At 43.7% G+C, this 266,757-nt stretch overlaps 10 protein-coding genes, 2 non-coding genes and 3 pseudogenes across 32 annotated transcripts; 5 read left to right on the forward strand and 10 right to left on the reverse strand.

Moving 5' to 3' along the window:
- Window positions 1-1,315: 1,315 nt before the first annotated feature.
- On the reverse strand, window positions 1,316-15,963 carry LOC106576228 (ankyrin repeat and SOCS box protein 13). 2 transcript variants are annotated; one of them, XM_014153274.2, is made up of 6 exons: window positions 15,737-15,963; window positions 15,246-15,433; window positions 14,869-15,025; window positions 14,654-14,788; window positions 14,296-14,487; window positions 1,316-1,531 (listed from the first exon to the last, which is right to left on the reverse strand). In XM_014153274.2, exons 1-6 carry the CDS (start codon window positions 15,777-15,779, stop codon window positions 1,515-1,517), a joined length of 732 nt encoding a protein of 243 aa, XP_014008749.1. In that variant the 5' UTR covers window positions 15,780-15,963; the 3' UTR covers window positions 1,316-1,514. The 2 variants fall into 2 exon arrangements, with proteins under 2 accessions (XP_014008749.1, XP_014008748.1); XM_014153273.2 differs by lacking the exon at window positions 1,316-1,531 and adding an exon at window positions 8,609-11,507 and having other exon boundaries at window positions 15,737-15,960.
- A 20-nt stretch (window positions 15,964-15,983) lies between these two features.
- On the reverse strand, window positions 15,984-18,043 carry LOC106576229 (ankyrin repeat and SOCS box protein 13-like; annotated as a pseudogene).
- Window positions 18,044-18,660: 617 nt separating this feature from the next.
- gdib (Rab GDP dissociation inhibitor beta) lies at window positions 18,661-30,914 on the reverse strand. The gene is given in 11 exon segments (NM_001141733.1): window positions 18,661-19,928; window positions 20,062-20,116; window positions 20,206-20,350; window positions 20,692-20,863; window positions 20,963-21,062; window positions 21,395-21,526; window positions 21,854-22,052; window positions 22,348-22,482; window positions 22,864-22,963; window positions 23,311-23,418; window positions 30,820-30,914. Coding segments are annotated over 11 exon segments (1,347 nt in total). The 5' UTR covers window positions 30,865-30,914; the 3' UTR covers window positions 18,661-19,772.
- Window positions 30,915-36,572: 5,658 nt separating this feature from the next.
- Window positions 36,573-41,993, reverse strand: LOC106576232 (ankyrin repeat domain-containing protein 16). The gene is made up of 7 exons (XM_014153282.2): window positions 41,525-41,993; window positions 40,157-40,377; window positions 39,984-40,026; window positions 39,693-39,801; window positions 39,316-39,477; window positions 39,136-39,214; window positions 36,573-36,799 (listed from the first exon to the last, which is right to left on the reverse strand). The coding sequence occupies exons 1-7, from the start codon at window positions 41,857-41,859 to the stop codon at window positions 36,645-36,647; spliced, it is 1,104 nt and encodes a 367-aa protein (XP_014008757.1). The 5' UTR covers window positions 41,860-41,993; the 3' UTR covers window positions 36,573-36,644.
- trnay-gua (transfer RNA tyrosine (anticodon GUA)) lies at window positions 40,643-40,730 on the reverse strand. Its single transcript is given in 2 exon segments — window positions 40,643-40,678; window positions 40,694-40,730. It is a non-coding gene; the product is annotated as a tRNA-Tyr (tRNA).
- trnay-gua (transfer RNA tyrosine (anticodon GUA)) lies at window positions 41,300-41,387 on the reverse strand. The gene is given in 2 exon segments: window positions 41,300-41,335; window positions 41,351-41,387. It is a non-coding gene; the product is annotated as a tRNA-Tyr (tRNA).
- Window positions 41,994-45,581: 3,588 nt separating the features above from the next.
- On the forward strand, window positions 45,582-50,044 carry LOC106576233 (glycosyltransferase 8 domain-containing protein 2-like; annotated as a pseudogene).
- Window positions 50,045-50,242: 198 nt separating this feature from the next.
- Window positions 50,243-56,669, reverse strand: LOC106576234 (endoplasmin-like). Its single transcript, XM_045699876.1, is given in 14 exon segments — window positions 50,243-50,573; window positions 50,696-50,774; window positions 50,925-51,061; window positions 51,208-51,453; window positions 51,661-51,930; window positions 52,054-52,119; window positions 53,119-53,196; window positions 53,315-53,452; window positions 53,715-53,831; window positions 53,959-54,190; window positions 54,692-55,023; window positions 55,422-55,538; window positions 55,962-56,103; window positions 56,573-56,669. Coding segments are annotated over 13 exon segments (2,025 nt in total). The 5' UTR covers window positions 56,004-56,103; window positions 56,573-56,669; the 3' UTR covers window positions 50,243-50,402.
- Window positions 56,670-58,582: 1,913 nt separating this feature from the next.
- On the forward strand, window positions 58,583-70,885 carry LOC106576230 (tetratricopeptide repeat protein 41). Of its 2 annotated transcripts, none has more exons than XM_014153278.2 (17): window positions 58,583-58,813; window positions 62,306-63,145; window positions 63,347-63,533; window positions 63,695-63,912; window positions 65,301-65,458; window positions 65,602-66,085; window positions 66,260-66,499; window positions 66,744-66,933; window positions 67,142-67,335; window positions 67,453-67,512; window positions 67,602-67,732; window positions 68,072-68,261; window positions 68,399-68,549; window positions 68,746-68,898; window positions 69,083-69,243; window positions 69,367-69,493; window positions 69,613-70,885. In XM_014153278.2, exons 2-17 carry the CDS (start codon window positions 62,341-62,343, stop codon window positions 70,232-70,234), a joined length of 4,071 nt encoding a protein of 1,356 aa, XP_014008753.2. In that variant the 5' UTR covers window positions 58,583-58,813; window positions 62,306-62,340; the 3' UTR covers window positions 70,235-70,885. The 2 variants fall into 2 exon arrangements, with proteins under 2 accessions (XP_014008753.2, XP_045555831.1); XM_045699875.1 differs by having other exon boundaries at window positions 69,107-69,243.
- Window positions 70,886-77,775: 6,890 nt separating this feature from the next.
- LOC106576252 (gelsolin-like) lies at window positions 77,776-87,831 on the forward strand (annotated as a pseudogene).
- Window positions 87,832-87,920: 89 nt separating this feature from the next.
- LOC106576231 (transcription termination factor 1) lies at window positions 87,921-93,690 on the reverse strand. Of its 3 annotated transcripts, none has more exons than XM_014153279.2 (11): window positions 93,567-93,690; window positions 92,107-93,263; window positions 91,414-91,541; window positions 91,046-91,231; window positions 90,802-90,880; window positions 90,439-90,563; window positions 89,848-90,043; window positions 89,629-89,721; window positions 89,353-89,418; window positions 89,032-89,117; window positions 87,921-88,352 (listed from the first exon to the last, which is right to left on the reverse strand). In XM_014153279.2, exons 1-11 carry the CDS (start codon window positions 93,642-93,644, stop codon window positions 88,180-88,182), a joined length of 2,367 nt encoding a protein of 788 aa, XP_014008754.1. In that variant the 5' UTR covers window positions 93,645-93,690; the 3' UTR covers window positions 87,921-88,179. The 3 variants fall into 3 exon arrangements, with proteins under 3 accessions (XP_014008754.1, XP_014008756.1, XP_014008755.1); XM_014153281.2 differs by having other exon boundaries at window positions 93,425-93,616; XM_014153280.2 differs by having other exon boundaries at window positions 93,365-93,616.
- Window positions 93,691-112,303: 18,613 nt separating this feature from the next.
- Window positions 112,304-129,560, reverse strand: LOC106576235 (protein ADM2). The gene is made up of 3 exons (XM_014153283.2): window positions 129,468-129,560; window positions 128,830-129,083; window positions 112,304-116,373 (listed from the first exon to the last, which is right to left on the reverse strand). The coding sequence occupies exons 2-3, from the start codon at window positions 128,925-128,927 to the stop codon at window positions 115,935-115,937; spliced, it is 537 nt and encodes a 178-aa protein (XP_014008758.1). The 5' UTR covers window positions 128,928-129,083; window positions 129,468-129,560; the 3' UTR covers window positions 112,304-115,934.
- A 14,527-nt stretch (window positions 129,561-144,087) lies between these two features.
- LOC106576236 (myotubularin-related protein 5) lies at window positions 144,088-217,693 on the forward strand. Of its 12 annotated transcripts, none has more exons than XM_014153285.2 (44): window positions 144,088-144,324; window positions 167,108-167,193; window positions 171,017-171,154; window positions 171,482-171,607; window positions 171,833-171,943; window positions 172,640-172,726; window positions 175,335-175,364; window positions 176,847-176,952; window positions 181,160-181,292; window positions 181,482-181,605; window positions 182,635-182,748; window positions 185,469-185,546; window positions 185,801-185,914; window positions 186,168-186,296; window positions 186,400-186,498; window positions 188,799-189,009; window positions 189,279-189,391; window positions 189,589-189,738; window positions 190,019-190,087; window positions 190,209-190,367; window positions 190,549-190,841; window positions 191,057-191,229; window positions 191,504-191,577; window positions 193,284-193,476; window positions 193,586-193,713; window positions 193,934-194,109; window positions 195,461-195,597; window positions 195,800-196,007; window positions 196,429-196,643; window positions 199,529-199,666; window positions 201,175-201,270; window positions 201,613-201,687; window positions 208,021-208,193; window positions 208,323-208,499; window positions 208,671-208,772; window positions 208,942-209,127; window positions 212,876-213,002; window positions 213,221-213,351; window positions 213,600-213,842; window positions 213,951-214,058; window positions 214,290-214,495; window positions 214,593-214,680; window positions 214,845-214,976; window positions 215,144-217,693. In XM_014153285.2, exons 1-44 carry the CDS (start codon window positions 144,270-144,272, stop codon window positions 215,240-215,242), a joined length of 5,910 nt encoding a protein of 1,969 aa, XP_014008760.1. In that variant the 5' UTR covers window positions 144,088-144,269; the 3' UTR covers window positions 215,243-217,693. The 12 variants fall into 12 exon arrangements, with proteins under 12 accessions (XP_014008760.1, XP_014008763.1, XP_014008761.1 ...); XM_014153288.2 differs by having other exon boundaries at window positions 196,429-196,625; XM_014153286.2 differs by having other exon boundaries at window positions 190,549-190,829.
- Window positions 217,694-221,075: 3,382 nt separating this feature from the next.
- On the reverse strand, window positions 221,076-237,881 carry ppp6r2a (protein phosphatase 6, regulatory subunit 2a). Of its 2 annotated transcripts, none has more exons than XM_014153298.2 (23): window positions 237,552-237,881; window positions 232,279-232,446; window positions 230,983-231,237; window positions 227,936-228,122; window positions 227,712-227,849; window positions 227,511-227,576; window positions 227,173-227,399; window positions 226,736-226,862; window positions 226,262-226,414; window positions 225,829-226,071; window positions 225,383-225,447; window positions 225,141-225,256; window positions 224,935-225,020; window positions 224,706-224,786; window positions 224,531-224,628; window positions 224,319-224,376; window positions 224,090-224,217; window positions 223,807-223,964; window positions 223,518-223,662; window positions 223,230-223,312; window positions 222,916-223,090; window positions 222,403-222,525; window positions 221,076-222,060 (listed from the first exon to the last, which is right to left on the reverse strand). In XM_014153298.2, exons 3-23 carry the CDS (start codon window positions 231,207-231,209, stop codon window positions 222,009-222,011), a joined length of 2,736 nt encoding a protein of 911 aa, XP_014008773.1. In that variant the 5' UTR covers window positions 231,210-231,237; window positions 232,279-232,446; window positions 237,552-237,881; the 3' UTR covers window positions 221,076-222,008. The 2 variants fall into 2 exon arrangements, with proteins under 2 accessions (XP_014008773.1, XP_014008772.1); XM_014153297.2 differs by having other exon boundaries at window positions 223,780-223,964.
- A 6,382-nt stretch (window positions 237,882-244,263) lies between these two features.
- Window positions 244,264-249,985, forward strand: LOC106576238 (E3 ubiquitin-protein ligase Hakai). Of its 5 annotated transcripts, none has more exons than XM_014153299.2 (6): window positions 244,268-244,836; window positions 246,689-246,856; window positions 246,996-247,102; window positions 247,200-247,283; window positions 247,396-247,469; window positions 248,664-249,985. In XM_014153299.2, exons 1-6 carry the CDS (start codon window positions 244,818-244,820, stop codon window positions 249,679-249,681), a joined length of 1,470 nt encoding a protein of 489 aa, XP_014008774.1. In that variant the 5' UTR covers window positions 244,268-244,817; the 3' UTR covers window positions 249,682-249,985. The 5 variants fall into 5 exon arrangements, with proteins under 5 accessions (XP_014008777.1, XP_014008774.1, XP_014008775.1 ...); XM_014153300.1 differs by lacking the exon at window positions 244,268-244,836 and adding an exon at window positions 245,968-246,073; XM_014153301.2 differs by lacking the exon at window positions 244,268-244,836 and adding an exon at window positions 246,080-246,094.
- The last annotated feature ends 16,772 nt before the right edge of the window (window positions 249,986-266,757 follow it).

A 266,757-nucleotide genomic window follows, 5' to 3' on the forward strand; every position in this document is an offset into this window, starting at 1 on the left:
AGTAACACAATAACGAGGCTATATACAGGGGGCACCGGTACCGAGTCAGTGTGCGGGGGTACAGGTTAGTTGAGGTAATCTGTACATGTAGGTAGGTGTGAAGTGACTATGCATAGATAGTAAACAGCGAGTAGCAGCAGTGTACAAAACAAATGGGGGGGGGGGGGTTAATGTAACAGTCCGGTGGCCATTTGATTAATTGTTCAGCAGTCTTATGGCTTGGGGGTAGAAGATGTTAAGGAGCCTTTTGGAGCCTTCCTAGACTTGGTGCTCCGGTACCACTTGCTGTGAGGTAGAAGAGAAAACCGTCTATGACTTGGGTGACTGGAGTCTCTGATCATTTTATGGGCTTTCCTCTGACACCACCTATTATATAGGTCCTGGATGGCAGGAAGCTTGGCCCCAGTGATGCACTGGGCCGTACGCACTACTCTCTGTAGCACTTTACGGTCAGATGCCGAGCAGTTACCATACCAGGCGGTGATGCAACCGGTCAGGATGCTCTCGATGGTGCAGCTGTAGAAAGTTTTGAGGATCTGGGGACCCATGCTAAATCTTTTCAGTCTCCTGGGGGGGAAAAGGTTTTGTCGTGACCTCTTCATGACTGTCTTGGTGTGTTTGGACCATGATAGATCGTTGGGGATGTGGACACCAAGTAACTTGAAACTCTCGACCCGCTCCACTAGAGCCCCGTTGATGTTAATGGGGTCCTGTTCGGCCCGCCTTTTCCTGTAGTCCACGATCAGCTCCTTTGTCTTCCTCACATTGAGGGAGAGGTTGTTGTCCTGGCACCACACTGCCAGTTCTCTGACCTCCTCCCTATAGGCCGTCTCATCGTTGTCGGTGATCAGGCCTACCACTGTTGTGTCGACAGCAAACTTAATGATGGTGTTGGAGTCGTGTTTGGCCACGCAGTCGTGGGTGAACAGGAAGTACAGGAGGGTGAGCCATGACCAGCTTTTCAAAACACTTCATGGCTAGCGATGTGAGCGCTACGGGGCGGTAATCATTTAGGCATGTTACCTTCGCTTCCTTGGGCACAGGGACTATGGTGGTCTGCTTGAAACATGTAGGTATTACAGACTCAGTCAGGGAGAGGTTGAAAATGTCAGTGAAGACACTTGCCAGTTGGTCCGCGCATGCTTTGAGTACACGTCCTGCTAATCCGCCTGGCCCCGCGACTTTGTGAATGTTGACCTGTTTCAAGGTCTTGCTCACATCGGCTACCGAGAGCGTTATCACACAGTCATCCAGAACAGCTGGTGCTCTCGTGCATTCTTCAGTGTTGCTTGCCTCAACGAGAGCATAAAAGGCATTTAGCTCGTCTGGTAGGCTCCTGTCACTGTGCAGCTCACGTCTGGGTTTCCCTTTGTAGTCCGTAATAGTTTGCCATCCCTTCCACATCCGGCGAGCGTCAGAGCCGGTGTAGTAGGATTCAATCTTAATCCTGTATTGACGCTTTGCTTGTTTGATACGTGTGTGTGGGGTTGTGGTATAAACGTGATGTTGGCTTCTCATGGTCCAAGGTTGCCTGTGGTGTGTAGGAATGAATAAGCACAATTAACTGAGGGCTGGGAATTTCTAGAGACAATTCTCACAATGTATTGCAATTTGTGTGCGTGTGTGTGTGTATATACACAGTAGTGTAAAAAGTACCCAATTTTAAAAGTAAAGATGCCTTAATAGAAAAGAACTAAAGTAAAAGTGAAAGTCACCCAGTAAAACACTACTTGAACAAAAGTTTAAAATATACTTATGTATCAAGAGTAAAAGTACAAATAATTTCAAACTCTTTATAGAAGCAAATCAGATGGCACCATTTGGTACATTTTTGGTACATTATTTTCTTCAGGAATGAGGTGAAGTAAAAGTTGTCAAAAATATAAATAGTTAAGTAAAGTACAGATACCCCAAAAAACAACTTAAGTAGTATTTTTACTTAAGTACTTTACACCACTATGTGTGTGTATATCGGAATGTGAGGCATGCGGCAGATGTCCCATAGGGTCGTCCTAGACCCAACTGATTAGAGCAGCTGGGTGACCCTCTCACTCAGGCCGCCACACACGACAGGCACCCCCTACTGACCCCTCACCTCTGGCTCCTAGGACACAGCTCTTCTGGAGGTCATAAAGGGGGGTCACTGTGGCAGAAATGGGGTTAGGGTCTGGGGGGGGTAGAGTCAGTTCCAGGAATCAGCCCCTCACCTATTCTCATCAGAACCACTTTTTCAGAGAGAGGTTATGAGGTAAACTTTTCAAATGGAAAATCGTAAAATGGGGCATCTTCAACTGATTTGTTCAAATATCTCTAGTACGGTAACAAGTGTGAGTCAGAGAGAAAGGGGCGGGGACACACAGATGGAGTAGAGATGAGGTAAAGGTTGTCCTGTCTTGGGGGTCATGGTTGAGCAGTGCCAGGGTAGAGGATCTGAGCTGGTCTCCAGGTCAAAGGTCAGGGCTTTGAGGACACAGCACGAGACCCACGCCATAAAACTCATAGTTAGAGGATGTATGGTGCAGTTAGCCCGTGGGAGGCATCGTGTTAAATCAGACAGACCCACGTTCACAAGAACACACACAAAGCCATTTTCCTCCTATCACTCTTGATATAAGCCACATGCCACTGAATCAGCTAGGGAAGGTGAGCTGAGAGGAGAGATACGTGCCTGAAGAACGTCAGGAATTCCAATGCCTGAATATCTGAGCACTAACCAACACAATCACCTCAAAATAAACAGGCCAGACCCTGAATGAAGTGGGGGAAGGACCAGTCACGGCACTAAGCCCAAAATAGAAGAACTATGTGATACCACTAAACTGAGACAGAAACTCAGTCACAGGTGTAAATATTTCCCCTCGGCAGCTTTCAGGCGCCACACTGTTACTTAGTGGCTAATCTTATCTCCATATAAACAAGCCTTAAAAAGCAACAGCCATGAATTAAGGCCACTGAAAAATGCTGTGTTGAATCAAACCTTGAATTCTTCTTTACTGTCGTCGCCACGCAATGGACCAAAACACACACACACTGGCATGAAAACAAACTAGACACAGAATCACTTACTCAACTCTTTCTTATGTTTTTCCTCTCAAACACCCACAAATTATAAAGCACTAAGGCATGATCATTCTGAGTGTTATAATCCACCTATTCGCCCAAAATAACAAACTGGTTGTAAATCCCAGAGTGGGAAAGTTCAGATTCAAACTTGATTATTACCCTCCTACCTCTGTTGTTATTCACTAGCTTGGCTCATTGATACATACTACTGTGGAAATGATAGGATCATGTCCTTGTACTGTCTTTGATCACTAAGGTCTTTAGTTATGTCAGTGAAGAAGGACAGGGTAATATAGTACCTGTCCTGTTTGAGAAAGAGATTTTCCCCGAAAACTATTTATCATCTGCATTAAATCAGCAGGTAATAAACAAGACCTTAGAAGAACATAACGGTCTACACAATGTCTGACTGCGCAGTTTCTTCTACAGCCAAAAAGACACATCTCCCTCCTTCTCGTCCTCCCGTTCCCCCACTAACATAGTTATTTCACCTGTACAGAGAACAACCGGTCTAGTTGACACTGCTTTCCTAGTCTAAATAAGGTCAAACCGCCAGATAGGAACATGCAGTAAAAGTGTTTCATAACGTAAGAAGCAGTAGTAAATCCAGGTTGGGCAGCCTGTCACACCGTGTCATTATTGTGGGCGATAAAATGTCAAATTGATGGTTGTCAGAATGAGAACAGGCCTATTAGCAACAGGGAAACAACCTGGAGTACATTCTGTTCTGGATCACATTGTTTCTCTGGCCAGCTCCACCAACCAACGCAGGAGACAGTAGCTTCAGGACCTTATTCTACAGCCATACAACCAGACCCATCATTTCCTTCTAAATGCTGATGTAAAAAGGGCTTTATAAATACATTTGATTGATTGATACAGGGATATTTGGGTTACATACAGTGGCTTGGGAAAGTAGTCACCCCCTTGGCATTGTTTCTATTTTGTTGCCTTACAACCTGGAATTAAAATTGATTTTTGGGGGAGGTTTGTATCATTTGATTTACACAACATGCCTACCACTTTGAAGATGCAAAATATTTTTTGTGAAACTAACAAGAAATAAGACAAAAAAAACAGAAAAATTGAGCATGCATAACTATTCACCCCCGCAAAGTCAATACTTTGTAGAGCCACCTTTGGCAGCAATTATAGCTGCAAGTCTCTTGGGATATGTCTCTATAAGCTTGGCACATCTAGCCACTGGGATTTTTTCCCATTCTTCAAGGCAAAACTGTTCCAGCTCCTTCAAGTTGGATGGGTTCCGCTGGTGTAGAGCAATCTTCAAATCATTCCACAGATTCTCAATTGAATTGAGGTCTGGGCTTTGACTAGGCCATTTCAAGACATTTAGATGTTTCCTCTTAAACCACTTGAGTGTTGCTTTAGCAGTATGCTTAGGGTTATTGCCCTGCTGGAAGGTGAACCTCCATCCCAGTCTCAAATCTCTGGAAGACTGAAACAGGTTTCCCTCAAGAATTTCCCTGTATTTAGCACCATCTATCATTCCTTCAATTCTGACCAGTTTCCCAGTCCCTGCCGATGAAAAACATGAGAGGTGTTGGGTTTGCGCCAGACATAGCGTTTTCCTTGATGGCCAAAAAGCTCAATTCTAGTCTCATCTGACCAGAGTACCTTATCCATACGTTTGGGGAGTCTTCCACATGCCTTTTGGCGAACACCAAACGTGTTTGCTTATTTTTTTCGTCAAGCAATGGATTTTTTCTGGACACATTTCCGTAAAGCCCACCTCTGTGGAGTGTACGGCTTAAAGTGGTCCTATGGACAGATACTCAGATCGCCGCTGTGGAGCTTTGCAGCTCCTTCAGGGTTATCTTTGGTCTCTTTGTTGCCTCTCTGATTAATGCCCTCCTTGCCTGGTCCATGAGTTTTGGTGGGCGGCCCTCTCTTGGCAGATTTATTGTGGTGCCATATTCTTTCCATTTTTTAATAATGAATTTAAATGGTGCTCCGTGGGATGTTCAAAGTTTCTGATATTTTTTTATAACCCAACCCTGATCTGTACTTCTCCACAATTTTGTCCCTGACCTGTTTGGAGAGCTCCTTGGTCTTCATGGTGCCCCTGGCTTAGTGGTGTTGCAGACTCTGGGGCCTTTCAGAACAGGTGTATATATACTGAGATCATGTGACACTTAGATTGCACACAGGTGGACTTTATTTAACTAATTGTGACTTCTGAAGGTAATTGGTTGCATCAGATCTTATTTAGGGGTTACATAGCAAAGGGGGTGAGTACATATGCATGCACCACTTTTACATTTTTTATAATTTTTTGAAACAAGTTATTTTTTTCATTTCATTTCACCAATTTGGACTATTTTGTGTATGTCCATTACATGAAATCCAAATAATAATCCATTTAAATTACAGGTTGTAATGCAACAAAATAGGAAAAACGCCAAGGGGGATGAATACTTTTGCAAGGCACTGTACAACGTGTTAGCATTTTTATCCTTCACCCAAATATGTGTTTGACTGCTCACAAAGAACATTGTTCTTTTTCTTGTGGTGCGCAAAGGAAATCAGACCAGTTTAAATACTCGACTTCTGAGAATGTGTGGATATTTAATGTGCTTTGTGAGAAGGGGGTAGTTGTGTGTCTATATGTGTGTTTGCATATATGTCGGGTGTGCATGTGAATTTTGCCCCTAAGGTGTCAAATACCCATAACCAATAGCTTTGACAAAAGGCACCATGTGAACGCAACTGCAGATGTAGATGAAGGCCTCTGAGGAGGGAAATAACCGCTTCCACATTTGCTGCTTTGTCTTCTTGAAAAAGCTCACAGCTCTTTCTTAAACGTCTGTTGTACTGTGGTTGCCAAAGGCCCCCGAGGTCTCAAACCAATCCAATCAGCATTTAGCTTTTCTTCTTTATCTTTCAATAGAGTGCAGGCTTGAAGCACGAGAAGCTGAGACTTGCTTACAAAGAAAAATTGGATATTGGAGAGATGGGGAGAGAGTGTGTGTAAGAATATGACAGACTCATACACAATCAGTCTGTTAAAGTGTTTGTGAGAAAAATAAAGTGTGTGCATGCATGTGTACTTTTTTGCCTGCATTTCTAGTCATAGTGCCAGTCTGGGCCCTCCTGTGCTCCCTGGGCTAGCCCAGGACAGTCTGTCTGTCTGGGCCCTCCTGTGCTCCTTGGGCTAGCTCAGGACAGTCTGTCCATCTGGGCCCTCCTGTGCTCCCTGGGCTAGCCCAGGACAGTCTGTCCGTCTGGGCCCTCCTGTGCTCCCTGGGCTAGCCCAGGACAGTCTGTCCATCTGGGCCCTCCTGTGCTCCCTGGGCTAGCCCAGGACAGTCTGTCCGTCTGGGCCCTCCTGTCCTCCCTGGGCTAGCCCAGGACAGTCTGTCCGTCTGGGCCCTCCTGTCCTCCCTGGGCTAGCCCAGGACAGTCTGTCCGTCTGGGTCCTCCTGTCTGTCTGAGGTGTGGGCCAGTTGACTACTGCTGACCAGGCGTACGTGTCATTGGAGAGAGACTTTGTCTGGGAAGAAGAAACTGCTGACTGAACTGGAGTAGTACTGTGTAAGACTAGGAAGCAGGGTGGGGTAGAACTGGCCTGGACACTCCCTTTAGGAAATATAACCAGATGGTGTGGTCATCTGGCCGCTCGCTGTGCTTCTGGGACGTGTGTGTGTGTGTGTGTGTGTGTGTGTGTGTGTGTGTGTGTGTGTGTGTGTGTGTGTGTGTTGTGTGTGTGTGTGTGTGTGTGTGTGGCTGACTAGACAGATGTACACATTTTCTCAGACTGGAGGAGACCAGGCTGTTTTACAGTAAGTCTGAATGACAACGCCCAGCCAGAGGCCTTCTGGATAAATCCTCTGGAATACTGACTTAGTGACTTTTAATTTATGACGTGTTAGGTGGACTAGCTTGCTAGATGTGGACTAGCTAGATGGTGCTAAAAATGTATTAAAAGGTATTAAAGCTACAGTTATGAAGAGTTGATCATTCTAACCATGTTTTGAGTACCAATCTGTTGTAGCTATACTGCAGTGAACCGCTGAAGAGGTCCCACGTGATTTCAGACCAAGGCCATAAACAGGTGTGCCTATGCGTTTGATGATGTTTTCAGTCAAACACACGTCCATTCAATCATACAGATTAGGATCACTTCAAAGAAGAGCTGCTTTCAAACCAGTATTCTCCTCCCAATCGCCGTGCTTTATTTACCAGTTCAGCGGAATAATTCAATCCCACCAGTCACCGTTAAAGCAGATTTAGGAGACACAAAACACCCAAAATTGTGCCTCACTGCCTCTTACTCTAACAAGCAGACAGAGGCTGTGTGTGCTGTGTGTTGTAGTGCCTGACCAGTTCTGAGTTATGGTGTGGTAGAGATTGTCCTTAATATGAACTTCTAACCCATTGCTATAATTACATGGGAGTGGAGAAGCTATAATTACACCAAGCTTTTAATAACTGGTCCGGGGCCAATTTTGTTGTTAGTCCCATTATGGTTAAGGTGAAGACTTGAGTGCAGGACAGGCTGGTCCTAAATCAGTTACTCATAGTTGAAAGTAACTATCAGAGTCCCAGCTTGGCACAAACACTGTCTCACATCTGCTCCTCGTTGAGTGGGGGAAGGATTCCTAACTGGAGTTGAAGAGCTCTCCAAGTAAAGCCTAGCAGTCCATCACAGCATTAAGTCTATCTCTCCTCTGAAACACACTGAGCCTCTCAGATTCCTGCCTGATCTATCTACATCCATCCTTAATCTCTCCCCTCCCCCGAGGAAGTTTACAAACTTGTCTACAAAGAGGTGAAGAGTTGTCTCTTATTGCTAACAAAGATGTGAGGATAATACACATTGAACTCGAACCTCTCAGTAGATATGCCAAAGGTTGAAAGCTAACTAGACTAACTCCATTCCACGTATAAACCTTGGGATATCTCTGAGATAGTACAGATAGATGTCATCTAGGAAAGCACATCAGCGTGACCTGTTGTTTTTGTGTTAGGAGAGCAACAGAGGAAGTACAGGGGAATACAGTAGTCCCATCCATCTCACTCTTACTAACCGATTAGCCTTTTATTCTGTAATCTAAGGGGGGGGGGTGAATGAGAGTATTCTCGCCTCCCTCAAGAATGAGCACATTTTAATCCTTTTATGTAGTTGTCTCAAATGCTAGCCTATTAATCAATGTCTTCAAATGGACAGTTCAAGGTTCACTATATCTCCATATCAGCTCAGACAACTCAGGAAAACAGATGTACTCAGAGCCTCTTGTCTACTAGTGTTGGAGCACATGTTTTCCTTGTCTCAGAGACGCAACATGGCCTGATGCTCTGGCAGTGCAGCTGCTTTGTAACATGACGAGTGAGCGAGGAGATTGATTGTTGTAAAACAAATTCCTAACCTATGGCACATCCTAGTGGACACTGGACAAAATTATGGCTGGAGATCCATCTTGTTCCTCATTTCCATTTCTGTTCATCATGATATTGGCCTACTCTAACAGTTGACCCAATTTAGATGAATGAATCGAGCTTATCGTAATAAAATCCAAACGGCAGCGAGCATGTCAACAATGTCGTTCATTAACACACAATGCCAGTCTTACAGTATACAGAGCAACAGTCATCTATACATACATTTCTGTGGAGGATATATTATTTACAATAGTATTTGACTCTGACAGATTTAAACAGTTACATAAACATGTATCATAATAAATAGGTATTTGTAGCATTCTTAGTACCCAATACTGATTCATGAATACACTGTATCAAGTGTGCAAGCAGCATGCTAGATCCAGTCTACTTTGATGTTACATTGCTTGATTGAAAAATAACCTCTGTTGTCGACACAGCACCAAATACCTGATGTTTAAAATCTCTGTGCAGATACCTTTGACTGGTTTTGCCTTATCTGAACAGCCAGAGAAAGAGCTTCTGAAACAGGTGTATCATTCCTTTTAAAGGCTGATCCAAAATCCCAAAATTGCACTTTTTTTTCTCTTTCTTTTTTATAACTGGACATTCTTCTCATGCCTGTTCTCGTCTCCTCCGTCTGTTTCATCTTAATGTTAAGACTGAGAAAAATGCTTTCAAACCGTCATCTACATGGTCAGCCTATTTTAAGACTTAGCAGTAGCAGATCCCTTCTGAACCGGGGTCAGTTATTTTAACAAGCTATTTTAAAGAGGGCATTTATCCTCGTTCCTTCATGTGAACAGGGATGGCTCCAGCTATTTCTGCTCCTGACTTTATTTATGTTTGTGTTCTGAACGGTTAAGACGGTAATGGATGAGGCCGCGTTGTTTCCACAGAAAACACTTCCAAATAGGTTCCTGTCCTGGTAAAAAGCTCTCGAACGCTGCAAGCGATGATCTGACAACCTTCACACTTGACATAGATATGTCATTTACTCAATAGTCCAGCAGACATGCTGTCTCAGCACAGATTTGGAAGAGGCTCAATGGGGGGGGGGGAAGCTGCTTGAGATTATTGATGATACTGACTTAAGTTACTTTTCGAGGGCATATTTTGCTTTCGAGTGCATTCAAAAACTTGACAGTTCCCAAAATGGGTTAAACAGATGGATTATCTGAAAGGATAGTCACTTGCGTTGTACTTGGTACTATAAACGTTGTTTCAACAATTTGTCAACATACTGTGACGTGGAATCTATATGGAAAATACATTTGTCTTCGGTTAGATGGAGTCGTGAATCCAACATAGCAATCATTCATTTGTAGACAAATTGGAATTAAAGCCAGACTAAGTCAGTGGCACAGATGGAACTATCCAAGCACAAGATACATCTCCTTTAAAATGTTGATATTTGGTTGTGTTGTCAACAAAACACAATATTACTTTGTAATACAGTAAATAGCCTTAGACTAAAGTTATCTTAAAAAACGAATGTAACATTCAAACTTAAAAAAGAGTAACACATCCATGACCACATTTTGAGGTTACTGTAGTCATATAAAAGAGTGCATGTGTAAGATAGCATGCATAGGTCACAGGTCTGTGGAGATCACAACAACTGCTGTAATAATCTGCACAGAATCTCAAAACGGCATTGATCTTTTGCACTCATGTACTTTTAATGTAATCTCAACTGCAATCCAGGTCATTTGGTTCTGCTATTAGATTAAGCACAGGGATTTATCAATATCTGACATTGTATTCCCATTTGAGCTTTGCTGTGCTTTAAAATGGTTGAAAGCGCAGTGATAAATATTTGGGTGACAACGAAACGAAAAATCAACATTGTTTTTCTATTGGAATTTAATTTGAGTGGGTTAATATTGGTTGTAATCTCATTGATTAACGTCTCAACCAAATATTACCCAATTATCCACACTGAAATGAGGTAGTGTGGCCAGTGAGGAGAGATTAAATAGGTCATTATCTTTTATAAACACATTTTTTGATTAATGCACATTGCCTTACATATTCCTCTGTTCCCATTATTAAGATGGGTTATGTCAAATAACAGTACCAATAGTGACCAGAGAGACATCGTGTAACTCTGAGGAATCCATAAACCCCAAAGGAATCTGAGGAATCCATCACATACCCCAAAAACAGACAACGTATTCAGGCCTGGGCCGTCTCAGCTATAGCGGATGCAACAGATCAGAGACGCTAACGGTAAAAAAGCCGGATTGTTTTCCATGGTGCTTCTCTGTTGCCTGGATTCCACAATGTCCGCCTCAAACACATCCAGTTGTCAGGTGTGGTTTCCGTTCCGATGTCAGGGAGGAATCTGGGATACACAGTGACATCTGGAGCGTGTCAACGGGAACGCCGCTCATCCTCCTGCTGCAACACCGTTTCTCATCCCTGAGGATGTACCGGAGATCTGGGATGTGTTGCTGCCGCATTGTCATGGCGACTAAAATGCTGGTGTAGTGTACACAGATGGTATTGCAGAGTGGGCAGGATCAGCTGCCAAAATCACTTCTTCTCCTCCATTTCTTTTCTACTCTCCCCCACTTCCTCATTTTCCCTCCATTTGTCTTTCATGTAGGTTTACAAGATATGGGAGTTAAGAATAAACTGTATGTAAAAAGTCCCCATTAAATCCTCCTATGCTTCTGTTCTTTAAATATGCATCTAATGTGTTGATATGGCACACATTCTGAAGACAAAGAAAAAAGTGCTCTGCTTAAAAATACTGTTTGGAAACCTGTGCTTTGCTGTCTGCATATTATTTTTATGCATCTAATCGAGTGGTATCTAAAGTTCAGACTGTAGCATTATGATAATTGTGATGTTTTATAGAAAGGTTTCAATGTCTGAGCTTCCTTCCTTCTCCTTAGTAAGATAATGGTGTCAGTGGTAACAGAGGAAGCTAATGATTTGCTTTGGTATGTCCAGTTGAACTACGACCTCCAGAGCTCTGATACCCAGCATCGTCCTCAGGGTCACTCTGCTCAGCTGCTGCAGACTCAATGGAGTACCTACAGGTAGACAACCGCAAAGGTTTAGGGGAGATGTAGTCTCTAGCCACAATATATAGAACACAGGAATAGAGTACTCAAGTGTCAATACACAGTCAGAGATATGGGTCCTATTTAGTATCTTTAAAGACTGGAGCTTTTGAGCAGGGATATTATGTTGTCGTTTGCTTGCATAACCCAACAATAGGACTGAGTTGAGCAAATGTTTAAAACTGTATGTCACAATGTCCTTGCACTTCATGAAATAAAGTTAATATTTTTCCTTACAAGAGGTGTCTGTGTCTGATGCCTAGGATACTGTTGCTGTGTGGCTTCTCACACAGACCTGGTCTCACATTCCACGAGTGGCTCTGTGGCAGAGGAATCTGTCTGGGTTTGGGTCTCATCGTCAATTACTGACAGGTAGCTAAGCTGAATGTTATAGACCGGTACTAATTTAATCAGCCTCCTGGAACCTGAATAGGATAGACATTAATTTGAGGGACAGGACAGATGGACTTAGCCTATGTTCAAAATACTGGAGAAATATCTTTCTGACGTAAGACTGCGTATCGTCAGGGGTTAAAGTAAGATAGTACAGTCCGGTATTGCATCCTAAAAAAAGAAATAGATGGGATAAACCATACCGGTAAATAATGAGCCTATCACAACAATTAAAACAAAATGACTAAAAAACTGTAAGCTTTTACAACATTATTTATCATGACCACGTCAGCCGCATGAAAAATGGACTTGAAATTGGGTGGCATATTATCGACACTCCAAAATGCGGTGTTGTTCGAGGAGAACACTGACATTTTTCCAAGGCAGAGATGACTGGACAAGACTGACGCGCACAGACATCAATTCAGGCTACAAGTAGACGCATCAATTCAGGCTACAATTGTAGGCAGAATGACAATCGCAGAATGTCATTACACTTTCTGGTGTTTTAACAGATGTTTCTTTCCATTCATCAAATGGTTGGGGCACAGAGCACTGTTTGGCTGTTGGAATTAATTTGTGAGTGGACAAATGTGCGCGTGTAGCCTACATGAGCCTTTTATGGTTTGACATCAGATGAAAACATCATGACTGGTTGTGTTCATGCCACATTGAAAGGTAATACATTTTAGTTAGTTAAATGACAAATCTTTACTACTAGAACCACAGAGATCCTATTCAATTAAGCTAAGGATACTGGGACTAAACACCTCCCTCTGCAACTGGATCGTGGACTTCCTGAAGGGCCGACCCCAGGTGATAAGGGTAGGCAACAACAAGTCTGCCACGCTGATCCTCAACACTAGGGTCCCTCAGGGGTGTATGCTTAGTCTCCTCCTGTATTCCCTGTTCACCCACGACTGCTGGCCAAACACGACTCCAACACCATCATTAAGTTTGCTGACAACACAACAGTGGTAGGCCTGATCACCGACAATGATGAGACGGCCTATAGGGAGGAAGTCCGAGAACTGGCAGTGTGGTGCCAGGACAACAACCTCTCCCTCAATGTGAGCAAGACAAAGGAGCTGATCGTGGACTACAGGAAAAGGCGGGCCGAACAGTCCCCCATTAACATCAACGGGGCTCTAGTGGAGCGGGTCGAGATTTTCAAGTTACTTTGTGTCCACATCAAGGAACTATGATGGTCCAAACACACCAAGACCGCCTGGTACGGCAAATGCTCAGCATCTGACCGTAAGGCACTACACAGGGTAGTGCGTACGGCCCAGGACCTATATAATAGGTGGTGTCAGAGGAAAGCCCATAAAATTATCAGAGACTCCAGTCACCCAAGTCATAGACGGTTTTCTCTTCTACCTCACAGCAAGTGGTACCGGAGCACCAAGTCTAGGACCAAAAGGCTCCTTAACATCTTCTACTCCCAAGCCATAAGACTGCTGAACAATTAATCAAATGGCCACCGGACAATTACATTGACAAACCCCTTCCTCCCGCTCCATTTATTTTGTACACTGCTGCTACTCGCTGTTTATTATCTATGTGTAGTCACTTCACATTATTGTGTTACTTTTTATTTGGTAAATATTTTCTTAACTCTTCTTGAACTGCACTGTTGGTTAAGGGCTTGTAAGTAAGCATTTCACAGTAAGGTCTACACTTGTTGTACTCGGCACATGTGACCAATAAAGTTTGATTTGAAATTAATATGGATGCTACTTCATATGTCATTCTATAATTAGGCCCATAAAGGATGGCACGCAAGATGGCGGTCAGTGCAGATAATTTGTTTTGGTTGCTGAAGGAATTATTGGATTTCCTTACCCAATTATGATCATTGGATTATTTCTACTGTCATAAAACCCTGTATGAATATGGTTTAGTTTATTTACCAAAGTAATTGATTACTTTCTGCAAGTTATTCACCTCTAAAACAAAGTTTGCGATAACACTAGATAGCCTGATAAGCTAGCTAGCTAAAAAACTAGCTTGTCGAATGTACATGGGAAAAAAAATAAGAAGAAGAATTAGGCCCATAAAAAAAAGGAGGCTCCGTACCAGGAAGAAATGAAATCTACCTTGACCCGAGTATTGTGTACCAATTAAGAAGTGTTCAAACAGCTGTTTTTGATGGGTTCAACATTATCAAGTTATTATTTTAAAAATATATACTTTTCCACTACCTGTAACTTTTTGATCCTGAAAAATTAGCAATGGGCACCACCTACTGGTGACACTGTGACATTGCTTAGAAATCCACAAAAAAAAAACATATGGGTACAGTACATGTCTATAGCTTATAACTGGTAACTGTAGTTTAAAAACCTCTCTCACACTGACTTACTTTCATAAAACTCTAAGCAGAGTGCAGCGGGAGAACCGGGTTCGATGTAGTCAATGGGCTTCTTATCGTTTTTGTCTTTGGCGTAGATGTTCGCCCCAAACTCCACCAGCATGTCGATCATGTCTACACTCTTCACTTTAGCAGCATGGTGCAGGGCCGTCTTGTGCAGCCGAGCATAATTCACTTTGGCACCTGAGGAAACAAATGACACACAAAAGAGGTTATTAATAAAGGTTCACCTCAGAGTTGGGAACTCAAACCCAGGGTTTTATTCTCTATTCAGGACTATCTTCATTGTGCTCTTCTTCTTCAAAATCAAATAATTTGTTGTTAGATAGTGCTATTCTCTAATGCTCACCTGCGTTGAGTAGTGCCTTGACACAGTCTGTGTGGTCGTTGGCACACGCCACATGAAGTGGGGTCCCATAGTACAGGTCATATGCCTCCAGGCTGGCACCTTTAGCGATCATGATCTTCACAACGTCAGCATTTCCTGAAACACAAGAACAGACCAAGTCACAAGTTCTCAAACAATCTTGATGCACGCTCATCCTACACCTGCCACACACTTACCCCCCAGGCAGGCTTCGTGTAGGGGTGAGGTGGTCCGGGAAGAGAGGGTGGGGTTCACCTTGGCCCCATACTCCAGCAGCATCCTCACACAGTCAAAGCTCCCGACCGAGCAGGCCTCACACAGAGGGGTGCTACCGTCCGTGTTACGGGCATCCACCTACAGGACAACACTGCCATTATATGTATGTATATATCCTAATTAACACATTACTTTCTCTTCTGTTGATCTTTAACCTGTGTTGAATCTGGGTCACACCTTTCTCCTGTGATATGACTAGAGTGTGTGTTGACAATCCTGTATTCTTCTATGGCTAACCTACCTCATTTATTGACGTTATTTCTCTCATCTCTCTCTCTCAACTTAGTGACAGTCTCACCTGTGCTCCCGCATCCAGTAGCAGTCTGACACACTGGGTCTGCCCCCTTTCACATGCCTCATGGAGGGGGGTGATGGAGTCCACAGCCACTATGTTGACGGAGGCTCCGCTCTGGATGAGTTTCTGCAGCTGGGCAGCATGTCCCTCAGAGGCCGCCTTGTGCACCTCGGTCCTCTCCGACCAGCAGCCTGGGGCAAGCCACACAGTCATCAGCCAGAGAGCAAACAGCAAGAGAATACCTATTGCTACATAATCAGCCGGCGCTAGGTAAGTGCATGCTAGATAATCTCTTGTGTTGACATCACATTTTGCCAACGTAAACCTTTACTTGACAATCGATATGGAGTAAAACACAACATGGCACATATGTAGCTGATTTACGTTGCTGTTATATCATGAACACATGCTTGTTAGCTATGACATGCAGTAACCAAATGAATGTTAGCTAGCTGGCATACAATTTCAAGGAGCCGAAATGCTTTTATAGGCACCTATGTCTCCAAAGAAGTATGGTCTGGCAGTTTCAACTTCCATAATTTGGTCAAATCCCGTTTTATGTGGAAAAACTGTAAATTACGTCCAGCGAGAAGTAAACAAACACATTTGAGCTGTGTGCATGCGGCACTGACACATCACGTGACTGATTTTGACATGGCCTTTGACGGATTTAAGGGCATGCTGGGAGTTGTAGTACAAATGTTTTGTCAAAATGTTCATATTACTGCAAAAGTAGAGAACTGAAGTTGTTTGGCTTTATTTTCCCTAACCATGTTAAAACAAGCTTTCATCTCTATACAATATTATAACATCATTGTTGCAGGCCTTCTTGAAATGTATTTTACAATGTATTGTTACTGCTTATAACGTAGTAATACATCACACCATATTGCATGTGTGTCCCACAGTAAACAAAACATATTCAGAAGAAGATGATGTGTCCCAACTTAGTATTCAAGCTTTCTCCTTTTCCTGATATTCCTTTTGGAATCCATCCATGAGTCAGTTCATAAGGCAGCATCAGCACCCCTCATGTCTCAGAGAATGTAGCTGATGGTAAGTTGAGATATGTCCAGTTGACCTACGACCTCCAGAGCTCTGGTACCCAGCAACGTCCTCAGAGCCACTCTGCTAAGTTGCTGCAGACTCAGAGGAGTACCTAGAGATAATCAGACAGCCACAATGACAAAAGTCACATAAGTGATGGAGAAACACAAATGGAAAATATTATTGCCTCTGGACTTACTTTCATAATACTGTAAACATTGTTCAGTGGGAGAGCCAGGCTTGGTGTAGTCTATGGGCTTTTTGTTGTCATTGTCTGTGACATACACGTTGCCTCCAAAGTCCACCAGTAACTCAATCATGTCCACCATCTCTACTCTGGCAGCATGGTGGAGAGCCGTCTCATGGAACTTAGCTGCATTCACCTTGGCACCTGAATAGAAAACACATTCTGTTTACAGTCGATACTTACATTTCCTCAGGAAAATGTGGCCTTTTGGCAGATTTGTGAATGAAATTCCAGTGTCCACCCAGCATAACAAATACTTGTATGTAAAACGTATTCATAAACACAGTATAGTCATACAGAGCCATTGATATGAATACAGCAGTCGCCTGAGACAATGTTTTCCTCTTTGTCCCCATCCTCACCTGCTTTGAGCAGCACCCTGGCACAGTCCACATGCTCCTTGGCACAGGCAGCATGTAGCGGGGTACCAAACTGGAGGTCAAAGGCCTCTAGCAAGGCTCCATGCTCTATCATTAGCCTCGCTATATCTGCATTACCTACAGTATATAGACGGATACCAAACGTTATAGATATGAAGTTCTCACACATATCTATACACATATGGTGCATCCTCCTCACACCCACCCCTTCTCTTGCACTCCTACTTCACTTTCCCTAGTGATACCCCTTATCGCCTTACCTCTTCCTCCAGTCCTCTTACCTCTCCTTCTCCTGTTTAAAACCTATTCCACCAGTCTCTTCCCTCCTATCCTGGTCAGTCTTCCCTCTCCTGCCTTGTTTTCTCTCTCCTCCAGTCCACCTGACCCTGCCTTATCACTATTTCCCCAGTCATATACCCCATCATCATGCCCCAGTCTTACCCTTTATGCAGGCCTGTGCAGGGGAGAGGCAGTGAGTGCTGTGAGGGAGGGGTTGACTTTGGCTCCATGTTCCAGCAGCATCTTTGCACACTCCAGGCTCCCCGCAGCACAGGTGTTACAGAGAGGAGTGCTACCATGGATGGTCCTCATGTCCATCTGGGGGAGAGGGGGTAAAGAGGAAGGGATGAAGAGATAGAGGGAGTGGGACCACTACTGCTACACATGCTGTAGGTGTATTGGTGTCTTGCTACAGCTCTATATATTTAGCCCTACTGTAGCTGCCTCACCTGAGCCCCTGCATCTAGTGGCAGTCGGGCACAGTTTGGATGTCCCTGGATGCAGGCGTCATGGAGCGGAGTGATGTTGTCTACTGTCACCATGTTTACAGATGCTCCACCCTCAATCAGCTGTTCCACCTGAAGGGCCCTGCCTAAGGTCGCGGCCTCATGAACACAGTTCTGTCTGCCCAAAACCCTAGCAGGAAGGGGAGAGGCTCTGGCACAAACGCAACCTCCTGCGTATTTACCCTTTGGTTGCGCAATTATGCGTTCATCCAATGAACAATGTTGGGCAATGAATAAAAGCGAACATATTTACATTCACCACCTTTCCGTCAATAATTGGAATTTATGTAGTTCAGATTGAAAAATTGATAGTCTGTTTGCCCAAATCGAAGACTCACCCATATTTCCAAAGTTAGAAAGCTGTGGCGCTGTCATTTCCATTATTGCAGGATTTTCCATTGAGAAATATTAGCGGGACAGAAACAAAATCAACACGAGTGGACTGGGTTTATTTATAGGAACAGGGTCCATGTGACGATTAATGTTACGATAGGGACAGGGAAGCCGAAGAGCCTTTTGGGAGTTGTAGTTCTAAACTTGAGAATAACTTGGGACTTTTAAGTACCAAACATGTAACAGCTTTTTGATTCTGTGGACATGCCATGTTAACAGTGCATTTTACCATTACATATTAAAACGGTTACAAATAGGCTGCCATATTAATACCAACCAGCCAACAGGAATTCACCAAATCCAGAGTACTCTTTGCACTTCATTAATGTCATAAGAATCACTGTTCTTGTCTGTTTTTAGTTCTGCATCAATAAATAACTCAAAGGTCCTCTTCAGTGCAAAGTTCATAGATGGTTCAGCAGACAGTTTAGGTTGATGATATAAAATAGTATTAAAGAGGAAGTGTCAAAGGCAAAGCTCCCGATACTCAAATGACCACACAAAAGCCCATCATACAGCAATACTAGCATCGACTCACTACTGAATAAGGACAACACATACTTTTGTTTTTTCACAAGTTAATTTTTACTTTGCAGTACAGAAATCATTTGAGCACCGTCTTTTTGTAATCTTTTTTTTTTTTACATTGATGACATTTAAACAGGGCCCTTGTCATATCAATACTGCCAAAGTAGACATTTGGTCCTTTTAAAGCAATTAGTCAACCTCATCACAAATCCCCAACCTGCTTCAGTCTGCTTGGGACTGTTCATTTTTAATAGTAAAGGAAATAACAGTATTCTATTACATTATGGTTACTCAAGCTGCTGCAAACAGGTCCAGGTAGTTTGACTACACTTGCTCGTTCAGTGGCTTGGCCTAGGTACAGTAAGATGCCTTGCCCAGGGCTGGCTACTAGAGGCTGGAGATGAGCCGCTAGGACAAGGGAGCTGATAAATGAAGAAAACAAAAAAAACAAGGCCCCCCCAATCACAATCGATGGGAGTATTTATATTAGCTGGTAACAGGAAACAATTAAAAGCTTCCTCTCTCACATGGTTTTGGTGGTCAAATGAAGCTTTGCTGGCCAAACCCTTTTTTGGTTACAGCTTGTTAGGAATAGTGCTTCATAACTGGAACAAGCCAAGCCACTCACTTACCTCCCTCACAACAACAAAAACACCTGACAAGAAAAATACTACTGATCTGATCACATTTCATGATTCACTTCCCCAAAACACTTATGCTTTTACATGGTTGCATTATTTATTATTAGTATTTGAACAAAATAGATTTGACCCTCCCACACCGTGGTACTGTTTTCTTTTGATTGATCAATTGATTTGACATATTTGGACTAAACGCCCACATCCAGGAGAGAAAATGATCAGTTACATTATGAAAAAGAACGTAGGGCGTATGTATACCAATGTTCAGTGCAACAACTGTCTGAATGTGATTATAAAATGCATAACTCCCACCTGGCCCCCTTTTCCAGCGATGCTATATTGTAACTTCATATATAGGGTGAACTTCCATAAAGGGCAAAACGTATACTTGGATCGTCAGCCAACCCATTTTATCTATATTTTTGGATGGTTTTCCTTATTTTTTTAAGATTTCAGTTGTCGGTGGCAAATATCTGATATTCACGAGTGTTGCAGACTCGCTCATTTCTCTACTGGTCAGCTGCGTCGCCGAAGATGTCGTTCTTCTTGCGCTCCATCTCGGCAAAGTCAAATTCGGTTCCCGTCATCCGCTTGTAGATGTCCTTGATGTCGTCGCAGGTGGTCTCGAAGTGGGTGGTAGCGTCGTAGGTACGGGACATGAAGATCTACGCCAACAATAAGAAAACAATAGATGGTTAAACACAGGCAAACAAGACAAGCAATAGTTGTATTTTTGTTAACACAAGGTCACTGGACTTGACTGGGGTAAGCAGAAACAAACAGAAGTAATGGACCCACCTGGCTTTCAGCACCCATGTCAGTTGGTGCGTACTGGTCACTGATGCTCACAAACCTGCAGAGAGAAATGACAAAGTCAACATGACCGTAGTAAAGACTAGTGGGAGACATCCAACATCAACAGTTTAGTGATGAGGCTCGTACTTCTGCTCGACAGGCTCCAGCAGGTCCATGGCTGGTTTGACCTCCATCTCAGGGTTGTCCGTCTCCACTGTGGTGCTGACGATGGCCACATACTTCCCCTGTGCTGCCACATTATGAGTATAGGAGATCATGCACACGTAGATATCTGGGGGATAAAAAAAATATTAGCAAATTCAATATTTCACTCCTTGCCCGAGTTGGGTGCGAGTTGGGTGCGAGTTGGGGCAGTGATATGGTTAGGTCCATGCCACCCTTTTCACCATCATCTCACCCTCATCGGGGTCCCTTAAACCCGGATGTGGGGACCCCCCTCAGGGGTTTCTTTTACACCTGCTACGTGATGTTTGTTATCATCTTAGTCTTAAGTACTCAATACTTTTGGGTAATTGAGCGTGAAGATGGTCTCTCATGTTCAATTTATAAATCTCATGTGTTGTTTCCATAGGGGCCTTGCGTGGTGACATCACTTCCTGCAGCGGGGCTCACCGTGCTTCCTGTTGACCTGGTTCTGGGGGATGATGATCTGGCAGGAGTTGGCGTCGCTGGTGTTCTTGATGGGGTGGCTCATGATGCAGATGACTCGGATCACCTGACCGACCTTGGTTGTGCGGTCCATTAGATAGCTGGGATCGCAGATCAGCTGCTTACAGCGGGCGATCTGGGGGGTGTTTAAGAATTAGCGCCAAGATTACACATGCCTTCCTCTAGTCCTCAGAGTATGGCCACTATATAAGCCGGGGAGAAATACGATTTTTACCTCTCCCTCAGACTTGACTCCCACTACTTTTCCATCCTCCATGACGATCTCCTCAATGGGCTTGTTCAGCATGTAGGTTCCTCCGTAGATAGCACTTAGTCTACAGGAAGGAGACAGGGAACGAGAGGGAGAGATTCTGTAAAGCATGTTCAATTCTCTGACAATGTCAATTTTAACTAGAAGCACACGGTTCAGAATTCTATTGTATACTTTCAAGAAATAGCACACTTTGAAAAAGACCCATCTAAATTCGAACAGTCCAACAGCAAAATAAGAAGTAATCATTGGGCATACTGCTAAACATTGTATTTGGATTCAAATGAGTCCAACTTTTATTTGCATAGTGAAAGTCAACAAGCCAAAACACGGATGAAACAAAAAGGCAGCTAGACGGGAAATGACATATGTTTACAGGTCAGAGTTGAGCCTTACCTGGCGAACCCTTGGGGCAGCTCCCCCAGGCCGTAGAGGGGGTAGAGGTACGGACTCTTGCCATATCTGGCCAGAGACTCACTGTAGAGCTTGATCCTGTTTAGCGAGTCCATGCAAGGCAGGTCCAGGTACCTGAGAGAGAGGGGAGAGACAAGAATGAATATAGTACTTTCTTTGAATATATAACCAAGTTTCTTGAAAGACTGGAAAATAGGATGACTATCCTTGACACCCTGTGCTTGTGAGGCTGCCATGTCATCTAAAAGGTGTCATAATGGTGACATTCCAGGTCACCTTTTTCACAGTCTCAGAATATAGCTATATCCTGAAATCTGATAATCAACGTAGTGCAACTGCAAACAAGACGACCTGGAACTCTTGATGCTTTTTAGTTAACCCCAAAATGGCCGAACACCTTCCATCTCTGGCTCAGCCAATAAGATGATGCAGGTGACTCACTCGTCTGTCCGGTAGAGGGCGAGGGAGTGTCCTGTGAAGTCGATGACATCCTGGCCCAGGTCAAACTTCTTGAACACATCCCTCATCGTCGTCTTGTTGGGGTCCACGCCTTCCATGGTCTTGGGGTCGTTTTCATCGAAGTTAGCCACAAAAACCAGGAACTTCCTGAAGCGCCGTTTCTCAAACAGCCCCATCAGACCTGTAGGGGAGAGAGTTGTGCTATTCAGGGGTAGCTAATTATCTACATGATTGAGAGCTGAAAAGCAAGACAATACAGAACCAGGAAGAGGTTATTTGTGAGGAGCTGTGATGACAGTAAGACATTTTGACGTATGATATGTCAACAATTCACTGTTTTAGACTGCTGTAAGCCGGATGGATATTAGACTTGATTAAAAGTTTACTGTATGCAGAGTCAACCTGAGCTTATCAGACATAAAAACTACAAAACCCAACCTCTCCTCTATTTCCCCTAGTCCCCCTGTACCACTCACTGGATGCCAGGGCCTCGGTCTCGGTGGAGGGCACTTTGTAGATGCTGCCCTTCTTGTAGACGAAGCTGCCTTCGATCACCTTGAAGTCCAGGTAGCGCGTCACCTGTGTGATCAGCAGCATGCGGACCAACTGACCTGCACAGGTGAGACAGACAAATCAGTGTTACCTTTCCCAGACAGGTTATGAGAATAAAGTTCAATCCAATTCAAAATCACTTTTACATATACAGCTTTATTAGTCTTCCAATTGAAAGTTCTCTCTGTTGCCTCATCCTGTCAACCACATCCAATCATTGCTAGGCAACAAGATCAGTCGCACTATCAAATATGGCCATGACCCAACTACCGAATATTCCAGAATCACATTTTTGGTATTCATCCCTTCTTTTCCCCTGAGACCAAGAATGAAGTGTTATATCTAAGGTCCAGAGTTTTTCCTTGTCTGGTGACATGGTCAGGAAAACTCCTGGCCCTAGTTAATATAATACATAATAAAAAGTGGTGATTAGTGTTTACCGTTGGCCATGAGGAACTTCGGGATGAGGTCCACATTCCAGTCCCGGCCTTTTCCCATGGACTCCGGTGGGGCGCCTGGGAGACTGAAGCGTTTATACAGCTAAAAGAGAGAATAATTTGCCATTTTGTTGAAGCAGCAATTTAGCCAAGAGGAATACAACAGAGTGCATATATAAGCAGCAACTGACTATATTGATCATGTGCTGTCACCCATTTTTAAGGATATTCAGATTAGTATGACTAGTTCCTTGTTCTCTTCCTCATGCCTCATCATTCAGATTCATACGGTTACAAACATTTCTGGGAAATGGGTGAGTAGGCATCCTGCCTGTTATCTTGTGTAAGAGAATGGTACAGTCTTAGTTTGTGTCTTGTGTGGCCTGTCGAGGTTGGTCTTAGGGGTCAGCGCCTCAGAGGTCAAGCAGTAGAGGTCAGAGGTTGACTTACATCCTCCAGGGGAGTGATGGAGGCACTCTCTGCCCCGTAGTAGGAGTTCCGGTCCATGTGCAAGACCTTCTTCCCCTTCACTGACATGATCCCTGACAGGATGCATTCCTATTGGACGAGAGACAGGAAGGAGAGGGGGTTGAGCATCACACAAATCACTTAAACCTGGATAGTTGCCAATATCGCACAGGTCAAACATTTGGAATGATAATTGAATCCTAGATATTGATTTTCATGTTTGAGATTGTATTGTTGTATGAATATTGCTGGTATCAGTTTTGTTCTTCTCCAGATAGGATTGTGTTTCATAATGGCAGACGCACAGACAGTCACGGTCTCGTTACGGCAGAAAATGCACTAAAAGCCTCACATTTCACACAGCCCAGATTCAACTAGACAAGGAAACATTTGAGACTTTGTCGCAGATGTAGTCAAAGTAATGAATGTGGTCCCTGTCTGGTTTAGCCCCGTCTTTTCATGCTCCAATCTGATAACTGACTGTGTGGCCGGCGACAGTGGACCAGTCCAGCTGGCAGGGTCTCTATAATGATAGCTTATGCTAGTGGTCTACTCATGCTTCCCCTCTGCTAGCCGTGTGTGTACTTAAGATGGATTAACACTGATTATATAGCGTAAGCAATCATTTAGCCTAATAAGCAGGAATTTCATAAAAATAGGATTGATATGACACAACAGACAAACATTAAATCTACTGATGAATCCTCTGGGAGAGTAGACTTATGTAGCCTAACTACCATGACCAGCTAAGGCTGTGACTGAAGATGGCCTCAGTTCTGGTGTGTGTGTGTGTGTGTCGCCACTTTTGATAAGAGGGCAGTGGAGGAGAGGGCGGGGGCGTGGGTGGGACCAGAGTCACAGAGTTAATTCAGTATGATCTCCATTTTGGTTAACAGTAGAGAAGGAGATTCCAGAATCTACAACACAGAACTCTATTCAACATTCTCTGGCATTCTAGAGTAGAGGCAGTCTGTAGTGACAGTGTCGCCACAAAATAAAGGGTTTTAGCAACAGCCACTGAAGAGGGGAGCTATGCAGAGAGGGGAGTAGGTTTGAGCGTCCAATTCAACTCACGCTCCATTTAAAAGACGGAATTTAGGCTAGATAGGACAAGCAAGCTGCCGATCAGCAGCTTTCTGTTTCTCCCTTTGCAGTGCTAGGCTGCGATTAGAGTTCCTCTGTAAAGGCAATAGTTTCTCCAAAGTTAGTCAAGAATCACGGGCTGCCTGGTACAGTACTGCCGGCCGGCCAGAGGAAAAGGTGCGCACGTGACTGACTCGAATTCCCACCGTCTTTCAAAAGACCTTAAGATCACGGCAGCTGGTTTGTAGAAGCAGCAATACACTCTGCGTCATGTGATTCCGTGGACAATATTCAGAAAAAAAGTTCAACTGAAATGCAGCCTGATTCAGAACACTGTGCTGACAGATGTTTACCTCATCCAGTAGCTTCTGCCTACATATTTGATCTTACTGTAACAAATCACCCTAGATAAGACCGTGGAATGACTCAGATTGAATATAATGGGGGCAGAAGAGGTGACAGGTTGTGTTTGTGGGAGAGACATTTTATAGGCTACACTGTGTTGACAATGACTAATAATACGACAAACAGGACACCACAGCATCATGATTCCACACTCCTGGTGTGCACTGCTGCCAGGTCTGACACAATGCATTGTGTCACAGGAAGTGACTCTGCTATTGTTTCAGTTTCCATCTCCCTAGAGTCAGCCCCATTCAGATCAGGGCAACTTAGGACAGGGCTCCGGTGTACAAAAACAGCACCCTGCCTCTGCTGTTCCCATCATCATGGGGATACAGGGTCCCTGACCCACTAGCCTGCCCCATGCTGGCCCTAGCCAACCCCTCTGTCTGGGGCTGGGCAAGTTTAAGAACAGTATCATTTCCTCACCACTGCATTTTCTGACCATGGGCCTTAACGTTAGACAAACAGGGACTTTTACTGAGCTAAAAAAAAGCACTGACCGGTCAGGTCTCTCAGGGAAACAAAATCAATGTCCACTCTCAGAGAGAAGCATCGATGTCACTCAACGTGAGATTAACGAGATGCAGGACTGCCTGTGCTGCACATCCGCAGTGGAAGCATGTGCTCATCTCACTGACTGGTAGTCTACCACAAGCACATGAGGAATGTCTGTTTCATAAAAGGCATCTTAGAAAAAGGTGCAGGTAATGCCTTTGATGTTCCATCCATAATGACCAATTTACCATTTTAGTACCAATTATTACAGATGTATTTCTTTCGTGGGAAAAGGGCACCATAAAAGGTGCAACTGAAAGTCCAAACGTGTCTTGAGGATTTCGGATTATGTGGGAAGGCAAGCTGTTCATATGTCCCTATTCATTTAGGAAGACAATCAGAGGAAAGCTGGAGACATGTTCAATTTGGTTGTGTGGCGTAAAATTGTCCTTGTTTCTCATCACGGTTTTGTAAATCTATTAAATATACATGGAGGGTGGCAGGTAGCCAAGTGGTTAGAGTGTTGGGCCAATAAGGAAAAAGGTTGCTGGTTTGAATACCCGAGCCGTCAAGGTGAGAAACCTGTCGACGTGTCAAGGTTGTCAAGGCAGTTAAGCCCAATTTGATCCGGGGGCGCCGTTCTACTATGGTTGACCTTGTTAAACAACATTTCACTATCTGGTGTGTGACAAAAGATATTTTCTTTTGGTGCTGTAACTTCCAGAAGAATATATGGCAGTAAATGGATGGGGGGGGGGGGATTTCACAGTTTAATCTTTAACATAGCAGCCCTATAACAAGTAGGTGGATTTTTATGACGAGTGACTGACTGAGGCCCACTCTGAAGACGGTAAAGTGTTGGGCGGCTCTCTGAAGTTCAAAAGGCCACAGTGTGAGTCACGCTGGGAACAAGAGTGACTGTGTGCCAGTGCCACCCTGGCTGACATTTCCCCACAACTCCTTCATGTGTGACTCCAAAAGGTTGGGATCCAATATCTGGACTGCATCTGTAATGTCATTGCGCACTCTCAGGATCCACACACAGTACTAGAACCATCACCTCATCTTCTTCCCTTGCTCTAATTGAATGACACCCAAAGTTATTACCTAAATCTAATGCCTCCATGTTTCATCCGCTACTGCAGCCCTCTATCCTTCTATCAGGAAAAAGTTTAGCTTGGCCAGGACTCTCAAATTACATCATATGAATGACATCCCAATAATGGCATCACATGACAACCAACAGTATCAAGTGATGGTGTAAAAGAGGGGCCATAATATTGATGACCACGCCCTCCTGGGCCTCATTTTGTTTTATTTAACCTTTAAATACCGTAAATTCCGGACTATAAGCCGCAACTTTTTCCCCACGCTTTGAACCTCGTGGCTTAAAACAATGACGCGGCTAATATATAGATTTTTTTATTTTTTTTATTTTTTTAAAAACACATTCTGTGACGTGCACAGTTTTTTGGCGGCATGAAGCTTTCATTAGACCAATGAAATTGCCGAACGGGTTAAGGTCAAACAACTTTTTTTGTTTACTGTTTAGATTAAATCGAGCGCTCTCAAACTTCCCATCATTCTGATTACGGTAGTCATTTTGTCACCCTCATCATGGCAAAGACACGGAGAAATGCATATGATGCAGCTTTCAAGTTGAAGGCGATTGATCTGACTGTTGGAAAAGGAAATAGAGCTGCTGCACGGGAGCTTGGTCTTAATGAGTCGATGAAAGACGTTGGAAACAGCAGCGTGAGGAATCGACTCAGTGCAAAAAGACAACTAAAGCTTACTGCTAATTTTTTTTTTTTTGTTACAAGCCGTGTTTCGTTAAAGCCTGTGTAAAGTTAATTTGTTTCAATGTACCGGTAGGCACCTGCGGCTTATAGACATGTGCGGCTTATTTATGTTCAAAATCATATCTATTTTTTAAATTCAGTGGGTGCGACTTATATTCAGGTGCGCTCAATAGTCCGGAAATTACAGTAAGCAAGTCAGTTAAGAACAAATTCATATTTACAATGATGGCCTTGGAACAGTGGGTTAACTGCCTTGTTCAGGGGATGTTCAGATTTTTACCTTGTCAGCTCGGGGATTCGATCTAGCAACCTTTTGGTTACTGGCCCAACGCTCTAACGGCTACCTGCCGCCCCCATCCTTTAAGTATGGGGACAGACGGACAAGGACACCACCATCCCCCCCAGACTAGAGGTAGATGTTTGCTAGGCCCCAGCTGCAGAGAGAGGAGGATACATACAATAAAAGCATATCCCAGAACAGCCAGTTCTCCTTTCCCCACCATGTCTTTCTCAACCACATGGACCACAATCAGGGTGGAGTGTGTGGCGGGCAGGGAGATGCTTGAATAAATGCCAAACAGAACTGGATCCTTGCTAGGGTTGACCTGCATCAGTTGGAACTAAGCCCATCTCTCGTATCATACCACTGTATCATAGTATATGGCGCCAGTTAAGTATACGTGATGCCTCAGAGTTCTGCCAACGGTCTGTCTTGCTTTTGCAGAACTTAAACTTGCACTGTACTCTCAGTTCCTCTGCGACCGAACCACACCCATCTGCAGTCTAAAACAACACAGGAGTCACCAACCCAAAAGCCAACACTCTCAACCAGGCTGCCTACCCCTACTGCTGACAAGCCAAAATGCCTTCCTGACTGCCACATCCTGTTGGAGTGGACTACACTAAACGTGGCTGCACAGGATTCTGAACAATTTCACACAATTCCTGGATGGAATATGGAATTCCTAAGTTATGTAATCATGGAATGTCACAGTCAGTGTGACTGACAGCAAAGGAACTAGCTGGACCTGTATCAGTGAAAGTATTGCTTTCAAACCTTGGCAATGGATTGTTTCCCAATGTAACAGTATGATTGTCTTTGTGTGTGATCTATTGCTGAACTGTTATTTTTAACAACACACTCCCCCACCTGAGTCAGACATGCGAGACAGACAGGAAACTGTAAATAGATCTGAGTGAGGCCTCACAGTACAGTAAATTCTATCAAGTTTTTCCTGTCATGCCTCAACCAAGTGTTTTACAGCTGAGTAAAGCAGTGGGAACAACATACTATCGGTCATTTTGGTTCTCTTCCATGCATGTTCTTGTGAGCTAGCTACAAAATGTACGAGAACTAATATCTGTGACAGAATATCCTTTGATAAAAATATAATTTGCTGGCTGGCTAGTGGATACAAAGTAATTAACTAGTACTGCAGAATCAACTTGAGAAACTAGCTAGCGAAATCAGGGTTTCCAAAACTCGGTCCTTGGGCTCCCCCTGGGTGAACGTTTTGGTTTTCGCTTTGATAACTTGAGTGAGCTGTGCAGTGCTTGGGCAGGACAGAGTTTGGGAAACCCTGAGCTATGTGACATTAGCTCGCTATGTTCGGGTTTGGTGGAGTAAGGTTCATAAATTGCAGGTGTCTGTTGTTCACTACCCAATCATTTTACAAACACTGAATTAGCTAGCTATTTATACTGAACAAAAATATATATGCAACATGATAGTGTTAGGCCCATGTTTCATGAGCTGAAATAAAAGATCCCAGAAATGTTGCATATAGATAAAAAGCTAATTTCTCAAATTTTGTGCACAAATTTGTTTACATCCTTTTTAGTGAGCATTTCTCCTTTGCCAAGATAACCCATCCACCTGACAGGTGTGGCATATCAAGAAGCTGATTAAACAGCATTATAATTACACAGGTGCACCTTGTTCTGAGGACAATAAAAGGCCACTAAAATGTGCAGTTGTCACATAACACAATGTCACAGATGTCTCAAGTCCTGAGAGAGGCATGCTGACTGGCATGCTGACTGCAGGAATGTCCACCAGGGCAGCTGCAGGATAATTTCTCTACCATAAGCCACCTCCAACACCATTTTAGAGAATTTGGCAGGACATCCAACCGGCCACCACGCCAGCCCAGGACTTCCACATCCGGCTTCTTCACCTGCGGGATTGTCTGAGACCAGCCACCCAGACAGCTGATGAAACTGGGGTTTTGCACAACCCAAAAAAATTCTGCACACTGTCAGAAACCATCTCAGGGAAGCTCATCTGAGTGCTCGTCATCTTGACCTGGTTGCAGTTCGGCGTCGTCACTGGCTTCAGCGGGCAACTGCTCACATTCGATGGCCACTGGCACGCTGGAGAAGTTTGCTCTTCATGGATGAATCCCGGTTTAAACTGTAGATGGCAGATGGCGTTGTGTGGGCGAGTGGTTTGCTGATGTCAACGTTGTGAACAGAGTGCCTCACGATGGTGGTGGGGTTATGGTAGGCAGGCATAAACTATGGACAATGAACACAATTTAATTTTATTGATGGCAATTTGAGTGCACAGCGATACTGTGACAAGATGCTGAGGCCCATTTTAGTTCCATTCATCCACCGCCATCACCTCATGTTTAAGCATAATGCAGACACATTTCGCAGGGATCTGTACACAATTCCTGGAAGCTGAAAATGTCCCAGTTCTACCATGGCCTGCATACTCACCAGACATCTCACCCATTGAGCATGTTTGGGATGCTCTGGATCGACGTGTAGGACGTGTTCCAGTTCCCGCCAATATCCAAACACTTTGTGCAGCTATTAAAGAAGAGTGGGACAACATTCCACTGGCCACAATCAACCACGTTGCATGATGCAAATGGTGGTCAAACCAGACCAACAGATGCATATCTGTACTCTGGGTCATATGAAATCCATAGATTAGGGCCTAATTAATTTATTTCAATTGACTGATTACCTATATGAACTGTAACTCAGTAAAATCTTTGAAAATGTTGCGTATATATTTGTGTTCAGTGTACTAACAGTGTACATCAGTTAGATTAGCTAACTAGTTACAAGTTAACTACAGTAGCTAAACTAATACTCGCGGGGAGAATCTCCTCCACAAAACAAACCAAAACCACCGCCTGTTGAAAAATCCAAGCACTCGTGAATAAAGCTTCATCGCATGGTGATAGTAACGTTACATAAATGAGTATCCAATTCGAAAATTACACTACCTTCGTATCACATTCAACATGAGAGCATATGCACACTTTTTCAAACTAAAAAAGGACATTACACTGTCAAACTGGGACACGTTAGCCTAAACAAAGCTGGCATTAGCTACAATGGCTATCCAGCTATCATGCTAACCAATTAGCTACCAATGCCAGTTAGATTTTCCAACTTGATTGATAAACAGCATGCATGAATATGAGACTGAGGCACCACCTTAAATGACGTTAAACGTATTAGTAGTTACCTAGTTAGCTACCGAAAGTTAAGTTCATTGAGACATTGACAGACGTGACCACTGACAGTAGTTAGCTAGCTAGCTTATTAGGCCCAGCCGATAGTTGAACTACGCTAGCTAGCGGGTTAGCAAAGCTCGCACACAAAGTGGCAATTGAAGGAATATATTGCCTCTGAGCATCGCTTAGATTATTCAAGGAACGAACTGGCATGGTAAAATGATTCTCACCGTCAGTCCGGTACCCAGCACGATAACGTCGTATTCTTCATTCATTTTCCCAAGTATTTTCTCCTCTTTTCCTGAATAGTGGCCCGAAGAAAATGGAGATCTGCAAAGCTGGAAACGAAAGGGGCTGCAGTTCAACGTCAAGCGATTCTGCTTCACTGTAGGGGAGGAGCCTGTCAATAACGGAGAACATTTCTCACATTTCTGGGTATTGATAATGAATCGATTATGTACTTATCAATGAACATTTCCCAAAATATATTTTTCATAAGAATCGTGCTTTTATTCGTCTTGTAATTTGTAAAAGTCTCCTGTAGCTACCGTAGTCCACCACCTGCCTATGCTCAGTATTTATTTTGTCAGAGGTGTCCTCTTTGTGACATTGCCAATAGCTCCATTATACGGTGTGTGTATGTTTTCTCCCGTGTGTGTGTGTGTATATATCTGTGTGCGTTTGCTATGCATAGATCACCTTGGTTCACTTAGCAAGTCTTTCCGGATGGACAGGATCCAGTCCACATTGCATCCTCTGTTTGCTTTGTTGAGTCAGTAGGTCAGGTGACAAACTCACACAATCATAACAACATAAAAACTCTCCTAATCCTTTCTTTAATCCTTCATATTCCAAACTGTCACATGCAGTGCCTTCAAAAAGTATTCACACCCCTTTACTTTTTCCACATTTTGTTGTGTTACAGCCTGAATATAAAATGGTTTAAATGTAGATTTTTTTTTATCACTGGCCTACACACTACCAAACATTTTACTAATTAAGAAAAAATGTAAAGTTGAAATGTCTTGAGTCAATAAGTATTCAACCCCTTTGTTATGGCAAGCCTAAATCATTTCAGGAGTTAAAATGTGCTTAACAAGTCATAATAAGTTGCAAGGACTCACTCTGTGTGCAATAATATTGTTTAACAAGATTTTTGAATGGCTACTTAATCTCTGTCCCTCAGTCAATCAGTGAATTTCAAATACAGATTCAACCACAAAGACCAGGGATGTTTTCCAATGACTCGCAAAGAAGGACACCTATTGGTAGGAGAAAAATAAAATAAAACAGACATTGAATTTCCCTTTGAGCATGATGAAGTTATTAAACTGTGGATGGTGTATCAATACACCCAGTCCCTACAAAGAGCCAGCAGCATACCACCCTGCATTCTGCTGCTGGCTTGCCTCTGAAGTTAACCAGGCTTAGTTCTGGTCAGTCCCTGGATGGGGGACCAGATGCTGAAAGAAGTGTTGTTGGAGGTGCGGGCAAGAGGCACTAAAGTGAATGTGCAAAAAAATTGGCAAAGTGTGATGGAACATTTTATGTTTGTGCTTTTCTAATAACCAATTTCTGTGTTCATGAAAGTGATTGAATGAATCCTCACTATCAGTATCTGCAATTTGGCAGTACGCCCAGACCCTTGTTTTGAACAAGGGATATCTCAGTTTCAAGGTCTCAGCATCCGAGAGAAGAAGCCTCGTGAGGTATTAGTCTGTCACATGCATGGCCCAGTATTGGTTGGTCACGTGAATGAAGCAAACGTTAATGATGAATGAATTATGAATAAGATCAATCAGGTTACCTAGCCAGCTACACGTTCAAAGTCAACAACGCAGCCACTGCTAGCTAGCCTACTCCACCAGCCAGCAGTACTGTATAATTTTAGTCAATAACATTTTTGCAACGTAAGCTTAACTTCCTGAACATTCGAGACGTGTAGTCCACTTGTCACTCCAATCTCATTTGCATTAGCGTAGCCTCTTCTGTAGCTTGTCTACTATGTGTCTGCCTATCCCTGTTCTCTCTCCTCTGCACAGGCCATACAAACGCTCCACACCGCGTGGCCGCTGCCGCTCTAACCTGGTGGTCCCAGCGCGCACGACCCACGTGGAGTTCCAGGTCTCCGGCAGCCTCTGGAACTGCCGGTCTGCGGCCAACAAGGCTGAGTTCATCTCAGCCTATGCTACCCTCCAGTCCCTAGACTTCCTGGCGCTGACGGAAACATGGATCACCACAGATAACACTGCTACTCCTACTGCTCTCTCCTCGTCTGACTACGTGTTCTCGCATACCCCTAGAGCATCGAGCCAGCGGGGTGGTGGCACTGGAATCCTCATCTCTCCCAAGTGGACATTCTCTCTTTCTCCCCTGACCCATCTGTCTATCTCCTCATTTGAATTCCATGCCGTCACAGTTACCAGCCCTTTCAAGCTTAACATCCTTATCATTTATCGCCCTCCAGGTTCCCTTGGAGAGTTCATCAATGAGCTTGACGCCTTGATAAGTTCCTTTCCTGAGGATGGCTCACCTCTCACAGTTCTGGGTGACTTTAACCTCCCCACGTCTACCTTCGACTCATTCCTCTCTGCCTCCTTCTTTCCACTCCTCTCCTCTTTCGACCTCACCCTCTCACCTTCCCCCCCTACTCACAAGGCAGGCAATACGCTTGACCTCATCTTTACTAGATGCTGTTCTTCCACTAATCTCATTGCAACTCCCCTCCAAGTCTCCGACCACTACCTTGTATCCTTTTCCCTCTCGCTCTCATCCAACACTTCTCACTCTCCCCCTACTCGGATGGTATTGCGCCGTCCCAACCTTCGCTCTCTCTCTCCCGCTACTCTCTCCTCTTCCATCCTATCATCTCTTCCCTCTGCTCAAACCTTCTCCAACCTATCTCCTGATTCTGCCTCCTCAACCCTCCTCTCCTCCCTCTCTGCATCCTTTGATTTCCTCTGTCCCCTATCCTCCAGGCCGGCTCGGTCCTCCCCTCCTGCTCCGTGGCTCGACGACTCACTGCGAGCTCACAGAACAGGGCTCCGGGCAGCCGAGCGGAAATGGAGGAAAACTCGCCTCCCCTGCGGACCTGGCATCCTTTCACTCCCTCCTCTCTACATTTTCCTCTTCTGTCTCTGCTGCTAAAGCCACTTTCTACCACTCTAAACTCCAAGCATCTGCCTCTAACCCTAGGAAGCTCTTTGCTACCTTCTCCTCCCTCCTGAATCCTCCTCCCCCTCCCCCCCTCCTCCCTCTCTGCGGATGACTTCGTCAACCATTTTGAAAAGAAGGTTGACGACATCCGATCCTCGTTTGCTAAGTCAAACGACACTGCTGGTCCTGCTCACACTGCCCTACCCTGTGCTTTGACCTCTTTCTCCCCTCTCTCTCCAGATGAAATCTCGCGTCTTGTGACGGCCGGCCGCCCAACAACATGCCCACTTGACCCTATCCCCTCCTCTCTTCTCCAGACCATTTCCGGAGACCTTCTCCCCTACCTCACCTCGCTCATCAACGCATCCTTGACCGCTGGCTACGTCCCTTCCGTCTTCAAGAGAGCGAGAGTTGCACCCCTTCTGAAAAAACCTACACTCGATCCCTCCGATGTCAACAACTACAGGCCAGTATCCCTTCTTTCCTTTCTCTCCAAAACTCTTGAACGCGCCGTGCTTGGCCAGCTCTCTTGCTATCTCTCTCAGAATGACCTTCTTGATCCTAATCAGTCAGGTTTCAAGACTGGGCATTCAACTGAGACTGCTCTTCTCTGTGTCACGGAGGCTCTCCGCACTGCTAAAGCTAACTCTCTCTCCTCTGCTCTCATCCTTCTAGACCTATCTGCTGCCTTTGATACCGTGAACCATCAGATCCTCCTCTCCACCCTCTCCGAGCTGGGCATCTCCGGCACCGCGCACGCTTGGATTGCGTCCTACCTGACAGGTCGCTCCTACCAGGTGGCGTGGCGAGAATCTGTCTCCGCACCACGTGCTCTCACCACTGGTGTCCCCCAGGGCTCTGTTCTTGGCCCACTCCTATTCTCGCTATACACCAAGTCACTTGGCTCTGTCATATCCTCACATGGTCTCTCATATCATTGCTATGCAGATGACACACAATTAATCTTCTCCTTTCCCCCTTCTGACAACCAGGTGGCGAATCGCATCTCTGCATGTCTGGCAGACATATCAGTGTGGATGACGGATCACCACCTCAAGCTGAACCTCGGCAAGACGGAGCTGCTCTTCCTCCCGGGGAAGGACTGCCCGTTCCATGATCTCGCCATCACGGTTGACAACTCCCTTGTGTCCTCCTCCCAGAGTGCTAAGAGCCTTGGCGTGACCCTGGACAACACCCTGTCGTTCTCCACCAACATCAAGGCGGTGACCCGATCCTGTAGGTTCATGCTCTACAACATTCGCAGAGTACGACCCTGCCTCACACAGGAAGCGGCGCAGGTCCTAATCCAGGCACTTGTCATCTCCCGTCTGGATTACTGCAACTCGCTGTTGGCTGGGCTCCCTGCCTGTGCCATTAAACCCCTACAACTCATCCAGAACACCGCAGCCCGTCTGGTGTTCAACCTTCCCAAGTTCTCTCACGTCACCCCGCTCCTCCGCTCTCTCCACTGGCTTCCAGTCGAAGCTCGCATCCGCTACAAGACCATGGTGCTTGCCTACGGAGCTGTGAGGGGAACGGCACCTCCGTACCTTCAGGCTCTGATCAGGCCCTACACCCAAACAAGGGCACTCCGTTCATCCACCTCTGGCCTGCTCGCCTCCCTACCTCTGAGGAAGCACAGTTCCCGCTCAGCCCAGTCAAAACTGTTCGCTGCTCTGGCACCCCAATGGTGGAACAAGCTCCCTTACGACGCCAGGACAGCGGAGTCAATCACCACCTTCCGGAGACACCTGAAACCCCACCTCTTCAAGGAATACCTGGGATAGGATAAAGTAATCCTTCTAACCCCCCCCTTAAAAGATTTAGATGCACTATTGTAAAGTGGTTGTTCCACTGGATATTATAGGTGAATGCACCAATTTGTAAGTCGCTCTGGATAAGAGCGTCTGCTAAATGACTAAAATGTAAATGTAAATGTAAATGCAAATATAACTTGTATGTATATAAGAGAACTAACGGGACTGCCCCGGGTAGAGCTCCTGATCGGCATGTGTACTTGGTGCATTGAGTTGGTTGGAACCTCTCCAGCATGCTGATAATAAATAATGATTAATTTAAGATTGAATTCAAGTGTCCCTGTAAAGAATTTCCACAACAAAAGCAATTCACTTTTTGTCCTGAATACAAGTGTTATGTTTGGGGCAAATCCAACACACCACATCACTTACTACCACTCTTCATATTTTCAAGCATGGTGGTGGTTGCATCATGTTATGGGTATGCTAGTTTTTTTAGGATAAAAAGAAACAGAATAGAGCTTAGCACAGGAAAAATCCTAGAGGAAAACCTGGTTCAGTCTGCTTTCCAACAGACACTGGGAGACAAATTCACCTTTCAGCAGGATAATAACCTAAAATACAAGGCCAAATATACACTTCAGTTGCTTACCAAGACAACATTTAATGTTCCTGAGTGGCCTAGTTACAGTTTTGACTTAAATCGGCTTGGAAATCTATGGCAAGACTTGAAAATGGCTGTCTAGCAATGGTCAACAACCAACTTGACAGAGCTTAAAGAATTTAAAAAAGAATAATGTGCAAATACTGTACAACCCAGGTGTGCAAAGCTCTTAGAAATGTACCCAGAAAGACTCACAGCTGTAATTGCTGACAAATGTGATTCTAACATGTATTGACTCAGGGAGTTGATTACTTATCTACTCAAGATATATCATTTTTTAAATTATTTTATTAATCCCACGTTTTAACACGACAAAATGTGGAAAAAGTAAAAGAGTGTGAATACTTTCTGAAGGCACTGTATTGTTTCATCCCCATCAACAAAATCCACACAGAAAGAAATGATATGAAGTTATTATTCTGCCATCCAGAATACCATTAATGTCCATAATTTATTGATTCTCCATTCAGACAGTAGTTTATGTCAAATCACAATCAAACACTCTGAGCACGTCTGTTTTTTTGGCAAGCTGTTGAGCAGTGGTGCCCGAGGCATCTACCATGTCTACTAGCCCCAGCTGTAGGAGTGTCCTGACCGCTTCTGCATGCTGCCCTGTACACGCCATATGAAGAGCTGGGGGAAGCACAGAGAGACACAGGCAGTAGATTAATTAATCAATGTTAGATACTTGCTGGCGCAGAGATCTGCACAGTGCACACACAGGGTAGAGGTCTTCACGGGTCCAACAGACCCAAAATTCAGAGATCCAACCCAGGACCCAAAGTTGTGTCTCAGATCTGGGTCGGGTCTGATATAATTGCCACGGGTCTCGGGTGGATCCGTCCTCTGCTAATCTAATGTGTGTGAGGCGATGAGAACTGAATGAGCTTGTAGCTTATGTCCAGTGGAAACTGGTTACCCCTGCTCACCTCACACGCGAAAGGAGTGAAAGGAGCCTTGAACTAGGCTACTGTTGATTGCTAAGATGGAGGCCTTTTTCATTAAAGTAAAACGAAAGTTAGAGGAGAAATAGTATAATGAAAAGAAGGTGACAAGGGGAATGTCCTCAGGGACAAGTTTTAATATTGTAGTGGACAAAGATGAGAAGAAAGTTGGCATGGCCAAATGGACTGAGTGCAACTCGCTATTCAGGTTTGATGCAATTTTTAAACTTTTTAACCAGTTCTTTAAATATGCAAAAAGTGTTTTGTTTCATTATGAGACATTTTTGTTGGCTAAATTAAGTTAACTGTCTTTTTTAACTTTGTACTCAGTGTTTAGTTTAACATAGGTTAAAAGTATTCCTGTTGTAAAATAAATAGCTTTAGCCTATTGCTGTCATTTGATAGGTAGTTGCTACAATATAGGCCTAGTCTGTTAAAAACGCTTGTAAAGGTTTAAACCAGTTCTTTAAATATGCAACAAGTGTTTTTTTGTTGGCCAAATTAAGTTCCATCTGACAAGTATAAAGAAATGCATGTCGGTGTTGGGAACATGGCGCCAGCATATCTATCTTTCTCTCTAGGGCTAGGCCTAAGCTTTTCTAGTGGACGTCTAGGCCTGTATGCATGCAATGCCCTGATGCATTTAGCGCTCAAATCTCCAACAGCTAAACAGTAAGTTGGACAGTTAATGTTTGAGGACAGTAAAAACCAATGAAACAATAGGCTATGAAGTTTTGAATATGCTACCCATCGAAACACAACAAATAGTTTTTTTGTAATTTGTAATAGGCAGTTTTTAAGGACACGTAGGGCCTAAATGTGGATCATTTCGCCAATATCACTCTTTTATTGATGGAGCTGGCAGCGCCCAGTCTGAGGTTTCTTTCTCTCTTTCTACTCTCTGATCTGAACAGGTTTTTTGAAAATTACTTTATGCATATCAGGTCGGGTGGGAAAGCCCCAGATCCATTTTGGAACGGGTCCAACTTTTTGGACCTGTGATGACCCCTAACACAGGGTGCCCAAGGGCAGGATTCAATGACCTGCATTCAAGATCAACTGTACTTGTGACTATATGAGGCTGGAGCGTTGGACTAATAACCAAAAGGTTGCAAGATCAAATCCCCAAGCTGATAAGGTAAAAATCTGTCTTTCTACCCCTGTACAAGGCAGTTAATCCACTGCTCCTAGGCCGTCATTGAAATAAGAATTTGTTCTTAACTGACTTGCCTAGTTAAGTAGAAAGTACCATATTTTTTTTTAAATAGAGTGGTTTGAGAATTGGTTCTAGTGCCAGAACTACTTGCATACGCAAGACAGAAGTTATGTAATTAGAACACATCCTGTTCCCTGTATTATGTAAACTTACATTTCCAGTTTTTCTTGTTGCACAAATTCAGATTTGGCCTCCAATCAGTTGTTTTGATTAATGTGTATTGCTACAAGCAAAGTGCAATTATCATAATGTACAGCATTATGCCTCTACACAGGGGTTCCCAAACTTTTTCACTCTTCCAGCATTGGGAAACATCCCGCGCCACCCCTGCACAAGCACTGTTCATGATACAAACTGTTCACACCACTCTTGTTGGTGGAGAGAATGTTGCAGGTTTAAAGCTTATTTTGTGCAATTCTACACATTTTGTCATGGGGTGCAAAGAAACTTTGCAGTCTTAAAGCAAATTTTCTTGCAATTCTATACATTTTCCCATGGTTAATATGTATTCATGTGATAAATACATTTAAAAAACATTAGCTGACATGGGCTAGTTGATTTGGACATTTTGACAAGTTTTAAATAGCTCTCTAAGGTATGCGAAGACTAACATGACAAGAGGATCTGATGATGCACTACCCAATTGTGAAATTACATCTTGTGCATTCTACTATTAAAACTTTCAGTTTAAAGCCGGATTGAGTTCATTTAAAAAAAAAAAAAGTTATAATATACTTTTGAGGGGGGGAACCCGTGCCCCCCCCGCCAACCCCTCGCCCCACAGTTTGGGAACCATTTCTCTACAGTACCTGTTCTTCCCTTTTTGTCCCTGACGTGAAGGTCTGCTCCTAATGTGAGGAGTGTTTTGATTGTGCTTGTGTGGCCCTCCTGAAAATATAAAATATCAGGCATGATATAATATTATGCACACAATTTGCCTTTATGTACAGGATAGGCCTGATTATAGACGTTTACAGAATAGAGCTAACCTTGGCAGCGTAGTGCAGGGAAGTGAGCTGCATGTCAGTGGCTGTCTGGTTCACGTCCACTCCGAGGTCCCTCACTAGGAACTCTAGCGCCTCCTCCTGGGCTGTGACAGCAACATGGTGCACCGGCTGGGCCCCCAGGATGTCTGCTGCAGTCGGAGAGGCCTGTGTGACACACGAGAATACAAGTATATACAGGTCAGTATCTTATTCAATGTCCAGGGGTACTGGAGTGGTTGAGGTGGATTCATTTTCCCAAGGGGACTATGGTGGAATTTAAGTGAGATACAGACAAGTTGATTTTTTGGTGCAAATTTCAGTTATCTCAGATATGTTTTGATAGATGGAAATGTTATTTTCCTTCAGAGTCTCCAGTGTACCTGGTGCTTCTCCAGCAGTAGTTTGGCCACAGATATGTGTCCGTTCCTCACTGCGTCCATAAAGGGAGTGACCCCACAGCTGTCCCTGCCATCCGGAACATAACCACACCTGCAAACAGAGAAGTGAGGGTCAGTTAGCGCTACACCCACACACAATTACACATGATCACTTTAACACACAGAGCCTCAACACTGACACTCTAACATGCCTTCTCACAAGTATGCAAATCCTCTGAGACATATCCTAATTCATACCGCCTCTCACACACACACAAACATAGACAAACACACCTCTGTACCAAGATGCTGACCACTTCTTCACAGCCGTGCATCGCTGTAGGAACAGAGAATAGACAGAGAAAGGGTAATGAACCAGAAAAATATATATTTTATGCATATTGTTCAAAATACCTGTGAATATGTCCAGACCTGTGACATGTCTGATTTGTTAGCACAGAGATTACCTGCAGTGTGCAGAGGAGTCCTCAGTGTCTTGCTCTCTGTCCTCCAGACTTCCGGGTTGGCCAGTAGGAGGTGCTGTATGACCGCTGGGTCTCCCTCCCTGCAGGCGATGTGGAAGGAGTTCCAGCCGTCCTTGTTCTTCAGCGTGGGATCGGCCTCGTGGGACAGCAGTTCCTGGATCACACCCAGGTTCCTCCGGGTGCAGGCCATCATCAGAGGGGTCCTGAAAGTAGAGGTGGGTCACGATGGTGGACCAGAATTGCACATATCTCAATTCACGTACGTGTTGCATTTTGTGAGGTAATTATTTTGGTAAACAATTGTTTTTATTGGGTCACAAAGGCAATACAATCAATATATTATTTTTTTTACTCACCCTCCCACCCCAATTTTGTGTAGTATTTAATGATTTGTTATATTCATAGTAGTGTGTTGATAATGGTATACAATGCAGGCACAGTGATATTACATGGACCTATTAAAACATTTCCTTCGAGCCGGATTTGAACCAGCGACCTAAGGATCTCAGCAGTTAGCCTCTACAGTCCTCCGCTCTACCAACTGAGCTATCGAAGGGAGATATATGTGTTCAGAAAAAGAAGGATCGTATTCGTTAGTGCACAGGGTAGAAAACCGTTTTGCAACTGAAAAAACACAAGCCTCTCTTATTTGACAAATTCTGGTTGTCCTTCCCCGTTTCAGCCGGTTGCTTCCATTTGCTCTCTAATGAATTTGACTCTGGTCATTCAATTAATCAGTACCTATATGATCAATTGAAACCAGAACTTTAATTGAATCTTAGAACAACTAATTTGTTATTTGGTATACATGACACACGCACACAGGGTCACCACTGCTGTTACTAGTTATTATTACTATATATTTTTAAGCTGCTATTCCAAGTTACTTTACTACTTGTATAACAGTCATCATAATTGGACATATATTATTTTATAAATCATACTATTTATTCTATTGTGTACATCTCACAACGAGTTTTATTACTTTGTATTATTATTTTTGGACTTGGCATTTGATTCTTGATTGATATTTTAATGCATTGTTGAGGAGAGTTAGCGAGTAAGCATTTATGCACATGGCGAAAAAACTTCGAACTGATATGACATGGGCCGAAGAAAATATTTTCCTTCGAGCCGGATTTGAACCAGCGACCTAAGGATTTCAGCATTTAGCCTCTACAGTCCTCCGCTCTACCAACTGAGCTATCGAAGGGGATAGAAAGCGGAGAAACAAATGTGTTTTTCAATACATTTTTTCCTAAAACACACTTCAAAATGTAATAAAATATATATATAGAATAACGTTGTCTTAATGTTTGCACATGGCTTGCGTGTTAATGTTTGTCTCACCAATCAGCCTTTTTTAAGCAGTCTACTTTGGCTCCTTCAGTGAGCAGATAGCTCAAACACTCCCGCTGTCCCATGGACGCAGCTTCATGCAGAGCTCTTTTGTAGTCGGTATTGTAAAGCTCTATGTCCATCCCAATCTCTTTTACTAAAAATTGCACAATGTCCAAGTGGCCATGACGGGCAGCATAATGCAACAATGTATCACCCGATTTCCCGAAATGTTTTTTGTTGACAAAATGTGCAACAATGTTGCCACCAAGTTCTTTTTTAAGTGTGCACAATTCGCCATCCTGGGTAAGCTTGATTAAATATTTCAATGCGTTCTCATCATCCATCGTACATATAATGTAATACAATTAACTATTTGACACCGTTTAAACTGCTAAAATAGCTTGATGGTGTATCTGATCAGAAGCTAGGGTGACAAGTAGCTTAAATGGTGACAAGTAGGTTAAATTGTTGGTCAACCAAAAGCCTACACATTTCAATTGAGTTCTACTCTACTTTTTACCGTAAAAACTCAAAAGACAGGAAATGTGAACTTAATACCTGACAATAATGCGTTAAAGCAATGCACAACACTGTTCTACCATAGGCTACGGGCTAAAAATAGCTTGCAGCATGTTCCTGCAAGAAATTCGGTAATACACTCTGATCGTCCAGTAGCCTGTAGCAGAACTGTGCACTGGGGCTTGTAGTTTTTGATATTCATTACTCTCAAAATAACTTCTATTGAATGATAATGCATAGGTTGATTTAGACTTTGTAAATAATAACTTCTGCTTGCAATGGTAGTTGCCACAAATTATGTAGGCCTATATAGTAAAGTTATTCAATTGTAGGCCTATAGATCTACTTTTCTTTTTACAATAGGCTAAAACATGTAAAGGTAAGCTATAAAAAAAACATGCATCCTATGAGAAATAATTTAGTAAGCACAGTTGCTATTGTAGAGTGTAACGCAATCTCAGTAATTATCTACAAGAAGGCATGTGGCACCCGCGGAGCTTTCCATGGGTGAACAAGATTAAAAACATCTGGAAAGAACTTCCTGAAGAAGAAAATAAAAGTAAAGTTGAGTGGGTGAAGGAGCTTCTCTTCGTAGCATTAATTCAAGATCATGCGCAGAGACCGGTGGATAGTTAAGCGTTGAGAATAATTGTGGCACCTTTTCCCTGTAAGTTAATTTATTTTATGACACATTGTTGAATTTAGAGTTTTGCTTTGATTGTGTGCGTTGTTGTCCATAGCTTGCATTGCTCTAAAGCTAGAAAAGGAGACACACCCCTTTTTAAGAAGGTAATATTCATACATGTTTTTTGTTGTTGTCATTATCATAATCTATGTGTGATGCATTGAGTAGATTGCTATAGGTTCATCTGATATTTTTTTCCATTTCATTTGTGCAATTGTTTCATAAACTAATGTAATTCTACTGTATTTCCTGGGTTGGATATCCCCTAAGTAGTTGCCCATAATGAAAAAAAATAAACATATGCTTTCCATGTAAAAGGTGTGCAACATGGCAGCAACTAGGCTACTTAGGAGCCTACTTTATGTTCCCTTATCATAGTTGAGGCAGCCTGTGTGGTTATGAAGCCAGACTATGGTTGTATGGTGTTCTTTATGTGGCGGTAGCAGAGGCTGAGTGTAAAATAACAGTTGGCACTGACTTCTTTGACACCTTGAATGACGGTTCACTTTTGTGAAGAAACTGTGCATTTCATCTACCAGAACAGAGTAAAATATTTGTTTAATGAGGATTTCCTAGTTCTTCTATATGTTTTAAATCTCACATACAGTAGGCTATTAAAAAAAACGTAATCTTGTAAACTCCTGATTAAGCCATATCTATGACTATCCATCTCTGTACATTTCATTATTATTGAGATTAGTTTGGACTAATTTAGAGAAAGTTGTCCCAAAGAGCATTAAAATGTGTGTAGAGAACACTGAAAAGAGTCTGAAACCCCTTAAAAAACATATGAACACAACCCTTTTTATGTTAATGTTGTATAAGAGAGGAAATTGGACAAGGGCGCAAAACGCTTCACCTAATGGATATTTTACAACCACTAAAAAACATTACCAAGTCGTTTATGCTGGCTCAGTCTTGGATAGTGATGCTTTCTACGGAGGAGAACTTGCCCAGAGAATCTGTCTGCAGCATGTGTGAAAAGTCTGAACTAATACAGATATTATTATTATTGCCATCTGACGTCAGTGGATTTGCAGTATTTTCTCTGAAAATGGGCAGAAGAGTACAGTATGATGATCTCACAGCTGAACTAGTTGTTAGTTTATCCAGCACCAAAAACAACACAACTTGTCATGTCACTTTTATTGATTGTTTATAGAGTAGTTTACATCTCTCTACTGTTTACTTACACATTACATCCAAAAGAGACAGTGGGTGAGAGAGAGCTAGAATTTAAGCATAAGAAATAGAGGGATAGAAAGAGCCTCTAGGGAGAGACAGACTAAAGCTTACTGAAAAATGCCACTAGGAAGGAAGCACCAAGAGTCTTTTCAAAAGCAGATCCACATGCGTGCTGATTCACCAGGCCCTTAGTGAGCCATGTATGTCACAGAGAGAAACAGTGCAATATGTACTGCATACTGCATTAGATATAACTGTATTAGCCAACACCTTGGGGTACAGTATACATTTACCATACTGATAAAGTAATATAGAGAGTGACCAGTTACAAAAGTCATGACAAAAGTCATGACATTCTCATGTGTGTTCAGTTCTGCAGATCAAATCAAATCAAATCAAATGTATTTATATAGCCCTTCGTACATCAGCTGATATCTCAAAGTGCTGTACAGAAACCCAGCCTAAAACCCCAAACAGCAAGCAATGCATGTGAAAGAAGCACAGTGGCTAGGAAAAACTCCCTAGGAAAAACTCCCTAGAAAGGCCAAAAACCTAGGAAGAAACCTAGAGAGGAACCAGGCTATGAGGGGTGGCCAGTCCTCTTCTGGCTGTGCCGGGTGGATATTATAACAGAACATGGTCAAGATGTTAAAATGTTCATAAATGACCAGCATGGTCAAATAATAATAATCATAGTAGTTGTCGAGGGTGCAACAAGCACGTCCGGTGAACAGGTCAGGGTTCCATAGCCGCAGGCAGAACAGTTGAAACTGGACAGCAAGGAGTCATCATGCCAGGTAGTCCTGAGGCATGGTCCTAGGGCTCAGGTCCTCCGAGAGAAAGAAAGAAAGAGAGAAAGAGAGAATTAGAGAGAGCATATTTAAATTCACACAGGACACCGGATAAGACAAGAGAAATACTCCAGATGTAACAGACTGACCCTAGCCCCCCGACACATAAACTACTGCAGCATAAATACAGATGCGGTGTGTGGACAATCATACCGTGTAGGGTACGTGATCCTCATAGCATAAACATCATAATGTTGCAGGATCTTTATTTCCATCAGCAAATGTTTCAGTGGAAACAGACTAGGGTGCAGGTAGTCTAGCGATTAGAGCATTGAGCCAGAGCTAGTAAACAAAAGGTTGCTAGTTCAAATCCCTGAGCTGACAAGGTGAGAAATTGGTCCATGTGCTTTTGAGTAGGCACTTAACCCTAATTGCTCCAGGGGCGCTGGACAATAGTGACCCTGGCCGTGACCCCACTCTTTAAGGGTGTCTCAGGGGGAGTTGGAATATGCAAAAAACACATCTCCAATTCACACATGTGTATAATAAACACTTTTACATGTGTGAAATAGGACAATATAAGCACCCACTAAATGATTTAATATTATAAACCAGTTGGTCTCAACATTTGTTTTTGTTAACTGTACCCCCAATCACATTTCACTCTGCCCGAAGTACTCCGTCTTTTGCCTCCTCATCTGCAGCCAATCATTAGGCCTATGTTCTTATGACTCTTCCTAAGTGCCTCCTGTGGATAGGCGAGGTACCCTGAGGGGTACTGGTAAACAACTCGGGCTCATGTGAAGCCCAATATTAAACTATTAGTGTTGATTTGGAGGTATGTTTGTCAGAGGGGTTTTCCTGTATTTAACAGCAGTGGGGAGGACTGTGACTATCTGAGAGGACTGTCAGATCTTGTTCGGGAGCACCTTTGGGAAGGATTTATGTCTGTGAAGACACCCTTCTGGATCCTCAGCTGTGCACCAATGCCAAGGAATATGGCACTCCCTCCCTCGCTTACTCTTTGTCTATTTGTCTTAGTGTCTGTCTGCCTTTGAATCTCACTGCTCTCTGGGTTCTCTCTGTCTTTTCAGATGTGGCTGGAAGAAACATGAACAATGGCTCTTTTGAGGAAAAGTGAGTGACCACAGGATTGCCCCTGTAATTACCCTCGCCTATACTAGTTTTGACATCATTACCTTTTCATATATATTAAATGAGTAATAAAACATTGTTGCATGTAAATACTCTTGTAAACGTGGTGGCTGTAGCGGAGATGGTAAAGCAAAACCCCCCCAGATTCCTCTGGAGTATACTTTGCCTCAGCTGAGATGGAACGCTTCCAACACCTCCATAAATTATGTTTGAGACTCTCTCTCTCTGTGTGTGTGTTGCCAATCCCAAATGTTCCTCAACACTGATGAGGTAACCAGGAAAGCGAGCCTGTAAAATAGTCCCATTTCATCATCTAAGTCATCTGTTCTTCACATTCAATACATGATGCAACTATTTAAAGGATTTTTTCATTAGTTTTCACAACAGTTGTGCCTTGTTCTACACCCTTATTTTCTACAGTCTATACTTTACTTAGAAAGTTAACAGATGCCTTTACTCAAACAACACAAACAGGTGATTTTTGGCACAGAGTACAGCTGGTAGCCTGGCTTTTAAAATTTTCCAGAAGTGAAGCAATATTTTAATGACTATTTTATTTGTTATTGTTGAGGCAGACAGTTTAGGTCATCCAGGGGTGAATGTGTCAGCACAAGATTGATGCCACTCAGGTTGACTACAGCTGACACATGGTTGAGGTGTGTGGATAGGAAGAGAAGGTATAACTATTTTATTAGGTAGAATTAGTCGTGCCACCTGGAGGATGAGTCGTTTGTTTGAGTATCTCAGCAATATGTGATCTGCCATGATTGGATAAGAGGTGACAGCATTATAGTGGAAACTGTGCTTAAGTTGAACTGATCCAGTTTGGAAGGACCTCTGCTTCAGTTCCCTTGCATCTGACTTTATTGAATGGTCCCTTTCTCTCCCTCTCTCTCTGCTGTGTCACAGTAAACCATATCCTGCTCATGATGCTGGTTCTCATAGTGTGTCTACTCCTGCACAGTAAGCTGTTCAGAGGCCCGTCTCGGCCCAAACTCAAACTCACAGGTAATTCCCTCCAGCTTCTTTAACAGGTCCCACTCTATAGACATGCTGACCTGAGAGCCAGGTGCAGGCCACAGCAAGAGAAAGGAACTAGGACTTGGCAGCACAAAAACCTGCTAAGAACAGCAGTTGGCATGAGGCTATGAATGCTTGTTGATTTAAAAATAAGCATTTCCTTTGCCTCTTATGGGATAGCTTTTAGGGGGCAAATTATTTAGCAATTGAAATAGTTGTAATAGCTTTTAAAAATAGATGTGACTACTTTTGGTATTTTATTAGGATCCCCATTAGCTGTTAAAAGCAGCAGCTACAGTACTCTTCCTGGGGTCCACACAAAACATGAAACATAATACAGAATGACATAATACAGAACATCAATAGACAAAAACAGCTCAAGGACAGAACTACATAATTTAAAAGAAAGGCACACGTAGCCTACGTATCAATGCATACACACAAACTATCTAGGTCAAACTTAACCAAGCCCAAACTGGTTGTACTTCCCTCACAGAAACCAGGAAGGACCCAGAGCGTGCGCCAAAAGGTCCTGTGGAGAAGGCTGCGGAGGGAGAGGATGACATCCCAGTGGTCATCTGTGCTGCGGAGGAACGAATGGGCAGTGCCATGGCAACCAACAGCATCTATAGCAACACAGATGCCAGCGTGTTCTTCTACATTGTCACTCTTCGTGATTCCATCAAGCTGACAAGGTGTTTCACACTAATCCCTCCCCCTTCCATTGTCACTGCTTGATGTGTAGCAATTTCAGTTCCTAGTACCAACCCAGGATGTTTTAATGAATTGATTATCTGAATTGTTTCAATAAAGGCCTCAAAGGACAACTGAGAAATTACTTTAAAATGGAGTGAGTTGAACTGTCATTATGTTCATGTGTGTTTTCATAGACAGTACATAGAGAAGACCGAGCTGAAGGGCATCAAGTATAAGATTCTGGAGTTCAACCCCATGGTTCTGAAAGGGAAGGTGAAACCAGACTCCTCCCGACCAGATCTGCTGCACCCAGTGAGTACACACACACACTCACATAGGAAGTAATTATAACCTAACCACAGTCACTGTCCCTAAAGTCCCTGCTTTGATTGTTTTGCAGCTGAACTTTGTGCGCTTTTACTTGCCGCTCCTTGATATCAGCCACAAGAGGGTGATCTACTTAGACGACGATATCATTGTGCAAGGTGCAGAAATGTGTCCTTATCTTTGTGCCATACAGTCCAGTTTTGTCTTGAGCTGTAGTTGACATAAATTGGTGTCTGCATTTTCAGTATTTACATTCAGTAACGACAGGTGACATCAAGGACTTGTACCATACCAAGCTGGAGAAAGGCCATGCTGCTTCCTTCGCCACAGGCTGACCTGCCTTCCACCCACGAGATGGTGCGCAGCATGGGCATGCAGGTCAGTGTCATTTCTTTTTTGCCACAAGAGGGCATTTTTTGCCAAAATAAGATCAGAGGTACCTCTATTACAATCAATCCTGGTAAAAGGACAATATATTGAACTTGAGTTTATCCTACACCTAGCCTAGAAGATACTCTCTAATTCTCTTCTGAAATAACAACCTGACAAGCTGTCTCATAAATCTCAACGCTGAGTAAACTATCAGTTTGTCTCCGATTCTGAATCCAAATCAAATTCCTTCCCTAATGACCCTGTCTCCCAGACATCGTACATGGGCTTCCTGGACTACAGGAAACAGGAAGTGAGAGACCTGGGGATCAACCCCAGCGACTGCTCCTTCAACGCTGGGGTGTTTGTGGCCGACATTGGAGAGTGGAAGAAACAGAAGATCACCAAACAGCTGGAGAAATGGTTGCAGGAGAACTTAAAGTGAGTAGAGAAGTATGTTTGACCTGTGATCATGTTTTTCCACATAACCACCAAACTGACCTAAGACCAGGTGAATCCAGAATAAATGAACCCTGCTGTCTATAACAATAATAAATAATAAGCAGATATTACTATGAAAGCTTAATATTTCTGTTTCATTTCAATATTATAAGGGAAATTAAATATAAATGTTCTACTTTGATGCCCTCCTTCCCTAGGGCAAACATATACAGCAGTGCCATGGCAGGTGGCGTGGCGACTCCTCCTATGCTGATCGTGTTCCATGACAAATACACAATCATCGATCCTCTGTGGCACGTCCGACACCTGGGTGAGATCGCCTCACCTTGATGACATCACCACACCTCATACATAGCACAGCAGAGCCACGTATAGAGATATGGCTCTGGTACACAGGCCTGGGTGTCATAATGTAGGATAGAGCTACTTCTAGAGGCTGATTTACTGTGTATTCTGTTCTCTTCTCCTATAGGCTGGAGCCCAGACGCCCGCTACTCTGAGACCTTCCTCCAGGGGGCCCATCTGCTGCACTGGAACGGCCGCTTCAAGCTCTGGGACTACCCTTGTGTCCACCTGGACCGGTGGGAGAAGTGGTTCATCCCAGACCCCACCGGGAAATTCTTGTTGGTACGGCCTGAGGGTAAAATCTGAGGGATGTTGAACAGAGGTTGTGTAGGGTCATTTCAGACTGTGAACAGTAAATATTGTGGAGGCCTCTTTCTGATAAATCCTATTGCTGTTTTAACATTTTTTGAGATGGTATTTCTTTGAGGGTTCCTATCAAAACGTCTTCAAGAACTCCAAGCTAGACATGTACAGAATCAAAATGTATATGGTCGTTGTGAGATGAGTGAGCATAATTGTATTGGTTGTTTTGACTTGAAACTCAACAATGTGATCTCTTAAAGCTTTTTCCTAAGTAAAAAGCTGGAAATTTGACTGTGGAAAGTCTGAATTGGCTGACTATTGGCTAATAAAGAACAGAAATGACAGGTAAAAAGAAGACACCACAGGTGAGAGATTACCTTTCCAGAAACATTTAATGGTTCTTGTGACAGGAAGTCAGCACTCCATAACCATAACCGGCTCAGTTAAATATTAACAAATTTACAGTCATGTAGAAATGTAGAAAATAATCAACAGAAGCTCCTAAAATCCAAACACCCACCCGATCCTTTTCATCAGAGAAAATTGACCTAGTTCCAGTCAAAGCTCTGCCCCCCAGTTCGCTCCCTCACCCTTCCCTCCCACCCCCTCGCTCAGTCTGTCTCACAGCTCATCCCTTCCTGTGGCTCCCTGGAAAGAGCAAAATGAAAAACACATCCGTACATGAAGCAAAAAGGACCATCACTATCTATTGCGTGTCTTACTAACATTACTAATACTCTTTTCCCCAGTTCTGTGCTAGACTCCCCTCCCATCTTACCAAATCTTCATCTTCCTCCTCATCTGCTTTAACCTCCTCCTCTGGCTCCTCCTCTGGCTGTGACAGGTAAGGAAGTTAAGATAAGCGAAGATATACCTATCATCTCTTCGTGCCCATTCCCCAAATCAATTCTCGTATACAGAATCCAGCCATAATGTACTGCATTATAACACACTTTGCATAGTCAGTGTTTATTATATTGGTGAAGTAGCAGTAAGTATTCAGATCCTGTTTACACATGGGTAATGTTAGTTATATTGAGCGTACCTCTTCATTGAGGTCCACGTTCATGCTGAGTCGGAGCATGCGTTCTATCCGGTCTCCATAGGCCTTGGTGTCAGCCAGCTGGTAGCCTGACCGTAGTGTGGCCGTCTCAAACAGCACCACAGCCAGGTCTGAGGCCGTCTGGTCCTCTGCATTCTCCTGAGGTAGGGAGGAGAATTTGATAGGTTCCTAACAGTATGTATGATTCATTGGCGTAAATTTGAAATAGAAGGGTGTATGCCCGGAAAAGCAATTTGTGTTGAATTCTAAATGGTACTCACATTTATTCTCTTCAACATTTCTTTAATCAGAGGGTGTTTGGGGTTGATTTCGAGTGTTTTCTTCTGGCTTGCATAATAACTGGACAACAGAAATAAAAGGTGTCAACATGGTAATAAGCAGAAACTATGTCAACACCCTCTAGGACTTGAGCCACTACGAGTTCTTGTAAGGTCTTATCCTACAGAACATATACTGAACATTAGGTCAAAATGGTTTCACATTGCTCACTTTGTGGATATGTCTTTTCCTGTCTGGTAGGCCTGTGCCTTCATGATCCTCTCCATGTTACCGGACCAGCCGTACTGGCTGGCTACCAGGGCACAGGGAGAGTTGGTCAGCCTCTGGGACAGCACAGCCTTCTCGATCTACAGACCGATCAAACAGAGAAGATTCAGCTTTAAGCTTTTTCAAGACTTGGGCAAACATTTTCAAACAGAGGAGATGCCATCTGACTAGTGTCTATCCAATAACAATGCACATTCCCATTGAGCCTATTGAGAAGACCCCTAACCTTGTCCTTCAGGGCCCTGTCCTTCATCCAGGTTGTGAGAGGTTCATACTCCTTCTCCAGGGCCTCCCTCTTCTCCTTGGTCTTGTCGCTCTCGTCAAACTTGACGCCCTCCTTGGCCACGTTCTGGAAGCGCTTGCCGTCGAACTCCGGTAGGGCCTGGATACAGTACTCATCCACAGGCTCTGTCAGGTAGACGACCTCGTAACCCCTTTTCAACAGCTTCTCCACGAAGGGAGACGACTCGGCCTGACGGAAAAGATGGAGGGGAAATTAAGCTCAGGGCACGATACAGCAAACTGTCGGACATTTGATATAGGAAGGAGGCTACTATGTTTTACAGATCCTGACTCTTCATTACAAGGTTTATAACTAACTCCGCTATTATGCTCTACATTTACAAACCTACATATTCTATTTTCTATCACAAAACAGTGTTCTCATCCAGACCCTCACCTCCTTTCTGCTGGTCCCAGCCATGAAGTAGATCTTATCCTGTTTCTCCTTCATCCTCTCTACGTACTGTTCCAGGCTGGCCAGCACCGTGTTGCTGTTGGAGGTCTGGAAACGCAGCAGCTTGGCCAGACGGGTCCGGTTGGAGTGGTCCTCGATCACACCCAGCTTGATGTTGGTGCCAAACTCCTTCCAGAACTTCTCATTGTACTGCTCCTCTGCGATCTTCTTGATCATGTCCAGGGTCTTGCGCACCAGCTTCTTGCGAATGACCTGGCCGAAGAGGCATGTTAAGTATGTTGTTAGCGGAGTTGTTGAGTGAAAAGTGGTTGAGTTTAGTGTTGAGGTCCAGGTGGGTTTCGTTGTTTGATAGAGGGAATTGAAAGCAAGCCTCACCTTGAGAAGTTTGTGTTGCTGGAGAGTTTCTCTTGAGACGTTCAGAGGAAGGTCATCGGAGTCAACCTGATGGAACAGAGAAGAAATTTAAAGATGCAATATGCAAAAATTGCTTTGCCATTTCCTGGTTGCTAAAATTCTAAGTTTGTATTGTGTAGAAAATTACTGTACCATGTAAACCGCTGAGAAATATATTTCCATAACCAAAAATATAGTTTTTTCAGCTGTTTGAAGCTGGAGTAAAAAAACGAAAGACGTAAAAACTAAACTTAAGAACAGGAAGCATAGAAATAGCACACAAACCAGATCTACTGCTTCTTACACTTGCTTTCAATGAGAATTATAGATCTATAACACACTTTTCTACGTGAAATTGCAGCTTTAACATTCAATCAATCCTCAATGGGTGCACTTATATAGCCTGGGTGTCACGTCCTGACCAGCAGAGGGAGTAGTTGTTTAGTGTTTTGGTCAGGACGTGGCAGAAGGATGTTTGTTTTGTATGGTGGGGGTTTTGTGTGTGTTGTAGAGGGGTGTTTGATTTATGTGTTCCTGGGTTTTGGGTGTATGTTCTAGGTTAGTATGTTCTAGGTTGTATTTCTGCATTCTGTCTAGTTTAGGTTTTCTATGTTTAAGTTTGGGTGCTGGACTCTCAATTGGAGGCAGGTGTTTCTCGTTGCCTCTGATTGAGAGTCCTATATATGGGTAATTGTTTGGTGTAGTGTTGTGGGAGATTGTTTCTTGTTTTGCCTGTGTGAGCATGACAAGACTGTTTTGTTGTTCGTGAGTTCTTAATTTTGGTGTTCACTTTGTTTTTAAAATAAATACAAGATGAGCATCCACATTCCTGCTGCGTTTTGGTCCTCTATTCCCGACGACAACCGTTACACTGGGTACCAGTCTGATTAGCTAACATTTTACTAATTGTACCCCTATCATATGCCAATGTTTAGCATGACAGGAGTGGCAAGGAGTGGAATGATGGCTAAACAGACTGGTATCCAGACTTAACCCTGTCGGTGCTCTTTGGATTAGTTTATGCATCTACTAAGGAATAATACTTACCACTCCTTTCACAAAGTTTAAGTATTTAGGCATCATGTCATGGAAGTCATCAGTGATGTAAACTCTACGCACAAAGAGCTGAGAGAGATGGAAGTTTGTTACTGACAGAGAACTATTACGACACATCAATACTGCACTGAGAACCGCTTGTATGCCAATCCATAGTTGCTTTGTAACCAAATAACTGCTGTGGCACCTTAATGAAGTCGTTCTTCTTAGAACCGTACTCGTCGAAGAGTCCCCGGGGAGCTGCGGCAGGCACAAAGAGGATGGACTTGAAGGTGACCTCCCCCTCTGCTGTGAAGTGGATGTGGGAGATGGGCTCGTCTGTGTCCTGCATGAGCAGAATAGAGTGAGAAGTTATTTACATAGACAACCTCTATCTGTCATTAAACCAGTTGCCTGGCAACTGAAGATTTGCCTGACAAGACCACTTCAGTTCATGTCCAGTCAGATGAGTCATATCTGACCTAAGATCACCCATTTTGACCAGTGTCTGCTAAATCTAAATGGGAATACAGACTTCTATGTAACCACTAAATGGATTAGTATCTGCTAGGAGAGCGAGTCTGAATAAACTCTAGACAAACACCCACCCTGGAGAAGGTCTTGTAGAAGGCCTTGTACTCGTCCTCCTCCACCTCCTTGGCAGGCCTCTGCCAGATGGGCTTGATGTCATTCATCAGCTCCCACTCCCACACTGTCTTCGCCACCTGAGGGGAAAAAAATAAAGGAGAAAGGACAGTCGTTAAAATTGAAAGATACACTTCCATTGAGATTCGCTTCGATGGGATCCATTTCTGCTACAGACAGTAGTTAGTCTTCAAAACAATGTTTTACCTTCTTCGTCGTTGGCTTGTCTTTGTCCTCCTCCTATTCCTCCACCGCAACCTCAACGTGGTCTTCATCCTTATCTGCTTCTGTCTCATCCTCATCAATAGGCTCCTCTACAGTCTCAGTCTTGCTACTCCATACGTAGATGGGGAAGTTGATGAACTGGGAGTATTTCCTCACAAGGTTCTTGATGGTCTCCAGCTCCAAGTAGTCTGTTGCCTCCTCCTTCATCACCAAACTAGGGGAGAAAAAGAATGCTTTGCAGTGAAGAGCTTCATGTTAGTCATTACAGTTGTGAACCTTTCCAAACATAAGTAGATTCCTCTGGCTGTACCGCCTGAGCGAGACTACAGACTTCTTGACCTTTAAATAAAAGCACAGTAATGAAACAAATGTCCATTACAGTGAAATCCAAATTTGGAGCATTTATTAGTTCAGCTTTGGTTTAACATTTGGGTCTCTGTCTAATTTAGACAGCCTTTTGATTGAATGTTCCACAGCCAGTAATGCCAAAAAGATCTGAACAAATGAGGCAATAACTACATCATAACATGTATTATTGTTATGAGGGTTTACATTGCTAAACAACAACTAACCATATTCTTCTTCATCATAGACTGTTAACAGAGCTGTCCATATCCAGCCTAAAATTGCCATAGTAAGTACAAATCATCCACATACACTAATGCTAGATTGACTGAATGGTTGCTACTTGCTGACAGTTGCCTTGCTGACTCACGTGATGGTGGTGCCCCTGCCGAGGGTGTCCCCGCGGGGGTCCTCGATGACGGAGAACTCGTTGGAGTCAGACTCCCATATGTGCTGCGTGCCATTGTTGTGCTTCGTGGTTACGATCACCTTATCGGCCACCAAGAACGCAGAGTAGAAGCCCACGCCGAACTGACCAATCAGCTCAGAGGTTGACTGGCCCTCCGTCTGCATCTCTGTCATCTTGTTGAGGAACTCGCTGGTGCCGGACTTGGCGATGGTGCCCAGGTTCCTGACCAGGTCTTCTTTGGTCATGCCGATGCCAGTATCGGTGATGTGGAGCATGTTCTTCTCCTTGTCAGACTGGAGGTGAGGAGAAACAAACAGTGAAATGTTATATTGGGTTTTGGATTACTTTGCATTGTACATGACAGACTTAGCTTGAAACTTTGTTTTATTACTATTAATCTATGCACATTTCGAATAAAAGAAAAGCAAACCAAGTGTGTACAGTAATTATTATTCATTTGTATGTACTCAAAGGGAAAGCACACAATGTCCTGCCGCAGGTGTTGAAAGTTTTGATGTCCCTTTTTGCAAAGCAAAAACTGAGATGTAAATTTAGAGATGTTATCCTAACTACTCTCTCGGTCTCAGGTTTCACTCCAGATAGCTCAGTGAAGGGTTGCTAATTAGCCCACAGTCGGAGGACTGAAAGGGGGCGTCACACAGAAAGCTAACGCTGAGGTACCTTAACAGACCTTGATTTTCACTGTCAGCTCCTCATTACCAGTGAGTGCCTCGTCATTGGTCAGGGACAGCAGCCGGATCTTATCCATGGCATCGGAAGCGTTGGAGATCAGTTCCCTCAGGAAGATCTGGACACAGACAAAAAGAAACATCACCAAATGATTCTTTTGAAAATTGTGTTTTTTTTTTTTTAAACTACAATACAAAGACAATACTAATGGCCGCTCCCATCAGTGGGTGTACTAGTCAGTTGGTGCGCTCGCCCCCACCTACCCAGAGATGCCGGCAGGGCGAAGCACCACCCCGAAACGACATTCCTAACTATCTCAACCCTTATTCAATGACTTTAAGTTACCTCGCTGAACCTCTCAGGTTTATGCAATGATAGATAGCCAGATGGACTCGTTGTGAACTCATTTCTAATTAAACAAATGACAAAATATTGCTTAATGAGAGTTAAAGAAATTAATATTTATTGTATTGCCCTATTATTACTATAAGCGTAAACGTTCAAAACACCATTGTCTATATAGATCGGAGCAGACACTAACCTCTTTGTTCTTGTACAGGGAGTTGATGATGAGCTTCATCATCCTGTTCACCTCGGCCTTGAAGACATGCTTTTCTGATTTCTCCCGGATTTCCTTTATCTGCGCTGCGTTCAGGCCATCTAGCTGGATAGCCTCCTCTTCCCTGGAAGAACAGAAGTGTAATCAGAGATCAGCACAAACAAGGTACATAGACTCAAGATTTCCCCAAAGAGAATATTTATAGAGGCCTCATCTGCGTGACTGGTAATAGGGAAACCCCGTATAAATGTTGTGTGTTGCTCTCTAACGAACTGAAGAATGATCAGGTGTACTTCTACAGGCTTAATAGGAACGGATGTAAAGCCAAAAATTAAATAGTACATCAACAAATCTCCACTCAGTCTTTGTGCAAATAAGAGGATGGTACATGGGTTTTATCTTTTACTGAAAATAGCAAGCCGAAAGGAGAGAAGGCAAGTAGTTCCCATGGTTCATGTAAGGTCAGTATAAAGGGTTGTGTTTTGGAAAAGAGGGAGGAAGTAGAGAAGTCTAATGGGGCGCTCTTGTCACCAGTTAGTCTCAAGACTTACTGCATGACAGAACACTCTGCTGAAATATTTAAACACATTTACCTCTGGACTACCTCGTCATCTGTCCGGGAGCCATCTCTACTTTTGCCCAAGTCCTCCTCCACTGTCCCATCAATGTCAACCTCATCCTCCGCTCTGACAGAACCTGTAGATGAAATAAAATTAAACATAGATCTGAGGGTTTAAACAATAAAAACTTATACCCAGTAAAAATACAACTATTTTGTATTAATAACTTAAATTGACCCATGTCATGTGACAGAACAACCACTGGGCCATAAATTCACTAAGTTCATCTGGTAGCCAGTCTTCCCCTCTATCTGGAAGCATAACAGCCACAATACTACATCTCATTGACTCCTTCCATAGAGGGCATGGCACTTTTCCATCTCAGAACGGACCGATACTGTACTAATAAACTGATAAGCTCCGGGAAAAAGTTCACTTTCACTGCTGATAAAGATTTGATACCTTTTCGGTTTCCATCTTTATACCCACATAGCAAACTGATTGCACTGTCCACAGCAAACAGATTATTATATGGGTAGTTAGCAGTGATGCAAAGTACTTAAGTAAAAATACTTGAAAGTACTACTTAAGTAGTTTTTGGAGGTAAATGTACTTTACTATTTATATTTTTGACAACTTTATACTTTTACTTAACTACATTCCGAAAGAAAATAATGTACTTTGTACTCCATACATTTTCCCTCTTCACCCAAAAGTACTCGTTACATTTTTAATGCTTAGCAGGAGAGGAAAATTGTCTAATTCACATACTTATCAAGAGAACATCCCTGGTAATCCATACTGCCTCTGATCTGGCGGATGTATTAAACTCCGTGTATAAATTATGGGTTGGAGCGTACCCCTGGCTCCCCGTAAATTAAAAAAAAAGAAAAGAAAATGGTGCCGTCTGGGAATTTGAAATGATTTATACTTTTATGTTTGATCCTTAGGTATATTTAAAACCAATTACTTTTACTCAAGTATGATTTTTACTTGTCATTTTCGATCTTTACTTTTACTCAAGTATGACAATTGGGTACTTTTTACACCATTGGTAGTTAGTTGTTGATAACTGGAACAAATAGAGCATAACTGTGTGGGATGAGGGTGTTTAGAATCGTGCTTCTGTTTAGTCGGTGTGGTTGTGGAAGCAGAGGTCTTAGGTATGACATTGCAGTGTCAATATGTACAAAATGTTAAGTAAAAATCTGAATAACGTGCCCATAAAGCAAACAACCATAACGTCCAGATATGATGAATGAAAAAAGAGAAGCATTAGGCATTTATTTCAATGTTAGTCTGGCTCCACAGGATTCAGATGAAGAGAAAGTACCAGAAACTCGCAAATCAGTCCTAGGTTTTCTACAATGTTACCCATTTGACACACTTATCGGTCAACAAAACATTGCACTGCAATCAAAAGATGGCATTTTAGCACATTCACTGCTGCTTATACTGCAACTATAAGAAAATATCATGACATGACAAGTAGCAGCAAAGAAGTTGAAATTCTATTCTATTATGCAATTTATAACTCATACGTACTGAAAGCTAGAAGAGCACAAAGGAGGCATACAATCCACATTCGCTTCATTTTAATAGAAAGAATATATCACTATAGTCCTAGTCCCGTATTTTACTATATTGTACTTTATTCCTACACCCCGGCATAGGCTTGAAACTGTGTGCGTCCAGGGTTGTAGACTACTTTATCTGATCCCCTTTAGAGGAGGTGGATTGATGAAGTGGACTATAGCTGCTCCACACGCACAACAATAACCAATGGCAGAAGCTTTGGCCGCTTCAATCTTACAATCGTAGTATTACATGTCCGATTGTACATGTTCAAAGCGTGGCTAGTGTCCACTGGCCGAATTACACGTTAAACAAGGATTTTGTTATCATAAAAAGCGATAAGATCACGTCTGATACATTGCAACACGTCATTAGAAATATATACATTCGTCAGCACATTTACAGTTATGAGAGGCTCATCCGGAAGCCCATACGTTCACCTTGACTACCACTGTTGCTATGGCTTGTCATACACAACTTCTCAGCGAAGTACTAGGCATGCATTGACATCGACGTTGTACTAAAAAGATCAAGCACCTCAGACTACCTACAAACATGCTTTTATTTTGCCAAATGCATATATTTTGCTAGGGAAAAAAAATCGGATTTTATTTGTAACGTTAATTTTAATCGGGATCACGCAGACAGCCTTGTGATCTGGCAACCATCTCTGGAACAAACTATTGGCCGCTAGTACAGGTATCAACACTTTTATGGAATTTTGTTTGTCAACTATTGTCCATTCACACGTTGTGGCATAGTTTGTGCCTCTGTGTGTGTGTGTCCACAGGTGCGTGCGTGTGCATCTCTGCTTTGATTTATGAAATGAGTCTATAAGGAATAGCTACTAATCTATTTCAAATGCCAGCATTCACTTGCTTGTGCAACTGTCACAGGTTGTAGACCTCAACACAACATATTTGGTATGGAATAGACCCTCCCCTTTCTTTTTCATGTGATCAGAGTCTTTCTCCTTCCTCACATTGATACCATGCCTGCGACTCAGTTGCAGACACTACCAACCCACCTCTCGACTGCTAACAACATTCAGCTGCTCGTCTACATTAAATTCAACTCCTTCTCCCTCATCTTCAGTCTCAGAACGATTGACAGTTTCAACTCCTCCAACTTCAACTGCACCTCTGGAATTCCAGATTTCCCCCGATTCCACTGACTGGCACCATGATCACTGGAGTGGTCCTGGCTCTCTGCTATCTTTTGGGCATAACATAGCAGTGAAAGCTGTGATCGGCTGTTGGCATCTGTACAGATACAAATTGAGTATGAAACTGTTCTTGAGCCTGGCGTGTCAGATATGCTGAGCCTGCTAATATGCGTGCCGCTATTGGTCTATGCAATACTCTTCAGCTGGGACTTGGGCAAGTCTCTGCAAGCTCTTTGTCTTCGTTGCCTACTGCTGTACATTCTCCAGCCTGCTGACCGTCCTGTTGATGAGTGTCCAGCACGACTACCAAGTTCTGCACCCCAGTGCTGGGCCAGGTGGCGTGATGGGAGTTTGGGGAGGTGGTTGTTTCCCATACTGTGGGGAGTTGTGGTTGTAATATCTTCACCGTTCCTGACAGTCAACATGTTGGAGGGGGAGGACAACCATCTCCATTGTGTTAACATCTCTTATAATACATTAAAGTATAGCCCTGGGGTGGGAGGTTTGGTGATGGCGATACTTGGATTAGTATTATCTGTCTCCCTCCTACTAACATCCTACATCCACCTCCATTAAGACAGTGAAACATTCAGCTTTCTCCCAAAAGTCCAGGATGACCAGACATGTGACCAGTATCATCGTGACTTTTGTCATCTGTTCAATGCCATTCCAAGTTGTTATCATGCTAAACATGTCAGGATATTTGGCCAAGTCTGACAACTTGAAAAACTTCTCTACCAAGTTGTATTTTGTTGTATTACTGACCTATGCCAACAGTTGCCTGAATCCATTTCTCTATGCCTTCGCTTCCCGTAACTTCTGCCAGAAAAATGGCCAGTCAGAAGACACCGTGATGCAGCTTCAAATGGGTCCTGTCAACAGTCCACCAAACATGTTACATATCTGACACACTCAAGTGTTCATTTATGTTACAGGTTAGGCCTACATCAAGCTAGATGTTTTCACATATTGGGTTTTATTAGGTGTGAGTTCATCTTAATTTAGATGTTTATCTTATTTTTCTTAAATGTTCCCCTCTAGTTATGTAGATATCCAGTCACTGAGCAGTTTTATGTGGGAAATATGCACTGTTACCTGCATGTCATGAATTTGCAGTGCATATTTACTAGAGGTCGACCGATTATGATTTTTCAACGCCAATACCGATTATTGGAGGACCAAAAAAAGCTGATACCGATTAATCACACAATTTTTATTAAATGTTTTATATATATATTTGTAATAATGACAATTACAAAAATACTGAATGAACAATTTTATTTTAACTTGATATAATACATTAATAAAATCTATTTAGTCTCAAATAAATAATGAAACATGCTGAATTTGGTTTAAATAATGCAAAAACAGTGTTGGAGAAGAAAGTAAAAGTGCAATATGTGCCATGTAAAAAAGAGAACGTTTAAGTTCCTTGCTCAGAACATATGAAAGCTGGTGGTTCAATATTCCCAGTTCTTCAATATTCCCAGTTAAGAAGTTTTAGGTTGTAGTTATTATAGGAATTATGATGCGTTGACTATTTCTCTCTATACCATTTGTATTTCATTTTCCTTTGACTATTGGATGTTCTAATAGGCACTTTAGTATTGCCAGGCTAATCTCAGGAGTTGATAGGCTTGACGTCATTGTCATGTCCTGACCATAGTAAGCTGTTATTTTCTATGGTAGAGTAGGTCAGGGCGTGACAGGGGGGTTTTCTAGTTTAGTTTTTCTATGTTATGTTCTAGTTTTGTATTTCTGTTGGGCTTTGTTTGGGATGATCTCCAATTAGAGGCAGCTGGTCATCGTTGTCTCTAATTGGAGGTCATATTTAAGTTGGTGTTTGTCCCACCTGGGTTTGTGGGAGATTAATTTTGAGTAGTGTATGTTTCACCTCTGCGTCACGGTTTGTTGTTTTTTGTCATTCAGTTTATTTATGTATTGCATAGTTTCGCATTATAAATAAAATGCGGAACGACACACACGCTGCACTTTGGTCCGCTTCTCCTTACGACAGCCGTGACAGTCATAAACAGTGCAGTGCATCAAACATTGCTAAGAACTGCTGGCAAACGCAGTAACGTTTGAACGAATGCTTACGAGCCAGCTGCTGCCTACCACCTCTGTCTGACTGCTCTATCAAATATCAAATCATAGACTTTATTATAATAAACACAGAAATACAAGCCTTTGGTCATTAATATGGTCAAATCTGGAAACTATCATTTCGAAAACAAGACGTTTATTCTTTCAGTGAAATACGGAACCGTTCCGTATTTTACCGAACGGGTGGCAACCCTAAGTCTAAATATTGCTGTTACATTGCACAACCTTCAATGTTATGTCATAATTATGTAAAATTCTGGCAAATTAGGTCGCAACGAGCCAGGCGGCCCAAACTGTTGCATCTGCGTGCAATGAACGCAAGAGAAGTAACACAATTTCCCTAGTTAATATTGCCTGCTAACATGCATTTCTTAACAAAATATGCAGGTTTAAAAAAATATACTTCTGTGTATTGATTTTAAGAAAGGCATTGATGTTTATGGTTAGGTACATTCGTGCAACGATTGTGCTTTTGTTAAATCATCACCCGTTTCGCGAAGTAGGCTGTGATTCGATGATAAATTAACAGGCACCGCATTGATTATATGCAACGCAGGACAAGCTAGTTAACCTAGTAATATCATCAACCATGTGTAGTTAACTAGTGATTATGTGAAGATTTATCTTATAAAAAACAATCAGTTTAATGCTAGCTAGCAACTTACCTTGGCTCCTTGCTGCACTCGCGTAACAGGTGGTCAGCCTGCCACGCAGTTTACTCGTGGAATGCAATGTAATCGGCCATAATCGGCATAAAAAAAAGCCGATTACTGATTGTTATGAAAACAAGAAATCGGCCCTAATTAATCAGTCAACCTCTAATATTTACACCAATAATACCATGTACTTGCCAAACACTGTAGCTAGATATCTAGTTGATGATTATTCTTGATATGCTTGTTTTTCATTATTTTGTTCAGACAGGCACAGCAGGTCACAGCTACATCGGCCTGAGATGGAACCACAGGAGGGAGGCCGGGGAGGGTCGTACTCCACCGCCCCTCCTGTTACTGCTCCTCTCCAGCCCGTGCTGTGTTCCGTACCTGGAGATCTGTCTCAGGAGTGGCACTACCTGAGAACACAGGTGTTCCCCCACCTGGATGCCCTCTGCCAGGCCAGAGGCACCTGCTTCAGACCATTGGACACCCACTGGGTTGACCGGGAGAGCCATCGTCCCTCTGACCTCCCTGACAATAGTACCTCCCTCTCCTCCCAGCAGTTGAAGATCAGCCTAGACCTTATCACCCGCTCCTCCTCCTTCCTCTGCCTCCTGGGCCACCGATATGGCCCCTTCAGGCTGGAGCAGGACCCCACACCTCTCCCAGCTGCTGGTCCAGAACGAGAAGCCCTCTCAGTGGTGGAGAGGAACCTGCATGTTGCAGCGGAGGGAGGCTACCCCTGGGTCCTCACAGGGAGGAACCAGAAGTGCTCCCTGACAGAGCTGCAGATCACCCAGGCAGCCCTGATGGGTGACACCAGACACTGCTTCTTCTACTTCAGAGACTACTCTTTCCAGGGGGAAGAGGAGGATGAAGACAGGTACACAGATGAAGGTCAGAGGTTGTTGCTGAGCGTGTTCTCCAAACTGACAGAGGAGGAGAGACACAGAGCCAGGGCGCTGAAGAACAGGGTAGTGGACAGCCTGCAACCTGTAAGGTTTTTCAGAACGCTGCAGGATCTGGGGGACCTAGTGAAGAGGGACTGGAAGGGCCTCATGGAACAGCTCTATGGGTCGCTGGACCTGCAGCCAACCTGTTCAGGTAAGTGAACCAGTGCAGCTCAGTTCTGTTAGTTGATCTAGTTCTGTTTACATCTACTTTGTTTAATTCCATTTAGTTCAACCAGCTTTGAAAAGACGGCGAAGATGACTAACTTAGCTCAGTCCGGTTCATATTTGTGTTTTTCCGTGGTCTGCCTGATCTTCCAAGCCCTAAAGCAGTGCTTTCTCCCCTGCTCTTTAGGCCTCCTGGACTCCCTTGATAGATGTTATCATGAAGGTGCTGTCCAGGCTCTGTGTCGCTGGTTTGCCCCCTCCACCCAGACCACTGCTGTCCTGGAGGCACTCAACACATTTACTGCCTCTCTCACTCATTCTGACACGTCTCAGAGTCTAGCAACCTCAAGGAATTCAACTATTAAGTTAACAGGGTAAGAATTTTGGTGTCCACATTAAGCTGGAATCAGTGACGGATTACTGTGAGATTTGCCATACTTAAAAGTAGATGGAGCTATGCATTCATAGTGTTCAGATATTTTTTATCAATGAAAAACATATTTTGACTGTCCTTCCTATTTCCTTTTGCCCTCAGCCACTATGACAAACGTGATTCCGAGGGGTCGATTTTCCTGCTCTGTGGTGAGAGGGGTTGTGGGAAGTCCTCACTGGCCGCCAGGTGGCTTCAGGAGTTCCGGACGAAGAATCCTAGAATCCCGGCCATCCCTCACTTCTGTGGAATCAGCAGCTCCAGTGTGGATATCAGATCTGTACTGAGACGCATCACCACTGAGCTACGCCTGGCCCATTATGGTAAACACTCCGGAGTGTTATTGCCTATGTCTGTGAGGGATAGAAACGACTACAATAACATCAACCTATTCACTTCTTTGTCATCTAACCCATCAATTCCAAATGTAACCCGTTATAGCACTGTTGTGTACTTACATTCCCAATTTGACATTTATTCAGAAATTTGTTTACACTCAATTACTTTTCCTGTGAATATAACCTTTACTGCTAGATAAGATGTACTTCAATACTGACTTTAAAAATATATATATGTATTTACTTTGTGAGAAACCAAACACAGACCTTGTTCTTCAGAAAGGAACAAGGTCAACATTGTCATACCGCTTGTCTGGTCTAGACCGGTGAGACAGACCGATGGTTCCCTCTCATCTCACTCTTCTAAGTAACTAGTGTGGCATTTCTATTTTTGATATATACATTTGATTTGTTCAGGGGAACCTAATTGAAACCAGGGTCTCATTCTCAATGGTGCCCTGAGAACAAACAATAAACAAATCAACATGATAATACAATAAAACAGCACAAAATAAACTACAAGATACACCAACCATGTCACACATGCAGATACATTGTGGTTCAGTGACACACATGGCCATGGCATAAACAGACGGCCATAGACAGAGGCTATTAGTGCTTTTACTATTTCTTTTTAGTGCAGCCCAGGAGGAAAACTGTTCAAATGAAAATTTTACAAAAAAACAATATTTTGGTGTTTGTTTCATTAGTGCACTCATCAAACTGTGACACATATTTTGAAAGTTCTATATCTTGAAAACTTGATTGATGACATGCAAAACATTTTGGGACTGTATCAACAGTGGGCTAATGAAACCAATACCAAAATATCGTTTTTGAGTGGTATTTCTCTTTAAGTCATTGCTAAGGCTACACATTTACTGTTATTATGTCTCTGTACTAGGGCCCCAGACTGAGTGGAGTGAGGTGTTGTTATTGTGTCTCTGTACTAGGGCCCCAGACTGAGTGAGTAGTTGTCTAGGGCCCCAACTGAGTGGAGTGAGGTGTTGTTATTGTGTCTCTGTACTAGGGCCCCAGGCTGAGTGGAGTGAGGTGTTGTTATTGTGTCTCTGTACTAGGGCCCCAGGCTGAGTGGAGTGAGGGGTTGTTATTGTGTCTCTGTACTAGGGCCCCAGGCTGAGTGGAGTGAGGGGTTGTTATTATGTCTCTGTACTAGGGCCCCAGGCTGAGTGGAGTGAGGGGTTGTTATTGTGTCTCTGTACTAGGGCCCCAGGCTGAGTGGAGTGAGGGGTTGTTATTATGTCTCTGTACTAGGGCCCCAGGCTGAGTGGAGTGAGGGGTTGTTATTGTGTCTCTGTACTAGGGCCCCAGGCTGAGTGGAGTGAGGGGTTGTTATTGTGTCTCTGTACTAGGGCCCCAGGCTGAGTGGAGTGAGGGGTTGCAGCACCATGTAAAGCCAGGTCATGTTGTGGTTCAGGCCTTCTCTGCTGCGGCTGCTCTGGGACCCTGTGTTCTAGTTCTGGACGGACTAGACAGACTTACCGGGACCCTCGAGCTCTCAATGCAGGAGGTAATGCCTTACTTTGCCCAGACCACTACTAGTGGTGGTTCTTGTACAGTGTATTTTACATTGAAATAAATCAAGATTAAAAACAAAGCATATTATTTTATATAGTGAACATGAATTCCTAACGTTTATTAATTCATTGTCAGGTGAAGGACCTATGCTGGCTCCCTGACCCTCTGCCTCCCCAGTGTAAGATCCTCATTACAGCGACCTCCACAGACGTAACCTACCAGAGGCTGACCCTCCGCCCAGACGTTCACACCCTCCCCTGGCCCGGCCTATCAGACCCCTGGGTCCGCCGCAGCGTCCTGCTCCAACACCTTACCCTTCCCTGCCAGGAGCCGCACAGGACCCTGCTGCAATTCATCTTGGGAACCACTACCAGGCTGGGAATGGGCCGCCTGCCGCTGTTCCTGGCGGTGGTGGCTAGCGAGCTGCAGACGTGCCACATCCTGAGGGGGAAGGAGGAGGAGGAGGAGTTGATAGAGGAGTATGTGGAAGTGGATTCTGTGGCGGAGCTGTGGGCCAGGGTGATTCAGCGCTGGATCAATGACTATGGCGGGGTCAGTGAGGGTACGGCCAGTCCAGCCAAAGGAACAGGAGGACCTACCTCTCAGGTGTCCAACATAGGTGGGATCATTTTACCCTCTCTAGTTATTCAGTTGGGAATTATTTTTTTTTAAGTGCCATACAGCAAGAATAACCACTGTAGTGTTTTCTCAATAAAGGTGAAGAATTAACATTGTTAGGTAGGCACTCTATGATGAATTGTTGCATCTAACCTTACTGCTTCCTTCTCTCCAGATCTCAGAGGCTGGGTATGGGACACTCTATGCCTGGTTCACCTCTCCCATGCTGGGCTGACTGAGGAGCAGGTCCTGGTCCTGCTGGAGGTTCTTGGTTATCCTGGGTCCTTACGGGTTCTACCTATGGAGTGGGCCCGGTTCCGCACTGCTGCTGGACCCTGGGTACAGGAGAGACCCAATGGAACACTGTGCCTCACCCATCAATCAATGGGCCAAGCTATGGACCTTCTCCTGCTGAGTGAGTGGCAGACGGGAGTGGAAGTTACAAGCCTAGAAATAGAAAGCATAGAATGGACATTCTACAATGGCCTTCATTTGTTGGTCCTTCCAACATGGTGGTGCTTTTTACTTGGTTCATCATCTTTGTCTAACAATGAAAGTGGAGTATCTGCATGTAAGTGGAACTCTTCTGCACTAAAGAGTCCAACTGACCAATCATTTCATTTCCAATTCTCCTTAGTCTTCTACTTTTTGATCTGTAGGGGTCCGTCCCGGTAAAGGTTCAGGGGGTTTGAGGAGGACCAGACAGGGCTACCATCTCAGCCTGGCCCAGTTCTTCCAGAGGCAGGGCAGGGAGCTCTGTAGCTGGCCTCAGATCCTGGAGGAGCTCCCCTGGCACCTGGAGCAGAGTGAGGCCTGGAGGGAGCTACACACCTTCTTCATAGATCCACAGTAAGAGCATGGACATACACTTCACACATAAGGACACTAGGGGAACACACAGTTACTGTTGGGTAAAATAGTTTAGCCGTAGATTAACTGTCATCATATATTTAACCTAACACATCAAAACTGGGTGAGCCTTTTTATCAGATTACAGATTCACATGTTTATCCATCATTTATTTACATAACGGTATCCACTTACTATCTGACCCTAGGACTGTAGAGCACCTGTCTACAACTTGGAGCCAGTCTCCTCAGCTGAGAATGGATGTTGTCAGGTACTGGACTCTCCTGATCCTCAGAGGTTATGACCCCAACACCTCGTACCAGAGCCTGCTGGGTAAGGGAAGCCACCCTCCTACTTTTATCCAATCAGGGCGATGGGCATTCCCTCCTGCTACACATACAGGTAAAATCATCACGGTTACATATTTCAACATGCATTCAGTGGCGATCAGTTATAACATCATAAAACTGTAGATATACCATCCGTAAATAATGCAGCTATTGTCTCCATTCAATCCAGAGCAGAGAGAGGTACACAGCAACATGGCCTTCATGACTGAGTCCCAAAGTGACGGCAAAGGTAATTATTCATCCCTGATAACAACTTGATTATTGATGATGTCTCAGTGATGATTATGACTGTTTTTGTTGTTTGTTCCCCACCTGTAGAAGAGGGTTGTCAGTGGGATCCAGGTGTGAAAGGGAGAGTGGAGTTGTTGGTCTCTGAGTTGCTGCTCTGTCTGAACAGGAAGGGGGAAGCAGAGCAGATCCTACTGCAGGCTGAGAACACCCTCACGCAGGTTAGTTAGACCCACCGCTCACTCTTAAAGGGAAACTTTATTTTCTTTCATTAGTCCACTGTTGATACCGGCAACATCATCATGATGATGCAAAATAAAACTTAACTGCTGACATGCAAAACATTTCGGGACTATATCAACAGTGGACTAATTTTAATAAATACCAGAAGATTATCCCTTTAAAACCTAGCCACTATGCTAAGACTTTGCTTTAACACTATAATTGCTCTAGTAATACCATTTTATGTTCTTAGTGTATAGACTTTCACACAATTATGAAAGGCTTTCATACAGCCTGCTGAAATGATCGCTCTGCTTCCCAATTTCCTGTCATTTCAGGCTGGTGAGCAGGACCGAGACAGGGAGAGTGTGATGTTACTGCTCACAGTGCGGCAGACTTTGGCTGAGCTCTATGTGGATACGGACCAGCACAGGGAGGCAGAGACATACTGTAGATCAGCTCTGAAGACTGCCCAGACTCTCACCATTACCTGCCTTGAGAGACATGAGAGAATCACTGTTAGAAAGGGTATCTGTCCAGAGTGTTGGGGCACTATGGGTCTCATGTTTTTAAATAATCAACCTGATGTATTGTTTCATTCACAACGTAAGTAAATGCTTTTAGTGTGCTGAAATGATATGTATTTCATGTTTCACCCCTATCAGGTCAGTTGCTTTGTGTACTCTGCCAGCTGCTGTTTGCAGACGACCAAACCATCGAGGCCTCTCAGATACTCAGTGACATCATCAATATGGGACACCACAAACTCCACCTGTGTGCTGAGGCCACTGTATCACTGCTCTGTGGGATACACAGGTGTGTATTAAATAGCATAAATAGGTATAGTCTCATGTGGGACGTTTCTATACTTCATAGGTTCAGCTACAGGGGTTTCTATGTCTTTTGCTGTTTGTTAGACCTAAACCCATGTGAATGACTTTTGGTACTGTATGTCTCAATTTAGGCAAGCTTAGATTAATGTCATGATTTTTTTTAAATGTATATGTGACAGACTCAGCCTGCAAGACCCACGTGGTGCTGAGAAGCACCTCCAGGTTGCCTTGAAGACCAGGAGGCGCTGGTATGGTAGAGAACACCCTCTAGTGGTGGAGGTGGAGGAATGCCTGGCAGACATCTTGGCCGACACCTGCGCTGACACAGCAGGGTGAGACTACATCTCTTCTAGTGTTCTTCTGGTTCTTCTTCTCCTCTTTTTCGTCATTAATTGTGTCCTCCATTGTCTCCTCAGTAGTTTCTTCTCTGTCATTGTTCTCCCTCTTCTCTCTCTTCCTCCTCCCATCCCCTCCTCAGTAGTTAACTCAGTCAGTGACAGTATATTAATGTTACAGTGTGGTGAAGAGTGACATGTTCAGGTTCAGGCAGAGGCTAGCAGTGGAGCTGTATCGACACACGGTGCACGTCAAAGACCAGGACATGAAGCGTTGTTCCCCCACATCGCCACGTCTTCAGGCGAAGGGATGCAGCCTCGCAGGCACCTTGATCAAACTTGGTAATTATTTCATTTTTCAAACAGAAGCACCACAACTCTCAATCATTCTTACACTTTTTTTTCTTCTAGACTGTTAGCAACTGCACAGAGTGTAATATGTTTAGCTTGTGTGTGTCATGGCAGGCAGGCAGATATTTCATGGCTCTGGTAAGACAGAGAGTAGAGAGGCTGTTGAACTGCTGCAGAGAGCTCTGGACCTGTACATCTGCTTCCTGGGATCTGATCACACACTGACCAGGGACTTACAACAGTAAGCCTTCTTTAGCTCCTACACAATTTAAAATGCTAATTTTCTTCTTGCATTTTCATAGGATCTAAGAGAAAGTTACAGGTCATTGGACCTAACAGAGTTGAACTTTGTCCTTTTAGGGTTTTAAACACAGAATCCAGGAGACCTCTTACACCTCGGGTCCCCAGGTCCAGACCCCTCTCCCACCTCTCCACTAGGAGACTAAGCAGTGGGACCAGACCCAACACAGCTGCACCCATCCACTCCCACCTGGCCTGGTACAGGGGAACCACACACACCACTCTGGACCCCTCCGTAAACAGTTCCCTGTCAGCCCCATCCAACAAGTCCCGCAATACACAGCCAGAATTGAAACCAGAATCTGTGAAGTACCAGAACCACAACAACAGACAGAACCTACTGTCTTCTTCTCCCAAGCCCTGGCCTGCCTTCCAGACCACAGTGTTCGGGCCACAGAGTGACATCAGAAACCTGATCTCAGAACTCAAACCCAGACCTGCTTCAGCACCAGGCTTTCGTTCCATAGACAGGACCCGAGTGCTGCATAGGGCAGGCTGGTGCCACCTACCAGGCAGGTACGTGCTGGAGGAACGGACAGTAACAGCTTTGAACAGAGAGATTGGATCCCCTTTGCACACACAGAGATGCACACCGCTGGTCAGACAGACAGGCCAGGGACAGGGACAGGGAGGAGAACAGAGCTGGAGAGACAGAGTGTCTTATTCCGCCAGGAAGCACTAGAGAGAAGAGAAGGATCTAGAGAAGACTGCTCTCATGGTGACCACTGAACTGTTTGAGTGTTTATTCTTTTACCACTTTTGATACCAATCAGCTGTTTTCTTTTCAATATTGAAATTTGTCAAAATACATTTTTTTCCCATATAAATTAAAATATCATTTTTGCATGTTTAAAATGGAGTGATATGGCCCCTATTTTGTACAGAAAATAATTATTTGACTTCACTTCATGTTGTCAAATGAATCGATCCTTTTTTGTTTTCTGTAGGGTTGCATCTAAATATTGATCAAATGTTTTGTAAGATGGTTTAGCTTCTCATCCTGTTGTGCAACAACATTGACCTTTTCTCTCAGAAGGCAATATTTACAGTATTTCTAGGACCCAAAAGTGGGTGATGTAATCAACCATTGTAAGCACTAGTAAACGATGTGAGTGAAAGCATTAATTGAGCAACACGTTACAGATGCTGTGAAGTAGGACTAAGCCGGTTTGGACCTTACCATGTAATGTAGAGTTTGGGTCATGAGTTCAAAGGTGTGTGCTTGTGTAGAATTGAGTGTGTGTGTGTCACCTTTAATAGGGGAGGACGGGCTCGTGGTACTGGCTGAAGCAGAATTGGTAGAATGGTATCAAATACATCAATACGATCCGAATGGTTCATGCTGCGGGCAGGCAGCGGGGTAACTGACCATTAGGAACCCGACAGGTGTTGTGCCGAAAATCTCCCCCCTGCCGGAATCCCCCCCCCTTCGCGTGAACGTGCACAAACTACATTTAACATTTACATTTAAGTCATTTAGCAGACGCTCTTATCCAGAGCGACTTACAAATTGGTGCATTCACCTTATAATATCCAGTGGAACAACCACTTTACAATAGTGCATCTAAATCTTTTAAGGGGGGGGGTTAGAAGGATTACTTTATCCTATCCCAGGTATTCCTTGAAGAGGTGGGGTTTCAGGTGTCTCCGGAAGGTGGTGATTGACTCCGCTGTCCTGGCGTCGTGAGGGAGCTTGTTCCACCATTGGGGTGCCAGAGCAGCGAACAGTTTTGACTGGGCTGAGCGGGAACTGTGCTTCCTCAGAGGTAGGGAGGCGAGCAGGCCAGAGGTGGATGAACGGAGTGCCCTTGTTTGGGTGTAGGGCCTGATCAGAGCCTGAAGGTACGGAGGTGCCGTTCCCCTCACAGCTCCGTAGGCAAGCACCATGGTCTTGTAGCGGATGCGAGCTTCGACTGGAAGCCAGTGGAGAGAGCGGAGGAGCGGGGTGACGTGAGAGAACTTGGTAAGGTTGAACACCAGACGGGCTGCGGCGTTCTGGATGAGTTGTAGGGGTTTAATGGCACAGGCAGGGAGCCCAGCCAACAGCGAGTTGCAGTAATCCAGACGGGAGATGACAAGTGCCTGGATTAGGACCTGCGCCGCTTCCTGTGTGAGGCAGGGTCGTACTCTGCGAATGTTGTAGAGCATGAACCTACAGGATCGGGTCACCGCCTTGATGTTAGTGGAGAACGACAGGGTGTTGTCCAGGGTCACGCCAAGGCTCTTAGCACTCTGGGAGGAGGACACAAGGGAGTTGTCAACCGTGATGGCGAGATCATGGAACGGGCAGTCCTTCCCCGGGAGGAAGAGCAACTCCGTCTTGCCGACTAAATTCTTCAATGCTGCGACTTGCTTGCGAGTTGAGAAAACACTAGTAATGTCGGCAGTTTTCGGTTTGCCAATTTGTTTCAAGTGTATTAGTCTAGAAATAAATCTCTTTGCCAAAATTTGTCATCTCTCCCATGTCTTACTCAACTAGTAGTTGTTCTGAAATGTTTATTGCTTGCCTACATTTTACTCCCTCCTCTATGTTTAATATAACACACATACATGAATTATTCATTTCGGTTGCCTATCCTGACGTGAAGTTTCTATAGAAAGTATAAAAAATAAATGTCATATTATGCATACATATATATATAGTGTTGTAACGATGTGCAAATGGTTGAAGTACAAAAGGGAAAATAAATATGGGTTGTATTTACAATGGTGTTTGTTCTTCACTGGTTGCCCTTTTCTTGTGGCAACAGGTCACAAATCTTGCTGCTGTGATGGTATTTCACCCAGTAGATGTGGGAGTTTATCAAAATCGAGTTTGTTTTCAAATTTTTTGTGGATCTGTGTAATCGGAGGGAAATTTGTGTCTAATACGGTCATAGATTTGGCAGAAGGCTGGGAGGTGCAGCTCAGTTTCCACCTCATTTTGTGGGCAGTGTGCACATGGCCTGTCTTCTCTTGAGAGCCAGGTCTGCCTACAGCGGCCTTTCTCAATAGCAAGGCTATGCTCACTGAGCCTGTACATAGTGAAAGCTTTCCTTAAGTTTGGGTCAGTCACAGAAGTCAGGTATTCTGCCACTGTGTACTCTCTGTTTAGGACCAAATAGCATTCTAGTTTGCTCAGTTTTTTTGTTAATTCTTTCCAATGTGTCATGTAATTATATTTTAGTTTTCTCATGATTTGGTTGGGTCTAATTGTGTTGCTGTCCTGGGGCTCTGTGGGGTCTGTTTGTGTTTGAACAGAGCCCCAGGACCAGCTTGCTTAGGAGACTCTTCTCCAGGTTCATCTCTCTGTAGGTGATGGCTTTGTTATGGAAGGTTTGGGAATCGCTTCCTTTTAGGTGGTTGTAGAATTTAACGGCTCTTTTCTGGATTTTGATAATTAGCGGGTATCAGCCTAATTCTGCTCTGCATGCATTATTTGGTCTCTCTCTCGCTTGCACACACACGTACACAAACACGTACACGCACACAGACATTGAACTCCTATAGGATTCCAATACAAGGATCCAATTAGAATCCAATAGGATTATGCGTATCCTATTGGATTGTATAGTCAATAATCTAATAGAAAAATCATAGCAGTGTGCTGGATTCTGGTCTAGCGGTCTAAACTCCTGGCTCCAGAACAGATATGCCCCCTCGGTGACAGGGGTTTGAGCCACAGCTCAGCCAATTGTCTGTGCCATTAATTAACCACTTTCTGTATCCGTCTCTATATCTATTTGTCTTGCTGGAAAAAAACTATAACATAACTCTGATTCCCTTTAAAAAAAAAAAAATACATTTTACCCTAGTAAAAAAAAAAATCACTTCGGACACTAGCGGTTGGAGGATTAAATCAACTCGAGCTCAACCTTTAAATGACCTGGAAAATAACGGTACGTTTTGCGACTAAATACACCCTTCTAGCTAGCAGACCACCGATTTTCATTGCAATTTATGTAAGTTAAGTTAGGTTTTGAGTTTTCAGTAATGTAATACATATTTTGTGGGACACCTTGTATATTGTAAAGTTCGACTGCGCGACAGACCACAACATTTAATATCAAACTTTTTACCTAAATTATTCATACTCATATGTTAGTATTAAACTGTTATCTACTTTCTCAAAACATAAGATTCATCTGTAAAACAAATAATGAGACATTGTTTGTTTACAACACTGTCATTTAGCAGACGCTCTTATCCAGAGCGACTTACAGTAGTGAATACATACATTTCATACATTTTTTATTTTTTATTTATTTGTATTTATTTATATTTTTTTATTATTTTTTGTATTTTTTTTATTTTTAGAAGATGTTGGTGCAGAACCATTTTAAGAGTCTACAGAATTGCGCACTGGGCTACACAATGAAAACTTGACGGGCAAGTCATTTATTTATTTACTGGAAGGCTAGCCAGATATCTAAACATTTCGGATACGAGGTTGGTATCTCTTTTTTGAACAAAATTAAACTGATATATCTTGTAATTGAACAAAATAGTAAGGTGGCCAATAACTGAGGACCGTATGCCGATAATACGGAACCTATTTGTTTGTTAAACCGCTTATCAAAAAGCTGATCGTAGGCCTAGCAGTATTTCCACTGAAATGTCAAACATGATAATTGCTAACCCGTTAGCAAAATGTTTTACGACACCAATAATTCAAAAACATTGATGGATTGTTCACAAGATAACACTGTTGAAGGTAATATATTTCTTAAAACTTCTTTGGGGTAGGGGGCAGTATTTTCACGTCCAGATGAAAAGCGTGCCCAGAGTAAACTGCCTGCTACTCAGGCCCAGAAGCTAGGATATGCATATTATTAGTGGATTTGGATAGAAAACACTCTGAAGTTTCTAAAACTGTTTGAATGATGTCTGTGAGTATAACAGACTCATATGGCAGGCGAAAACCTGAGAAAAATCCAACTAGGAAGTGGGAAATATGAGGTTTGTAGTTTTTCAAGTGATTGCCTATCCAATATACAGTGTCTGTGGGGTCATATTGCACTTCCTAAGGCGTCCACTAGATGTCAACAGTCTTTAGAACGTTGTTTCAAGCTTCTACTGTGAATGGGGAGAGAATAAGAGCTGTTTGTATCAGGTGTCTGGCAGTAGGCCATGAGCTCAGTCACACGCGGCCGTGGGAGCGAGCTGAGTTCCTTTTCATTTCTAAAGACAAAGGAATTGTCCGGTTGGAATATTATTGAAGATTTATGATAAAAACATCCTAAAGATTGATTCTATACATCGTTTGACATGTTTCTACAAACTGTAATGCAACTTTTTTGACTTTTCGTCTGGACTTAGTGCATGCGCCTTCTGCATTTGGAATAGTGAACTGAACGCGCAAACAAGAAGGAGGTATTTGGACATAAATATGGACTTTATCGAAACAAAACAAACATTTATTGTGGAACTGGGATTCCTGGGAGTGCATTCCGATGAAGATCATCAAAGGTAAGTGAATATTTATAATGCTATTTCTGACTTCTGTTGACTCCACAACATGGCGGGTATCTGTATGGCTTGTTTTGGTGTCTGAGCGCTGTACTCAGATTATTGCGAAGTGTGCTTTCGCCGTAAAGCTTTTTTGAAATCTGACACAGCGGTTGCATTAAGGAGAAGTTTATCTTTAATTCTATGCATAACAGTTGTATATTTTATCAATGTTTATGATGAGTATTTTTGTAAATTGATGTGCTCATTCACAGGAAGTTTTGGAGGCAAAACATTTACATTTTAGTCATTTAGCAGACACTCTTATCTAGAGCAACTTACAGTAGTGAATGCGTACATTTCATACATTTTTTCCCCCCTGTACTGGTCCCCCGTGGGAATTGAACCCACAACCCTGGCGTTGCAAACACCATGCTCTACCAACTGAGCCACACAGGACCATTTCTGAACATTACACGCCAATGTAAAATGGGTTTTTGGAAATAAATATGAACTTTATTGAGCAAAACATACATGTATTGTGTAACATTGAGTCCTGGGAGTGTCATCTGAAGAAGCTCGTCAAAGGTTAGTGATTCATTTTAGCTGTATTTCTGTTTTTTGTGACGCCTCTCCTTGCTTGGAAAATGGCTGTGTGGTTTTTCTTGTCTAGGTGCTGTCCTAACATAATCTAATGGTATGCTTTCGCCGTAAAACCTTTTTGAGATCGGACACTGTGGTTGGATTAACGAGAAGTTTATCTTCAAAATGGTGTATAATACTTGTATGTTTGAGAAATTTGAATTATGAGATTTTTGTTGTTTTGAATTTGGCGCCCTGCTATTTCACTGGCTGTTGGCGCGTGGGACGCTAGCGTCCCACATACCCCAGAGAGGTTTTAAATGCTGTTGAATATGCTGATAATACGGGGTACTACACTATAGGATTCCAATAATAAATCCTGAATCCAAAAGAAAATCTGATCAGATTTTGGAACCAGTCTTATTGGACTCCTAAAGGATACAATCTGATCTGATAGATCTTTCTTGTGGATTCTAATAGAATAGTTTTATTGGAATACTATATATATTTTTTACTATGGATAGCCGTCTCATTCACCAGATCTCAACCCAATTAAACACTTATAGGAGATTCTGGAGCAGCGCCTGACAAAGCCTTTTCCTCCACCATCGACAAAACACCAAATTGTGGAAGAATGGTGTAACATCCCTTCAATATAGCTCCAGACGCTTGTCGAATCTATGCCAATGTGCATTGAAGCTGTTGGGTCATCGGCTGCATTTACACATGCAGCCCAATTCTGATCTTTATTTCACAAATTTTGACCAATCAGATCAGGTTTGAAAAACACATTTTGTGATTGGTTTTAAAGACCAATTAGTTGAAAACATATCAGAACTGGGCTGTCTAAACGCAGCCGTGGTGGCCAAACGATCTATTAAGACGATTTATGTTGATGTTTCCTTTATTTTGGCAGTTACCTGTACCTGGTGCAGAAGGGAGTCGCCCATACAGCCATTTTATCCCACACAATCTACGGAAGCGCGGTGTCACTCTATTGCTGAGCAACCTCTTGATACCAGCCGCTAACGACAAGCATAATCGTTTATTTATTATTGCACACCAGGTACACACCAGGCTACTTTGTTTTGAATTAAGATTTGTTTTGACATTAAAAGTTTACAACTTTAGAATAGCTTATTATGTTATCCAATTCTCTTGATTACCTTCCTAATTGAAAGTCAGAAATAACAATGAAATATCGTTGTGGATTTTTGTTTTTGTTAAAACAAAGTTAAGATGTTCTAATAGGATGTTGAATAAATGTTACAATTTAAATTGTATACAGTTGTTTTCTACATTAGAAAATATTTCTTAATTGAATTACTTATCTTCTCAAATGTTAATTTGAGACGTTGGGTAGTCATGAGGCACTCCCTCAAGTATTACCTTATCTCATGATTAATGACTCCCTTGCACAATAATCATGAGAGGTTTCTTGGGCAGTTTATAAACTGCAAGATAAGCCTTAGGCATGATATAGGGCCAGTTTCCTGGACAAAGATTAAGCTTAGTCCTGGACTAAGAAGGGTCTTCAATGGAGATTCTCCATTTTAAAGTGTTTTTCAGTCCAGGACCAGGCTTAATCTGTGTCCATTCGTTTTCTGAAAAGTGTAAAGGGAAAGTAGGTTAACCCACGAAGGCTATAACTAGTATCTGTTAACTAAACCAGAGCAAAATATTTTTTTATCTGCTGACATGAGAACATCATCCATGCAGAAGGTGGTTTTATTGTAGGGGGGGATATTGCCTGATGACTCATACGGTATTTCATTTGACTGCTCTATTGGTCATCATGGAGAAGAAATGTTAGTGGGTGAGGCATTTGGCCGGAGTGATGCGGATTGGTAGCCAGGCAAGAAAAGAAATGTTGGCAGCTGAAACAATGGGCCAGTGTTTTGCACGACAGGGTGCCCCGGTTTGGTGGAGATTTCACTTAATACCATCAAGCAACGTTCTGGGCATCTACAGTATGACCTTCACTTCTGGCATGGTAAAACTTATCTGTTTGGAATGACTGTATTTCTTGAAATGTTGTACAGTGTTTATACATTTCAGTCCACTGATGTGTGTTTATGCACTTTTACAATTGAAATCCATTCCATTATTTGTGAAAATAATGTTTGAAATGTGAACGATCATTATTTCTCTGGTCGTGCAGGAGATGACTGTACACAAGATGAGAGTGGAGCAGCTGCCATCTTTACCATCCAAATGGATGACTACCTGGGTGGCAAACCTATTCAGTACCGTGAGGTGCAGGGTTATGAGTCAAGAACATTTTCAGGCTACTTCAAAACTGGACTGAAGTACATGGTAATGTTCAAAAGCGTGTAAAAAGAAACAAAGGAAGTCGCACAGTCTACGTATGCTACTAACAATTGAATGGGTAAACTAACGTTTTGGCACAGTCTTTTCTTCAGTGTTCACAGTACCTTCTACCCAAGAAGGAACTGTGTGCTGGGTAGAAGGTACTGTGGACCAAAACGTTGGTTTACCTGTTAAATTGTTGGAATCATACTGTATGTTTCGAGTACGCGATAATGTATTTATTTTTACAAAGTTTACTATTCCGTTAGTCAGCACCTCCACTATCATTTTGGGGTGTGCGTCAGCTCATGCTTTTACTGGAATGTTGAAAGACATTCAATAAGTGTCACGTCCTGACCATGGTAAGCTGTTATTTTCTATGGTAGAGTAGGTCAGGGTGTGACACGGGGGTTTATTCTATGTGTTCTATTTCTATGTAGTTGGGTTCTAGTTTTTGTATTTCTATGTTGGTTTGTTTGGGATGATCTCCAATTAGAGGCAGCTGGTCCTCGTTGTCTCTAATTGAAGAGCATACTTAAGTAGGGTTTTTTTCTACCTGGGTTTGTCACGTCCTGACCAATGATAAGTTGTTATTTTCTATGGTAGAGTGGTCAGGGTATGACAGGGGGGTGTTTTTGTGTCTGATCTATGTTTTCTAGTTCTATGTTTAAATTCTAGTTTTCTATTTCTATGTTGGGATTGTTTGGGGTTGATCTCTAATTGGAGGCAGCTGATCCTCATTGCCTCTGATTAGAGATCATATTTAAGTAGGGGGTATTCTCGTTGTTTGTGGGTTATTGTCTTTTGAGTAGTGTGTTGTCCTCTCTGCGTCACGGGTTGTTTTCCTATTTTCAAGTTGTTAGTGTATTGCATTCAGTTTCACTTTTAATAAATATGTGGAACTACGAAAACGCTGCATCTTGGTCCGCTCCTTATAACAACCGTGACAGGGTTTTGTGGGTGATTATTTTTGAGTAGTGTTTGTTTCACCTCTGCATCACGGTTTGTTGTTTTGTTTATTCAGTTTATTTATGTATTGCATAGTTTCACAGAGTAAATAAAATGTGGAACGACACACACGCTGCACCTTGGTCCTCTCATTCCTACGACAGCCGTGACAGAATCACCCACCACCAAAGGACCAAGTAGCGTGATCGGGAGTGGACCTGGGAGGACATTTTGAATGGAAAGGGATCCTGGACGTTGGAGGAGATCCAGGCTGGATGGGATACCTCCCATGGGAACAGGTGGCGGCAGCGAGAGCAGAACGGCAACGTTACGAGGAACTAGCACGGCAACGACGGAAGCATGAGAGGCGGGCACACGGGGAGTTTGGCAGAGTCAGGGTGGAGACCGAGTGAAGAAGCAAGCACCGTGTTATGCTGTGATGCACACTGTCGCCAGTGCGCATTCACAGCCCGGTGCGATCTGTGCCCGCGCCCCGCATTTGCCGTGCTAGGTTGAGCATTCAGCCAGGAAGGGTGGTGCCAGCTCAGCGCTCCTGGTCTCCAGTTCGCCTTCTCGGTCCAGGATATCCTGCGCCGGCGCTGCGCACTGTGTCACCAGTGCGTATTCACAGCCCGGTGCGATCTGTGCCCGCGCCCCACATTTGCCGTGCTAGGATGAGCATCCAGCCAGGACGGGTTGTGCCAGCTCTACGCTCGAGACCTCCAGTGTGCCTCCACGGTCCAGTATATCCTGTGCCTGCTCCACGTACCCGGCATCCAGTGAGTCTATCCATCCTGGTACGACCTGTTCCTGCTCCCCGCATTCACCCAGAGGTGCGTGTTACTAGTCTGGCGTCACCTGTGCCAGCCCCACACACCCAGAACTGTGGCCCCAGGCATGTCCTGGCCTAGCTTCAGCTCCAGAGAAGAGTCGGACGAGCTGTAGTCCTCCTCTGATGACTACATGTACATAGGACTACAATACCCAGCCTCAGGGCTGTGGAAGGCTGAAGAGAGAGGAGCTGTTCAATTCCCAGTCCAGAGCTTCCGGCGACAGTTCCCAGTCCAGAGCTTCCGGCGACAGTTCCCAGTCCAGAGCTTCCGGCGACAGTTCCCAGTCCAGAGCTTCCGGCGACAGTTCCCAGTCCAGAGCTTCCGGCGACAGTTCCCAGTCCAGAGCTTCCGGCGACAGTTCCCAGTCCAGAGCTTCCGGCGACAGTTCCCAGTCCTGAGGCGGCGGCCTGCAGCCCGGAACCTCTGGCGATGATCTACGGTCCGGTGACACAGAAGCAGAGGGATCAGCGGGCGGAGCGGGGGTTACGCCCCGAACCAGAGCCGCCTCCTCCTCTGGAGGATGCGCTGGATGATAAGGTTCTGGGTACTGCACCAGAGCCGCCATTGACACTGGTTACCCTCCCAACCCTCCCTTTTGTTTTTTAGTTGCATTCGGAGTCTCCACCTTTTGGGGGGGGGGGTACTGTCATGTCCTGACCATGGTAAGCTGTTATTTTCTATGGTAGAGTAGGTCAGGGCGTGACAGGGGGGTTTATTCTGTGTTCTATTTCTGTTGTTAGGTTCTAGTTTTTGTATTTCTATGTTGGTTGGTTTGGTATGATCTCTAATTAGAGGCAGCTGGTCCTTGTCTCTAATTGGAGATCATACTTAAGTAGGGTTTTTTTATACCTGGGTTTTGTGAGTGATTATTTTTGAGTAGTGTTTGTTTCACCTCTGCGTCATGGTTTGTTTTGTTTATTCAGTTTATGTATTGCATAGTTTCACAGAGTAAATAAAATGTGGAACGACACACACGCTGCACCTTGGTCCTCTCATTCCTACAACGACTGTGACACATTGCCCATGTTAGTAAGCTGTTATTGTAAGTAATCCACATGAATAATGTAAAAGATAATTTGTATACGTTGCAGTATGCTTTAACATAGTCAACAGGCAGAGGAGTTAGAGCTACAGTAGTACACTTGGTCCACTGTACTGATAATCTTCACTCGTCTGTATTACAGGAGGTTTATCAATGGTGTGGTTCCAAGGCCAATAACTTTGAGAAGCTGAAGGCCACTCAGGTGTCAAAGGATATCCGTGACAATGAACGATGTGGGTGGGCTGAGTTGTACATATGTGACGAGGGGGCAGAATGTGAGAAGATGCTGGAGGTGAGTCTTTCAATGAGGAGAAAGGGACGGAAAAAATTGTCAATTTCTATACACTTCATATCATGCAACTGTTTATGTTTCCAATAAACATCTATAGTTAGTTACCTTTTAACATAATGGTGATAATTTGCTGTGAGATGCCTGACTTGTGGTCTCGTTCCAGATTATTGGACCCAAACCCGATTTGCCTGAGGCAAATGCAGATGACACAAATACAGACGTGTCCAATAGGAAGCTGGTGAAATTGTACAAGGTCAGATCCATTTTTGAATTAAACAATTGAATCGTTAAATACTATGTAATAAGCAGTTTTTGAGCAGACCTTCAAATACCAATATTACATTGAAATGTTTTTCCAAAAGGTGTCAAATGCCAGTGGGGATATGGGCATGGATATGGTAGCATCAGAGAACCCGTTTTCACAGAATTCCCTGGAGTTAAGTGACTGCTTTATCTTGGACAATGGCCCCAATGGCATGATCTTTGTCTGGAAAGGTATTGGTTTCTTCTCAGCAGCTGGTCTCTATGAATTCTTTTGACTGTAAAACCCAGAAGCTTTTATCTTCCCTTTGATTAGACACTTCTTTTGAATACTGTTGTGCCTGGAAGTCACTTAGTTCTTCAGCATTTGCAGTTTAATCATGAGTTTATTTGGAATAAAAACAGGTAAGGATGCTAACAGAGGAGAGAAGTGCGGTGATGAGTGCTGCCGAACAGTTTATCACAAAGATGGGCTACCCGAAACACCCAGATCCTACCTGAGAATGGGGAGACCCCTCTGTTCAAGCAGTTCTTCAAAATCTGGCGTGACGCGGACCATACAGTGGGGTTGGGAACCGCCTACGTGTCCAACAAAATCGCCAAGATCAAGAAGGTGCCCTTCGATGCCTCTACTCGCCATCACTCGGACGCCATGGCGGCTCAGCATGGGATGGTGGACGAGGGGAATGGAGAAGAGCAGGTAAGGACATTTTTTGGGGGGGCCGGGGATACTGGGGTTTCCTAAGTAAACACCATATAGTACGATGGTAGTTAACCTTAAATATTGTGTTTCAAGGTTTATGGTAGTTATGTGTCCTCAGTAAAGGGATACTTACAGCCCCTAAGGGTTACGACTGTGGGCCTGCACACCCACCAAAAAGGTGTCACAATCTCACAAACAAGCCTTTGAGAAAAGAACTGCAAGGGGTGTTACCTTTTTTTCATTCATGGACAACTACTAGTAAGAACTGTGTTTACCTGTTAACCTACGTAGATCTGGCGTATTGAGGGAGCTGACAAGGTGCCTGTGGAGCCCTCCACTTATGGGCGATTCTATGGGGGAGACAGCTACATCATCCTCTACAACTACCAGCATGGAGGCCGTAATGGACTGGTCATCTACATATGGTAAAAACAATGGAGATTATCCTTCTGGAAGCTTTATGTGTTATTACATAGTCTTACAGCAAAAACTGCTATCGTCCTTCTATCGTTACTGTAGGCTTCATCATTTATGTGTACCAGGGCTTTTGTTACATACTGTATTAGACACATCTAAACCAACTATACTGTATGATATAACCTAAGCATAAATGTATGTGAATAGCACTTGAAAAGTACTCCTTTTTCACAGGCAAAGAGTGGATTCTAGCCAGGATGAAATTGGCGCCTCGGCCATCTTGGCTGCTCAGCTAGATGACGAGTTGGGAGGAGCGGCAGTACAGGTGACTGGATTGTTTTGATTTATCACTGTCTGGCCCCGATAATACGGTCCAGATCATTTTTAATCAAGACATGGGATAAACAAACATACAGTCAAAAACACAAAAGAAAAATCTATGTACAGTGTGTGCAAATGTAGGGAGGTAAGGCAATAAATAGGCCATAGTGGCGAAATAATTACAATTAAGCATTAACACTGGAGTGATAGACGTGCAGATGATGATGTGCAAGTAGAGAAACTGGGGTGCAAAATAACAAAAATAAATAAATAACAATATGGGGATGAGGTAGTTGGGTGTGCTATTTACAGATGGGCTGTGTACAGGTACAGTGATCGGTAAGCTGCTCTGACAGCTTATGCTTAAAGTTAGTGAGGGAGATATAAGTCTCCTGCATCAGAGATTTTAGCAATTTGTTCCAGTCATTGGCAGCAGAGAACTGGAAGGAAAGGTGGCCAAAGTAGGTGTTGGCTTTGGGGATGACCAGTGAAATATACCTGCTGGAGCGTGTGCTACCGGTGGGTGTTGCTATGGTGACCAGTGAGCTGAGATAAGGCGGGGCTTTACATAGCAAAGACTTATAGATGACCTGGAGCCAGTGGGTTTGGTGACGAATATGTAGCGTGGGCCAGCACACGAGAGCATACAGGTCGCAGTGGTGGGTAGTATGGATGGCACTGTGATAGACTACATCCAATTTGCTGAGTAGAGTGTTGGAGGCTATTTTGTAAATGACATAGTCGAAGTCAAGGATCGGTAGGATAGTCAGTTTTACGAGGGTATGTTTGGCAGCATGAGTGAAGGAGGCTTTGTTGTGAAATAGGAAGCTGATTCTAGATTTAATTTTGGATTGGAGATGCTTAATGTGAGTCTAGAAGGAGAGTTTACAGTCTAACCAGACACCTAGGTATTTGTAGTTGTCCACATATTCTAAGTCAGAACTGTCCAGAGTAGTGATGCTAGAAAAGAGTAGGCCTGAGAATTGAACCCTGTGGCACCCCCATAGACTGCCAGAGGTCTGGACAAAGGCCCTCTGATTTGACACACTGAACTCTATCTGAGAAGTAATTGGTGAACCAGGCGAGGCAGTCATTTGAGAAACCGAGGCTATTGAGTCAGCCGATAAGAATGCGGTGATTGACAGAATCGAAAGCCTTGGCCAGGTCGATGAAAACGGCTGCACAGTACTGTCTTTTTTATCTATGGCGGTTATAATATTGTTTAGGACCTTGAGCGTGGCTGAGGTGCACCCATGACCAGCTCGGAAACCAGATTGCCTAGTTGAGAAGGTACGGTGGGATTCGAAATGGTCGGTGATCTGTTTGTTGACTTGACTTTCGAAGACTTTAGAAAGACAGGGTAGGATGGATATAGGTCTGTAACAGTTTGGGTCTAGAGTGTCTCCCTCTTTGAAGAGGGGGATGACTGTGGCAGCTTTCCAATCTTTAGGGATCTCAGACGATACGAAAGAGGTTGAACAGGCTAGTAATAGGGGTTGCAACAATTTCGGCAGATCATTTTAGAAAGAGAGGGTCCAGATTGTCTAGCCCAGCTGATTTTTAGGGATCCAGATTTTGCAGCTCTTTCAGAACATCAGCTATCTGGATTTGGGTGAAGGAGAAGCGGGGGGGGGGGGGGCTTGGGCAAGTTGCTGCAGGGGGTGCAGAGCTGTTGGCCGGGGTAGGGGTAGCCAGGTGGAAAGCATGGCCAGCCGTAGAAATATGCTTATTGAAATTATCGTTGATTTATCGGTGGTAACAGTATTTCCTAGCCTCAGTGCAGTGGACAGCTGGGAGGAGGTGCTCTTATTCTCCATGGACTTTACGGTGTCCCAAAACTTTTTGGAATTAGTGCTACAGGATGCAAATTTCTGTTTGAAAAAGCTAGCCTTAGCTTTCCTAACTGACTGTGTATATTGGTTCCTGACTTCCCTGAAAAGTTGCATATTTCGGGGGCTATTCGATGCTAATGCAGTACACCACAGGATGTTTTTTGTGCTGGTCAAGGACAGTCAAGTCTGGAGTGAACCAAGGGCTATATCTGTTCTTAGTTCTACCTTTTTTTTAATGGGGCATGCTTATTTAAGATAGTAGGGAAAACACTTTTAAAGAACAACTAGGCATCCTCTACTGACAGGATGAGGTCAATATCCTTACGGGATACCCGGGCCAGGTCGTTTAGAAAGGCCTGCTCGCTGAAGTGTTTTAGGGAGCGTTTGACCGTGATGAGGGGTGGTCATTTGACTGCTGGCCCATTACGGACGCAGGCAATGAGGCAGTGATCGCTGAGACCTTGGTTGAAGACAGCAGAGGTGTATTTTGAGGGCAAGTTGGTCACGATGATATCTATGAGGGTGCCCATGTTTACGGATTTAGGGTTGTACCTGGTAGGTTCATTGATAATTTGTGTGATATTGAGGGCATCTAGCTTAGATTGCAGGACGGCCGGGGTGCTAAACATATCCCAGTTTAGGTCACTTAACAGTACAAACTCTGAAGATAGATGGGGGGGCAATCAATTCATATATGGTGTCCTTGGCACAGCAGGGGACTGAGGGGGGTCTAACAAGCGGCAACAGTGAGAGACTTATTTCTGGAAAGGTGGATTTTTAAAAGTAGAAGCTCGAACTGTTGGGGCACAGACCTGGATAATATGACAGAACTCTGCAGGCTATCTCTGCAGTAGATTGCAACTCCGCCCCCTTTTGGCGGTTCTATTTTGACGGAAAATGTTGTAGTTGGGGTTGGAAATTTCAACATTTTTGGTGGCCTGCCTAAGCCAGGATTCAGACACGGATATCAACAGGGTCAGAGCATTGGTATGTAAAATGAAATGAAATGAGGGAAGGTTAAAAGCCAGGTATCTGACTCACTCTATGATTTTCTGTCTGTTTCTACCGTGATGAAGGTGTGGGTGATCCAGGGTAAGGAGCCCGCCCACCCCACCAGGGTGGTACCTCCAGAGAGGGTGGCCAGGTCCAGGCTGCAGACAGAGCTGTTCCAGGTGCGGTCCAACCCTGCTGGCTGCACATGTGCCATAGAGCTGAGTAACAGGAGATGGAAGGTGAGGTGGGAAGAGCTCAATAAAGGATGTTTCGTAGGTACACCTATTTGGTTACTCTTGGGGTGTATTCACTAGGATCCAAATGGAGGCAAACAAGCCAAAACTACACTAATACACCCCAGTAGATAGTTGAGTTGCTATCCATTGTGATGTACCGGTTGGTTTCTTGGTGAAGCTGACTACAGTCCGTTTGCCATGGCAGAACTGTAGTTAGTACCTCCAGTGTACAGTATTTTCACTGCCTCCTCTCTTCCTCTCTCCACTCAAGGTTGATGCTGCTGCCTCAAATCTGAACTCCAATGATGGCTTTGTGCTGGTGACCCCGGCATCCTCCTTCATATGGGTGGGAAAGGGGACAGGTGACAGTGAGAAACATGGAGCTCAAAAGCTAAGTGACCTTCTAGGGGTCTCAGCCTCAGAGCTGGCCGAGGGTGAAGAAGCAGGTACGTTCCCTGTCAGCAGTCGAATTCACTAGGAAATGTTTAGCCAATAGCCACAGAATGTTACTGATGAGGATAAAAGACAAAGCTTATCCATCCGCTCCATCTTCTTCCAGATCCACAATTGTATGTGTTTGTGTGTCAAGATGACTTTTGGGATGCTCTGGGAGGTAAAGCGGACTACCGTACCTCAGCCAGACTGAAAAACAAAATGGACGTTCGTCCACCGCCTGTTTGCCTGCTCCAACAAAACTGGCCAGTTTGTTGTGAGTCTGCCCTGTTATAACTGTAGTATAGCATTTTCCAGCTTACTTTGCTGCATTCCTGTTTACATTTTTGACATGATTTGAATATACGTTTGGACAAATTCAGTTTCCTCTGTGAATGAAATAGCCTTTGATCCACATTTTATACGTAACAGTGTGGGAAACCATTTCCTTGTCCTCCTGAATGTGCACTGACCTGGCCCGTTGTCAAAATGCCACAATATTATTTCCACAGATTGAAGAGGTGCCTGGGGAGATGACACAAGACCTGGCCCCAGATGATGTCATGCTCTTGGACACCTGGGAACAGGTGACTAGTAGAGGGATTGTCAAGGTGCAACCAGGGCCACGTTCCATAGCCGAACATTGTAGAAATCCCATGAAAGAACCAATGCGATTCCTTATTCCACATGTCAGTGGGGCTTGTTTGTTCTACATAGCATATTTAGATCTGAATGTTCCGAGACGTTGCATCCTGCTGAACGTGCCTGTTTTGTTGTTGCTAATAATGCACCCCTGTTGATTCGCTAAACATTTTCCATGTACTCTTCAGATCTTTGTTTGGATTGGAGGTGAAGCTCATGAGGAGGGTATAGCCTCAGGTAAGCAATGGTGGGTTTAAAACAAGATCACATAATTACCTGATAAAAGTGCCGATGGGAACTTAAATGTGCCATTAAATTAAATGTTTTCTTTCCTCACTCCTCTTGCATATTTCCTGTTCTGTGGTCAGCGGTTTGTTACATAGAGACGGACCCTACCAAGCGGGATAGCAGTACACCCATAGTGAAGTTAAAGCAAGGTCATGAGCCTCCCACATTCACTGGCTGGTTCTTGGGCTGGGACCATGGGTACTGGAGCAGTGATCCCCTTGAACGGGCCATGGTTGGACTCCGTGTCTGAACCACTCCAGGGTGAGGTTTCCCCTAGGGGCAACTTCACCCAAAGCCTTTGACTAATTTGTGCAACTAACTAGGTATCCCCTTTCCTTTCAACTGTTAGACTGCCCATGGATACCAATTTGTGATAGATAATATCTTCACACTATTGCTGTTTCTGGAAGAGAGAATCTTCATGTAATTTCCTTTTCTTACACACTTAATACTGTTAGCCCATGTTTCTTTAGCAGTACATTACTACATTTGTAATTAATGGGACATGGATTTCTTTGCTTCTGTACAATGCCCTGTTGAGCAGAGTTCAGATATTCCTGTTTGAGAATCTTGTGCAGACTGGGTTTCCATAACGACCCCAAGGGTATGTCATGTCTATCAAACATGCCAACAGTGGACAGAAACAGAAAAGCTTCAACAAAGCACAACTGGAAGCAGTCAAATACATTCACATAACTAAATAAAATGTATGATGCCCGACACCAGCTCTGTTAATTTTAGTCAATAGCTAAGAGGCTTTGGTTTAGTGATTTTCATAAACACGCTCGCAATGGATGAAGACCGGCCAATCAAGACTGGGCAACTAGAAGCCATTTATTCTCAAAAATAAGAAAGGGGCACTAAAAATGGCATTGTCAGATTTTGCAAACGCACAAAACAATTACAAATTGTTATGGAGTGATGACATTAATGTCTTACAGAAAACCAAATTAACATTTAATTACAAATAAGTTGATCGTCAATAACCACAATGAACGAGCTGAATCCTTAATTTTGGGACAGAGGGGCAGACAGCTACCCCCACAGGGACCATGTGCTTTGTTTTCATCAACTGTTCTGAACCTCGCTGTAGTAGTCGCTGTCCTCATTATCAAAGATCTCAGAGAGGAGGAAGAGCTCTTGAGGATCGTTTCTGGACACCACCTTTCCTGATTTTAACCGAACTTGGAGGCGCTCTTCAAATTTGGGGAGAACTCTACTGTTGAGGAAGTCGATGATCTCTGAAAAGAAAATACATAGAGATTAAATGGTTCCAGCAAACCATGTGCATGCCAAACGGCACTCTAGTCCCTATATAGTGTGCTATTTTTGACCATGGTCAAAAGGAGTGCACTTTATAGGAATAGGTGTGATTTGGGACTATATCAAAGCTCTCTTCCCCAAAGTTTCATTATATTAAATAGTACGGTCAAGGGGGACATAGCAACATTTCCTCTCCCTTTATGTCTGGGGCGGCAGGTAGCCTAGTGGTTAGAGCGTTGGGCCAGTAACAGAAAGGTTGCAAGATCGAATCCCTGAGCTGACAAGGTAATAATCTGTCCTTCTGGCCCTGTTCCGCCATTGAAAATAAGAATTTGTTCTTAACTGACTTGCCTAGTTAAATTAAGGTAAAATAAAATGTAAACAATGATCATAGTGATTCACACTTAACTATTCTAACAAAATGCTAAAAACCTAGCGATAGAGCTTATTGGGTGGTCCAGTGGTCTAAGCCGCTGCCTCGAGCTCCCAGGTACTGTGTACTACCGCTGTGAGCCTGGGTTTGAATCTGACCCAGTCCTCTAGCGCTCCTCTACTTCGCACTCTGTCATGTCCAATAAACAACAAATACAAAAGGAGTGGGACTGCCCTACTCTGTAAAATAACAGAATAGTGTTTATGACAGTAGCTTACACCTACCACAGAAGGACATGCTCTCCCACAATGGAACGTTGGCTACCTTTAGCCTGTAGTAGTGTGTCTGTACGTAGCGCGGCGTGACATTCCTTAAATGAAATACATACAAATGTTAGCACATAGCACTGCATTACAAAACGTACATCACACTCCTAGAAGATGGAAAACATTTGTAAAGGCTTTGTCATGCATTGATCTCAGCGTTGTATTCAGAGACTTAGTGAATACTAACGCCATACAAACCTCCCTCAGTGAAAATGTCAAACACAAGGTCATCCATGACACATTGTCTAAAACAACAATCTGTGTTTAATAACCTCTTACCCAATTATGTAAGCAATTTCTTCCCAGTCGATATCTGCAGCATCTTCTATCTGCATTGCATTCAACCTGAAAGGTCAAAAATGACATGGTTAAAATTTCACCATGCAACAGTTTCACATGCAGATATCAGGACCAAAAGTCTACCGTTTGTCCTGTGTATCACAACAGTTCAGAAAGGTCCAAGTCAACGTCACTAGACGGCTAATAAATCTTAAAACAAAGTAGCAAAAAACAGATTCTCCATCGCATAGATTGAATGGAAATAAACACACTTACGCTTTGATCAAATCCACTTTGCCCTGTAAGGAATTTGTGCCGCCATTGAATACTGGTTGTCCATATGCCATTTTGTGCTTCAAAACAGCCAACCTGGAAAAATAGGATCAAAGACAAAGTCTAAAAAGTCAGACAAAAGTTCTGAATCTGAACGTTTGTGTAAATAATTCAATGAGAATTGTTTATTTTGTAAAATTACTCCTCAAACCCCCTGCCCACCATTTTATTCGACACTGCAACCAGTGGCGCGTTTCAACCGTCTGGCACACATCTCTCCAGGGGATGTTGCTGTACAGCTTCTCTTTCCTGATGGTGGCTGGTCCACTGCCAGGCTCTGCCTGTCCCACCAGGTGCTTCCGCACAGCTTCCATTAGTCTTTTCAGTTCTTCCTCGGTCCACGCACCTTTGTTTGCAGCTGAGAAATACACACCAAACGAAGCGGGAGCATTGCCCCAGGTCATACAAAGCTAACAACCATTTTCCCCAAAAAGATAAGTGGAGCAGGATGTCCGGCAAGGATGTCAGAGTCAATATATTAAAGCTGTAATCAGTACTTGGTGAAACTGCCACATTTGTTTGGGATATTACAACAACAACAAAGAAGTTACTTCAAACACACCAGTTATTTTCCTTCGGCCATCATTGCACGCGTGATAGAACTGCAGAATATGTAATAAAACATTTTACCACGATGCTGGATATTCCTCTCTTCTGTTTCATCAACAAGACAAAAACAATAACTAAGGCGCTGGGGGGGACACTGGCGATGAGTCAGTCACCTTATGCGGAGTCCAGTTCCCAACGACTTACACATTTGAGCGAAACGTTTCTCTAGGGACGATTCGCTCCGGCCAGTCAACTGCGAGATCGTCGCCCACTTGTTGCCGTGCAACGTCTGCAATTTCTTCAAAGAGTGAAGTTCTTCTTCGGTGAACCTTTGGTAAGGAAATCAAGGAAATAAGCATTCAAAGTGCCTCAATGTGTCTGCAAATGTTAGCAAACCATAAAGTGGTTCATATCAGAACAAGAGCACAGTTGTGAACACTAAAGAAAATGTAAATTCAATATTACTATACTTTCGTACACTGTATATAGAGGCAACATAATGTATAGCCATCATAGCCGTTTATGACCGATATGGTAATTTCCTTATAGTAACTAGCCCCGTCTCACCTGCCCTTGTAGTTGCTGCCATCAAATAATTTCCTCCCACGTATATAGACTTGATGCCAAGGCCTGGGTATTCCTTCAGCTGGAACAACAGGTTAGGAAGAGGTGAGATCAGTTTTCTGGGAAATTCCTAAGCATATTTTTTTGACCACTGTAGACAATGCTGAAGAACAGGGATGTAATGTGGATAAAACTTGTGTCAGATAAAGTTCTCTAATCGAATGAACCTGGCTACAAGATGACACACCTATTCTTTCATGGAATCTGTGCTGCCTCTTCAATTTCTTGATATTTCCTTCTTCCTCTTTGAAGCGCTGTGGATGGAAGAGCATAGAGCCACTCTGAATCCCAGTGAGAGCCAGGAAGTCGTAGACGTTACTCTTGAGTTGTTCGTTCTCCTGTGCATTGAATCTTCCACTTCGCAGGGAAAGGCCTAGGAACAACAGAACATTCCACATGGGTTTAACTGATTAGGTCTAAAATGATAAAACAAATTATACAATTCAGTCTCATCTCTAAACACAGTAAAATCTTACATATCATTGCTACAATATTACATAACAGCGTGATAAACACTCAAATATTGAACCATGAGTGACTCAAGAATAGGCTTACCTTGTCTTCGGAATTCCTTGAATCGATCAAGATCATACTTTATCATCTTATTGATCTCGTCAACCGACTTTGACTCAACATTTGGAATGAACTCTTTGAGATCATTCAGAGCCTGCCAGTCGTCCACACTGTAGCATTGTGAGGGGAGACAATTCTAAATTAAATTCTGGTACACCGCATTCACAAAACATCTGGTTTTCACCAGCAAATGCCTCTGGGCGACTCCACAGTAACAGAGTGACGCGGGGACTCAGATTTGACTTTAAAAATGTCAAACAAAAACCAATGATTGCAAAGTTAAAGTTCCACAAATTTTACAAAAACACATTTAGTTGAAAAACAGTGCAGGTTCAAAGTTTGGTAACAGAATGAGGGTTTGTGCACCTGGTGCCCTCCTTCTGTAACCAATCTTTGCATCTGCACTGTTCAACAAGTAGCTTAAATGAGTGTTCGTAAAATGTTCAGGGGAAATGGTTAAAAGTTATCATTGTGCCTAGAGTTGTATGGTTCGTTTAACTTCTCAAACATTATTTTTTGTTGGGCATACATTAAAATGAAAAATCTGAGTCTCAGCATCACACTTATTGTGGAATTGCCCTACTGTCAATGGTTGTGTTCACTTAGGAAATCACTCTTTCAAAATATGCTAGATTCACACTTCAATACAAGTGAACCAGGTTTCCTTCTACTCACCATAGAGTTTCTTCCTTTAGGCTGGGATTGTTGTGTTGGGTCCCTGTCTCAACCATGACTGAATGGGCACCCTCCTCTGTCTCACCGTTTGTTCCAGCATCATGAGTCCTGTTGTCATTTGGAACAGCTAAATCCAAAACATCTTCTGCAGAGTGGACACTGTCCAGTCCCTTGTCTGACTCTCTGCTGTGTTTTTTCTTTCTCCCGCTGCCCTCCACAGCTGTAGACCCTCCATCTGTTTTCGACCTCTTTGACTTCAATTTTCTTTCAGTTTGTTCTTTTATACCAGGAAGGTCTGCTTTATCTGGACAATCATTCAGATCACTCTCTTTGTGTTTTTTCTTTCGTTTCCTCTTCTCTTTTACATTCTCCTCTGCCTCAGTTACCATACTTTTACCTCTCTTGACTGTTTCAGTGTGCAGTTCTATGATTTCTGGATCATCTGCTGTTCTTGAAACTGTCCGACGGCTTTCCGCTCCCTCCTCAAGTTCTGTTTGTCTGTTCTTGTGCTTCTTCTTACTCTTTCTGGCCTCATCTGGTGCAGTTACAGCTGAAACGTCTACTGCAGCCTTTGAGAGGACACAGTCTATCCTCGGTTCTGGCTCAATGTCATTATGTCTTCTCTTTTTCTTCCGGCTATTCATATTCTTCTCATCAGCAGTCACTCCCTCCGCTCCCACCTGTTGTGTTGGAAGATTCTTTGACTTTTTCTTTGTTTTCCCACCAGTTTGTTCCTCAGGATCTGGTACCTCCATTTCATCTTGAACAACATTTAGCTGCTTCTCTTGCTTTCTTTTTTTGAGTTTCTTCCTCTCTTTCTCCACCACTTCCAGCTCGGTCACTGTTTGCTCTTTATGTTTAGGTTCTTCACCCCTTTTCTCTACTGTCAACTGGTGACCATCCTTTTGATTATGCTCAATTGCTGGTTCTTCTGGTCCCTGTTCAGATAGTGCTTTAGTCTTTTTCTTCTTCTTTTTGGCTTTTTTGCATCCCTCGACTGTATCAGGTGCCACTGATGAGATTAATTCAGGAGTGTCTTCAAATAGAAGAGGGGATATTCGAGACATCTCAAGCAATATGGAATTCTCACTTGCCCCTTGTTCGGTGGATGTTGAAGTCCTCAGCATGGTGGCTACAGCATAACCTGTTTTCTCTATCTGTAACAGAAAGACAATATTAATGTCTTTCCATTGTTTCCTAAAATGTGACAGCATGCATAGGCATGAACGTTAGCAGCTATGTAACGTTAACTAGTTACCATAATTCGATTAGCGAAATACGTGCATATGAAAACACAAGTTGACTTTTTCGTACATACGCGCACAAGTGTGATCAATTTTGGGATAACTAGCTAGCTACTATAGCTAGCTGGCTAGCGGCTACATAACATGTGATAGTTCACCCAAATACAGGCTACGTAAATCAAATATGATAAAACTCGTAAAGAAAAACAAGTGCACCTGGTTGAACACGTGTGGAAAGTGGAACCGTTGCGACCAAAACGACACAGCCGGAAAGGTACATCTCTTCTTCGGCATTAGCAAGTTAACAATTTATGTGTGTGTGACTGTGACCAAAGCTAGCTACTGCCACTCTGTGGTGGTGGATGTACTATTGAAATATAACATATTGAACGAATTTGGAACCTCTAACCCTAGCAATTTGACTGGTAAACTCCACTCGCAATGGCTGCCTGCTTGGTATTCTGATCAGGAGTCTCCCATCTGCATTCCCAACGATTAGGATTTGTAGGTCTAGATTAATATTCCCGCTATGCAGTGGTGGAAAAAGTACCCAATTGTCACACTTGAGTAAAAGTATAGATACCTTAATATTAAGTCACTCAAGTAAAAGTGAATGTAAAAGTCTAAACGTATTTGGTTTTAAATATACTTAAGTATCAAAAGTAAATGTAATTGCTAAAATATACTTAAGTATCAAAAGTAAAAGTAAAATTATAAATAATTTAACATTCCTTATGCAAAGCAGATGGCACAATTTGCCAGGGGCACACTCCAACACTCAGAAATTATTTACAAAAGATATATTTGTGTTTAGCGTGTCATTCAGACCAGAGGTAGTAGGGATGAGCACGTGTTCTCTTGTTAAACTTCAGCATTTGACAATTTTCCTGTCCCGCTAAGCATTAAAAATGTACCGAGTACTTTTGGTTGTCAGGGAAAGTGTATGGAGTAAAATATTTTCTTTAGGAATGTAGTGAAGTAAAAGTTGTCAAAAATATTAATATTAAAGTAAAGTACAGATACCAACAAAAAGAAACGACTTACGTAGTACAGCAATGAGTGTTGTGTGTTATAGAGGGATATAAATATATTTTGGTATGCTATTTCTATAGGCCTAACTCAGGTCTAACTCATTATAATAGCCTATATTTTTGTTCTAAAGTAAATGTAGATATGCTTTACAGTATTAGTCGACACAGCCTGAGATTGGTTTTGATTGATTTGCTCTGTGTGATGTCAGGTCTGAATACTAGCGATCATGTACCCTACCATCTGGAGAGTTAATTAAAGATTCGTAAGTGAAGAGAGAAGTTGTCCTGAGATTTCTTATACCTATCCACCTTGACTTGCACAGTCAATACATTGGCAGCCTTTCAACATTAGGATACAATATTTTCTCTAGCCTAGATAGGCTATCAATCTACCTCGCACACACACGACATGGGCAGTTTAAATTGGACAACAATTCTATTTATTTAAGATGATCGCAAAGAATGTGTCGGTAACTCTGCATTATAGTACAGCATATTTATTTTGGACTAAAGCCACAAAACCAGTGTATGAGTGAGTCACTCAGCTTTATGCTGACAAATATCACACTTGACTCAAGTCATTAATAGCTCAGGTCTTGAAAATATGAGCCAAGAGCAGCACCGACCTTTTGTCCCACAGTATCCAATGTATATAAATGACCATGTGACCACCGCCCGACTCCGATGGACGTCTAATTTTTGGGGTCATTTCGCTCACAGGGGAGATTCATATAGACGATTTCCCTGTCGGTTTTTCCTCCCTGTACTTTCTTTCATTCAGTTTATACTTCATAAAGGCAAAGAACGACTTCATGTTTCAGAAACTCATGTTACAAAGCCTACTATCACTCCTTTCTGCTGCATCCTCCTCCTATCCCACAACAATTGAGAAGGGTGCAATCGCAGCCCGCATTTCGGGTGATTCCTGCATGTGGGCATTCCTGCATCTGCAGGAAACCCTCTTTATACTTCTATTGGTCCATTTTTAAGTTAGGACTGGCGGGAGGTGGGGATGCTCCAGTACAGAAGGTGCTGTTAACTTAGGGCTAGGCCCCTTTTTTCTCAATTTCCGTCTGAATGACGTGCCAAAGTAAACTGACTGTTGCTCAGGCCCTGAAGCCAGGATATGCATGTAATTGGTGCTATTGAAAAGAAAACACTTTGAAGTTTGTAGAAATGTTAAAACTTTGAAGTTTGTAGAAATGTTAAAATAATGTAGGAGAATATAACACAATAGATATAGTAGGAGAAAATCCAAAGAAAAACCAACCAGAACTTTTTTTGAGAGAGACCATCCTCTTAGAATGGCAAGTTTTTGGTCATACTGAAAATTAGCTCCCTGGATGCAATTCCTATGGCTTCCACAGAGTGTCAGCAGTCTATGTTCAAGGTTGCAGGCTTGTAACTTCAAAAACAAATAAGAAATATCAGTTTTAGTACAGAGACACAGTCTTGGAAATTCGTGTTTGCGCGCGCCATGAAGACAGGACCCACTTGCTAAAATCGGTTTACTATTGAACATACTTCTTTCCGTAAGAAATATTATAGTTTAATTACATTTCAGGGTATCTGAGGAGTAAATAGAAACATATTTTGACTAGTTGAAACAAAGTTTAGGGGTAGACTTTCGGATTCCTTTCTCTGCATGTTGAACGAGTGGATTACTCAAATCGATGACGCCAACTAAACTGACTTTTTGGGATATAAAGAAGGATTTTATCTAACAAAACGATGTTATAGCTGGGACCATTTGGATGACAAATCAGAGGAAGATTTTCAAAAAGTAAGTGAATATTTAATCGCTATTTATGAATTTATGAATCCTGTGCAGGTGGAAAAATATTTTTATGTGGGGCGCCGTCCTGAAACAATCGCATGGCATGTTTCACTGTAATAGCTACTCTAAATTGTACAGTGCAGTTAGATTAACAAGAATTTAAGCTTTCAACCGATGTAAGACACATATGTACCTAAATGTTTAATAGCCATAATTTTTATGATTATTTATTTGAATTGCGCGCCCTCCAGTTTCACCAGAAGTTGTCCCGCTAGTGGAATGCCTAGCCCTAAAATGAATGCACAATAATGTTGGATGCCAACAGCCTATAAACCCCACAGAAGAATTGGCAGGGGCAACAATGATAGCTAGCTAGCTGTACACCGGTAGACAGTGTCCTTCGCGCTGTTTTCCCGCAGTTCTGTTAACAACGGTGAAAGCAGGTGTTCGGCAGGCGGGTAGCGAAGGACACTGTGTGGTAACTTTGCCCTTACAAAAAAGATTGCAGTCATAGTGCAGTATAACTGCAGCACCCACTGCAGTATAACTGCAGTATGCTGCAAATACTGTGTCCAAAATAATACCGTTTTTTTTACTGCAGTAATTATGCAGTAATTATACTGCATCCAAAATACCACAGTCGACTGCAGTTACTGCACTTTTACTGCTGTTTCAAAACTGCTATCTTTTATTGTAAGGGAGCCAGTTAGTCCTAAAGAGGACTCCGTTACACAGCAGACGGGAGGCGACACCGGGTGATAGCTAACTTTCAAGCTAGCACACGGTGTCGCTAACTATCAATCTAGCTAGTGCACGCTGACGCCCCAGCCTCCCACCTGCTGTGCTAGCGGGAGGCGGGGACAACCGGCAGATGGGCGAAAAAACATTTTATTTCCCTTTTGACCCACATTCAAAAGTGTTGCACAACCATTCATACAGCATTCAAACTCTTCAAATATAATTTTGAAACTGGTCCGTATTTCACATTTTCACACAGACCCAAGGTCCATGGCCACCGAGCAGGATCCGACCTGGGATCCAAGGGTCAACTAAGAATTTCAGACCAACCGATCGGGATTCGAGGGTCAACTAAGAAAACTTGTCTTGCAAAACATTTTGGTACTGTATCAACAGTGGACTAATGACAAAAATTCCAAAATATCGTATTTGAGTGTATTTTTCCTTTAAGTTAAAATATGACACCAGATTCCAATGACCCCATACTTACATATAATGACAACTTCAATGTGGACGAGCCTATGTGTTTTAAAATATTGGAAACTTCAATGTGGCCGACACTGTACGTCAAAATTGACACCACCCACACATTACAGTCAATCATCTTTCTGTCCTGCAGGAATCTGAGGCAACTATGATCTAGTCTAGTAAGTTACCTGACTAGTAAAGAGGAATGCTTTTTTTAAACGTTCTTCGAAACAGAAGTGAACATTTCGGCAGTTCTGGGAACTTAATTTTTAGTTTGCAGGGAGGTTCTTAGAACGGTTTACTGTGGTTCCATGATTGTTTTCCTGGTGAGGTTATATTCATGTTCAGAGAATGTAAATTCTAGGTTATTTGAAGATAATGAATTAACGTTCTGAGAACATGTTTCAATAAGATTTTGAATAACAATGCTAGCTTAGGTTAACGGGGTCAGCTCCAATCTGCAATGGGGCCGACCTATCAGCTCCTTGGGGGAATCCAGGAAACCATTTCCTGAAATACATACACATACATACAACCCACAACAACACAGAAACTGGGGAACGTAACACCCATACATTACAGTCAATCATCTTTCTGTCCTGCAGGAATCTGAGTCAACTATGATCTAGTCTAGTAAGTTACCTCCCTGCTACCCAGAGGATGTTACAGTAGTTAGTGAACATGGCCCAGAGAGTGTTACAGTACTTACCCAGCTAGCACTAGTTCTGTCAAACTGGTTATTGATCATTGCTAGACAACCATTTTCAGGTCTTGCCATAGAAATTCAAGTACATTTAAGTCAAAACTGTAACTCGACGACTTAGGAACATTCACTGTCCTCTTGGTAAGCAACTCCAGTGTAGATTTGGTCTTGTGTTTTAGGTTATTGTCCTGCTGAAAGGTTAATTAATCTCCCAGTATCTGGTGGAAAGCAGACTTAACCAGGTTTTCCTCTAGGACTTTGCTTGTGCTTAGCTCCATTACGTTTCTTTTTTATCCTGATTACAAGTATACCCATAACATGATGCAGCCATCACTATGCTTGAAAATATGAAGTGGTACTCAGTAATATGTTGTATTGGATTTGCCCCAAACATAACACTTTGTATACCGGACAAAAAGTGAATTGCTTTGCCACATTATTTTCAGTATTACTTTAGTGTCTTGTTGCAAACAGTATGCATGTTTTGGAATATTTTTTATTCTGTACAGGCTTCCTTCTTTTCACTCTGTCAGTTAGGTTAGTATTGTAGAGTAACTACAATGTTGAAACTGTTTTAAAGTAACCATTGGTCTCGTGGTGAAATCCCTGAGCAATTTCCTTCCTCTCCAGCAACTGAGTTAGGAAAGACGCATGTATCGTGTAGTTACTGGGTGTATTGACACACCATCCAAAGTGTAATTAATAACTTCACCATGCTCAATGGGATAACAAAGGTGTTGAATACTTATTGACTCAAGACATTCAATGTCTGCTCTTTTTCTTCCAATCTACCAATAGGTTCCCTTCTTTGCGAAGGCATTGGTAAACCCTCCTGGTCCTTGTGGTTGAATGTGTGTTAGAAATTCACTGCTCGACTGAGGGACGTACATATATTTGCATCTGTGGGGTACAGAGATGAGGTAGTCATTCAAAAATCATGTTAAACACTATTATTTCACACAGAGTGAGTCTATGCAACTTATTATTTTACTTGTTAAGCACATTTTTACTCATGAACTTATTTAGCTTTGCCATAACAAAGGGGTTGAATACTTATTGACTGAAGACATTTCAGCTTTTCATTTTTTATGAATTTGTCCAAAATTTGAAAAACAGAATTCCACTTTGACATTATGGGGTATTGTGTGTAGGAAGGTGGGAAGGTTATATGCAAAATAACCATAGGACAACCATACTCTCACCAAGCTGTAAAAAGCATATGGTTCTCAGAACATTATGTGCCAGCTGGGTAGTGAACATGGCCAGACATACGAGGTATGTGGCATCATGGAACTGTAGCTTTCATACATTCAGAGAGAGATGCAAGTGTGTTTCCCAATCACATGAGACCTAATGTCGAAGTTGCCACACCACCATTGATTCCGTAGTTCCCCAAAAAACAGTAAACCATTTTGCTACTACATAGAAAATGACTGCTGCTGATTTACCAGGGCTTTGAGCCTCTAGGTCTCCCACATTTCTTTCCTCACAACAGTCCAGGGATTTAAGTGTGATTACAGGAGTTAAATGATGTTTTACTAAAGGCTTAAAGCAGGCCATATCTATCCCCCACCCATGATTGCTTGTTATAGTAGTCATAGCCTGCTTCCCATCAGTAAGATGTGAAACCCATGTGAATGACATATGCTATTACTCAACCTAGACAATCTTAAATGAACATGGTGACTTCTGTGTTCGACATAGCCTGCATGACTCGCATGGTGCTGAAGCACCTCCAGGTTGCCTTGAAGACCAGGAGGCGCTGGTATGGTAGAGAACACCCTCTAGTGGTGGAGGTGGAGGAATGCCTGGCAGACGTCTGGGCCGACACCAGTGCTGACACAGCAGGGTGAGACGGATGTCCTGTCCTCCTACCTCTCCTCTCCTCTCCTCTGCTTCTGCTTCTGGTTCTTCTAACTCCTTCTTTACCATAACCCCACTAATAGCAATCCATTCAAATTGAGGACATAATTTTGTCCTGTTATTTAGTCTATGCATTCTCTTCCTCCCTCCATCTCGCCTCAATAGTTCCCAGTATATACAGCACAGGTGGCTAGTGGCACCTTACTTAGGGAGGACAGGTCATAGTAATGGCTGGAACAGAAAAAAATGGAATGGTATCGAACACAGCAAACACATGGTTTTCATGTGTTTGATACCATTCTATTCACTCCATTCCAGCCATTATTATGAGCCATCCTCCCCTCAGCAGCCTCCTGTGATATACAGGTATCTTCCAAAATAACGGGCTCCCCAGTGGCGCAGCGGTCTAAGGCTCTGCAGTGCTTGAGGCATCACAACAAATGTCCTTGTCCCTTCGTGCTCTAGCGACTCCTGTGGTGGGCTGGGCGCCAGGTGTACGGTGTTACTTACGACACATTGATGCGGCTGGCTTTTGGGTTAAGCGAGCAGTGTGTCAAGTAGCAGTGTGGCTTGGCAGGGTCGTGTTTCAGAGGACGCATGGCTCTCGACCTTCGCCTCTCCCGAGTCCGTACGGGAGTTGCAGCGATGGGACAAGACTGTAACTACCAATTGGGGAGAAAAAATTGTAAAAAGCCCACAAGAAACTAAACAGAAAAACTTGATCATTATCTCAGCTTCTAATTAGGAGTGCTACCACCCCCTTTCACACTTTAATTATAAATGTTATTTGTCCTTCAGCATTAATCCACAGGATAAAATCAGTACTAGGTTGTTTGTCCATCTGTGTCTGCCTTTGCTGTGTGTTTTTGGATCCATGTGATTGTGTGTTTTTTGTTCTGTGCTGTGGACTTGCGATTGTGTCTATTTAAATATCCCAATGGGGGCAGGCTTCTGTGTCAGGACCCCAGTAATACAAAGAGTAGAGAGGCTGTTGAACTGCTGCAGAGAGCTCTGGACCTGTACATGTGCTTCCTGGGGTCTGATCACACACTGACAGAGACTTACAACAGTAAGACCCAGTGCAGGATTGAAAGTTAAGCCACACCTCAAACAGCAACTGGGTTGGTAAGGGAATATCTGACCGATGCAATCGCTTGCCAAATGATAAACACTCTACTCATTGAACATAAACTACAGCAAACTGCAAAAAATGGGGTCTAGACTGGAGTTGCTTGTTGTGTCCCAGGACCTCAAGTAAAGAATCTTAAACTAACAGAGTTGAACTTTGTCCTTTTAGGGTTTTAAACACAGAATCCAGGTGACCTTTGATCCCTTGTGTCCCCAGGTCCAGACCCCTCTCCCACCTCTCCACTAGGAGACTAAGCAGTGGGACTAGACCCAACACAGCCGTACCCCTCCACTCCCACCTGGCCTGGTACAGGGGCACCACACACACCACTCTGGACCCCTCCGTAAACAGTTCCCTGTCAGCCCCATCCAACAAGACCCTCCACACACAGCCAGAACCAGATTCAGATCAGGAACCAGCCAAGAACCAAAACAAAAACCCCTGACAGAACCACCTGTCTTCTCCCAGGCCCTGGCCTGCCTTCCAGACCACAGTGTTCGGGCCACAGAGTGACAACAGAAACCTGATCTCAGACCTCAAACCCAGACCTGCTTCAGCACCGGGCTTTCATTCCATAGACAGGACCGGAGTGCTGCATTGGGCAGGCTGGTGCCACCTACCTGGCAGGTACGTGCTGGAGGAACGGACAGTCATAACATTGAAAATAGAGATTGGATTCCCTCTGCACACACAGAGAAGCACACCACTGGTGAGACAGACAGGCCAGGGACAGGGAGGAGAGACCGTCTTATTCTGCCAGGTGGCGCTAGAGACCATACTCGCACCGTGACCACTGTTTTTCATATAGTCTTTGAACTGTTATTGTTTAACCACTTTTGATACCAACCCTATTTTTGTTTGAGATCTATTAAAATATTTATGTTTTGCAATACGTTCTTCTGATAAATGTCCCTATACGGACAATTGATTAATTCAAGATATCAAATCAAACCTTTGTTTTCTGTATAGTTGGATCAAAATGTTGGTATAACGTACAGTACCAGTCAAAAGTTTGGACACACCTACTCATTCCAGGGATTTTCTTAATTTTTTACTATTTTCTACATTGTACAATAATAGTGAACACATAAAAACTATGAAATAACACATGGAATCATGTAGTAACCAAAAAATATTTGAGATTCTTCAAAGTAACCACCCTTTGCCTTGATGACAGCTTTGCACACTCTTGGCATTCTCTCAACCAGCTTCATCAGGTAGTCACCTGGAATGCATTTCAATTAAAAGGCGTGCCTTGTTAAAAGTACATTTGTGGAATTTATTTCCTTTTGTGTTGTGACAAGGTAGGGGTGGTATACAGAAGATAGCCCTATTTGGTAAAAGACCATGTCCATATTATGGCAAGAACAGCTCAAATAAGCAAATAAAAACAACAGTCCATCATTACTTTAAGACATGAAGGTCAGTCAATTCAGAACAGTCGCAAAAACCATCAAGCGCTGTGATGAAACCAGGAAGACCCAGAGTTGCCTCTGCTGCAGAGGATTTGTTCATTAGAGTTACCAGCCTCAGAAATTGCAGCCCAAATAAATGCTTGACAGAGTTCAAGTAACAGGCACATCTTAACATCAACTGTTCAGAGGACACTGCGTGAATCAGGCCTTCATGGTCGAATTCTGCAAAGAAACCACTACTAAAGGACACCAATAATAATAAGAGACTTGCTTGGGCCAAGAAACACGAGCAATGGACATTAGACCTGTGGACATTTTTCCTTTGGTCTGATGAGTCCAAATTTGAGATTTTTGGTTCCAAACGCTGTGTCTTTGTGAGAAGTAGAGTAAGTGAACGGATGATCTCCACTTGTGTGGTTCCCACCGTGAAGCATGGAGGAGGAGGTATGTGGGTGCTTTGCTGGTGACACTGTCAGTGATTTATTTAGAATTCAAGGCACACTTAACCAGCTTGGCTACCACAGCATTCTGCAGCAATACGCCATCCCATCTGGTTTGTGCTTAGTGGGACTATCATTTGTTTTTCAACAGGACAATGACCCAACACACCTCCAGGCTGTGTAAGAGTTATTTGACCAATAATGAGAGTGATGGAGTGTTGCATCAGATGACCTGGCCTCTACAATCACCTGACCTCAACCCAATTGAGATGGTTTGGGATGAGTTGGACCTCAGAGTAAAGGAAAAGCAGCCAACAAATGCTCAGCATATGTTGAAACTCCTTCAAAACTGTTGGAAAAGCATTCAGGGTGAAGCTAATTGAGAGACTGCCAAGAGTGTGCAAAGCTGTCATCAAGGCAAAGGGTGGCTACTTTGAAGAATCTCAAATACAAAATATATTTTGATTTGTTTAACACTTTTTTGGTTACTACATGATTCCATATGTGTTATTTCATAGTTTTGATGTCTTCACTATTATTCTACAATGTAGAAAATAGTCAAAATAAAGAAAAATCCTTGAATGAGTAGTTGTGTCCAAACTTTTGCTGGTACTGTATGTTGTGAAAGATGAAGATGGGATCCTGCCTTGAAGACAATACTTGTAGTACTTTTAGTAACCAAAAGAGGGTGATGTTATCAACCATTGTAATCACTAGTAAATGGATATCTGTCAATTCTCCACACACAACAATGTGAGGGAAGGCATTCATTGAGCAACATGTTACAGATGCTGTGAAGAAGGACCTTCCCCCTAAGTAAGCTGGTTTGGACTTTACCATGTGGTGTAATGTAGAGTTAGTGTAATGAGTTCTGAGGTCTGTATGTACTTCTCTTTACTACATATATTTTTGACAACTCTTACTTTTATCTACCAACCAAAAAAAGTGTATTCTATATTTGAGATTCTTCAAAGTAGCCAACATTCTCCTTGATGACAGCTTTACACACTCTTGGCATTCTCTCAATAGGTAGTCACCTGGAATGCATTTCAATTAAAAGGTGTGCGTTGTTAAAAATGCCAGGATAACGCTACCTGCCCCAAAGCATAGTGCCAACTGTAAAGTTTGGTGGAGGAGGAATAATGGTCTAGGGCTGTTTTTCATGGTTCAGGCTCGGCCCCTTAATTCCAGTAAAGGGAAATCTTAATGCTACAGCATACAATGACATTCTAGACGATTCTGTGCTTCCAACTTTGTGGCAACAGTTTGGGAAGGCACTTTCCTGTTTCAGCATGACAATGCCCCCGTGCACAAAGCAAGGTTTATATAGAAATGGTTTGTTGAGATTGGTATGGAAGAACTTGACTGGACTGCACAGAGTCATGACCTCAACCCCATCGAACATCTTTGGGATGAATTGGAACACCTAATCGGCCAACATCAGTGATGTAATGCTCTTGTGGCTGAATGGAGGCAAGTCCCTGCAGCAATGTTCCAACATCTAGTGGAAATCCTTCCTAGAAGAGTAGAGGCTGTTATAGCAGCAAAGGGGGGACCAACTCCATATTAATGCCCATGATTTTGGAATGAGATGTTCGACGAGCAGATACATCGGTGGGACCTGGTGGCAATAAATTAATAAAACCAAAAGCTTACCTTGACTTGGAAGAGTTCCAGTGTTGGATAGCCATAGTCAGCTAGCTAACATAGCATCTCTCTCTGTTTGAGCCGGGTGTTTGAGTAGGCTAAACTAGCAAGCTGCATTCTCTAGCTAACATTAAGTGAATGTTTAAAAAAATACAACCAAATATAACTATCTCTGGCACTCTCTCTCCCTCTCTCTCTTGCTTATCCTTCATTTTGGAAGAAATGCATTTGTTAAAAACTGTTCAACTATTGTCTTTCTTTCTCTTTGAGTCAACTACTCACCACATTTAATGCACTGCAATGCTAGCTAGCTGTAGCTTGTGCTTTCAGTACTAGATTAATTCTCTGATATTTTGACTGGGTGGACAACATGTCAGTTCATGCTGCAAGAGCTCTGATAGGTCCGGAAGTTGCCATAATTAAAGTGGAAGTCTGTGGAAGTGGGTGAGAACCATTATCCTCCTAAGTTTTGAATTGAAGTCAATGTACCAAGAGGAGGACAGAAGCTAGATGTCCTCCAGGTACACCATGGTGCTACCCTGCAGAGTGCTGCTGAGGCTACTGTAGACCTTCATTGCAAAACAGTGTGTTTTAATAAATTATTTGCTGACGTATAGTTTTATCTAAAAAGAATAACTTTTTTAAGGTTTCACTATTTTTATTTTTATGAAATTCACTGAGGAGGATGGTCCTCCCCTTCCTCCTCTGAGGAGCCTCCACTGCTTTGAACGTGTCAATCAATGGTGCTTGTCCTTGGGTAAGTCATTTGTAGTTGGATTGTTGAACTGTTACATCAATTTGGTATATTGCCAACGACAACATGACAACATGTTTCCTGACATCATTTGAACAATATGATGTTGAAGCACGTACATTCCAAGTATTTTAAGTGTTTAAACAGAAAAGGAAATAAATCATTTCTCATCAGTCATGCCAGAGGTTCATGTGACATGAAATAAAATCTGGATAGATATTTATCATATCCTCTATTTACAACGTCAAACCCAGCTAATCCAAAAACACATTGCATAATGATTATAATTGATCTGTGTTCAATTATAATCTTGTGTGGCAGGGTAGTAATAGCATTGCCTATAATTATTCGGGTCATCTTTTCCATTTTCAGTGGGTGAAGAGGTTGCTTGAGGAGAGATACTATGTGTGAGACGGCACGTATTCTTCTTCACCCAGGTTTGGAGATCGCGGGTTCAGGGGAGGGTTTAGGAACTGACTGGGTGTCTAGCCAGTGTGGTTTTAGAATAGAGAATGCTGTGTCACTTTGAGGTAAGGTCTGAAGCACAGACAGAGTGAGAGAGCGTGTGTGTCTGCACGTGCAAGTGTGTGTATGTGCATGCATATGAGTGTGTGTGTGTGTGTGTGTGTATGTGTGAGCAAGAGTGAAAGAGAACTGAGAATGTGAGGCATGGTGCGGAGTCACGCTCCTCTGTCGCTGCTGATGCCTGTGGAGTGAATGAACTCACAGACCAGCTGAGCCCTTCTCCATACTTCTCTATTTCATCTCTATGACTGAGGTTAAAATGACCCCACTTATTAATGCCTAACAGCTGCTTTTTAACACACACACACACACTACTGTTTATCCATTAATAATGAAATGGCAATTACTTTGAATGTCACTCCTAGTCTATCTTAAAAGTGTTAAGTGTATTGGTTACAGTACATGTCAAGAATATTATTCCCCAGGGCTGCTAGCATGAACCTTCTCACCCATTTTCTCCCAACCTGGCCTATGGTGTGTAATGTAATAGACCTAAGTTGGCAACACTTACGTTCAATTATGACACCAGACTCGAATGACCCCATACTTCCATGTAATGCAAACTTCAATATGGCCGACTCCATGGGTTTTAAATGTAATGAAGCGGACGAGACAGGACGTCTAAATTGACACCACCCACACATTACAGTCAATCATCTTACTGTCCTGCAGGAATCTGAGGCAACTATGATCTAGTGAGTTACCTCCATGGTAATCAAAAGAGAACCAGTGCACTCTCCCAGAAGCTTGGCTGGTGTGTAAGAGGGTGTGGTACTGTATGGTATCCAGAGGGTGTTACAGTAGTTAGTGAACATAGCCAGACACATGAGATATGTGACAGTATGGAACTGTAGCTTTCGGACATTCGGAGAGAAATGCAAGGGTGTTTCCCAATCACATGAGACCTAATGACTTCACAGCGCTATTGATTCTGGAGTTCCCCAATACATTAAACCATACTTTAGTTTTCCCACAAGTGAGAAAAGCGCAGCTGCTGATTTTCCAGGGCCTTTGAGCCTCTAGGTCTCTCACATTTGTTTCCACACTAGAGTCCAGAGATTTATGTGTGATTACAGCAGTTAAATTATGTTTTACTTAAGGCTTAAAGCAGGCCATATATCCATCACCCACCCATGAGTGTTTATTATGATAGTCATAGCCTGCTTCCTGTCAGTAAGATTCAGGCAAATGAGATCTGACACCATGAGTCTTGATGTGTGTGTGTGTGTGTGTGTGTGTGTGTGTGTGTGTGTGTGTGTGTGTGTGTGTGTGTGTGTGTGTGTGTGTGTGTGTGTGTGTGTGTGTGTGTGTGTGCATGCGCTATACTTGTTACACTTTCTTCAACTATCCACTGTAACAAAGTTGTTGAACGCATGTCAGTGGCACTTCAAATCAAAACCTGTAGTAATCTTCAAGCCGGATAAAGTGAGTTACACTGAGCTACTGTATGTGTGTGTATGTAACCATTTAATCTCAGTTGACCAGAGTTACCATCTCACTCATACCTCTCCCTCTCCGTCTCTCTCTCTCTTTCACAGAGTGTGAACCTCCCTGCCCTCTCAGACGATGGCCTGTCTCTCGTCATTGTGAAAGAATGCTTGACCACAGAGATCTACGTGATCCTTGCAAGGTACCGAGTCTGCCCAGAAAATAACCCATGACAACTCCTCTGTGAGTGAATCACAAGGTTTAAACACTGACATTACAAAGTTGCATTGGGTTGGCAGTTAAGCAGTACTTTCAACCTTGAGACCAATCTCTGTTCCTAGGTTATCTGTAGTGCTGAGTTCAAATAGAGCTTGAGACCAAGGTTAGAAGCCAAACTCTACTGCCAGCTGACCGATTAGAATTGACAACGTCTACTGTATATCAATGAAGACAGTGTGAGAAGAAGTCTGTGTTCTCACACGCACAGACACACAAACATAGACATAGACACAAGCTGTAATAAACCATAGCAGTACTGTGATAGTGTGGGACCGTAATCGGAGGACTTTTATTTTGATACCGGATGCTGGGGCTCTGGGGTGTAAAGAGCAGGGGTTAGCTCGAGTTAAGAGTTTGATGCCTTTTCAGGTTCCAGCTCTTTGTTCATAGGATTGAATCATTTATTTGTCCCCTGAAGTTGTGTGGTTGCTCTAAATAAACCTTGAGTCTATATCTAAAGTTGCAGTGTCCGTGGATAATCATTCTTTACCCTGGCTTTTACCCTGGCCCCCCCAAAACAAGCAGCTTTGTCTTTTACAAGATAACAAGCAAAACAGCAAACTGAGACTACTAAAGGAGTTTAGGCTGTCGTTTTATACAGTGTCTTCAGAAAGTATTCATAGCCCTTGACTTACTCCACATTTTGTTGTGTTACAGCCTGAATTGAAATTTGATTAAATCTTTTTTTTCTTGTCCCATCTACACACAATACCCCATAATGACAAAGTGAAAACATGTTTTTAGACATTTTTGCACATTTCCATGAGTGTTCTCAGCCCTGAGTCAATACTTTGTAGAAGCACCTTTGGCAGCGATTAGAGCTGTGAGTCTTTTGGGGTAAGTCTCTAAGTGCTTTGCACACCTGGATTGTACAATATTTGCCCATTATTCCTTTTAAAATCCTTCAAGCTCGGTCAACTTGATTGTTGACCATTGCTAGACAGCCATTTTCAAGTCCTGCCATAGATTTTCATGCCGATTTAAGTCAAAACTGTAACTAGACCACTCAGGAACATTCAATGTCATCTTGGAAAGCAACTCCAATGTAGATTTGGCCAGCCTAAGGTTATTATCCTGCTGAAAGGTGAATTCGTCTCCCAGTGTCTGTTGGAAAGCACACTGAACCAGGTTTTCCTCTAGGATTTTGCCTGTGTGTATATACTGAACACAAATATTAACGCAACATGTAAAGTTATGGTCCCATGTTTTATGAGTTGAAATAAAAGATCCCAGACATTTTCCATACACACAAAAAGCTTATTTCTCTCAAATTTTGTGCACAAATTTGTTTACATCACTGTTAGTGAGCATTTCTTCTTTGCCAAGAAAATACATCAACCTGACAGGCGTGGCATATCAAAAAGCTGAGGAGTATTTCTGTCTGTAATAAAGCTCGTTCGTGAGGAAAAACTCATTTTTATTGGCTGGGCCTGGCTCCCAAGTTGATGGGCCTATGCCATCCCATGCCCACCCATGGGCATGGGATGGGCCTATGCCAGCCCTTGCCCAGTCATGTGAAATCCATAGATTAGGGTCTAATGAATTTCTTTCAATTGACTGATTTCTTCTATGAACTGTAACTCAGTAATATCTTTAAAATGGTTGCATGTTGCATTTATATTTTTGTTCAGTATAGCTTTATTCTGTTACTTTTTATCTTAAACTCCCAAGTCATTGCCGATGACAAGTTTACCCATAACATGATGCAGCCACCACCATGCTTGAAAATATGAAGAGTGGTGCTCGTTGAATTTACCCCAAATATAACGCTTTGTATTCAGGACAAAAAGTAAATTTCTTTGCCACATTTTTTGCAGTATTAGTTAAGTGCTTTGTTGCAAACAGGATGCATGCTTTGGAATATTTTTATTCTGTACAGGCTTCCGTCTTTTCACTCTGTCAATTAGGTTAGTATTGTGAATTAACTACGGTGGTTTTGATCCATCCTCATTTTTCTCATATCACACCATTGGTCTTATGGTGAAATCCCTGAGCAGTTTTCTTCCTCTCCGGAAACTGAGTTAGGAAGGACGCCTGTATCTTCGTAGTGACTGGGTTTATTGATACACCATCCAAAGCCTAATTCATAATTCACCATGCTCAAAGGGATATTCATCATCTACTTTATTTTTATTTTTACACATCTAGCAACCAGTGCCTTTCTTTGTGAGGCATTGAAAAACTTGCCTGTTCTTTGTGGTTAAATCTGTGCTTGAAATTCACTACTTGATTGAGGGACCTTACAGATAATTGTAGTGGGGTACAGAGATGGGTTAGTCATTCAAAAATCATGTTAACCATTATTATAGAAAACGTAATGAGTCTATGCAACTTATTATGCGATTTGTTAAATTACTAGTGAACTTATTTAGGCTTGCCATACCAAAGGGGTTGAATACTTATTGACTCAAGACATTTCAGCTTTACATTTGCTATTCATTTCTAAAATGTTCTACTAACAAAACTCCACTTTGACATTATGAGGTATTGTGTGTAGATCAGTGAAACAAAATCTCAAATTAACACATTTTAAATTGCAAATACTTTCTGAAGGCACTGTATCTGGGTTGCATGATTCTACAGATTTGAGGATTTACTTAGCATTTCTTAATTTGCTCAACAAGCGTTTTATTGGAAGACAAAACACCCACAAAAATGTACATGGAGAAACCCCAATGAAAGTGGCTGACAGAGTCCTGCAAACCTATACACTTTCACATTACTTTTCAGCCTGATAGTGTGTGCATGTGTGTGTTGCAACGCAACTCCTATGTAATGGAATGTAAATGTTATGACAGGGGAAGAGGGTGAACCCTGACATGTGGGGTTCTAGTCAGGTGTTTGTGGAAAGAAGGGTTCTGGGTTCTGTCAGTTTATCACCTGACCAGCAGCGTTTGACATACTATAGATCTCTCCGATATGTATCTGTATTTCTCTCTATCTGTCTCACTCAATCCCTACCTTCCTCTCCATTTCTGTCTATCTCTCTCCTCTTTTTCTTGTCTCTTTCCCACAATCTCCTATAGGCCCTTTTTCACTACAAGACACACTGACATCAAGCACAGATGCACGTGACTTTTGGCGGCAGTCAGAAAGCCATCTCCATCTGTTCCCATTCAACATAGATTTACGTGTTTTTACTTCTAACAAAATACTTTTTGGGGGTTCTCATACGCTTACAATGATGTTTTAGTTATTGCTTGAACAGTCGCTAAGATTATATTTGGTTGGGATCTTTGCAAAAATAACAGTTGCTAGCTAGAATGCTGACGCTCATTGACATACGCTGTAGCAAACGCTAGCCAAAGAGCCATTTTACTGGTTGAAGTGTTTTTTTTAAGTATAATGCAGTTGATTTGCAATGATGACACAAACATTAAATTAAGCAGGACATTCACACAAGCCTTAAAATCCAATTATGAAATAGTGTGAAATACACTCATAAGCAACATGTAAATTGCTACTTTTTTTGCTGGCATTGAGCACTTGCATGCATCGCCCCCGTGTGGCAATGTTTGCAAACACAGAAAGGGGTCTATACTCTCCATACGTGCATCTTTCCACGTCCTCCTATCTCTTCCCAGCTCCCTCTCTTATTCCCTCCTCTCTTCGATCTTCCAAACCCTCCCCCTCTCTCCATCTCTCTTGTTCCATCTCTCTCGTGTTAGTGGTTGACACCGACCCATAGCTGATTTACACCAAGTATATATGCTGTATTTGTGAGATGAATACCATGGTAGTGAGAGGAAGATGAATTCTATGGACTAAGTACAGTTTTACATCTCTCCCGCTGACCTGTACTGTGGCGTGTAAATGTTAATGTGTTATATAGACTGACAACAAAAACCAGATCAACACACTGACACTGTCAGATGCCATCACAGATTCCACTACGCTGTTAAAATGAAGTGCTTTGTAACACCAGAACTAGTGGCAATTGAGCTGCCACCAACTTGATGGAGACAAAACCTTATCTGTGGTACCAATTCCAAAGAAATGTACCATCTTACTGACCCTCCTGTTTCTAATCTGTATAAATAAAGCACTGTAAAAATGAAGGTGGAATTCCACAAAAAAATGTAAGTCTCTTATCACAATCAATATTTAGGCTATAAACCATTTGCATTTATAAGCCATTCTATCACACCGTGATCTGTTTCATCTGTCTTTGTGATTGTCTCCACCCCCCTCCAGGTGTCTCCCATCTTCACCATTATTCCCTGTGTATTTATACCTGTGTTCTCTGTTTGTCTGTTGAATTTTGCTCAATTTACTGGGACGAATAATGATTAACGAGCTGTTAGGAGTAGTAGAGTGAAGGACATTGGATCAATGATGCATCATGGTCAAGAGAACTTTCACCCATCTATTTTTCCACTATGATGTCACTTTTGCCCAGGTTTACCAGATTCCAGGAAGGGGTGTTTTTTTTATGTTCCTTTAAGGAAATATTGAGTAATATGTATGTTCTTGGTACCTCTAGTTATATTTATTTTAAGATGTAGTAATATCAATGAGTGCTGGCAACTGTCATGTTCTCTAATGTTTGTATAATTCTGCGGAGTAGACTTAATTCTGATTATAACTTCATTATTTTTGGTTTTGACAATGGCATCGATGTTAACAATAACTGTTGTGAAGAGCTGCTCATACTGTACTCACACACACGTGAAGGTAAACATGCAGACACACGCACGCGCACACAAACACACACACGCACACACACACTTTCACAAATTAGAGGCACACACTAGACTTTATCTCACTACAGTGTAGTTCTTTATTTTTACAGAGAATGAAGGACATTGTCTGACATGAACATGTAGCTACATTTAGGATTTATTTTTCTTTCCTAACAAAAGGTCACCTTTTAAAAGCGTGGGAAATACGAGATAAATAGTGTCTTTGGTGACATACATATATAAACATACAAAGATAACTTAAATATATTACTTTTCTTACATAGTACCACTAATAATATATAATATGCACAAGTGCGCATGATATCATCTTCCCTCCACTCCACTGACAACTCTTCAAAGACATTAATACAGATCTTTATCAAATGCAACATATACAATAACTCCCATCTGTCATTAAAAATATAATTGCAATGTTTGAAATTCAAGTTGTGAGGAACTAACAACATTAAAGTGCTTTGCTCAGTTTGCTGTGACCCTATAAGAGGCTTCTGACCTTAAGTATACGGTAATTAAATATTGAACGAGGGAAAACAGACTGGGATTGTGATGTGTTAGATCCCTAGCTTAGACGACTATACTATAAGTACCTACACATACACACTCACATACAGTCACATACACACTCCCATACAGACGTGAACACCCAACACAATCTCTTGCATCTCTTTACAACATAGGTTAAGTTAACAATGGCAGGCGATGGCAGCGTTAGTTTTGATGTAAGACTGATGGAGAGTGTTTCTCTTAGCACACAAGGGGAGGTATTAGTGGTCAAAGGTCGTAAATAATCTGGTGGTACGCAGTTTACCCAGACAAAACACTCAGCTATGCTGCTAGGAATGACTATGGACCCGCCAGTGACACAACACTGACGTGTAATTACTGTCATATGAGATTCACAACACAAAGAAAAAGTATAGCAAAAACAAAATGGCCCCAACAAAAATCCAACAAACACAAGGTTGGTTCCTGATTCTATATGTGGCCGGCCAGACACAAACACACACTTGTGACAGTGGTGGTTAAGAAGTCGAGAGATTCACCAGGGTTCTTAGCATTTGAAAAGCCTTTTAATGGTCTGTCACGAGACATTGATTAGCTCAATTACAGCAGAGACAATGGCATGTGTGTTTCACAAAGCCTTTGAACAGATTAGACTTAAAGAACCAATGAACCACTGATTATGACCTGCGACCTGGCGTCGCCGTAATTACTGAGACAGAAGGAGAGAGAGTGGTAGAGGGAGAGATGGTGAGATAGAGAGAGTGAGACAGAGAATCACTCCACGATTAAATGAGCTAACTCTAAAATAAAATAAAGCCCCAGTTTTAATTAAGATGATTCAGTCCAAAAAGACTAAAATATGTCAAACAAAATGAAAGGGGGATATGGATAGAGACCACACTATGATGTAGATCACAAAAAAACAAAATTACTGTCAAGTATTGTCAGATATTTGGTGAATTTAAACCACTTGCCCAACTAACTTAATTAGTTATAGGATGATTTCATTTAGGCAACGCTGTGGTCAAAACAAAACAGTAAAAACCTGGACCCTAAAAGACTCTAAGCTGATATTGGGTACTCCTGTGACTGTTTAATTATGACACAGTAACCTGATAGTTACATAGTCATAGTCATAAATACATGGACGTATGACTAATGGCTGACCTGGTTTCTAACTGCAGCAATAGCAACATCAGCAAGTTTGGATCAAAGTTGTTAAAAAACTAATAGTCTGAACGTTGAGGATTATTTCAATTATTGTAATCCTCTGACATTGAGAATATGAAACATTTGAATGTGTTTCAAAGTGCCAGACTGCATGATTATTATGGGTATTAAAGATGTCATGGAGATGTTGTGGCTTGTTTTTTCAGACCGACAGGCGCTGCACCTTTTGAAGGTTGGGCTAGTTTTTTGAATGCTTGCTGAGTTGAGGTTGTTTTTGGTTATTTTTAGTGAGGGCATCCGCCCACCATTTCAGAGACAGTTATAACAAGGGAAAAAGGGAATCTAGGGGCATATATTTTTTTTACCATATTTCGTATCCAGATTTAAAATGTGGCACTCTGGCTCCCTAACTTTTGGTATCCGTGGTCTGTCATTACAAAGCCACAATGTAACAAGCAGAGAACTTTTCTGTTGACTCTGTGCTAATTTGGACTCATTTGACACACTACAAGCATACAATGTAAAGTATTGTTGTGTACACACTAAACTACTACCATTTTTAGGATCATAACTTATTATTGATAATGACAAAGTAAGCCTCTAAATATTCCTAGGCAGTACTGCTAGTGGCAGATTTTGGGTTTGGGTTGGCAACTTGTGATGCTTTAGCTAGTAGTTATACGGTCCCTTGGGCAAGGCAAGGCACGGTCAAGGTTTATTTTGTTTATAAATACAGCAGACGATGTGCACCACCTCGCCACCATAGCGGTACAACTAAAGAGATTAGGTCTGATTGGTTAAATTGCCGTAAACATAAAGTCGAGACTTAGTGGGAAGAACTTAAGAATCACGTGAAGGGGATAATATCCCCACTCAGACCCTGAGATAAGGGCAGCAGGAGTGTTCACTGTGTTCACGAGCCAACCAATAGATCTCATCCGCTGAAAAAGATCTGCGATGATTCACAATAAAAACATTGAAAACCTCCATCTTGTATAGGAACTGAGTCATTGAAATGTTTACCCTCTTCTTTCTCTTTCTATAAACAGTCTCTACTAGATGAGTCCAGAAGCAGAACTCCATCCAGCCACTGCTGAACTTGACTATTATGGCTGATTGCGGCTGTCAAGGCTGTGGTCTGTTGAAACATATACTTCACAGAACCACAGACCGCTACTGTCGGGAACATCATTGGCTGCAGATGAGAGAGGACAGTAGGTTCTTGTCTGTAAGGTCAGTGTCTGTGTCTGTAAGGTCAGTGTCTGTGTCTATAAGGTCAGTGTCTGCCCACAAATGGTTGCTGGTGGTCTGTAAATCAGAGGATTAACCCAGATATGTCAAACATGGTCCCTCAAATTGTCCTGGCAGATCTAAGGGGGCAGGGTTTAGGGTGGGGTAAAAGGGTTCATCGGGTCGTTCTGACAGGGATCTGATCCTAGCCCTGGTAGAAATCCACATTAGTGGTTTAAGTGTTTGATCAATGGGGCCAGAGCTAACTGCTGCTGTGGAGGTCATCAGGCCTTATACAGACACGTCCAGTTGCGTTGGCTTGTGTTAAGTAGAAAGACCGGTGGACAGGGGCATTTATTCTTACATTAACAGGATTAGGAAGTCAAACTGAGCCCCTTGCAGCTCTTTGACTAGTCAGGAGGCCGGGAGAAACACAAAGACTTTGACGAGACCCAAATGTCCAGAGCATCTCTGGGTGACAGGTATTCGTTCCCAGTGGTGGTTGGTGGTGGGAAGCGTCGGCTATGAGGCTTTCATTCATGTCAGATTCCTTCTTCTTAAACAGCATGATGCGTTTTTGAGGTGTACAGAGGAGTAAGGCAAATGACATTCAAAAAGTACAGAAATTGTCATTTCAGGATCTAAAAAAGGTGTGGACTACATCTAATACTAATACAAAGGCTATCTGTGATACATAAAATAGAGATACATGTCTATAGATAGAAGTTTGCTGGGGTGTTGATGTTTTCAGAGAAAGAGGGAGAAGTATGCTTCAGTCGCTCATCCGTAACTATGCGGACTACGGGGGTTAATGGGGGAGGAGTCTTCCCGTCCGCTCTGGCCAATCAGCTGATAGAGCCGGTGGCTGAGGTTCTGAACCTGGCAGGTTCCCAGGGCGCAACCCACTCTCATCAGCTGGGGGTGGTGGTGACCCCCCCGCGGCCCTGATTGGGCCTGGCGACGACCTCTTGACCCCGTCTGTTGGGGCTCCACACCCGCCTCACGCCTCGCTCGTACCAGAGGTTCAAGATGGGCTGTGTTCATGACAGTGGGTGGTGTGTCTCTGAGGAGGTAGCCAGGCAGCCATTTTGGAGATCTGATGGAGGGCTGGAGATCTGATGATGGGCTGGAGTCTGTTGGGCTGGCGAGTTCGGTGCCAGTTTCTGGAGTGAAGATCTCCTCCTCTCTCAGCACATGAAGCTTCTTAAGCAGCTCCAACCTGGGAATACAGGAAAAAATAAGACAAGAGTTCAGATCTTGGGTCATTAAGATTGATGTCTGTACCTTTCCACTCTGGGTCAATGCTGACCATTGAATCAGAGAAGTAATTTTAGAACTGGCCTAGTTATTATCAGACTGATGTGAAGCACACTTCCAACAGCATTTTATGTCAACACACACTGACAGTAAATGGTACACACATGGAATGGCATGGTGAGGGTTGATGTGTCACCATCCTGTCTTAATGCATTTTACAAGACTAATGGCCTTTCAGCACAGGAACAAAACAGCATGGGGACCTGGCTGCTGTAAATGTATTATGGTATTATCAACATACTGGACGTCAAAACTATTGAGACCCCATGTCCACCTTAGCTAAAGCAAACAGACAGAGTGGCTCTGGAGATTTACTGACTATCCACGCAAGAGAGGGAAGGCTAATGTACAGAGCAAACTGTGGCAAGTGTCCACAGGAAGGAGACATCACCAAGTTTCAGGAACAGCCTGTTTAGCAAACACATCTCTGATTGACTCTGGCTTTAGTGCTGAGGAGGAGGCCCTGCCATCTGTTCTCGTCTTGATGATGACACTGGCTGCTCAACTCAAACTTGGCACTGGGGATGCTTTTCTCTGAACTGTTGTGAGTGTGTTTGCTCAGAGGGCTTGAATTTGTGTCTCTGTGTCTTCGTTTGTTACAGATGCTATAAATAGGTAGAGGCTCACCTTGCGGAAGTCATATTGACGAAGCACTGGCCACAGTGAGTCAGGGAATTCGATTCTCAAAATGGCGCCAGTGGGTGTAGGTATATCAAGCCTCAATTCTTTTAAGTAGTAAGTATGACTTTTGTGTGCTAAATGTCCTCCCATGATAAAGTTAGAACAAGGAAGAGAAAACGTCCCGTTTGTATCCTTTTTCAATTTTGAAGAGCACAGAAACAGCATCAGGTTCTGACCGGCGTCCAACTGCTCTTTAGGAGAAGCAGTAATGATAGTTGGCATACAGCGTAATTATAAAAAGAGCAGCGTTCTCCTTGTGAAACGCTGACTGGATTGTGAAAAATAACAGGGTAGGCCCACTGTAGAACGCCACTGTGCAAGTGGTAACCAACCAATCTCTGCACAGACACAGTGAGAATTGGCCATATTAATGAGCAGGGTTCCAAACCCTTCTCTGCCTCCTCAAGGCGGTCTCTTAGTTCATGTGTTCAGCGCCTTGGCCAGGCTCTTGCCAAACATGTTGTTTATGGTCAAAATTCTGCAGACTACAAACATGACTTTGAGCATTTATGGGTTTGTTCATCTAATTTAACCTAAAACTGAGTTTTCTGGTGTGTTGTTGGCTTGAAGCCCAATGTAACTAGACAATCTAGCTACTTTACAAGCAAACATATAGTGCTATTCCAGCAACAGCACCATGAGTGGTCAGTCAGTGACAGTTTCGAGGCTATATTTGACATGTACACAGAGTTCCAACACAAAGAAAATAGTGAATGAGCTTTGCCACCAGCTGTGTCTGTCTCCCTGCCATCCAGCCTGTTTGCCCGTACAGGGCAGGGCCCTGGTGCCTGGTGATGGTGGGTGTCGCTGGTAACCACTGTGGTAGTGCAGAGGGAGCACTATTTCCAGGAGCACCTAGTCATTCAGCTCCGTTCTGTGGCCAGGCCATGGCCAAGTCACACCCGCCGTCTGTGCCAAAAACCAGGCTGCCAGACAGGCACAAATTGTATTTGACTGTGTGGAAAAAGCAACGTTTATATACTGCATAAATACTGCAATGTGGTTGCTATAGAGATTTGGATAGTCTATATTCATTACAGTTAATTTTTTATTTAGTTGACCTTTCTGTACACAAAAAGGCTGAAATACAATCTTCTGTACAGGCTCATTCTCCTTTTGTGTTTGGAATCCATGGTGGAAAATGTGTTTCTCACACAGGAGGAAGGAGGAAACTTAATCCGTTCAGAAACAAGAGATGGTGAATAAACAAAACAAAGGTAAAACAGCTCCAGAACAGATTCATTTGGGAGTCCCTGGACAAAAACAGGTCTGATGGGGTGTGTAGACTGCCAGTACCTAACAATGCCCACTGAGCACACACTGGTTGAATCAATGTTGTTTGAAATGATGTGGAACCAACATGGAATAGACGTTGAATTGACGTCTGTGATAAGTGGGTGTGCTGTACCCAGCTTCACATCCATAAAAAAATGGTTGTGTTTTATTGTATACCGGATAGGTGCAGTCAAGTGTGTTGTTTTACAGGGTCAGCCATAGTAGTACGGTGCCCCTGGAGCATATTAGGATTAAGTGCCTTGCGCAAGGGCACATCAACAGATTTTCCACCTTGTCGGCTCAAGTATTTGAACCAGCGACCTTTCGGTTAGTGGCCCAACACTCTAACCGCTAGTCTACCTGCTGCCCTAAGACATTGTGTCAGTCCCAATCCACCCCATCGACCAAGTAGTTTGTGTGTGTGCTTGTGTGTGTTTATAATACCCATTTAACCCCCTGTTGGGTGGCAAATGCCCTCATCCACCCCTGGTGGAGCAGTAGTGGACTTTGTGGCTCACTCAGCGCTGGAATCTCCCATAACACAACATGCCACCCCGAGCCCGACCCAACGCAGCAGACGATGGCTGCTTCGCTAGTCAGGCTATTCTGGGCTGGCAGACAGCCATAAAGACCCTGTGATGTTGTTAAAAAACTATTCTCTTGGAGAATTTGTAACTGGAGGGAGGCGGAGCGGGAGAAAAAAGAAAGAGCAAATCTGCTGTTTAAAGGAGGTTAAATGTGTTTGGGTACCTGTGGGGTTCACCTCCCACCTAGGGAGTTCTTGGCATGTCCTTTTGTCCTCCTCTCTTCTCTGTTACACCATCTGACCTGACCGCTTTACCTTCACCTGGTGCTGATGCCCTTAGCTTTTATATAATGTCTTCACAAGCAAGTGTGAACTTGTCTGTTTTGTCCCTTGGGCCAGCCAGCACTCATTTGTATGTGTCTGTGCCAGAGGGATCGGATGGATCTGAGGGGAGTGTTTTGGCCAAATACTTTGGACCGGAAGTGTGACTGTGAGTCAGTGTGCCCAGTGCACATGCTCCTCTCCAGTTTCCAGTTCTTCTGATCCCACAATAAGCCTTTTGGCCACCGTGTTCTAGCCCACAGCCAGGAGAAGGCAGCAGCACCCTGTACTGTAGCCCGGCCCAACGTGAGAACTCTCTCACTGGATCACATCTGATCTGACAGCCCCATCTAATTTGGCTATTGAGAAAGTAATCCTGCAAATGGACAGTAATGGAGGTCTTTGTGATTGGCAGAGGATCAAAGATATCAGAGCTTCACATTCTTAGAAACATTCACTCACTCAACACTCGTTTTCAGCACCATCTGATCTGTGAAAGATTATTTAAAAAAATATATTGGTAACAAATCCACCTACTTGTTCTGTAAAATTCCCATTTTCATCGAAGGCCATTAAGCTAAAAGTCACTTAGCCTGGGGAACGGGTGGAGGGAGGGGGGATTTGAGGGTTCGATAAAAGGGTAAGCTGATCCCAACTCCTTTGTGCTGCAGTATGGTGTTATTCTTTCATATTAATCCCACAGTTTAGACTGAGGTCTGGAATCACAACTGAGACCCACCAGTGGAACCACCACAATAGGGTGATTCCACGTCAGCGGGAGCGAGAAATATTTTTGGTATTTACATTTGAGTCATTTAGTCATATCCAGAGCGACTTACAGGAGCAATTAGGTATCTCAGATTGTTCTGACAATTCTCACATAGAAACTTGATTGGGGGGAAGGATGTTAAACATGTTTTTTTCATTTCTATCACAAGCCATTTTTTGGAAAATCATGATGAAATTAGCCATTTTATACTCTTTTTAGTATACATGCCTCCTATAAGACCCTCTGATCTGTGAATTGTACACAATACAGACCACATCTGTCATTATACTCCTTATAGTGTTCTCTCTGAAATACACATTTTCACATTCATTTATTCAACATAAAAAATATACATTTTAATCTCAAAACTATCCTTTTTAGACACTCTCTTCAAACACGTAACATTTCCAGAGTGGGCTCTCTGGTACTTCTAATGATATGACCCATTTTATACAAATAAATTTACATGATAGGTCATTAACCAATCACATTCAGTAAATCACCAGCAGAGTGAGTTCCATTTGAATCCATTTTCCCATTCACTGTGTTGGTGGTGCTCATAAAATTGATCATACCTTCAGAATTAGCAGAGAACCCACACTGGAAATGTAATGTACTTATATATATTGTTCCAAACAATGTCGAACAAATAAAAAAATAAAAAAGGGTCGTTTTGAGATATTAATATTTGAATGTTGAATAAATGAATGTGATTATTTTTATTTCAGAATCTAGACCTACTCCATATTTTAGAGCACACTATAAGAGTATAATGACACCAAGATGTTGTCTGTATCACGTACAGTTCACGGATCATAAGGTCTTATAGGAGGCATGTACAGTATAGGTCTAAAAAGGGCCTAAAATGGCTACTTTCATCATGATTTTCTCAAACATTGTTTGTGATACAAATGTAAATCGCCGATGTCCCACCAGCCCCAGCCTGATGCCCTACTCTGCCCCAGTATGGCCCCCTCAGAGAGGGGTAAGCCTTGGCCAGTACCAGGCCTTTCATACATGCTTATACCCAGGGGGCTGGAGCCTACCATGGGCTGCCTTAATCAGCATTAAATGTGGCACATTCATACATAATCCTCGCCAGGCCCCATGCAGCTAACAGAGGACAGATTGTGTTCTCAGTAAGGAGACAGAAATAAGCGAAAGGCGATTATTTGTGAATGAACCATTGCTGCCGCTTGTTCTCCATGCGTTGGTGGTTTTATAACCTCTTGTGTTGACGATAAGTACGTGCTGAGGGGTAATTTAGCACTTTCCTCATCATGCACTGCATTGGGTGAAAGTGTACACAGTTGCTAAAGCACGGCTTGAAAGAACGACTGCCACATATCCAATATTCTCTCTTGTTCCCCTCAGCAGACTTAAGTGTGTAGTGGTTTGGGAATTGGGAGACGGAATTCAAACCACACAGTGGTTGCAGTTCCACGTTCCAATTGTACTGAGGCGGCCACTCACAGCTGCAGTGCTGACTCTTGATTGAGGCCTGATCTCCGTTGGTACTGAAGGTATCCATCCACGCTACAAATGACTGTACTTAGCTAGAATAACACCTACATTTTTCTCAACCACCAATAGAACATGAAACAAAAGCTTAGTCCTTCTCTCCTCAGACCTCAGAGCTCCATCTGTGTTCTTTCTTTAACACAGACAGACAGACAGACAGACAGACAGACAGACAGACAGACAGACAGACAGACAGACAGACAGACAGACAGACAGACAGACAGACAGACAGACAGACAGACAGACAGACAGACAGACAGACAGACAGACAGACAGACAGACAGACAGACAGACAGACTGTACAAGGGTTGTCACGATTCCAGTATTGCGATAGTCAGAAGTATCGTGGCAAGGAAACAAAACACGACGCACATTTAATTTATTGTCAACAAGAGTCACATTAGTTAATTTTGCAAGCTATAGCAGCCACAATTTTACGTAAAGTAGGTTTTTATTGTGCCATCGAGTTTTGTCTAATTCGTGTTTTATTTTTGGCCGTGGAAAATCTGGTATCGTAGTATCTCGATACTGGTATCGTGACAACCCCAATGCATACACACACATACACATACAAGCCTTTCGCCATGGTCAAGCTTTCAGTGCAGAGTGGAAGCATTTTCTTTATGGATGTGGACGGTGGAATTTAGGTCTTAGCCACTAATCCACTGTGGAATTCTGAGCTGCCTGGTGGGAGACTGGTTCCCTCTCTTCTTTAGACCTGGTCGTAATGACCCCCACAGAGCAGGGCGAGAGAGAGAAGGAGAAAGAGAGAGAGAGTGGGTGAGAGGGAGGGTCATGGCAGTGTTTATATGGTAGATACATTACATTTCCATACATCGCCAGTCCAGACCTCTGTTTACAGTGTGGCTCACATCAGAGCAGCCAGACGTCCTCAGAGCAGAGGTCTAACCTCAGAGCCATACATACTGCCTCTCACAGAGCAATCTACAGGGCCAGCTGGGGTTATATCAGACTGTGAGGCACGCAAAGTGTATTTAAGTACATAAAAGAGATAACTGGAGTAAAGTTGAAGTATTTATGAGCCATATTAGTCAAGGTAATGTTCATGTTATGTCTTTGATATTGTATAAGCATGTATATAAATCTAAATAAAGTTACTGTATATAGAGTTATAAAATCTACCACCATCTGACGGATGCAACAGTAGGTCCTCTGGGAGGTGGATGATGACGCAATGTGCCTGTTTCTGGGGTAAATATTGTGTTTGGACAATGGATGGGTGTTGACGTCTGAATTGCATGCAGGGGTCCTGGCCATGACACTTGCCCCATATGGGGTGACAGAGGGAGTTAATGATTTAGGAGGAGGATGGACAGACGGGAAAAACATTGCTTTTTTTCGGTCCAGTCAGGATCCTGAGCAAATTCCCGACCACAATACACACAGACTCAAATACACACAGCCAGACCAGTAGTCTACACATGCACAGTCCCTCTTTCTAAAGAGAATATACTTTACACTCCCACACACGCTCGATAAACAAACTGTGTTCATCCTGTCTGGGATGTCTGACATGTCATATCATGTCATTGACCTCTGTCCCAGACTGTGTGGAAGTAGTGGGTCATCATGACAACAAGCACATTACAGCAAACCAGCTACAGTAACATGCCGCTGTCTGGGGTGCCCTGCATCCCACTGCTGGAATATACAATGTAAAACTGCTTCATCTCTAAAACCATATTTAACTTGTGGTTTGGCTCTATTTTCTCTCAAGCTGTTACTATATGTAAAATGAAGGGTATAGTTTGTATTGTGAATGGCCTAGAGCAAGGGTGTCAAAACACAAAGCCCCGCGGGCCGTCCATGATCAGAACATAGAGAACTTTATCGGTACAGAGAAACAATGACCAAACGCACCCATCACACCTCAGTCTGAAAAGGGGAGTGAGAGGAGGAGCGATGAGGGCTATGTTATTGTTATCGGCCTGTGATGGGATCATCATGTGTGATGGGAAGAACAGAGCATTTGGTATAGAAGGAAGAAAAAGTGGGACATATACTGAGTAAATAAATAGATAAAAGGAGGGAAGAAGGCAGAGAGAGAAACCAGAATTAGAGAGGGAGAGAGAAGAGTGAAACCAGAATTGGAGAGAGAGTGAGGAAAAAGAGAGAGGACATTATGAATCGCCCTTCCATCACCAAGGGAACATCCCGAGGGGATTTCTAGGAATGATAACCCCTCACACAGCCACAGCTTGGACAAGACAAACATACTCCCTCTTATTGAACTGTTTGTTTTTGAAAAGCTGCTGTGTTCACTCAAATACACTGATAGAGAGCACTGCTGCAACCGCAATCACATCCACCATTACCCACGAATTCTGCCCCTGCTGTTTTAAATGGGAAGTTAGTTCTGAGAGATTAAAATCATAACAACCACTGGGAAGCAGAAATAGCCCATCCCTGCTGGGAGCTCTGTCTGAAATAAACAGAGTCATGCTCCCCCTTGCTTCGATTTGATTTCAGCAGCAGGTGTTTGCCTATGCGCAGACACACAGGCACACACGCGCACACACACACCTGTAGATAGAGGTTGTTGAGCTAAGTCCGAACCTCTAGCGTAGGGGCCCTCCTGTCACAATAGGGTCACCTTATATGGAGACTGTTGTCTGGCACATCCTTCTCAGCCCTGCCAATCTAGGCCATGCAGGGTAAAAACAACCCTCTTTTTCCACATCCTCATAAGCCAATAACCTAATTTATAGGCCATAAAGACTTGCCAGTCCATTCATGGATGCATGTCAGCAAAACGTTTTGGCCTGAATGCCAAGCGTTACGTCTGGAGGAAACCTGGCACCATCCCTACGGTGAAGCATGGTGGTAGCAGCATCATGCTGTGGGGATATTTTTCAGCAGCAGGGACTAGGAGACTAGTCAGGATTGAGGAAAAAATTAACAGAGCAAAGTACAGATAGATCCTTAATGAAAACCTGCTCCAGAGCGCTCAGGATCTCAGACCGGGGCGAAGGTTCACCTTCCAACAGGACAACAACCCTAAGGAGACAGCCAAGACAACGCAGGAGTGGCTTCAGGACAAGTCTCTGAATGTTATTGAGTGGCCTAGCCAGAGCCCAGACTTGAACCTATTCTAACATCTCTGGAGAGGCGTGAAAATACAGTTGAAGTCAAAAGTTTACATACACCTTAGGCAAATACATTTAAACTCAGTTTTTCCACAATTCCTGACATTAAATCCAAGTAAAAATTCCCTGACTTATGTCAGTTAGGATCACCACTTTATTTGAAGAATGTGAAATGTCAGAATAATAGTAGAGAGAATTATTTCTTTCAGCTCTTATTTCTTTCATCACATTCCCAGTGGGTCAGAAATGTATGTACACTCAATTAGTATTTGGTAGCATTGCCTTTAAATTGTTTAACTTGGGTCAAACGTTTTTTGGGTAGCCTTCCACAAGCTTCCCACAATAAGTTGGGTGAATTTTGGCCCATTCCTCCTGACAGAGCTGGTGTAACTGAGTCAGGTTTGTAGGCCTCCTTGCTCACACATGCTTTTTCAGTTCTGCCCACAAAATTTCTATAGGATTTAGGTCAGGGCTTTGTGATGGCCACTCCAATACCTTGACTTTGTTGTCCTTATGCCATTTTGCCACAACTTTGGAAGTATGCTTGAGGTCATTGTCCATTAGGAAGACCTATTTTCGACCAAGCTTTAACTTCCTGACTGATGTCTTGAAATGTTGCTTCAATATATCCACATAATTTTCCTCCCTCATGATGCCATCTATTTTGTGAAGTGCACCAGTCCCTCCTGCAGCAAAGCACCCCCACGACATGATGCTGCCACCCCCGTGCTTCACGGTTGGGATGGTGTTCTTCACCTTGCAAGCATCCCCCTTTTTCCTCCAAACATAACAATGGTCATGATGGCCAAACAGTTCTATTTTTGTTTCATCAGACTAGAGGACATTTCTCCAAAAAGTACGATCTTTGTCCCCATGTGCAGTTGCATACCGTAGTCTGTTTTTTATGGCGGTTTTGGAGTAGTGGCTTCTTCCTTGCTGAGTGGCCTTTCAGGTTATGTCGATATAGGACTTGTTTTACTGTGGATATAGATACTTTTGTACCTGTTTCCTCCAGCATCTTCACAAGGTCCATTGCTGTTGTTCTGGGATTGATTTGCACTTTTTGCACCAAAGTACGTTCATCTCTAGGAGACAGAACGCATGTCCTTCCTTAGCGGTATGATGGCTGCGTGGTCCCATGGTGTTTATACTTGCGTACTATTGTTTGTACAGATGAATGTGGTACCTTCAGGCGTTTGGAAATTGCTCCCAAGGATCAACCAGACTTGTGGAGGTCTCCAATTGTTTTTTCTGAGGTCTTAGCTGATTTCTTTTGATTTTCCATGATGTCAAGCAAAGAGGCACTGAGTTTGAAGGTAGGCCTTGAAATAGGTACACCTCCAATTGACTCAAATGATGTCAATTAGCCTATCAGAAACTTCTAAAGCCATGACATAATTTTCTGGAATTTTCCAAGCTGTTTAAAGGCACAGTCATCTTAGTGTATGTAAACTTCTGACCCACTGGAATTGTGATACAGTGAATTATAAGTGAAATAATCTGTCTGTAAACAATTGTTGGAAAAATTACTTGTGTCATGCACAAAGTAGATGTCCTAACCGACTTGCCAAAACTCTAGTTTGTTAACAAGACATTTGTGGAGTGGTTGAAAAACGAGTTTTAATGACTCCAACCTAAGTGTATGTAAACTTCCGACTTCAACTGTAGCTGTGCAGCAACGCTTCTCATCCAACCTGACAGAGCTTGAGAGCACCTGCATAGAAGAATGGGAGAAAATCCCCAAATACAGGCATGCCAAGCTTGTAGCGTCATACCCAAGAAGACTCGAGGCTGTAATCGCTGCCAAAGGTACTTCAACAAAGTACTGAGTAAAGGGTAGGAATACTTATGTAAATGTGATATTTCCGTTTTTTATAAATTTGCAAAAATGTCTAAAAACCTGTTTTTGCTTTGTCATTATGGGGTATTGTGTGTAGATTGATGAGGGGAAAAAACGAATGAATACATTTTAGAATAAGGCTGTAACCTAACAAAATTTGGAAAAAGTCAAGGGGTCTGAATACTTTCCGAAGGCATTGTATAAAGCAAGATAATAGTGGTGTTACTGACCTAGTAATAATATGAATAAGTCTCAACAAATGATCATCTCCAGATCCCTTGGTTGATCATGTCTGAGTTACCAGGCCAACAACACAACTCATGGACATTTTTTGGGACCTGTCAGTGTGTCCTACAGCGCGAACCCACATTAGAGAAACAACTAGATACAACCAAGTGCCTTACTTCATTTGCCCCCAAAAAATGACTAACAGCTTTGAACATCCCAGATTTCCATGTAAAGGCATGGCTCTTGGTGAAGGTAATCATCTGTTTTAATTGGTTTCTCTCATTGACAAGGTCCAGGTTCCTGTCAGTCTCCCACCAGAAGAGGGCATGCAGACACTGACTCTAACCTCTGCTCTAGTTCTCACTGCACTAAAACACACCAGAGACTGGAGTCTTTACTAGCGCACTTCTCCTTCACTTTGAACAGGCACGTCTGCCCTCCCAATGAAATAGGAAATGGGAAATTGTGTGTGTGTGTGTGTGTGTGTGTGTGTGTGTGTGTGTGTGTGTGTGTGTGTGTGTGTGTGTGTGTGTGTGTGTGTGTGTGTGCGTACGTGCGTGTGTATGGGTATGACCAATTCCCTGTAATCTTGGGATTTTACTACTGTGTCACACATAGAAGAATAGCAGAGTGAGAAAAAAGCACTCATTACAGTATTACAGTACAGTAGCCAATGCCTGACATTTTTGGGGAATTCAGCAAATGCCAACATGAGGAGGACTGTTTTTTCCACCTCTGCTATCATTTGTCCCACATGAGGGCATGTCCCACATGAGGTCATATATGTGTTAGGAATATGACCTCATGTGGGACATATGATATAGCAGAGGTGGAAAAAACAGTTAACTTAAGGACCATACATTTGTCTGAACAAATTACTAAAACCAAACTGAATTTGTAAGACAAACACACAACCATATATCCGTTGCATTCCAAAATATAGTCACACGTGAATAAGGTAAAGTAGATGGTTTGGCGCAATTAACATGAACACTGACGCAAACAGCTAGCACTTTCGTTCAGGGACCTATAACGAACTGTACGGAAGTTTTTCATGAATACTGACAGATTGGATCTAACATTTATCTACATGGGTAATATATCAATCAAATACCTAACAGTCTTTAATAACGCGCCTAACCTGAGCATTTGTGTTTATTGCGCAGTGTGAAAAAATATGACGCAATGACGGTCGTATTGTCCTCTGTCCCATGAGTTAAATGTGGAGTTTTTGGACTAAATTCAGTTGCATCATATAAGAACACAAATTCTGATGAGTACGCTTTATTATGCAGATGGGATAAATGTGTAATTTCATCATGGTGCCCATTTATCAACATATTGATCATGGATAAGATAGCGTTCACTATCATGAACTTTAAGTCAACACAAGCGTTTAAATCCCATAACAAACCTAGCCCAATTGAGAGAGCAGTGCAAACGAGAGACTGCGAAAGGCGCGCATGGATGAACTCTCAATCCATTCTAAAAACAGGGATTCCTCTCAAACTTTTCCACATGGTCATATTATAACTACGGAGACACCAGGTTATCCGAGCGGGTACGCACGTTCACTGTATCACGTCTGTCTCGCTCTGACCTTGAGGGCCAGCACTACTCTCTATCCGTTATCTCCCCGACACAACACCCTGGCTGAACAAAAACTTCAGCGTACATTATGCCATAAACCTCGACATGATTTAATAAGTGGTTCAACCGGTTTGTGGTTTGACAGTGTGATTTAATTTAAAAAAAACAGTAGGCAAAAAAAAGGCGCGCGTCAATTCACCAAACACCGGCAAAGTCGTTGGACATTTGAGAATAACCAATATCATAATAATGCATCTCATCCATCACTGTATTTTCCGAATCCTGGAATAAAATAAGACTACATGTAGCTTATATTTGAATTTCACCTCCAGATTTCCTATTGAAATAGCATGCGCTTTTATATATCCAATGTGCCCTCCAGAATAACATTTCTGTTCAATAATCATCACTTCCAGAAAGGATCACTTTTAGAAAGTGAAAGATAAGGAACTGGAACGCACGTTCAATATAGGAAGGTAATGTAATGTCTTTCTTCTTACCTGTTTCTCTCCAGACGGTCTGCGGCCGGGAGAGCCAGGAGCTGCTGGAGGGAGAATAGGCTGATGCAATACACAGTAACCGGCAGAAGCGAACGCATCTCGGGACGAGTTCTCACACACACCCCTTGGGAAGGAGGGTGTTCCCAAACCACCTGGACGATGTTCAACTCCCGGGGAAGAAAAATTCCCAAAAGTTTTGGTATTTAGGCTAGTACTGATATCCAGGCAACAATGCGTGAGACAGTCAAATAATCCTGTGATAAACAGAAAATAACAAAAGAAAAGTAAATAAATGGTCTAATTTGATCAGGATATTGATCAGGTTACGTTATCGAAATATGCAAGAAATACAGTTATTTTGCAACAAATATTCAAGAGTGCCTGTGGGACACCTGAAAGTGAATTATTCACTCACTATTCAGTAGCCTAATCACGCATACAAAGTGTACGAACCACTCTATGTGTTGCCAATTGAAAGCTATGCAAAAAGAAACCTCAAGCACTAAAGAAAAGGTATAAAAAATATATCCAGCTACACCCATTTTTTCATATTTTACCCCAAAATTATATTGCATTTCAAATTATAACTATAATAACTCATAAAATAGTACATTTTATGAATGTTAGTCATATCTTACGTATATGAGGATTTTCAGAAATATTCTCGTAGGTCTAAGTATTTTCCCACGGATCTAACAAGTGTTGGTCAAGATGAAGTTCTCAAATTCAACTTCTGAAGTTGAGCGCGAGATGACATTGTGCGTATAAATATTGAGTGGGCGGGACTCATTCTGCACCGGTGCACCTGATAGGCTCCGTGAATTGGTCGGATAATTTATTCTTCATTTACTATATGACGTGAATGTGTGCACGTTGAGGTGTGCCATTTACAACTATGCTCTTGCAGGTTTTGGTGGCAAATACCAACTGATATGCCAAAATGATGATGGTGCTTGACTAGTCAAAGACCTTCCAAGAACTTCCAAGAAAACTAGTTCAATGTTTGTTCTGTTAGTTATGGATATTCATATTTAAGATAGATTTTAAGACAGATCCATGCTAATCCTGAACCAACCATTGATCCAAATGTTGTTTTATTAACAATTTCCCATACTATATGCCATATAAACAAATGGTGGCATATTCTCAAAATGCTTTCCTTGGACTTCTAACATGTGTTTTGCACCCCTCCCTTTCCCTTCTCTCTAATCTTTTCCTGAGGGGAAAGTATAGATACTTTTAGCCACACACCCGTGGCTACGCGTTCTAAGTACTGCCCAATGTGCTACTGATACATTAGATATTTGACAGATTGCTTCATGATTATGCCACAAACATTTATTTATCCTACATTTTCCAGAAATATAAGGAAATATGATCTCACAAAGAGTACCATGTGACCTATGATAATGAGTGGTTACAGTGGCTATCATATAGCTTGACGCCACCAGGGCTACAAAGATCACGTGCAGCTAATTTGTTTAGGACATTTTCCTCCTGTATACAATGAGTATATTGTCATTTGTGTTTAGTAACCTTACTACGGCGTTGTAGATGTGTCAGTCACATGTTTAGACTCGTATATACTAAAACGGACTCACATGAGTCATATTTCAATCAGTGACCGTTGGGAAAGTGGGTGAGTCTGTATTGTCTCCCAAGCTTAGCAAGCATGAACACCTGTGCTCTATCCTGATTATGACATGTTTTATTAATTAGGCTGCATAGTCATAATGTACATACCTGATCCACACGAAACACAGAGGAGAGTTACAGTTGAAGTCGGAAGCTTACATACACCTTAGCCAAATACATTAAACTCAGTGTTTCACAATTCCTGACATTTAATCCTAATAAAAATTCCCTGTCTTAGGTCAGTTAGGATCACCACTTTATTTGAAGAATGTGAAATGTCAGAATAATAGTAGAGAGAATTATTTCTTTCAGCTCTTATTTCTTTCATCACATTCCCAGTGGGTCAGAAATGTATGTACACTCAATTAGTATTTGGTAGCATTGCCTTTAAATTGTTTATCTTGGGTCAAACGCTTCAGGTAGCCTTCCACAAGCTTCCCACAATAAGTTGGGTGAATTTTGGCCCATTCCTCCTGACAGAGCTGGTGTAACTGAGTCAGGTTTGTAGGCCTCCTTGCTCGCACACGCTTTTTCAGTTATGCCCACAAATGTTCTATTGGATTGAGGTCAGGGCTTTGTGATGGCCACTCCAATACCTTGACTTTGTTGTCCTTAAGCCATTTTGCCACAACTTTGGAAGTATGCTTGGGGTTATTGTCCATTTGGAAGACCCATTTTCGACCAAGCTTTAACTTCCTGACTGATGTCTGGAGATGTTGCTTCAATATATCCACATCATTTTCCTTCCTCGTGATGCCATCTATTTTGTGAAGTGCACCAGTCCCTCCTGCAGCAAAGCACCCCCACGACATGATGCTGCCACCCCCGTGCTTCACGGTTGGGATGGTGTTCTTCGGCTTGCAAGCCTCCCGCTTTTTCCTCCAAACATAACGATGGTCATGATGGCCAAACTGTTCTATTTTTGTTTCATCAGACCAGAGGACATTTCTCCAAAAAGTACGATCTTTGTCCTCATGTGCAGTTGCAAACCGCAGTCTGGCTTTTTTATGGAGGTTTTTGAGCAGTGGCTTCTTCCTTGCTGAGCGGCCTTCAGGTTATGTCGATATAGGACTTGTTTTACTGTGGATATAGATACCTTTGTACCTGTTTCCTCCAGCATCTTCACAAGGTCCTTTGCAGTTGTTCTGGGATTAATTTGCACTTTTCGCAGCAAAGTATGTTCATCTCTAGGAGACAGAACCCATCTCCTTCCTGAGTCTGCATGGTCCCATGGTGTTTATACTTGCGTACTATTGTTTGTACAGATGAACGTGGTACCTTCAGGCATTTGGAAATTGCTCCCAAGGATCAACCAGACTTGTGGAGGTCTCCAATTGTTTTTTCTGAGGTCTTTGCTGATTTCTTTTGATTTCCCATGATGTCAAGCAAAGAGACATGAGTTTGAAGGTAGGCCTTGAAATACATCCACAGGTACACCTCCAATTGACTCAAATGATGTCAATTAGCCTATCAGAAGCTTCTAAAGCCATGACATCATTTTCTGGAATTTTCCAAGCTGTTTAAAGGCGCAGTCAACTTATTGTAAGTAATCTTCTGACCCACTGGAATTGTGATACAGTGAATTATAAGTCAAATAATCTGTCTGTAAACAATTATTGGAAAAATTACTTGTGTCATGCATAAATTAGATGTCCTAACCGACTTGCCAAAACACTAGTTTGTTAACAAGACATTTGTGGAGTGGTTGAAAAACGAGTTTTAATGACTCCAACCAAAGTGTATGTAAACTTCCGACTTCAACTGTACATAGTTATGCAACCATCATTTCAGAGAAAACAGACCAAATGTATTGCCAAAGGTTGAGTGTCTTTCCCAGTTTAGGAGAGCCCCCTTGAGCTTCAGCTTGGGTTAATAAACTATAGATCTGGGGAAAGTAAATATAGGGAATATCGGTCTGAAACAGAGCACCCCTGAAGAATCACATACATTTAGTTTGTTAAGTCAGTCAGACAGTTTTCCACATTTTGAAATTCTCTCTCCCCCCTCTGTTATGAATTGTGTTTATAAGCAATTTCCATTACTCGCCAAATCGTCTGACTTCTGTCAATTTCCCAATTTCTCACCCTCCACTGTTGTCACTGTGTGTCTTCCAGCAGTGTTGAAGGCTTTGAAGATCTCAATTAGTCTCTCATAAGTATTATAATAACATTAGTATCAGTGCCCACACAGGTAATAGCCACTAGCAGCCTAATCCAGCCTTGGCTGAAATTAAAGGATCCACTCCCTATAATCTTTTATAATCTCTTGGTTTGGTGTTATTTTCCCAAGGGGGATCATAACAATGACGCAGTAAACCAATCAGGAAGTCAACTCACCTTCTTATTGGCCTCAAAAGGCATCAGTCAGGTCTAGCCTGTTACAGTGTTTGGTAAAAATGTACATTATATCATAAAGCATACATTACCCATCTATGAGCATGTTATAAACATTACATTATAGCTACATAGAGCATTGTGATGTTCTGACCCTAATGAATGAGACATGTAATTCTCCTACTCTGGAGATGGCAATTCAAATTTGACCAAAGGCGAGTTCTCAATCAAGATTTTTTTTAAGAGACAAAAAGTCCAAAAGTATATAATTTCACCCATGCAAAACCAAGAGATGGATATCAACCGCAAGGATACCGCAATGCATTACATGTATCTGAATTGGTAACTGATTGATTCAAACTGAGGTTAGGATGTATTGGATATCAAAGCTGGACAGCTCTACCAGGATTTCGACCCATTTATGTAACAATGAGCAGGCATCATGTGACATCAGCCCTGTGAAGCAGTGCCCTCAGTACACTGATGAACAGAGGGGTTACCGCAGACAGTTTTCCACATTTTGAAATTCTCTCTCCCCCCTCTGTTATGAATTGTGTTTATAAGCAATGTCCATTACTCGCCACACACACACACACACACACACACACACACACACACACACACACACACACACACACACACACACACACACACACACACACTATTTACTTTCCCCAGATCTATAGTTTATTAACCCACATTACTAGTTGCCACATTATATATATTAATGTATATATATATATTAATGTATATATATATATATATAATGTAAAACAAGGTGCACATACAAAATTATGCACTTGATTAAGAATCATCGAGGATGAAATGTCTTCAACTTATTTCCATTGTGGTCCTCATTTTCATGAATGCATGTGGCAAGTTTGGCATGTAGCAGGCTAAAAAAAAACAGAAGCGAAAATGGCAGGCAAATTGGTTATTTAGTTATAAAAACACAACATATCCATACTATACACAAAGGAACGCTATTTAGTCATCATCAATGGGCTCGGAGGGATTGCTCACAAAGGCACACTATCCAATAACCAGGATTTCACCTTCCTTTAAAAGCTACACAGAGTGGGAATAGTTTTAACAGAGGCCGACTATTCCACTCAGTGACTCCTTAGTATAAAAAAGTACCTTTCCCTGTCAGGCTTCTGAATCTACACACACACACACACACACACACACACACACACACACACACACACACACACACACACACACACACACACACACACACACACACACACACACACACACACACACACACACACACACACACACACACACACACACACACTATTCTGGCTCCTAGCTTTAGTGTTATGATTGTGTGAATCTCTAACATCCATAGGGCAGCCCCAGACAAATACCTTGGGGCTGCCCTATGGATGATCCTATGTACCAGACTAAGCCTAGTCTGTGTGACCTTTGACTCAACGGGCAGCCAGTTGAGCTCCTGAAACTGGCTCCTACCAATATGAGTACGTGGACTCAGATTCAACACCAGCCTAATCAACTTGTTCTGGGCTATCTGAAGGTTGCTTTTTAGTAGATTAGTTAAGCCTTCGAACCATGAAGTGCTATTGTAAAGTGGGGGAAATACAACAAAATGTTGAATTCCTGTAGTCGTACTACGCCCCCTTTTAATACTTGAGGTAGGTCCTTGGGACTAAGCTGAACATAACAGGTTCTTTGCATCAAAAAGTGGAGCATGGGAATCAGACAACAACAATTTATTTTCATCGTCACAAGAAAGGCACAATATCCTGGCCTACGTAATGTCGATATACCATCTTCAGCTCCAGGAGCGCCGTACAACTGTCCGACAAGACAGACATCAATATCACACAAATAACACTAGGTTTATACAGTCCATTCACATACTCAAACAGACAATAATAATGTGTTGCCACAGTCACGGAGGGCGTGCCCAGGGAGGAGAGAAAAGCCTAGGTGGAATATGGACGCCAGTGCCTAAACACACTACATGTACAATAAGTCCTATTTCTCATACTTTGTTAAAAACCACCATCACCACTCCCGCCCTCCCAAGGCAAGCCGACCAGCACATAGTAAGGGGATCCCTGAATGACACAAACAGGAAGGGTTTTATACAAAAGGCCACACCCTTACATAACAATCACACACACCTGACACAGGCAAACGGTTCTAACACGTTACACTAGCATAGTCAAAAGGAGTGCATTAGCTAGCCCTTTCTTACCTAGTACCTTAGTGGCCATACCCCCCCCCCCCCCCATGTTGCCATCTAGTGTACATTCTAAGTAATTGCCTGCTGTTTTGGCTGTGAGTACCTCTCCTGCTAGCTGTACCCTGATGCCTGAGGACTTGCTTAGTTTCAATTTAGACCCCAACAGAATTGCTTCTGTTTTGCCGAGGTTCAGAGATAGCTTGTTGTCTATGAGCCATGCATTGATGTTAGTGAGCTCTGCACTCAGTATACTCTCCAGTGTGGTTTAGTTTTTGTGAGACACCAGAAGTGCAGAGTCCTCTTCATACAGAAACAGGTGACACTAGCAAGCATCCTTTATATCATTAATGTACATTAGGAATAACAGAGGCCCTAGCACGCTCCCCTGTGGCACGCCACGGCTTATGTGTAGCCTCAGAGGGCAAACCATTTACCTCAACCACTTGTTCCCTCCCCAACAAGTGGGACTCAACCCATTCAAGAGTGGTACTGCCAAACCTTCTCTCTTCTTGTCTCAGCCGATGCAACATTTTTGGGGTCACATACTGTCTGATCGGTTGTGTAAACGTTCTGAAATTGCTAAATGTTTTACTGTGATTTCACGGGAGCCCTTATAAACAGAGACTCCCCAGGGCGAAACAGAACATATTACACACCATAATCTGTGTAGAAATCATATGTGCTATCTAATTTTGTGTACACAGGGGGGTCAGGGGATATGTCCGGTTATGGTTTCTGAACAGGAAGCACCACATAAACAAATTACAGAGCTGAAGTGTTCCGATTTCTTTGAGATTAGGTGGCTTCATTGCAAAACAGCCTAATCATACAAACAAACAACACCTGTGGGCTGGAGGAAGATTTATGGAATCTCCCAGAGTCCAAAAGTTCCCCTCTGTTTCTGAGAAAACCTCTTAACAGATCCCTAAAAATATTTTCTACGGATATAGCACTTCATTTTCCTAACCCACTGGGCGCAGACATCAATTCAACATCTATTCCACGTTGGGTCAGCGTAATTTCATTGAAATGACGCAGAAAAATCCTTGATTCAATCAGTGTTTTCCCAGTGGGTACCCAATACCTGCTTTTCTTCCTTACACAGCAACTTGATAATAACTCAAGAATGATTTCTCAAATATTAATTTCTACTTTACTCCATCTTCCAACAATTCCATGTGCATCTATTCTTTCATCCATCAATTCACTCATATATTAATTTCCTTCCTGCTTTTTCTGTCGTTTCACTTAGTTACAGTGCAGTTCACTGTTTGTGAGCGTCTGCACAGTACCAGAAACCTCACTGTATCTGGTTATTTTACAATTGCTGCCCCCTAGTGAAACTCCTATCAGTCGAATGTTCTACAGTGGAGGACAGTTACTGAGGCCAGCTGCAGAGGCACACATAGCTGAGCCCAGTGGAGCTTTGCCAAACACAAAGGCTTTGACCTCCTATGGGGCTGGGGACAGACCAGATTATGTCCCAGATAGAAGATAAACATCATTTGTCAGTATTTTTTAAAACACAAGAAAACAAACATGATCAAATTAGGACTTTTTGTAATGTCAAACAGACCCTTGAACCCTAAGTATGAGGCACCATTAAATCCTCTATGAGAAATCATTTTGGAGACATGGTCTTTCCCACTGGAATGAGCATTCCTGTCTCCCCTGTGTGCTCACAGGCACAGTGGCTCCCCACATCAAATTTGTTTACATGGCTAGTTTGTAGGGGATTGAGGCACAACCAAGACTGTTTGCGTGGCTAGTCGTCTCTCTCTCTGTTTGCATGGCTCTTGTTACCAGCGAGGGGCCGAAGGTGACGGGGGTTGGAGGAGATGGCCTGAGTGAGTCCGGGTTTTGCCCTGTGTGCCCATTTCATGGGCAAATGAGGGATCACTTCTCTGTGTGGTGAAAGATGGTAGCACAGACGGGGTGCTTGTTGCTAGGTGGGACAGTGGAGGCAGACAATAGTGGTGCTTCCAGAACTGACAGCGCCTGACTGGGCCCTTTTTAACTGGCGGCAGGAGAACAGGAGATCACAGTATCAAATAGCCAAACAAATAAAAGATTGATGATAGTATCATGGCTAGGTACACCGAGTTTACAAAACATTAACAACACCTGCTCTTTCCATGATATAGACTGACCAGGTGAATCCAGGTGAAACCTATAATCCCTTATTGGTGTCACTTGTTAAATCCACTTCAATCAGTGTAGACGAAGGAGAGGAGACAGGTTAAAGAAGGATGTTTAAGCCTTGAGACAATTGAGACATGGATTGTGTGCGTGTGCCATTCAGAGGGTGAATGGGCAAGATAAAACAATGAAGTGCTTTTGAACGGGTATGAGAGTAGGCACTAGGCACACCGGTTTGTGTCAAGAACTGCAACGCTGCTGGGTTTTTCACACTCAACAGTTTCCCGAAGTGTATCAAGAATGGTCCACCACTCATAGGACATCCAGTCAATTTGACACAACTGTGAGAAGCATTATCTTTTTCAAGCAGAAATGTACTTCCTGCAACACAAACTCAAAAAAGTTCTGGGACACTGTAAAGTCCTTGGAGAATAAGAGCACCTCCTCCCAGCTGCCCACTGCACTGAGGATAGGAAACTCTGTCACCACCGATAAATCCACTATAATTGAGAATTTCAATAAGCATTTTTCTATGGCTGGCCATGCTTTCCACCTGGCTACCCCTACCCCGGTCAACAGCACTGCACCCCCCACAGCAACTCGCCCAAGCCTTCCCCATTTCTCCTTCTCCCAAATCCAGTCAGCTGATGTTCTGAAAGAGGTGCAAAATCTGGACCCCTACAAATCAGCCGGGCTAGACAATCTGACCCTTTCTTTCTAAAATTATTGTTGCAACCCCTATTACTAGCCTGTTCAACCTCTCTTTCGTGTCGTCTGAGATTCCCAAAGATTGGAAAGCAGCTGAGGTCATCCCCCTCTTCAAAGGGGGGATACTCTTGACCCAAACTGCTACAGACCTATATCTATCCTACCCTGCCTTTCTAAAGTCTTCGAAAGCCAAGTCAACAAACAGATTACCGACCATTTTGAATCCCACCGCACCTTCTCCGCTATGCAATCTGGTTTCAGAGCTGGTCATGGGTGCACCTCAGCCACGCTCAAGGTCCTAAACGATATCTTAACCGCCATCGATAAGAAACAATAATGTGCAGCCGTATTCATTGACCTGGCCAAGGCTTTCGACTCTCTCAATCACCACATCCTCATCGGCAGACTCAATAGCCTTGGTATCTCAAATGATTGCCTCGCCTGGTTCACCAACTACTTCTCTGATAGAGTTCAGTGTGTCAAATTGGAGGGCCTGTTGTCCGGGCCTCTGGCAGTCTCTATGGGGGTGCCACAGGGTTCAATTCTTGGGCCGACTCTTTTCTCTGTATACATCAATGATGTCGCTCTTGCTACTGGTGAGTCTCTGATCCACCTCTACGCAGACGACACCATTCTGTATACTTCTGGCCCTTCTTTGGACACTGTGTTAACTACCCTCCAGACGAGCTTCAATGCCATACAACTCTTCTTCCGTGGCCTCCAACTGCTCTTAAATACAAGTAAAACTAAATGCATGCTCTTCAACCGATCGCTGCCTGCACATGCCCGCCCGTCCAGAATCTCTACTCTGGACAGTTCTGACCTAGAATATGTGGACAACTACAAATACCTAGGTGTCTGGTTAGACTGTAAACTCTCCTTCCAGACTCACATCAAACATCTCCAATCCAAAGTTAAATCTAGAATTGGCTTCCTATTTTGCAACAAAGCATCTTTCACTCATGCTGCCAAACATACCCTCGTAAAACTGACCATCCTACCGATCCTCGACTTCGGCGACGTCATTTACAAAGTAGCCTCCAATACCCTACTCAATAAATTGGATGATCTATCACAGTGCCATCCGTTTTGTCACCAAAGCCCCATATACTACTCACCACTGTGACCTGTACGCTCTCGTTGGCTGGCCCTCGCTTCATACTCGTCGCCAAACCCACTGGCTTCAGGTCATCTACAAGACCCTGCTAGGTAAAGTTCCCCCTTATCTCAGTTCGCTGGTCACCATAGCAGCACCCACCTGTAGCACGCGCTCCAGCAGGTATATCTCTCTGGTCACCCCCAAAGCCAATTCCTCCTTCGGCCGCCTCTCGTTCCAATTCTCTGCTGCCAAGGATTGGTACGAACTACAAAAATCTCTAAAACTGGAAACACTTATCTCCCTCACTAGCTTTAAACACCAGCTGTCAGAGCAGCTCACAGATTACTGCACCTGTACATGGCCCATCTATAATTTAGCCCAAACAACTACCTCTTCCCCTACTGTATTTATTTATATTTATTTTTCTCCTTTGCACCCCATTATTTCTATTTCTACTTTGCACTTTCTTCCACTGCAAATCTACCATTCCAGTGTTTTACTTGCTACATTGTACTTACTTCGCCACCATGGCCTTTTTTGCCTTTACCTCCCTTATCTCACCTCATTTGCTCACTTTGTATATAGACTTATTTTTCTACTATATTATTGACTGTAGGTTTGTTTTACTCCATGTCTAGCTCTGTGTTGTTGTATGTGTCAGACTGCTTTGCTTTATCTTGGCCAGGTTGCAATTGTAAATGAGAACTTGTTCTCAACTTGCCTACCTGGTTAAATAAAGGTGAAATAAAAAATAAAATAAAAAATTAGAGTCAACATGGGCCAGCATCCCTGTGGAACACTTCCGACATCTTGTAGAGTCCATGCCCGGATGAATTGAGGCTGTTCTGAGGGTAATAGGGCAACTCAATATTAGGAAGGTGTTCCTAATGTTTGGTATACTCAGTGTAGAATAAAATAAGGTTAAACCTACTGCAGTTAATCTACTTCATGCATTCTCTCAGCGGCATGCTTGGTTCATTAATACATTTACTTACAGACCTGGCAACGACCATAGGCAGGGGTTAAGTTTGTTTCACCTTGAATGGACAGGGATTTTCAAAATACAACGTGTTTATAGAATTTTTTAGATACAGTAAATTCACGTGACCTTTAATTCACTTTAAATAAATGAACAGAAGAGTTCTTGCACCAGAGAGCTCAGGAGAGAGATCTCTGACATCTCTATCTGCCCCGGAGCTTCTTCTCTGTATGTTATGAGTGAAAACATTAATAGTTACAGAGCAGGAATATTGAGTTTACTGTACACAAAGCCCTTTGCTACATTTCCTATTGCCTGCGGGTGTGTGCGTGCTCCAGGCACCTGGGTACCATGGGGACTCTGTGGATCTCTGACCCTAGGGAAGTAGTGAGGAGGCTGGGCCTTGCAGCCTGGGTCAGGGCCTCTTCTATCAATCACAGACTGGTCCAATGACCTCTTTATACAGGCCTCAGTCTGTCAACACTTGCATTTGGTTTCTTTTCTCAAAGAGTGTCCCGCCCTGATCTGTTCCACCTGTCCTTGTGATTGTCTTCACCCCCCTCCAGGTGTTGCCCATCTTCCCCATTATCCCCTGTGTATTTATACCTGTGTTCTCTGTTTGTCTGTTGCCAGTTCGTCTTGTTTGTCAAGTCAACCAGCGGGTTGTCTCAGCTCCTGCTTTTCCCCAGTCACTCTTTTCGCGCCCTCCTGGTTTTGACCCTTGCCTGTCCCGACTCTGAGCCCGCCTGCCTGACCACTCTGCCTGCCCCTGAGCCTGCCTGCCGTCCTCTACCTTTGCCCCACCACTCTGGATTATCGACCCCTGCCTGCCTTGACCTGTCGTTTGCCTACCCCTGTTGCCATAACAAACATTGTTACTTCAACACAGTCTGCATTTGGGTCTTACTTAAAATGTTATAAAGAGTAAATTCCCACGGCAGATAAACATCATAGGCTCAATTACTATTGTGTTTATGTGTACTTAGATGGTATCTGCCTTCTTGAGAGGAAACATTCTGTATTATTGCAACACTATAGACGTCAGTTAGATTGACATCCTGAACTACCCCTCTTCCTTCCACAGTGGGAGCACTGCAGTATATAGAGACCAGATTTTACCTTTACCAGACTACCAGTACATCATAAAACAGTTCCCCTTTTCACTTCTATTGTCAGATACAATACAGTCTGAGACACTTGGGGAAGTGAAACCTTTTGATCGCTACTCTTCTTGTCCTCATTAAGGACATTTTCACGCTTGCTTTATCTCAGAGGATGAGCAATTGAACGCTGGGTGCCCCACGAGAGCTATGATTTGCAAGAGGCCTTCAACCCACTTCCTGTCTGTTGGTTTGTTGGCAGGAAGTCAGGTGACACATCGTATCCGGCCTGACAGTTCTTCTCTTTGTGTTCTGAGTGGGCTGTGTGTCATGAGTTACAGAGAATCAGTGACAGGAGGAGCTGACCCTCTCTGTCGCTGTTTCTGTCTTTGTTTGTGTGTCTTTTTCTCTGTGTGACAATAGAAATCGATGTAGGAACTGAGATCAGGAACAAATACTGTAGCCAATTCTCTCTGCTTAAAAGTCAGTTTTCCCACGCTAATGGCGCTTTTAAGTGTAACTCACTATTAACTTATTCATTTTGCTTGGTAATATTATCAACACACTACATAATAACAGTGTATGCATGCCAGTCTGAGATCTTGCTATCTGTGCTATGTCTACCCAGGGCATGGATGCGCCTAACAGGGGAGACACACATGAGCGGTGAGAAGGACCAGGAATGTCAGCAGCGCTGGGCTGGGTCGTCTTCAGAGGGGAACTGGAACTGGACATGGAGATGAAACAGCTGCAAGGGACGACTTCATTAGTTTGAACTACAGGAAAAGGAGGTCCGAGCACACCCCCATTCTCATCGATGGGGCAGTAGTGGAGCAGGTTGAGAGCTTCAAGTTCCTTGATGTCCACATCAACAACAAACTATCATGGTCCAAACACACCAAGACAGTCGTGAAGAGGGCACGACAAAGCCTATTCCCCCTCAGGAGACTGAAAATTTGGACCATTTGGCATGGGCTTTCAGATCCTCAAAAACCTCTACAGCTGCACCATCAAGAGCATCCTGACTGGTTGCATCACGGCCTGGTATGGCAACTGCTCGGCCTCCGACCGCAAGGCACAGCAGAGGGCCAAGCTTCCTGCCATCCAGGACCTCTATACCAGGCGGTGTCAGAGGAAGGCCCTAAGAATTGTCAAAGACTCCAGCCACCCTAGTCATAGACTGTTCTCTCTGCTACCACATGACAAGCGGTACTGGAGTGCCAAGTCTAGGTCCAAAAGACTTCTTAACAACTTCTACCCCCAAGACATTAGACTCCTGAACAGCTATTTAAATGGCTACCCAGACTATTTGCATTGCCCCTCCCCCCACACTTTTACGCTGCTGCTACTCTCTGTTTATTATCTATGCATAGTCACTTTAACTCTACCTACATGTACATATTACCTCAATTAACTCAACTAACCGGTGCCCCCGCACATTGACTCTGTACCGGTACCCCTGTATATAGTCTTTCTATTGTTATTTTACTGCTGCTCTTTAATTATTTGTTACTTTAATTTTAAATGTTTACTTATCTATTTTTTTCTTAACACTTATTTTTTTTTTAAATGCATTGTTAGTTAAGGGCTTGTAAGTAAGCATTTCACTATAAGGTTGTATTTGGCACGTGACAAATACTATTTGATTTGATTTGTCTTTCTCAAGGCATTGTGGGGGAACATGATCAGTGTATCCATTGTAACTAAGGCCAGAAGACTCTAGGTCGTTCTCTCAGGTCTCTCTGTATCTAGAACACCTTTATTTACTGCAGTAAACAGGGAAGTGAATATTGCTACCTTATAGCCTAGTGCTCAACCAGGACAGCCAAGGAGATGGATCTTGTGTGTTTCCCTCCCTCCTGCCAACTGGCAGTTTGTCAAGTGAAGTTCAAGGCCATGTTACCCATCAGCTGTAAGAAGCATAGACCATCCCCCTTGACCAGACTCACGACAGGCATAGGAAAATTGCATCACTCTATTGTCAACAATGATTTATCAACAGTATATGCTATCGGGTTGACACTGTGCTCACTGAAGGGGGAAGGTATGGGGGGTGTTTCTTGACATAGATTTTCTTGCCAACCACCCACAGCAACAGTCTATCATTATAAGTCATGGGGGGATACCAATCGTCTGGGGGAAGGAGAGAAGGCTATACAGAACAAAAACATTTACATTTACATTTAAGTCATTTAGCAGACACTCTTATCCAGAGCGACTATAAAAAAATGCTTAAGAGCCATGCCTGGTTTTTAATCCCGAGGCGATAGGTACTTTGGGTCAAAGGTCACAGTGCAGGAAGTGTTGGAATTTTCTCAGTGGTGTTAGGATGTCGGCAGCCAAGGACAGCAGGCTGCACGGAACTGGGCCTCTGTTTCAGAGGATGGATAAATGTCATCTGCCTTCAACCTCCCTATCACTTAACGGTATTGCAACATCACTGCAACGTTGTACCGATTATTTTCTGTATAGGTCTACATTACATTTCAACTATATGGGCTACCATCTGTTTTGACCACACACACTGCGAAAGCAGGCATTCCTGCAGGCATTCCACCTCTCTGATCAGTTCTGGCAGACACTCTGATTCCAGAGTATTTCAGCAATGACATGCGGGCTGGGGAACACTTGTGACAGATATGAGGAAGATATGGTCTCTAGTTTAGATAACCAAAATATTGACGTTGAGTGCACAGAAAGGTTATGATACAGTTTTGTAATTTTCACTGTAAAAAGCCCATTTGAGCTGTCAAAGGCTTGTTTTAACGTGTTTATTTGATATGTTGATGTGCTTTGGTTGATTACATAAGGTTTCCCAAGTGTACCCTGTAGGCAAGATGTTATTGATGCATCCTAAATACAATAATTGTTCATAATCATTCTACCGCAAATATTGCATGTTTTCAGTAAGATAATTGTCAGCATCTAGCTAACAACGTGCTGCATTTCTAGGCAACAGTGGTTTGGTTTTTTGCAAGGGATCAACACCCAACTACATTAATGGGACGTTGTGGGACATTCTTGCCATGCGCCCCTCCCTGTAACCCAGTGCGCAGACTCATTACTCTCCGCTGTCAGGGCAAGGCATACTGACGGTATGGCGGCAGGATACAGCAGGAAGGATGCTACTGTCGCCCGTGATGTGTCTTTCGCCAACAGAATGTGAATGGAATATCGACGGTAAAGGGAAAGGATACCGCAATAAAGGCCTGTCTCCGTGAACTCCGAGATGGCCAGGCTCGCCGACTACTTCGTGGTGGTCGGTTACGACCTCGATAAGAGAGGTGAGTTTTGGGCTAGCTATTTTCCTAAATGCTAGCTAGCTAATGCTGGCGTATTAGCCGCGGTTCAGCCCTGGTAAACAGGCGGAGGAGAGGTAGGCGGGGACGGGACGGGACAAAACGGCGTCCCACAGTTGTGGGGTGTCTTATCCGGCAGGGCACTGAACTACAAATCGCGGATGTCAAAGGCCTCTCGAGATTAGCTGGTGTCATTTCAAACCACGAGGAAAGAGTTTGAGTGAATGGCTGCGTTCCATTTTCTTTTATGTCATGCATAATTTTCATAGCCATATCTAGCTAACTAACTAACTTAAGTGAACTTGCAAGTTAATTAGCTTGGTAGAGGATACTTGTTAGCTTGCTAACTAACGACGTGTTTGGCGGCGTTGGTTAGAGTAGATTTCTAACTAATATGGGTTTATTAAACCAACTTATTTAACTAAAGCGAAACCATTTTCTGTCACCTCTCGCCCAGCTAACAGGAATGTGTTAGTAAAGCAAACGTCACACATTCGTGTCGAGATTTTTACATGAGGTCGAAATTAAAAGGACTAACTGGTCATTCTGAGAAGCAAAGCACATCTTTGATTGATAAAAGCGTACTATTCTTACTGCCAATGCTTGTGAACAACTAACGTATGTTTTATAAATGGAAGTATTGTTAGTTGTTTTCTTTTGTCTGTTTTTGTTTGTGGACTAACCTAGATGGCTTTGCCCCTCCCCAAGCCACTTGAACCAGAGCGGCCGGAACGGAGCCCAGTAGATGCTCAGTTTTCTTCCTGTTGTGTTGTTGCGGACGCTGAGTGTTTGGGACGGTTATCTGACGCTCCCCCCGGTTTGTGCGGTGGCATAGATCCGTGCGGTATAATGGCCTGTTCACCATTAAATATTAAAGCCGCCTTATCCGATGAATATATTAAGCTAGTTGGGAACTTGTAACGTCTTTTATTTATAGAATGGACTCTGTTGATGACTTATTTAGATGGAGCATGCAGAAACATCGTAGCATGACAAGTCCTCAGCTTCTAAAATCAAGCAAGATCTGGCTTATGTACTTATTTCTTGGTTGGAAAGTTGAGGTTGGACAATGAACATTTTGTTTTTCTTTGCACACATTTTAATGCATGTCTGTTTTGAAGGGGGCCAATCTCTGCAAGGTTCAGCGGCAGGATGTTATAATGTGGACGTTGCACACTGCAGAATGTCTCTCCTTCCTGTATCTACCCTGCTGTTCTTGCTGCTGAATGCAGACTAGGCCTGTAAAGCATCTGGGAAGCAGACATTAAAACCCCCAAGCGCTGAGGTGATCAAGGAGAAACGAGGCCTCTGTACCCAATAAAAAAACAAGACTCAGGGATGATGATTTGTCTGTAGTTGAAACCCTTTTACAGCAGCCCAATGCATAATAAATACATGCATAGTAAATCACTTGCTGCAACACATGCATCTGACATCTTATTCTTTAAAGTATGCATTTTACTTTTCAACAACACAAGCATATTTTAGTCTTACCCCCTGTTTCTGAACACTGACTCCATACTCATTACCTAAAGTGGATACTCACTCTTCTGCAATCAGATCGATACTCCAATTTGATACTCTTTATACCGTTAGGCTAATGCATGTTCCCAGGGGCAATGACATTGTCTTCTGACATAATTCTCACATGCCAGAGAGAGCTTGGTGCTCCCTAACATTTTGACAGACCTGTAGCCTACCTGTCCTGCGATGTCCTGAAAGCACAGGTGTGGAGGTGTTGCTTCATCTGTGTTTTGACTGACACACACACACACACACACAGACCTGGAATGTTTCACAACTGCTGACTGACAGTTTGGGTGTGCGAGCTCATCTGTGTTTGTAAGTTGCTTCCACAGACTTGAGTTGTTAAAACATCACTGTATTTCTAGAGAAGATGCTTCCTGGGTGATTACATCATCAACATAACATTCAGTGATGGAGAAAAGCTTTTACCTGCATTCACCCATCCTTTAATTGTATGTGACCACCCTTAGAATTAGAGTCGACAATGTAAAACATTCATCAGTTGAATTATTTGAAGAGGATATCCAGAGGAACAAAACCTCTCTGCTCCCCGTGGGGCAGGTTTTGCTACTGTACTGTTTGCAGTCAATGTTGTGGTTGTAGGACACGCCCCTGCCTTGATGACCGCTTCCTGCAGCTCCCATTCACACACTCTATTAGTCACTAAGGTGTCAGGTTAATTGATAATTAATTGTGCTCAACCCAAACTCTCATCGATCAGATAGACTTCACATGGGGAGCCAAGATGGCCGGTCTGTGTTCAGGGTGTGGTCAGCCCGACTGGGGTTTCTTGTGTAGCTCTGTTTTGACAGCCGTCCCCTTTTGGGCTGAGAACACTGCGGCGAATCGGATGCTCCGTTCGCGGTGCTCCCGGCCCAAACAGGAAATAGGAGAGCGGACCCTTGGGAGACGTGTTTAGAGCGAGAATCCAGATTGTCCCTCTGTGTGTTTGTGTTCTATGAAAACTGGGAGAAGGGGGGTGGGGGTGTGTGTGTGTGTGTTCTCATGTGGGTGGGGAGTTGTCGTTAATTTTGTAGAAGCCAGGGGCCTCATTCCATGATCAGCCGCAACACACGCTGCTCTCCGTTCTGACCCCTTTTCTACCTCCCTCCCAGGCAGCTGGAGGAGTGTTACTGTTTGCGTATGCAGCAGTGGGGGACTAGACAGAATGCACAGCAGTTGTTTTTCACCCAGGAGTGACAGCTCTGGCACCGTGCGAGAGCCTGGACCAGAGCTTAGCACTGTGCCTCCGCTCCCTTTACAAGAGCTAGAGGTAAACAGATCTGTATAGAGGAGAGAAGCATGAAGAATGCCACCTACTGTAATATTGTGTCCAATTCATTATAATACGAAATACTCATCAGCTACAAGTGAGCAGCATTCTTGTCATTGACAGCCAGGAGATTCACCCACTGCTTCTTTAGGTTAGGTGCATAGATATGCCTACGTTTTGCTGGACAATTTGAATAAGCTTTACATTTGGAGACCGCCAGAGTGAGACTGAAACACCACAACAACCAATGCAGTGGAAAAGGACACGAGCGAGGGAGAAGGCGAGAGAGAGAGCTTGCCAGCACTCCTCTCTTCTCGATCTGTGGGCTACCACTTCCTCCCTGGTTCTAGAGCAGGCCAGGCTGCAGCCACACAGGACCTCCAGAAATAGACCTCACAATCTGTCTTTCAAAGGGGACGGGGGTGCTGCTGGAAGGGGGACAGAGCTGTGTGTGTGTGTCGGAATGTCCCTACCATGGGACTCGTCATGCCATGGTATCTTGGTAACGTTACCGTCTCCCTGTCTGTTAGGCTGTAAACAGACACTGCTTGTCTCCGTGTGGAGCTACACTGAATACTGGCTGGTCTGGTCTCTCTCAGGGCTTGTGCAGGATACTTCTATCCCTGCAGACATGATGTAAAGTGACTCTCTGGTCCCTGCTCTGACCTGGATGTAAGCCTACTGCTCTTATAGTGAGGGACTTTTGTTTATGTCCCTGCCCCAGCCCGGGGCTGTGTGTGCGTGTGGCTGTTTCATCGCCGTCTGTCTGCTGTAATGAATGCTCCTTATTCAGGAGGCAGACGAGTGCCTCAGGGCCCTGCAGCCTGCCCTCAGTGACCCACTTCTAGAAGCTAGTGATGGGGATAAAAATTTATACAGTTACATATTGGGATATTATTTGACGATACGTCTTATTGTTTTGCAAATATAATTTTTGCGATAGTAGGCTGTACCTGCACCAATACTCTAGTATTTTTCGTTCGTGGCTTGTACTAAAATCTTTTTAATTAGGGAGCCAATCGTGAGAATTGCAATACATATTGTATTGGCACCTAACTATCGTGATAATATTCTATCGTGAGGTCCCTGGCAATTCCCAGCCCTGCTTTGCTTTGATGGTCTTCCATGGAATTTTGAGAATTTATCAGCCTCACCCTTCTCCTCCTGCTGTTACCCCCTCAGGGCAGGACTGGGGCAATCCTGTTCCCAGTCAGCCTGGGGTTAGAGGTGTAATTGTTCCAATCCCCCCAGGGTATATCAGTGGTGGGACTAGATTATCTATGATCAAGACCACCTCCCCTTCATCATCGCCATCAAAGAAAGGAATTATAATCTGGTGTCCCACTGTGTTTCGCCTAATCCCGCACACAGCATCTGATTGGTTGAAAGGGACAGGAAGCAATGCTGATTGGTCCTGGGCCGGACAAAGTTGCTCCTGATTGGATGGTTATTCATCTCTGGTGAATGGAAGATTAAATTTTTTTTTTTTGTTTACAGTTGTCAACCCCTCTCCCAGGGAAAGCTGTTTGATTTCTGGGTTCCAGATTATTACTGTGTGGTGTTCACCCTGCCCACCCGGCTGTTTTTTTGTATGCACCTGTCCTTGTAGGTCACTCCAGATAAGATTGTTTGTTAATATATGCAAATGTACTGTGTTCCTCAAAGTGTGGTCCACTGGCTCTTTTCTCTGTGTCTCTGTACCTGTCTGTCTACTAGGCAGCGTTTTCTATTACCGCCGGCCGTCGGCTAATCAGCCATTTACAGACGCATTTTCAGCCGGCTACTTTTTCCACTTCATTGTCGCCCACGATGAATTGGGGAGGGGACTGCGGATTTGTCTCCATCCGTTAGTGTGTTCGTCCGTACGTTAGTCACACGTGACTGGTGACAGCGCTGACCCGATTTTGACAAAACTTGGTGAATGATGCGTCTTGCCATAGTGTCATTTTGTAAATGCCGTATTTCTAATTGGCCAGATGGTGGCGCTATAACAAGATTGAAAATACCAACTTTGAAAGGTCACGCCCATCACCCTGTTGGACCTAAAGTCATGAAATTTGGTCCATATGTCCCTCTCCTCACAAGGAACACATTTATCTCCATGGCCATTTACGGTTTAGAATTTCTTGAAAAACACAACGCTACTCTTCTTGCACCTAATGACCGATCTGCACCAAACTTGATATGTGGCATCTATGGACAAAGGTCTCTCGACGCAATATTTTCTAGACTAGTACCTAATGAATGATGCGACTTGCCTTAGTAATTTGGTAAATGACGAATATCTATGATTGCTCCAAAGGGGGCCGCTGCATCATTCGTGGGGGACGACCTGTTTACTGTTGTCTTTGTATTAGTAGGCTACTTTCATTTAAGTTTCAATTGGCTAGTCCGTCAAGCCATCTCCTGCTACAATGAAATGTATGCATCTTCTAGTGATCTATTGATGGGATAGGTGCCTGTCAGTCACAAAGCGAGCTATGACAGGGAAACGCTGTCTGTTTTCTGTCCTGCCTCCCGGTACAATTTGTGTGCGTTGTTTGGTTGCAGTCAAGTTTCTTCACACAGAGGGAGAGAGCATGATGCTCGTGAATTTGCACGTCCCCATGTAATGTAAGTGGTAACGATGAGTCGAAACCCACTTAGCCAAATTATTGTTTTCTGGCACATTCATTTTCTTTCACGTTTCACATAGCCAGCTATGCGGAGTCAGAATGTAAGTTTATTTGTCACATGCGCCGAATACAATAGGTATCAGCTAATGCTTACTTAAGAGCCCTTTCCCAACAATGCACAGTTAAAAAGAACAATTAGCTAAATAAAAAAAGGAAATAGTAACACAATGAAATCACAATAACGAGGCTATATACAAGGAGCACTGGTGCAGGGGTACCAGGTAGCTGAGGTAATATGTACATGTAGGTAGGGGTAAAAGGGACTAGGCAATCAGGCTACATAATAAACTGAGTAGCTGTGTGTGTGTGTGTGTGTGTGTGTGTGTGTGTAGTCCAGTGAGTGTGCTTAGAGCCAGTGCAAGAGAGTCAGTGCAGAAAAAAGGGGGGTCAATGCAAATAGTCTGGGAAGCCATTTGATTAACTGTTCAGCAGTCTTATGGCTTGGGGGTAGAAGCTGATCAGGAGCCTTTTGGTCCTAGACAGTCTGACTTGGGTGGCTGGAGTCTGACAATTTTTAAGGCCTTCCTCTGATACTGCCTGTTATAGAGGTCCTGGATGGGTTGGTATGCGAATTGGAGATGATGGTATTGGGAGCCATGACCATCCATTCAAAGCATTTCATGGCTACCGGTGTGAGTCCTACGGGCAATAGTGATTTAGGCTCCCGAGTGGCGGAGCGGTCTAAGGCACTGCATCTCAGTGATAGAGGCGTCACTCCAGACTCTGTTTCAATTCCAGGCTGTATCACAACCGGCCGTGATTGGGAGTCCCATAGGACGGTGCACAATTGGCCCAGCGTCGTTAGGGTTTGGCTGAGGTAGGCTGTCATTGTAAATATGAATTTGTTCTTAACTGACATCATTAGGTAGTGGAGGGCCTCATGATGATTAGGGCCCTCATGGAATTCTGGTGTTAAATTGGAATTTAACAATGTGTATTGAACATTTATTTTGCCCAAGTTTATCATAAGACATGAACAGAATTCATCAGTGATTTGTATTTCCTTCAACATTTTGAAGGGGCAACGAGAATGCCGCTGTCTGTGTATGGGTGTACCACTTTCTGTAGCCGTTGGCGATGATGCTAATGAAAACTGTCTTCTGGTAGATGGAAAGGCTTTCCCAAAAAAACTTCTCAATTAAATATTAACTACAAAGTAGCCTATGCTTAACTGGCAAAATATCATGATCATTTTCATCAATCCAGTGGGTATTTGGTTTGCAAACTCTACCATCCAATGTGTGTTACAAAAACGTAGCTGAACAGCCTCTTGCTAGGTGCACACTTGAATTAAAGTGTAATTACACCTAAAAATCAACATTTCTCAGATTTTTCAGACCAAGTGGTCTCCTGTTGGACTTAAACCATCACATTCTGTGGTTTTTCTATTAGTGTGATTTTGATAGGCATCCTACAGCGATTTAAAAATAATAATAAATAAAACATTTTTTAAATTTTTTTACTGTTGAAAAGCAATACCCCAATTCTAAATATAGTGATGTACACACAGTAAAGGGTACAAAAATATGTTTTGAGCAAAAGTTCATGGAGTAGGGCATTCAATGAGTTGGTCTGATGGAAGTCGTGATGTCATCAGCCTCCTGCCTTGATTGTGGAACAGTATAGGAACAAAAGAGGAAAGGCCCACCCCCCCACTTGTGCTATGTCATGACTTACCTGGACCACCTATTGAGATGTGCCTTTTTAAGTAAATCTGGTGTTTAAATGAGACTGAAGTGACATTTTTAAACATGGGCTTGAATCAAATCAAACTTTTTGTCACATGCGCCGAATACAACAAGTGTGGACTTTACAGTGAAATGCTTACTTACAAGCCCATAACCAACAGTGCAGTTCAAGAAGAGTTAAGAAAATATTTACCAAGTTGACTATAATAAAAAGTAACATAAGAACAACAATAACGATGCTATATACAGGGGGGTACCGAGTCAGTGTGCGGAGGTACAGGTTAGTTGAGGTAATTTGTACATGTAGGTTGGGGTGAAGTGACTACGCATAGATAACAAACGGCGAGTAGCAGCAGTGTACAAAAGGGAGGGTGTGTCAATGTAAATTGTCCGGTGGCGATTTTACTAATTGTTCAGCAGTCTAATGGCTTGGGTGTAGAAGCTGTTGAGGACCCTTTTGGTCCTAGACTTGGGTGACTAGAGTCTCTGACAATTTTATGGGCTTTCCTCTGACATCGCCTATTATATAGGTCCTGGATGGCAGGAAGCTTGGCCCCAGGGATGTGCTGGGCCGTTTGCACTACCCTCTAGTGCCTTACGGTCAGATGCAGAGCAGTTGCCATACCAGGTGGTGATGCAACCAGTCAGGATGTTCTCGATGGTGCAGCTGTAGAACCTTTAGAGGATCTTGGGACCCATGCCAAATCTTTTCATCTATATTGTGCCTTTTTAGATTTCGAGACAATTGACTACTAACAAATAATTTTTCACTTCTCTCATTGACTTCCCAAATCCCGGCTTGGTCTGTTTCGCAAGCGTTCCCGGAAGTCTCGCGTTGTTGCGCCTCTGGGTTTAGAAACTCTGTGGCTATATCACCCACTGCCTCTTTCCTGTGTCGGCCAGCGGAAGAGCAAATGTAACAGCGTGATGTTTTGACACCTTGGAGATAGACTCCAACCTTCTGGGTGTGTTGGATGGTGTGGGCTTAGGACGATACTTTTTAGATGGGATAGCTACTAGGAGGGCCATGGGAGGTAGACACTAGTACCTGGGGAGCTGGTTAAGGGGAAGAGGGGCATAGGGGAAGCGATAGTGATGGAGGAAAACATTTAACATGTCGCAATATTGTTATGGGCGCCATATCGTGCCCGTGGTCACCACAAACGACTTCACATCGTAGATCTTAATACAATGGAATCGGGAGAATTGCAATCCATATCGTATCGGCACCTATATAGTGATAATATCGTGTCATGAGATCCCTGGCAATTCCCAACCCTAGTGAGTGAATCTTCTATCCCACAGTTTATTTGCTCTAAGTGAAGTGTTGGGAGAGGGTTTTGATAAGTTTGATTGCTGAAAATCTATTGTTTTAATTTCCTCAGCCACCCACCCCTGTCCCAATCAAACGAGATCATTGGGAGACTACTGCATGGTCAGTAAGCCATAGGCCTTCTGTTGTTGGGGTCAATCTCCATGGTCAATGCCCTGTGTAACAGCTCTCCTCATAGCCACTCTGTTCTCTGTTAAACAAGACCGCATCAACAAATATCCAAATGTATTAAACTTCAAAGAGATATTGAAAAACCCTCGTCACTTTTTCAAAATACCTCGGTATAGTGTATCTATATACGGTATACCGCCCTAGCCTTGTTGATGATCCCTGCTCTGGAAGTCATTGTCCACTACAGCCTCTAAACTGTAGGCTATTCTATTAGCATAGCATTGTGCTAACATGCTGAAGAGTGTCACTGATTAAAGTTGGAGATATTTGGATCCTTTCCCCCTAGTCTGTATACATACAGCTGTGAATGTGATATGTTGGCAACTCTAGTTTAGTAGTTTGTCACCTAACAGACTGTGTGCTACCTGGCCAAGAGTGTGAGTAGTGCAGTGTGTGTGTGTGTGTGTGTGTGTGTGTGTGTCCATGCTCCACAATGAATGTGACGCTTATGAACTGTTGCAAGATCTGTTCTCCTTGACCCCTTATTAAAACCTGACCCCGTCCAAGATAAGTGAAAGCCAAAACACTCTTTCTAGACCAGGGCACTAAGGGCTTTGAGACAGGGTGGGTAGATGCTGTATATGCATATCGGTAATGTAGAAAAGACAGGGGCTCAAATGGAGAAGTCTGATATAGAACAGGCACGTAGATGTCAGACTGTTTTTCTAATATTAAACTGATTTCATAGTGATAACTTTCACTGGAAAGTTCACCCGTGGGGTGGGTGGGTGTGGTCATGGCCAGAAAGTAGTGGAGGAGAAGGAAACAGAAGATAGACCTCCGAGACAAGCGCAAACGACTGCAAAGGAAGTGGGTTATGTTTATCAGTTGACCATATTTGGAGGCGAATAGTGACCTTGACTGTTTTGCTGCAAAACAAAAAGGGAAAAGTTAATGCGTAGACTTGTTGGTCACATCTCTCTTGTCTGAATGGTACCATATTCTCTATGTAATGCACTCCTTTTTGACCAGGACGTCCATTTTGGGTAGCCTACATAGGGTGCCATTTGGGACACAACCTCTCTCTCAGAATAGAGTATTTCCTCTCCTTGAAAGCCTGCATTTTTGTTTGTGTGTGTGTGTGTGTGCGTGCGTTTAGCAGGAAGGATGTGAGTTTGTTGAAGAGTTTAAAAAAAATTGTGTTTTTATTTGTTTTTTATAATTTGTAATTTTTGCACAAAGAAAATGACCCTCACGGTCACCATGGCGACGGCGGTTTCCCCCTTCTGGTCTGCCTGTAAGCCAGTGTTGGTTGCTACTGGAGATCACTTTAAAATGGATTGGGTTCATCTTTCTTTACATAGTGATTTTTTTTTTTTTTCCCCCTGGTGTCTTTTATTTCCAATTCAGAAAATGACAAGTTAGCGATATTTGGATCCTATTGATTTATTTATTGCCATACTCTCCAGTGACCAGTCACATTGTGCATCCCACCGTGTCTGAGCCAAGTTAGAGGCCTGGGTCTGGGCCTGCACTGATGCTTTTAATCAGAGCGAGTGACTCACCCGCACCCTCATTCATATTACACCGCTCGCTGTGTGTGTGGCTCGCTGGCTCGCACGCATAGAGAGAGGACTGTGTCAGAGTGGGTGTGGTGATGGGCTTGAAAATGATATAATTTTGTGTTGTTGAGTAGGTTTATTGCCTGTATACTGTGTGCGAGGGAGAAAGAGTGTGTTGTGCATCGGGCCTGTAATGGATCCACTTCTCTGGCCATGTGTGGTTTGGCCTCAGGAGCCTGAAAAATGCAGCGCTGCACAGTGCAGTAACCATGGCACGCTAACCTTGTTAGTGTCCTGCCGTCTTTTTTTTTTTATCAGGTATTAACATACTTGGTCATGTTGAAACTATGAAGAATAGATCAAGATAATGACCTATTTGCTAAGGATAAGTGATGTGATGGCAGGCCCCAGAGCAGCTCCCCTCGTCACCATGCAGACACACACACAGTGTGCTAATTTATCCTGTGAGTTGCAGTAACCATGGTAACCAGCTGTCATGTCATGGTGGTTTGGAGACGAAAGCGAGAAGCTGTGGTTGTGGTCTGTTCTGATGCCAAGAACACACCACACACACACAGGGCTGTTATCAGCCTGCCTTCAAATCTACTTTGTTTCACACATTTTGTAGATGTTATTGTGGGTGTAGCGAAATGGTTATGTTCCTAGCTCCTATGGTGCAGTAATACCCTTGACTGTCCATCCAAGACCATATGATCATTTTCAGTCTACAAGACGCAGGACCGAGTTTGGGGAAACCCTGATCTAAGGCCCCAATCTCAGCAAGTTGTCAGCATAGGACCCCTCCCCCACTTCAACTCTGACCCTGCGTCACCGGTTTCTTACCTCTCACCTTTCTCCACCTTTTCTACCCCTTTCCTCTCTTTCTCCATCTCCAGTAGTTTTTACCCAACAGCAGGTCCCGCTGATAGTAGTGTGTCTGACAATCCCTCACGCTGCCTGGCTCAGTTCACATTCCAGTCACGCTCCAGTCTGAATGCTCTGCAAGGAAACCCTGCTCTTACATCAGACTCTGTTACTTCATCTCCCAGGAGACAGCTATAGTCTAGTCTACCTGACTGTCCACGTTGGCCCAGACTCACTCTGCTGAGGTTTCACTGATGATAAGCTCACATAGTTGTGCCTGAGCCAAGACAATCAGGGTCTCTCACTGTATCTAATTTAGGCCCAAGAGCCCAGTTTTGAGAGTTTCTGCCTGTAACTACCTGATTCAATGAATCAACTGGGCTTTTATGATTAGTGGAATCAGGTGTGTCAGTGCAATGCTGGAACAAAATCCTGCACAGTCCCTGTGGGTCCCCTGGAGTTAGGACCAGGATTGAGAACTCCGGTTACTATGGTCTCTGTAAGGGTGAGGTCTAAAGAACTTAGAACAATGGTCAGGGCTGCTACCAACACGTCAGTTGTCTAGTGGCTCCTTATACCTGATGCTAGGGGAGACATTTCCTCTTCTCTGGAAGAGCAGAACCACCCGGTCAACACCAAACATCTGCTAACTTTCTCACCTTGTGACAATTGACCAAAATAAGCATCACCTGCTCATAGTTTCACTTCACCTCCACCATGTCACACTTAGTGTGTCACTGGGCCTCTCGCAGGGGGGACCTACTGATCAATGGCCTGCAAACCTCACTCATGCAAATATCTGTGTGTTAAAAGTTCACCAGATATAGGCCTAACTTTAATTTTGACATGCTGCTGCTAACTCCAGAACTGTAGCTATGATTCATAATATTTTTGTTTGTGTTTGCAGGTAACACCCTCTACTGTAAATGTTGATAGGGCCTAAGGCCTAGGGCCTGTTCTTTTCCCGTTAAACATACTCTAAATGGCTCAACTTTGACCTACAGGGAGAATTAACTAAGGATTATGCAAGGCCTCCTGCTTGTGCTACCGCTCACAAAATGTAGGTTTTGAGAATGTGCCTAACAGTTGCAAAGTCATAGGTAAACACCAAAACCAATAGCAACAGCCACTTTAAAGGGGTAATCTGCAGTTGCTGCATCCATTCTTTGATTCAAAAATTTATGATATATTATGTCCCGTTAATTCTTGAAGAATATAACTTATAAAAGCCTCATAAGCTAAGTTAAACTATTGTACCCCATCAGAACCCCAAATATAAGCTTGTTTTACGCCAATGTTTGTAAACACTATATAGCATCAACATGGTTGTAACTATAATTTTGATATCACAGATGGTCAGTCCTTGCATCCATTTCTCTGTCTATGAATTTGAGAGCGGTTACATTCCTTCAGCCCCATGCCGCGACTTTTTACCAAAACACTTTGTTTCAACTGCTGATTGTCACTAAGGCAAACAGTAATGTTTAATCATTTATCTGACCATGTCATTGAGTCTGTTTGACCTGTTTACTGACTGGATGCCAACCCAGTGCCCACTCTGTTTTGCCCGTCCTGATGCCAGCTGGTCATATGGTTGGTGGGTGCATTCCCCAGGCCACGGGGTGTGCCAGCCAGAGCTGACCGGTGGGTCATGGGTTGCTCTAGTACCCGGTGCCACCCTGTGCTGGCCAAGCCTGGTACACCTCTGTAGCACAGACCTTTATAGGGACAAGGTCCCTTTGAATGTTTTGCACTTGCAGACAGTTGCCTGCCTATTCTGTTTCCTGGTTATGAACACTAGCGTTCAAAAGTTTGTGATCACGTAGAAATGTCTTAGTTTTTGAAAGAAAAACAATTTTTTTGGTGCATTAAAATAACATCAAATTGATCAGAAAGACAGTGTAGACATTGTTAATGTCTACACTCTTCTTTCTATTCTGGTTAGAGCCAATTTGCGCTGTTCTGTGAAGGGAGTAGTACACAGCGTTGTACGAGATCTTCAGTTTCTTGGCAATTTCTCAGATGGAATAGCCTTCATTTCTCAACAAGAATAGACTGACAAGTTTCAGAGGAAACATTCTTTGTTTCTGGCCATTTTGAGCCTGTAATCGAACCCACAAATGCTGATGCTCCAGATACTCAACTAGTCTAAAGAAGGCCAGTTTTATTGCTTCTTTAATCATCACAGCAGTATTCAGCTGTGGTAACATAATTGCAAAAGGGTTTTCTAATGATCAATTAGCCTTTTTAAAATGATCAACTTGGATTAGCTAACACAATGTGCAACTGGAACACAGGAGTGATGGTTGCTGATAATGGGCCTCTGTACGCCTACGTAGATATTCCATTTAAAATCAGCCATTTCCAGCTACAATAGTCATTTACAACATTAACAATGTCTACACTGTATTGCTGATCAATTTGATATTTTATTATTTATTTTAATGGCCAAAAAATGTGCTTTTCTTTCAAAAACAAGGACATTTTTAAGTGACCCCAAACTTTTGAACAGTAGTTTATATTGTCATGGTAGTCTTCATTACATTGCAGGTTTCTAGGCTCTGTTGTCCCGTACACAGAGACTACTGTTATGACAACCATGTTTATTTGAGCAGTGGTTTGTTTTTGTGCAGTGGGTGTGTGCATGCATGCTCTTCCATGATTCTCTATGCAATACTAAAGTGAAAAGGCCTGTTTTTTGGGGGGGGGTTTTGTCTGTATTTTTTTTTTTTAGGTAGAAGTGAAGGAGCCAATGACTTGACTGTTGTAAAGTGTTTAAAAGCGGTGATATCCCACAGAGACAGAGCCAGCAGCAGAGTGATCCATTAGCAATTCCTCTGAAACACTCTAAGCATCCCTAAATGCCCATGTGTGTGTTGTCCTCCATGCCATGTATTAAAGGAAATCCTAAGAGCCTGTTATGTTTCGCTGACTCGGCAACCTAAATATCTTGGAAATCAAGGATCCTGGAATGGATCCTGGGAATGTTGGAACCGGAGTGAGACTTTAGTATTCCCCCATCAGCACTCTGGGAGTCATGGAAAGTCGGCTTGAGTATCCCTTTCCAGATCGCCAGATGACGGACTGAGCACACAGCCGCTGACAATTCATCACATGGATCTGAGCTCTCCTCTGTTTGTTAGGAGTCTCTGATAGGCTGAGGGAGAGTGGGGGAAGGAAAGAATAAGATGGAGGGTATGATGGAAAGGAGGAGGAGAGACACTGGGAGGGATGGGTCGGATGACTCGGGTACACTGACGGTGTAAGTGTAGGAATGTGTGCTACTGACTAACAGTGCATTTTCCAACAGACACGGTGTCGGCAGGAGAATTTTGGGGGAGCCCCAGTCATTTTAAATTGTCAACATATAGTCAGCTTAACAATGTGAGTTTAGCTATTCTCTGCTTCAGATGTACAATGACAAGGGCGCATTGCACATGCCCATAATGCCACTAATGGCATCATACTGTGGGCCTATGGCTGACAGCCCTGACTATTAAGTTGCTATCACAGGAGGTTGGTGGAACCTTAACTGGGGAGGACGGGCTTGTGGTAATGACTGGAGCGGAATAGGTGGAATGGTATCAAATACATCAAACACACAGTTTGCAGGTGTTTGCCATTCCATTTGCTCCGTTCTCCCCTCAGCAGCATGTTGTGGTTGCTATTGACTCTGTCGGTCTTCATAATGTTCCCCTCTAGGGGAAATTACTGTCCTCCCCTAAAGTTACCTCCCCTATCTAACTAGCTAGTAGACTACTCTCCTTTTTCTGACAGCTGGAGAGGCAAATCCGTTCACCCTCCTCCATGCCTGTTATCTACACATGCATTTGGAGCATGTGTTTTTAATTTACAATGATAAATACATCAAGATAACAAGCTAAAATGACGTTAGCTAGCTGATGATATTTCTCTTAGCTATACAGTATGTTAGGTTGGCTAGCTAGGTAGCACCTCAGTAGCCTAAACACTGGCCTGCTGTAGCCAGCTAGCTACTAAGCGACATTCTGCTAGCTGTCTGAAAAGTGCTTAAAAAAACACATTGCACTGAATTATGGTGGGCTGTTTGTTTGCTTGCTGACTACACTGTGTGTTTTAGGGACCACCCATCTGGGCATCTGACTGCTGCCATTTTTGTACATTTTGCAAAATACAGCCGCCACTTTCTTCAGAGGTGCTAAGTACTCTCGGCCGGCAAACACTAGCGTTGTGTGTGTGCCTTAATTAAGGCAGACTCCTTCCCTCAGCTCTGCTTGGTAATATCACCTTTACCAGATGCAGGATGTCCTGCAGCCTGGCTTTGTACTCAGTGCCATAAACCGGCACTCTTATTTCCACTATATAGCCAAGTTAACATTACTCATTGTGTATTTATTCAGTGTTTTTTTTAAAAACTTTTTTTTATATTGCAGATTGTGGCTTTATTCCTTCTGTTACTATTTTTCCACTATTTCTCTTGTTTCTCTGCATTGTTGGGAAGGGCCCGTAAGTAAGCATTTCACTGTTAGTCTACACCTGTTGTTTATGAAGCATGTGACAAATACAATTTTGATTTAAAATGTTACTATATCCACACCAATCACTGCCCAAGGCTGATTACATAGCTCAACCTAGTGACAGAGGAATCACTCTGCCAGGGTGTGTACCTGACTCTATCTGTTATGGTAACTGTAGTTTTTTGTGAAACATTATTATTATTATTATTATTATTATTATTTAAAGGTCATTTTAGGTTACTGTAAGTTTGTTGTGGTGTTAATTTATTTATAACAGCAAAGGGGGTTTGTATGGAGGGTAAATGTTACTACTGGGCCCAGTGACTCCAGTTCCACTGAAGATTTACCCTGGCGTTTTACTAAAAATCCTCAGACTTTTGTGTTTCCACCTCCAGATTACCATGGTGTTTTGCCAAAAACAGCCCTGCTCCTGGGACTCACTGGGTCAAAACCAGCCCGGCTCCTGGGACTCACTGGGCCAAAAACAGCCCGGCTCCTGGGACTCACTGGGCCAAAAACAGCCCTGCTCCTGGGACTCACTGGGTCAAAAACAGCCCTGCTCCTGGGACTCACTGGGCCAAAAACAGCCCTGCTCCTGGGACTCACTGGGTCAAAAACAGCCCTGCTCCTGGGACTCACTGGGTCAAAAACAGCCCGGCTCCTGGGACTCACTGGGTCAAAAACAGCCCGGCTCCTGGGACTCACTGGGTCAAAAACAGCCCGGCTCCTGGGACTCACTGGGTCAAAAACAGCCCGGCACCTGGGACTCACTGGGTCAAAAACAGCCCGGCTCCTGGGACTCACTGGGTCAAAAACAGCCCGGCTCCTGGGACTCACTGGGTCAAAAACAGCCCGGCTCCTGGGACTCACTGGGTCAAAAACAGCCCGGCTCCTGGGACTCACTGGGTCAAAAACAGCCCGGCTCCTGGGACTCACTGGGTCAAAAACAGCCCGGCTCCTGGGACTCACTGGGTCAAAAACAGCCCGGCTCCTGGGACTCACTGGGTCAAAAACAGCCCGGCTCCTGGGACTCACTGGGTCAAAACCAGCCCGGCTCCTGGGACTCACTGGGTCAAAACCAGCCCGGCTCCTGGGACTCACTGGGTCAAAAACAGCCCGGCTCCTGGGACTCACTGGGTCAAAACCAGCCCGGCTCCTGGGACTCACTGGGCCAAAAACAGCCCGCTCCTGGCTCTGCTGCTCACTCAGCCCGGCTCCTGACTCACTTCAAAACCAGCCCGGCTCCTGGGACTCACTGGGTCAAAACCAGCCCGGCTCCTGGGACTCACTGGGTCAAAAACAGCCCTGCTCCTGGGACTCACTGGGTCAAAAACAGCCCGGCTCCTGGGAATCACTGGGCCATGGCCTCAGTGGACCTGCTCTGACTTTGGGCCAGGAAGCCCTAGCTATGTGAACACAATTTCCATAGTATAACATCAGGATGTCTGCATTAGTGTAACACTGGTGTTGCAGTCAAAAAGCAGCACCACCAGAATTCACATAGGTGATGTGCCACTGCCTACATACCACGTTACGATTGACTCATGTAGCGCTGGGCAATATATCAAAATCATTAGTTTGTTTTAAGCGCGATATTGGAAATGATCAAGTGTTTTTTTTTTTTTCTTCTCATTTTTATGAACGCTAATGTCCGCTTGTTCACGTTGTCTTTTTGGTCTTGTCTCCTTCACTCCTTCTGCTGTGACCGTGCGCCTTACCATTTACACACCAAGCCCCTCACAACAACAAAGATGAAAGCTCCTCTGACAACAAGGCTATTTGCATTTGTGATCCTCCACTGGCTATTTGCATTTGAGGTTTTGTCACACAGAATCAGTCATATGGACACAAACACATTGAGACACTATTTTCTATAATAGACGACAACTCCTCTAATTGCTTGAAAAGCAGACCCTACTAAAACGGGAGTGTCAATTGATTCTGATTCTGGAAAATGAATGCTCAGTTTCTGTCTCACGCGGGTACCGCGAGCAGCATTTTAGCCACAGACTGTTATACCATCTGCCTAGTCTGTTTTATAAATATGCATGAGGATAAGAAACTATTATATAAGGAATTGGCAACTCGTTCTGAGAAATAAGGTAGGCCACTTTATTTCAACATCTGAACAAAGTGGACAGGCTAGTATGCTGTTCAAACAGTTGGAGATGGACGGACGGGTGTGTTCATAACAAATCAACTGTTTTACCTTGTTAGCTAGCAAATAGATCCAAGTTGGCAAGACTTTAAAGATAAGCTGGCTACTCACTGACACGTGGGCTTGTGTTGAGAGATTGTTTGAGGCCTAATTTTCTATAATGCCTACTACAAAAAGTTGGTCATTATTAGTGAATGTGCATTATGCATGGTTTTGGTTAAATTAGTAACAAGAGCATTTTCATAAACTTGAGAGCCAGATAAGTGATTTATTGCAACAACAAAAAAAACGTTTTAAACCACTTTGATAAAATGATTACATTATTTGCGAGTTTTTTGTTGTTGCGGAAGACCAGCTAGCGATCAGAGTCAGCTTGCAGGCACCCGGCCCGCCACAAGGAGTTGCTACAGTGCGATGGAACAAGGAAATCCCGGCCGGCCAAACCTTCCCCTAACCCGGACGACGCAGGGCCAATTGTGAGCCGCCTCATGGGTCTCCAGGTCACGGCCGGCTCTGACACAGCCTGGGATCAAAACCGGGTCTGTAGTGATGCAGTGCCATAGACCGCGGGAGGCCTTTATACACAGAGTTTACGAAACCTTATGAACACCTGCTCTTTCCATGACATAGATTGACCAGGTGAATCCAGGTGAAAGCTATGATCCCTTATTGATGTCACTTGTTAAATCCACTTCGATCAGGATGAAGGGGAGGGAAAAGGTGTTCTTAATGTTTTGTACACTCGGTGTATATTGTGAATCGCCCATATGTTTGAAAAAAATGAAGATATGATTTTTAGGCTGTATTGCCCAGCCCTAGACTAATTGCATTGCAAACACAGATGTGTAAACACTGGCCAGGCCACGTGCATGTAGCAACAGACAGGTACTGTCAAATATTCTACCTTCGACCGATTCGTTGGTCACGCAAGCTCTTATTGCACATATTAACCTATTCAACATATACTACGTGCACTTACACACACACACACACACACACACACACACAAAATGCATGAGGACTATGTTCTGTGAAATAAAGACACACACACCTACCTGTGCTACGTGCTGAAGCTCACAGAGCCAAACCTTAAGGAAGTTTTTATGAACTCAGTCAGTTTACAGTCCACCACTGAGGAGGTCCTCTGAGTACATGTAGAAAACACACTCTTCACCACCACCTGGCTGCCACTGAAACAATACGTTCCAATATCCACGCTAGCATACTACATAAAATAAAGGAATGTATTGGACATGCATTGTAAGTGGTATTGCAGTGTGGATAATTTAGGTACTATTGATAATCTACTACTAGCCATCCCCCTCCCTTCGATGCTGCCTGCACATCACTTAATGTAGCACGAAGTAGGTCTAAATTAATAAACAGCAGTGCGATAAAGTTGAAATTGTAAATTCCTTCCCTGTCCCTGACCTCTGTTTAGACAGAACTTGAGTGGTGTTTTAAACGAATGACAGAGTACATGTAATATGAATGGCTGGCTGCCTGCATTCCTGCAGCTCTGTGTTTGACTGGTCATCATGGGGTTTTGACACCAGAATGTTTTATTTAAAGTGGTCAGGAATGAAGGACATCTGGTCTACGGAACGCAACCCACTGTCTCATGACTCCCATCTTATCACGAGAGCGAGAGAAAGGGAGAGCGAGATGGGATGGTAGCACAGGTGAGATGGGGGGAAGGAGAGAGTGCAGAAGAGAGGATGAGTAGGCTATTTCCTTACCATCTGTGTGTTTGGTTTTGGGAGTTGCCTGCCTGCCCTAGTTGGTTGTATTGTGACTGGGCTTACCGGGCTCCTGGTTTTGTTCCCCATGAAAAAGAGCCTGAGGCTTTTATTATTTTCTCAGACTGACGCAGCATTCAACCACAATTCTGTATTCTGTGTGAAGATGACTGTCTGGACAGAGAAGCTCAAACGTTGGTTAACAGAGTGATTTGTAAAGGTTACATAAGAAGGCTTTTGTCATTCTGCTAAGATGAGCAGCACTAATGTCTTAGCTGAAGTCTGAAGAGAAATCATACTGTGTTTGGGAAGAATCGCAAGAGCGTTGTGCCAAGAAAGTGTTTGCTTATTAGTGAGGCAGCCTGGAACAAGGCCAGTCCCTTCTGGGTCATGATCCCTCAAGGCCAGGTTTAAGGCTCGCACACATTACACGAATGTGGATCTGGCATTCGTCTGCTGATCGAGCTTTTGTTATAGGGACCACCCGCTTTAGATGTCTCTGCCGACATTTTTCATGCGACTCTACAGTACATGTAAAATCTGTGCACACTCAATTTGCAAATTACATTCAGAGGTGAAGTACTCTCGGCCAGCAAACGCTATTGGTGTGTCTGAGTCCTTAGACTGGAGGTACCTAAACCACTATGTCAACAATGACTGTCATGATGTAACAGTTTGTGGCATTGAGCTTATCTTTTTCTGTATGACAGACTGACAGTAAGATAGTGATGGGGGGAAAAAAATCCATACAGTTACATATCCCCAGACTTTTAGGTTTCATTTATTTGCACCCAAAACAATAAGTGATAAAAAAACAATACAGATAAAAACATATATATATAAACTGTGTAGGTGTGGTTGGAAGCCCAAGGGCTTATATACTGTAAAAAACACACCACAAAAAAACTATATACAATATGTAAGTACAAAAATAAGAAAGGTTTGTTAAAATGGATAATATAACCCACTAATAATAAATGTACAAAAGAACCGATCAGCAATCACAAAACATTGTGTGTAAGTGAGATGGGCTATATGGAGGAGATTACTGAGTAGTTTGGTTCATCAGGCTGACCCCCAGTCTTTGCTTCATGAGGTTTTGGCAATGTGAAGATAAGAATTCCAGAGTGTATGGTACCTCTGTATCTGATAGAGAATTGGCTATGCGAGGTGTGGGGAGTGTGAAGGTTATCGCAGTGTGTCTTGCTATATAGATGGATTTCAGAATGAATCTGGCAGAATCCATTGAAGGGTGTCGGTAAATTGTCTGGGAGGTATGAGTTTTTGGTGATGAAAGTGCATAATTGGCGTACATCGATGTCATAAATAGACAAGATATTGAGTTTCTTAAACAAAGTTTCTTAAACAAAGGAGCCAGGTAATTAGAGGAGGTGGCTCGTCTTGGAAATGTATTTTGTATGATGAGTAATTTGTGTAGATAGGAGGCATATGTACAGTCCTGTGTGACTCAGTTGGTAGAACATGGCGCTTGCAACGCCAGGGTTGTGGGTTCAATTCCCACGGGGGACCAGTACAGAAAGAAATACGAAAATATATGGATAAGAGCATCTGCTAAGTGACTAAAATGTAAATACTTGGGATGCACCGATTTATTACATTTTTGCCGATACCGATATCCAATATTTTCCTTCCCAAAGAAAATGATGCCGATAACCGATATTTAACATTTTAGCTGCCTTTTAAGCATTCTAGTACAGTTAAATAGTTAGACCACTGCGCGTGTGTGTTTTTTAAGGCACTGCATCTCAGTGCAAGAGGCATCACTACAGTCCCTGGTTCGAATCCAGGCTGTAACACATCTGGCCATGATTGGGAGTCCCATAGGGCGGTGCACAATTGGCCCAGTGTCATCCGGGGTGGGCCGTCATTGTAAATAAGAATTTGTTCTTAACTGACTTGCCTAGTTAAATAAAGGTCACACACACCACACTGACCAAAAGTTATTTTGTTGGCATTTAAGTATGTTTCCATTACCAGTAAAACATAATCAAAACCTATTTCTTTCACATACTTGCTGTTTCATTTTCATTTGTTCAGTTGTTTCATTGTCTTTTTATTTATTCTTTGTTTTACCCTTTTTTCTCCCCAATTTCGTGGTATCCAATTGGTACTTAGTCTTGTCTCATCGCTGCAACTCCCGTATGGACTTGTGAGAGGCAAAGGTCAAGAGCCGTGAGTCCTCCGAAACCTAACCAAGCCGCACTGCTTCTTGACACAATGCCCACTTAACCCGGAATCCAGCCGCACCAATGTGTCGGAGGAAACACCGTACACCTGGCGACCATGTCAGCATGCACTGCGCCCGGCACGCTACAGGAGTCGCTAGTGCGCGACTCCTGTGGCTAGTCCCTGCCAGCCAAACCCTTCCCTAACCCGGACGACGTTGGGCCAATTGTGCGCCGCCCCATAGGGTCTCCCGGTTGCAGCCGGCTGCAACAGAACCTGGACTCCAACCCAGAATCTCTAGTGGCACAGCTAGCGATGCAGTGCCTTAGACCACTGCCCCACTCGGGAGGCCCGAGTCGTTTCATTCTCAACCGGGATTTCATCATGCATGTCAAGCTGTGAAGTTTCAGCTCTGTCTGTCCGTGGCCTCTCTTCCTCTGTGCCCGCTGTCACTGTGTCCGTTTCCATCTTGTCCAGCTGTGTATGTAACATTTCAGGTAAACCCTGTTTCTTGTCTGCACCGAAGTAGCGGTCCTTGTACCTAGCATCGAGCATGGTGGTGACACAGTAAAGAGGCTCAGAGAGAATGCCACGAATCGCTTGTTCACAGCCTCAAGTACTTTTGTAAGTTTTAACCCCATGGTCTGTGTTGGCAGTTTTATTGAGCAGGCGCTTCAATACCATGACGGAGGGTATCACGTCTGCTGCAGACGCAGTTGAGCTGATTTCTCAAGTCAGTTGTTCGAATGGAGCTAGGAGTGTTCATGTTTCTCAAATGCCATTGAAATGGCAGCAGCGGTATGAGAACCAGCACATTCTTGAGCATGCAATACAGCTTTCCTCAGTACAAAATCAAATTTTATTGGTCACATATACAGTTAGTTGGAAGTTTACATACACCTTAGACAAACACATTTAAACTCAGTTTTCACAATTCCTGACATTTTAATCCTAGTAAAAATTCCCTGTCTTAGGTCAGTTTGGCTAATTTTCTCATGCTCTCTCATCCCTGTGCAGCAATATAGTGAGAAATATGTTTGGAACATAAAATCACAGTATTGAAATGCAATACATATAGAAACGGTGCCTAAGTATAGTAGTAATGTCGTATGGTGTGGTCCCTGGCAATCTTAGTCACCCTCTCTCTTTCTCCAGGGGGCAGTGAGGGCCAAGGTCACATTCTCCAGCGCTTTCCTGAGAAAGACTGGGAGGACAATCCCTTTCCACAAGGCATCGAACTGGTATGTAACTAACATGACTCACACACAAACTAATGCACAATAGCCTACATATTTACCCGATGCTACATACAGTTGAAGTCGAAAGTTTACATTCACCTTAGCCAAATACATTTAAACTCAGTTTTTCACAATTCCTGACATTTAATCCTAGTAACAATTCCCTGTCTTAAGTCAGTTAGGATCACCACTTTGAGAATTATTTATTTCAACTTTTATTTCTTTCATCACATTCCCAGTGGGTCAGAAGTGTACATGCACTCAATTAGTATTTGGTAGTATTGCCTTTAAATTGTTTAACCTCTATGGGCTAGGTGGGACGCTAGCGTGCCACCCGTGGTGCACTCCATCAACAGCAGGTGCATTTCAAGAGCGGCAAATTTGAATCCAAATAAATGTCAAAATTCAAATTTTTCAAAAATACAACTATTTTACACCATTTGAAAGATAAACATCTCCTTAATCTAACCACGTTTTACGATTTCAAAAAGGTTTTACGGCGAAAGCATAAATTTAGAGTATGTTAGGACAGTACATTTACAAGAGTTGTGTGTAATGTTTTGTCAAGTCAAAGACAGGGTCACCAAAACCATAAAACCAGCTAAAATGATGCACTAACCTTTTACAATCTCCATCAGATGACACTCCTAGGACATTATGTTAGACAATGCATGCATTTTTAGTTCTATCAAGTTCATATTTATATCCAAAAACAGCGTTTTACTATGGCATTGATGTTGAGGAAATCGTTTCCCTCCAATAACCGGCAGTCAAGTCAGCGTCACAAATTAAATAATTAAAATTAGAAAACATTGGTAAAATATTATATTGTCATTTAAAGAATTATAGATTTACATCTCTTGAACGCAATCAACTTGCCAGATTTAAAAATAACCTTACTGGGAAATCACACTTTGCAATAATCTGAGCACTGCGCCCAGAAAAATACGCGTTGCGATACAGACTAGACGTCATGTTGGGGAGATCTAAAATCGAAAATACTATGTAAATAATCCATTACCTTTGATTCTCTTCATCAGATGTCACTTCCAGGTATCACAGGTCCATAACGAATGTAGTTTTGTTCAAAAAAGCTCATCATTTATGTCCAAAAATCTCCGTCTTGTTAGCACATGATCTAAGCCAGCCGGACTTCTCGTCATGAACGAGGGGAAAAAATATATTTACGTTCGTTCAAACATGTCAAACGTTGTATAGCATAAATCATTAGGGCCTTTTTAACCAGAACATGAATAATATTCAAGGTGGACGAATGCATACTCTTTTATAACGTATTGGAACGAGGGTACCCAACATGAACTCGCGCGCCAGGTGTCTAATGGGACATCATCGTTCCATGGCTCTTGTTCGGTCAGATCTCCCTCCAGAAGACTCAAAACACTTTGTAAAGGCTGGTGACATCTAGTGGAAGCAATAGGAAGTGCCAAAATATTCCTCAGCCCCTGTGTTTTTCAATGGGATAGGTTTAAAGGTAATACAACACATCAGGTATCCACTTCCTGTCAGAAAATGTCTCAGGGTTTTGCCTGCCAAATGAGTTCTGTTATACTCACAGACACCATTCAAACAGTTTTAGAAACTTTAGAGTGTTTTCTATCCATATATAATAAGTATATGCATATTCTAGTTACTGGGTAGGATTAGTAACCAGATTAAATCGGGTATTTTTTTTTATCCAGACGTGCAAATGCTGCCCCCTAGCCCTAACAGGTTAACTTGGGTCAACCGTTTCAGGTAGCCTTCCACAAGCCTTCCACAAGCTTCCCACAATAAGTTGGGTGAATTTTGGCCCATTCCTCCTGACAGAGCTGGTGTAACTGAGTCAGGTTTGTTGTCCTCCTTGCTCGCACACCCTTTTTCAGTTCTGCCCACAAATTGTTTATAGGATTGAGGTCAGGGCTTTGTGATGGCCACTCCAATACCTTGACTTTGTTGTCCTTAAGCCATTTTGCCACAACTTTGGAAGTATGCTTGGGGTCATTGTCCATTTGGAAGACCCATTTGCGACCAAGGTTTAACTTCCTGACTGATGTCCTGATATGTTGCTTCAATATATCCACATCATTTTCCTCCCTCATGATGCCATCTATTTTGTGAAGTGCACCTGTCCCTCCTGCAGCAAGGCACCCCCACAACATGATGCTGCCACCCCCGTGCTTCACAGTTGGGACGGTGTCCTTCGGCTTGCAAGCCTCCCCCTTTTTCCTCCAAACATAACGATGGTCATTATGGCCAAACGGTTCTATTTGTTTCATCAGACCAGAGGACATTTCTCCAAAAAGTACGATCTTTGTCCCCATGTGCAGTTTCAAACCACAGTCTGGCTTTTTTTATGGCGGTTTTTGAGCAGTGGCTTCTTCCTTGCTTAGCGGCGTTTCAGGTTATGTCGATATAGGACTCGTTTTACTGTGGATATAGATACTTTTGTACCTGTTTCCTCCAGCATCTTCACAAGGTCCTTTGCTGTTGTTCTGGGATTGATTTGCACTTTTCGCACAAAGGTACGTTCATCTCTAGGAGACAGAACGCGTCTCTTCCCTGAGCGGTATGCCGGCTGCGTGGTCCCATGGTGTTTATAGTTGCGTACTATTGTTTGTACAGATGAACGTGATACCTTCAGGCGTTTGGAAATTGCTCCCAAGGATGAACCAGACTTGTGTAGGTCAACAACAAAAAATGTCTGAGGTCTTGGCTGATTTTCTTTTGATTTTCCCATGATGTCAAGCAAAGAGGCACTGAGTTTGAAGGTAGGCCTTGAAATACATCCACAGGTACACCTCCAATTGACATCATTTGAGTCAATTGGAGGTGTACCTGTGGATGTATTTCAAGGCCTACCTTCAAACTCAGTCCAATTAGCCCATCAGAAGCTTCTAAAGCCATGACATTTTCTGGAGTTTTCCAAGCTGTTTAAAGGCACAGTCAATTTAGTGTATGTAATCTTCTGACCCACTGGAATTGTGATACAGTGAATTATAAGTGAAATAATCTGTCTGTAAACAATTATTGGAAAAATTACTTGTTCTGCACAAAGTAGATGTCCTAACCAACTTGCCAAAACTATAGTTTGTTAACATGACATGTGTGAAGTGGTTGAAAAACGAGTTTTAATGACTCCAACCTAAGTGTATGTAAACTTCAACTGTACATCATCCGTACCTGAAGAAAGGCTGCATTATGAAGGGATCAACATAACCCAGAATCATTTATTGTAATATGTATTTAATGTCTCCCAAATAACACTTATTCCAGTATTGTTTACCTCATTATTGTCTGTGTTTTGCCAGAGTCAATATTGAAGAATTCCTAAGTGTTCATTATGTATTACAAGATGAATGCCTACAGAAAAAAGGTTATTCCTTGGTTTGCTTCTAGCCTATTTCTCACCCCGCTCCAAAATAAGGGTGCACCAGTCCCTCCTGCAGCAAAGCACCCCCACAACATGATGCTGCCACCCCCGTGCTTCACAGTTGGGACGGTGTCCTTCGGTTTGCAAGCCTCCCCCTTTTCCTTCCAAACATAACGATGGTCATTTCTGACGTGGAAAGTTTTCTTAACTTGGTATAGCCTAGCGGTGGAAAATAACCAAATGATAGGCTAGAGATCAGAGGTGAGTCACAGAGAGATGCAGAGTAGGGACATGTGACATGCCACACTGGAATTCGGCCCACTAATACGGTATGTTCCTCCTGTCATCTATCTCTCCCTCTCCTATCTTTCTCGACCCCTGCACCCTTTAACCCATTCTCTGTCAATCTCACCCTCTCCCTCCTCCTCTTTCTCCCTCTCTCCTTTTCTCTCTCAGTTCTGTCAGCCCAACGGCTGGCAGTTAGTTCCAGAGAGGGAGCGTCCGTCGTTCTTCGTGTCGGTTCTGACCGACATCAACTCAGAGCGTCACTACTGTGCCTGTTTCACGTTCTGGGAGGGCCTGGACAACCCTCAGGTGAGAGACTGGAGGAGAAAGAGAAGAGGCCCCCCTGGCCACACTTCTCCTCACACACTGAGCCAATGTCATTATGAACCAGTAACGGTATCGTTACAGCTGTACTGTGTAGCAACAATATGCCAACATTTTACGCTGGCAAGATAGTTGTGGAAATGAGACGATCTGATCATATTAGGAACAGGTAACAGTTTATAATAGTTCCAAGCTGTATGTAACGTCTGTGATATGACGTTAGATCTTTAATGATACGTCTATAGAACATTTGCACAAAGTAGGCTACGTTCTGTACACTGTATGATATTCTGTCTCTTTCTGTGTGTGTAGCTACAGAAAGCTGAGGCCAGTGAGGTGGATGAGGACGAAGTCCCAGGGCTGGTCCAGCCGACACAGGTCTTTGCCCCCAAGAGCTTGGTGCTGGTGTCCCGTCTGGACCACACAGAGGTCTTCAGGGTATAACGCACCTCCAAAAAATACTGCATGTCCCTGTCCGATACTCCCATTGCACTTATCTATGTTTGTTGTTACAACAAAGAGTGATTGAGACAGCTCTAGGCTTGATTTGGCTGTATTTTGCTTTAGGTAGTGTTCTTCACCCATGAACCCTGTTTGTGTCATTTCACTACAAGTCAAGGAAAGTGTGTGCTTGTCTTTTGACTGGGTGCCTCCCCTGTCCAGAACTGTTTGGGGCTCATCTACGCCGTGCACGTGGATAGCCTCAGCGTTCCCTTGGAAACGGTGATCGGAAACCTCCTCACCTGCGTCATCCCCGTCGCTGGTGGTTCTCAGGTAATCACACCTCCTTTCAGCATGCATACCGACTTTTACGTATTCTCCTGGGCTGTGCAACCCTCCCAACCAGCTAGCCTATTAGCTTGTTAGCCCCATCCAACCTGCTAGCATATTAGCTTAGCACGTTGGCCGATGCAGACTGCTAGCACATTACCATACCAACCTGTTTGCATTGTAGCTTAGCATTAGCGGGTGTGCTATGCTAACCCACATTGCCGAGTCAATGCCGGGTCCTCAGCAAAGAGATGGCCAGCATAGTAACTTACACACCACAGGAGGTTGGTGGCACCTTAATCGGGGAGGGCGGGCTTGTGGTAATGGCTTGAGCGGAATTTGTGGAATGGTATCAAATCCATCAAACGCATGGTTTCCATGTGTTTGACGCCATTCCAATCGCTCCGTTCCAGGCATTATGAGCCTCCTCCCCTTAGCAGCCTCCACTGCTACACACTATGTATAGGAATATTTACTTAGTTCTTGTATTCACCCTATGTGCACAATTTAAACGTACTGTTTGTCTCAAACTAATTCAATGACGCTACAGCATGAAGCAGTGTAACATACAGTAAACTAGTATACTAAATCGTGCACTACTAGTATATTGGGCCTATACGTACATTTCTGTACATTTTGTTCCCTTGTGTAACATGCCATTGAACCCCGCTGTACATTGGTTCCTCCTGTGTGTTGCAGATAAATGAGTCCCCAGTATGTAGTTTAAATCTTTCGGTTCCTCAGGCCCTAGCCTGTGACTGGCTACTGGGCTGCTTTCAGGACCAGGTAACATCACCTTCCGGCAGCTTCTTACCAATCCGCTTGCCTCATTGTGATTTTATCTATTTAGATAAACATGATGATTCTAAAAAGTCTGGTTTGTATTTCCTATAATCATCTCAAACCATGCTGATTAATATTCACTCAGTGGTTTGCAGTTTGCTCTAGTCTGCTTTTGTGGGATTTGTGGCCTAACGATTCTCCGTATTCCATGCTACATTAACCTGTCAATCATTTCGATCATTTTTGCGACCTTTTTAAAGTCAATGAATTGTTTTGATTCTGTGTGCTGTTGTTTGTCATGGATCGATCTGATGTGTTTGCCATTATTGATCTGTTATAGAAGTGTATAGACTTTTCACTTGGTGAGGAACACACACCGTACACACACACACACACACATACACTGGTTCTCTGAGGGTGACCATATGTGGCACCAGATGGCCTCATAGCAGGCAGTGCAGTGGTCTGAATGAGAGATGGGACTAATCAGCATTAACACACACACACACACGCGGCGCATAGATCTTTCAAACAAAAACAAACATACACTTGACTTACACACACTCAGAGACCTTCAGGCATTGAATACTATAGCATAGATCATTCTGTATTATAACAGTACTTGAAAAGCTATGCTAGGTGTTTGTTACGGTGTAATAGCAGGTTTGATACTATCAAATGTCTAACTTTTTATTAGACTCAGGTCTAGACTTGCTAGGACTCTCCCCAGTCATGCCACGTCAACCACTGTCATCCCAACATGTATTGCAACACATCCACTTTACTACTGCAACTGGCAATTATCTCAACTGTCAGATATGCACTCCTGGCATACAGAGCAGCAACCTTTAGCCCAATTACTGTACACTGGAATATATATGAGTCTGATATGGAACCTGCCTGAACGTTTGTGTGTGTGCGTGCCCGTCTGTATGAGGGATTGAATAGATCATTGTAAATGACTGTCTGTCTGGTCTCCACAATGTCTTCTGGTTACCAGCCCAAGGACGTTCTGTCAATTGGCCAAGCTCCATAAATAACTTATTTGATTTCCTGAAATATTAACTGTAAAACATTAACTAAGCAAATTTCCCCTTTTAAAGTAACTTTACTGTAAAATGGCAATGTTACACAAGTATAACATTTCAGTCCTCCGTTATTTCACCCCAAGGTCATGAACACATCATCTGACTAATTTACCCATTGGATGTATGTAGCTACAATAGGGCTGGGCGATATGGCAAATTATCATGATATCTATATATTTTTTTCATTTGATAACGATAATTATCACGATATTAATCAAATGTTTAAAAGGTGCATATCTGCTTCAAACTCAAGAATGCCTGAACAAACTGTGGTTAGAGCGTTGGGTCAGTAACCGAAAGGTTGCTGTATCGAATCCCCGAGCTGACAAGGTAAAAATCTGTCTTTCTATCCCTGAACAAGGCAGGTAACCCACTGTTCCCCTATAGGCCGTCATTGTAAATAAGAAGTTGTTCTTAACTGACTTGCCTAGTTAAATAAAGGTAAAAACAAATTTTTAAATGGTAAGCTACGCAAGGAAAATTGTTCCATGTTTGCTGCCAGGGAGCACGTACCTGGGATCAATTAAATTGATAAGCCTCTTGAAACCTTCCTTTTCAACTGTGCTAATTGGTAGCATGTCCTTAGCAATGCATAATAGCATTTGTGAGGTCTTTTCGGTGTTTGCTTGTATGGCAAACACCGGGCAAACATCCCCAGATTGGCTGGTGCTTGAGGGGTGTTTATCAATACCGTGGCTCAAACTTCCTGCATGTTCCAAAGAGTGATTTTGTTTCAGATGTTGAAAAAGGTTTGTCGTATTACCAGACTTCGTAGCCACCTGTCTACAGCACAATTTACACCGAACGTTGCTCTGCTCTTTGTCGGACTTCAAAAAGCCAAACAACTTCCAAATTACTGAAACAGGTTAACCCTTTTAATCAATAATTTCTTCGTTGGAAGCTGCTCCTTCTCCATGGCTATCACTGCCACTGTTTTGGCCTACATCACACATTTTTTGTGGTTAATAGTGGCTTACTCCATCAGTCGAGGTGCTGAGTGGTTTTTAGTGGGCGTGTACCTCTCCACGTGCATATTGTCACCTCTCCGCATGTTCCTGTTTCGTCAGAGGTGAAATGGACTGCTCTACCTAATGATTCTATATCGACATCAACAAAATCAATCGAAACGTTTTTATATAGTTATTGAGGGAAGTAATTACCTCAATAATTATTGATTTATCGCCCAGCCCTAAGCTACAATGTCAGATATTAAATGTGGCTGAACTGAGCTGTGGATGCTTCCATTTTATTTGACAGCTGGTTTGAAAAAAGTTGACAGCTGGTTTGACTCTGTGCCTTATGTTAATGTTGCTGCACTCATGTCATAATGCCACGCTGTTACCGTCTGTGTATATTTGTTTTGTCATATTAATGTTTTGTCATGTTTTTATTTGGACCCTGTTGTATCTAATCCACGTGTTCTCCTATGGTGTATTTCTCTCTCTCGTGTGTGTGTGTGTGTGTGTGTGTGTGTGTGTGTGTGTGTGTGTGTGTGTGTGTGGGGGGGTGCTTGACTTGTGTAGCCATGCCAGGAGGAGAGAGAGGAGAGCTTGGTACGCTGCCTGACTACTTTATTCTCCTTTCAACCAATCAGGTCCTAGCTTTCTCTAATTCTGTCGGGATCCTCCTATGTCTATGTATCTCACCTACCTCTCTCTCAAGGGAAAACCAATCAAATCACTTTGATAAGGCCCAATCTGTTACCCAATGGCTGATTTTTTTATTTTTTTTTATAATCTGTTATTGGTAGCCTGGAAAAATGCAAGGATATCTAATTGGTTGTTGATCAGACGAGTGACGGTGAAATGGTGTTCAACAGTTGGATCACTGCTTTCCCATTGCTGCTGCTGTAGAGAGCATGAGCTAACGTCAACCTTTCCTTCCCAGCTATACACAGATATACCTGGGCCCTGTATTTTAAGTACTTTTAAATGAAGATTTGGCTACAGTAGATTCCTGCTTCTGGAGTTTATTTGAAAATGGCTGTTTTTAAATCCATTCCCTATTTTATAGTGAATATGTATTTTTGAAGAATTTCAGTACTTAAAATAATTTGCATTCCTACTTGTCAAATGTGGTATACAGCCTCTGTAGGTAGTTCCAGTTGTTTCTGTGTATTCTGTTGTATTACTATATGATGTCTGTCCTAGAGGCTGCTGTGGTTGTGTTTCTATGTGATGTATTGGATGCCTCCTTTGACCTTGTTCTACCTGTCCTGTATGCAACTCTTTGCAATCGGTCTTCATTTGCAGCCAAGACCCACTGTACTTACCATGCTGTGCAAATTGTGCCTTAACTCATGTCGGCTAACATGCTTTTTCAGTCTTGCAAATACTTAAAAATCCAAATTCATTGACATTGCATGCATCATAAAGATCACACTTACAAATGATGGCAACTTATGTCTTACAACAATTAGTACAACTCTCTTGTGCTATAAATGTAATGTATGTGCTACAATGTGAAGTTTACATGACAAAGATAAGATGTTTCATGAATGTTACAATCAACAACAAAACAATCTAAATCATTCTGTCACTTCCCTTCCCTCTGCGTCACATGGCCGTAAGAACTATCCAGTAACACTAAACCAATAAGACATTTCAAATGTTAAGACCCCCTGAAATCATTCAAACGTATGAACTCTGCCCTTTCCAAAAAGCAATGGAAATGTCCCTGTATAGACAATCTGGAATGTCATTGGTATGTGACTCCCATAAAGGCCCATTTAATATGGTGGGCTGATTTGAATCTGTGGTAAGGCCTGTTGCTATGGGTTTCTCAGTTCAGCATAGGTCAGTTCTCTCCTGTTCAACTCTGAATGGCCGTTTACTGTGGAGTTCTAATGTACCTGCTAAACCCCTGTGGTTCTTCTCATCTGTGATTTCTCCTCTCCTCAATACACTCCAACCCTCTGTGATTGTGCTGCAGTTGCTAATCCCCATATTTCCAAGAAAGAGCGTTCACACGATCTGTTCTCTTTTTCCATGCGTCCCTCTCTCTCTCTCTTTCTCTCTCTCGCTCTCTCTCTCTAGAGGACTATAACATTGGGTGCGGGCGATCGACAGGTCATCCAGACTCCCATCAACGACACCCTCCCTGTCAGCGGCAGCAGCGTAGCCCATCTCTTTAGACAGCTTGGTACGGCAAATCACAATGCAGTTTATTCAGCCCAGGACCGATGGGGCACCTTATGATCAGTGATGTCAGTGATATGGACCAATCAGAGTCTGATGTTCCCTCACCTAGAAATGTTCCTTTGAGAGAAGACCTTCACCAATTGTTGAATTGCTTAATGAACGCAAATCACAGGCCTATATTTGATATCAGTTGGGGGAAAAGGCAGAAATGTGTGTATGTGTATATAAACTCAGCAAAAAAAGAAATGTCCTCACTGTCAACTGTGTTTATTTTCAGCAAACTTAACATGTGTAAATATTTATATGAACATAACAAGATTCAACAACTGAGACATAAACTGAACAAGTTCCACAGACATGTGACTAACAGATGGAAAAATGTGTCCCTGAACAAAGGGGGGGTCAAAATCAAAAGTAACACTGCAGCTGGTGGCCACACCAGATACTGACTAAGTACTGCTGTGCATCTCATCCTCATGGACTGCACCAGATTTGCCCGTTCTTGCTGTAAGATGTTACCCCACTCTTCCACCAAGGCACCTGCAAGTTCCCGGACATTTCTGGGGGGAATGGCCCTAGCCCTCACCCTCCGATCCAACAGGTCCCAGACGTGCTCAATGGGATTGAGATCCAGGCTCTTCGCTGGCCATGGCAGAACACTGACATTCCTGTCTTGCAGGAAATCATGTACAGAACGAGCAGTATGGCTGGTGGCATTGTCATGCTGGAGGGTCATGTCAGGATGAATTTGCAGGAAGGGTACCACATGAGGTAGGAGGACGTCTTCCCTGTAACGCACAGCATTGAGATTGCCTGCAATGACAACAAGCTCAGTCCGATGATGCTGTGACACACAGCCCCAGACCATGACGGACCCTCCACCTCCAAATCGATCCCGCTCCAGAGTACAGGCCTCGGTGTAACGCTCATTCCTTCAACGATAAATGCGAATCAACCATCACCCCTGGTGAGACAAACTGTGACTCGTCAATGAAGAGCACTTTTTCCAGTCCTGTCTGGTCCAGCGACAGGGGGTTTGTGCCCGTAGGCGACGTTGTTGCCGGTGATGTCTGTGGACCTGCCTTACAATAGGCCTACAAGCCCTCAGTCTAGCCTCTCTCAGCCTATTGCAGACAGTCTGAGCACTGATGGAGGGATTGTGCGTTCCTGGTGTAACTCGGGCAGTTGTTGCAATCCTGTACCTGCCCTGGTGGGATGTTTGGATGTACCGATTCTGTGCAGGTCTTACACGTGGTCTGCCCCTGCGAGGACGATAAGCTGTCCGTCCTGTCTCCCAGTAACGCTGTCTTAGGTGTCTCACAGTATGGACGTGGCAATTTATTGCCCTGGCCACATCTGCAGTCCTCATGCCTCCTTGCAGCATGCCAAAGGCACGTTCATGCAGATGAACAGGGACCCTGGGCATCTATCTTTTGGTGTTTTTCAGAGTCAGTAGAAAGGCCTCTTTAGTGTCCGAAGTTTTCATAACTGACCTTAATTGCCTACCGTCTGTCTGTAAGCTGTTAATGTCTTAACGACCGTTCCACAGGTGCATGTTCATTAATTGTTTATGGTTCATTGAACAAGCATGGGAAACAGTGTGTTTTATCCCTTGAAGTTATTTGGATTTTGACGAATTTTACGAGTCCTGAAAAAGGGACGTTTCGTTTTTTACTGAGTTTACTCTACCGTTCAAAAGTTTGGGGTCACTTAGAAATATCCTTGTTTTTTAAAGAAAACATATTATATTGATCAGAAATACAGTGTACACATTGTTAATGTTGTAAATGATTCTTGTAGCTGGAAACGGCAGATGTTTTTTAAAGGCCCATTATCAGCAACCATCACTCCTGTGTTCCAGTTGCGTGTTGTTAGCTAATCCAAGTTTATCATATTAAAAGGCTAATTGATCATTAGAAAACCCTTTTGCAATTATGTTACCACAGCTGAATACTGCTGTGATGATTAAAGAAGCAATAAAACTGGCCTTCTTTAGACTAGTTGAATATCTGGAGCATCAGCATGTGTGCGTTCGATTACAGGCTCAAATAGCCAGAAACAAAGAACGTTTCTTCTGAAACTCGTCAGTCTGTTATTGTTCTGAGAAACAAAGGCTATTCCATGCGAGAAATTGCCAAGAAACTGAAGATCTCGTACTACTCCCTTCACAGAACAGCGCAAACAGGCTCTAACCAGAATAGAAAGATGAGTGGGAGGCCCCGGTGCACAACTGAGCAAGAGTACAAGTACATTAGTGTCTAGTTTGAGAAACTGACGCCTCACAAGTCCTTAACTGGCAGCTTCATTAAATAGTACCCGCAAATCACCATTCTCAACTTCAACAGTGAAGAGGCGACTCCGGGATGCTGGCCTTGTAGACAGAGTACCTCTGTCCAGTGTCTGTGTTCTTTTGCCCATCTTAGTCTTTTATTATTGGCCAGTCTGAGATATATTTTCTTTGCAACTCTGCCTAGAAGGCCAGCATCCCGGAGTCACTGCTTCACTTTTGACGTTGAGACTGGTGTTTTGCGGGTACTATTTAATGAAGCTGCCAGTTGAGGACTTGTGAGGCATCTTTTTCACAAATTAGACACTCTTAGAAATGTCCTTGTTTTAAAAAATAAAAATAAAAAATTAAGTTACCCCAAACTTTTGAACAGTAGTGTGTACACACTGCATTCGGATAGTATTCAGAACCCATGACTTTTTCCACATTTTTGTTACATTACAGCCTTATTAAAAAATGTATTAAATAGTCCCCCCCCCATCATTCTACACACAATACCCCATAATGACAAAGCAATAACAGGTTTTTAGAAATTTGGACCAAAAAAAGTATGAAATATTACATTTACGTAAGTATTCAGACCCATTACTCAGTACTTTCTTTTAAGCAACTTTGGCAGCGATTTCAGCCTCAAGTCTTCTTGGGTATGACACTACAAGCTTGGCACACCTGTATTTGGGGAGTTTCTCCCGTTCTTCTCAGCAGATCCTCTCAAGCTCTGTCAGGTTGGATGGGGAGCATTACTGCACATCTATTTTCAGGTCTCTCCTGAGATGTTCGTTCGGGTTCAAGTCCGGCTCTGGCTGGACCACTCCTGTGTTCTCTTGGCCGTGTGCTTAGGGTCGTTGTCCTGTCTTCGCCCCCCCAGTCTGAGGTCCTGAGTGCTCTGAAACAGGTTTTTATCATGGATCTCCCTGTACTTTGCTCTGTTCATCTTTCCCTCAATCCTGACTAGTCTCTCACTCCCTGCCGCTGAAAAACATCCCCACAGCATGATGCTGCCACCACCATGCTTCACCGTAGGGATGGTGCCAGGCGTGACGCTTGGCATTCATTTCAAGGAGTCCAATCATGGTTTCATAAGATGAGAGAATCTTGTTTTTCATGGTCAGTCCTTTAGGTGCCTTTTGGTAAACTCCAAGTGGGCTGTCATGTGCCTTTTCCTGAGGAGTGGCTTCGGTCTGGCCACTCTATCATAAAGTCCTGATTGGTGGAGTGCTACAGAGATGGTTGTCCTTCTGGAAGATTCTCCCATCTCCACAGAAGAACTCTAGAGCTCGGTCAGTGACCAAGGCCCTTCTCCCCTGATTGCTCAGTTTGGCCAGGCTCTAGGAAGAGTCTGTGGTTCCAAACTTCTTCCATTTAAGAATGATGGAGGCCACTGTTTTTGGGGACCTTAAATGCTACAGACCTTTTTTCGTACCCTTCCCCAGATCTGTGCCTCGACACAATCCTGTCTTGGAGCTCTACGAACAATTCCTTCAACCTCATGCCTTGGTTTTTTGCTCTGACATGCACTGTCAACTGTGGAACCTTATATAGGCAGGTGTGTGCCTTTCCAAATCATGTCCAATCAATTGAATTTACCACAGGTGGACTCCAATTAAGTTGTTGAAACATCTCAAGGATGATCAATGGAAACAGTATGCACCTGAGCTCAATTTTCAGTCTCATAGCAAAGGGTCTGAATACTTATGTAAATAAGGTATTTCTGTTTTTTTTATTTGTTATAAATTGGCAAAGAATTCTAAGAACCTGTGTTTGCTTTGTTATTTTGGGGTATTGGTTGTAGGTATCTGTCTTAATGCCTGCATGTTTGATCATTTTGTTTGAAGATACATTTGATCTTTACAATCCACGCAGTCGGTCTTTCCCTGCAGGTAAAGTGAATACTGTACCTCTGTTATATTGTTGCTCTCAGGTATAGTGAACGTCCTGTATCTGTTCTGTGCTGCTCTGACGGAACACAAAATCCTGTTCCTGTCCAGCAGCTACCAGAGACTCACAGACGCCTGCAGAGCACTACTGGCCATCATGTTCCCCCTCAAATACAGGTGTGTGTGTGTGTTTTTTCATTGTAAAATAGGTTCATAGATGTCTTTTTTTAATATAGTGAATTTACAGGGATTTGATTAACAAGATATTGGTCTGTTAGTTGAAGTAATTTTGTGATTTCCTCATCATGTCATCTCCTAATCTGATTCCTGATAAATCTGATTTCCTCTTGTTTTCCCTCCCGTCAGTTTTACGTACGTCCCCATCCTGCCGGGGAAACTCCTGGAGGTGCTCAGCACGCCCACGCCTTTCATCATTGGGGTCAATTCTTTCTTCCGTTCCGAGACCCAGGAACTGGTGGGTAGCATGACCGTATGTTCCAATCTACAATACTTATTTTTGATTTATTTTCTATATCATGTTTATATATTCCGTCAGTGTATGCATTTGTAAAGCCTATTTGATGCACGTAAAGACCGTCTTCATTCTGTGTTGCCCCCCCCATACTTTGACAGCCTGCGGTACGATCTTGATTATTGGATATGATTGTCAGTTCTCTGGCCCTCTTTCCTTATCTATAATTCATCTCACTCAACAACCCAGACCTGCTGTGTTTTAGCCATCTGAAACCTCTTTTAGATGAAATGCCTCTCAGTACTAACACAACGGTCTTTGTAAACCATGCCAAGGTACATTAGCAATATACCTGACATGTAACTTAAATATCTTCATTCTATATCCAGTGGATTGTTGGATGACTTTGAAAGTTTCCTTTTGTTATTAAGGACAAACTAATGATTAAGATGAATAATACTAATATATTTATTTTGTATATCGCTTTTCATTAGTTATCTCAAAGCTCTGAGGAAAAAAGAATGCAAAAGGATATTCAATAAAAACAAGGTACATTTAGAATGAAGGCAGGTAAAATAGCAGTAGTGGGCTAGGCACTAAATACATTTCAGATTGGGACTAGGACTATGAAAAGACAGTCATTATAGTGTCATGTTTCTGAGGTCTAGGTTAGTGTGCGTTAAACTACATGTGGTCCCTCACCATGCTTTGTTATGTAATGACTTTTAACAACGTACTGCCTGTCTGTATAATATAGTATACTATACAGCCACATGGCTCTGATAGATCGATTTGATGATGGAGTGTAAGGGGTGAGAGGTTATCGCCTTGGCAACCCAACTGCCTGTTAAAAGGTAAATTTCAGTGCTGCAGTAGGTAAAGTTCTGTAATGAACAGCTGTTGACCGACGTGTCTGTGGCTCTGTCAGTCACTACTGTTATCACTCAGCACACTTAGCCTCATGTACAGTATGCAGAACAGTGATCTATTACAAGAGTAATCAAAGATATCGCACTGACTGAGCCGTCCGTGTGTGTTGTTCTACAGTTGGACGTGATCATCGCTGACCTGGACGGAGGCACGGTGACCATCCCGGAGTGTGTCCACATCTCCCTGCTCCCCGACCCCCTCCTGCAGCAGACCCAGACCGCCCTCTCCATGGTAACCACCGTGACGACAACACTCACACCTCACCGCAACACCCTCCAGACTTCTACACCTTCACTTCATACAGCTAAATCAGTCACCAATACCAGTACAGCACGTTAACCAAACACAGGGACTCCCACTATGCATTACCCTGAACCATGTACAGCTATAGTGGTTTAAGCACAGCATCACATTAAGATGTTGATTTACTACTTCTGAACCAACTCCTTTTCTAAATAAGATCAAGTTCCTTACTGTAATCGAGCTTCTCACTGCCAGCACAATCTGGAAATTCCTCTTGTTCAGATAAGATCCATGTTATGTAAAACTAATCTGATTTCCTGATTGGGCCTGCCTATCATTGGTGTCTGCGGCCGGTTTATGCTTTTGTTCCTATGTGGAGGAGAGCCATGCCATTGCTTTCCCATCATTAGCTATAACAAACAAATGGTGGCAGATCTTATTCAGATTTTATTTATTGAATGATTCTGGTTGATATTGTAAGCAATCATGTGTTTGTGATCAAAGTAATTTCCCACAATCTTAAATTCGAATTGTAAGGTATCGGAACTACCATTACACACCCCTATAAAACAATATCATATTTTACAATATTGAAATTACCCATGAGACACAACTATAAAAACAAAGTTATGAACAGTTCATGAGGATATGTCTTTTTTTTTTGTTTCACTATTGGTGTGAGTTGGCACGTGCAGAGCTTACTGTAATACACAGTAGTCCAATAAAGAATTATGAAAGAATGGATATTCCCATCTTCAATGAATGAAATGATACTACAATCTGCAGCCAAAAGAGGAGTTATTTGTTTGCCTGTATGACATTGGCATTGATTCCCACAGTCCAAACTGTGTGTGTTTGTGTTATCGGAGTTGGACCAGAGGGAGAAGATGAATTATAGAATCTGACATGCTGTCCCACATGAGAAATATTTGGGAACATATTATTCCCTAGATAAAAATGTCTTCCTCCCCTCATTTCTTTATCAGGATAAGAGTCAAGTTGTATGTTTTAATATGAAGGAACATTTGATATGGACTGCTCAGAATATTGCCAGACAGACATTGCTCGGAACTGCATACTTCATTAGCTTTTTGGCACTTTTCTTAACTGTTATAGAAGAAAAAACATTTTGGGTTGTTTTTTGACACAAGTCCGTGGTAAATCTATATTTTAGTACATGTGACAGTATACAGTGTTTATGCTTTTGTAACTCTCCAAGGCTGTCTGTCTGATGCCAATGGGCTTTATCTCAGGCTGGTCTCTATGATCTCAATTGGCTGGAGGGCATGAAACATGAGCCATACTCAACCTGCACGGTTACTAGCCAATCTGTTACGGCTAGACTGAACAGGAGAGGAGGGACAAATGAGGAGGGAAAGGGGGGAGAGAGGGAAAGCAAGAAAAGGCAAAAGAGGAGCGAATGAGACGGGGTTAGGCTGTTATTGTGTCCTCTCGGTCAGAGGGATATTGAAAAGGAGCTGCTCCTCAACCAGTATACTTCCCCCTTCTCCTTCATTACCATGTTTAAACATTCCTTGGTGTTTGATGAACAACACAGTGGAAAGAGCTAGGTACCAGCCAATAAATGCTCGTAAGTAATGGGGATTGTAAAATTGTTCCATCTCAGAACAACCAGTCCTGTGATGGGACCTGACCATTCTACAATACATTATACAGGCCTCTCCCACTTCCCTCTGTTCTGTCCTCCTTTCTTTTCTTCCCCCTGTCTCCCTCTGTCCTAACTTGTGTGGGCCATAGACTTGTAGTGCTGGCCCGGTGACCCTGCATGGCTGGAATGAGACCAGAGCCCTGTAATGCAGGGAGAATTTCACTGGAAGTGCTAGTCCTTTGTTGTGTCCTGAGTCAATAAAACACGTTATGTGCATGTGACGTGTATGCACACATGCTTCCTTCCATAACCAGTGAAGCACAGTGTGTGTGCTCGTGGGGTCCATTCTGTCCTGCATTTGTCTGTCTTCACTGTCTTCACTGTCTGTCTGCACGCACTGTCTGTCTGCACGCACTGTCTGCACGCACTGTCTGTCTGCACGCACTGTCTCTGTGCAGCGCTGTCCAGCCTCAGCCCCCCCCCCCAGCCGGCTCACATAACAGGCCTGAGTCTAAGTAACCTTCACCCAGACCAGCACAGAGAATAATTGCACTGCGTGAAAAGCGATAGCTTTTGCAACTGGAGGGATAGGTAACTTTTCCAGATGATTAAACAAATGATGTGGTTGGTGGAGTGCAGTTTGTGTGGAGGGGGGTGGTGGGTGACGGTTGTTGCAGCGATGCTTCTAGAGATAGTTGGGCAGCAACCGTTGGGTGTGGTCTTATCTGGGTACTCTGCTGCTCTCTTCATGATTAGCTGAATTAATTCACCTCACCATCCCCAAACATAAATAGGACTGTGAATAGGAGATTCTGCAGCTAATTTAGTTAATGGGTGTTTGCTGCTTAGTCTGAAGCCTCATCGGTCTCATTTATGAGAGGGGCTTCCAAGAATTCTCATCTTCTTAAAAGCTTCTGACAGCGTATTGTAATTTAAGATTCCTGATGAAGCGGTGTCTGAAAGCCAGAATGTAGCAGCAGCTGCTGTAGGATTTATGTACTGAATAATATTGATGAACTGAACGGATGTAATGAGAAGACTGTTAAATGATATTTCTGTCCGTGTTGCTGTAATGTGACTCCTGCCATCTTGTTTGTAGGTGTTGGACCCAGAGCTGGAGATAGCTGATCATGCCTTCCCCCCTTCCTCCACACAACCCTCCACACTCAAGATCCAGGTAATGTAGAGCCCTTCTATCCTCGGTGGAATGTGTGTGTGTGTGGAAAAAGAATGAATAAAATTGCACTCACTACTGTAAGTCGCTCTGGGTAAGAGCGTCTGCTAAATGACTCAATTGTAAATGTGAGAAAGTCCCTGTCCCTTTGTTTGGGGCAATGTTGCAGCAAGGTCTCTGGATTCCTGAGCTTTCCCAGGCTTGCTGTCCCATACTTACCCCTCAGTATGTTATAATTCCCTGTCTGTGTGTTGCAGGATAAGGAGATCCGGGCAGTGTTTCTGTGGCTGTTCGGCCAGCTGTTCCATGGCTATCGCTGGTGTTTGCACATCATCCGGATCCACCCTGAACCAGTCATCCGCTTCCATAAGGTACGCATCACCTTCTATCTCTCTGAACTTAATTCCTAAGGTGATATATTACGTTGTGTTCATACAAGCCTACAACTAACTACGGTCTATATGAAAACAATGGAATATATCACTTGAATGTCTGCCTGGAGGAGAAAAACATTTTGCTCTAAACAGACCTGCAAACTGTTTTGAGTCTAACACTCAGAAAGGAAGAGTGGATCCCAAGAATCTCCAGCCAGACGTGTGTGTGTGTGTGTGTGTGTTCCTCCAGGCTGCGTTCCTGGGCCAGAGGGCTCTGACTGAGGATGACTTCCTGATGAAGGTTCTGGACGGTATGGCATTCGCTGGGTTCATATCGGAGAGAGGGCCGCCTTACAGACTCACAGACCTGTTCGATGACGTGAGTACCCCCCCCCCCACACACACACACCTCCCCAATCAGTGGTAAAGATGTGAAGGAAAAAGCATTCTAACTTCCTATTTTTCTTTTCCTGTGTCTACAGCTGATAGCCAATCAGGTGGAGCGTATTCGCCAGGAGGAGTGCAGCCCGCACAAAGTCATGAACCATATCAAGGAGCTGGCCGAGCAGCTCTTCAAAAACGTATGTTGTGCATAAATGTTTATTGGTTTTATTTATAGATGTAGGATCATAATTGATCACCCTTTTGTTGCTTAGAATTTATGCAGATTAGCTTTGTGATTTGCGTAAAATTCCCTGAAAACCCACACTAATGTGGTTATTTTAACGGTATTGGCCGATTTCACGCCAGCATGGCCCGAGAATATTTTTGGTATCACAGTTTTTTGGGGGAAAATCATGATGAAAGTAGCCATTTTAGGCCCTTTTTAGACCTATACTGTACATGCCTCCTATAAGACCTTATGATCCGTGAACTGTACGTGATACAGACAACATCTTGGTGTCATTATACTCTTATAGTGTGTTTTAAAATATGGGGTATGTCTTGATTCTAAAATATATATATATTTTTTTTACATTTATTCAACATTAAAACTACTATTCATATCTCAAAAGTACCCTTTTTGATTTTGTTAATTTTAATACATTGTTTGGAACTATACTCTTAAAACACAAAGTTTCCAGTGTGCTACTTTTGAAGAAATTATCCATTTTATACATAGCAATTGACATAATAGATAATTAATCAATCACAGCCTCATGTCGGATTGCACATTCAGCAAATCACCAGCAGAGGGAATTCCCTTTGAATTCATTTTCCCATTCATTGTGTTGGTGGTGCTCATAAAATGTATCATAACTTTAAAAGTAGCAGAGAGCCCACACTGGAAATTTGATGTACTTGTAGGCAATGTTCCCTCTATGCTCTGCGCGTGCGCAGCTCCCCCGGGACTGCCGCGCAGAAGAAATATCAGCTCGCACAGAGAAGCACGAGATTGAACTTCACTCAACTTTCTAGTTTCCCCATTTAGTTAACACTATCAACAAGTCAGTCCCATACTCAACACAGACTGGTGCGCCATAACCAATCAGCTGCAGTATCCCTATATGCAAATAGATCATTGCCATATATGGATCTGTGCCATTCCCTTTTAACTGGACTGTGTTTACAGCATGAGTGGTAGTGCTAGAGTAGATGCGCTTGTTTTGCATGTGTCCAGGTGTGTACATTTGTTTGCATTCTTGGCTATTAAGTGAGTTATTAGCCCAGTTATATCACATTTCTAGTCAGCAATGGTGGAGTGGTTGCTTCCTGCAAGAGCACAAAATGTTTGCAGTTCTAGACCTCTTTGAAAAGCTAGTCAGATAAAGATTTTTTTTTTTTCTGTCTTAAAGGGGCAGTGTTGTATTTTGAGAGAGGCTTGAATAAGCTAAGTAGCCAATAGGCAGAGGGTAGCATAATTTGTCTTATTCTGTGTTATAATGGTATGGGAATAATAATATATTTTATATCAAACACAACATTTTCAGTCACCTTGTCTGAAGGACAAGTGCATACAGGTTAATGGCAATCCCTACATGTTTTTTTCAGTCTCATGGAATGTTGGCCTACGTTGAACACCACACATTAGCTGCTATTGTAGGCTGAATGATAGAACAGCTATTTCCATGTTAAAATGTTATGGGATGCATTTTCTCCATTGTTTTTGATGGTAGGCCACTCTGGTACGCCTATATTATGATCAAATAGCCACAGTAACCTACATGGCCACTGTTAACTGTATTTTAAAGCAAGTCCAGCAGCCTCAGTGTTTACAGTAAACGTGCACTAGAAGTTGCACAGAATTTTCACAACGTTCAGGTTTGCGCTCAGCAGACCTGAAATGTGTTAAGTGCCTACATTTTTGGGAGGTAACATTGCTTGTAGAGTATATTGTTTAAAATTATGTCTAAAAATGTTGAATAAATTAATGTGTAAAATTATATTTCAGAATGTATCATTACTCCATATTTTTGAGGACACTATAAGGAGTATAATGACACAGGTATGTCTGTATCGTGTACGGTTCACAGATCATTGGGTCTTACAGGGGAGGCATGTACAGGTCTAAAAAGGGCCTGACATTTTCACTTTCAGGATTTTATAAAATGGTTTGTGTTACAATGTACGAAGAGTATCAAGCATCCTTCCTCCCAATAAAGTTTCTATGAACAATCTGAGATACCCAAAATATTTTCAGGCCATGCTGACATGGAATCGTCCTATTACACTTTTCATGTAGCCCAGGCCAGCTAATAGCCTAACCACTGATCAAGTAACATTATGGACTAAGCGTTCAAATCCTGTTGCTGTGACAATATAGGTCAAATTAAGATCCTCCATCTATCTAATGTAGTAACTACAATAACAGGAGACCACTTACCTCTTTTCCTTCTCCCCCTACACCTTTATGGTCTCCCCTTTTATTCTCCCCCATCAGGAGAACCCGTACCCTGCCGTGGCCATGCATAAGGTGCAGCGGCCAGCTGAGAGCCCTGGTCACAATGACCCCAAGAACTTGGCTATCTTCCCTCTGCTGGACGACGTTACGGTCCAGCTCTTCATCGACCATGCCGCCGCCAAGCTCCAGACCGCCCCGCCCGTGGTCAAGGCTGAGCTCAAAGGCATGGTCCCCTCCGGACCCCCACTGGGTAAGTGTGCCAAGCTGGTGGGAAAGACTGAGTGGAGGGGGTTGATGGGGATAGTGAGGGCTGGGGGGGTGGAGCAGCATAGGCATGAGATGGTGGGATTAAGTAGTGCAGTCCTCCAGTCGGGGCCACCCGACAGTCCACTGTGTTCGGACAACCTCTGTGTGACCATCTATCTCTCAGCATTGGTTTAACTGAGCTGGATTCAGTGTAGCTTCAGTGTAGACTGATGAGTGTGATGTAATAACCGCTGAGTCGTGGTGTTCCTCCAGGAGACATTGTGGACAGGCATGGTCATGTCCTGGCTAACAGCGCTCGCAGGCTGGAGGTGGTCAGGAACTGCATTACCTACATATTTGACAACAAGATGCTGGAGGCCAAGAAGGTGAGAGACAAGGCCACAACAGCATCTCAGTGCTCGGCCATTTTGGAATGATGGTGTTAACAATTTATAGCTAGTTTAGAGGTTTGACCTATATGATAGTCTAGTGATTTAAAAATATATATATTTAAATTATTTAAAAAAAATTCCATCTCCTAATGTTGTCCTGTGTCTGCTGCCCCCCCCCCAACCTCACCCAGCTGATGCCAGCGGTACTGCGGGCGCTGAAGGGCCGGGCGGCCAGGGTGTGTCTGACCCAGGAGCTCAACCAGCACGTCCTGCAGAACCGAGCTGTGCTGGACGACCAGCAGTTTGACTACATCGTCCGCATGATGAACTGCACCTTACAGGTACATGCCGACGCCACAAAAACATCTCTCTTCGACACAGTTCTATTGTAGACCGCAGCACCAGTCGGGTTCAGTACATAGAACGGCTGTATTGAAGGATTTCTGAAAGCAATAACTTTAACTCCTTGGGACTTTTTCAAAACAGTACAATGCTACCTATTTTTACACTGCAATGGAGGCCATAAAATCACACACTGAATAATGGAGCCTAATTGGTGGCGTTTGCATGACTGACATTGCGTGAGAGTGTGGCGATGTTGACCTCGATTCTCCTACTCAGGACTGCTCCCACATGGATGAACACGGTATTGCAGCCATCCTCCTTCCCCTGGTCACGGCCTTCTGCAGGGTAAGTCCCAAAAAACAATCCCTATTCAACACAAAATAAACTAATCATTGTCCTTTATCATAGCTTTAAAGTGGTCTGTTTCTAAAGCTTCTGTGTGGCCTTGTGTGTTTGTGTCTGGCAGAAACTAGGCGCGGGCATCACCCAGTTTGCCTACAGCTGTGTGCAGGAGCACATGGTGTGGACTAACATGCAGTTCTGGGAGGCCATGTTCTACAGTGATGTCCAGAACCACATCAGAGCCCTGTATCTGGAGGCAGACGGGGGGGAGCAGTCCACCGCTGTAAGAATGGACCCTGCAATTACACAACAAGCAGAACCTTTTTAAGCTAACGCTCCTGTATATTAGTATCAAACACAGCAATAAAAACACAACCGAGGCCTTTTCCTTGATAATGGTACTTAGTCCTTGGAGTACATCCATACATTGACCCCATCTGACCTTTCCCCTTCAACCCCCCCAGTCTCGCGGTCAGCAGGAGTCTGGTCCAGCAGCAGGAGGTCAGGAGCTGCTGGGTGCTCTGGAGCTGGCGTCAGAGCAGAGCAGGCTGTGGCCCACGCTCAGCAAGGAGCAGCAGAGTGAGCGCGTGCAGAAGGAGGAGAGCACAGTGTTCAGCCAGGCCATCCACTACGCCAACCGCATGTCCTACCTGCTGCTGCCCCTGGACACCAGCAAGAACCGCCTGCTCAACAGGTCCGGGATAGGGGACGTGGAGAGTGTTAGCAACAGCTACGTCACCAACAGGTACACCAACAGGTGGGGGACGCACGCGCGTACACACACAACAACGAGGTACACACAGACAGGAAAACATACCCAACAGCTTTCTCACTAACAGACATGTTAAAAACAGCTTATCAAACGGTGGGCAGCTTTGTAACATCTTACAGTGGAACCAGCAACAAGACTTTATCTTTGAAGTTCAAGCTCATATTGGTCGTTCCTAAGATGCCTTTGTTGTTTTTGTTTAGCATTGCTGGCAGCATGGCAGAGAGCTACGACACAGAGAGCGGCTTTGAGGACGCTGAGAGCTCTGATGTGGCCAACTCTGTGGTGCGATTTATCAACCGCTTCGTAGACAAAGTGTGTAACGAGAGTGGGGTGACCAACGAGCACCTCAAGGCACTACACACCATGATACCAGGTAGGAATTTCCATTTTGTGTTTTTGGTGCTCATGTTGTGAACTTTCCTTGACAGATCAGGGTTGTATTCATTAGGCACTAAATGGAAGAAAAAGCACTGACGGGGAGGGATTCCCTGAAATTGTCCAATAAGAAACACTTGTTTTAGTTTTCCATTTCAAAGCGTTTTGCTACTGTGTTCTCTAATGAGTATGACCCAGGTTTTCTCAAGAGTTCAAATTGTGTATTAGGAGAGAGTTTTAATCAGTTTCTCTCTCCCCCTCCTGTTCCACAGACATCGTTCAGATGCACATCGAGACGCTGGATGCAGTCCACAGGGAGAGTAAGCGACTGCCACCGATCCAAAAGGTAACCAATTCCTTATTTTACATTACGCTGGACAAAAGCCACGCAGAGCCCAGGCCAGCCCCGCCCAACCCCCTCTCCACCAATCACTGCAGTTCAGTGTCACAGTGCCACGCCCACGGCAGGTACGTCTGTCCCAGCGACAGCACCATGTGTAACTCACACTAATACGTCTGAGCAGTGCATGCTGGGTTGATGTAGTTCCCCTCCTCTCAGAAGCCGGGGTCTCGTTCAGTTGGAACTAAATGGGAGAAAATGTTTTGAAAAGGAGGGGGTACTATCTGACTTTGTCCAATACGAACAAGAATGTGGATTTTCTGTTTCATTACATTTTCTCCAGTTGGTGCCTATTGAACATGAACCTGGTAGATGACAACAGCCTGAGCAGTGCATGCTGGAGGTTGTAGTTCTCAGTGACCTGGTTGACTACAGCCTGTGTCACTGACTTGTGCCTTCAGACAGAAGGGTGCAGTTTGCTCTGGTTGTTCTGTGTTGTTTTCTGCCAGCAGTTGGAGAGGGATGGTAGCTTAGCACGGCATCATTGGCATGTCTATTTTGTGTTAATGGCAACTAAGCAGTGTCCTAGCATATTCATCAACCAAGAGCTCAGGGATGCCCTGTATCAGATATCAGTCCAATTGGATCTCACCTTTTGTGAGTTTTCTGTGTTTATCCCATCTTATAATACCTCAGAGAACGCCCCACCTCCCAGAATGCTCTAGATTTTTTTTCTGCGTGAGCGTTCATATCATATGAATTCCAGTTAAATCCTCTCCCAATGAGCTGGACCCAGGGTATTAGCTGTTGCACAACAGATTATGAAATGGGTTACGAAACGAGTGCCTTAATAAATGTTATATTATGAGTTGAGCTGCTCTGTTTGGTGTAGTTGCCCCAGCATAGGCCTCTCCAGGGTCGCTGGGGACAGGAAATGATGTCAATGCCCTCAGCCAAATGGTCTATAGGTCTTTAACAGAAACTAGACCTGCCACTCTTCATACTTTGAATACCTCTCTATACATCCAAGAATGCTGTTAGATGATTTTGTGAGAACAATTTGAGAAAATACAGAAAAGGTTGTAAACATGTTACCTCTTTCTAAGGGGAAAACCACTCAAAATTGCCATTATATGATACCAGTCTTAAGATATTTGAATGGTTTCATATCCAACTTTATAAAAATAACCACATAAACGTGGCTGTATTTTCCCTTCTGCTTGTTTTACTTGTTGAGCATCAGGGTTGTCTTTGCCAAGATCCCAGCAGCCAGTTGAGATTTAGGCAAACCGTTTGTTATGTAACATTAACAAAAATAACAAATTGCAATCAAATGTCTCCATTTTGATATCTCTGTTTTCAACTGTCTGTCGGGTGATACATTTGTGCTTCAACATGCATCTGGATTGGCGTGTGCCATTTGTTGTGGTGAATTTGCTCTAATTTGGTTTGAAATATAGAACCACCAATGTAAGGATGGCTTATACATTTGAGTTATGTTGGACATAAGGCACTAACAGCTCTTCTACTGTCTCTCTCTTTCCCCCTCATCCTTACCTACCATGTCCCTCTTTTCAATCTTCTTACTTTTCTCCTTCCATAAATTATCAACTCTTCTCGTTTCTTTACCCCACATCTACCTCTCTCTTCTTGTCCCCAATCTCCTCCCCCTTTCCTCTTCTCTCCTTCACTCCTCTCTCTCCGTGCTGCAGCCTAAGCTTCTGAGGCCCATTCTTCTGGCGGGGGAGGAGCTGGTGATGGACGGCATGCGGGTGCACCTGATCTCAGACGGCCGGGAGGAGGCCACGGGGGCCTTGGGGGGTCCACCCCTCCTCCCTGCCGAGGGGGCCATCTTCCTCACCACCTACCGCCTCATCTTCAAGGGCACGCCCAACGACCCGCTGGGTAAGAGGGTGTTGAAAACACAAACATGCACACGCGTTAGCAGTAATACACACACACACGCACACACACACACACTTTCTCTCTAACCCTGAGTGTTGTTGCTGTGCAGTGGGTGAGCAGGTGGTGACGCGGTCGTTCCCCATCGCCTCCCTGACAAAGGAGAAGAGGATCTCTGTCAGTCTGTCCATGGACCAGTTCATACAGGAGGGTCTGCAGCTACGCTCCTGCACTTTCCAGGTACACCTCTACCCTCCATCCTGCCATCCTCATATCCATCACCCTACTGCCTAAACACCAGGCCCCTCGGCCTTCATACCTTCTCCTCCCTCAACCCTGCTACCCCCCCCTTCCACACACTCTCATTCTGCATCGTAACGCTCTCCATTTAAAGTTTGACAGAACACTCATTCATTTGTGTTTTTCTGACACTCCTAATATCGCCCTCCTCCTCCTGTAGCTGCTGAAGATAGCGTTTGATGAGGAGGTGGCGTCGGACCTGGCCGAGGTGTTCCGGAAGCACATGCACAAGCTCCGCTACCCACAGCACGTCCAGGGAACCTTCGCCTTCACCGTGGGCCAGAGTGGCAAGACGTTGGTCGAACACAAGACCAAGGACAAGAACCAGTCAATAAAGTAAGACAAGACCGATATAACACACACTCACGTCAACCACAAGAACCCAAAACGACTCTAAAAGGAAACGGGAAGAGCATACACACGCCAAACACATTTCAACACATTTCAACACACATCAACATTGTATAAAACGTCAGTACCGTTCCAGTTTTATCGTCAGTCAGCAGATTATTAGTAATGAGAGAGTGTAAATCTGTAAGACGTTTCACTCCGCTCACATCCTCCAGGTCAAGTACAGAACATCCCATTTTAAAAAGTGCTAACTCACTAAAGGATGTGGGTCACAGATGACACCCCAGCACTGTAATGTGAGCTGAATATCAGGCCTGCCCGAAGCAGCAGCCTCTGGAGATATAGTAGTCCACATTATTGCCCTATATTTCATAGCCGTCCTGACAGTAGAGAATATATCCAAACCTTGGGTGTTTTTATCTGACGGTCTCTGGTTTAAAGTCAGTGTTTGGTGTGATGTATTAATAAAACAGCATTCATAGACCTTCTGCTTGTGAGTGTAAATGCTTCAGTGAGTGTGAACCCTTGTTCTTGTGTAACCACCAATGGGCCATATATCATGTAGACTGTTTAGTTCTGCTGGCTGCACACTGACTTATTCCAGGCCTGGTCAGTACAGAGGAATGCAGCTTCACATCCTACAGTCTATTCTGTCCACTGTCACTGCCAGTAGACCCCCAGAGTCCCCTTATACTTCATCCCTCACTCCCTCTCTCACTCCCTGTCACTCCTTTTTTCCCCCTCATCTGGGGTATGGAAAGAGCACAAGCTCTCACAGAGAGCTGGCTTCAATCTGTTGAATAATGCAGCAGTGGAAATAGTAATGGCTCTTCCATGTTTGTCCCTGGTGTTTCCATCTCCTCCCCAAGTCGTCACGCCACTAAAAGACTCCCTTCATTCACTGATATTAACCTCACAACAATGCGGGCCCAACCCCCCTGCAGCACTGAGCAGCCTCAGCTAGCAGTCTTTTAATGCATTCATTAGCTTTAATTATGCATACAGACTACCACCAAGTCTGCATTAGGGATGTGCCTTGGATTTAATGGACTGGTACCTTTTTAAATTTCTAACCAGGGTTGTATTCACTTGACATGAAATGGAAGCAAACAGGCCAAAACAGGGAGGTGCGATCTAAACTTGTTCAATAAGAAACACTTGTTTGCATTTTCTGTTGCAAAGTGTTTTGCTATGGTGTGCCCAAAATGAATATGACCCAGGAAGTAGAAGTCATAAAGTTTAGCTTTAACTGAAGTGAACTATGTTTTGAACCCTTTTATGTCTCTCTCTTCCCTCTACTCCTCCTCTTACCTTTTCTCCCTCCACCCTTCCAAAGAACACTTTCCAAAAACCTCGTGAAGAGCGCCAAGAGGACGATCGGTCGACAGTATGTGACCCGGAAGAAGTACTCACCTCCCACCTGGGAGAACAGGAGCAGCCTGCAGTCAGAGCTGGACGAGGATGAGCTCTCCGGTAGGCCATGTTGATAACTCAAGTAGCAACGTCGAGGTTTAAAATCCACGCACTCCCATTGACATAAATACATGTTTTATGTAAAAGTCTTGAGTTGCCGTTTAACTTTCAGCAATTAAAATGTTGAATGGTCTCTACAGTGTTTGACCTGATGTAGTAGACCAGTGTACACTGTCTCTGACTGTCTGTGTGTCTGCTACAGTCTCAGAGGAGTTGGACCAGGGCTCCCTCACCCTGTCTTCCACCATCCGCTCCTCAGACAGACAGACCATGAGCAACGTGGTGGAGCGCGCCTGTTGCCGTGACTACCAGCGGCTAGGACTGGGCACGCTCAGTAACAGCCTGACGCGCTCCAAGAACGAGCCCTTCCGCATCTCCACCGTCAACCGCATGTACACCGTCTGCAGGAGGTCAGTTCACGGTCCAACCGCAGATAGAACATGTTTTTACAACGGGTTCACCGTCAAATCTCATGTGGGACTCCCAAAAAACACTCCCATTCAATACTCTTCATTTTTAGGGAATCTCAATTGCATGTGGTAGGTTTATGGTCAAACCGTATATGGACCATATTGCACGTAACTTCCTGAGTTTAGTGTCTAAGTTTTGGATTCTGGTTGAATGTACACGTTTGATCCTTGACATTTATATAAATCAACATTCAGTCGTTTTACTTTGATGCAACTTGATATGCAGAGTGGGCCAATGAACAAACTATATTTAAACACATGACATTATCTTGTGGTCATGACATTCTGCAGTGACATGAACAGAATGTCATCTCAACCCTAACTCCCTCTGCTCTATCTCTCTCTGTCTGTGTGTTACCAGTTATCCCGGCCTGTTGATCGTGCCCCAGAGCATCCCAGACTCCACCATCCAGCGCATCTCTCGCTGTTACAGACAGAACCGTTTCCCTGTGGTGTGCTGGAGGAACTCTCGTACCAAGGCTGTGCTGCTGCGCTCTGCAGGCCTCCATGCTAAGGGAGTGGTGGGCTTCTTCAAATCCCCCAATGCCCCCAGCGCCGGTACGACACACACTAAAAGTTAGTTAGATGGTGTTTTTAAGGGAGTGACTGGGGATGTTGGGCTTTGTTTAGGAATAATAAAACACGGCAAACCACTCCAAAGCCAGCTACAGTTGAAGTCGGAAATTTACATACATTTAGGTTGGAGTTACTGAAACTCGTTTTTCAACCACTCCACAAATTTCTTGTTAACAAACTATAGTTTTGGCAAGTCGGTTAGGACATCTACTTTATACATGACACAAGTAATTTTTCCAACAATTGTTTACAGATGGATTATTTCCATTATAATTCACTGTATCACAATTCCAGTGGGTCAGAAGTTTACATACACTAAGTTGACTGTGCCTTTAAACAGCTTGGAAAATTCCAGAACATGATGTCATGGCTTTAGAAGCTTCTGATAGGCTAATTGATGTCATTTGAGTCAATTGGAGGTGTACCTGTGGATGTATTTCAAGGTCTACTTTCAAACTCAGTGTCTCTTTGCTTGATGACATGGGAAAATCAAAAGAAATCAGCCAAGACCTCAGAAAATAAACTGTAGACCTCCACAAGTCTGGTTCATCCTTGGGAGCAATTTCCAAATGCCTGAAGGTACCATGTTCATCTGTACAAGCAATAGTACGCAAGTATAAACGCCATGGGACCACGTAGCCGTCATACCGCTCAGGAAGGAGACGCGTTCTGTCTCCTAGAGATGAACGTACTGTGGTGCAAAAAGTGCAAATCAATCCCAGAACAGCAAATCAAAATCAAATTTATTTGTCACATACACATGGTTAACAGGTGTTAATGCAAGTGTAGCGAAATGCTTGTGCTTCTAGTTCCGACCATGCGGTAATATCTAACAAGTAATATAACCTAACAATTTCACAACAACTACCTTATACACACAAATGTAAAGGAATGAATATGTACATAAAAATATACAAATGAGTGATGGCCGAACGGCATACGCAAGATGCAGTAGATGGTATAGTGTACAGTATATACATATGAGATGAGTAATGTAGGGTATGAAAACCTTATATAAAGTGGCATTGTTTAAAGTGGCTAGTGATACATCTAATTACATCAAGATGGCAAGATGCAGTAGATGGTATAGCGTACAGTATATACATAAGAGATGAGTAATGTAGGGTAAGTAAACATTATATAATATAAAGTGGCTAGTGATAAATTGATTACATCAATTTTACCATTATTAAAGTGGGTGGAGTTGAGTCAGTATGTTGACAGCAGCCACTCAATGTTAGTGATGGCTGTTTAACAGTCTGATGGCCTTGAGATAGAAGCTGTTTTTCAGTCTCTCGGTCCCCGCTTTGATGCACCTGTACTGACCTCGCCTTCTGGATGATAGCGGGGTGAACAGGCAGTGGCTCGGGTGGTTGCTGTCCTTGGTGATCTTTTGGCCTTCCTGTGACATCGGGTGGTGTAGGTGTCCTGGAGGGCAGGTAGTTTGCACCCGGTGATGCGTTGTGCAGACCTCACTACCCTCTGGAGAGCCTTCCGGTTATGGGCGGAGCAGCTGCCGTACCAGGCGGTGATACAGCCCGACAGGATGCTCTCAATTGTGCATCTGTAAAAGTTTGTGTGTTTGGTGACAAGCCGAATTTCTTCAGCCTCCTGTGGTTGAAGAGGCACTGCTGCGCCTTCTTCACCACGCTGTCTGTGTGGGTGGACCGTTTCAGTTTGTCCGTGATGTGTACGCCGAGGAACTTAATTCTCACAATGGACCTTGTGAAGATGCTGGAGGAAACAGATCCACAGTAATACGCTATATTGACGTAACCTGAAAGGCAGCTCGGCAAGGAAGAAGCCACTGCTCCAAAACCACCATTAAAAAAAGCCAGACTACAGTTTGCAACTGCACATGGGGACAAAGATCGTACTTTTTGGAGAAATGTCTTTGGTCTGATGAAACAAAAATAGAACTGTTTGGCCATAATGATCATCGTTACGTTTTGAGGAAAAGGGGGGAGGCTTGCAAACCGAAGAACACCCTCCCAACCGTGAAGCATGGGGTTGGCAGCATCATGTTGTGGGGGTGCTTTGTTGCAGGAGGGACTGGTGCACTTCACAAAATAGATGGCATCATGAGGAAGAAAATTATGTGGAAATATTGAAGCAACATCTCAAGACATCAGTCAGGAATTTAAAGCTTGGTCGCAAATGGGTCTTCCAAATGGACAATGACCCCCAAGCATACTTCCAAAGATGTGGCAAAATGGCTTAAGGACAACAAAGTCAAGGTATTGGAGTGGCCATCACAAAGCCCTGACCTCAATCCAATAGAAAGTTTGTGGGCAGAACTGAAAAAGGGTGTGTGAGCAAGGAGGCCTACAAACCTGACTCAGTTACACCAGCTCTGTCAGGAGGAATGGGCCAAAATTCACCAAACTTATTGTGGGAAGCTTGTGGAAGGCTACACAAAATGTTTGACCCAAGTTAAACAATTTAAAGGCAATGCTACCAAATACTAATTGAGTGCATGTAAACTTCTGACCCACTGGGAATGTGGTGAAAGAAAGAAAAGCTGAAATAAATCACTCTACTAATATTCTGACATTTCACGTTCTTAAAATAAAGTGGTGATCCTAAGTCAGGGAATTTTTACGAGGTTTAAATGTCAGGAATTGTAAAAAACTGAGTTTAAATGTATTTGGCTAAGGTGTATGTGAACTTTGACTCCAACTGTATATCAGTAGCAATTTAATGTGGAAGTGTAAGTCTCAACTCATCAAATACAATGAGCAAATAGACAAACACTTTAGATGCATTGAAATGCACAGCTCGTGCCCCTTATAGCTTGAGCAGCATTTTTTAGTCTTCAGCATTTTATACCCAGCATGCAAAGCTGCATAAACCAGTGGTGATTGACAGTTGTGACCCTTCCCCAGGCCCCTCCCAGGCCGACTCGACCAGCCTGGAGCAGGAGAAGTACATGCAGGCGATCATCAGCTCCATGCCCTCTTACTGTGAGCCCAGTGGCAGGAACACACTCGGCGGCTTCACCTCCACTCACATGAGCACCTCAGGTAGGACACGCACATACACATCAGGGTTTCCGTTAGCCGGTAATAGCCGGCTTTTGGCCCCAAAAAATGTAAGAGAAGACGATAAATCAAATTGGCACCGGCCAATTGTCCCACAAAATATAACATAATCCCATTTCAAAATAATGCTTTTTAGCCTATTCGTTGCTGGAAATACCAGTCGATGGAAATGCATTTGACCGATCATGCTTGTCGGTCTATAGGTTCATTTGCATAATTTAATGGAATTATATTGGAATGTGTTTATTTTCTTTAGTCGTTATGATTCTTATTTATCACACGCACATACAGATACAGAACATATATTTTGTGGGGGAATATCTGTAAAACAGAGATTTTATAAGCCCAATCATCGCACAACAATTTTAAATGCAATTACATGTTAACTGTTTTGATAGCCAGCATTAAAAAGAGCTACTATTTCATTTGAAGTGCTTAGGCAACTGAAGGCATGATTCAGAAGGTCACACACCACTTTAGAATGTGAGCTGGAGATGGTATGCATTTTCAAAACATATACTCAATTAAGTGAAACTTTAACGTTTAACTTCATATTATGAGGCATGTCTTACCTTGCTTCAATGTAGCTGAGCCAAAATATGTTCCTGTAAATGTGGAGGCATTTTTTTTATAAAGACTTCCCAATGCCAATGAAACAAGTAGCCACATTTTCTATTGGTTTTCAAATCAACTTTCTTCGTTGTCCAGTAGCCAAAAACACAATCTTGATCATATTAGCAATCCATGCTAGTTGTTGCATCTTTAGATCTCCGATCTTCTACGTTTCTAATGGATATTTTTATCTTACATGAATCCGCTTGCATGTGCAGTGTGCTCTTGACAACGGTGTTTTCCCGCTAATTGCATTATGGAACTAACATTAGCGTGTAGCCTATAACTGCTGTGTGCGCATTGCTGCGCTTATAATGTGAATAAATAAACGTTTATCAACATTTTAAGCTAAACATTCTGATCTGTGCATGAGCCTCAGTGCTTTTAATTTTGATGTACTGGTTGGATGAATTTGGGATCTATCGTCCCACAATTGTCCCAGTCTGTTTGGATTAGGCCATTTCTTTCTCGCACAGAACGACAAGCTGACAAATAGAATAGGTCAACTTTTCTACAATGGTGGACAGTAGATTGACATAGGCTAGTGATTTTCCTGTTCCTTACTCGTCTTGTTAGCTGAGGAAAAGTGAATGTGGACAGTTATTCTAACATCTTAATAGTGCGCTTCAGAATTCGGAAGGACAGGAGCTGTTGCCTTATCATAATCTAAATGATTTCAGTCATTCTGAGCACTGTGGGTGGATGTGTTAGTCAGGTTACACACCCAATGCATTTAGGTCTGGTACATTTCTCAAATGTTTGGTAAATTATGCTGTCGATCAAATGTCCAGCGCCACATTTTCCTAACGGAAACCCTGAAGCACACACACTCTCTCTTAAGCCAGAGTTTGTGATCCTTAGCTTGTGTCTATCCCCAGACTCGTCAGATAAGCTGAGGCAGCCTAAGATCGGAGCTCTGATGAAACAGGTGATGGGAGGCAAGGAGGACGTACCTGAAACCTTCAGCCGCGGAGGTGAGATTGTGGTTTTACTGTGTTTGTATGTGGTTGTGTTACTTGCATCAATTAGTTCATTGAAACTTCCTTTGCAAGGAATGTCTTATTTATAGGTTTGGTTTGGGATTGTATTGTGGCTTGCCCTACAATTACATGCGAAGGAACATTCACTGGAACGAATTGACATGCGAGTGTGTTTTAACCCAAAGAGGAACGGTGGTTATGTTACCTGAATAATAACTAATCTCCATAGTTTATCCATATTTGGGCCTGTGTGTATGTATAGCTGTGTGAAACCATCTCTCCCTATGGTCTATGGTGTTGGTTAACGGGCATCATCTCTGTGTCATTTGACCTCAGCTCTGGGTCAAAGGGCGAGGGTCATCTCCCTCTCTCAGCCCAGAGTTTCAGGCAAGGCCAGAAACCCCCCTGGAGGTACAGTATGCACCGACCCCTAGCTCCCCAATCTAACCAATCAGGACTCTTAACAGTGACCTCAGTCTGTCTGCGTTGGCTGGCGCCCCCGCCTGTCGGTCCCTCTTTCCCTGTGATGTCCTAGTGTGTGTGTCTCTCTTGCTCTCTCAGGACTAACCTTTTGTTGTCCAGTCTCTTTGTTGGAGATATTCTCTTCTTTCAAGGCATCTGTTTGCATGCTTTTCTAGTGGGCCGTCGACTCCACACCCTGCTGCAGATCGTCCTGTTTGTCCATGTTTCTGTTCTGTGTTTGATTACTACAGTGTTCTGTGAGTGGTCTGATGACTCGTGTTTTTCCAGCGTTGTTAGGTTTGGGGCATCATTTTCACACAGCCTATTTAGCAAAATAGATCAATCTTACTATAGTAGCTGTTCAATTATTTATATTTTATCAGCATGGCTTTCAGTTAGTCTAGTGGTATAAAGTACAATGACTATGTGTCACTGCATAAATGGCTTGTGTGTTGATAATGGCAAACTTGGAGGGTGGATTGGAGAATGCATACTGTGTGTGTGTGATAACCCCCTGTAAAACCTCTACCTGTGTGTGATGACCCCCTCTAAAACCTCTACCTGTGTGTGATGACCCCCTCTAAAACCTCTACCTGTGTGTGTGATGACCCCCTCTAAAACCTCTACCTGTGTGTGATGACCCCCTCTAAAACCTCTACCTGTGTGTGTGATGACCCCCTCTAAAACCTCTACCTGTGTGTGTGATGACCCCCTCTAAAACCTCTACCTGTGTGTGTGATGACCCCCTCTAAAACCTCTACCTGTGTGTGTGATGACCCCCTCTAAAACCTCTACCTGTGTGTGTGATGACCCCCTCTAAAACCTCTACCTGTGTGTGTGATGACCCCCTCTAAAACCTCTACCTGTGTGTGTGATGACCCCCTCTAAAACCTCTACCTGTGTGTGTGATGACCCCCTCTAAAACCTCTACCTGTGTGTGTGATGACCCCCTCTAAAACCTCTACCTGTGTGTGTGATGACCCCCTCTAAAACCTCTACCTGTGTGTGTGATGACCCCCTCTAAAACCTCTACCTGTGTGTGTGATGACCCCCTCTAAAACCTCTACCTGTGTGTGTGATGACCCCCTCTAAAACCTCTACCTGTGTGTGTGATGACCCCCTCTAAAACCTCTACCTGTGTGTGTGATGACCCCCTCTAAAACCTCTACCTGTGTGTGTGATGACCCCCTCTAAAACCTCTACCTGTGTGTGTGTGTGATGACCCCCTCTAAAACCTCTACCTGTGTGTGTGATGACCCCCTCTAAAACCTCTACCTGTGTGTGTGATGACCCCCTCTAAAACCTCTACCTGTGTGTGTGATAACCCCCTCTAAAACCTCTACCTGTGTGTGTGATGACCCCCTCTAAAACCTCTACCTGTGTGTGTGATGACCCCCTCTAAAACCTCTACCTGTGTGTGTGATGACCCCCTCTAAAACCTCTACCTGTGTGTGTGATGACCCCCTCTAAAACCTCTACCTGTGTGTGTGATGACCCCCTCTAAAACATCTACCTGTGTGTGTGATGACCCCCTCTAAAACCTCTACCTGTGTGTGTGATGACCCCCTCTAAAACATCTACCTGTGTGTGTGATGACCCCCTCTAAAACCTCTACCTGTGTGTGTGTGTGTGTGTGATAACCCCCTCTAAAACCTCTACCTGTGTGTGTGATAACCATCTCTAAAACCTCTACGTGTGTGTGTGTGATAACCCCCTCTAAAACCTCTACGTGTGTGTGTGTGATAAACCTCTACGTGTGTGTGTGTGTGTGATAACCCCCTCCAAACCCTCTACCTGTGTGTGTGTGTGTGATAACCCCCTCCAAAACCTCTACCTGTGTGTGTGTGTGTGATAACCCCCTCTAAAACCTCTACCTGTGTGTGTGTGTGTGTGTGATAATCCCCTCTAAAACCTCTACGTGTGTGTGTGTGTTGTGTGTGTGTGTGATAACCCCCTCTAAAACCTCTACGTGTGTGTGTGTGTGTGTGTGTGATAACCCCCTCTAAAACCTCCACTTGTGTGTGTGTGTGTGTGATAACCCCCTCCAAACCCTCTACCTGTGTGTGTGTGTGTGTGTGATAACCCCCTCCAAAACCTCTACCTGTGTGTGTGTGTGATAACCCCCTCCAAAACCTCTACCTGTGTGTGTGTGTGTTGATAACCCCCTCTAAAACCTCTACCTGTGTGTGTGTGTGTGTGTTATAACCCCCTCTAAAACCTCTACCTGTGTGTGTGTGTGTGTGTGTGTGTGATAACCCCCTCTAAAACCTCTACCTGTGTGTGTGTGATAACCCCCTCTAAAACCTCTACCTGTGTGTGTGTGTGTGGATAATCCCCTCTAAAACCTCTACCTGTGTGTGTGTGTGTGTGTGTTTGGATAACCCCCTCTAAAACCTCTACCTGTGTTGATAACCCCCTCTAAAACCTCTACCTGTGTGTGTGTGTGTGATAACCCCCTCTAAAACCTCTACCTGTGTGTGTGTGTGTGTGTGTGTGTGTGTGTGTGTGTGTGTATAACCCCCTCTAAAACCTCTACCTGTGTGTGTGATGACCCCCTCTAAAACCTCTACCTGTGTGTGTGATGACCCCCTCTAAAACCTCTACCTGTGTGTGTGATGACCCCCTCTAAAACCTCTACCTGTGTGTGTGATGACCCCCTCTAAAACCTCTACCTGTGTGTGTGATGACCCCCTCTAAAACCTCTACCTGTGTGTGTGATAACCCCCTCTAAAACCTCTACCTGTGTGTGTGTGTGTGTGATAACCCCCTCTAAAACCTCTACCTGTGTGTGTGTGTGTGTGTGTGTGTGATAACCCCCTCTAAAACCTCTACCTGTGTGTGTGTGATAACCCCCTCTAAAACCTCTACCTGTGTGTGTGTGTGATAATCCCCTCTAAAACCTCTACCTGTGTGTGTGTGTGTGTGATAACCCCCTCTAAAACCTCTACCTGTGTGTGTGTGTGTGTGTGTGTGTGTGTGTGTGTGTGTGTGTTTTTGATAACCCCCTCTAAAACCTCTACCTGTGTGTGTGATGACCCCCTCTAAAACCTCTACCTGTGTGTGTGATGACCCCCTCTAAAACCTCTACCTGTGTGTGTGATGACCCCCTCTAAAACCTCTACCTGTGTGTGTGATGACCCCCTCTAAAACCTCTACCTGTGTGTGTGATGACCCCCTCTAAAACCTCTACCTGTGTGTGTGATAACCCCTAAAACCTCTACTGTGTGTGTGTGTGTGTGTGTGTGTGTGTGATAACCCCCTCTAAAACCTCTACCTGTGTGTGTGTGTGTGTGTGTGTGTATAACCCCCTCTAAAACCTCTACCTGTGTGTGTGTGTGTGTGTGTGTGTGTGGATAACCCCCTCTAAAACCTCTACCTGTGTGTGTGTGTGATAACCCCCTCTAAAACCTCTACCTGTGTGTGTGTGTGATAATCCCCTCTAAAACCTCTACCTGTGTGTGTGTGTGTGTGTGTGTGATAACCCCCTCTAAAACCTCTACCTGTGTGTGTGTGTGTGTGTGTGTGTGTGTGTGTGTGTGTGTGTGTGTGTGTGTGATGACCCCCTCTAAAACCTCTACCTGTGTGTGTGATGACCCCCTCTAAAACCTCTACCTGTGTGTGTGATGACCCCCTCTAAAACCTCTACCTGTGTGTGTGTGATGACCCCCTCTAAAACCTCTACCTGTGTGTGTGATGACCCCCTCTAAAACCTCTACCTGTGTGTGTGATGACCCCCTCTAAAACCTCTACCCGTGTGTGTGTGTGTGATGACCCCCTCTAAAACATATACGTGTGTGTGTGTGTGTGTGTGTGTAACCCCCTAAACCTGTGGTGTGTGTGTGTCTGATAACCCCTTCTAAAACCTCTACCTGTGTGTGTGTGTGTGTTGATAACCCCCTCTAAAACCTCTACCTGTGTGTGTGATAACCCCCTCTAAAACCTCTACCTGTGTGTGTGATGACCCCCTCTAAAACCTCTACCTGTGTGTGTGTGTGATAATCCCCTCTAAAACCTCTACCTGTGTGTGTGTGATAACCCCCTCTAAAACCTCTACGTGTGTGTGTGTGTGTGATAACCCCCTCCAAAACCTCTACCTGTGTGTGTGTGTGTGTGTGTGTGTGTGTGTGTGTGTGTGTGTGTGTGTGTGTGTGTGTGTGTGTGTGTGTGTGTGTGTGTGTGTGTGTGATAACCCCCTCTAAAACCTCTACCTGTGTGTGTGTGTGATAACCCCCTCTAAAACCTCTACCTGTGTGTGTGTGATAACCCCCTCTAAAACCTGTGTGTGATAACCCCCTCTAAAACCTGTGTGTGTGTGTGTGTGTGTGATATCCCCCTCTAAAACCTCTACCTGTGTGTGTGTGTGTGTGTGAACCCCCTCTAAAACCTCTACCTGTGTGTGTGTGATGACCCCCTCTAAAACCTCTACCTGTGTGTGTGTGATGACCCCCTCTAAAACCTCTACCTGTGTGTGTGTGTGATAACCCCCTCTAAAACCTCTACCTGTGTGTGTGTGTGATAATCCCCTCTAAAACCTCTACCTGTGTGTGTGTGTGTGATAACCCCCTCTAAAACCTCTACCTGTGTGTGTGTGTGTGTGTGTGTGTGTGTGTGTGTGTGTGATAACCCCCTCTAAAACCTCTACCTGTGTGTGTGATGACCCCCTCTAAAACCTCTACCTGTGTGTGTGTATGACCCCCTCTAAAACCTCTACCTGTGTGTGTGATGACCCCCTCTAAAACCTCTACCTGTGTGTGTGATAACCCCCTCTAAAACCTCTACCTGTGTGTGTGTGTGTGATAACCCCCTCTAAAACCTCTACCTGTGTGTGTGTGTGTGTGTGTGTGTCCTTTACCTGTGTGTGTGTGTCCCTCTATGTGTGTGTGTGTGTATCCCCTAACCTCCTGTGTGTGTGTGTGTGTGATAACCCCCTCTAAAACCTCTACCTGTGTGTGTGATGACCCCCTCTAAAACCTCTACCTGTGTGTGTGATGACCCCCTCTAAAACCTCTACCTGTGTGTGTGATGACCCCCTCTAAAACCTCTACCTGTGTGTGTGATGACCCCCTCTAAAACCTCTACCTGTGTGTGTGATAACCCCCTCTAAAACCTCTACCTGTGTGTGTGATAACCCCCTCTAAAACCTCTACCTGTGTGTGTGTGTGTGTGATAACCCCCTCTAAAACCTCTACCTGTGTGTGTGTGTGTGTGTGTGTGTGTGTGTGTGATAACCCCCTCTAAAACCTCTACCTGTGTGTGTGTGTGATAACCCCCTCTAAAACCTCTACCTGTGTGTGTATAATCCCCTCTAAAACCTCTACCTGTGTGTGTGTGTGTGTGTGTGTGATAACCCCCTCTAAAACCTCTAACTGTGTGTGTGTGTGTGTGTGTGTGTGTGTGTGTGTGTGATGACCCCCTCTAAAACCTCTACCTGTGTGTGTGATGACCCCCTCTAAAACCTCTACCTGTGTGTGTGATGACCCCCTCTAAAACCTCTACCTGTGTGTGTGTGATGACCCCCTCTAAAACCTCTACCTGTGTGTGTGATGACCCCCTCTAAAACCTCTACCTGTGTGTGTGATGACCCCCTCTAAAACCTCTACCCGTGTGTGTGTGTGTGATGACCCCCTCTAAAACATATACGTGTGTGTGTGTGTGTGTGTGTGTGTGATAACCCCCTCTAAAACCTCTACCTGTGTGTGTGTGTGTGTGTGATAACCCCTTCTAAAACCTCTACCTGTGTGTGTGATAATCCCCTCTAAAACCTCTACCTGTGTGTGTGATAACCCCCTCTAAAACCTCTACCTGTGTGTGTGATGACCCCCTCTAAAACCTCTACCTGTGTGTGTGTGTGTGTGATAATCCCCTCTAAAACCTCTACCTGTGTGTGTGTGATAACCCCCTCTAAAACCTCTACGTGTGTGTGTGTGTGTGTGATAACCCCCTCCAAAACCTCTACCTGTGTGTGTGTGTGTGTGTGTGTGTGTGTGTGTGTGTGCCTTGAACCTCTACCTGTGTGTGTGTGTGATAACCCCCTCTAAAACCTCTACCTGTGTGTGTGTGATAACCCCCTCTAAAACCTGTGTGTGATAACCCCCTCTAAAACCTGTGTGTGTGTGTGTGTGTGTGATATCCCCCTCTAAAACCTCTACCTGTGTGTGTGTGTGTGTGTGAACCCCCTCTAAAACCTCTACCTGTGTGTGTGTGATGACCCCCTCTAAAACCTCTACCTGTGTGTGTGTGATGACCCCCTCTAAAACCTCTACCTGTATGTGTGTGCTCCAGGGAAGTGGGGCAGTATCCGGGGAAGTGGGCGTCTGAGTGCCTACAACCCCGAAGTGGGGAACAGGCTGTCCAGTAAGGAGTCTCCCCAGCCCAACGGGGGCCCCAGCGAGGCCCTGTTCCTCAGACAGCAGAGGGCCTACCTCTACATCATCGGAGACAAGACACAGCTCAAAGTAACTGCCAATACACAATACTACACTGGACTGTCTACTGATTTGAATATTGATAAAGACTCACTATCTCAAGTCTTTTGAGGTGTTGGTGTCATTGAACCTTGACCCCTGTTTGTCCCATATCATCAGGGTGGTAAGCAGGACTCGTTCCAGCAGTGGGAGGTGGTGCCCATCGAGGTGTGCGATGTGCGTCAGGTGAAGAACAGCTTTAAGAAGCTGATGAAGGCCTGTGTTCCCAGCTCAGCCACCTCTGAACCCGGCATGACCTTCCACCGCTGCCTGGAGGAGTCCGAATGGATGTGCCTGGTAATGCTCTCATTCATACAGTGTGTGTTAGCGTGTGCAACTGTAAAAGTGTATGTATTGTGCAATAGAGAGACCTATGGATACATTTTGTTTTTGTGTGTTTATCCTGACTCTGCATAAGTTCACGTGTGTATGATTTAGGTGGTTTTGTCATGACGTTTGTGTGTCCAGCTCCACAGAGTTCTGCAGGTGTCTGTCCTGGTGGTAGAGTTGTTAGACACAGGCTCGTCAGTCATGGTCAGTCTGGAGGACGGCTGGGACGTCACTACTCAGGTATAACACACGTACTCCCTAAACGTACTCGCAATGCTTACACACCTCTCACAGCTAATATAGGTCTCAACCCTGTCTCTGCCTGACTGCCTGTCTCTCTCCTCACTCCACTGTTTAGGTAGCCTATAAATTACAGTCATCCTGTCTATCGTACCGATTCTGTCTCTAGGTGGTGTCTCTGGTCCAGCTTCTGTCAGACCCGTACTACCGGACCTTCGATGGCTTCCGCCTGCTGGTGGAGAAGGAGTGGCTGTCGTTTGGCCACAGGTTCAGTCATCGCGGCGCCCAGACCCTGGCCAGCCAGAGCAGCGGCTTCACACCTGTATTCCTGCAGTTTCTCGACTGCGTGCACCAGGTATGTACATGTTGGGGTGGGTTTTATGAGTGCAGGTGTGACAGTAAAGTGTGTGTGTGTGTGTGTGTGTGTGTGTGTGTTTGTCTAACCGTGTCACTGGGTGTTTACATGTCAGCTACTTTACCCATATCACCTGGATTCTGCTATTTATCTGTATAGGTGTGTGTCTGAGTAAACATGTGAGTGTTTACCTGAGTGTGACAGTGAATTTCTTTTTTTTCCCGGCCAGTGACGTGGACTTGTATGTATGATGCATCTCTGGCAGAGGGTTTCAATAGTCCTGTCTATATTTATGATCCCAGCTTCACAATGGCGTGCTCTATTTAACCCCCTGTTACTGTCAGTAGTGTTATTACACATACAGGGACGTACACTGTGTGTACAAACCATTAGGAACACCTTCCTAATATTGAGTTGCTCGCCCTTTTGCCCTCAGAACAGCCTCAATTTAACAGGTGACACCAATAAGGGATCATAGCTTTCACCTGGATTCACCTGGTCAGTCATGGAAAGAGCAGGTGTTCCTAATATTTTGTACACTCAGTATCTGGGTCGTTCCCATAATGAGTGTCTTTTTGATATTTTATGTAGAAATTGTACACAAATATTGAATTTTAAAATCCTGTTATATTAAATGAAGTGCCCTTGAATATAGACCGAATGGGGGAAAAATGAATACATTTTGTGTGTCCTCTAACTTGTAAGAAGATTTTTAACCCACTTAATCCCAACAACATCATTGTAAAACACTAGTTATCTTGTTGCTTTGATCGTCATTTCTGAAGATGATTAATTATTTCATGTGATTTTAATTTTAAGGGGGGAAAAAAGCCCGTTCCTCATTTTAAGGTCAACCCTGTCACGTGAACTCTCATTTTAATATGGGGAAACTATTCCTATTTATTTATTCAAAAGAACCATCTAATAGTCAAATCATAGAGGTAAAGCCGGTGATCTGGTTCTACTCTTTGGCCATTTTCTGGTGTTTGGTAACTGAGTGGGTCGAGCCTAACACGTCAACCCTGTTACCCATACAAAGACGGGCTACAAATGTTTAAACTTATTGGTGAAGCTTGCATTGTTGCCCCTCCCTGTTTTACACAACCTTCCATTCCCCCTGTCACAATGGGATTTATGGATAATTCAAGAATTACTATAGTAATTTTAGTTAACCTCTTGAGATGGGGTTATTTTTTAAATTGAACATGTGCTCTTTATAACAATGTTAAAATTAGGTGAAATGTTTTTTTTCTTCCGTTTTTCACACTACTCAAAAGGCACCTAATTGGTGGAATGACCCATATCTCACCAGGATCCTTTGTCTCTTTCTGCAATAGACTGTCTTTAAATAGTCTTCTTCATGTAAACTGTTAAAAAGCTCAGCAGAGAACTATTAACCTGGATCAAATATTTCCTGAATGTAATCAGATGAGTACGCTATGTCCGACCATCCTGTTATATGGATGTGCTAGAACAGATTATTTAAAAGTTTTAACATGTCTTCCTCCTTTCCCCTTCATCCAAACATTTGTTTGAGAGAGTGCAGAGTCTGCTGACTCTCTGTGGCCCTTCCTCATTTGAGTAAAAGTCTGTTCAAAGTGGTAGAGTGGTCCAGGAGCGTGTCAATTTTGAAGGGTAGGTAAATGGAAGAGTTTCCTCCCCTCGAAAGCCACCTTTCATCGAGGATAGTCATACAGTGCATTCGGAAAGTATTCAGACCCCTTCAAATTTTGTTACGTTAAGACTAAAATTGTTCAAAAAGTATTTAATCAATCTACACACAATACCTTAAAATTACAAAGTGAAAACAGGTTTTTAGACATTTTTGAAAATTTATAAAAAATAAAAAACAGATCTTATTTACATAAGTATTCAGATCCTGGGCCTACCAGGTGGCGCAGCGGTCTAAGGCAGTTAAATAGAGATGCGTTACTACAGATCCGGGTTCATTCCAGGTCTGTGCCACAACTGGCCGTTGCCAGGAGTTCAATAGGACTTGGCACATCGCGCCCTAGCGACTCCGTGTGGCGGGCCGGGTGCCTACAGACTGACTCTGGTCGCCAGTTGAACGGTGTTTCCTCTCACACATTGGTGCGGCTTGCTTCCGGGTTAAACTGGTGGCTGTTAAGGAGCGCGGTTAGCCGGGTTTCAGAGGACGCATGACTCCACCTTCGCCTATCTTGAGCCTATTGGGCAGTTGCAGTGATGAGACAAGATCAACTTTTGGGAGAAAAGGTGGGTAAAAAATATTACTTAATTGGAGTCCACCTGTGGTAAATTCAATTGATTGGACATGATTTGGAAAGGCACACACCTGTCTATATGAGGTCCCACAGTTAACAGTGCATGTCAGAGCAAAAACCAAGCCATGAGGTCGAAAGAATTGTCCGTGGAGTTCTGAGACAGGATTGTGTCGAGGCACAGATCTGGGGTACCAAAAAATGTCTGCAGCATTGAAGGAAGGTGACCAAGAACCCAATAGTCACACTGACAGAGCTCCAGAATTCCTCAGATGGGAGAATCTTCCAGAAGGACAACCATCTCTGCAGCACTCCACCAAGCAGGCCTTTATGGTAGAGTGGCCAGATGGAAGCCACTCCTCAGTAAAAGGCACATGACAGCCATCTTGGAGTTTGTCAAAAGGCACCTAAAGACTCTCAGACCATGAGAAACAAGATTGAACTCTATGGAGGAAACCTGGCACTATCCCTACGGTGAAGCATGGTGGTGGCAGGTGTTTTTTAGCGGCAGGGACTGGGAGACTAGTCAGGATCGAGGGAGAGATGAACGGAGCAAAGTGCAGAGAGATCTTTGACGAAACCTGCTCCAGAGCACTCAGGACTTCAGACTGGGGCGAAGGTTCACCTTCCAACAGGACAACAACCCAAATCTCACAGCCAAGACACGCAGGAGTGGCTTCGGGACAAGTTTCTGAATGTCCTTGAGTTGCCCAGCCAGAGCCCAGACTTGAGCCCGATCGAACATCTCTGGAGAGACCTGAAAAAAGATGTGCAGCGACGCTCCCCATCCAACCTGACAGAGCTTGAGAGGATCAGCAGAGAAGAATGGGAGAAACTTCCCAAATACAGGTGTGCCAAGCTTGTAGCATCATACCCAAGAATACTCGAGGCTGTAATCGCTGCCAAAGGTGCTTCAACGAAGTACTAAGTATACTTATGTAAATGTGGTATTTCAGTTCGAAAATGTTAATACATTTGCAAAAATGTGTAAACAGTTTTTACTTCGTCATTATGGGGTATTGTGGGTAGATTGAGAAAACAATTTAATCAATTTTAGAATAAGGCTGTAACGTAACAACGTCTGGAAAAAGTTAAGGGGTATGAATACTTTCCAAATGTACTGTATGTATCCTATCGGAGTTCTTCGCGGAAGAGTTTTGAAATCTGCCACACCCCATTTGAATCAGCTTTTGTTTTTTCGTAGGAGAAAAGCATATACACATTTAAAAACAATATTCTACTTTTATCTATAAAATGTCTTGCACAACTAGCTACATTTTGTTTTATCACGTCATTTATCACATTCGCCTGGTGACGCGAGAGGAGAGTCTAAGCTCGTTTTCCTTCTCCTCGATTATCTTTGAACTTTTTCTAAAGGAGGTGAAATAGGACACAGGAGTTGAGCAAATCCAATTGAGAAAAGGCCAGTGAATGTTTGACGATCAGGAAGTTGAGCAGTAAACAGAGGAAGAGCAACTGACGTGTTAAATCCTGTCCCCCCTCCTCAGATCCACCTGCAGTTCCCCATGGAGTTTGAGTTCAGTCAGTACTACCTGAAGTTCCTGGCCTACCACTACGTGTCCAACCGATTCAGAACCTTCCTGCTCGACTCGGACTACGAACGCATCGAGCTCGGTGAGCCTTTTCTCCGTTCTACAGATAAGGGCTCGAGTTTTTCCCTTATCAGATGGCCTATCTCCAGATTTAGGTTACATGGTTAGGAGAAACTCCAGACCCCATAGATACAATCTGAATTCTTATAAGTAGGATATTTCTGTACACTTGTGGGTGTTTAAGTGTAACTTGTATGCCAGTTGAGTGATTGAGTTGATAAACCTTCTGTCTGTGTTAAGGGGTTCTGTACGAGGAGAAGGGGGAGAGGAAGAACCCGCAGGTGTGTAAGTCAGTGTGGGATTACATCGACCGGCTCAACAAGAAAACACCTATCTTCTTCAACTACATGTTCTCACCAGAGGATGAGGAGGTGAGTGAGCCTAGAACTCTACTGGGTTACGTTAGACTGCCCCCTGGTGGGAAAGTTTACTGAAAATTCAAGTGGATTTTATCCATTTTCTAATCAAGTGGAGGTTTAGTTTTACGATCTTAGACTTAAGATGTACTAGACAATCTTGTAGTTAGAATTATAACTTTTAATTACATGCACGTTTTGTGGTAACAAAAATAATTCCATTTGTTCATTTACTAGTTTACTATTTACTATCTTTTCCCCAGGTGCTGCGGCCGTACAGCTTCATCTCCAACCTGAAGGTGTGGGACTTCTACATAGAGGAGACGCTGTCTGAGGGCCCATCTTACGACTGGGAGCTGGTGCAGAGGGGCCGGCAGGAGAGGCTGGCTGAGGAGGTACCTGACAAACCAGACACCACCACCCCCAAGTCACAGCGACACATCGTCTGGCCCTGCTACGACAGCCGCAGCAGAGTGGTACCCGACGCCATCACCAAACTGCTGCAGGTTAGTGGCGATTACTTACACATTACGTACCATCAGTATACTGCAGTAGTCCCTGTATAACCCTAACTTGTTGTTTTAAATGCTTATACATTAATCTGACTGTCCTAGGACCTGCAGAGTCTGGAAGCAGAGTTGGGGCTGCCACCGGAGAAATGGAAGGACACCTGGGACAAGATCAAGGCCAACCAACGGGTCGAGGCAAAGCTGGAGAACAGGGTGAGAAACGCTGGACAACCAGAAGCTAACCTAGGGTTTCACTGGCTATTAGGATGCCATCCTTCTGACTGACAAACTTAGACACTTATTTAGACTTTTTGAAGATTATTTGAAAATAACTTCCTGTAATGTGGCAACTATTTGTTTCATTGAATAGATTAGCCCTCATCTAATCGGAGGATATCCTCCTCTGTGTTTTCTTGCTCTTCCTCCGGTTTCTTGCTCTTTCAGCCGTCGTTCAACAGCTCTTTGCTGATGTCGTCCAACCTGAGTCACCAGCGGCGGTCTCAGGGGGTGTACCTTCCGGAGAGTGGAGTGGGCTCCTCCATTAACCTGGCCATGGACCGTGAGATCAGCACCACCTCCACCCCTGTGGCCGGGCGCCCCAGCACCAGCACCCTATACAGCCAGTTCCAGAGCACGGAGAGTGAGAACAGGTCTGTACCCACTCCCTTATCACTGCCCCAGCAACACATTACCCCTCGGTGTGTTACGAAAGTGACTGACTGGGTTTCTTCTACCTTTGACTCCCAGGAGTTTTGAGGGCATCCTGTTTAAGAAAGGCGCGTTGCTGAAGCCATGGAAACCCCGCTGGTTTGTGCTGGACAAGACCAAACATCAGGTAAGAGGAGGGAGGTGGACTATGATACTGATGGTGATTGTTACTGTGGTGGTGATAATGATCTCTCTCTGTCTAGCTTAGATACTATGAGACCAGGCAGGACAAGGAGTGTAAGGGGGTGATTGTTACTGTGGTGGTGACGATAATGATCTCTCTCTGTCTAGCTGAGATACTATGAGACCAGGCAGGACAAGGAGTGTAAGGGGGTGATTGAGCTGGCGGAGGTGGAGTCTGTCATTCCAGGCACGCCCACCATGGGAGCGCCCAAAAACATAGAGGAGAAAGCCTTCTTCGATGTGAGTTACCAGAGCCCTCAGGGTGATGTTTTTTATGAGTGTGTATTGTGACATGTTATGATCAGCAAGTGTGTTTGCTAAATGACTAAAATGTAAAAAGGAAATATATGCGGTAACATAAAAACGGTCAAACAGTCTTAACCTCTCTCGTTCTCTTTCTACGGCAGCTCAAGACGACCAAAAGAGTGTATAACTTCTGTGCGCAGGACAGCCCCAACGCACAGCTGTGGATGGACAGTATTCAGAGCTGCCTCTCTGATGCCTAGAGAGATGCGCGGCTCCACCATAACAGGAACTATCCAACCAGGAACCAATGAGCAATGCTGAGGCACCCGATGGACATCTCTGCTGGCCAATCACAGGAGTTCCTCTCCAGAAGGAGGCGGGATTGAGACAGATGGGGGAGAGTCCTTTCCACAGTTGAGCGCCGTTCAGTGTCGGTAGTAGTGTTGAACTGATGTCACGTTTCAGTGTTTTTGTTATAAAAATGAAAGAAAGAAGTCCCTGAATGACCACTCGCTTTTGTCTCACCGTGTTGCTGGCTGCAGCCTGTCACCTTGGTAGTACAACCACTCTTTGCGCTGGATGTCTATGCAAAATGGAGCTAAAAGAAAGAAAGCATGATGTAGTTTGTGTGAGCTTGAAGATGGACAGTTTCTCACTAATCTAACTGGGGCCTCCAGCATGCAGATGTAGACCCTCCCATCTCCTAGAGACTACAACTCCTATTCCGCCACACACCTCAACACTCCAGGGAGGAAGTAATGGTGAACTACATTATCCAGCCTTGTCTCCAGCCTGTTGTCCATGAAAACAGGAAGTGAATTGGAGTGTTTCCTTTAACAACAGAACACAGAATCGTGCAGAACAGTCATCATGGTTACCTGCTAGCTAACGTTGAAGCCTCCCGTTTCCCCGTCACTGCCTGATGTAGCTGAATCTTACCCGTGAGGAGTTGGACACATAGATCCTCTCCTCTAAGATGTCTCTTATTCCCCAGACACACCACCAAGGGAGCCCTCTCAACGGTTTATGAAGGATTTCTATTTTTTACAGCTGATCTGTTACATTTTTGGGTCAGAGAGATCAGGCCTCCTCGTTATCACACCCAGAGAAGTTGGTGATATGCTGTTATTAGCCCTCGTGATCAAACCAGGAGAATGGCAGTGGGAGATTCTAAATCCGCAGAACAATATTAGTGTTTACACAAGAAGCTATGGGCTGTACTTCTCAAGCTAAAGTTCTTCCTCTATATTTCTTATCAAATACAAACCACTATTACAGTTGAATGTTAAGGGATGCTGAAGGAACAGGAGGGATATATTTTTGTGAAGATTAATTTATGCACAAAATGGTAAAAACAAAAGGTGATTGATGGGGCCTGTGGGCAGAGCAGAGGGGATTATGGGATGGATGACTAGTCTGTTTACATGGCACAGTGCTGAGACTGGATCTGGATATGACCCCCCACCTCCCCCTCTGTTTCTATGGTCAGGTTTAATGTTGGACAAATGGTATTTCAGTTATACAAGTGCCAGTGGATTTTAACATGTGACAAGTATTAGACAGTTGGATTGGAATGTGCTCTAAACAACCAATTTTGTTTTCAGGTAATATAGTTCTTAACCAGAGGGGGGCGTTAGTGGTGTTCAAGGCACTTAAAATAAATCAAATCCAACTATAATTACGCAGTCAATTAATAGCATTGTAAGTCTCAAAAGCATGTGTCCGAGCATAAGATATCACTCTCTGCACCTACTCAGCCTTTGTTTGGTGGTCTGTGAGTCACAGCTTGGCTTCTGAACAACTGCATCTATGTGAACAGTAATACTTCAGCGAGTCCCAACTTTCTCGCCGCTGCTCTTCTGTCTAAACCAGTGTTTTTAGCTAGAGGCTGTTACATTCTATTCTTAAGCCTGTACATAGGAGTCAATGTCTGTTAGAGCCTTGTAGAGAGAATATGTTTAGCTGGAATTTGTGAGATTGCGATTTAAGTCAATTGTTCGTTTTTTTTATGCTACAGAGCAGTATCGGTTAGCCCTCATTTTGAGCCCCCAAGTTACGAAAACAGACACTCTCCTCGTTTAACACAAACATTGCCGTGTAAAATATGGTTATACTGCTGTCTTGTTGAACATAAAATTTGAATTGTAGATTTGTGTCTAACTCCTTTTGTATATACTACTCAGATTTGTATGTAACGTTTATGGTAGTAATTTATTTAACTTTGTCTCCTTGGTAAGAAAAGTTCCTCAAGCACCACTTATTTTAAATTAGGAATCCAATGTGCCATTTGTTTATTTCTGTGTTGTGACTAATTCTACTACTTTTTGGAAAATGTGCTGTGTAAGTAAACCCTCAATGTCTTTTTTTTTTTTACATTGTCCTTCCCCAATATCAATCCCTAAGAAGAGTGGAAATTGTGTGAGCAAGAACTAGCCTCCCTAGTTTTACGGAACCTCATTAAGTTGCTTACCTGCACAGGTGGGGTGTTTAAAATGTCACACACCCACCCCAACAGGCCAGCTCATCCCGTTTTCTGCAGTCTACTAATCTCCTGATTTGGGTAGATTATATCCACAACATTAATCAGATCAGTATAATATAACCTTATTTATTTTTACTTTTTTTTTTCTAATTAGAAATTTCCTTCTGAGCCGGGTCTGTCAATCATGTAATATTTTTTAGAATTAAAACAAAAACACTGTGGGTTTAAACTTCACTGGTTTGTCCTTTTTGTCTCAAGTCCTTATTTAGTCCAAGATTATCACCAAGTAACAAATGTTAAATCTGTTAATTTATGAAGCTCTCAATTTTAGAGCTACATGAGTTCAAAGACACAGCACCAACCAGGGAATGAGGTTGGTTTTACCTGGCTATGTTAGACACAGAACCAGTATGAAGGTGGATGTGGTTAAATAGATGACGGATCTATTAATTATACACTGCTCAAAAAAATAAAGGGAACACTTAAACAACACAATGTCACTCCAAGTCAATCACACTTCTGTGAAATCAAACTGTCCACTTAGGAAGCAACACTGATTGACAATACATTTCACATGCTGTTGTGCAAATGGAATAGACAACAGGTGGAAATTATAGGCAATAAGCAAGACACCCCCAATAAAGGAGTGGTTCTGCAGGTGGAGACCACAGACCACTTCTCAGTTCCTATGCTTCCTGGCTGATGTTTTGGTCACTTTTGAATGCTGGCGGTGCTTTCACTCTAGTGGTAGCATGAGACGGAGTCTACAACCCACACAAGTGGCTCAGGTAGTGCAGCTCATCCAGGATGGCACATCAATGCGAGCTGTGGCAAGGTTTGCTGCGTCTGTCAGCATAGTGTCCAGAGCATGGAGGCGCTACCAGGAGACAGGCCAGTACATCAGGAGACGTGGAGGAGGCCAACAACCCAGCAGCAGGACCGCTACCTCCGCCTTTGTGCAAGGAGGAGCAGGAGAAGCACTGCCAGAGCCCTGCAAAATGACCTCCAGCAGGCCACAAATGTGCATGTGTCTGCTCAAATGGTCAGAAACAGACTCCATGAGGGTGGTATGAGGGCCCAACGTCCACAGGTGGGGGTTGTGCTTACAGCCCAACACCGTGCAGGACGTTTGACATTTGCCAGAGAACACCAAGATAGGCAAATTCGCCACTAGCGCCCTGTGCTCTTCACAGATGAAAGCAGGTTCACACTGAGCACGTGACAGAGTCTGGAGACGCCGTGGAGAACGTTCTGCTGCCTGCAACATCCTCCAGCATGACCGGTTTGGCAGTGGGTCAGTCATGGTGTGGGGTGGCATTTCTTTGGGGGGCCGCACAGCCCTCCATGTGCTCGCCAGAGGTAGCCTGACTGCCATTAGGTACCGAGATGAGATCCTCAGACCCCTTGTGAGACCATATACTGGTGCGGTTGGCCCTGGGTTCCTCCTAATGCAAGACAATGCTAGACCTCATGTGGCTGGAGTGTGTCAGCAGTTCCTGCATGAGGAAGGCATTGATGCTATGGACTGGCCCGCCTGTTCCCCAGACCTTAATCCAATTGAGCATATCTGGGACATCATGTCTCGCTCCATCTACCAATGCCACGTTGCACCAGACTGTCCAGGAGTTGGCGGATGGAGGAGATCCCTCAGGAGACCATCCGCCACCTCATCAGGAGCATGCCCAGGTGTTGTAGGGAGGTCATAAAGGCACGTGGAGGCCACACACACTACTGAGCCTCATTTTGACTTGTTTTAAGGACATTACATCAAGGTTGGAACATTTACATTTAAGTCATTTAGCAGACGCTCTTATCCAGAGCGACTTACAAATTGGTGCATTCACCTTATAATATCCAGTGGAACAACCACTTTACAATAGTGCATCTAAATCTTTTACGGGGGGTTAGAAGGATTACTTTATCCTATCCCAGGTATTCCTTGAAGAGGTGGGGTTTCAGGTGTCTCCGGAAGGTGGTGATTGACTCCGCTGTCCTGGCGTCGTGAGGGAGCTTGTTCCACCATTGGGGTGCCAGAGCAGCGAACAATTTTGACTGGGCTGAGCGGGAACTGTGCTTCCTCAGAGGTAGGGAGGCGAGCAGGCCAGAGGTGGATGAACGCAGTGCCCTTGTTTGGGTGTAGGGCCTGATCAGAGCCTGAATGTACGGAGGTGCCGTTCCCCTCACAGCTCCGTAGGCAAGCACCATGGTCTTGTAGCGGATGCGAGCTTCGACTGGAAGCCAGTGGAGAGAGCGGAGGAGCGGGGTGACGTGAGAGAACTTGGGAAGGTTGAACACCAGACGGGCTGCGGCGTTCTGGATGAGTTGTAGGGGTTTAATGGCACAGGCAGGGAGCCCAGCCAACAGCGAGTTGCAGTAATCCAGACGGGAGATGACAAGTGCCTGGATTAGGACCTGCGCCGCTTCCTGTGTGAGGCAGGGTCGTACTCTGCGAATGTTGTAGAGCATGAACCTACAGGATCGGGTCACCGCCTTGATGTTAGTGGAGAACGACAGGGTGTTGTCCAGGGTCACGCCGAGGCTCTTAGCACTCTGGGAGGAGGACACAAGGGAGTTGTCAACCGTGATGGCGAGATCATGGAACGAGCAGCTCCGTCTTGCCGAGGTTCAGCCTGTAGTGTGGTTTTCCACTTTAATTTTGAGTGCGACTCCAAATCCAGACCTCCATGGGTTGATAAATTGGATTTCCATTGATTATTTTTGTGTGATTTTGTTGTCAGCACATTCAACTATGTAAAGAAAAAGTATTTAATAAGATTATTTCTTTCATTCAGATCTAGGGATGTGTTTGAGTGTTCCCTTTATTTTTTTTGAGCAGTGTATATCTATGCAGGTGATGGTTGTCCGGAGGGGCCTCACCCTGGAGTGGTTAATGGTCAGGGATCACCATTCTGAACTCTTTATATAGCCTTCCTGAAGCCACTGTTAGACTTGGCAGGAGAAACAGAAATCTGACTCGCCAAGTTAGAACATGCACTTTTTTGGAAGAAAATGCTGTCAGGTTACAGACAAGTTAGAATCTAGGGTTGAACTGTAGACTTAACAAGGCAAGATAACATACTATTAAAGATGTTCACAAAATGGAAAGTGATGGAGATGACAGGGTGTGAGGAAAGCTGATGCTTTCACAAACCAAAGCATATTTTCTATGCTCACACTTATATTTAGATTGAAACAAGTTGGCATCAAGACACTCACCTCCATTCTTGTCACAGTCCCAAAATGAGGGAAACACCAATGCATCTATGCCATGTTCAAATGCACTCTCTCTGCCTGAAGGTGATGGCACTATGGTTGTCATCCAGGCCATTGTTGGATCAGTGACATCTCCAAGGACTTTGCCATTTGTGTGGTCAACCACACTAATTGTCAACTAAATACACTGGCTGAATTATGCTCTGCCCGGAGTACCCACCTCATGTGAATTTTACCAGTAGACCTATGGTGTCATGAGTATGTACCCCTGGTTGGGAACCACTGCACTAGAGAGATCAAGTATTTAGCAGAACCCAACACTGACCTTCGCCCCTATCTGGTGCAAAGGCAGTTCCTGCCCTGTAAGGGTTTAGGAAAAACGGAACATTAACACACGGTGCTTGTAAAATTACTTTAAAATGTAGATATTTGAATATAGGTAGATCATGTTTGGTTGATTTTAAGGGGGGTAGCAATAACAGTCAAATACAATCAGGTCTCAGCTCACTAGCTAGGTCAATGGAGAACCGGTTATACATGCAATAACACAAATCAAAACCTTGAGTTTATATCTGAATTAGTTGGCCCATAACTATACCGAATGAGTCTTCCTTTCGACAACACAAAGTTGATTTAAATAAAATGGCTAATTGTCATTATTGCATATGAGCAGAAGATAGAACTGTGTTCCTTGACCCACCCTTTTCCTTGGACACTTTAAAACATTCAGAGAACTGGTGAGGTACAAGAATAAAGAGGTTTTTCCATGACAAAAAAAAAATAAACAGGTTTGGTAAAAAACCTTGATCTGAGAGACAGACAAGATGGCCAACAGAGCTGAGGGTAGAACACTTAACTGTCCTATAATGTACAGTAAAAATGGCTGCATAAGTGCCTTTTAAGCTCTCAAGGAGAAAAATATTTCAGAAAGGTATTTATTGTTGAGGCATCATTTCGTTAAGTTAACCTGTGCTATCCACTCACGTCCAACCGTTTGTGAAAAGAGTATGAGAACAAATCCTTCAGAAAAAAACTTTATACTCCTTTCGGTTGTTTAAAAGATCACTGCTACATTAAAACCACACGTACTTATGAGCAACATCAGAAAAGGCTTTGAAGACAATTTCCTCTACACTGTTCTGCCTATTGGTTGCTTTTACACGTCCCGCCTCCTCATTATTGGTGTTGATTGGCAGTGTCCAGGTCCAATAACATGGCAGCGTGATTCATTAAAACACTGTAGGTTGCAGTGAGGTTATTTGGGAGGGGTTGGTCTCCCTGGAAATGGCACAGTCTGTCACACCAGTCTGGGGTTTAGGACTGTCTGCCCCTCAGACAGGCCCGTTGACTGCTGGCATCTCTGGGCACTGGGGCGGATCCTCTCTGGAGGGGGGGAGAAGAAGAGAGGGTGTAGAGACACACAATTTAAGAAAGTGAGGAAGATGGGGAGAGAGAAGATGGAGACAAAGTGAGTGGAGGGTGATAACATAATCCTACAGTGCAGACCACCTCCCCTTCTCTGGCAGGCTAGAGTTCACAGTAAATATTTCTACAGGCTCACAACGCTGGCAACTAGCAATGCTATTGTTCAATGTCCAGATGTGTGGCTTGGCTCTGGCTGTTTGGAAAAGGAAACCGGGTTGCTAGAATATTTTTAGCCTTGATCTGCCTGGGATCTCTACGTGCAAGCATGCATTATTTGTACACACACGAGCTGGCACCTACTTGTTGTCTGTCTGAGGGGTGGGGGCTGAGGCTGGCGGTGTGTCTGCTGCAAGCTGTGCCTTTGGGGGGGACTTGGGGGTGTCTGTGAGGGACAGTTTTTCCAGAGGGATGGGGTTCTCCTCACTGTAGCACAGAGAGAAAAGGTTAGGTTTTTTCCCCCTTCTTGTTAGTCATCAACAGAAGTGTGTGTAGAAAATAAACGTGATGAGTCTTTTGAATTGAACTGTTAAACTGTATTTTGGTAGTTTAACCACTTGAAATCTTATTTAAAATGCTAGTGATTCTTCCTCTTCAGTAAAGCACATTCATAGTTCATGGGAAGCTCCCTGGATTTATAAACTCTGAATCCAGTCATTTCAGTTCAAGTCCAGTGTATAATTACTTCAATGTGGTAGTTATGTTTCAAATATAGATGTTTATTTACATGGGTACTAAGGCTTGAGTGGACTTCTACAGAAAATGATTTAGCATTGACTGCGAGTATGACGAGACTGTAACTCATTTTAAACCAACCTTTTGACTTCTGCTTTCTTGTTGGCGCCCGAGCTGGTGGTTTCCGTTACGGCGGCGGCAGTCTTGTCGTCCTCCTCGCTGTCGGAGCCCCCGGAGGAGCTGCTATCTGAGGCTACGAGGGGAGCCTTCCTACCCTCACCCACTGGCCACTCACCACCGGCAGAGGGGCTCGCACCTGGACACACAATCACTATCGCTTTGGCTTGTGCGTTAAGTAATGAAAGCCTTGTAAAACGTTTTATTGTTCTCAAATGCAATAATGACCGTCTCCACAAGGGGGAGCTAAGCCAAACCTCCCATCATCCCACACTCACCACTCTTGTCCAGACCCGGTTTGACTTGTTTGTCTGCGTCACTGCTGCCTACGGGAGAGCTGCATCTGGGGCCAGCCTCTGGGCTGCAGGGAGAGGAGGTAAGCTTCAGGTACAGAGAACTGACAACACACTACTCGGTATGTCACACAATGAAGTAATCAACAAGGTCTCATGTTGGTGATTTAAAAAGGTCTTACTAAAAACATGTTGATAAATTGACAAGTTACAATATCCCAGACACTAACATCAAATGTATATAAAATTGTATGGAGAGTGTTTGGTTCCCACCTGCTGAAAGGTTGGAACTCAGTGAAGTTGGCCCAACCTGCCTCCTGTTTGTCTCCTCCACACCCCCCTGGGGAATCCCAGCCTGCAGGACCTGGAGAGGACGAGTTACCCCCAGCTTCCCCGAAACTCGCTGTCCAGCTTGGACCTTCACATGATAACATGGTAAGATGAAAAAAATCTACAATAATGGTTTTCGCAAAGTGGAAACCATTCATGATGACTGTAATTGATTGAGTAAATATGGGTAATAAGCATAGTTTACAAATAGCTGATTGACTGCAGGGCGTACTGGGAGTGTTGTCCTTGCTCTCCTCCAGGCTGCCTGGATCTGAGGCACACTGTCTGGAGTCGTCATCCTCGTCTGAGCCCGACCCGCGGTCCCGCTCCCGACCCCCGTTCTCCAGACTGCTCCTGGAGCTGCTCTCTGAGGTGTGGGACACCCCAAACCTGACACACACACACAGAGAGAGAAAGAAGAGCTGTTTGATGAGACAAAGAGAAAATCGAGGGAGAGAGCTACACATTGGCATAACATCCCCTACTTTGTTTTTGGATCTTGAATTTTTACCAACCTTGTTCTGGATTTGACTTGTGTTGCATAGTTAATCTCCTTCTCCTCCCAAATGTCGTCCTCCTCTTCAGCATCGTCAAACTGACGTATCCTCTCTTTACAGCAGGCCTCAAAGGCAGTAGCGTTGGCCTGCATTCACACACAGGGAGAGCGAAACGCATGTAAACATTTAACTTTCACTACACACACAATGAAGCTGGTAGACATTACAGAACAATACAACAACTTACACTATTATCATCAGCATCTAGATTGAAGTTTATTTCTGCAATCCGGTCAAATGTGGCACTTAGGAAAGGAAGGAAACAAAATAGCGTTTAATGCAAACAGCAGCTGTTAGCCCCCCCAGAGGTCTTTGTCATAGCAAACTGCTGTACAGTCTGTTTCAAAGCTGATTTCTGGTTATTGGAGAAGGAATAGTGGAACGGATGACTAAACTCACTTGATGTTTTCATCATGCTCACTGAACTCCTCATCGTTGAACCCAAACTGATCCACAAAGTTGGCAGTCATCTGCTGGATCTGATAGTCTGAGAAAGCCTGGGGGGGGAAACATGAAATAATGATCTTTCCTCATGGGCAGACAAATGTGTCGCCGTGGTGCTGTGGCTTCCTACCTGTTGGAGTGACAGATCGTTGGGGAAGGGACTCTCCATATCATCATCTTCACTGGAGGAGTGCAGGTTATGGGTGCTCACCTGGGACACACAGGACAGACAAGAGAATTAGAGTGAGGAAATGACAGACAGAATGTGTAGAAGGGAATTCTTGTGTGATTGAGCAAGAAAAAAAGGGTGTCTATGTGTGTTGGAGAGACACGGAGGATGGTGACTGAATGGTTGATACCAGTTCCACTGTGTTTCTCCTGTTGGTCTCTCTCAGGGTCTCATCCACAAAGCTCTCCCAGCGTCCTCTGCAGTCCTCTGGCAACTCTGCAATATCACAGACCAGTTCTAACTCTGAGCACTCACCCAGGCACAGTAACCGGCAGTGGAACATTCTTTTATGAATACAGAAGTGGTAATCTGGCAGCTCATCAAAAACACACATACCTTTGATGAGGTCACTGATCTGGGACTGGACCGGTCCTTTCTCTAGGTTCTGTACCACCATGTTGGCCATCCTGGTCAGGTGACCCATGTTACCTCTCCTAGCGCCGCCCTCCGCCCTGCGAGACAAAACCACACACCGGTTAATGACATCTAACAGACAATACTATCATGTTAGATACCACCACTGTAATGAAACAATACTAAAAGCAGTTCTACAGATTTCAGTGTCTGACATGTCTTACTGTATTTGATCGTTCTCCTCCCAGGCGTCCAGGATCCTCTGTACCAACCGACACTTCTGGAAGAGCTGGGGAGGAAGTAAAATTAAAAATAAATACATTCAGAGACAACATAAAAACAGAATAATAATGTATAACGCTCTCGGACCAACAGGCTCCGAGACGGCTTCCACCCCCAAGCCATAAGACAGCTAAATAGTCAACATTCACAACACTCACACACACTTTTACACTCATATGCTGCTGCTACTCTGTTCTCATCTATCCTGATGCCTAGTCACTTTACCCTGCCTTCATGTACATAGCCTCTACCTCGTACCTCTGCACATTGATTGATTTTACCATTTTTGCATCGTAGGGAAGGGCTCATAAGAAAATAAAATGTGATGTTTTACACTAAGCTATTACTGCACATAGACAGATAAACGCAGAGCTACCAAGCCACCTACATGTGCCACCAGGGTGTTGTGAAGGGTGGTCTCCTCCACCTGGTCGCTGGACTTCGCTGGCTCCCCAGCTTCACCTCCTGCCTCCCCCTGGTTCTCTGGGCCTGCCGAGGTCTTCTCCTCCTCGTGGTTCTGGAGGCCCGGGATGGGCCGCTCCTCTGGGACAGAGTGGTTCAGGATGGACGCCACACACAGCTCCACTTGGAAGTGCAAGAAGTTATTCCATGAGTACTTGAAGAACAGGTCCTGTGGAGAGCAAAGAGCGAGAGAACCGTGGTGACCGATGGTGGGTGACAGAACAAGAGAGAGCAAGAATGCGAGTGTGAACGACAGAAAGGAGAGGAAGTGAATAAAATAAAAGTTCAAGAGGGTGAACAAATGAATGAATGCGAAAGAGATAATGACAAGTTGATGAAACCCGGCGGTGCAGACACACCAGTAGCTGGTCCATTGTGGTGAGCTTGCAGAGCTCCTGACAGACACTGGGGGCGCTGGTCTGCAGCAGGGCGGCCACTAGCCGGGCCACGTGAAGGCGGGCGTTCCCCAGCGGCTCCTCCAGAAGGCCAACGGTCGTCAGTATTGCACTTTTCTACACACAGAAACACACACTGTGTTCAATTCAAGTACTAAACAGTCCATCAACAGTCAAACGTACACAGGAAGAACTGTGTTGGAACAAGTTGATTCAATTGTGTGTTAATGGTTGGAGCCGAGGTAAACACCCTGAACAGTTACTTTTATAAATTATGGTTGGAATTCTACTGCAGTCTGTTGGCCTCCAACATAATCAAATAAGAACATTTTGACTAAAAGTATTATTTGTATGTTTCATGACTGAGTCTCTTTCTTTCTTAGTACCCACTGACCACTGTAAATTGATCAGCCATACGGCCATACTGTATGTCCTTACCTTGGGGGGATTCAGGAGAAGCTGCTGGAAGTCCTTTAGATGGGGCTCAATGGCATGTAGAATACTGCTGTTGACAGTGTAAGACCTTTCATATCCCTGAGAATAGAGATCCATCAGCCCCTCCAACCTGGGACGGCGAGAGAGAACGAGGGAGGGATAAGGAAAAAGATGTTCACATGCTAAAATAGCTGGAGAGATGGTCCCTGTCCAGAAACAACCTCTAGCCCCTACCTTAAGCATTTGTGGAGATCTGAGATGTGGTGATAAATCCAGACAGCCTATCAGAAGGCAAGGTGGATGTATTAACATATTGCTTAAATCTATCATATCCTTTTAAGATCTCCACAAGTGGCTAGAGGTTGTTTCTGGACAAGGCAATGGAAAGAGATGAGGGAGGGAGAGTTTATTTGAGGAGAGAGAACAGTTGTTCCACTCACCCGGACCTCCTGGTCTCCAGTAAGGTAAGTAGCACTTGAGTTCCGTTAACAATGGAGGCCTCACTCCTCTCCCCCTCAAACATGGTCTTCAGGAGCCCCGCTACGCTCTCCTGCGACTCTAGTACAGCCAATAAGGGGTCGGCCTCGACGTTCTCCTGCATCTGATTGGCCTGGTCTCGACTAAGGCGGATGATGTCACAAAGCGTCTGGGACGCATTTGATTGTCTCTGGAAAATAGAAATAAAAAAGGATTCATACTTCTGACCAGACAGTTAATATCAACTGCCGTGCCTTGTCCAGGAGAATACTGCAATATCAGTCTAAGGTCTATGACTCACTTCCTCGTCTTTGCCGGTGTGGATGAGCTCTGTGAGTCTCTGAATCAGCTTCTCTTCGCTCAGCCACTGAGATAAGGAAAGAAAAAGTATGACAGGGAATGAATGAGAGAAATACAAGACGTCCAAATCAATAAGAAATTATATTTATAATTGAACAACATTTATGAGAACAGGAACAGCTGGCAGACAGTGGCAGCTTACATTGAGGACCTCCTGTCTCAAGGGGGCAGGCTCCACACAGCTGATGAGGCGAAGCAGCAGGTCCATCATGGCGGAGGCGTCGATGTGTTTCAGCACCAGGCCGATGAAGCCATCCTTTTTCCTCAGGAAGGAGATTACCTGGAGCAAGAGACATTTGGTGAGCTCCAGGTAGGTCCTTACACTTTCTTTATCCACCTCTATAACTTCTTGGGCATTGAGGTTACCTGTTCTGTTTTCCTAGCGATGAGGTTGCCGATGGTCTTGCTGAAGAAGCTGGCTAGTAGCGGGTTGAGGGGCGGGTCCTGCTCCAGGAAGTGGTAGAGAGTCTCCAGGAGTGACTCGTCCCCGCCCAACTTGTCGTTGATGAGGGACACGTCTGATGTCAAGAGCTCACAGGCGATGTTAGGGAACCTGTAGCGGGGGGACAACAGGATGAGAGGGGGAGAAACAGTCTAAGGAAAGGCTGTGTGGGAGGGAGGTGTACAGTCTATTAATTCTTGAAATATAACTTTTACGATGCTTGGAAATATTCTGACAACGCTCATTTCGTCAATTCTGAATTCATGTTTATTGGACGGAGTATGCTGAAGACCACGTTGTGCATGCTATGTTAACAGACCCAATCAAGATCAGGGCCCAGTTTCCCAAAAGTATCTTAAGGCTAAGTTCTTTGTTAGAACCATAGGATCCTATCCTAACTCAGCCTTAAGATTCTATTGGGAAACAGGGCCTATTTAGTGTTCTTTGTGTCTTGTAAGCTACTTCAGAGGGCATGCATAGAACTAGGAATTAGAATAGTAAAGTAATAGGATCTCTGATCATGTTTCAAACCCAACGCCACCTGTTGTACTCTTCTGTTACATTAGAAGGACCAACCTAAAAACATTAACTCATTTAGAGGCATACATCATGGCACTGGTAGTTCTGTTCCCAGTTCATGACGCTGAGAGTTCAAAACATCATAGTGTTTCTGCACTGTCAATTATCAGTCTTCAACCTTAAAGCCTTCATAAACGTATCTTGGCTCCCACTAAATCCGGGATTCAATCCAATCACGAGTTATAGGCATTGTGGCTTTTAAAGGCAATGTTCCGTTTTTGCAGAGATCCCATTCACAGTAAAAGCTGCATAAGAAAAAAAAAGAAAAAATGTAACCTTTATTTAATTGGGCAAGTCAGTTGAGAACAAATTCTTATTTACAATGACGGCCTACCCCGGCCAAACCTGGATGACGCTGGGCCAATTGTGCGCCGCCCTATGGGACTACCAATCATAGCCAGATGTGATGCAGCCTGGATTCGAACCAGAGACTGTGGTGACTCCTCTTGCACTGAGATGCAATAATTGAATATGTCTGCTCAATCGAAATTGCCTTTAAAAGCCTCAATGCCTATTATATAACCCGCAATGCGATTGAATTCCAACTTATATATTTGACATATTTTCAAAGAAATGTCACATTTCCTGAAGGAGACAGCGGGTGAGAATTAACAACCTGGCCTCACGTCTAAACTTGTGGGTTCAAATCTAGCAAGCTGTGTTTTTGTTTAAACAATTCTCAACATCAAATATTTGAAGAGAACTGTGTATTTTTGGGGGCGTATGAGGTAAGACCATTGCCTCAAGCATTGGGTCAAAGGTTTGAATCTAGCTGGCTGTGCTTGTTTGTTCTACTCAACCTCAACTGTGTAAAGAGAGCATGTATAGTGAAGTACTCAGTGGCTCTGGAGTAAGAACCTTGCCTCAAACTGATGGTTGTGGGTTCAAAGTTAACTGGTCGTGTTTGTGCTTTCACAATTCTCAATGTCAATCATATGCAAAGGCATGTATGAACTGTGAAGGTGTTGTGGCTCTGGGGTAAGAACCTTGCCTCCCATACTGATGGTCATGGGTTCAAATCTAACTCTGCTGGTTTTATTCATGTTCTTGGGGAGTGGCTGCCACAAATGGTTGGAGGGCAGTGGTGTTGGAAGGGAGTGATGAGCAGATGGGATAAACCCCCCCTACCCCCACCTTCGTAACACTGAACAGCAGTGATTATTTCCCCAAAAAGTGGGCACTGTAGGCTTTAATGCTGAATCAGTTTTGGAATACTGACTGTTCAAACGTTAGAAGTGACCAAATCGGGTGTGTATGCACAGACAGCAGTCATTAGCTCACTAGTTAGTAACGATGGGTGTGTGCGCAGTGGTGTTGTAATAGTAACAACGGGTGTGTGCACAGTGGTGTAGATTGATTGGTGATGGTGCGTCCTATCCCTGAAAGTTATGTAGCAAGCTAAGATGACCACATCGTCGGCCATGGACGTGTCCCAGTTGCTTTGAATGTTAGAAATCTTAAAGTAACAATTTTAAAGCCTCAAAAGGCCACGGCACTCAACTAGCTAGCTTTCTAGCACATTCACTCATTTCTAAACAATTAACAAGCTAGTTAGTTTTGACAAGAACAGGTGGTAGCTGAGTAGCTAGCAAGCAACAAGATATGCCAAATAACAGTAAAAACCACTTGAGGGTAAATAAATCAGATTTGACTGTTCAGACAAGTTGCATGGCCATGAATCGGATTTGTAGCCGATTTCAAACCACCTTCGAATGTGGTTTGAAATGTGGCTTGAAATATCTGATTCCATGTGCTTTTTGACCGTTCACACTGCAAGAGAAAAAGAACAGATTCAAAACAAAATGTATGATTTGAGTCACTTCAAACTGCCAATGTGAACAAGGCTTTAGTTTTTATAGGCAAAATCTGTATTTCAATATCAAGTGGCCATGGTGCTCCAGCCCCTTTTACCTCTAATCATCACAGCTGCCATTCAACCAACTCTGCAGATGACAACTCCGTAGACATAACTGGATTTGAACTCTCAACCTCTCGGTTACAAGGCGAAGCCCCCACAGCCACAAGCTCTTTCACTCTAGACAGAGATCTCGGTGTGTTAGACATTGAGAATCACAGGAAAACAAAGAATGTAATAGCGTGTACGCATGCTGGTCTTAGGTTGAAACTTGGCAGTTGGTACTTATCCACTGAGCATAGAACCCAGGCCATGTTAGAGCATGTTACGGACAAGCCCCTTTCACTTTGCACAACTGGTCTTTAGAGGAAAGGTCAGTCCGTGATGGCTTAAGCATAGGGTGTATTTGAATATTTATTTCATTAAAAGTATCTTTTGTTTAGCATAAATTCTCTTACAATAATGACATAGTATACACGTGTGTTGAGCAGCCACTTTCAGCCCATCCCGCTTCCCCCTCGGGCGACCCTTTCTCACTTAAAGCGGCTCTTCTCCTCTAGGTCAGCAGGGGGCTCTGTGGTGATGAGGTTGACCAGCTCTGTCATGCAGTGGTCCTGGGAGAGGAAGAGCAGCAGCCGGCGGTTCTGGGCCTTGCACTCCTGCAGGACATCATCCTCCTCCATGAGCTCCCGCAACGTCACGTCCTCCCGGTCCAGCAGCTGGTCGATGTGGGACGTGGTGTGCAGGTCAAACTTCCAGAACATGGTGGCTGCTTGGACAGAGGACACAGCCCTAGAAGGTAGGAGAGAGTCAGAGAGAGAGGGATGCAATGATGGCATGGCGCCCTAGTAGCAGCCTAAGCAGAGAGCTCCTTTAAATATGGTTTTTCAACAACAACAAAAAATACTATAATTATCAGCCGTTTCGTTTTTTAACATTGAGTTTTGCTGCATATTTCTGGTGGTTATGTAGCCCTCTACAAGATCATCACCAGACACTTCATCTCCCTGACTACCTTCCTCTGAGCAAGCCATGAACTGTCCCTCTCCATCTTTAAAGGATGCATGCACTCAAAGGTTTGGCCTCTATTGGTTGATCTAGCCAACTATAGCTTGGCTACTCATGATGATGTACTGGTTGACCTAGCCAACTATAGCTTGGCTACTCATGATGATGTACTGGTTGACCTAGCCAACTATAGCTAGGCTACTCATGATGATGTATTGGTTGACCAAGCCAACTATAGCTAGGCTACTCATGGTGATGTATTGGTTGACCAAGCCAACTATAGCTAGGCTACTCATGGTGATGTATTGGTTGACCAAGCCAACTATAGCTAGGCTACTCATGATGATGTATTGGTTGACCTAGCCAACTATAGCCAGGCTACTCATGATGATGTACTGGTTGATCTAGCTAACTATAGCTAGGCTACCCATGATGATGTATTGGTTGACCTAGCCAACCATAGCCAGGCTACTCATGATGATGTACTGGTTGACCTAGCTAACTATAGCTAGGCTACCCATGATGATGTATTGGTTGACCTAGCCAACTATAGCTAGGCTACTCATGATGATATTGCTTGCTTGTTTGTTTTTGAATCGCTTTGAGATGAAAATAAATCTAATAAATGATTTTGATTGAAGAGGAAGAAAAAGGAGGAGATTAAAAGAGCTGAGGTTCATGCGGAGGGGAGGGTAACAGGGGAAATAAACAAAGAAACGGATGAAAACAATGAAGCAGGAACATGGTCACTGGCTCTGTCCACACATGAACAACAAACTCATTACAGATATCATTTGAGATGTAACCTCCAGTAATTGTGCTTACCAGTAGAAGAAATGTGGGTATCTTTAATCAGATCTCCCTCAGACAGGCAGGCATTTGTGTTTGTGCAGACGGCAGAGAGCGTGGCGAGGCCTGGCATTTATCAGCATGGGTCTCCTCTTAGAACACAGGCATCCTTAGTACACAACACACTGAAAGGCTCACCATAACCTGAGAGAGAAGGGGATGGGGTTACAATAAATTATAATTAAATTCATATAGGACCTTGCATCAGATCTCAAAGGTATCTATTATTAGTCAGCAGCAGTATTTGCATAGTCATCTTTAAACACAAGATGCATGTGTTGCATCAGATTTACCCAGACTACTCGACATCACAAGGAAGATTCTGAACAGAGCTTTTCTAGAAATATGTTTGTCTGGCTGCCATTAGTTATAGGATCATGACCTAGCCTTCTAGTTAGTAGACTGCTAGTGAGAAAGCTGTAGCGGGGTTTGACTTTAGAAATCTTAGCCTCGGGCAGCCGAACCCTAAGTCAACCTGCTTCTATAGAATTCTTAGCTTTCAGTTATGAATGAGACAATGAACTGATGTGCCAACGGCCTGTCCTGACTTGCCTTGTGGCTTATATAAAAATAAAAAAAGAGAACTAGGCCTAGTCTAATGTTATATATCAACTCAACTTAGCCTAACAACGGTGAAATGTGCAACGTTTAGTGTTGTGTCGTCAAGAACACTAACAATAAAAGAACTCCAGCTAACTTAATTACTTGACGACAGTAGTGAATGGCATTTAGGCCAACAATGGAGAGGCTCACACAGAAAAATAGGCACACCATCAACTAAGAGATGCTGGCTGGAAAATCTTAAACAAAATTCCAGATGCATGCTTTGGGTCTTGTTAGGCCTACGCAAATGCTTTATGAAATGAGATAAGCATTTTGAAATGGATTATAGGCTTGCACAGGCTACCAATTACGGTCAAATGCATGAGTACTTTGTCTGAAGTCTAATGTATGAACAATGGGCTGACTAGCAGGGTTAGCTGCCTAGCTACTACAATGAATATCATTATCTGTATGCTTTAAAATATATGCAGAAGTAAAGATACCTTTCCTGGACCCTCACTCATACATCACTAATGTGAAAAGGTTGTGGTTAGCTCTAGCTACTTCACTGTTCTTGACGTCAGCATTTCACACTGAACAACCTAGCTATAGGTCTAGGCAACCACAACTATAGACAGGAAATTAGAATAGTTTTGAAAAATCTGTTGGCTATGGTTGCTATGATAAACACACTAACTAGCCTATCAAGACCATTATTCAGACATGTTGGAAGGGACAAAAATCAAACCAACTTGCTTAGTCAACAAAAGACGAATGTGCTGGCCGGTGCAATATAACACTGACTGGCCGCCCACACAACACAAGAATGGGTCTGAAAAAGAAAAGCAAAGTGTTTCCTACTTTTCCCTCTTATTTGGACAATCCTGCACGTGCGGGAGCGTCCATCTGGCATACATTTACACAGAGCACACTAGTGCAACAATAACCCCGAGAGCTCCCCTGTGGATGCTACACAGGAAAAAGCTCAAACTTGACTTCTCATCTAAAATAAAACTCACCAGGGACCTCTTCAACAAAACAGTCCACTGGCTGAAAGAGTAAATGATGAAAAGAGGAACAATGGTTTAAGAGCAATCAACTGGATGCTATGACCCAACAGTAGCCTGTCATTAAAACCTGTTGTGGATAGGGGGCAGTATTTTCATGGCCGGATAAAAAAACGTACTCTATTTAATCTGGTTACTACTCTTGCCCAGAAACTAGAATATGCATATAATTAGTAGATTTGGATAGAAAACACAAAAGTTTCTAAAACTGTTTGTATGGTGTCTGTGAGTATAACAGAACTCATATGGCAGGCAAAAACCTGATAAGATTCCAAGCAGGAAGTGGCCTGTGACAATTTGTAGTCCTTCTGTTGCATCTCTATCGAAATTACAGTATCTGAGCTGTTACGTGACACTTTATAAGGCTTCCATTGGCTCTCTAAAGCCTCCAGAAACCGGATTGACGCGTCTCCTGTCTCTGGGCAGATAACAGCAGCACAGTTTGTCAGTGGACTGCCTGGTGACAGAGAGACTGGAGATGCGCGTTCACGAGACCTCGCCATTTTTTTATTTTCCTCTTTGAATGAATACAACATTGTCCGGTTGGAATATTATCGCTATTTTATGAGAAAAATAGCGTAAAAATTTTAAACAGCCATTGACATGCTTCTAAGTACGGTAATAGAACATTTTGCATTTTTTTGTCACGAAATGCGCTCGCGCGTTACCCTTTGTACAGTGACCTGAACGCACGAACAAAACGGAGGTATTTGGATATAACTATGGATTATTTGGAACCAAAACAACATTTGTTGTTGAAGTAGAAGTCCTGGGAGTGCATTCTGATGAAGAACAGCAAAGGTAATACCATTTTTCTAATAGTAATTCTGAGTTTAGTGAGCCCCGAAGTTGGCGGGTGTCTGAATAGCTAGCCTGTGATGGCTGAGCTATGTACTCAGAATATTGCAAAATGTGCTTTCGCCGAAAAGCTATTTTAAAATCTGACATAGCAATTGCATAAAGGAGTTCTGTATCTATAATTCTTAAAATAATTGTTATGTATTTTGTCAACGTTTATGAGTAATTTAGTAAATTCACCGGAAGTTTTCGGTGGGTATGCTAGTTCTGAACATCACATGCTAATGTAAAAAGCTGGTTTTTGATATAAATATGAACTTGATTGAACAAAACATGCATGTATTGTATAACATAATGTCCTAGGAGTGTCATCTGATGAAGATCAAAGGTTAGTGCTGCATTTAGCTGCGGTTTGGGTTTTTGTGACATATATGATTGCTTTGAAAATGGCTGTGGGATTATTTTTGGCTGGGTACTCTCCTGACATAATCTAATGTTTTGCTTTCACTGTAAAGCCTTTTTGAAATCGGACAATGTGGTTGGATTAACGAGAGTCTTATCTTTCAAATGGTGTAAAATAGTCATATGTTTGAGAAATTGAAGTTATAGCATTTTTAAGGTTTTGTATTTCGCGCCACGCTCTACCATTGGATATTGGTGAGGCGTTCCTCAACAGGTTTTAAGCAAAGCAAGTGGCTTATGGGGCAGCATAGTAATGCAGCGTTCGTTCACACACTCGTCAGACATTCCTATTTCCTAGTTGTGATGTCGGATATACAACTGTTTCATTCATGTGCTTTTTGATCGGAACAATTCGTCAACCAACAAGATTTTAGTTAGCTTGATAAGCTAGCTAACATTAGTAATAATAAAAGTTTGCTAGCTTGCTTAACATTGACAATATGGTCAATCTAGCTTCTTTATCCATATTTATAAGGTTGTAGTTGTCAATAACGCCACAACAACTTTCTCAGAGTTTCTCCACTTGTAATTCAGACTTGGAGGGTCGTTTAAGTGTAACTTCCCAGTCGGAACTAGGAATTTCTGATAACACATGAACGCAGCATAGACAGAGAAAACAGAGGGCAGGCTGTCACAAATCGTAGATGGCTTCCTTTCCTTGTTTCCTCACCTTCATGACCACTGATTAGATATGCAAAAGCAAAATGGTGGAAACTTATAGTCTACTACGATCGGTGGTTATGAAGGAGAGTTGATTGGGAAAGGAGGCTATCGAAGATAATTGGGACATAGCCAGGCTCTCCTATTTCCTAATTAGGTGCTTATCAGTCTCAGTTGGCTGCACTGCTAAGCACCTGCAGGTGTGCTTCTCCATGAGTTGCTAACAAAAGTAGCAACAGGGAGCCTCATTTAAGATGCTCTTTCTTGTTGCCACCTTATACCTAGGATTCAAGATGTGGTTGGTTTTGGAGAATTGCTTTATTACGAACATGACCATTTTGTTTTGTCTGTAGGCCTATCAAGGACCTCAGCCACAGCCTTTTCTCCCCGCTTCCATTACTTAGATGCAGGCAGTATACTTACCCTGCCCCCACTCTCCAATGGACATGTATCATTGCTTCAGTTGTCCAAGTGTATATTATTTGTAGTATTGTCTCATGTAAACATTTATTTATATTATCGTTTCATTCACTTCAACACTCCCCCAATTCTACTTTTCAGTATTGATAATTTCTTTGGCTCAGTTGGTAGAGCATGGTGTTTGCAACGCCAGCATGGTGTGTGCAACGCCAGGGTTGTGGGTTCGATTCCCACGGGGGGCCAGTACAAAAATAAAAATAAATGCATGAAATGTATGCATTCACTACTGTAAGTCGCTCTGGATAAGAGCGTCTGCTAAATGACTAAAATGTAAATGTAAAAAACATTTGCAAGATGAAGAACCCTTTAGGGTCTACTATCACTCCTTGTCTGACAATGCAGGGACAAGTGTTCTGTAGAACTGTAAAATGATATGTTGGTGGCCTTGGCAAGAAATGCACATCAACTGCTGAGTGTTGGAAGCTCACATTTCTGTTTACTTCACAAGTCACTACAGTAGTACTTGCTGGCTACTTCTATTCACTACTTGGAGATTTGACATTGATTATTTATAAGCTAAAGCTGCCAGTGCCAAACCCTTGCCCTGCAGTTGGAAACGGGGTTGAGTTTGTTTGTTCGTTCAATGGATAGAAATTCCAAGACCGTCGATTTGTTTCTAGACAACTATAATTTTACGGTGTGGAATTTTCCGCAACAAGTATACCTTCACGAATGCAGGAAGTAACATGTTAGTTAGTTAACATTTCTTGCAACCAAGACATGATCTTGAACGAACTTCACTTCTCTCTTTTTGGTCTTGCTAACGTCGAATGTCTGAACAGCAGCAGCTAACGTCAGCTAGTATTAACGTTAGTTAGCTAGGACACATTAGCAAGCAACCTAATTCAGTTAGCAAAGTAGATTGGCTAAGCCAGAGGGATTCGACACAGTCAAAGGCGGAGAGAATCCTGAGCCGCTAGCTATCCAGGTAGTTAGCTAACTTAACGCTAGCATACAATTTAACTAGCTTTAGTACAAGGACTTGAGCAAATTATCATCAACTTTGTCGCCAGATGGTTAAAGGGCTGGTTGTCGGCGTTAGTTTCTCTCCGAGTCCGATAACTAGCAGCTAACGTTAACTAACATTAGCATAACTTTAGCTGACTAAATTGGCAAAAGCTAGCTAACCCTATTTAGCTAACTAAACTAGGTACTGATAGCTTAACCAGGTATTTTAAGTCGCCAAGCACAAATAACTCACCCGCTTTAGTTAGCCAACGTTGGTCCCGAGAAACTTACCGTGTTGTTCAAAGTTTGCAATCCACTCGTCTGTATGGCTAGAAGTTAGCTAACGTTAGTTAGCGAACTAGCCAAACGTGATTTGTTTTGATGGTTCAGGCTGACGAGCAGTACGAGCAAAGTATCTGTCAACCTGGTGACACGGATATTATTCTCTTGCGATGTGGCAACGGACAGGCCTCACATGTGTACCTTGTATATTCAATATTATTACGCGTAATATCTATGTATGTTCTCTACAGTACATACATTGAAAAGCTAGCCTGTTACAAGCTAAAGCAGGAAAAACTCGGTCATATTTTCGAAACAAAATGGCGAATATTCTCGCGGAGGCGCGCAGGGGAGTGCGCATTGACTTCTTCTATGGCCTGGGTGTCAAACTCATTTTTCCCTGGGGCCGCAAAATTGGTTATGTTACTGTACCTCACCATCTACATTTGCAAAATATAGTCCTCTATCCATCGTTTTTGTCATTTTTGATACACCCTGTTTACCTTTAATTTCCGTGATTATTAGGGAGCTGGACACATTCAATAAACTGTTTAAAAAAGGTCCATTATCATTTCGACACAGTTTCGAGTTGGTTTTAGTCATTTTAAAGTATACTGATCAAATATATAAACACAACATGCAACAATTTCAAAGATTTTACTGAGTTACAATTCATATAAGAAAATCAATCAATTTTAATTAATTAATTAGGCCCTAATCTATGGATTTCACATGACTGGGAATACAGATATGCATTTGTTGGTTACAGATAACTTTTTAAAAAGGTAGGGTCCCATAATTTTCTTCAATGGCTGTGCGAAGTTGTGGATATTGGCGGGAACTAGAACACGCTGTGCCTGTGGTACGGGGTCAATCCAGAGCATCCCAAACGTGCTCAATGGGTGACATGTCTGGTGAGTATGCAGGCCATGGAAGAACTGGGACATTTTCAGTTTATGTACAGATCCTTGCTACATGGGGCCGTGCATTATCATGCTTATGCCTGCCCATAGCATAACCCCACCGCTACCATGGGGCACTCTGTTCACAATGTTGACATCAGCAAACCGCTCGCCCACACAGCGCAACACAGGTGGTCTGTGGTTGTGAAGCCAGTTGGACATACTACCAAATTCTCTAAAACTACATTGGAGGCGGCTTATGGTAGATACATTACATTCTCTGGCAACAGCTCTGGTGGATATTCCTGCAGTCAGCATACCAATTGCATGCTCACTCAAAACCTGAGACGTCTGTGGCATTGTGTTGTGTGACAAAACGTAATATTTCAGAATGGCCTTTAATTGTCCCCAGCACAAGGTGCACCTGTGTAATGAATGCTGTTTAATCAGCTTCTTAATATGCCACACCTGTCAGGTGGATGGATTGTCTTGGCAAAGGAGAAATGCTCACTAACAGGAATGTCAACACATTTGTGCACAAAATTTGACAACCCTGTGCTTATGGAACACTTGTCTGCTTTTTGTACATATGGAACATTTCTGGGATCTTTTACTTCAGCTCATGAAACATGGGTACAACAAATTAAATGTTGCGTTTATATTTTTGTTCAGTGTATATTGAGTCATTTTGAAGTATATACTCCCTGATAGTCTAGCTTGAATTTCTGTGATTATTAGCGAGTTGGACACAGTCAAGAAACTGAATAAAAAGGCTTATTTTTTTACTCAAACCACCCGCTTTTAAACCACAAACTTTAAGGTGCATGCTGCCACCTACTGTGCTGGAGTGTGTGGTCAATCACAGTTTACATTAGCTCTACATGTATAAAAGGAAGCAAACCGATAAACATAAATCCACCTACCTAACTGTACTATTAGGAACATTTAAAAGAGCCCTACTAACTTCTAACAGACCCTTCCCCATCCCTTCCAAATCCATCCAAACCTGTCCAACCTCAATGACTCTACACTTCAATCTTTCCCTCTCTTCAACATAATTACAACAATATAACAACACATGCTCAAACGTTTCATCGACCATACACTCCAGACACAAACCATGCATTACATGCTTGCCAACCAGATGTAATGACGAGTGCAATGTACACTGTCCTAGACAAAACTGAGAAAACACCACCTTCCTTCCTAATCTGACCTTTGAATCTTGAGAGAGACGAGGAATAGACTATACATCTTTGCATCTGTTCCCTGTCGAGACTGTCGATTTATCAAACAATATAATTTCCATTATTACATTATGATTGGGATAAACAGTTGATTTTCTTATTTTTTTATTCACCAGCTCCTGGATGCCTGCATGGGGAATTTTATGTCTGTCCGCTACAGTTTTCAATACATTGGGACCAGGTTGGGGCTTAAGTGGATTGTTGACAATGAGCTGCATATTAATGTAAATAAATCACAAGTATATATGACATCTCCTGTCTGCGACATTACTGTGATAGTGGATCTAATGGTCTTGGCCTGCTCCTCTGATAAGGCATTTTTCCACTAGAGTGGACTAGAGGTCTTCGATAATTCCATCAAAAGATAATCAATTGATTTACCACTAATTACCAGTTGTATACAGAAATGACCATGCATCATCTGCACTGTCCATGGAATAACTTTTATTTTTCATGTATTGCTACAGATCTAATACAATGTTCAAGCATACGTTTTTCTGCACAAACACAATGCATTACAGTCGTGGCCAAAAGTTTTGAGAATGACACAAATATTAATTTCCACAAAGTTTGCTGCTTCAGTGTCTTTAGATATTTTTGTCAGATGTTACTATGGAATACTGAAGTATAATTACAAGCATTTCATAAGTGTCAAAGGCTTTTATTGACAATTACATGAAGTTGATGCAGAGTCAATATTTGCAGTGTTGACCCTTCTTTCTCAAGACCTCTGCAATTCGCCCTGGCATGCTGTCAATTAACTTCTGGGCCACATCCTGATTGGTGGCAGCCCATTCTTGCATAATCAATGCTTGGAGTTCGTCCAAATTTGTGGGTTTTTGTTTGTCCACCCGCCTCTTGAGGATTGACCACAAGTTCTCAATGGGATTAAGGTCTGGGGAGTTTCCTGGCCATGACCCAAAATATTGATGTTTTGTTCCCCGAGCCACTTAGTTATCACTTTTGCCTTATGGCAAGGTGCTCCATCATGCTGGAAAAGGCATTGTTCGTCACCAAACTGTTCCTGGATGGTTGGGAGAAGTTGCTCTCGGAGGATGTGTTGGTACCATTCTTTATTCATGGCTGTGTTCTTAGGCAGAATTGTGAGTGAGCCCACTCCCTTGACTGAGAAGCAACCCCACACATGAATGGTCTCAGGATGTTTTACTGTTGGCATGACACAAGACTGATGGTAGCGCTCACCTTGTCTTCTCTGGACAAGCTTTTTTCCGGATGCCCCATTCCTCAGCAGTTCAATCCCTGTACCTTTTGCAGAATGTCAGTCTGTCCCTAATGTTTTTCCTGGAGAGAAGTGGCTTCTTTGCTACCCTTCTTGACTCCAGGCCACCCTCCAAAAGTCTTCGCCTCACTGTGCATGCAGATGCACTCACACCTGCCTGCTGCCATTCCTGAGCAAGCTCTGTACTGGTGGTGCCCCGATCCCGCAGCTGAATCAACTTTAGGAGACGGTCCTGATGCTTGCTGGACTTTCTTGGGCGCCCTGAAGCCTTCTTCACAACAATTGAACCGCTCTCCTTGAAGTTCTTGATGATCTGATAAATGGTTGATTTAGGTGCAATCTTACTGGCAGCAATATCCTTGCCTGTGAAGCCCTTTTTGTGCAAAGCAATGATGACGGCACGTGTTTCCTTGTAGGTAACCATGATTGACAGAGGAAGAACAATAATTCCAAGCACCATCCTACTTTTGAAGCTTCCAGTCTGTTATTCGAACTCAATCAGCATGACAGAGTGATCTCCAGCCTTGTCCTCGTCAACACTCACACCTGTGTTAATGAGAGAATCACTGACATGATGTCAGCTGGTCCTTTTGTGGCAGGGCTGAATTGCAGTGGAAATGTTTTTGGGGTATTCAGTTCATTTACATGGCAAAGAGGGACTTTGCAATTAATTACAATTCATCTCATCACTCTTCATAACATTCTGGAGTATATGCAAATTGCCAAAACTGAGGCAGCAGACTTTGTGAAAATTAATATTTGTGTCATTCTCAAAACTTTTGGCCACGACTGTACATTTGCAACTCAATTATTATGTATGATAAAAATATAAATGACTTTATTATATTTTTTGTTATATTTGTATATTTTATTATATTTATTTGATGCTGCGTTGAGCTGGGATGAAATGCGGAAGATGGAATTCAAGGCGCATGCCGAGATGAAGCGAGGCTGAAAGAAGAGCGTGAGGTTCAAACCCAAACCAACATCTGTTCTCTCTGCTACCACACGGCAAGTGGTACCGGAGCGCCAAGTCTAGGTCCAAGAGGCTTCTAAATAGCTTCCACCCCCAAGCCATAAGACTCCTGAACATCTAGTCAAATGGCTACCCAGACTATTTGCATTGCCCCCCCCCCCCCCCCACACCACTGCCGCTCTCTGATGTCATCTATGCATAGTCACTTTAATTAACTCTACCTACATGTACATACTACCTCAACTAACCGGTGCCCCCGCACATTGACTCTGTACCGGCACCCCCCGGTATATATTGTTATATTTTACTGCTGCTCTTTAATTACTTGTTACTTTCATCTCTTATTCTTATCCATATTTTTTGAAACTGCACTGTTGGTTAGGGGCTTGTAAGTAAGCATTTCACTGTAAGGTCTACACCTGTTGTATTCGGCGCATGCGACTAATAAAATTTGAATTGATTTGAAATACAAGCACAATACTTTCTCCTTTGAGTCAAGCACAGAAGAGATAATTACGTGCCTGAAAACCCTGAGCAGTCAACGGATAGTGAACTCTCAGAAATTGAACCTGATAGAAGTGAAGAGGAAGAACCTGCACCGACAGGTGATGTGAAGGCTTCTGAGCCTCACCCCAATGATCAGGAAAATGGCCGAGATGACTCTAGCCCAGCGCGAGTACAATTCTTTGAAAAAGTAGATTCATGCCTTTTGGCGATCCATTTATGGTATCAGGCTGGGTGAAGAAGGAGTTGGTTCTTGTCAATTCAGTCAAGGTATCCAGAAGTGGACTTGAGTAGATTTTTTGTGTGTCTGCTGCCCAGAGGGAGAGGGCACTACGCGACTCGGGATGAGAGCTGTGTCCTGCTTTGCTCTCCGGAGTAGAGCGCTGCTGAAAGGAGTGATAACTGGGGTAGCGTTGAGTGTTGAGGTGGATTGACTAAAGTTGAAGATCCCTGGTGTCTGTGACGCATACCGTTTGTTGTGATGCAGACCCGGTGGTAAGCGCAAGCCTGAGGAGACCCTGCCTGTCCTTCTGAGTTTTTATGCATTCACACTCCTTGACTTTTTCCTCAATTTGCTGTGTTACATCGGTGAGAGCTTTTGTTTCAAACCCACTACGGTGTTTCAGGTGCCAAGTTTATGGTATTGTTGCAGCAGTATGGAGGGGGGGGGGGGGGGGCATGTTGCTAGGTATCAGAAATGTCTTATGCAAGTGAGACAGGTTGATGTTTCCAGGGTGAGAGCAGTGCACAAAGTGTCATTTGCTGAGGCAGTGATGAAAGTAGAGGATGGAGGGCAAAGGGTGAGGATGCCTGAGAGGATCCTTGTTATTAGTAGGCCAATACAGAGTGACCCGAACAGTTTGTGCTTTAGTAAGGTGGCTGCTTGGTGTTTATTTCTATGGTCATTAATTGTACTGCACAGATGGAAAGAAAATCCCAGAAGATTGAACTGGTAGTAGCAGCAGCAGATATGTTTTTGGGTGTCAAAGATTTTAGTGCAGAAGAACTACAGGGGGTTTTGAGAGAAGGGGTGGTGGGGTGTGTTGGGGATAGTGGTATTTGTTTTATTTAACTAGGCAAGTCAGTTAAGAACAAATTCTTATTTACAATGACGGCCTACCCCGGCCAAACCCAGACGACGCTGGGCCAATTGTGCACTGCCCTATGGGACTACCAATCACGACCGGATGTGATACAGTCTGGATTCGAACCAGGGACTGTAGTGACAGCCTCTTGCACTGAGATGCAGTGCCTTGGACTGCTGCACCACTCGGGAGACCAAAAAAGGGTATATACAGTATCTGGTTAGATGATGGTGCAATTTCCTTTTTCCCCATATCCCTTTTCTTGTGAACAAATGTGCAATTCACTTCCCGAACTGTGAAAAGCAGCAATACACAACGAAGCGTCTAGTCTGCCGGAAAAACTACATGAAGAAGAATACGCTGCATTGAACCACAGAGTTTTTAAACCCAGAGGTACAACAGTCTTTCGTGAACGCTTCCAATAAGCAGACAAAGCAGACCAGGCCGGGGTTTGTGGTTTGAGAAGTCAATGAGAGAAGTGAAAAATCCTCCCTTAGTTGTTAATTTTCTCAAACTCTAAAGGCATAACTCAGATTTGAGCCAATGTCTTTAGGAGCTGAAGATGCTATGACTACAACCTCGACAAAGTCAAAAACGACTTAATATTGAATGAGTGCCTCTGATTTGGCAACATGCACAGTTTGACGCGTGACGACCGTTGTTTCTGCACATGAGTTTGGCCTCATTCCAAACACTTAAAAGACACACCCTCTCCCCTCAGCCCTCAAATTAAGCGGACACTTCTGATGACGTTTCATGACGTCGGTCGAGTTTACGCTTGCAGGGCAAGGGGCGATTAAAATGAATTGATTTTTTAAATTTAAATGATTATTTTGTATTTTATTTCTCAGAAGAGTTCCTTATTACACTACGGGTGGTTTTTAGTCTCTCTTACTACAGAGAACCCGTGGTTTGGTCTTTAACATCATTTTCTGATTAGTTGAATTTCAAAAGCCGGATAACATCTAGCTCAGAGTTTATGGAATAAGCTATTTTCACTTTAAATTGACTTAAATGGTGCAGATCTCGGTTGCTTGTCGTTTACGTTCACTGCTCATACGTTTTTGACTCATCCTACAGTTTATACTGTTATATAATCTTTGTCGTTTTGTCTTTGTCTATAGTTTCTCTTAATGCTAGGGGGTTACGAAACAATGTGAAGCGCAAGGCCTTATTTTAATTTTCTAAACAATTTTGAACAGATTTTTGCTTTTTTTTCAAGTCTCACTCAATTTCGGCTGATGCCAACTTCTGGAGGTCACAGTGGGGCAACGATATTTGGCTTTCCCATGGATCTGAACGCTCCGCTGGTGTCACTACAATGAAAAATACCTTTGGAGGTAATATTCTACACTCGGAATGTGATGGTTTGCAATTATAATAGTGATAAAGATGCAGTGAAACTGTCTGCTTTTCATCAGCAGGTTTTCTTGTCATGGTCCTTAATTTATAAGCATAATTTTTCTCCACACAGATATTATGTATGGAATAATCGGGACATATTGTATAAAAATACTTCATTGTTTTTCGAATATTGGTTCCGAAATAATATCCTATTGGTGAGCCAAATGGTAAATGCAGAGGGTATTTTTTCTTAGTTAGAAGGAATTCTTATCACTTTACAAGGTCCCTGTAACACCTAAAGATTTTGCAATTGTTTTAGATGCCATTCCCCCAGGTGTTTCTTTATTATTCAGGAACGTGCCAAGACCTGACCCTCAGAGCCTACCTTCCATTGACCCTTTTGACTCATCAGTGTGAAAGATTCTTTTCTCTTTTGGTCCATTCAACAACAGAGCAATACGAACCTTGTTTCAGCAGGATGTTGTATCTATACCTTATGTCATGCCTTATCGGAACGGATTTATTGATAATATCTGTTGGAAAAAAGTTTGGATGTTGCCACACACATTCCTACTTGTTAACAAAATTAAGGAAGTTTCCTTTAAAATTATTCATAAATATTATCCTGCCAACCACTATATGAAGAAGCTTAAGGAAAACATCAACTGAAATTGTACCTTTTGTAATGACCACCCAGAAATGGTGTTACATCTTTTTTGGCATTGTATTCATGTAAGGAATCTGTGGCAAGACATCAGTAGATTTATAATTTAACACATTTATGAAGATTTTACACTATTGTGGAGAGATGTACTGCTTGAATTCTTTACCTATGATAGAAATAAGCTGAAACAATTTTATGTAATTAATTTCATTATTCTTTTGGCCAAATTTCATAGTCACAAATGTAAATTTACAAACAAAACACCACATTTTCTTCCCTTACAAAAATAAATTGAACTGTATTTTAAGACAATTAAATACTCTACTAACAAAAAAGCTGTTAGAATTATAAGTGTATGTATGTCCCTTAAGGTCCTTGTGTAATGTGGTATTGTACCCCTTAGCCCAATTGTCCTTTGTATATTATTTATATATACTTGTGTTTCCACATGTACTTCCTGTATTGATTTGTTGTTAATAATGGTGACATCCCCTCAGTGGTTGAACTCAACTCCTCCCCTTTTATTATACTTTCCCATACTGCATTGCGGTGAATTATGGACCAAAGTGGTAAGCGACAAATGACTCCAGGTTCAGCTGTATTTTAGTTGTATTTGTGTATCAGTAGATTTAACTTGATACACAGCGAAATATATTTAATTTTCAAACGTATTCATATTCAATTATACTTTACAAGTATTATCAGTGGAGTGTTTAAAGTACAAAAATTGCGGCCTTGTAGCAACCTCTCGTTGCCAGCCCACTCCTCGCTAAAGAGCTAATATATTGCTAACGTTAGCTTCCACAGATCTGTGTTGCTACAGTAGTAGCTAGCTAGCTATACTTTTTAGAATAAAGTGGCGGTTGGAGTTGTTCTGCCAGTGCTAAGCTAATAACTTAAATTGTCAGGACAGGACAGAATAAATAATGCGATGTTTGTAGCTTAGACTAAGTGCTAGTTAAGGTCTGCATTCTCCCATCAACTTATGTTACTCCAGAAAATGTTGGCGTTGGCTAAAATGAAACACTAGCGCTTTGCTAAACTATTTATCGTGGTTTTGATCACCTGTGGATTGTCAACTAGTAGTGTCAATGCTAGTAGGAAGTATCGTGTAAATGTTCGCTTGGTAGCAGATGACTGACTCTGGTCACTGACATTTTGAATGATCCATCGTTCCCCCACAGACAATGACCTGCAAGGCACGGACGGCTCGGGGAGTCTTGGGGGCCCTGATGTCCGCAGACGCATCCCCATCAAACTCATCTCCAAACCAACCATCAGGAGCAAACCTGCTCCCCGGACACAAAGACCCATGGGCCGGCAGCCCTCCAAACCCCAGGCTGGGGATGAAGGTTAGCCAGCCACAAGTGCTTTCTCATCTCGTTGTTTTAATTCCCAAGGGCTAGGATTGGGATAGGGAAACCTGTTGCTAGGTCATAGAAGCAAGCTTTCATATGGGACTACTGTAAGGCAACATATCTGTGTTTCTAGAGAGTTTTAGCTTCAAGCAAGAGGAGAGGTTCGACTGTGGTACCAAGGCTGGGGATGTGTTTGCAAGTCAACGGAGGTTCCCCCAGCAAATGTTTTGGGACTTTAAGGTAGTGTTTAAATTTCTATTGTTGGGGGGGGGGGTGCCGGAATGCCTTCCACCTACATCATTACTGTGTCATAGACCTCTTGGTCTTTTCCCCACAGTTGAATTTGATAGGTGAAAAGGATGACATTCCAGCACACTTTTGTGATAAGTGTGGTCTGCCCATAAGGATCTATGGACGCATGGTATGTCTCTTTGATCAAGTTTTACATAGTGTGTTATGTCTAAAAAAAATTTAATAGTAAGAGGCTATGAGTGCAGCAGCTTATAATGTTATTATCTGTATTAACTCACCAGATTCCATGCAAACATGTGTTCTGTTATGAGTGTGCGTTGCTCCACGAGAAGAAGGGAGACAAGATGTGCCCAGGGTAAGCTCTTGACATTATTTTTTAAATTTATAACCTACCCACTAGTCCAGTGGTTCTCAACTGGTTTTGCCTCTGGACCCAAATTAAACCAGGTTGTCTCAGTCACAACCCAATATTCGCATTGTGAAACAAAAAATATCCCTATTGCAATCTGTACAAATATTTTGAATGCTATATTGATAGTAAAGGTAGCAATTATATGACAAGAGAAAAAATTCCCACATTTTTCATTGTCAATAATTACATTTTCCCCATATTCTTGATGAAGAATGTTAATAAGCTCACTTGTTTGAGACCACAAAATCAACCAAATCTGCTAAATAGCTCTGCTAACAGCTATATAAAAAATACTTTGATTGAACAAATGTTGAGTAAAGAGATTAAATTATATATATTTTTAAAGTATCTTCATTCTAATTTCTACACACGTTCTAACTGGATGTACTTGTTTTAAGTTCAGACTGGAGTATTTAAAAAAAAATGTAAAGCATTTTTTTTACTCAGACAGCTGTCTAGTGACGTTATGTTTGATACCGGAGCCCCTGGGCATGCATCAAAATCGCTAAGTAGTTTGCTTCGAAACAGTGTGCCGAGGCTTGTATCACTTTATCAGAAGCACGTGATCAATGACGTCCGGCGCTTCGTTTTGTGGAACAACCACCTGATTGGTTTCGGTAGAAGACAAAGTGTGAAGGCATGTGTGATGTCATCTATACCAATTTGGCTGTTCTAAATTATTTTGACCATTAGGCGCCACTAGTGTACCAAAGCTTCGTAATTAACCTATTTTCTACACAATTGGCTGGAAATGTTTCCTCATTACTACTCGCGACCCATTGAAAACGTCCCACCAGTTGAGAATCGCTGCACTAGTGTATTCAACTGTCCATATACAGGGCACAAGAGTGGCGCAGCGGTCTAAGGCACTGCATCTCAGTGCTAGAGGCGTCACCTACAGACCCTGGTTTGATTCCAGGCTTTATCACAACCGGCCGTGATTGGGATTGGCACAATTGGCCCAGCGTCGTCTGAGTTAGGGTTTGGCTGGGGTAGGCCGTCATTGTAAAAAAAAAAAAAAAAAAAAATGTTCATAACTGACTTGCCTAGTTAAATAAAGGTAAAATATATAAAATATACTATCTGTATGTGTGGTTGCTGACTGCACTTATTAACTAAACCTTTTGTGTTGTTTAGTATGCAGCTCTTCAGCTGCACAGACCCGGTCCAGCGCATCGAACAGTGTCTGCGGGGCTCCCTCTACATGTGCAGCATTGTGAAGGGCTGCAAGCGCACCTACCTTTCCCAGCGTGACCTGCAAGCTCACATCAACCACCGCCACATGAGGGCAGCCAAGGCTTTGGCAAGCCGCCAGGACGCCCTGCACCTTCCCCCATCCACAGAGGTGCCTGACCGCTTCCGTGTGCCCCCGCCTCACCTGCCCAAGACCCAAGGGCACCTCCCGCCCCCTCTCCAACACGGGGGTCATGACCCCTACAGTCAGCCACCACCGGCTTCCCATGATGCACCTCCTCTTTCCCAGGAGACCTTCCGCATTGCCACCGTAACTACACGCGCACGCAGCAACCTCATCACTGTGCCAATCCAGGATGACTCCGGTTCTTCCTCCACCTCTTCCTCCCGTGACCCTCTCCCTCCTGGCCCGGGCCCTGCTCCACCCCCACACCACCACCCTGGGGACTACCCTGGTCAGCCTGTAGTGTCCCACCCCCACCACATGATGGCGCCACCGCAACAGCGCTATGGCCCTCCACCTCCTCCCCCTCCACCCATCAACCACCCCATGCAGCACCCGCCCCAGGGCTCTGGGACACCCCACATGGTGTACAACCAGGCCGGCCCTCCCCCGCCTATGTCCAACGCACCCCCTCCCATTACCCCCCCGCCAGGACACATCATGGGTCAGATGCCCCCCTACATGAACCACCCTCCTCCAGGCCCCCCACCTCAACACGGTGGTCCTCCAGTCAACGCCCCCCCTCCCCACCACTACAACCCTAACTCCATGCAGCAGTTCCCTGAGGACCAGGGCACACTCAGTCCCCCTTTTAACCAGCAAGGGGGTCTGAGCCCTGGGATGTGGCCTGCCCCTAGAGGGCCTCCTCCTCCAAGGATGCAGGGCCCCCCACCTCAGGGCCAGATGCCTGGACCACATCACCCCGATCAGTCCCGCTACCGCCCTTATTATCAGTAAACTCTCAACTCCCCACAAACTCAGGGGCATTGTTTGACTTGTCCCTATTCCTCTCCACTGGTTTGAATAATGTGAACATGAGTCTCTGGGTTCTGTATGACTGTCATTTCTATGGAAACACTTTAGAGACTAGTCTATGGTGAATGTATGTATGTAGCTGTTCACTTTTATTGATATGAACCTTTTGGACTGTCAAATGAGCAACGATACATTTGAATCGCTCCTGTATTTGTCTCCAATGGACATTGTTGTATCTTGAAATTTTTTGGTTTGATGACGTCTCAATAAATATTTTCTAACAAAGCGTTAAATCTCATTATTTTTCAATATTACTAGTTGTGGAAACTGTTTCATCCTTATCATTAGGGGGCAGTGTATGATCTAACATTTGACATTGTTTGTGGAGGGAGCCCTGTGTTTTGGTTAATCACATGACCTGGATTTTAACCTTTTTATTTAAAGTTTTTTCATCAAACTGTTCCCCTTTTTATGTCAGATGGTACAGCACCATCCTTCAGACAATTGCTTAATTGTTTTTTTCTAATTCTCATTTCTGGAAAGAGCTTAAAATAAAAGTAGAAATCCAGGTCATGTGACGTGATTGACCAAAACATGGCCCTAGTTATGTGCGATAAAGGAGAAGATAGCTGCTGGGAGAAAATACATACATTTTGAGAGGGGTGGCACTGTATTTGTGTCAAGGACAAAACCCTAAGATTACTTTATTAAAAAGTATTTTACTAACATTTATGACTTATCAACTGTGTTATCCTGCATGGATGTTGCAGTGTGCTATTTGATGTCACCCTCCCTAGCAAATGCGTCAGGGGAGTATTCTGCCACTACAATGATATCTCACTACTAGTAGTGTTTTGCTGTGGACTATTTGCTTTGTTGATACCAACGATTGTTGAGGCTATTTGAAAATAAGCAACTTTATTGTATGTTCATAAAAAATGGCTTTGCTACACAGAAGTATACACTGAGTGTACAAAACATTAGGAACATCTTCCTAATATTGAGTTCCACCCCCCTTTGCCTTCAGAACAGCCTCAATTTGTCGGGGCATGGGACTCTACAAGGTGTCAAGTGTTCCACAGGAATGCTCGCCCATGTTGACTCCAATACTTCCCACTAATTGGTCTTCACATTATTAATAAACACATTTATTTGATTTATCAAGAGTAGTAAAACTACATGTGTGTCTGGTATTTACACTGAACAAAAATATAAACGCAACATGTAATGTGTTGGTCGCGTGTTTAATGAGTTGAAATACAATTTCTCAAAAATGTTGTGCACAAAGTTGTTTACATCCCTGTTGGTGAGCATTTCTCCTTTACGAAGATAATCCATCCACTTGACAGGTGTGGCATATCAAGAAGCTGATGAAACAGCTCGATCATTACACAGGTGTACCTTGTGCTGGGGACAGTAAAAGGCTACTCTAAAATGTGCAGTTTTGTCACACAACACAATGCCACAGATGTCTCAAGTTTTGAGGGTGCGTGCAATTTATTATTTGAATTTTTTTTATTTCACCTTTATTTAACCAGGTAGGCCAGTTGAGAACAAGTTCTCATTTACAACTGCGACCTGGCCAAGATAAAGCAAAGCAGTGCAACAGAAACAACAACATGGAGTTACACATAAACAAACGTACAGTTTCAACACAAAATAAAATAAAAATAGAAAGATCTATGTACAGTGTGTGCAAATGTAGAAGAGTAGGGAGATACCAGTGCAATATACCGGCTGGAGTGCGTGCTACGGGTGGGTGTTGCTATGGTGACCAGTGAGCTGAGATAAGGCAGGGCTTTACCTAGCAAAGACTTATAGATGATCTGGAGCCAGTGGGTTTGGCGACGGATATGTGAGGGCCAGCCAACGAGAGCATACAGGTCGCAGTGGTGGGTAGTATATGGGGCTTTGGTGATAAAACGGATGGCACTGTGATAGACTACATCCAGTTTGTTGAGTAGAGTGTTGGGGCTATTTTGTAAATGACATCGCTGAAGTCAAGGATCGGTAGGATAGTCAGTTTTACGAGGGTATGTTTGGCGGCATGAGTGAAGGAGGCTTTGTTGCGAAATAGGAAGCCGATTCTATATTTAATTTTGGATTGGAGATGCTTAATGTGAGTCTGGAAGGAGAGTTTATAGTCTTACCAGACACCTAGGTATTTGTAGTTGTCCACATATTCTAGGTCAAAACCGTCCAGAGTAGTGATGCTAGTCGGGCGGGAGGGTGCGGGCAGCAATCGGTTGAAGAGCATGCACTTAGTTTTACTAACATTTAAAAGCAGTTGGAGGCCACGGAAGCAGTGTTTTATAGTGTTGAAGCTCATCTGGAGGTTTGTTAGCACAGTGTCCAAAGATGGGCCAGATGTATACAGAATGGTGTCGTTTGCGTAGAGGTGAATCAGAGAATCACCAGCAGCAAGAGCGACATCATTGATACAGTGGATATAAAAAGTCTACACACCCCTGTTAAAATGCCAGGTTTTTGTGATGTAAAAGAATGAGACAAAGATAAATCATGTCAGAACTTGTTCTACTGTTAATGTGACCTATAATGTGAACAATTCAATTGAAAAACAAACTGAAATCTTCAAGGGGGAAAAATGAAAAATAAAAACCTTACAATAACCTAGTTGCATAAGTGTGCACACCCTCTTATAACTGGGGATATGGCTGTGTTCAGAATTAACCAATCACATTCAAACTCATGTTAAATAGAAGTCATTACACACCTGCCATCATTTAAAGTGACTCTGATTAATCACAAATAAAGTTCAGCTGTTCTAGTAGGATTTTCCTGACATTTTCTTAGTTGCATCTCAGAGCAAAAGCCATGGTCCGCAGAGAGCTTCCAAAGCATCAGAGGGATCTCATTGTTGAAAGATATCAGTCAGGAGAAGGGTACAAAATAATTTCCAAAGCATTACATATACCATGGAACAGAGTGAAGACAGTCATCATCAAGTGGAGAAAATATGGCACCACAGAGACATTACCAAGAACTGGACGTCCCTCCAAAATTTATGAAAAGACGAGAAGAAAACTGGTCAGGGAGGCTTCCAAGAGGCCTACAGCAACATTAAAGGGACTGCAGGAATTTCTGGCAAGTACTGGCTGTGTGCTACATGTGACAACAATCTCCCGTATTCTTCATATGAATGAGCTATGGGGTAGGGTGGCAAGACGGCCTTTTCTTACAATGAAAAACATCCAAGCCTGGCTGAAGTTTGCAAAAACAAACATCAAGTCCCCCAACAGCACGTGGGAAAATGTGTTATGGTCTGATGAAACCAAGGTTGAACTTTTTGGCCATAATTCCAAAAGGTATGTTTGGCGCAAAAACAACACTGCACGTCACCCAAAGAACACCATACCCACAGTGAAGCATGGTGGTGGCAGCATCATGCTTTGGGGCTGTTTTTCTTCAGCTGGAACCGGGGCCTTAGTCAGGGTGGAGGGAATTATGAACAGTTCCAAATACCAGGCAATTTTGGCACAAAACCTTCAGTTGTCCGTTAGAAAGCTGAAGATGAAGAGGAAGTTCACCTTTCAGCACGACAACGACCCAAAGCACACATCCAAATCCACGAAAGCATGGCTTCACCAGAAGAAGATTAACGTTTTGGAATGGCCAAGCCAGAGCGCAGACCTGAATCCAATTGAACATCTCTGGGGTGATCTGAAGAGGGCTGTGCACAGGAGATGTCCTCGCAATCTGACAGATTTGGAGCGCTTTTGCAAAGAAGAGTGGGCAAATATTGTCACATCAAGATGTGCCATGCTAATAGACTCCTACCCAAAAAGACTGAGTGCTGTAATAAAATCAAAAGGTGCTTCAACAAAGTATTAGTTTAAGGGTGTGCACACTTATGCAACCAGGTTATTGTGAGTTTTTTATTTTTCCCCCTCAAAGATTTCAGTTTGTTTTTCAATTGAATTATTCACGTTATAGGTCACATTAAAGGTGGAAAAAGTTCTGACATGATTTATCTTTGTCTCATTATTTTACATCACAAAAACCTGGCATTTTAACAGGGGTGTGTAGACTTTTTAAATCCACTGTATATACAGAGAAAAGAGTCGGCCCAAGAATTTAACTCTTTGGTCAAGTTGCTGCAGGGGGTGCTGAGATGTTGGCATGCTGACTGCAGGAATGTCCACCAGAGCTGTTGCCAGAGAATTTAATGTTAATTTCTCTACCATAAGCCGCCGTCAACATCCTTTTCTAGAATTTGGCAGTACATCCAACCGGCTTCACAACCGCAAACCACAGAGGAGTAATTCTGTCCATGATAAAGCCCTTTAGTAGGGAAAAACTCATTCTGATTGGATGGGCCTGGCTCCCCAGTGGGTTGGCCTGGCTCCCAAGTGGGTGGACCTATGGCCTCCCAGGGCCAGGCCTGCCTAGTCATGTGAAATCCATAGATTAGGGCCTAATTAATAAATTTAACTCAGCAAAATATTTGAAATTGTTGCGTTTTTATTTTTATTCAGTATGGAAGAAAGCATACAAAAGGCATGTATACAGGTATTAGCAGTGCAATATCAGCACATCATCATATCAATCATCATGTCAAGCATGTCGTGCATATTTAGCAAAATACAAAATAAGCGAGCCCACATAAACGGACCGTATTATATAAAAACAATCACTCACAAACAAACATGGGGGAACAGAGGGTTAAATAATGAACAAGTCATTGGGGAATTGAAACCAGGTGTGTAAGACAAAGACAAAACAAATGGAAAATGAAAAGTGGATCGGCGATGGCTAGAAGGCTGGTGACGCCGAACACCGCCCGAACAAGGAGAGGGACCGACTTCGGTGGAAGTCATGACAGTACCCCCCCCCTTGACGCACGGCTCCAGTAGCGCGCCGACACCGACCTCGGGGACGACCCGGAGGACGAGGCGCAGGGTGATCCGGATGGAGACGGTGGAAGTCCCGCAACAACGAAGGGTCCAAGATGTCCTCCATCGGCACCCAGCATCTCTCCTCCAGACCGTACCCCTCCCACTCCACGAGGTACTGAAGGCCCCTCGTCCGACGCCTCGAGTCCAGGATGGCTCGAACAGCATACACCGGGGCCCCCTCAATGTCCAGAGGGGGTGGAGAAACCTCTCGCACCTCAGACTTCTGGAGTGGACCAGCCACCACCGGCCTGAGGAGAGACACATGGAACGAGGGATTAATACGGTAATCTGGGGAAGCTGTAACCTGTAGCATACCTCGTTCAGTCTCCTCAGGACTTTGAATGGCCCCACAAACCGCGGACCCAGCTTCCGGCAGGGCAGGCGGAGGGGCAGGTTTCGGGTCGAGAGCCAGACCCGGTCCCCCGGTGCGAACACCGGGGCCTCACTGCGGTGGCGGTCGGCGCTCGCCTTCTGCCGCCTCATGGCCCGTTGCAGGTGCACATGGGCGGCGTCCCAGGTCTCCTCCGAGTGCTTAAACCATTCGTCCACCGCAGGAGCTTCGATCTGGCTCTGATGCCACGGTGCCAGAACCGGCTGATACCTCAGTACGCACTGGAAAGGAGAGAGGTTAGTGGAGGAGTGGCGGAGTGAGAAACCTACCCACATCCTGGTTTACTCCCTCCACCTGCCCGTTACTCTCGGGGTGAAAACCTGAGGTGAGGCTGACCGTGAACCCCAGACGTTCCATGAACGCTCTCCAGACCCTGGACGTGAACTGGGGACCCAGATCAGAGACTATATCCTCAGGCAACCCGTAGTGCCGGAAGACGTGAGTGAACAGGGCCTCCGCAGTCTGTAGGGCCGTAGGGAGACCGGGCAAAGGGAGGAGACGGCAGGACTTAGAAAACTGACCCACAATGACCAGGATCATGGTGTTGCCCTGTGAGGGAGGAAGATCTGTCAGGAAGTCCACTGACAGGTGCAACCACGGCCGTTGTGGAACGGGTAGGGGTTGTAACTTCCCTCTGGGCAGGTGCCAGGGAGCCTTGCACTGTGAGCACACCGAGCAGGAGGAAACATAAACCCTCACGTCCTTGGCCAAGGTGGACCACCAGATCTTCCCACTAAGGCAACGCACAGTCCGACCGATGCCAGGTTGACCAGAGGAGGGTGACGTGTGGGCCCAATAGATAAACGGTCACGGACAGCAGACGGAACGTACAGGCACCCAGCTGGACACTGGGGGGAGTGAGTTCTGTGCGTAACGCCCGCTCTATGTCCGCATCCAGCTCCCACACCACCGGTGCCACCAGGCAAGAGGCCGGAAGTATGGGAGTGTGATTCATGGACCACTCCTCTGTGTCATACATCCAGGACAGTGCATCTGCCTTAGCGTTCTGGGAACATGGTCTGTAGGACAGAGTAAAAACAAAATGGGTAAAGAACATGGCCCACCTTGCCTGGCGAGGGTTCAGTTTCCTCGCCGCCTGGATGTACTCCAGATTGCGGTGGTCAGTCCAGATGAGAAAAGGGTGTTTAGCCCCCTCAAGCCAATGTCTCCACGCCTTCAGAGCCTTGACAACAGCCAACAGCTCCCGGTCCCCCACATCATAGGGTGTAGTGGTGTATATCGACGACATTCTGATATACTCCGCTACACGCGCCGAGCATGTGTCCCTGGTGCGCAGGGTGCTTGGTCGACTGTTGGAGCATGATCTGTACGTCAAGGCTGAGAAATGTCTGTTCTTCCAACGGGCTGAGCTTCTTCGAAAAGAAAGCACAGGGGCAGAACTTTGGTGGCGCGCCTGAGTGCTGAGAGAGCACAGCTCCTATCCCAACCTCGGATGCGTCCACCTCCACTATGAATGCCAAAGAGGGATCCGGATGAGCCAGCACGGGAGCCGAGGTAAACAGAGCCTTCAGGTGACCAAAAGCCCTGTCCGCCTCAGCCGACCACTGCAGCCACACCAGTTCCCCCTTCAGCAGTGAGGTAATGGGAGCTGCTACCTGACCAAAACCCCGGATAAACCTCCGGTAGTAGTTGGGAAACCCTAGAAACCGCTACACTTCCTTTACCGTGGTGGGAGTCGGCCAATTATGCACGGCTGAAACGCGGTCACTTTCCATCTCCACCCCTGAAGTGGAAATGCGGTACCCTAGGAAGGAGACGGACTGTTGGAAGAACAGACATTTCTCAGCCTTGACGTACAGATCATGCTCCAACAGTCGACCAAGCACCCTGCGCACCAGGGACACATGCTCGGCGTGTGTAGCGGAGTATATCAGAATGTCGTCGATATACACCACTACACCCTGCCTGTGCAGGTCCCGAAAATCTCGTCAACAAAGGCCTGGAAGACTGATGGAGCATTCATCATCCCGTACGGCATGACGAGGTACTCATAGTGCCCTGAGGTGGTACTAAATGCCGTCTTCCACTCGTCCCCCTCCCGGATACGCACGAGGTTGTAAGCGCTCCTGAGATCCAATTTTGTGAAGAAGCGCGCCCCGTGCATTGACTCGATCGCACTGGCGATGAGAGGCAGCGGGTAGCTGTCCCTCACAGTGATCTGATTGATACCTCGATAGTCAATACACGGGAGCAGACCCCCATCCTTCTTCTTCACAAAAAAGAAACTCGAGGAGGCAGGTGAAGTGGAGGGCCGAATGTATCCCTGCCCCAGGGATTCGGAGACATATGTTTCCATAGCCACCGTCTCCTCCTGTGACAGAGGATACACGTGACTCCGGGGAAGTGCTGCGTCTACCAGGAGATTTATCACACAATCACCCCGTCGATGAGGTGGTAATTTAGTCGCCCTCTTCTTACAGAAGGCGAGAGCCAAATCGGCATATTCTGAGGGGATGCGCACGGTGGAGACCTGGTCTGGACTTTCCACCGTAGTCGCACAGATTGAAACCCCCACACACCTCCCTGAGCACTCTCGTGACCACCTCTTGAGAGCCCTCTGTTGCCATGAAATAGTGGGGTCATGATAGGCCAACCAGGGTAGGCCCAGCACCACGGGAAACGCAGGAGAATCAATAATGAAGAGACTGATTCTCTCCTTATGACCCTCCTGCGTAACCATGTCTAGTGGAGCGGTGGCCTCCCTAATCAGCCCTGACCCTAATGGTCGACTATCTAGGGCGCGCACAGGGAAGGGCATATCCACAGGAACAAGGGGGATCCCTAAACTATGGGCAAATGAACGGTCAATAAAATTCCCAGCTGCGCCTGAATCTACGAGCGCCTTATGCTGGGAATGCGGGGAAAACTCAGGAAATGAAATAAACACATACATGTCAGCAATAGGGGGCTCTGGGTGAGCTTGGTGCCGACTCAACTGGGGTGACACGATAATGCCCTGCCTGCTGCCTCGACTCCCTGAGGAACCTCCCCAGCACCGACCAGCAGTGTGCTCTCTGCGGCCACAGATGGTGCAGGGAATGGCCCCTCCTCCGGTCGCCCTAAGTGCAGCACCTCCCAGCACCATGGGCGTTGGAGCGGAGGTGCTGGGGGATGGAACTGACAGGCCCCGATCCGGACATCTGCGGGCAGTCAGCAGGTTGTCCAGCCGGATGGACAGGTCCACCAGCTGGTCCAATGTGAGGGTGGTGTCTCGGCAGGCCAACTCCCGATGGACGTTCTCGTGCAGACTGCACCGGTAGTGATCGATCAGGGTCCTGTCGTTCCATCCCGCACTGGCGGCCAGGGTCCGGAAGTCCAATGCAAAATCCTGCACGCTCCTCGTCCCCTGCCTTAGGTGGAACAGTCGTTCACCTGCCGCTCGACCCTCAGGTGGGTGGTCGAAAACTGCCCGAAAGCGGCGGGTGAACTCTGCGTAATGGTGCAACGCAGCGTCTCCCTCACTCCATGCGGCATTGGCCCACTCCAGGGCTTTGTCGGAGAGGCAGGAGATAAGGGCGGACACGCTCTCACGTCCCGAAGGAGCCGGGTGGACGGGCGCCAGGAAGAGCTCAAGCTGGAGTAGGAACCCCTGGCATCCGGCCGCCGTCCCATCATACTCCCTCGGGAGCGCGAGCCGAATCCTGCTGGAACCGGGTGAAGGAAGGATGGACAGTGGGACCTGCTGTAGTGGGGCTGGTGGAGGCACTGGACAACCCCCTCCTCTCTCCCAACGATCCATCTTCTGCAGCACGCGATCCATGGCGGTGCCCAGATGTTGCAATATGGTCGCGTGCTGCTGGACGTGCTCCGCTATCTCCACAGGGAGGGCGTCTGCTCCTACTGACTCCATACTTTGGGTGAGTGATTCTGCAATGTGGTCTGTGTGTAGCTGGTGTAGAGGAGTCAGGCGCAGGACAGCAGATATGAGTAAATAAACGTATTTTACTCATAAATGTCAAAGACAATACAAAATAAGCGAGCCCACATAAACGAACCGTATTACATAAAAACAATCACTCACAAACATACATGGGGGAGCAGAGGGTTAAATAATGAACAAGTAATTGGGGAATTGAAACCAGGTGTGTAAGACAAAGACAAAACAAATGGAAAATGAAAAGTGGATCGGCGATGGCTAGAAGGCTGGTGACGTCGACAGTCGAATGCTGCCCGAACAAGGAGAGGGACCGACTTCGGCGGAAGTCGTGACACTATATGCCTCTACTTACATTCAATTGCTTCGGAGGCAACAAACTATGAGCTCTGACCTTTCCAAACCCTTCAGTCTGTTACCTGAATGACAAAGAGTGGAGTCTGAACATAGTGTTACTGAAAGACCTTTGTGTACACACAGTTCCCTAATGTGTCATTAACGCTACATATTGTGAAGTAATACGTTATGCTTGAGGTTCCTGCCTTAACTCATGCATGTCCTGTGAATGATCTGGCTGTTTCTCCAGTAGCATGGTGTAATGAAGTGCGGAAGACATCTTCATCTCATCATCAAAGTACATGCAGCTGATCAAAAAAACATTACTTTTGATAACATTTTTTTAAAACTAGAATATTTTAAAACGATATTATAAATAGGACTGATGGAGTTATTTCACACTTGCAGCTAATAAAAATGGAAATGTCTGCTCTACCCAAAATTACAACCAACTAATTGCATCATTACCGCACAAATGGAAAAGGCAAGTGAAAATGGGAAAAGATAAGGAACTTGTATGTCGACACTGCATTAAAAGACCATAATTGGTTAAATAAAATTGTGATAAATAAAAATAGACAACAGTTTCATTTCAGTTTCATTTCACCCAAAAATTGACAGCTGTGCCATATCGATTTCAAAATTGTTGGGAAAAGATTTTCGACGTATCGATTCCATGCACATGAACTGATACAGAAAACGATGTGGGATTAAAAATGTCGATTTTTTTTTATTTAAAATTATTATGCAAAGTTCTTGCAACCAATAGAATGTTATATAAACTCATCAAAAAAAGAAACGTCCCTTTTTCAGGACCCTGTCTTTCAAAGATAATTAGTAAAAATCATAATAACTTTAAACACTGTTTCCCATGCTTGTTCAATGAACCATAAACAATTAATGAACATGCACCTGTGGAATGGTCATTAAAACAGCTTACAGACGGTAGGTAATTAAAGGTCACAGTTATGAAAACTTAGGACACTAAAGAGGCCTTTCTACTGACTCTGAAAAACACCAAAAGAAAGATGCCCAGGGTCCCTGCTCATCTGTGTGAATGTGCTTTGGGCATGCTGCAAGGAGGCATGAGGACTGTAGATGTGACAAAAGCAATAAATTGCAATGTCCGTACTGTGAGACGCCTAAGACAGCGCTACAGGGAGACATGACCGACAGCTGATCGTCCTCGCAGTGGACCACATGTAACAACACCTGCACAGGATTGGTACAGCCGAACATCCCACCTGCGGGACAGGTACAGGATTGCAACAACTGCCCGAGTTACACCAGGAATGCACAATCCCTCCATCAGTGCTCAGACTTTCCGCAGTAGGCTGAGAGAGGCTGGACTGAGAGCTTGTATGCCTGTTGTAAGGCAGATCCTCACCAGACATCACCGGCAACAATGTCGCCTATGGGCACAAACCCACCGTCGCTTGACCAGACAGGACTGGCAAAAAGTGCTCTTCACTGACGAGTCACGGTTTTGTCTCACCAGAGGTGATGGTCGGATTTGCGTTTATCGTCGAAGGAATGAGCGTTAATGGGAAGACATCCTCCTCCCTCATGTGGTACCCTTCCTGCAGGCTGATCCTGACATGACCCTCCAGCATGACAATGCCACCAGCCATACTGCTCGTTCTGTGCGTGATTTCCTGTAAGACAGGAATGTCAGTGTTCTGCCATGGCCAGCGAAGAGCCCGGATCTCAATCCCATTGAGCACGTCTGGGACCGGTTGGATCGGAGGGTGAGGGCTAGGGCCATTCCCCCCAGAAATGTCCGGGAACTTGCAGTTGCCTTAGTGAAAGAGTGGTGTAAAATCTCACAGCAAGAACTGGAAAATCTGGTGCAGTCCATGAGGAGATGCACAACAGTACTTTATGCAGCTGGTGGCCACACCAGATACTGACTGTTACTTTTGATTTTGACCCCCCTTTGTTCAGGGACACATTATTACATTTCTATTAGTCACATGTCTGTGGAACTTGTTCAGTTTATGTCTCATTTGTTGAATCTTGTTATGTTCATACAAATATTTGCACATGTTAAGTTTGCTGAAATAAGCACAGTTGACAGTGAGAGGATGTTTCTTTTTTTGCTGAGTTTATATATGTGGGGATACAACCTTCCCAGCTCTGCAGATTGTGCAAAGCTGTCATCAAGGCAAAGATGGCTACTTTGAAGAATCTAAAATATATTCAGATTTGTATAACACTTTTTTCGTTACTACATGATTCCATATGTGTTATTTCGTAGTTTTGACTCTCAGCACACATCGTTACATTAGATATTTTTCCATTTTGTAAATGATGGCGGATTGATTGATTTTCAGGTTTTTTGTATACGTTTTTTCAAGATGAGTGATGAGAGGAGAATCGTCCAGACGATTGTGTATCTCACAACCCCCATATGCCATGTCTTGAAATATGCAGACAAACTGATTAAAGGTAAATTTACATTGTAATACGTCTGACAGCCAACTTTCTGGCGTCACCCATATTTTTTTGACTTTACAGCGTTCCCTGAAAGCATGGTGTCACAAGTGTAGAGAGGAGTAGTACCGGCCTGAAGAGAGATACATGAAATGAGAGTGAGATACGGTAATTGATGGGGAGCTGTAATCTATATGTCATGTCATTGACTCTCCACAGGACTTTGAATGGCCCCTCAAACCACGGGCTCAGCTTCCGGCAGGGCAGGCGGAGGGGCAGGTCCTTCGTGGAAATCCAGACCCTGTCACCGGGGTGAAAAACTGGGGCCACACTTAGGTGACGATCGGCCTGCGCCTTCTGCCGGAGGACGACGCGCTGGAGACAAGTGTGCACTGTGTTCCATACCTCCTCGGCGCGCCGGAACCAATCGTCCACTGCAGGAGCCTTGATCTGACTCTGGTGCCTGATACCCTAGAACACACTGAAATGGTGTGAGGTTAGTGGAGGAGTGACAGAGGGAGTTTTGTGCATATTCTGCCTAAGGCAGAAACACAGCCCACTCCCCCGGCCGGTTGTGACAGTAACTACGAAGGTACAGTGGCTTGCGAAAGTATTCACCCCTTGGCATTTGTAAAAAAAAAATGCCTTACAACCTGGAATTAAAATAGATTTTTGGGGGGTTTGTTTCATTTGATTTACACAACATGCCTACCAATTTGAAGATGCAAAACATTTTTTATTGTGAAACAAACAAAAAATAAGACAAAAAAATGGAAAACTTGAGCATGCATAACTATTCACCCACCCAAAGTCAATACTTTGTAGAGCCACCTATTTCAGCAATTACAGTTGCAAGTCTCTTGGGGTATGTCTCTATAAGCTTGGCACATCTAGCAAAACTGCTCCAGCTCCTTCAAGTTGGATGGGTTCCGCTGGTGTACAACAATCTTTAAGTCATACCACAGATTCTCAATTGGATTGAGGTCTGGGCTTTGCCTAGGCCATTCCAAGACATTGAAATGTTTCCTCTTAAACCACTCAAGTGTTGCTTTAGCAGTATGCTTAGGGTCATTGTCCTGCTGGAAGGTGAACCTCCGTCCCAGTCTCAAATCTTTGGAAGACTGAAACAGGTTTCCCTCAAGAATTTCCCTGTATGCCTTCCATCATTCCTTCAATTCTGACCAGTTTCCCAGTCCCTGCTGATGAAAAACAGATGGTGTTCTCAGGGTGATGAGAGGTGTTGGGTTTGCGCCAGACATAGCATTTTCCTTGATGGCCAAAAAGCTCACTTTTTGTCTCATCTGACCAGAGTACCTTCTTCCATATGTTTGGGGAGAGTCCCACATGCCTTTTGGTGAACACCAAACATTTTTGCTTATTTTTTCTTTAAGCAATGACTTTTTTCTTGGCTATCTTCCGTAAAGCCCAGCTCTGTGGAGTGTACGGCTTGAAGTGGTCATTTGGACAGATACTCCAGTCTCCGCTGTGGAGCTTTGCAGCTCCTTCAGGGTTATCTTTGGTCTCTTTGTTGCCTCTCTGATTAATGCCCTCCTTGCCTGGTCTGTGAGTTTTGGTGGAAGGCCCTCTCTTGGCAGGTTTGTTGTGGTGCCATATTCTTTCAATTTTTTAATAATGGATTTAATGGTGGTCCGTGGGATGTTCAAAGTTTCGGATATTTTTTTAGAAGCCAACCCTGATCTGTACTTCACAACTTTGTCCCTGAACTGTCTGGAGAGCTCCTTGGTCTTCATGGTGCCACTTGCTTGGTGGTGCCCCTTGCTTAGTGGTGTTACAGACTCTGTGGCCTTTCAGAAAAGCTGTATATATACTGAGATCATGTGGCAGATCATATGACACTTAGATTGCATTGTATTTCAAGGCCTACCTTCTAAATCACTGCCTCTTTGCTTGACATCATGGGAAAATCAAAAGAAATCACCCAAGACCTCAGAAAAACAATTGTAGACCTCCACAAGTCTGGTTCATCCTTGGGAGCAATTTCCAAATGCCTGAAGGTACCACGTTCATCTGTATAAACAATAGTACGCAAGTATAAACACCATGGGACCACGCAGCCGTCATACCGCTCAGGAAGGAGACGCGTTCTGTCTCCTAGAGATGAATGTACTTTTGTGCGAAAAGTGCAAATCAATCAGAGAACAACAGCAAAGGACCTTGTGAAGATGCTGGAGGAAACAGATACAAAAGTATCTATATCCACAGTAAAATGAGTCCTATATCGACATAACCTGAAAGGCTGCTCAGCAAGGAAGAAGCCACTGCTCAAAAACCACCATAAAAAAGCCAGACTATGGTTTGCAACTGCACATGGGGACAAAGATCGTACTTTTTGGAGAAATGTCCTCTGGTCTGATGAAACAAAAATAGAACTGTTTGGCCATAATGACCATCGTTATGTTTGGAGGAAAAAGGGGAAGTTTTACGACGATTAAATGTCAGGAATTGTGAAAAACTGAGTTTAAATGTATTTGGCTAAGGTGTATGTAAACTTCCGACTTCAACTGTATATATATATGTATATAAAAGAGGGACAAAACCCAAAGTGCAAAATAATAAAGTGCTCAAGAAATAGTAGTAGAGATTCCTCTCAGGAAAACAAGCAACATTTACAATGACCGACAAAGACAAATGACAGAGGGAGTATATATACAGTGGTAAACTGGGGATTGGAACCAGATGTGTGTAATTATGACGAGACAATTCCGGGGTTGAGGAGTGAAGGGTGTTTACCAGCAGCAGGTTCGGCAGCTGCGGCGATACCGGCCTTCTAGCTGACAACAGAGATTGTCAGTTGGATATGCTCTCTTCAAGGTTTTGTATATCTTACCTATCATATGAACATCCTTTTCTGACTCAAATAAGATACCCTCAAGGTTGCTCTGATGTCCAAAAGATTTCGAGTGGAAATGTTGTGATACGTCATTTTAAGTTGCATGTATTTGAAAATATCTACATTGGTCAGTCCAAAATTGATTTTTAATTATGGTTTTTAATCATTATTGTATTTTATTGTTATTAATGTAGCCTATTTATTAATCTAAACCAGTTCTTTATATATGCTAAATGTGTTTCATTTCATTCTATTGAGACATTTTTGTTGGCTAAATTAAGTTTGGTCAGTCTTTTTAATTGTGGGCTCTATATTTAGTTTAAGATAGGGCCATTCCCGCAGTCTCCCTTAAGGGTCGATTATTCTGTCACGTTGATATAATGGGATCGGGAGACAGGTGCAGGAATGTGTAATATTTTGTTTTATTTCACCCAAATTACAGCGTGCCATCTAAAGGCACAGGGACGAAGACCAAACAAACACGTAACAAAACACAGGGTTGAAACCCAAACAAAAAAGCGAGGAGTACCTCGAATAAATACACGGGGTGCACAATGATACCACACGGGACGAAACCCGTAATCATCTGCACAAGAAAAGTGTCACGAAAGCCAAAACAACACAGCACAGGTACTCACACGACCAATGGACATTGTAACAATAATTGACAGCCCAATGGTGAACCAAAGGGCACATTTATACAAATACAATCAATGGGAATAGGGACCAGATGTGCATAATGACAGTTCCGGAGGGATCTGTGACAGTACCCCCCCCACTACGCAACAACACCGGCCCCAAGGACAATCACAGGTACGCAGTGTGGGTCAATCAGGACTTGATGCAGCTGCCGAAGTTGCGTCGTCGTCGGTCGGGCCAGTTGCCGCTGCCAAAGTTGCGGTGGCTTCGGATCGGTCAGTTGCAGCTGCTAAAGTTGCGTCGTCGGACGGACCCGTTGTGGCGAAGTCGGACGGGTCAGTTGCAGCTGCTAAAGTTGCGTCGTCGGACGGACCCGTTGTGGCGAAGTCGGACGGGTCAGTTGCAGCTGCTAAAGTTGCGTCGTCGGACGGACCCGTTGTGGCGAAGTCGGACGAGCCAGTTGCAGCTGCTGAAGTTGCGGCGGCGCTGGACGGACCATTCCCGCTGTCTCCCTTAATGGTTGATTATTCTGTCACGCTGGTATAAGGGATCGGGAGACAGGCTCAGGAATGCATAACAGGGGTTTTTATTGACCCAAATTACAGCGTGCCATCTAAAGGCACGGGGACGAAGACCAAACAAACACGTAACAAAACACAGGGTTGAAACCCAAACAAAAGAGTGAGGAGTACCTCAAAAAAATACACGGGGCGCACAATGATACCAAACGGGACGAAACCCGTAATCATCTGCACATTACAAGTGGCATGAAAGCCAAAACAACACAGCACAGGTACTCACACGACCAACGGACATTGTAACAATAATCGACAGGACAATGGTGAATAAAGGGCACACTTATACAATTACTAATCAATGGGAATAGAGACCAGGTGTGCGTAATGGCACAGTTCCGGAGGGATCCGTGACAATAGGTTATAAGTAGGCCTTTAGTAAAATAAATATCATTAGCCCATTGCTGATATCATTAGTCATTTGTTGGGTATGGTGCTGCAGCACTCCCAGCACCCCTACTTCCCACGGCTATGGACGCTGTACTACAGTACAGTGTGATAGAATATACAAACAGCTTCCACTTTGTTGCAAATTTGGTGTACGTTATTGATAAACACTTTAGGAACACACACTTCAAATCATCCATTTCCTGTAGGTTTGGATGTAAACTACCTATAGTAGCCGCTCTTCTCTTTTAGGTTTATCAGATCCTTATATTCCATTTACTTTAGGAATAGAAAAATAGTAGACTATAATTGATCCAGTTTCACTTCTTCAATTCCATTTCTTCTGAATCACAACTCCTACTGCCAGTTACATGAAATGTCCCCGAACAAACTGTCCTTAAACTCCAAGGTTGTTTAACAGGGGAATATCCATATGACTAATGTGCTCAATAAAAAATGTCCAGCAGTCTTCATCTCCAAATGAATGACATGATAACGCACATAATATGGACTGAATTTATGTCCGAAGACAGTCTGAGATTTACTGTCACTGTCTCCATCACTTCCTCTTATAGGATATGATATACTTAATTATCCCTGAGGGGATATTTGTCTTGGAAAATTAGTCATACACT

The sequence above is a fragment of the Salmo salar genome, chromosome ssa17, assembly GCF_905237065.1.
Source record: "Salmo salar chromosome ssa17, Ssal_v3.1, whole genome shotgun sequence".
Lineage (NCBI taxonomy): Eukaryota > Metazoa > Chordata > Actinopteri > Salmoniformes > Salmonidae > Salmo > Salmo salar.

Excerpts from the sequence above, each read along its gene's own strand:
- LOC106576231 (XM_014153279.2), bottom strand. The coding sequence starts at position 93,644 with ATGCCGAAGAAGAGATGTACCTTTCCGGCTGTGTCGTTTTGGTCGCAA. Across the intron at positions 91,542-92,106 it reads CTAAAGGAAGAAACTCTATG|TGTGGACGACTGGCAGGCTC; the intron begins GTGAGTAGAAGG and ends ACAATGCTACAG. Across the intron at positions 91,232-91,413 it reads CAAGGAATTCCGAAGACAAG|GCCTTTCCCTGCGAAGTGGA; the intron begins GTAAGCCTATTC and ends TGTTGTTCCTAG.
- LOC106576235 (XM_014153283.2), bottom strand. The coding sequence starts at position 128,927 with ATGCGTTCGCTTCTGCCGGTTACTGTGTATTGCATCAGCCTATTCTCC. Across the intron at positions 116,374-128,829 it reads GACCGTCTGGAGAGAAACAG|GTTGGAGCTGCTTAAGAAGC; the intron begins GTAAGAAGAAAG and ends CTGTATTCCCAG.
- LOC106576232 (XM_014153282.2), bottom strand. The coding sequence starts at position 41,859 with ATGGATGATGAGAACGCATTGAAATATTTAATCAAGCTTACCCAGGAT. Across the intron at positions 39,478-39,692 it reads TACTGCTGGAGAAGCACCAG|GCCTCTCCGACTGCAGCAGA; the intron begins GTACACTGGAGA and ends TGTGTCACACAG. Across the intron at positions 36,800-39,135 it reads GGACAAAAAGGGAAGAACAG|CTCTTCATATGGCGTGTACA; the intron begins GTACTGTAGAGA and ends TGCTTCCCCCAG.
- ppp6r2a (XM_014153297.2), bottom strand. The coding sequence starts at position 231,209 with ATGTTCTGGAAGTTTGACCTGCACACCACGTCCCACATCGACCAGCTG. Across the intron at positions 224,377-224,530 it reads GAGCATGATGAAAACATCAA|TGCCACATTTGACCGGATTG; the intron begins GTGAGTTTAGTC and ends TCCTTTCCTAAG. Across the intron at positions 223,663-223,779 it reads CTGCAGTCAATCAGCTATTT|GTCCAAGCTGGACAGCGAGT; the intron begins GTAAACTATGCT and ends TATCATGTGAAG.
- LOC106576230 (XM_014153278.2), top strand. The coding sequence starts at position 62,341 with ATGGAACCACAGGAGGGAGGCCGGGGAGGGTCGTACTCCACCGCCCCT. Across the intron at positions 66,500-66,743 it reads TATGGACCTTCTCCTGCTGA|GGGTCCGTCCCGGTAAAGGT; the intron begins GTGAGTGGCAGA and ends TTTGATCTGTAG. Across the intron at positions 67,513-67,601 it reads GTCCCAAAGTGACGGCAAAG|AAGAGGGTTGTCAGTGGGAT; the intron begins GTAATTATTCAT and ends CCCCACCTGTAG.
- LOC106576236 (XM_014153285.2), top strand. The coding sequence starts at position 144,270 with ATGGCCAGGCTCGCCGACTACTTCGTGGTGGTCGGTTACGACCTCGAT. Across the intron at positions 214,496-214,592 it reads AGCACGGAGAGTGAGAACAG|GAGTTTTGAGGGCATCCTGT; the intron begins GTCTGTACCCAC and ends TTTGACTCCCAG. Across the intron at positions 214,681-214,844 it reads TGGACAAGACCAAACATCAG|CTGAGATACTATGAGACCAG; the intron begins GTAAGAGGAGGG and ends CTCTCTGTCTAG.
- LOC106576228 (XM_014153273.2), bottom strand. The coding sequence starts at position 15,779 with ATGGAAGTTGAAACTGCCAGACCATACTTCTTTGGAGACATAG. Across the intron at positions 14,789-14,868 it reads ACACGAAGCCTGCCTGGGGG|GAAATGCTGACGTTGTGAAG; the intron begins GTAAGTGTGTGG and ends CTTGTGTTTCAG. Across the intron at positions 11,508-14,295 it reads CTGCTTAGAGTTTTATGAAA|GTACTCCATTGAGTCTGCAG; the intron begins GTAAGTCAGTGT and ends GTCTACCTGTAG.
- LOC106576238 (XM_014153299.2), top strand. Across the intron at positions 246,857-246,995 it reads ACCCCAGGCTGGGGATGAAG|AGAGTTTTAGCTTCAAGCAA; the intron begins GTTAGCCAGCCA and ends CTGTGTTTCTAG. Across the intron at positions 247,103-247,199 it reads AAATGTTTTGGGACTTTAAG|TTGAATTTGATAGGTGAAAA; the intron begins GTAGTGTTTAAA and ends TTTTCCCCACAG.